The sequence below is a fragment of the Echeneis naucrates genome, chromosome 19 (genome assembly GCF_900963305.1).
Source record: "Echeneis naucrates chromosome 19, fEcheNa1.1, whole genome shotgun sequence".
Classification (NCBI taxonomy): Eukaryota; Metazoa; Chordata; class Actinopteri; order Carangiformes; family Echeneidae; genus Echeneis; species Echeneis naucrates.
The window spans coordinates 10,395,893-10,684,250 of record NC_042529.1 but is presented as its reverse complement, the minus strand read 5'-3'; the positions used below and the strand labels follow the sequence as shown (position 1 = coordinate 10,684,250).

The 288,358-nt window shown below is 42.2% G+C and overlaps 10 protein-coding genes across 17 annotated transcripts; 3 read left to right on the top strand and 7 right to left on the bottom strand.

Annotated features, from left to right (window-relative positions):
- Positions 1-7,928: 7,928 nt before the first annotated feature.
- dlx4b (distal-less homeobox 4b) lies at positions 7,929-11,744 on the top strand. 2 transcript variants are annotated; one of them, XM_029527779.1, is made up of 3 exons: positions 7,929-8,574; positions 9,384-9,577; positions 11,122-11,744. In XM_029527779.1, the coding sequence occupies exons 1-3, from the start codon at positions 8,244-8,246 to the stop codon at positions 11,374-11,376; spliced, it is 780 nt and encodes a 259-aa protein (XP_029383639.1). In that variant the 5' UTR covers positions 7,929-8,243; the 3' UTR covers positions 11,377-11,744. The 2 variants fall into 2 exon arrangements, with proteins under 2 accessions (XP_029383639.1, XP_029383638.1); XM_029527778.1 differs by having other exon boundaries at positions 7,933-8,568.
- Positions 11,745-16,798: 5,054 nt separating this feature from the next.
- Positions 16,799-19,425, bottom strand: dlx3b (distal-less homeobox 3b). The gene is made up of 3 exons (XM_029527638.1): positions 18,889-19,425; positions 18,031-18,215; positions 16,799-17,745 (listed from the first exon to the last, which is right to left on the bottom strand). Exons 1-3 carry the CDS (start codon positions 19,229-19,231, stop codon positions 17,431-17,433), a joined length of 843 nt encoding a protein of 280 aa, XP_029383498.1. The 5' UTR covers positions 19,232-19,425; the 3' UTR covers positions 16,799-17,430.
- Positions 19,426-32,611: 13,186 nt separating this feature from the next.
- Positions 32,612-55,709, top strand: itga3b (integrin, alpha 3b). Its single transcript, XM_029528103.1, has 26 exons — positions 32,612-32,889; positions 44,152-44,279; positions 46,182-46,264; positions 46,805-47,054; positions 47,252-47,350; positions 47,578-47,782; positions 48,414-48,607; positions 48,979-49,067; positions 49,169-49,305; positions 49,587-49,673; positions 49,758-49,825; positions 50,082-50,227; positions 50,349-50,495; positions 50,592-50,689; positions 50,971-51,139; positions 51,380-51,454; positions 51,547-51,626; positions 51,750-51,827; positions 51,993-52,095; positions 52,434-52,610; positions 53,716-53,844; positions 54,250-54,363; positions 54,483-54,581; positions 54,668-54,793; positions 55,034-55,189; positions 55,568-55,709. The coding sequence occupies exons 1-25, from the start codon at positions 32,714-32,716 to the stop codon at positions 55,142-55,144; spliced, it is 3,168 nt and encodes a 1,055-aa protein (XP_029383963.1). The 5' UTR covers positions 32,612-32,713; the 3' UTR covers positions 55,145-55,189; positions 55,568-55,709.
- A 1,500-nt stretch (positions 55,710-57,209) lies between these two features.
- On the bottom strand, positions 57,210-73,793 carry ace (angiotensin I converting enzyme (peptidyl-dipeptidase A) 1). Of its 2 annotated transcripts, none has more exons than XM_029527612.1 (25): positions 73,408-73,793; positions 70,380-70,550; positions 70,188-70,275; positions 69,500-69,643; positions 69,137-69,328; positions 68,449-68,546; positions 68,097-68,266; positions 67,596-67,819; positions 67,305-67,449; positions 66,512-66,610; positions 65,767-65,889; positions 65,450-65,661; positions 65,078-65,214; positions 64,688-64,846; positions 63,389-63,476; positions 62,987-63,130; positions 62,005-62,196; positions 61,494-61,591; positions 60,902-61,074; positions 60,275-60,498; positions 60,049-60,193; positions 59,824-59,922; positions 59,504-59,626; positions 58,920-59,125; positions 57,210-57,743 (listed from the first exon to the last, which is right to left on the bottom strand). In XM_029527612.1, exons 1-25 carry the CDS (start codon positions 73,627-73,629, stop codon positions 57,535-57,537), a joined length of 3,885 nt encoding a protein of 1,294 aa, XP_029383472.1. In that variant the 5' UTR covers positions 73,630-73,793; the 3' UTR covers positions 57,210-57,534. The 2 variants fall into 2 exon arrangements, with proteins under 2 accessions (XP_029383472.1, XP_029383471.1); XM_029527611.1 differs by having other exon boundaries at positions 58,929-59,125.
- Positions 73,794-80,247: 6,454 nt separating this feature from the next.
- Positions 80,248-84,999, top strand: abi3b (ABI family, member 3b). The gene is made up of 8 exons (XM_029527391.1): positions 80,248-80,474; positions 80,615-80,782; positions 81,130-81,309; positions 81,527-81,588; positions 82,424-83,604; positions 83,936-83,996; positions 84,089-84,310; positions 84,459-84,999. The coding sequence occupies exons 1-5, from the start codon at positions 80,331-80,333 to the stop codon at positions 82,881-82,883; spliced, it is 1,014 nt and encodes a 337-aa protein (XP_029383251.1). The 5' UTR covers positions 80,248-80,330; the 3' UTR covers positions 82,884-83,604; positions 83,936-83,996; positions 84,089-84,310; positions 84,459-84,999.
- Positions 85,000-87,073: 2,074 nt separating this feature from the next.
- On the bottom strand, positions 87,074-120,786 carry mpp2b (MAGUK p55 scaffold protein 2b). 4 transcript variants are annotated; one of them, XM_029527388.1, is made up of 13 exons: positions 120,498-120,786; positions 113,006-113,085; positions 100,928-101,028; positions 95,035-95,187; positions 94,611-94,766; positions 93,789-94,016; positions 91,020-91,151; positions 90,808-90,910; positions 89,722-89,790; positions 89,461-89,622; positions 89,047-89,249; positions 88,523-88,651; positions 87,074-88,158 (listed from the first exon to the last, which is right to left on the bottom strand). In XM_029527388.1, the coding sequence occupies exons 2-13, from the start codon at positions 113,034-113,036 to the stop codon at positions 87,982-87,984; spliced, it is 1,644 nt and encodes a 547-aa protein (XP_029383248.1). In that variant the 5' UTR covers positions 113,037-113,085; positions 120,498-120,786; the 3' UTR covers positions 87,074-87,981. The 4 variants fall into 4 exon arrangements, with proteins under 4 accessions (XP_029383248.1, XP_029383249.1, XP_029383250.1 ...); XM_029527389.1 differs by having other exon boundaries at positions 91,020-91,091; XM_029527390.1 differs by lacking the exon at positions 100,928-101,028 and having other exon boundaries at positions 120,498-120,514.
- A 285-nt stretch (positions 120,787-121,071) lies between these two features.
- pyyb (peptide YYb) lies at positions 121,072-123,414 on the bottom strand. Its single transcript, XM_029527561.1, has 4 exons — positions 123,393-123,414; positions 123,129-123,316; positions 122,076-122,156; positions 121,072-121,160 (listed from the first exon to the last, which is right to left on the bottom strand). Exons 2-4 carry the CDS (start codon positions 123,314-123,316, stop codon positions 121,136-121,138), a joined length of 294 nt encoding a protein of 97 aa, XP_029383421.1. The 5' UTR covers positions 123,393-123,414; the 3' UTR covers positions 121,072-121,135.
- Positions 123,415-128,713: 5,299 nt separating this feature from the next.
- Positions 128,714-133,960, bottom strand: tut1 (terminal uridylyl transferase 1, U6 snRNA-specific). The gene is made up of 10 exons (XM_029527893.1): positions 133,774-133,960; positions 133,311-133,501; positions 132,984-133,190; positions 132,583-132,697; positions 132,364-132,491; positions 132,024-132,250; positions 131,762-131,871; positions 130,754-130,876; positions 130,319-130,411; positions 128,714-130,128 (listed from the first exon to the last, which is right to left on the bottom strand). Exons 1-10 carry the CDS (start codon positions 133,847-133,849, stop codon positions 128,999-129,001), a joined length of 2,400 nt encoding a protein of 799 aa, XP_029383753.1. The 5' UTR covers positions 133,850-133,960; the 3' UTR covers positions 128,714-128,998.
- Positions 133,961-134,284: 324 nt separating this feature from the next.
- Positions 134,285-144,273, bottom strand: mki67 (marker of proliferation Ki-67). Of its 2 annotated transcripts, XM_029528403.1 has the most exons (17): positions 144,118-144,273; positions 143,626-143,728; positions 143,177-143,258; positions 142,783-142,898; positions 142,349-142,418; positions 142,197-142,269; positions 141,325-141,948; positions 140,975-141,207; positions 140,379-140,886; positions 140,030-140,145; positions 139,606-139,783; positions 139,381-139,524; positions 137,951-138,852; positions 137,647-137,683; positions 137,441-137,524; positions 136,577-137,230; positions 134,285-136,346 (listed from the first exon to the last, which is right to left on the bottom strand). In XM_029528403.1, exons 2-17 carry the CDS (start codon positions 143,712-143,714, stop codon positions 134,641-134,643), a joined length of 5,616 nt encoding a protein of 1,871 aa, XP_029384263.1. In that variant the 5' UTR covers positions 143,715-143,728; positions 144,118-144,273; the 3' UTR covers positions 134,285-134,640. The 2 variants fall into 2 exon arrangements, with proteins under 2 accessions (XP_029384263.1, XP_029384264.1); XM_029528404.1 differs by lacking the exons at positions 142,783-142,898; positions 143,177-143,258; positions 143,626-143,728.
- Positions 144,274-145,732: 1,459 nt separating this feature from the next.
- raraa (retinoic acid receptor, alpha a) lies at positions 145,733-277,248 on the bottom strand. 2 transcript variants are annotated; one of them, XM_029527111.1, is made up of 10 exons: positions 276,905-277,248; positions 260,549-260,618; positions 218,628-219,427; positions 160,501-160,649; positions 154,354-154,495; positions 149,404-149,564; positions 149,099-149,275; positions 148,750-148,954; positions 148,384-148,542; positions 145,733-148,204 (listed from the first exon to the last, which is right to left on the bottom strand). In XM_029527111.1, the coding sequence occupies exons 3-10, from the start codon at positions 218,779-218,781 to the stop codon at positions 148,008-148,010; spliced, it is 1,344 nt and encodes a 447-aa protein (XP_029382971.1). In that variant the 5' UTR covers positions 218,782-219,427; positions 260,549-260,618; positions 276,905-277,248; the 3' UTR covers positions 145,733-148,007. The 2 variants fall into 2 exon arrangements, with proteins under 2 accessions (XP_029382971.1, XP_029382970.1); XM_029527110.1 differs by lacking the exons at positions 218,628-219,427; positions 260,549-260,618; positions 276,905-277,248 and adding an exon at positions 181,258-181,435.
- Between the last annotated feature and the right edge of the window lie 11,110 nt (positions 277,249-288,358).

Below are 288,358 nucleotides of genomic sequence, written 5' to 3'. Positions count from 1 at the left end.
TTAACCCCAATCTTCTCCTCTCCCGTCTCACAGCCTGGCACACATGGGCTGTGCAGCTGCATTTCCCATTGATCTACTGGGCTGCCAGGATGGCTGGCTGGAGGGAGATAGATTGGAGGGGAAATGGTTTAATTGTCCTCACTCTCACTGCTGGAATGCAAATAGCCCTCCACCACTGGTCTGCCCTGTGAGGAGAGCTCCACGTCGAGAAACCAAGATCATATTTATATTGCTGAAAAAAGAGAAAACCAAGTATATTTATTGACGTAAAAGGACTCACCGCTGCATTTTTTGTCATAATATCAGTTCGTTTAATGAAAATTATATGTTGACATAAAATAATTTTTCTTTTGGTCCAAAAAGGAAAAAATAGCAGTATCCCAACATGCCAATACCATCCATCAGTCAGAGGTCAAACAGATAGGCAGGTGAGGGGTCATGACACAGGTAGAAAAGGCTGGAGATGAAAGAGTTAAATGTTGAGGCGTATGTATCCTGTCTGACTTTGATCTCTGCCTCAGGTAGCTCTTTCATTGCCATCAATCTTGGCGTGGAGCTGATGGGAAGCTGCTCCCTCTCTGAGTGGGCTTGCTCAGACTCAGACTGTCTCCTTGCCTTGACAGAGTGCTGGCATGACAGATCAGACATCCACACAAAACTACAGGTCCACAACAGACGGCCTCAAAGGTGTTTCTCTTTTTATTTTTCCACTCGCCCTTATTTTATTCACAAGCGTATCATTTCTGTTTTACTTCTTCTTAATTACAAAAGAGAAAGCCGACATAGCGTAGGAATGCAGGCGGGGAGGGAGCAGAGCGGTAATGTTTTGGTGAGGTTCAAAGATGAAATGAACAAGTCTCTGAGGCTTTGATGTTCTTTGGCAGGCCTCAGACAGTCACTGACAATCTGATGATCTGGGAGCACAGGCCTTTTTAAATCCCCGGCCCATCCTGGCCCCAGTCATCTAGCCCTCCAGTGACAAACGCTTTAATATGACAAGGTTAAACACCTGAAGCACTGCAGCCAAATGCTCATGACGAAGCTGGGGTCAGGGGTGCAGCTTTACATGCCAGGCAGCTTAGTAGTCTGTTCACTTATTCAAGACTGTTTTACAAGTCCCCTCTTCATAGCATTACAAAACTTTTTTTTTTTTCTTATGAGCAATGGATTGTGTGACTGAGTTATGTCAGCTCTGCATTTCCCTTCATCTTTACACAGATTTACAGCTGCTTGTAACTCTTAATGCATGACTTTTGCACAGCAGGAACATTTTTAGAAGTAGGGCTTTGTATCTATTTGGATGATTTTATACTTTGTTCTATCCATCCATCCATCTTCTACCGCTTTTCCGGTTCCAGGTCATGTGGGTGCTGAAGCCTACTTTGTTCTAGATTTACCTAAATAGACGCTTTCCATTTTTCTACATGTATATAGTTAAACTAGGATATAAGTCCAGATAAAAAAAGAATCAAAAACTCTGGCAGTTTATTGTTTTTTAATGTCTTTTCTAACTATTGGCGCAATTGCTGAGGAACTCTCACTTACTCTCAAGCTGCAGTGTAAAAAAACAAAAAACAAAAACAAATAACAAATGATACATACAATAGACACATATCTTAATATCAGTTTGCCAAGTTCCTCTTTGAGAAACGCGGTCATTTGATAGGCAGCATGGTACAGACTGGGTGCTGCAGGGCCATTGTGTCCCATTGTAGGTCACAATGGAACTTAACACTTGACAGAGCCAGAGCTTGTTGGCTAGAACTGAACTTGATCCTGTCAAGTTGTTCCCACTGAGGAGCTCTAAAGAAAAGGGCCTTGACCTCACGGCTGTGCAAGCTCAGTATCAGGCCAAATATTAATTCTCTATTCAAAGGATATTCAGGTATAATAGGAGAGCAGCTGTAATTTTCTGGAAACCTGTTATGACACGATGGCCCAGTTTTGATGTGAGTTAATGGTGGGAGCTTGTGTGGCACTCTCCACCTGAGTGTCTCCTCCTGCTGCTCAGGCCACCAAGGCTTGTCAACTACATCACCTCTGGCATTTCAAACCGACGCTTACTTTGCACAGTGTTGCCCTACAGACCAAAAAAGGTGGTTCACGTTACCCAGAGAGGCAGGTAACTTCAGATGGATAATCCTCAGACCTGGTAAACCTGTCTTTAACCCTACCGTCTAAACCTGGCAACCCCAAACCGAGTGTCATTGTGTGTTGATTGGGTGTGCATGTGCAACTCCCCTGGGCAAATCATTGTCCGCTTTTGTCAGCCTTTCCACATCCATCTGTCAGCTTGCTCGAGAGAGAGAGAGAGAGTGAGAGAGGAAAAACAAAAAATTTACTAAAGTTCTGCCCGTCTCATATGATTTTCTTGTCTAAACATCTGCAGCCTGTTAAACCTGTAGGCCATTCTACGGAGTTTATGGGAACTATGAATCTTTTTATTATTTCTAGAGGAGATTTATGGCCTGAGCACATTGTCTCAGCAGTCCTCAAACTCTATTTTCGTCACAGAAGGCCTCAGTGGATGTTCTTTGAAAGACTGCTCGATTGTAATGTCAGATGCCTCCTCAGATATCTGCTCAAGTGCTTGTAAACAGACGGTTAACCCAGCAGCCTTGGCCGCTCCTCACGCCACTCCCCCAGCTGCTTGTGACCTCAGCTGAACTCATGTGCCATCTCAGCCACCAGGCCTGGCACCATTTTCACACAGACACAACTGTCTCCCTTCAAGCCGTTGCCACCCTCTTGTCGCCCTTGCAGTACTGGGGGCAAGATTTACAGTGGAAAAATATAGTATATTTTTTCCCCCCATGTTGAGCTGGGGAGTCTGGAATGTGCGTTTGGGAAAGATTTTGCAAGGAGTGTGAAAAAACAACAGAGCTGTAAACACCAAGGGTAGACCCAGACTGGCTTCTTTGTTCCAGATGTGGAGCAGGCACTCACTGTTAGTGCAGCCTGAGCCAAGTAACCCAATACACTGCCACTACTGTCCCACTGCATGTCCATCACTGCAGTCACATACACAACTTACTGCGGGATTCATCTGAATGTGAGTAAGTGTGTGTTACTCACTGTGTGTTAGTGTGATACAGTGGGTGTGTGCGCCATCGCCCGCAGTCAGAATTGGTACCAAATGCGCATTTGAGCCGCAACCAGACAACCAAGGAAGGTTAGAAAAAAAATTAACAACATATAATTTGGACATATGAGCATCGTTCTGCAAATGAAGCCGTTTAAATCTCATATCCCGTGTGACACCGGGCTCAGGTTGCAGCAGTGCGGCTTATGGGCCTAGGAGTTTTACGGTTAACGGGTTCCAGACGGACTTCCCGACTCGCCAAGGCCTCCATATTCAACCGATCCATTCAAGAAGAAGTCTGAGCGGCAGCGGCGATGCTGCTGTCCCCGCTGTCTGGCAGCAATTTCACCCAACATCCATTCAGAGAGCAGACTCAGTCCGGAGCGCCCACTAAACTCACTCTGGTTTTACAAGTTCATTGGAACCAACGCGAATATTTCTTTACTATTATTATTATTATTATTATTATTATTATTATTGTTGTTGTTGTTGTTGTTGTTGATGATGATGATTTTGTTGTTTTCATTGTATGAATCAATTTGACCATTAATATTTCATTTTGGTGGCGCAGAGACGCTCAATCGAATTTATTCTTTTATTGTTTTAATTTTGTTGAAAACTGATTTCGGTTTAAAATGTTGAGACTTGCGTAGAAGACCATTCAATAACATCAAATAGGGATTAAAAAAAAGTTTGGTTTTATGGGGTAAGAATATTTAAGCCTGCTCAAAATCTTCCTCATTTGTAGACAAACAGTAGCAGAGACTGACGATTTCCCCTCGAATTTAAATTAATTGTGCTGAGTTATTTGAATGAAATAGACAAATATTTTAATGGTGGATATTTTATATTAAGGTATAAATTATTTTAGATGGAATTAACTATCGACATGCTTGTATTTTCTAAATATATCTTAATAGTATAGGCTCAAAAAGATTCAGAAAATTTTGAAATAACAGTAACAATTTAAAAATGTCAAGCTAATTGTTCTTAAAATGTTTCATTTCATAGCAATTTACACCCTAACATCGACATTTATAGATAAAAACACAAGCACAACACAATTTTTTTTATAAATTTTAGTTCAAACATCTGGTTTAAAGTTTGTCATATTTTTTACCTTGTTGATTTTCCATAAAATAATCAGGTCTAAATTAGCATTGAATTAGCATTGAAAATAGCAAGAGATATATAGTGCATGTCCGTTATTTTTAGATTCAGGAGTAGAAATTAGACTAATCTTTGCCACATATAAATGTAAACTATGACAATATGATATTACTTCACATTAACATCTTCCCTCATCATGTGATTATAGTTAAAAATTATATTCATTATGTTTTGAAACATCACCAATATATCCACCAATCCATGATGCAGATTTCAAAGTATAATTTACAGTGCAATGATATGAACAAATTAAATGATTTGAAATAATCAGCTGAACCAGTGTGTAAACATCAGATCTGTTTGTTGTAAAGTTTTCACATTAGCCTGATGCTGATCATGTGTCACAGGTGAACTCTCTGGGCCCTGAGAGGCTACCAGCCCAGGCACAACACACACACGTCAGCAGCAACATGGCTGCACTTGAGGAATGAGACGCCGTCCATGGAGATATTAGTGTTCCTGTGTGATGGCGCCTGGAGGAGAGATTAGAGAACTCATCTTCTGAATTGCTCCAGCTCTTCCTCTGCCCCCTTTTCTTTCCTGGGGCAGAAATCAGCCACAAAAAACGTCAAGCCTATTGTTTGTACTTTGTTGATGCAAAAGGATTGAACAACAGCTCCCTTGTACAGTGATAGGTGTTTCACTGTTGGTGTAAAAACATACAGAATAGTATATATAATCCTTACAGATCAGTGAAGTTGTGATGTAAATGCCTGGTTTTATTTGGTCCAAAAAAGGTCAACTGTTTTTTTTTTTTTTTTTGTTTTCTAAATATGTCAATTTTTCTCACAGCTTTTCTGTACTTTGGTTTTGTGGTGTAATTCTGGTGACATAATGAAGTCAAAACCACACCTCAGCTTCACACTCGTCATAGTGTGTTGCAAAAATGGGAGAGATGGGCCTTTATTTGCATCTATTATGTGTTGAACTGGTCTATGATAATAAATCCTGACATCCTGTTGGGGTCATGCACTGTCAGTCTGACTCTGGGTCTCGGCCGGGCCACAGCAACAGAGGGTTACTTGTAAAACATGAAGCGCCAGCAGGGAAGATCAGTCGAGGTAGTTGCCTGGGAATGTGCTCTTGGTTTGTACACAAAGTAAGCTGTCACTTTCTATCAGAGCTGTGAGATGGACAAACCTGACTTGTGTACGTGTGTGTGCGTGTGTGTGTGTGTTTGTGTGACAGAGAGAGAGAGATCAAACACACCTATGTCAAACACACCTACGCAGCTCTATGCCCATGTGCACTACGCAGCAGTGTAGACGCCAGTAAGTCTGGGCGGCATTCAGGAGTGTGACTGTTTTCAACATCAACATCATACCCTTGTGTATATTAAGAGCGCCACAGTGAGGTCCCTTCCCTGCCCTATGACTGCAGGGCTCTCCTTTGTTCTTCACCCATTATACAGACATAATTACAAGCCTTAAAGAGCCTCCCCACCTTGCTGTCTTTCTGCCTCTATGTCTCATACTCCTCTTGTGCCCACATGTTATTTCTGACAGACTCACATCCAGGACTCAATCATGTGCATTCAGCTACTGAAGTGCCTGTTCATATGTGCCCATAGGCTTCTTTGTCTTCAAAGCCTTGAATTTTCTGTTTATCTTCACTTGGCCACCCTGATCCCATTCATCTCATCAAAACAGATGACTACTATAGCAACAAAGATTGTTTTTCTGTTGATAACATGGACTCGAAATGCAATACTTGCTCCTGCAGCACCAAAAAATAAATAAATAAATACAAATCTACCACTTGTTGCCAACATGCAAATATTGCCACCATAATTGGACTACCATAATGTCACAGTAAACAGTTAGAGCCACAGCATAGCTTTCTGCAGTGAAAGTATTTCCCAGTGAGGATTTAAAGCTAGAAGTCAGACACTCGTCACCCACAACATGAAACTGGTCTCTGCAGCAGCCCTTTTTTATTTTTATTTTTTTATTTTTTTATTGTGACTGAAATTTTACTATGATAATAATTTGTGGCTTTGTTTTGGCTGGCTGCTTGGCTGAGGCCTGTGAGGATTTGGGAAGCAGTCCAGCCCCCAGCAGTTCTTTAGTACTGCTGGATTCCTAGTAGTTGCAGGCAGGGTAGGACATGACCAAAATGACGGGGTTGGACGGCAGCTTAGCACCATGCTCAAACCCACCAAAGACTCTGCTTATAATTTCACTGCAGCTGCCATGTGATCTAGCTGAGATGGAAGGTGAAGTCTGCACCGAAAGTGCTGCAACAGGATGACTCAGGTTGGTCATTGAAAATGCAGTCTGAGCAGCAGGATATGCATGTTTCCTCCTTTCACTGTGTCTTCTCCCCACCTGTGGATGGACTCTCTGCTTGAGGGTGAGTCAATAAGGGCTGAAATACAGAGACAGGGTTGCTCTTTGAGCCTGTGGTCACAATTTTCTCCCCACTCCCACTATATCCACATGCACCTTGTGAGTTTTGCTGACTCGGCAGTCTGCACCACAATCCTAGGTTTGTCTTTCCCTTATTTCATAAACCCTGACATTTAGTCAGAGAGAATATGAGTGACATGTGGGCGAGTATTTTTGTTCCATATAAAACTGAAATCAACCATCCTTTTTTGGTTATCAGATCATGAAAATATTTATGTTCATTCATTTTTAGTGTAATGACATAAATCATACAAACACACTGTACTTGTATTCAAGCCTTTATTTAACTACTTTCTAAATTATATGTTTGAATTTACATATTCTGTCGCACTGGCGCCTAATTTTTAATCAAGGCGACAGTACATCAGTTACCCCGTAATTTGGATAATTTATATGTCGAAACGAGGAATACGTTTTGAATGAGCAGTGAAATATGCAGTCATCCTTCATAGAACAAGCCTGAGTCACCATGTTTGCTGCAGGGTCTGTCGATGGGATGATAAATACGTTTTTTAAACTTGATAAATAGCGGACCAATTCTTAAACGTGTCTTTTGATTTTTCTAAAAGAAATTAGAAATTTTGTAAGGCCCGCGAAACAAAAATAATAACTAAGTAGAAAAAAAAATCTAAGTTATAAACCGTCATCATATGTCGTCACGAAGATTTTGAGGTCAGAGTGCGCTCACAAACTCTTGACAGTGGGACTCAAATCTCATCAGCAGGATGCAGGATTTCTAGAAAACTTGGAGAATTGTTACACCATAAAAGCTATTGTCAAAACAAAAGAATCATTTATCTATTTCTTTGGATACAATTAGACGCATAAGCTCGATAAACGAAACTGTCAAATTCATTTACCAGATGATATTAAGCCAGTGGGCCTTACTTATTTTGGGGCTTCACATACTCTCGCATTACTGATTCAATTAGTTCCTTTATATCATAAAACCATAAAAGAGCATTATGTACATTTTTCCACTGGTCTAGTTGTCGCCTCTTGCTTTTTCAGACTCAAACTAAATTAGGCTAGAACAAGTGACGCTTTTATTTTGAAGATAATTGCTGTTATTCTATCTGTTATTCCGTTTTCTGAAGCAGGTCCTCTTTAGCACATTACTGGCGTCACGGTGTTAAAAAACAAACGGATCTCATCGCCACCTATGAGCCAGATCCGGATTTGAATATCTATGGAAGGAGGTCCCTCCTGGCTGCAGAGCCGCATCCTGTAATATATGTTAATGAAGTTAATGGTGGAGCTCCAGTGACAGCCGGCTGCTGAAGACCAATCACAGAGCTCGCAGATGGAACTCAGTGTGTTTGAGGCTCTGCAGGCAAGAGGTGTTTGAAGAACCATGTCAGCTCCTCCAGTGATGTAAAGAAGGATCCGGCTCGCTTTTATCCGATTTTCACCTCCTGTACAGCTGTGAACATGCGCACTGTGACTGATGGCTGCGGGAAACGCCGTTTCTGCAACTATGCGTTGGACTTAAGTGTGGATTTGTTCCAAGTTTTCCTCGCTGCCGGACAAGACTCATGAACCCCTCTTCAGAGCGACGGGTTTATGGACTCGCCTAATAGTTAATGATGTCTATGGGTTTCATGCCTGACAGTCTGAATGCCTCAGATCCCTCCAAATCGGCCTTTCTAGAATTTGGCCACGGACATCCGGCACACCAGCAGCACTCCCCCGGACTCTCCCACATTTACCCCGTCCATGGCTTGCACGCTGCCGGGCATTCCCAGCACGAAAGTCCTTTTCCTGGCAGCGCGTCCTATGGCCGCTCTCTGGGCTACGCCTACCCCGGCGCAGTGAACACTCATCCCCCGTCTGCATACATGTCCTACCAGCACAGCAATCACTGCAGCAACAGCAGCAGTCTGGCCCACAGCAGATTAGAGCAGACAGGTATGTGTGAGCAAGTCAAACCGAGTTGGACAGATTTTTTTTTTTTTAAATGGCTATAAAATTGGGATTTGCCATCAACTTTAAACGAAATTACGCACGGGGCGCTGCAATTTCCCTGATATGTTCCTGCTGATAAAAACGGCTCACTTCAGGGTTTGGGCAAGTTCGCATATCCAAGAAATGTACTGTTTTAGACTGAAAGTTTAATAAAGGTATGAACATCAGAGGTCCAAATAAGACCTATTCAGATGCCCCCTCTTTACCACTCCTGTTATAAAACGGTGACAGACGGTGCCATTACTTTTATTGACCATAATTTTCTGTGGGTACGTTCAATTATACTCCATGCGACCCAAGTCTACCTCAGGAACTCTGTTTTACCCTCATTGTTAGCGCACATTAAGAAATGTCCCTCTTTTTGGGGTGTGGGAATATGTTGTGTTAGTGCAGAGTGAAGGCACCGTGTGTTGATTATAACAGAATGAAGTCACTAACATGTAGAGCCTGACTAAGATGATTGTAATTCAATCAAGCCATACCCACGGATATAACAATACTTTAATACGATAGTAAAATATAAATGCAAAGAATTTTTGGCTCCCAGGCCTTGAGAGTGTTGTTAAGACCCAGAGGGTTAAAGTGTGTCAGCTCACTATACTATAAAACCATACAATTCATCAGCGTGTTTGAGATGCGGCTTATTCTTTATTTCTTCATGCTTCAATCTATTTAAAAGTCTGTTTAACTATCACATCTGTAACATCTGCCTAAGCAAGTCATAACTGATAACTCTTTTCCTGCTCAAACTAAACCAGATCGCGAGAAGTCAACGGTGATTGAGAGCACGGATATTCGCCTAAATGGCAAGGGGAAGAAGATCCGGAAGCCTCGGACCATCTACTCCAGTCTGCAGCTGCAGGCCCTGCACCAGCGCTTCCAGCAGACCCAGTACTTGGCTTTACCGGAGCGGGCAGACCTGGCAGCCAAACTGGGGCTCACCCAGACTCAGGTGGGCCTTCTACCTCCCCCTGCACCTCTGAGGGATACAGCGCATGTGTGGGCTGCAGAATCGACTTTTTTATCCATTAACAACAATAACAATAATGATAATATCAATAAAGCGGGTATTGGGGAAATATTTCAGCACATAAAAATATCCGGCCTGTAATATTTAGCATTTTTTTTTTTTTGGCTTATCACGCATTATCAAAGTTTCATTATCTAAGCCAATAATTAATCTAATTTAAAGCACCTGAAGCAAAAGAGGATGTTTTTGAAAAGAGGTTACTGAAGAGGAAACCTCCTGTTTACGGTTCTCTAATGGATCACTGCGTATCTGCGGATCAAATGAAAAACCCAATGTGATTTGTAACTCAATCCTTTAATACATGCCTTATTTACCGTACTTAATTTCGTGGCTATATTTCTTTTGTCAGCCGTAGCCCTTGAAGTGTTTCCTGTAGGTGAAACATGCCCATGATTTCATTTTTTTTTTAATTATTACTGAGCTGTAAAATTAGGGGCAGTCAATTGTTTTGAATAACAGTTAGTGAGAAAATATTACTGGTTTAATGTATTTAAACTAATTTTAGTGCATTTGATTTTATTTTCTTGTATTTCAATTTTACTTTTTACGTATTTATTCATTTTGCTGTTTTGTCTTTTTCTTTTGCATTTGCTCGAGTTAAAATTTGTGTAAAAACGTTTGCGCAAACATTACTTCCATGCGGTCACACACACGCACACTAATTGTTTAAAATGTTGGCATATTGAAATGAGCAGTTTGGGCATAATTTTGGTTTCATGTGTTTGAGCAGGTGCACGTGCTATTTTCAAATGGGACAAATCTCCTCCCATCCTCTACCTCTCTCTCTCCATGCAGGAAGAGGACTCGGTTGTCTGGCTTAAGTTTACAGTTTCGAAATAAGAGATAAACAAAAGAACGTGCTCTGTCATCCGAGCTGTATTCTGCATATTTTTCTTAATCCCACGGCTATTATCTGGTCTTTGGTGTTGCTGTTGCTCAGATGTTTAGAGAGCGACTCGTCTGGCTCTTTGATTCTTTTATGAATATTCACATCATTGTTCTCGTGTCAAAAATAGACATTTTGTTCTGAATCAGCAGAAAATGCAGTGACCCACCGCCGCGCTTCTCGAGGCTGGTTTTATTCCACCATCCCTCTCCAGTCTCGGCTTGTTGCTATCACAATCATGCATCACTGAACTCATAAAACAACAATAATAAGAGCTCACTTTTAATAGATTGCTAGAATCAGTCAGCCATGAGGCTGCATGGATAACAATAAGCCAATTACAGGCCTGAAATCTGCAGCAGCAACATGGAAAAGATGAGAGTTATGTGGAGTTTTCTCTTTTTATTTATTTATTTATTTTTTAATTCCTCGCAATATTCACTTCAGGCCAATTTCGAAAAGGGTGCGGAGTTTAACTGGGGAAAATATGCTCATAAAAAGCCCTTCACGGTATTATTTCCTTTGTGTAGCTGGTGATTGTTGACCGCACTGACAATTATGTGTATTTTCTCTCTTTTAGGTGAAAATATGGTTTCAGAATAAGCGCTCCAAGTATAAAAAGATCATGAAGCATGGCAGCGGATCAGAGGGAGAACATCTCCACAGCACCAGCTCCATCTCCCCCTGCTCGCCCGGGCTGCCTCAGCTCTGGGAGGTCTCCATGGCCAACAAAGGGGGCTCCATGCACCCAAACAATTACATGAACAGCTTTGGTCACTGGTATCCAAACCACCACCCTCATCAGGACGCGATGCCCAGGCCTCAGATGATGTGAGCGGATTGTATTTTCCATTGTGTGTCCGAGAAGAGCACCGCAATGAGGCCGCTGTGCACCCCCCCCCCCCAGGTCTCCCTCTATCAGAGCTGAACTGCGTTTAAATGTGTGTCTTATATTCACTGTATTGTGTGCGCGTTTGGAATTATAATTTCACTGCAAGAAACCAGCAGGCATCAAATGCTTTTCTAAAAAAACAAAAACAAACAAACCAACAACAACAACAACAACAACACATTCATTATTAAGTCGCTGCAACTTTTGCTGCTCGACCTCATCTCACTGACGTGGATTTAGTGTGTGCTGTTTACTAAGAGACTCTGGATAAAGGAACTTTAAAAAAAAAACAAAAAAAAAAAAAAAAACACCTTGTGTCAATGGGTCTGTTTTCTTAGTGCTAGAGTTTCAGTTCCTTGAGTCAATGCCAAATGCCATCAACGTAGATCACGTTAATTGCTATTGAAGAGATGTGATTAATTTGTTGTGCTACAAGTTTGTTTAGGTAGCCTTTTCCCGTGACATGTTTTCACTATATCTAATATTTTCAAAGCGAGATAAGTCAATTCAAGTCAGTTTTTTTTTCATCCACGTGTTTGCCACTTGAAGATAACTGAGTTACAACTGAAGGAAACTACTTTAAAGGAAGTGGAGAGGCAAAGGGAAGAGGGATGTCACTTTTACGCTGAGTTACTGGATTCACTTTGAGTCTCATTCTAAATGTGAAAAAGTCAGAATTTCAACTGGTTTTTAATATTATTATTATTGTTATTATTCACAAATGGCATTTCAAATATCTCGCCTGCATTTAATGTTTCTGAAAGTAAAGAAAAATAATAAGGAGGATAGCAGCAAGCCAACATTGCAATATTTGCCTTTTTCTCCACTGAGCTCAATCTGGCCTTTGTCATAATGAAATGACAAACGGCTGTGCCATGTCGCCCATAAACGGCGTCTGATTTATAGTCACTTGCACTGATTTGCACATTCTGACGCTTTCCCTGTTTAAACACAGAAAATTAGTTATTTATGTCTTTGCAAACACTTCGCTGCAGCCTGGGCCGATGCTCTTGATTAAATGGAGGGCTGAGCTCTGATTAATGATGCTGAATGGTGCTTTAAAGAATCATCCAACTGCTTCTCTTTATCTATTTTTTCATTCATCAGCCTGCAGTCTTCAATGTCTGGCAAACATTAGGTCTGATGTCATGCTGGGGGGATTAGAAAAATAACCAAAGATATATTCTCTTCTAAGGTTACAGAGAATCTCATCTATGAAAACATACTAAAGTATATTTCCATTGCAGGTGTAGGTTTGCACGTGTGATGTCATTTAAATATTCATTATGTTCAAGGATTTTGATGCCACATGCAACCACAAAATCTGTAAATTCTCTGAGTTTTAATATGCCTTTTTTCTCAGTGATGTCACTGAACAACTGTTATTTTTAAGGATACACACAAAGTCGTGCCTTCATGTATTTGTATTCAGATCTAAAATGCCAAATTATTGTCTCCATTCAAGCAGCTATTTCCAGCATATGACAAGAGCCCTGTCTTACCTTAGCCAGCTTTGTACGGGAGGTTTTTCAGCTTGTCGAGGTGTTTCCCCAAAGAACAAAGCCTTCCTGGAGCCCTGTGTTTTCTCCCCTCCAAGCTGATTTTCTCACACAACGACAGGCATTGTGCTACATTAACATCTCCTTCTTTATATATACACACACCCTTGTGCCCTTATCCCTCTCTCCTGATGATTATGTGCCTGGTTAAACATGCAGACCAGAGGAAGAAGAAGAGGCAAGCACCGATGAACCAAGTGACGGGGCATCAGGGAAAATTATAGGCAATTTCACATCTCCAGATTAGAATAATGGCTCGAGGAGTTGGACAGACAAGAGTGGGACCTTTCAAATGTGTGTGTGGGGGGGCAATTATCATGCAAGCAGATTGAAGGGAAAGTGAAAAGGCTCCTCGACTAACAGACAAGCAGAGAGGGGGGGACGGAAGGCCGGGAGCTGGGTTGAAGGCTAATGATAAAGGCAAAGTCTGACTGTATCAAAGCTGTAGATGCTGAGGTTATCAGATACGATGTGTCTGATGGGCTTTAATTGTAGGATAGCAACAATGGAGGAAATAGCTTGTTATTAAATCCCTGTTGCTTTCAATGGACCTATTGCAAAGCAGGTCTCTGGGGTGATTATTGTTATTAACTTGAGTGATCTGACATCTCGGGTAATTGTGAGCAACATCCTTGTTAGAGAGTGAGTGCATGATTTGGTTGCGTTTGAAGGAAAGGCTTGACTTCGTTTTGGGTCTGATACACACAAATACACGTGCACATGCACATGCACACGCATGCGCGCGCACACACACAGGAGGGATTAAAAGATGGAATACAATTTGGCAGGCAGAATGGCATGGAGACACACTGAGACAAGACTGAAAACACGGGATTTAAGTAGGCCAGATACACCCAACACACATGCAAAAAATTGAGGGGTAAAGCAGGAATTACAAATTCTTTTCATTAATTTTCAACTGTGTTAGAGCAATTTACAATTTGTCTTGTTCTTGAAAACAATTTATTGAGGGTGAATTGTCAGTTTCCCGGTCAAGGTGAGCACATGGCACTGCGGCCCGGAGTTGAGCCCTCACCACTGGGAAGGCTTTATCAGCATGTGATGACTGGCTGCAAAGCATCAGCACACAGCTCAGCCCAGCACAGCCCAGCCAGGCCATGGCCGAAGGTCAGCAAAGGTTCACAGGCGGGTCCACAGCTGTCAAAGATGCCTTTCCCCCTTCATTTCATCCCAGTTTACAGCAAAATGGACACAGTGAGTGATCTTAATGCAACTGAGGACTCGGCCTGGGCCAGGGCTAAGTGTCAGACAGCTGCTGAGGTCTTTCCATGGATGCATTTCAGTTCCCGACCTCCATCTCAACCCATATCGCTGCACCCCAGAGACAAGTGCTGACACCACACTGTTTGACTGTTGCGATGGGGTGGGAGGGGGGTGGTAAGGGCTTATGGGGGGCCCTGGCACTGGCTCTATATAGGCTGCTGTGATGCTGTGCCATGCAGAGATCACATTCGAGTTCAGTAGTTCACCTCCACCTCCGTGGCTACTTACACTTGTTAATGCTCAAGGGATGATATATATGGACATGCCTGACAGCCTACACACACAAGTGCAGCCTGTTGCAAACACACGTTTGTCTTCGGCACAAATGTTAGCCCTGACAGCCACAGCCCAGGGCCACACATGCTGAGGGACTTACCAAAGGGAGGGAACATGTACTCTTGATGAGATTTCATTGATATTAAGATGCAATATAGTACTCATGCCGCTTCTGTCAAATCAGCACAGTGCACTGACATGCTGAGTGATGCTACAGACAACTGGTATTGAGTTCAGGGAAATAAACCAGAGGAAAGACATTAGGGAAACAAAACGAGAAGCTAGGACTTATTTTCTTTTTTGATGATGATTGAATGAGTGAAGCTTGGCAGAAAGAAAAATTTCAAATGAAACATGTTTATTTTTAGCAATAAAAAATAACTGAAATCTTAATTCAATAGCCTTGGCCTTCTAAATATGTTTTCAAGTTTTCAGCTAAATGATTTGTTAACTTGCACTCATAAATAAAAAAAAAAATAACAATTTGTATAACAATAAATAAACTAATAACAATTATGTGCAAATATAAACTGAACAGTATTTATTGCAGGACATGAAACCCCCAAAGCTACAGGTTAAGTCACATTTACACTGCACCTGATTTGTCCTCATATTTAAAATAACTCAGACACTAAATCAGCTAAATAAATTTCAGGCTATTTTAGATGTAAAAATATTAGTCCAGAGAAATTATTTTTTAATTATATTTAATAAATATATTTTTCACTCTCATGCATGTGCTTTTCCTCTAAAAGAATGTTGCATGCAAATTTTATTATTCGGATCCAGAATTGTACTTCATTGTAATTCTCCTTAAAATTTGATTTTGAAAAGATACATTTATCCTATCATATTTTATATTTTAGGGAAAGTTTCCCATGTAAGATAAATAATGTCGGTGGTAGAAATGCTTTTGCACATGAAGCAGGGTGCTGCAGGGCACCTTCGTGCATACCAAAACTGCTGGAAAAGGTTCTAAAACCTCCGGTGCAACGCGTGTACTTTCTCCCCGTCCATAACGGCGCCTTGTTGGTCCAAGTGGATAAGATCTCCACAGTGGAATTTTTTGTTTTATTTATTTGCTAATGTATTTATAGTGCAGTATATTTAATGATGGGTGACATATTGTCCGCTGTCCGTAGGCAGTAGTCTGTTGTGTCTCCGTGTCTCTGTCATAACAGTCATTATCGGAGGTGCTGTCATGTTTGTCCTGCATCTCCCAGCTAATTGATATCAGTGTTTTCTCCAGGTTTTGCGCCACAGTCGCTCCTGTGATAATGCCATATTGCCTTGGAAGAGCAGTAGCTTAAATTCGCAGAAATAAATGAGTAGAAAAGAAAAAAAGAGTGCGTTTACAACGCGTATTGTGCAACTTCTGTTAAAATGTGCGTCATCAAATGAATCAGCGGAACCTGCTTTTCAAGCGCGGTGGCTTTTGTAACTCTTCGCCATATGCACCGGAGTGGAAGTGAGGCGAAGCACCGCATGCACACAATAGGTTTGTGTTTTCTTTTACCTTTAATATTTGGCAAAGTTTCTATCCATCCTGCGTGTGCGTGTGCGCGTGCGTGCCCGTGCGTTAAATCCCCTACTGTCTGCTTCGGCCCCACCCACCTCCACCACCCCCCCCATTTGTGCAACGTGCTGAATTCTCTCTTGTGATCCGGCCGCAGAATTGTAATAAAACCGAGTGACTCCAACATGTCTGCATGTGTGTCGCCTCCTACTGCAGCGCTTTGCACGCACCTCCCGTGTCTCCATCAAGGGCATAAAGTGGAGCAGCTCACCTTTGGGTCGGAGCACTGAGAGATTTTAAAATATGTTGAAAAGAAATCTCGGAAGAGACAAACTTAAAAATAGCAAAATCTAGTGTTTGCACATGAATGCAGCTTCTTGAATTCATTCTCTCTCACTCTGATACAAGGTTGGTAGGATCAAGGTTGATGAGCAATTCTTAAAACCTGCATGTGCGCACCTAATTATTTCATTATTATTACTACAACAAAGTAACATTTTCTATATTCATTTATTATTAGTTATAAATGAAGCTGCTTCCAATGCAAGCAAGTATTTGGATTTATGGTGATTTTAGATTTAGGCTATTAATTCCTTCTTTCCTGCCTGTATGTTTAGAATAATCTCCCGTATTTTAAAATACACACTACATAAAATTGTCAGTATAGTTTGTCAGGCCCAAAAGTGCAGCGGAACAACAGGCCGTTCAGAAAATCGCAACACACACAACATGCAATTAACACCTTTATTCAATTGACAAGAAGAACAAGGGGACTAATTACATGAATATAAAAATGGTTTTAGGAGCACATCAGTGCAGCCGTTCCGTTTCAAACAAATATGATCATAGTGGTTCTGCATATAAACACATATTTACAGCCTTCAAGGTTTTGTACAAATCAATATAAATATGACCTGAGTTTTCTTTTCTTTTCTCTTTTTTTACGCGCTCTACAAACCCGCATGCATGATTGGATGGATCAACTGCACAGTCTAGTTTTGTCAGTATTCGGGTTGTGGTCAGACTAGTTGTTTAAAAAAAAACAAACTTTGCATATTCATTTACAAAAGACGGTAAAGAACTACAACAGAAGCGATAAATAATTTAAAAACAACAAAAACCACGCCAAATGTCCGTTAAATATGCTGCCACAAGTGATCGGAAATCCCTTATGTGCTTTGTGAATGGAAAACCCAGTTCTGAAACACTCTTGGTCATCCATAAAAACCGCAAGCAATGTTTCACTTCAGGCCATCTCCTGGTCCAATGGACCTTTGCTCCGCAGAGTCATTGTGGAGAAACCTCGTTTGGAAAAAAACAACAACAAAAAAGTATGGAGGGATAAATCTGCTCGAGTCATTGTCAATAAACAGCTCCCACGCTTTGCTGCGGGACTGGGTGGTGCACGGTGCCCGGGTGCTGTAGGTGTGATCCCTGCTGGTACCAGTGGTTGTTATATTCCTCCAGGTATGGCGGCGACGAGCTGTGAGTCGGTTGCGGGACCTGAGGTCTGCTGATAGGGGTGCTCTGCGGGGTGCTGTTCTCCCAGACCGCGGGGGAGGGAGGGGAGTTGCAGGCCATGGAGTCGCTGGCGTTGGGACTGTGCTCCAGGGGGACCTCACCGTTTTTGTACAGCTTCTTGAACTTGGACCTCCGGTTCTGGAACCAGATCTTGACCTGATAGGAGACGGAGAAAATGCAAAGATCAATAATGTTACTTTTAAATAAATAAATAAAATAACGGTTTTCTTGGGACAAAAATGTTACAGAATTTCATTTGGGCAAATGGAGCATTTGTTTCTTTTAACTGTATCACACCCGAGAGACTCTTCTGGTTTATACATCAGTGCGTAATTGCACAATCTCATGCCAAATTTGATTTCGACATCGGGTAGTCTGGACTCCAGTGACATAAAAATGATTGATTGATGGGAAGGTGCTGCAACAGCTCGGGCATCTTACCTGTGTCTGAGTAAGGCCGAGCTGGGCCGCCAGCTCCGCTCTCTCGGGCAGAGCCAAGTACTGCGCCTTCTGGAAGCGCCTCTGCAGAGCTGCCAGCTGGTAGCTCGAGTAAATCGTCCTCGGCTTGCGGATCTTTTTCGGCTTTCCATTAACCATCCGGACCTCAGGTTCTGGCTCTTCTTTCACTACAAAATGCAACAAAAGTGATTAAACAACACTAAAAATTTCAATGAGATTTTTTTTAATGAGTGAGATAAATTAAAATGGGGCTCGCCTTTACAGAATATTTGTAAATCCCGAGAATGCCGAATTTCTATTTAACGTAGAAAATATTGCTGCTACGTTTAACGTAAAATTACAAACCAAAAGTCAAAACCAACTCTCTTATTTAGTCTAATGTTTGGCCTGCCAGTAGTAAGGTTCAAATGGACGGACTTCATATTATTAGCTTTAATCAGACCATAATTGTTTTATGGCCAGCTGTTAATGGCTGGCTCATTCCCACACTGGCTGTTTAAAACATGGCATTGACACCAGACGGTGAACTGCAGCTGAACGAATTTTACTATTTTCACCTGGAGATACACAACAAATCATATATCCTGTCAGGTAAACGTCATTCTGGCTTTGTATAGTAACTTAAAGTGTGCGATCGGATTTCACGTCATTGAATTTTCACGCTTTGTGTTTTCCAAACTCTTAAGAAAAAAATATTTAAACAAAATACAAATATCCTGAGTTCTGTTTTCTCCAAATCGGATCTTAGGCCCGCATGTTTGTCGATCTGAGCGCACAGATAACTCGATGCAAACCGCAAGAGAGGCGATCAGGGTAAAATAACAACATCTCAACATTTACCTGAGCTGGGAGGCGAAGCCTGCAGGTGATCTCTGTTGTAATGTCCGTACTGTCTGTAGCCGTTCGTGTAGGGGTATTCAGATTTGGTGGCGTAAGCTCCCGCGGCTCCCATTCCGTTCAGATTAAACTGATGATGATAAGAGTTCATGGGCTGTCCGTACGGTTGGTTCTGATAATATTCGTGGTGGCCGTGGGCCGTCTGTGCGCTGTAGTAGCCCATGTCCGTCACCGACGACTCGGGCAGAGTAGGAGAATCCTTGGAGTTCGGGTGGCAGCTCATAGATCCCGGTAAGTCAGTTAAAATACTCGCGATCTTCTTCTCATAAGTCTGGCCGCCGCTCATTGTGAAATCAGCCCTCCAGAGTAAACAAAGTCCGCCGGTGGGCTCTCTGCTTCAGGAGTGCGCAGAGCAATAATAATAACAACAACAACAATAATAATAATAAAAAGTCGCAAGGAAGAAATGGAGTGTGCGCGCTCTTCAAACGCACGGCTCTGGAGAGCTTATAGTCCACTGAAAGTCTCCCAGCTGCAGAAACTCGGTTGTGGCATAGCTCAGCCCTTGTGACACAGAGTTATAGAGAGCGGGGCTGGATGCTGCCTTCCCATTGGTTCCACTCCCCCCCCGGCCCCCCGCGCTCCAGGCGAAGTCTTGGTGAAACCCAGCCTTCAGCCAAGAACGCCTGTGCACGAATACCTCCGGTTTTTTTCACTTATGATTTGCATTTACCTGTCTACTGGTTAAGCATGAAGCTCCTCCAGGACACTCAGTCCAATAAATAATAATAAAAAAACACCTCAAGGTTCAGGTTGTCCTCAAACCAACTGCAACTTTTTACCGGCATCATGGCAGCGAGATGTTCCAACACAATTGAGGCCCGAAGCCTTTTCCAAAGCTCGGTCCTCCAGCCAGAGCGGCTCCTTAATGTTTTTATGCAATGTTTTCTTAACAGTGCCTAGAGTTCACACTGTATTCAGCCCATTGAAAGGCTGCCAGCCAGACTCCCACAGACTCCCATTGTCATTCAAAGTTGCTGGCGGACAGTGAACTTTACGTGAAAGAGATGGAATAGATAGGAAAAGGGGGCTCGTTCAACTGATAATGCCTGTGGGTAAAATTCCTCCACACGGCCCGTGTTGTGTGTGCGTGTCTGTACGTATGACTACATAAATGCAAATTCAGGCTACATTGTTCAGAAGATTATTCTCCAGGTCTAATTCCTTGTAGGCGTTAATCGAGTCCAAGTATGGTTCATTTGATTAGCTGTAATTTAAATTAATATATATATGATGAAAAATATATTTTGTATTTTTTTTATTAAGTCAATCAGAGAAACATTGATTATTTACTTAAAATAAATAAGAACATTTATATTTTGTCATTTGTTCCTGCAGCGTCTGCTGTCGGGTGAAAGCACGGTGCACAGCGCCCCCTGCTGCATCCACTCCTAAATGTGTCTATAATTGCGCCCTTGGAAAATAGACAAATGAATAAGTAAACAGTCGGACATGTGCAAACTGCTGCAGACTGTGTCCGCTGTCAAATTTACGTCCTTCATAGAGAACAATCTGAGGACTGTGACTGTCGGTGCTGATGTAAAGACATGCATTTCATCTGCAGCACTTCTTGCCTGATGAGCTTGCGCCATCTTTTGGTTCAGGTTTGTATCACAGGATCAGGCCGGATCACGATCAAGACACAAGAAATGAAATGAGCAAAGAAGACCTATATAACAGGAATTGAAGCCACCACAACAGAGCAAGGTTTCCTTATCTGATTTCTCAGTATGTCAAATCTGAATCTGTCATAAAAAAATATTACACCTCAGTTGTGTCAATTTCAGTCAAATAAATATTTGCAGACAGCTTGAATGTGTCCCAATTAATTGATTTTATCTGTTCAAATTGATAAATGTCAATAATAAATGAAAACGTAATAGCATAACATATACACAGAGGTCTGTTCTCAGGGAAAATATGTGCTCTTCGTTTCCTTCTCCACCATCAGGTGGCGCTAACATACAAGGTTGAACTGTACGGTTTGACAAATGAGGAAAATATTTTCACTTGAAAGAGACTGTGCAAGCATCCAATAGCTTCAAACTCTGCAAATGAGTCTGCAAAGAAGATCTGTAGATTATATGACACTAGTCAGATGAGGAAATAGCATCATGATCACGGACAAATGAGAAGATGTATGGAAAAAAAACAAAAACCCAACAACAACAACAAGAAGTACAACAAAGTACAAATCTGTTCAAAAGCATCAAGCTTCTGTAGTATTACTAAACAACCAGTGGATGGCGCAAATATCTTTAAAGTCAATGTTTTGGTGTTAGTTTGAAATTACTCATGACACATACAGATAAGAAAAAAAAGTGAAAATATAATCTTAGTCCAGCACGGTTTCGTGCCTAATGTCAGTCTGATGTTGTTGCTCTGTAAATGGATATCTGTTTAAAACTGGTTGAAACCCCCCCCCCATGTAACATGTGATTCAGGCTCAAACACTCTGCAATTCTCAAGCTGCTAACCCCCCCCCCACCTCCAAAAAAAAAAAAAAAAAAAACATAACATGACGACACAGCATTAGAGGATATGTTTGTGGGTAAAAGTGGACCAGCTGGCGCAGCTCCAACACAGGACAAGAGTTCAGACCTTACACAATGAAACCCCAGCAATTACCGGCTAACTAGGTCTGATCCCTGCCAAGGTAAAAAAAACTAAACAAAAAAAAAACCTTTTTGAACTGTACGTTACAAATTAAACCATTCTTCTTTAGCAAAAGTAATTTTCTCCCCATTTTAAGCTTTTCAAATCTTTTCAGGAGTCATCAGTGTAATAAAGGGAGCCCCTTTAGGGTAAAAAGAGCAACACTAATGGTGGTGACCCTCAGACATAAAGTATGTGGGAGAATCAGAGACATACCATTCTAGCAATTTTCTCAGGACCTTGACAGGACGACAGTGGCTGTAGTTATCAAAAACTTTCACTTCAAGAATGTTATGCACCTCTGTTCTGTATCTCTCTTTGCAGCTCTTCTCTGGTTTTTTAATTTTAAAATACCAGCTTCAGCATTCCTGTTTGAATCAATTCTCCTTCAGACTTAGCAGTGTTATGAAGCTCTCAAGACAAACACTGCAAGTTTTGCTTGTTTGTGATCTAGTGAGGACTTTCTGAGAGAAAGAAGGAAAAGCAAATTCCATGCAGAAGTGGTTTGCACATGCCCATTAGTGCAAGACAAAGGAAACATGCAGACAGGAAATGGATACGCCGACTACCTACTGCTCCATGTAAAGTGCGAGGACTTATAGCTATAAGGCTCTACGCACATAAACAAGTCAAAAGAAATCTGCATGAGTGCAGCAATGTGCACACGCCTACACTGCAGAGGATGTTTAGGCTTTAATTATGAAGAACAGTGGCACCACAAAAACAAAGTCCATGCATTGCTTCCTACACCCACGCAACCATCAACGCAATTTCATCTCCCTTTGAAAAGTTCAAGGCAGGCGGCTGTTCCTCGAGATAATGAAGCATTACTGGCTGGTCAGCACTGATCTGATTGAATGGTGGACTCACTCTGGGAGTCAGGCCACTCTCATGAGTGGGAGATCAGAAGTCTATTAACTGCTAACTCTCTCTTTCTCCTACACTCCCTCCCTCTTCTTCGGTCCTGATTATAGATAAAAAGAGAAAATGGCATTGAGTCAAGGACTTTGAGCCATCAGTTTAACATAGATGTGTGCGTGTTTGTTCAGACCGGAAGAAAAATTAGCTGCTTTTTCCTTTTACTCCTCTTTCATGAGTAAATGCTCGTCTCCTCCAAATGTTTCCAGGCACAGCATCTCTGGAAAGGCTACAGAATGCATTATCTAAACAGTCTCAATGTGTGCAGAATAATTTCTCAAAATGAAATTCAAGGCCATCAGAAAACTGAAACTGGCCAACACTTCCCTGCTCCCATCCCATCAAACTAAAAATACTAAACTCATCTGGGACTTTTCTGGAACCAATGATTTCTACAGCCTCCCAGAGGTGCTGTTAGTTGGCTCAGCTACACGGAATCGAGGCCCCTCTGTTCTCAAGCTGCTTCACCACTGGACAGACAGCAGTGCAAAGGGGGCATGTGTGCAAGTTGTATATTGAAAAGCCTCAGGGAAAAGAGACCAGGTAAGACCAGGGTAATGTACTCCCAGGGATTCCCAACTGCCAAAGGAGTCAAAAAATCTAATGGAAAACACATGTGGCCAGATGTTTAAAGGCACAACCTTTACCCCAAGCATATATTCACACAGATACGCACAAACGTGTGCAAAACACCTTCTGAAGCTCAGTGTTCTCCCACAGAGCAGCTTCCACCCACATTAGCTCTTCTGTGAGCTCATACAAAGAAAATGTTCACCACTGTTGCCCATCTGCTGTTAAATGACTTGTCTCTCTGCAGTCACACTCGGCAGTTAACACACTCCCTGCACTACTTCTCTTACAGTCTGCTATATTCACAGGACAGCTAATCTCACCATCTGTCTAACTATCTTTTGTTTTTAGCCCCACATCTGAAACCAACACTCACTTTACACATCTCTCACAAACACACACCCATAATAATTAAGGAAATATACTAATTATGAAAAACCTTGAATGAATAAATAGCTCACAAAGTCTGCTAAAAGTTGTATGTAAACTTATTAATATTATAAGTGTCTCAGACATGATGCTTCACTATCAAACGCATTTCATTTCCTGTTACAATTTTATATGGGATGGGATATTATGAAACAGAAACCTATATTTCATAAAAATGTCATTAAATCTCCTTCTTGATGTGCCCGCTGTTGTGCATATAGTTAAATGTTAAATTAGTATAGTTTATTTGTATTATTTAATTTGACTAGGGATGTAAAGGCCTCTGACCACAGCGGACTGTACTAATTGAGTAGTTCACCCAGAGCCAGACACAATGAGCCAGACAATGGCAGCCTGAACACCATCACAAAGACGCAGCTGATCTCATGAAAACATGACACATTTTCAGAAAAATGAAAACTTCTTGTGTCATTCCTACCTATTGTATAATGTTTTACACACATGGCCCTCCCTCTGACATATCCCTCTCCTGTGGAATTTAACACTCCTCTATCCATCTGTCAATGGGCCCTCTCCATCTTTTCTCTTCAGCTGGCACCAATACCGGGCACCCCACAAGTGTCCTCGTTCCAGCAGCCCCAGCCTTGCTGAGAATGGATCTACTCTCTGGTTTAACTCGGCCAAGAGGGGATGAGAGCGGCCTGCAGGCACGACTGTTCAGGGAGTGATCAAAAGAACGAGAGGCTTCTTTGATTACCGTCTCTTTGTTTGCCCTCCACTCAAATTTTTCATTGACTGAGGCCGCTCTCTGAGTGGGCTGAAGGCCAAGGCAGTGATTTGTTTTCTGAATTATTAGTATTTGAGCTCCAGATAAATTCTAAACATCACATTATCAAATGATGCTCCTTTGAATTATAATGTTTGCAAATGTCTCCCACGTTGCTGATTCCCCACTATCCCCCAGTTCACAGCGACCATTCACCCCTTTGTTGTCCATCTCTTTATGGGGCTTATCTTTGAAGAGTGAATATGTAGCCTTGGTAACAGATAGACTCTCCTTGAGTCTTCTAGGTTGAGATGCCCTCTCCCAGGATTCTCACAGGAAACTCCACCCTAATCCTAGCATATTATGGAAATGCAAGTAGGACTTGAAACTGCTTCCTTCTATCTACTGATTATCTGCAGGCAGACAATCAAATACTTCCAGGAGTCTCTATCAAAGCATGTCCCTCACTTTGCCTTTAAGGCTACAGCAAAACATTAGACATAAAAAGCTACTTGTGAAAAAAAGCATGGGCTTGCCAGATAAATAAAGTTTGCACAATCCAATCTTCATTCTGCACATCAAAAAGCAATAAACTTCCATATTTCAATGAGCATGTTAAAATTAAATATCCACTAAACTTTTTAAAATCTGCACCATCAATTATAAAATTGTAAATTCAAATGGCACCTGACATCGAGAACATTTGAGTCAGTGTGTGTCATAAAGCAAATTGGTCAGAAAAATGTAAAATGCTCAGAATAATTGTACTTCAATGGCTTAGACTGGGAACCTTTTGTAGAGAAAAAAATCTCAGAAAGGTCTTGAGTAAGATATGCACCTAGTTATTTGGTGGGCTTGTTAACACTGTGCAGAAAGCTGTCATTTTTTCTCGGCATGCCTGAGCACAGCAGATGTGGGGCGTTCCCACTCTGCCCACTCTTTCCTCCTCAGCTTACACAAAAACTCATGCTTTCTCATCGCCATCCTATAAACCTCACAATCATCCCAATTAAATTACATATGGCACAGTGAGTCAATCGGGTTTTTAAGTCAGGTTAAAACAAAGCATGTCAGCGTACAGCTGCTCTAATCCACCTGACCGTGAGTAAGCTTCTGTATAAATATCTGGCCTCAGGTGGTGAGCAGCCTTTTTCCAACTCCACTCCCTCGTCTCCTTTGCAGGTTCCTGTACTGGATTTGGCATCCTCAGGGAAGTGATGACAACATGAAGTCTGGTCCAGGAAACAAGGGATATACACAAGGAGCATCACAGCTGAGAGCAGTGATTATTAGCCAGGGGTCCTGAAACCTCAAGTGTTATTTTGCCAGTTGCCTGAGGTAAAACTGTATATCCATGTATTAGGTCAATGGAAAGGCCAGTTGGATTTTTTGTTGAGCATCCATGAAAACTACTAGTAATAGTTTCAGGTAATCAGTATGTATTTGAAATTGTTAACTGGAATGGATTTAAATTTTACTAAACAATCTGGGAATGGTGAAAGTATGCAAAATCAGTAGATAGATAACTAATAATAGCAGTGATCAGGGAGCACATGGGCTTTGACAGGGTTGTCTGGGGGTAGTCTTACAAAGACAAAAGGGGGATCCATGCTAATATATTTAAATATCCTCTCACACTGTGACTGGTGTACATGTGTTTTTAAGTTTAATTGTATTACTGGCCTGGAACATAAACAAATGTTATGCAAACTACAACTATTTACATATTATGTTTTATGATTTCTGTCAAATAGGAGACACCTAAAAATTAATGCAGATGACGCTTACAGGTAGGGGTTGTGCTCAGACAATAGACAAGATTGTCATCAGGTGGCTTAAAACCAGGCCATTTAAAAGAGCATAACACAAAACCTCCACACAACATACAGGGATAACAAAAACTTAATGCATAAGGTTAAAGCACCAGTTTTAGGGATGTTGGGAGTGTTAAGTGGTCCAAGAGAGAAGCAGCGCTGAGAAACACCAGTTTAGAAAATCTTTCATTGCATATGATTGATCAATTTATCATTACACAGATTCAAACAAAGCTTTGGCTTTGAGCACATCTTTATCGTGATAGGGGCTACCTCAGGTGTTATACTTGAAGACCACTACCACCCACAGTGTTGTAGGCCACAGTGTGAAGGACAGTGGCCCCCCTACCCCAGACCGGCCTCTCTGTGTTTGGTTTGCTGCTGTGTCCCCCCAGTGTCCCTCCCTAATGAATGGCCATTTAATGATCTGAGAGAAGCCATTCAATCGAGTGGAAAATGTGCTGGTCTGTAGAGTACAGCTCCACTTATCGTCGGAAACAAAGGGCACAGCTTTGTATTCTCTCACACACACACACACACTCACACTCACACTCACACACGAGAGGGATAAGGTGGACTCATGCACCAGCTTGAGAGGGAGCTTAACACACACAGCATGTATGGCCCAGGTAGTTTGTTCACATGCTTCAACACAAATCCCTCACAAATGAGAGCCGTAGCAGGACCGATATCTACACAGAATTCTGGATGAAAGGTGATATGTACCAAAAAGTATATAAAAAGTATATATGTGTGTACAGATCACATTTCAGCTACTAGCTATCATCATCATGACAAATGGTGGTAACGCAGCATATATGTATCCTGCTGTGGCGGCAAGTTCACCACCTACAGACACAGACCTGTATGTTTATTAGCATTACAGCTATTTCACCACCAATAAAAACTGAACCCTGTGCCAATCTAAACATGTTCACCACAAACAGACAATCACCACTGGTTCAGCTTTTAAGAAACCAACACGTGTGTCCCATTAAAAAAAAAAATCCTTTTATGTTCCAAAATATCATATAAGCCTAAGCATAAACAAAGTGGCACCATGTGGTTACTCAGGATTGACTGCAAACAGTCGATCAAAAGACAGGAAAAGAAATCCCCAGTGTTTACAGGAGGTCTGAGGGAAGACCACTGAGACTTGCAGGGGTCGGGCGAGCAGACGGCCAATATGCTGTGCAGACAGGAAGGAGGCTTATAAGGAACATTGTAAATCATAGCAACTCACTTTACCACAGGAGGGAAGACGAGCAACGTGGGAGTGAGCTAGTGTTGTTTGCTGGTCAGATTTACTGCAGTTACCCTCCAGATTGTGTCATTATTCAACAACCTGTCCATGAGATTACATTAGGCTCAGTCCAAGCACCATGCATCAGATTTACTGCCCCATATATTTACCTATTATTCACAGTGAGGAATAGCAAGGTTGTTAGCAATTGGATTAAGTGACGATAGATGGGAATATAATTTTCAGTCTGTCAACAATGGAATATTACATTTCTAAGACAATATTACTTATCCTGCCATAATATTTAAACTTCAGTATTAACTACAATGTAGTGCAGTCGCATGTGTTTTCTTTCTCTGATGTGTGAACATAAACAGCAATGGAAATCTTTCTGAAAGAACGTCCCAGAGACTGATAAGTGCCCCACACTGCAGACAAGTGATAGAGTGGGCTTCACAAGGTTGTTGGGCATCAAATTCTAAGTTAATGTGTCCCAGGAGATGAGGGGAAAATCCTGAGTAAGGTGAAATGCTCTTGTGACCTTTTCAATCTTATGCAGCACCCAATCACAATAACTAGCGTAGTCTGATGGAAAAACTCAATGGGAGTCCTGTTATGACTGAGTTCAGACTAAAGGTCAGACTGGTGTTGTTCCAACAGCCCTTTAATCGACCAGTTCTTTAGAGTTCAACGTTTTATAACTGAAATAATGTGTACATAACAAAGCTGCACTGGATGAAAAGTTTTTAATTTCTTGTTTTAGTAATTTCTTCTCTATAGCTTTTGGTTGAGAAGCTTATTCCCACTGTTATCAGTCCTCTGGGCATGTAGCCAGATCAAACCCAGCCTCCCTTCTAACATGTCTTTCTTTACCTATGACTCCTCTGCATTGAATTGTTCATTTCAACAAAAGTGTCTCTATGGGCAAAGTAAGGAATGCTGCACAGAGGAACTCCCTTTTTAATGATTAAACGCTCAAAGTGCACCATTGAACAGCAAGTATTTCAATGTAATTTTTCCTATTAGTACAGACTACATAGAGGGGAAAAGGTGTTGAGGAATGAATGACCTGACTGGCATTTTCTTAGTGTCAAAACAGACTCCAAGCTATTCACTTGAGGCTGAACCACAGCATTTGACCAAAACAGCTCACTATTAGAGACAAAGTCCTAGCAGCTTTGATATTTATTTTGGTATTTATTTAATGAAAATCTCCCAGCCTCTTTAACATTTGACATTTTCAGAGATACCTATGTTTCCTTTTTTGCCAAGACTTCAACAAAAGCCCAACACCACTGTCTATGCTGCAGTGAGCAGTCACCTAGCTTAGCATAAAGACTGGGAACAGCTAGTCTGGCTCTGTGCAAAGTTAAGTTATTTAACAAAAAGCAGCTTCTCCGATATTATGTCTGCCGGTTCCATTTAAACTTAGTCTGGCATATAAGCCTTTGTAAAATATAAATTTTTGAAAAATTTTACATACGAGACAAATGATACAACATTGTACCTGGTGATTTTAAAAGATACTCAGGATCTAAGTTAGTTATCCTCAGACATAACTGAGGACTGTTTCAAGTCTTTCTGATAAGCTAAGCAACCTAGCAGGAGGCTGTTGCTTCATATTTGGTGTAGAGATATGACTGACATAAATTTTCTAGTCTAACTGTTGGAAAGAGGTCAAATAAAAATTTCAAAAATGTCAAAACTAAAACAGATGATAAAGCTCATTGTCGTGTCTGGAGAATACTGTTTATTACATGAATTTGTGCAACAGCTGTTTTGTTTTCACCACACACTGACCCTGCCCAACTGTCTCCCATGTCTGCACAAAAGCCACGCTGAAAAACAGGTGCCACTGGACAGTGGGAGAGTGTTCAGAGTCACGCCTTCCACCTAAGGCTATACATTCCTGCTCTTAAGCATGAACTATAGACCTGAAGAACAGGAAGACCCTGTGTGGCTTCCTGTTATACACACAGACACACAACAGACACTCAAAGTGTACATGCATGCATGGATGCTGCCATACAGCCCTCGTGCATAGATGAACAAACTGAACATTTGCAAATATATTTGCGCACACACACCCACCCACACCCACCCACGCGCACACACAAACACACACACACACTATGTCTATACTATACACATGTATGCGAACACTGAAAACAAATGCTCAGCAGACTATGGAAGTCATAAACCTGAGACTTAGCACAGAGGGGTATCATATAACATCACACCAGTTGTTGTATCGCACGAACATACGTCATCCAATCCTGTTATATAGCTGCATATTACACATTAGTGTGTGTTTCTATGGTAAATTGGGGTTTCAGCGGACAGATACTGAGTAGATCTTGTTTTATTCTTGTTAAAGGTCATCTGAGCCCAGCAAGAGCCTTGGCCAGAGTTTAAACAGACCACACTGTCTTCTTCCACAGATGCTACCACCACTCACAGCATACTGGCTTCATAGCAACTCACAGCTCCATGGAAACGGCCCGCTCTGTCGTAGCTGTGCAGCAAGGCTCGGCGTGAGAGCGTGCTGTTTTTCAAATTCAACCAATGTTCTGCTCTGTATGTTAAGTTCAACTAATGTGGATTAATATTCATGGAAATTCAATATCTCAATATTTTCAGGCCTGGTTTATTTTCATACCAAAAAAGGCCATACTGTGCTGTTCTAATATGGACCGCTTCACCCTTTTCCAACCTACTGAAGATTTCACTGTAAGTTTAGTGTAATGTGACTATTATGGGCCCTACTCATGCTCTACTTTTTTCACAACGTTCTACAATTGCATGCCCTTGCCTTTTATCACAATTCACATCAGTAAGTGCACATAGTATCCCACTCAATCCTTCCCATCAGCCCTCGGCTCTGTTTCAAAGGAAGCCTTGAGAGGACGCTGTGGAGCAATAAGTGACAAACCACAACACAGCAGGAACGTTGAGAAGGGACATGCTATAATTATGTAAGATTAAACTGCTCAATTAAAAGGTGGATATTAAAAGACAAGGAAAATCCTTGGAATAATGAAAAAGGGGAGGGGTGGCTTTGGTGAGACAAAAAAAAAAAAAAAAAAAACACAAAACAGGAAACTAGGATGGATAGAAATTGTAAAGTATATTACATGTGTGTTGTGTGGGCTGAAGCTAAAAGGATACAGAACAGAGAGGACTCAGGGGGCAGCAGAAATACATTCAGGTCTTTGTCCCATCACTCAATTCGGCTGGTATTGGTTTACAGTTGGGTCAGGGGGATACACATCGAAAGGCCAGAACTGGAACTTCTATTCTCCTCTGTAACCCTGGACAGGGACTGAATGTGAACTATGCTCCTGTGCCAAAAGTTATCAGATACAGATGCTTGTACTTTCCCATTGCTCTGCAGAGGGAGTAAAAATATGGAGCAACACAGCACAGTGTTTTACGGTGCAATTAAACCTTTTAGAAGTGTGTATCTTTTACTGAAAATCCAGAAGAACACAGTTTGTCAGTATCATCTCTCACCTTTCAGGAGTTTAGTTCTTAATGGGTGGGTCTAGGACCTAGAGGGTTTGAGGATCGGGTGCTCTCCAGCCTTTTACGTAAAATGCATGAGAACCAGTCCCACAGAGGGAAATAAGAGGGGAGGTCAAATTGCTTGTCTATTGTGGTTTGGTTGCTTTAAATTCCTCTCTGCTAATATTTCTCAAGACATTTGCCAAGTGTCGAGTTAGGGAGGTCGAGATGGGTCGTACAATCACATGTATCTGTTCAGTGTCAGTGCTGAGCCAGATGCATGGCTTGATAAGACTACAAGATGTTGACACTGTATACATCGGCATGTTGTGTGCTCACCTTTAAGCTGACAACTATTTACTGCCACAATAATACGTAATTGCAAACAAAGGTTTAAACATGAGTTGAGAGGCACAGTCCAGAGTCATTAAAACATCCTCATGGAAGATTTGTCTTGGGGTACAGTCTTCAAAATGTTGTTGCTGTTTCGCAACATATACTTTTTGTTTCCTAAAATTAATAAGATCTGTTCAATCAATAGCACAATAAAAACACTCAAGAAGATGTGCCTACGGTTATCAATCTTTTCAAATGCAGAAGAAAGCACAAAGAAGGCATTTGCAGCTAATCTGACTACCTTTCCCTATTGGGCATTATTTCAGTTGAGATGGAAAGAAAAGATGCAGAATGGGATCTCAACAGATCAATTAGGGGAGGTCAAAGATGCCAGATTTTAACCAGGGGTGGACATGAGGAAAGAGCACACTTTGAGTGTGGAGATACAAGAAAACAGGGAGCAGAGGAAGCTGCTGTCAGTCACTCAATACAAAGGGGGTTTCAAAGAAAGACAGAAATAAACTGAGAAAGCTGCAAAATGGGGGGGGGGGGGGGGGGGGGGGGTCACAGAAAGGAAGGGATACTTTTAGAAACTTAGGCCTCTTCCATGAACTCTCTAAGGGGATTAAGGATTTAATGAACTGCCTATTGGAAGCCAAAGTTTGGTGATGGATCAAGGGGGGTTGGCTGTCACAAGAGTGCTCATGTGAGGTTGGGCCATGTGTCTATTAGTGTGCTTGGAAGACTTTCATCATAAAGCCTGACTCACATAATATAGTCCCGCCTATGTAAAATATCCTGCCCTGAGGTAACTCAATTAAAACGGGGATTACTGAGTTGGAAAAAAAATCTCTCCAAGCCTTTCATTGAAGATGCAAAAAGTCTAATTAATAGAAACTTCTAGAACTGATTTTGCTGGTCAAACAGAAACAGGCCAATAAAAAGGTAATTAATAAGAAGTTCAATTAATCATCAACAAATCACAAATTCACAGACAAACAAAACAAAAAAATCTAATGCTGAACTTAAATGCCATTTAGTAAAGAATAATGTATTATCACCTACAACAAACTATATAAAACTGTAAGAGTATGATACCCAGGCAGTGCTTACTGATGCTGTTGTTGGTGGCCTTTAAATACACAAGCCAATTAATTTCTTCAGTCCCTGCACAAAAAGCCCTAGCATCGCCACTCTTCTTACTTCATGCTGGGGTTAGAGATCAGTTATTTCTAGTCTTTTCCTCTGAGAAATGCTTTGGAACTTGTTGCCTTTATTTCAGAGGCTCAACAGGTGGAAAATGTGTCCAATGTGTGTCCAAATGGGTTAGGGTTAGTGCACTTGTTTCAGATGGGTGTGGAGGGCAGAGAGGAAGGAAGGGAGGGCAGCAGGGGGAGGCAGACACCAACACCTTGGCAGTGACGCTCTGTGCGCGGAAGGGGACAGCCGCCTCTCAATGGGCAGGTCTCCGTGAGGCAGCATTCTACCTGTAGTCGTACCTCAGTGCCGTGCCGCGCCGTGCCGTGCCGTGCCCACGCCGATCGTGGATCGTGCATGAGAACAGCCTGAACAATGTCTCCCAGACTATTTCTGTGCGCTGTTTTGGCCGTGTACCAGGGGACTCGAACCTGCGGCGGATTTAACGTGGATGAACGCTTTCCTGTGATCAAAGAGGGAAAAACCAAAGGCAGCCTGTTCGGATTCTCTGTCGCTCTGCACCGACAGACGGGGGGCTCCAGAAAATACCTGTAAGTTATCTGAACTGTCCGCGTCTCTCTCTCTCAATAAGATGTTCAAATCATGTCCGCGGTCGACCCACCTGCTTCAGACCGGGAGGCGGAACGAACAGCAGCCGCTGTCGGAGCCCTTTGCGCCCGATCAGCTGTGCGAAAAGCCCCGACGGCGCCTCAGACTCAGATTTATATTTTTGAAGTATTTCAAGTCCACCTGCTAGACAACGGTGCGAGTTAAAAGGCCTACACTCAGACATAGTTGGTAGGGACTGGACATGTCCCAGGAGGGCTTTCTGCAGCTTCTGGGGAAATACTTGAATTAAGATCTTGTAATTCCCCTTGCAGAGGGTGCAATTTCGGTAAACCTGCCACAACAAACGCCAAACAGGCGTCAGATTAAAAAAAAATAAAAAAAAATCACAGCTGCAGATGCAAAACTGGGTGCTGTGGTTTTAAATGAATCTCTGCCTTTCTCAGCTATTACTCCCTACACTCCGCTGTTTCCTCTTGTTAAATATGCATACATGGCTGGATATAGATATTTCATTAGATTTCCTTACTCCTCTTCCTAGCCTCTTTGAAGTGGACTGTGTAGCTGCAGGTGAAACAGCTGCACCAGGTGAACAGAGCTGCTGCTTCTGAAGTGTTTCCAAGGCACAATAAACAGGCTACCTCAAAGTTAGAAAAAATGAGAGGAGTTATCTGAGGTTAGTGTATGGATCCTGTTTTCCTTTCTGTACATCCAGGACCTCAGTGTGCATGTCAGAGTCCTGACATAGGCTGCTACTTTTTTCTACCTCCTCAGGCTATTTCATTCAGCTAAGGACCAAATGAGTTTTTGTGTTTTGCGATAAAGGTGTCCATTGGCCTGAAACCCATGTAGGTTGTTATTACCATGACATGAATGTATTTAACTGTGTTTGGGAGGATTTACATAAAAGTCTATGCTTTTTTGTTGGAGAACAAGAATGTGTGTGACATCTATAATGAAAGCTCCTTAAACTGTATCATTGTTTAGTGTAGGATTTCCCTCAACCAATTACCACCCCCCCCATCCCTCATCCTTCCGCATCCATGATCACACAGCAAGCTCATAACTTGCCGTTATCTGTGTCCTTGTTCTGCTTTGAAGAGTAATGCAGGAAGAAAATTGCAAACAGGGGCCCACTTCCTCTGTGTTGTCACCGGGGAAGTCAAGCTGCATGTCCACTGTATCTGCCCAGTCTCTGTGAAGTGGCGTATTGATGTACATTACGGACATTTTCCCCAGTTGATAGAACTGATAGCAGTGTCCATCTGACACAAGATCAATGCGCCATCAATGCCCTGTCCCCAGAGGGAGGGGGTCAGTCCACAGGCTGCAACCCAAGAAGGGGAGCACATGGCTGTGGTAATGAAAGTTTAAGGCCTATAGGGACAAGTAGGCTGTAAAAAGTCTGTTTTATTAGGATACGTCATTGACACTGACCGTGAACTTGCACTGGTTGGAGGTTCGTATTTACCATACACCTAATAATAATACCGTATTATGTATGTATGTATTATTATTAAAAACTTAGCTGATTATTCTGAATTTCTTGATACAGGTCAAGTGCAGTGTGTTCATTTCCTTCACCATAACCTTTTGCGCCCTCTCCATCAGCCAGAGCTTGTAATCTGTGCACCCACTGCTCACTAAAGACAGTCTTTGTGTAGTCAAACCCAGCTGTGTATGTATTCTGTGATTCTGTTGAGACGCATACAGTAACAATGGCCTGATAGTGTGTCCCATGTTGGAATTGGTTTTTACAATCTTGTTTCCTTTGTGTCTGGCCTCTTTTGTGTCCCCAGATTTGTCTCATTGCACCTCAGGGCTGTTTCTCATTACTGGTGCGAGCTAGAGTGTGAATATTTGAATTAGCCAGTCATGACATGTACACGGTCACGTTTACAAGTGGCTGTTCTTTGGTGCATGCATTAGTCAGAGTCCAGGGTAAAAGTGAAGACAGACGTTTCACTCCCTGTTGAGCAAGTGTGTGCAATAAAGTTATTCTGAACCTCAGAAGAATCCTATTACCTGAGTCCAGCAGTCCATCTTGGCTCAGCTGAAGTAAATGAAATCAGTTCATTTGAATTTGGAAAGGAGCATATAATAACTAAATTGTGGTCTGGCTTGGCTGGGGAAGGGCTGCACCTGAAGAATCTAGAAGCTACCTGAGGCTAATTTGTACAGGGTATTCACCTTTCCACTCCCCCTTCTCTTTGTATTACTCATTTAAGACCTTAGAAAGATTTTTTTTCCTGAACAGGTTTTTTTTGTTTTGTTTTGTTTGTTCTCAGTTGTGTTAGGAAGGAGGGACTGGGCAGTCAGCTGGCCACCTATTGGCTCTTCCAGTCCCCTGACCCCATGGTATGCCTGGAATGTATTAGCCTTCTCTGCACAGGCAGAACCTGCAAGATTTCAGGTTGAGACAAGACAGGAGTCAGAATGATGACCAGGAACACATATACTTTCACCCTAATAATTCAAATTGTAAATCAATCAGTTCCCTCACAAGCTAAAGACGAGAATCTGCGCGTTTTATATATGGAAGCCTCTACAACCTAAGTAAAACATTTTGATTCCTTTAACTGACAAATGCTTAAACAGAGCTGAAGTGCCTCTGCTTTTTCAGCTCATCTCTGTCTGACTGCTGTAGCCTGAGGCCATGAAAGTCAGCCATTTCATTTGATGGGACCTTCCCCTTTCTGCTGTGAGGTTTACAGCCACAAACAGTCCAAGTTTCAGTTTGAATAAGCGCAGGAACTTCCGCTTCTTTTTGTCAAATCTCACACGGGATCAAATAAAATATTTGATTGCTAAATCAAATCTCTTTTGCAAAGTGAATGTAGTACATTAGATGAGCTACATAGAACGCGCACAGTCATTTTCTAGTATGAAACTTCAACATTCATTAAGTTAAACATAGGAATTAGTGCCCTGGAACAACATCAAAGTGATTCTTCATCCAAAACCTGCATTTTGGCAATGAAATTTTTTTGTCTGTCAGCTGGAAATGCTCTATGATGCATTTTCTGCATTAGCTTTGGAGTTGAATCCTTTTTCAAAATCTTTCAAAGTTCATAATACTTACAACGTATTTCAATGTTGATGAGTATGAATATGTTGCCTGGTATTTTTGTTGTGTTGTGCGGTGGGCCTCTTCAAATTAATGACCTAATGTGTTATATTACATTACATTCTAGAGCAGAGCCTAATGTAAATGAAGCAGGTGGGTATGTCCAACTTGGCCATGATCCAGCTTTCCTTGTCATGCGAATACCAGCGCTCTTTGTTTCTGAAGTAGGTCTATGAGAGCACCAATGTCCTGCCACTGTGAAACAGTTTCAGATAAGACTCCTGTGTTGTGCATAGACTCATAAAGCACACGTATCATCGGTTACAAGACAGCCAGCAGCAGAAGTTGTCTGCGTGAAAAGAAAGATTCGAAAAATTTATTTTAGAGACATTTGTTGGATGCTGTCTGAATCTGCTGTTGTATACGCTGGATTTTTTTTTGTTTCGTTTTGTTTTGTTGTTGTTCAATATGTAGCTAACAATATGCTATTTAAATATAATACCGGTTTTACTGTGTAATTTTGGAATAAAAGTGCTAAAATATCACATATCTAATACTTATTGGTAGATCCTTACTGGTGATATGGTGAAATGATATGATATGGCATTTGTTTAACACAATTAAAATGAAAAAAAGGGTTAGGGTTAGATTTAACAAAACCGTTATATTTATCTGTCTGATTGTTGTTTGTGTTGCTGCATACTTTTTTTTACTAAGCTGCCTGATGGCAGTTTATTCTGTAAATTGTAATTGATTGCCAAAAATGATAATTTACTGATTAACAGTTACACATGCAGAAACACTGGCTTATTAGAGAGAAAGAAATCTAACCTTAACCCATCTTGGCAGTGGGTTGTTTTTGTTTTGTTTTGTTTTTTTTACTTAATTACTTTATTTTAAAAGACAGTAGTAAAAACAACTTATAATTATAAATAATTATTTGCCAAATTGCTAATTCAGAATCCAGTGGGAAAATATTTTTGCTGTGTGTTATTAAAGATTTTAGTCCAAGCTGCTGCAACAGTAAAACACCTCACTTAAGTTACATCTGAGTTTGTCCATGGTGACCGACCCTAACTATTTATTGTCTGTATCTAATCAGTTCATTTTGGCACGGGTTGTATTTTGTGCAGCGGCAGAATGAATGACAGCTTCTAATAACATGCTGAAATGGATCCCAGCGGGACCTTGGGCCTCCTGCTAATCTCCACAGAGGAGATTCTCTATGGTGGGGCTTTCACTGGAAATACCTGCAGTGAGGGCTGCTTCTATCCTAACTAAACTGTAAGAGATCCCCTGGCTGTACAAATACCCTGGAACAGCATGTAAAAAAAGCTGGTGTAACTGGCCTCTGGGCTAATAAGGGCTACCTGTAGCTAGAAAAACCTTGTGCTTCAACTCCATTTTATCTTTACACTATTTATCATCATCAAGGGGGGGAAATCCTGACGTATTGCTTTGCAGTAGGAGTATATAGTATACTGAAAATAACCTTTTTACATACTTTACTGATGAAAGCAGATTCTGCTGTGACTTCAACAGGTAAAAAACACACGTCATACACACCTGCACAGATTTTTATATCTGAGTGAAAATTTGGCACACTAACACTGCTGTGGTGAGCTCTGTTATAGCCGTGAGGTAGTCCACCTGTAAACCCTCACCCTTAATGTTTGTCAGGGTCAAAGTGTTAATGGGCCCTGTTACTGATAGTGTGAGTCTCCTGTGAATTCTTCTATAGCTGCGTGTGTGTTTGCTGGATGGATGCACGCTAGTGTGCCGTGGGTTTGCTGACAAATATGCATCCACACACAGTCCAGCTGCGCCTATGTCCGAGTGCGTGCGTCTGTTCCCATTTGTATGCCAACGCTTGTGTGTATTTGTTCCTGTTAGTTTGTAAACAGTGTGTGTGGTGGGGGTGGGGGGGCAGTGATCATTCATCCGGTGACAGCAGACACTGGGTGGGCATCAAGTTACAGGCAAAAGCCAACATAGCATTGTCAGGTTCTTTGTCATTGATGAAAGGTGAGCTAGCTTATAATCAGGGGATAGCCTGCTATGTTTGATTTGCCACACTGGACCTAAATGAGTTTGCTTTCTTGTTACTGTTTCACCCGCGGCAGATTGTGGGCTTCAAACAGGATGTTTGCCCAGCTGAGATACCCTGGTAGGCCTGCGCCCATGTGTGTCTGTGTAGACACAGCTTTGGTGTGAAAATTCTTACCAAGCTGAACTGAAGGCAGAAAATTTGGTGTTAAAAACAAAAGAAAATAGGGCATTCTTCTGACTGTATGCTACCACGCGGCCTACTGTTAGTGAAATTACATTTTAACCACAGCTGGCCTCAGCGCTGTGTTCAGAGTGTATGAGTGTGCCCACAAATCATGACTAACTTCCTTTCACTCACTGTTCATATTTGCTCTGTGACTTTAACCACACAGTTATGTTGGGGGATTTTTCTTTATACTACAGGTATGATCTATTTCCCATCCAGTGCTTGGGAATCGATGTAGATCAAGCTGGGGCCCAAAATTTGAGAAAAAGGCAGGTCTAAGAAGCTCAGTCGAATTGACTAACACATTTAGTTTGATTATTTTAATGTGACTTATGATGATATGCACTTGGATGTGAAAGCCCTGAGGAGCACAGGACCTGTGGGGGCAGGTCTGAGTGACCAGGTTGATAGGCCACTTGTTAGTCCAGAGATGACTCAGCTATGAGCCATGTTCTGTTCATACAGGCACAAACTGGTGTCAGTCTGTTAACAAGGCGTGTTCACTGTGAATGCTCTGATAGAAATGTGCACTCACCACCCCACCTACTGCTTTGTCAGATTGTTTCCTGGAAATACAAAGACCTGGACTTATCAGAGTGCTGTTGCATTATAATGAAACCACACAGGGAGTAGAGCTGCTAGAGGCAGAAAAACCCACATACATGCACACACAGACATGAGCATCACGCAATTTTACTTCCTCTTAACATCAGTGCAGTAATTGTGGAGCATGCTGTAACACACCTTGTCTATATCAACTTCATCCTCTCATCTTTCAGTAAAGTCATTATAACATTACAACAGCACAAAGATATCGTGGGCCTGGTCTCCTCCTGTTTTCCTGCTTAATTCAATCTTCAAATTGACTTCAATATTATCTCCATTTATTGGCTTAGTGGGTCTAATTGGCAATGTTTCCCCAGAATAAAATAAGAGGCCGTTTGTGGGATAATGTTACATCATCCTGAAAAATACTGGGGACACAGCAATGGTGAGTTTATTTGTGTGTATCTGGGTTAAATGGATTGGGACTAAAACTGGGGATTAATGGCATCGGGGCATCTGTATCTTGTCCGTGCACTTTGGATGTATTTGGGACCTATTGTGTGCTCCAGTGCGAGGAGATTCACTCTTATCTAACTACACAACAATAACCCCACTTTTGTTATCTTTATGTCAGGGATACCAGTATAATAAAGTTGAGGCAATGGTCTATTCCTCACTGATAATTGTCATCCTTTACAGCTTGTATTCATAGTATGAAGGCCTTGTCTTTTTCAGCTCTGCCGATCCATTTCAAGTGTGGCATCCAGCTCTATATTATGTTCCTGATCAGAACTTTCTTCAGCGGCATCTGCATTCAGCAAAATGACAAACTATCTTATATTTTTTAGATAAAAATTAGAGGGTCATACAGCGTCACTAAAGATCATCAGATGTTTCCACCCCAGCCAAGTCACTGTACCAACAGGGGCAACAGCTGTGCCTGTGCTTACTTGTTTGCAGTGGGTTTGTCAAAACAGCCTGAAGCATCCTGAACCTGCCTGAACCCGAAGTTTTAATTGCTGATGCAGTAGACCTGCAGCTGATTCACAAGATGTAGTAGAACAGATTCTTGAGTGGAACTATGATAGTTCTGTTTTTTAAAGAACCCACATCCTGAGGATGCGCTCTTTTTATACTGTATTTCTCTGTTAATACATACAGTAATACAGTTAGACACTGATAAGAAGAGAGAGAACAAATATAAAACAGAGCGATGTGACTCCTGACATCTGCTGTAAATATTATATATCTTTCCGTGAAGTGAAGGAGTTGTTTTGCAGACAGTGAACCACAGGCCCTGACGTTCTTCTGCACTGATTTTTTTCCCTTTTTCTTTGCCCTGAGGGCCACAGCCACACCCTGTGACAAACAGGTTGCCCCAGGCTTTATCTGGACAGATAAGTCACATTGGTAAGGTTGAGTTAACCTAGCACACACACACACACACACACAGTGAATGAAGGCATCCTATTAAAATATACAAATACCTAAAGCATTCTGGATTTTTGAGTTCAATTCAAAATCATCTAAAATCTGAAAAACAAAACAGGTCACAAGCTCTTAGGGCATGCTGATTTGTATGTGATGCAAGGAAACCCTCCTATTCACCCTCAACCTGGCTGCCATTTTAGGCTCCATGTAACAGTTTTTTCTAAATGAAGCTCAAACTGAGGAGGTAAAAAACAACCAAGCTAAAACAAGAGGCTGTGCTTTTTAAAACCACATGGACACTGGCAACCAATTCAAATGTGAACGCAAATTCACACTTAATACAACCTTCACATTTCCCTTTTTCATTTACTGGCATTTCCTTCTTCCATCTCTGCCTTGTTGTGAGCCACGTTCTCCTACTGTCCCAACATACTGACAGTTCTTGACATTTGAGGGAAGGGCCAACAGGGTGAAAAGTTGTGTGCCAGTTATTCACATTAAATATCATGTGTCATCAAATTCATGTCAGATTGAATCCAGATTAAGATGAAAGAGGCTGCATTCTCTCCTCTGTAAGCATGACTGCCTGGCACTGCACATTGTCTATTCTTCTTGTCCTACAGAAGCCTATAAAAGGGAGCATACAAAAGGTTTTATTCATGTTTCATTTTGTTTGGTTGCTGTTCTTTTACTGCTGTAGTAGCAGGAGGTGTAGTTTGGGAGGGAGAGCATGGAGGTTACATCTTAATTTTACTTAATTTAATATCTGTTTTCTCTCTCTTTCTATGTAAGACAAGGGTCAATCACTGTTTTTGCCCTCTTCACTTACCATTCACTCCCTTTCTCATAAATCTTCCAGCTCCTGTGTTGTGCATCAGCCAAAAGCTTTAGTGGGCAGTGCTGATTAAGACTACAGATGAGCTTACCTCTGTGTATTTATCTAAACACTAACCACTTCTGCTATGAATGGACAGCAGTTTATCTGCCTCCCTTCTCCCTTCTCCTCACCCTCAACTGGGTGTGTTTGCCACAGTAAATGTTTGGTTAGCCATTGCGGATCACTTCATAGGCAGAGGGGGCAAATTTCAACATGTCCTCAGAGTAGGAATGCAGCTGCTGGGTGCCTTACTTCCCTTCCTTTCCCTGGGCCTTTGACGGCGTGTTCATGAAGAGGTGATGAGCAGGGAGGTAAATCGGAGGAGAGCACAAAATGTTGCAGTTGGAACAGGAGAGGAAATGAAATGTGCTGTCATGGCTGAGTCATCTGCTTGTAATGCAGGTTGTAGTCTTTATATGTATACCTTTAGAGACTGAAGTTCTCTAACACACCTAAGATTAAAAAAAAAAAAAAAAGAAATACAACTTTTCTTCCCTGACAGAAAAACAGACCAATGTCACACAAAGGATGGGTTGGTAATAATTTGGGGCACTCTTGGTATCTTTTGCATATTTCTAGAGTGGGATTCAGTTAATATGATAGCTGAAAGAATATATGTTAGCTGTTTCCCCTGGTGTTTAGATAACATATGCTGCTGTCTATAGCTCCAAATTAAAGATGCATCTTCTCATCTGACTCTCTGCGAAAAAAAAAAAAAAAAAAAAAAAAACCCACTACTGTCCTGATTGAACACTTTAGTGTAATTCAGTACCACCAGCTCTGCTGGAATCTTTAGCTGAAAATATTACTGCTCAGTTGAAAACCTGTGCCTCATGTCAATCCTGATGGCTTCCATCCACAGTGTTGAATTTCCACAACAAACATAAGTGGACCCACGTGGCTTTGCTGAGACAGTCAGACGACAATGAGTATGTTTATGAGATCGGGTTGAACTTAAAGGGCCTCTGGTTACAATCTTTCACTGGTTTGCTACAAAAAAGTTCAGCCAGTCATCCAAACCTTCCTGAGGCATGTGTGCACTGGACTTTCAGCCCCAATTCCTCTTTACGCCTGTTTAGCATAATCAAAGTTCACACTAGCAAGTCTCTAAGTGTTTTGTAAGAGTTTTGCTCAGTCTCTGGCTTGACCTCATTTATTGTGCTGCTTGGCTTTCACACAGGAGTGGCTAATACTGTAAGTTGGCATTGTGGTTTACTGTGTTGCTTACAGCTTATAAATACTTTGGGAAGCCATGGCGTCTGATTTACTAGCTTTGGATACAAAGTCCTGTACACTGAAAACCAACCTGTGCTGACATTTCCTCTGCACACACACCTTCACTATTTACCATAAATGACAGAACAGCCCTCCACAAAGTCACAGTGGGACTCTGGGGTCCTAATTCTCCATGTCTATCAGTCCAACTCATGACTACAACCCTCTGTGGAATATCAGATCCTGTCCACATTACTGAATAACTACCTCAATCAAGGTCACTTCCTCTGAGTTCAGCTGAAAACTCCTGGCCCTTAGAGGCCATCTTTGCTCTTACTGGCTGTCATCACTCTGGCAGGGTAATTGATTCATTCCTGATGATGCACATCTGGTAGAGCACATAAGGGATAATTGTACCTCTTTCAAAAGATGCAGGCATGGTGAGCAAACGTCAGTTTTTCATGTATATTCATCTGGTAAATATTTGAAGCAGTTTGCATGGTCATTTTTATATAATTCTGGGTCAAATTACTTTTCCTCCTGGTTATCATGACACTGTATAGAAGGTAAAATAATTATGACACTTATGGTGAACAAAGATTAGAAGTACAGGATGATTTTCTGACACACACGCACAAATTACTCAGGTTCAGGTGGCACATCAAAGAGACAATATATTTGTCTGGACTCTTGAAATGCTCTCACGATGAGAAGTATGTATGGTGAATATTTGTTTGTGTAAGGCTGTATGTATAAATATTCTTCAGTAGGCTGCAGTAAAAACTGGAACACAATCTCACTGTATAAAATGAAAGTCCACCTTATAACTTGCGAGTAATGCATGAACAAGAATGGCTCACTATGGACAAGATTTTGCAAAATCTGTGCAAGGTTGTTCATGTGCCCCCTCAGATGATTCAGCTCAGAAACAAAGGATCTATATTCAAGTTGAAGCAATGCTGTTTTCAAAATGGAATGACCTTACTGTCAAGGTTAATTTTCAGTCCACACCCATTATCTTTATTAAATAACTTGCTTATCACTGTGTTTAAGGAACACGACCACCTCAAAGTTGCAGTTAATATGTCTGTAAATCTGACTAACAATTTGCCGTTTTTATTTATTCACCCTGCCAGTGGCAGTTCACCATTCAACCAAAATGTTGTGAGCATTTTCAGAAAGTGTGAATGAAAAGAATTATTTGCTTCATGCCAAGCACGCACACAACTACACTACTGTATACTCTTGCTCTCCACATAGTCTAGCAGGCCATACCCCAAAAAACACTGAGAACAAGACTTCTACCTACAAAGTGGAGCTAATAAATCTTGTGCTGACAGTAAATAGTGTGTCCTAACACAGAGCCTTGCAGAGGAGGTAATCCCTCTACTTCAAAGTTTTGTGTGGTGTTAAAAGGTGCTGACGAAGGGAGTGTCAAGGTGAGTGGACAAAAAGATCAGGTCAATCAACAGGAGGCTAGTTTGTGTGTCTGTCTTTGTGTATGCGGCGCCCAGACCTGTTACGGGTCATGCTCTGACAGTGTCGCTCTTTCCAAGTCATTTGTAGTGTGTGTTCGCAGATGTGAATACATACTCAGTAACTAAGATAATCACCCATAACAATTTTAATATGTCCTGCTGTAAATGCTGGATTATATATATATATATATATATAACCTGCAGGATTCTGTTTAGACTAACAGGATTATCTGTGAGGTCTTTTTTATGTTGCTGCTATTGTCTCTGGATTGTAATGTCTAACATGACTGATATAATCTATTGGTCATAATCTTTATCTGTCTCTCCCTTCTTCCCCATCTGTCTGGGTGCGCTCAGGCTTCTTGCAGGAGCACCCAAGGAGAAAGCCCAATCTTTACCAAATGTCAATGAAACGGGTGCAGTGTATTCCTGTCCCCTGAACACAGATTCTACTGACTGCTCCCGAATGGACCTGGTCAGCACAAGTAAGTGTGAAACAGAGGTCTCAGATGTCAGTATTTGTTTTGGTTTTTAACAGATTTCACAGGTAGGCTAATTTACGCTAAATCAACAGTCACGATAAACACTGAAATGCCCAATGTCTTTATGTATGAAATTGAAAAGAGGTTAAATTCAGATATCATGTATATTGGTAACCATTTATGTATTCAACCTCTGTGAAAGCCGACTGATAAAATTAGCAAAGCTGTCTACCATCTAGGTACATTCATACCTCACTGCCATATTATGCTAAAACTGTTTTTTATAAATGAAATCTAAACAACTGGGACAAAAACAGGAAGGGGAACTTTTCACAACCAAGCGGATGCGGCGACCAATTACAATGTGAGTGCAAGCATCATTGCAAAATACAAAGCACAAACCAACCGCACAAATGTCAATACTGACAAAGCCAGTTTGCATACATCCATCGCATTTCAAATTCTCAGTAATTGTACAGATTATAGAGTGCAAATGTGTCAATAATTCAGATTTAGCAGCAAAAAATAGCCAACCAACCAGCAAAAACCAGCAAACGGGAAAAACAATGTCGACACCCTACCTTGTGAAGTTCATCATCTGTCATCAATGTCCCTTTGAGTCCATCGGTCATGTTAATCCAAGGGATTTCCGTGAACATCCAGGTCGTGAATATTTTTAATTTCAATTGTTAATTCCTGTGAAGTCCATTTCTTCTTTGCTTCTTTCTACACATAAACGTGTTTCCTTTCACATTCCGGCTGCGGGACTTAGGTTATGTTTATGTTTATGTTTGTTGTGGTTAGCTTAGTGTCCGGTACTTAAGTCTTTAAGAAAACAAAAAAAGAGAACAACATCATTGAATACCTCCATTTTAGCGAATTGGCGTCATTTCTGCAGGTGTATTTCTTAGTTTGTTTACCGCCAATAAACACTAAAGAAGAAGAAGAACAGGAAGCCTCGACAACTGTAGCCGCAGCGGCTAAAGCTAGCAGCTAGCGCCCCCTGTTGGGCAAAATAAGTATGTCAGAAGCCGTATTTCTGCTCTGCAGCATGTCTCTCCTTTAAAGACAGGGACACAAACTGCTATTGTAGAGGAGTATCCTATTAGCTGTAGTATGTGAGGGACTATAAAGCCTAACCCACAAATGATCATATAACTTTTTATTCACTGAGCAGAGTTCGTGTCTCAAAAACTGTAGGAGTGTAATCTCTAACAAGTTCTTCAACACTCCTACACGATGAGCTCCGGGATATGAATCTCTGAGAGTGCATCCTTTCTTAATTGAAGGTTATTAACTGACTGCTATACTACTGTAAGGAGAGCAAGGCCACCCGGAGGCTAAAAGAAAGAACCACGTTAAAAGGATTCCTCCTCTGTTTTAATGTTGAGCTTGGAGTGAGGGTGCTGTGGTTACAGTACATTTTTCAGATTAATGTCTGTAGGGCATGATCCAGGCAGACTGAAGCTTTACTGTTTTGGTTGTTTTTCCTGCGACTGTGATCTCCATAATCATGATGCATGCTCCTTTTTTTTAAGTAATGAATGATTGAACATAGCTAACTGTAGATTGTAAACTTGTTTGATTGGTTAAAGTATAAAATGAATTAAGAGTATCGACCACAGCAGCGTGAGTGGTTGAATGATTACTGCACGCTGTGTTATCACAGTGTCTCTCTCTGTTTCCTGTTGGCCTCTCGGCCACTTACTAATTAAAATAAAAGCATGAAAAGAGTATAACACTGATGGTGAAATTTAAATACCATTACTGTTCCCTAAAAAGAAAGACAATTTCTGTAATCTGAATTGTAAAAATGTGTTTTATCTTTCTGTGTTGATATTAACCTTTTAAAATCTCATAATGCAATTGTCGTATATAATGTCCATCTTTGTGACACATCCACAGCTACTCCTTCAGAGATGGTAGAGGGCATGTGGCTGGGCGTGACAGTGGCCAGTCAGAGCAACCAAGCAGGGGGACGTGTGCTGGTGAGAGGAAACCCTGTTTTGCTCCATATTATGTGCACTATTCAGTTACGTTGACTATGGCATTGAGGGGATGCATGGGGAGACACAACTCTTGTGTTCATATGGTGCATTTGAGAAGCATAGCACAAACAGATGTTATACTCATCACACACAAACACACCCAGTATAACAGTGCATGTGCAGGAAGGAAATGCCTTCTTTATGAGTAAGAAAGTTACTTGTAGAGATACATTTGTTCCTTTATGATATTCATTATTAACAATGCCATTACCTTTGTCAGGGATTCATCTTTAACAATGAATAAACACATGAAGCATTCTATTATAATGTGTATTTCTATTACAAGAATTTCTTTAACATCCTGTTTTTACTTTTGTTGGTACTTTGTTGAAGTTGTAAGTTTGACATAATTGCTCTTTGGGTTTACTTTTGCAGTCATCTTATTCACAGGAGTATTCTCTGTTACAGCCATATTTTACGATAAAAACAACTGAGCAATCCATAACATCCTTTGAATACTAGCTCTTCTCTGGTGTCCAGGCATGTGGACATCGATATGTGAAGATCATCCAAGGTGGCACAGAGGAGCAGCGGCGGATGATAGGGAAGTGCTATGTCAGGAGTAATGATCTGACCTATGACCCAAGCGATGACTGGCAGACGTACAGTTATGAGGTCTGCAACCCTAATTTTGACATGGAACTTGAGGGCATGTGCAACATGGGCATTTCAGGCGGCATGACTGACACTGATGTCTACATTGGAGCCACAGGCAGCTACGTGTGGCAAGGTGGGCACAGAAGAGTTAACAGCAACTTTTTCTTTTGTTGCTTAAAATTGAAATAATGGGCCAGTTGTAGAGAGGGGTGCAATTTTGTTTGTACCAAAAGATTCACTCTGTACACGGTGAAAGGGAGATGTGGATGTCCATTGTGCATGAATGAAGCAGATTTTAACATTATTTTCTGATTCTGCTTTGTTATGAAGGAAATGTTCATGTCACATGGAGAGATCCAGATCCAGGGAATGCTTGGGACTCTAGAGGCAAAGACTTTGGCCAGCTGAACAGACGATACAGTTATATGGGTAAAGAGAGTGTTTTTTTTTTTTTTGTAAAATATAAATTTATTGGAATGCTGGATGTACACTTAGCTGTCACTATGAAAGAGGCAAAACTAAAGACAAGCAAAGATAGTTTTACATTACAGTGTCAGGTGTATCACAGGATTTTATTTTAATATCATAAAGCCTGCATGACCTTTACAAAGGTCAGATGACAGTTTGACAGTGTCTTTTGTATTCCTATACCACAGGTTATTCAGTTCTTGAAGAGAAGAAGCTGCTGAGCTTTGGTGACTACACAGTGGTGACAGGGTCTCCCAGGGATGAGTCCAAAGGCTCTGTGGTGTTTGGGAAAAAGACTGACAACATCATTGAACCAGCACTGATTATCCCTGGGGAACAAGTGGGATCATACTTTGGGTGCAGCCTGGCTGTCACTGACCTCAACAATGATGAGTGAGTTCTTGGAAATCAGATATTGGGATTGTGGTAAATAACAGTAAAAAAAATATTTTTTTCCTTTTATATTCTAACTTAAAATTTGTTATTCTCTTGTTTTTTTTTATAATTATTCATTATGTCCATAGTTTAGGTACAATTTCAAATTGGAAGTAATTTTGATTAAAGAACTGTCCTCTAAATGAACAAAGATCAGTGCAGTGCAGTCCATTAATTCAGAAGAAATATGTCTCTAGCTCTCCACTTAATGCTGAACTTCAACCACAAGCTCTGTAAATGTCTAAATTCACAGTTGGAAAAGAAGAAAAGCAGAAGTGTTATGTTTGGATGTGTTGATGGCTTAGATGTAACTGTATCTGATTCTTTTGTCTTTCCTCCATGTTGAATGCTCTGTAGCTATAATATGCCTTATTTTGCATAGAATGCATGAGCAGAGATGATGAAGAAAGCCTGTTCTTTCAGAGTTTCAGATAAGGTGTTCATTATAACATTGTGGAGAAATCCTGTGTCTGCTTCACTGCATAATTAAACAGGTTGAAGTTAGTCAAGTTCTGAATCTTTCAGGGTGTGTGTTTGCATATTAATGTATGTCTCGTAACGACTTGGATGTTTCCTTTGCCTGTTACAGCTGGAATGACCTGATTGTAGGTGCCCCGTTTTACTTTGACCGTATGAATCATCATGGCGGGGCAGTATATATTTTCATGAACGAGAATGGGTCGTTCCAGAAGAAGGCCAGTATAGTACTTAAGGGGCCCTCAACTTCTGGATTTGGCTTTGCAGTGGCTGCCATTGGTGATATCAACCAAGATGGATTCCAAGGTATGACTGAAGTTTCAGCTTTTAAACAAATGAATGCAGGTTCATTAATAGAGGTAACCGATAGTTTAGGTCTCGATGTCTGTTTACACCCTGTGAGCATTAAAGTAAAAGGTGGTGAAATCACTGTGCTGCTCTGGAAGGAAATCAAGATGTGGCAGAAATGAAGCATTGGCTCAAAACCCTGATTGATTGCTTTTATGCACTGTTAGTAGAGAATTATAAAGGAAGGTAAACATAACAGACCCTGTTTAATTTCCGACATTTCAAAAACTGTGGAAATATGCTATGGTTAGTTATTCGCAAGTCATTGTGTGATGCAATGCTTCCATCTAGTGGGATAATATATTTCCACTCCACTGTTGCATCTGCAGACTTTGCTGTGGGAGCTCCATTCCATGACACAGGAAAGGTCTACATATGGATGGGAAGTAAACACGGAATTTCAGAGAAACCTAGTCAGGTAACATCTAACATAAGGCCATGGATGTAGTTCAGACACCACCTGAATGAGCATAGATTTTTTTGGATCGATCTCTTATGTATCAATGTTTTCCTCTCCAGGTGATTGAGGGTAAAGCAGTAAGTAATGATGGATTCCAAACCTTTGGCTACTCCATTAATGGAGGGATGGACATGGATGACAACAGCTACCCTGACATCTTAGTTGGATCTCTGGATGACCGCATTGCCCTGCTCAGGTAACAGTAAAAGAAGACTTGTCATTGTTGTGTGAGTAGCAGAAGAAATATTTAAAACATTTCTAACGTATTACAATATGGGATTATGTCAAAAACAAAGGTCAGAGCTTTGAAAAAAAAATTGTAAAGGTAATATTTCATATAACATATATCAGTCAATAAGAGCCAGTACAAGATTTTTAAAATTATTCCTAGTTTTTGTCTCAGTTGAAAATATCACATTTTCATCTAATAAAAATATGGATAGACTTTGATTCTTATTTTAATATATTTGTCTGCAGAGCTAGACCAGTCATTCACCTTACTAAGGACTTCGCTGTTGAGCCTAAGATTGTGGACCCTAATCATTGTGATAAAAATGCACCATGGTGAGATCTCAGCACCTCAGAATATCTCCCTGGAAGTGGTACATTCAAGTTTCTCATGTTTGCTAACATCCTTTTGTTTTACAGTATTACTGCAACTCTCTGTATGTCTTTCACTCTGAGCAATGGAAACAAAGACTTCAAGAAAAATATCAGTAAGCAGTCTTCCTTTTCTGAAATGACCTGTAATGTATAACATAATGATATGAACACATTGCATTAAAATAGGCTGCAACACTGAAGAGATATCTTTTTCTATGGTTATAATTTATGTGCACACATAATTTATGGGCCCTCTGGCTGCTCACAGATACCTATATGAATTCTTTGGCCTGAAACTTCTGTGTTATCAATGTATGTTTTGTCACTGTTGTTTTATAATGTACTGTATGTGTTTTTTACGTTGTAAAGCGGTGAATTACACTGTGGAGGCAGACATTGAGAGGAGAAGAAGCCCACGAGTTCGTTTCCAGCACATAAATGATGACACCTATATGGGCTCGCTCAACCTGCCATCGGCCAAACGCATGTGCCACACGCTAAAACTGTTTGTAGTGGTAAGATTTCAACACAAAAAAATTATTTTAATGTTCTCACTGAATTGCTTACTAAAAAGCTGCTGTTTCCAAAGTTATATGTATTTATAGATTGCCATTACATTCTTGGATGCATTAACAGACACCTGTGAGGGACAAATTGGAGCCAGTGGTCTTCTCTCTCAACTTGTCATTGCATGAGCAAAAGCCTAAATCCAGGCGCACCCTCCAGAACCTGGACCTCTTTCCAGTCCTGAGCCAGGAGCAGAAACTCACTCAAAGAACTGAGGTATCATATTTCACATTTAAATGAAGAACTTGAGTACATGCACATGTGATAATCCCTGTGTGAGGTATAATGTAATTTATTTTGTACAATTTGCAGATTAATTTTCAAAAGGAGTGTGGTGCAGACAACAAATGTTCCAGTAACCTACAAGTGGTAGCCCAGTTTGTTGACAATGAAAAAAAGTCATACCCCAGGTAGGATGAAATTCTTTGACTATGAATTGCTTGAAAGTTGGTAATCTGGGTTTCATGGTTCATTGGAATATTTTGGGGAATTCATTTTTTCCATATCTTGACAAAAGTTTTATAAAAAGCTACAACAAAGGTGTTACTTTTGCACAGCACATGTAAGCTACTGCCATCAGCTCATTACCAACAGCTTTGCATAAAAACTGGAAAGAGACTTCTGACTATATCTGTTTAATCCACACAGTGATTGTTGGGCAGTCAGAGTAACTGTCTCTCTCTGTTTGCAGGCAGGGAAAATTTCAGGTACTTCAATTCAACAACAACATGAAGATAATAAGGTTGATGGTGGAGGTGACTAACATGCCCTCCGGCAAGAAGGTGGCAGAGGATGCCCATCAGGCCATGCTTAATGTCACCATCCCAGACGAACTCAGATACTCTGGTGTCAGGTCCACGGTATGTCCAGTAGAGGGCAGCAGATAACCAAAAAATAACCTTGCTAGCTATTTTGTTTCCTGCCATGTCTTAGATCTTTTTTATTAAAATGACATTTAGACTGTAGTCTTTGTTTATCATAAAGATATAAACTGTACAGTTCCGCTTCACACTGTTATGATTGCTTACGCATACATCTCCACTGTCCAAAACTGTCTCATGATTCTGTGTACTGTGCTAATATGATGACTATTTCTTTAGGACCATGACGTACAATGCAGTTTTGACAGTACAGTGATTTGTGAGCTGGGGAATCCACTTAAAGGCAACGAAAGAGTGAGTGTGAACCGCTCTCTCTGTCAGAGTCAAGTTTTTTTTCCATCAGCACAGTTTTTTTAATTTTCCTTCTGTCATTCTTTCAATATCAGGTGTCACTTATCCTTAAATTTGAGACTTCTGGGATTAATTTGTACACACAAGAGATTGAGTTCCAACTCCTTCTGTCCACGTAAGTGCCTGTGATTGCATGTATCTACAGCTACATGATTCTCAAGATTTAAACCCATTTTTCACATTGATACCTTTGAGTACATAATTTTTTGTTTGTGATGTGTATGGCTTGTTTCTTCAGTCTGAGTGAACAATATGACCTGAAGCCAGTGCCTGTCGCCCTGCTGATTGAAAATACCATCCTCCCCACCTTCTCCATGTGAGTCCCATTATCCAATAAGCAATGATGTAGTGTATATAAAGTATAGACCACAGAAATGCCATGACCACTGAAGCATTGAATGTCACATCACATCATTTTCCACACCACATCTCTCTTTCAGTTGCACAGCGGACATTCATGTCTCACTCTCACCCTGTACAGGGTGAATCCTTTGATACAAGCAAAATTCGGTGGGACGGTGATGGGCGAGTCCGCCATGGTAAACACCAGTGACGTGGGAAGTCTGGTGGAGTTCACCTTCAATGTGAGTCACCTCCACCACTTGGACTATATTAGACCTCCAAGACTGTATATTGCATCTACAATATGTGTGCCATTCAGCCACATATCCTTCATCCCCACCCAGTCGTTGGAGCCAACGCTTTCATTCTTCTGAAGTTTAATAATGCGTGGGGAAAGAATTGTTATGTGAGCCATGGTTTGTGGTGTAAGCATGACCAGGGGTGGATACTTTTAAGGAATGGCAAAGTTCAAGTCCAACTCTGACTGTTCTTTTACAGAATATTCTTACTTCAAATATCAGTTTCATTTAATCAGAAGTTCCTTTTTTATGTGTGTATGTCTGTTTCGTCTCTCCTTTAGGTGAACATGAGGGGAGAGCCCTTGGGAGACTTGGGGACCCTGGCTGTAGAGTTTGAGTGGCCTTTTGAGGTTGCCAATGGCAAGTGGCTGCTGTACCTGACGAAAGTTGTTGTTCAGGGGCAATCAGTGATTGAATGTAACCCTCCCGAAGAAGTCATCAACATGCTTAACTTGACTGTAAGGCTTTGTTTTAAGATTTGGTATGGATGTTTGTCAGTTTGTTTAATCCTTGATCCAAAATATTGCAGAGTCCTTGAAACATTTTCCAGACTGAAACAGAGGTAACCTTTAAACCCAAAATAGATGCTAAAGATTGCAGATTATAATGCACAAATCAGTACCAGTGATTCAGATGGAAAACCACATGAAAGGGGGACTGGGTAGATGTTCAGTCTGAGACCTGTAATATGTGTCATGTTTTTTTGGTTTGGTTTTTTTTTTCTGTAATCTTTCCTATCTCTGTTCTTCCATGCTTTGCTGCACGCTGTTGCCTACACCCTTGAAATACACACATCTCAAAATGTCCTATTGCTGAGAAGCCACAAGCTTGGTTACAAATAAACAGAGGTAGAAGCTTAATGAAAGGCCTTAGACAAAGAGCAACAGTAAGAATTTGCAGTTAGCAGCTCTGCGGGGTTGCACAAAAAGGCACAATGGTGCTTTGAACTAAATGCTAATGTCAGTATGCCAACAGCCTGATGATTAGACCACGAGTGAAATGTATAGCATGTAATTATGCTAACTGCTGCAACAAGCATGAGACACAGTCTACAGATGGAGGCCAAGGCGGCCATCTATAGAGCAAAGAGCATATAACTGTGTTGATCTGTGGAAATTTAATAATGCACTTAATTTGTTCCTCTGAATCGGCGTAATATTAGGTAAAATTAAGTTTACTTAAATGAGTATATTTTGATGTTCTCAGGTTTCTCAACTATGTTGTATTTGAGTGAAGTGAAGCAATCTGTGTAGTTGGAGTAAACGTCAGTGGAGTGGTAGAAGAGTGGTGTGAAAATGGTCTGAAAGCCAAACCACAGCAGTTCAGAAATAAATTTTGGAAAAAAAACATGTCGCCACATCCAAACCTCACAGAGCCCCAAATAGAAAATCTTAATGCGTGTGGCCTACATATAGACAGTGGCAATGACACTGTTATTCTGAGAAGAATTTGGTAATGTCTTTATCAAAACCAGTAATTACTACTAACCCTCTGATGTAATGTCTCTGTCTCCTTTGCTTCCTTCGTTCGTTTTCCCTTCTCTCTCACTGTGTTTCCTTCCAGTTGTCAGAGACCGGACTGAGGCGTACCAAACGGGAGATCGTGGTGGATGATGATAAAACCCAGTCACATATCATCGAGCCACAGGCAGCTATCACACTGGTCACTAACCGAAAAGAGAGCTACCTGTTGGTAAGAAATGGATCTACCAGAGTGCTGTCACAGGCAGCTGTCACGCATCAAATAATGTGATTGCACTCAATCATGAGGCCAAATCTTCACATGCCACTTCTCCTGTTTAGCAGCCACACAGGTTGTTATCTCATATTCCTACAACATTATCTATGTGTCCAAAGTGTGCTATGAACAGTAATGCCAAGTTATTGCATATTGAGCAAGCACAAATGATGAGTATAATCAAAATTATTAAAGCAAGAACCAATATTTGTATTCTATACAATAATATATAGTAATAGTATAGGACTCCTATGGTGTCAGATTTATAGTATCTAGGATTTATTGCACATTTTCAAAGTTTTTAATGCCTATACATGTTTTTGTTCAAACATAAATAGTTTTTTCTCTCATGTCTTTAAGGAATGCTCCAAGGGGACAGCGAATTGTGTGAGGTTCAGCTGCCCCCTGCTCAACATGACGAATTCAGCCAAGATTTATGTCCGTTCCCGTTTATGGAACAGCACGATGCTTGAGGTTGGCTCGTTTTTTCTCAAGTCCTTTATACATCTAGAGTTATTGACAATTAAGACCTTTTACATCTGTTTGAAAAGGTTTTTAATGTTATTTCTGTGTATGTCCGTGTGTTCCTGCAGGACTACTCCAACGCTTTGAGAGTTACGGTCAAAGGTCAAGCCACACTAAAGCTAATTACAGATAATCCAACCATCAAGATGGATAGTCAGACCACTACGGTGTGTAGGTGACGATGATGATGATGATGGTGACAATGATGATGATGATGAGAACGATGACCTGACTGTCTCCATCTTCCTTGTAGTTCACAGTAGAAATAGAACCAGTGGAGAGAGTGGAGACGCCCTATGAGCTCCCATTGTGGATCATCATCTCAGCAGCAGTCGCTGGAATTCTATTACTAGGAATAATTATTGTTATACTATGGAAGGTGAGAGTACAGATCGTATCGCACTGATTTCAGTCTTGGATGCAGACATGCTGAAAAAAAGCAAAAGAGATTTAAAAAAAAAAAAAAAACAGACTCCAAATCTCTCCAGATGTTCACTTACTCACAGCAGCTTAGCAGCTGACCCAACCATCTGACATCCATGAGATCCATACCAAACCATTAGTCTAACCTTTGACCTACCCCTCCCTCTCCATGCATCTCCTCCTCCTCCACCCCCAGTGTGGCTTCTTCCAGAGGGCCAACAGAAGGGAGATGTATGAGGCCAAGGCCCAGAAGGCTGAGATGAAGATCCAGCCCTCTGAGACAGAGAGGCTGACTGAGGACTACTGAGCCCCCCATGGGTCCCTAGACAGCACACAGCAGTGGGGCTTTTGGGTAAAAACACCCTATGAAGTGGAATTTCTATGGCTTCTTTAAATGGCAACTCTAAGTTTCAACTGTGATGCAACTTACTGAGCCACTGTCTGTCTCCTCACTTCATCCACCCGCTTCTTCTACTGTAAATAACATTCCTTCTCCCTTTCAGGATAATACTTTAAACTGCGCTGTAGAGCACTCTATACCACTTTTGTTTTCACTACTTTATGCCTCTTTTCCATCTTACAGAATTTTGTGGGTCTCTATTACCAAACCTGATTTTCCCAGCTTTTGAATCCTAAATCTTCCTCTGAACCTGTCAATAATCCCAGCTCCCCTGCCATTTCGATGCATTCCTTTTAATGTCACTTCCCTCTCTCTCATGTCTCCTTCCAGCTTGGATTCTTCAGGCGAGACATCTACTACCGGATAATGCCAAAGCACCAGGGGGTAAAAATTTGCAAGGCTGAGCGCTATCACTTCAATCTGGGATTCCAGCCTGAGGAGCCACAGAAAAAGTACTGGATCACCAGCTGGACAGAGATGCAGCATTACTACTGAGGCCTTTACTTTGAACTCTGAACCTCACACTGGTGTGGGCCAAACGGAGCGCTGGGCTCAGCTGAGCCACATGGACTTTGATGTGCGTGGACCAACTGTGGATACGGCATTAATTTGAAACTTCTTTATCTTTTTGCAGATTTCATCAACCCTTTCAGTGCAATATACTGAACATTTTTGTTTCAGAGATTGTAATAAAGTATTCTTGTAGAATGCAGTGTTGTACTGTGGAACTTGGGGCTGCACTCAAGAGTAATTTGTAAATTTCTTTTGATTATATTGCAGATTTTTACTCAGTGTTCACATGTATTCTTTCATTTATTTTTTATCTTTTTTTTTTCTTCCATTCCTTCTGAATCCTTTGAGCAGTTGCAGGTCATTATGTTTTATTACCACCATGTTTTCTTGAGTTCACTGGCCTTTTCTTGTAGATGGCCTCCTGCTCTTTTGCCAGCCATTGCTTTGTGAACAGCAGTTTAAAACTGTTCTCAGTCATTTTGGGGATCATTTCCAAACTGCACTTAAACTCTGTTGGCCACCATCCACTGTATAAGGACTTAAATGTCTTTATGTGATGTGCATGTCAATGTTTGGCAAGCATTGTGTACACTAATGTCCCAGATGCAGATATGGTTTTGGCACTCATCTCCTGAACTTGACTTAGCATTTTTTAAGCTACAGACAAGAGAAATGGTTAATGATACATTTTATAGCCTAGTTGGACTTAATTTTATAGCTTACATTAAATTCCATGGCATCCAAGCACTCTGCGACACATTGAAAAGTAGTAGCTTGTTGTTTTTGTGTAGAATCATCCAACATTTGGTGGTGATGATGATGATGATGGTGATCATTGGAGCACACTTGATTATTATTTATTACACTGCCTTGTGTTATTACAGAAAACAACCTGTTTTCGAAATATCACAGACAGGTAGTCACAACACTGGATTAAAGAATACGTGGTACTATATCCACGTCTGGAGACTTCAGCATAGATAGCTACATCATTCATTGTACATAATGATGTTGAATTGATTATTTTAATGAATGCATTTGTCATTGGCCATTGTTGTTTCGCTGACCCTAAGTTCTGTATTTTGTACTATAAGACAGTAAGTTGACGTCTGGATTGTTTCCACACCATTTTATGGCCAACCTGAAGCACTGAACATATGCAGGACACAGCAGTCACTGAGCAGTAATCAATGCTACCTGAGAGTTCACAGCTGCTCTTGTGACTGAGGCGGTTACAGAGGCTCCATTAAGTCTGTGAGTAAAGAGGGAAGGGCTGAACCTGATGCACAATCTCTGGTCTCTGTGGAAGTGTGTTTTTTTTTTTTGGATTATGTTTTGTTTTGTTAACTGTGCAGTTTAAATTTAATTAAATTGTTTTTAACAACCTTTGGACTTCAATTGCTACTGGAAGACATTCATTGTTTTATAATGCATTGTCTGAAAACAGGCAATAAATATCTCATGTCTTTATTGTAGAAATGCTAAAAGATTCAACAAAAACAAAATCAAATATTCAAAATGCTTACACATTTAATTACAATTAATGACTTTACATCAATCTCAAAAAAATCTCCCTAAACATTCAAATATTACAAATAAATTACAAAATAGTAATAGTTCTTTTGCATAGGCAAAAAAAAAAGACTCCAAGTGTATACAATAAATATACAAGACTAGATAGGGAGGCAGAACCAAAAAAATTTGATCAGACATACAGTACAGTACACAAATACACTGATGTTCACATTGAGGTTGGTACTGTGTTAGCTACAGGAAGTCAGGCATTACTTTAGCCCTTTTGACAGCTCGTCCCTCTGCTTGAGCTCCATTGTGGATAAAGACCTTTGAGATTTTCTTGACTTCCTGTACTTGTAGACAAATAGGATTGTGGTGACCAAGAGGACCAGGCCAATGACCAACAGGATCCACTGACCAGCTATGGCAGCTGCACTCTCCACATTCATACCCAGGAAGTCCACAGTTTTAACTTCACCTGTAGATGAACACAGAAGATACTCAATAAGAGATTTAAGCGACTGATTGGTTTTCACTCACAAACTCATTTTGTTTTACAATCTCTTTCAATCCTTTCCACAAATTTGCCCGTGGAAAAAAAAGGGTCAATCAAAATGGGGAAAAGAAAGAAAAAGCCACATTTCAGAAGATATGCTAAATGCTTTTCATATAATCAGCTACTGGAGAGTAAACATTTACAGCAAGTTTGATGGTTTGGCCAGCGGCAGACATCCCTTCATACATCTGCACATCATAAATGATGTCTGATCCTGCATGTTAATATGTGATATGACAGTGACACAAGTACCAGATACCAAGGTTTATAAATATTCAACCCCAAAGGACCAACAATAAAAAAAAAAAACCCAAACAAATGACCCCAAAAAACCTCCCAAAACCGTTCTCTAATATTTTCATTTGGCCTCTGAACCACCTGCCCCTTTTAATTGAATTTTTTTGTTTTCCAGTTTGTCCCCCCTTTTTTTCTCTAAAGCACCAGGCAGATAAAGGGCACACATGATGTGACTGCTTCATAATGTAAAGCAGAAACGAAATGAGCAGCAGACAAAAATGTGCAGTTGGAATCGAAACTTGATATTACTCTTCTTAACTCCAGGTGGCGCACACGAGCATTTCTATCTTCAGACTGCTACAGCTATGAGGCTCATTGCATAAAACTGTTGATGACACCCACAGAATAATCCTATAATGGTAATCTGTCTCAAAGGATGTGAGGTGATATTAATACCGCATCCTAAATAAATAAAATTTGTTTCTTATCAGTTTTTTTTCTGTAGTCTGTATTTCCTTTGATCTCTCCTTTGACAACAGCATTTTCTGCTTTTTCTCCCCCTGCAGCAGCTTGCCAGCTTTCTCTTCCACTCTCATCAGTCTAATCTGCATACATCCTTTCAGCAGGATCTCATCAGTAAACCAAGAGGAGCGTAAGATTGATTTCACTGTAGGACGCAGCAGAGGAGAGAAACAAAACAAATGCCGCTGTGAGAAGCAAATGTGGATATTCAGTCTGGGAAGGAGTTCAAAAACATTTGGCTTGAAGTTAGAAAAATTAATTTGAACACAAACACCCAGGAAATTGTTTTTGCCTACATATATGATGCTCTGTGTGTGGATGTGAATGTTTTGAATGCACTGGACGTACTTTCAGTCAATGATGAAGGTTTCCAGTTGTACTCAGGCCACCCGCGAACATCATTGTTCTTGTTGTTCTGTTCCTCCAGCCACTTAATGAGAGGTTCGAAGTAAAGCATAAGCGGCTGGGCGCTCATTTTGGGCTGGCCGGTGATCATGGCCATCGCCTCAGGCCAGGGCTTACTGAAGCCAAGCTTCATCACGTCACTGTGAGCAACAACACAGGTCAGGAAGGAGGTCAGGGATGTCAGGGATAAGTAGCACGGGTGTGTTCTTACAAACACAGCATGTTTTCACCCGCTGCCTGCTCTCACAGACACTGTAATCTTTCAGCTGTTAGTGTTACAATAATGGCTGGTCTTTGTTTAAAAAAATAAAAAAATAAATGTGTGTGTGTGTGTGTGTGTCTGTGTGTGTGTGTGTGTGTGCGTGTATAATTTCTGCAATATAAGTCCTCTTTTTTATGGTTAAGTAAGTTGACATTTGATCGTAGTGAGGTCACAAATGCACCATGAAACATAAGTTTTACATAAAAAAATGTTTTGTTGGAAGCAACATTAGTGTTAGGTAGGTGTGTGTACTAACCCCAGCAGTTTCCCAGCTTCTTTTGATTTGTAGATGTCGCAGGTATGGAGAGGCCCTTGATGATTAGATGCTTTGCATAGTGCTTGGTGGAACTGAAACTGGATGATGAAGCTGACAAAGTACCTGGTTGAATAAACAACAAAGACTTTGATGACTTTGCTTCCCAGAACAAAAAAGAAAAAAAGTAATTATGTGCTGATATGAGTGCACATAATGTTTCCCAGCCTCTTTATCTTATCTAGCCATAACTGATTAGAGTGTGTTGATGAAGTTAGCAGTTTATCTGTGCCTTGTTTGTTATACCAAAAAGCAAATGTTACCTGACATAGGGCACATTAGCAGGGATGTGAAACTTTGCACCAGGGTCGAAGTCTTCCTCAGTGCGGGTTACAGGTGGGCACAATCCCTGGTACTTCAATCTGCAATCCAAAGATGCCAGATTAATTTAATTTGGATTTCAGTGAATCATGTCCAGATGCATTCATCATTTACTCATTGATTTTCCTCTATCTAATAAATATTATATATTTTCATTGTAAAAGTACCTGAGGTTCCACCACTCTTTATTGTACTCAGTTGGTGGGATGCGTCCATCAAATACCTTCCATCTCCACTGGTCCATCAAGTACCCAAAAGGTAGGAAGGCGATCTTGTCGAGGGCCATGCTCATCAGGAAGTTGATATCACTTTCTGGAGGAAGAGACAGAAAACAATTAAACCAGGAGCTAAACACATGCCCATTACATTACAAAACATTTCAGGGTCACCCACCGTAGTTGCTCTCAACTTTGTCCAAGAGGCCGATGCTCTGCAGATGTTTGGGCGTGGACACAGAAAGGGCAAGTACATCGCCGATGGCCTCGTGAAATCCAGGGTTGGCTCCATCTCGGAAGGACACAGGCTGGTCTTTGTACTGCAGAAAGTACTGGACGTGGCCCATCTCGTGGTGCACCGTGATCAGGTCATCCATAGTCACAACCGTGCACTGCTTTATCCTGCAGATTCAAACAAGGCATGACAGTGACTTTCATACCCTCAATGCTGCTGACATGGAGGTAATGCATCTGCAGCTGCTTTCCTTCCACCAAACAAGAACTATGAATGTATCAGCCAAGTGGACAATTTCTAAACCACGAGTTACGCATAATTTGACAGAGTCTCTGTGATTGTTGCTAATATGTCATGTCTGTGCTCAGTTATGCTTCACTGTTATCTAAAAACATTTTATAAACATTTCACATACACAGTGTAATATTGTTAAATTACAAAAAGACAATCGGTCACTGATGATACTTCATCAGTCACTTAGTTGGCCTCTATTTCTTGTCACTCTCCACTTTTCCTATCAAATTAATGAATGCTTCTCTAAAAAATTATTGCATAAAACTGTGGATTAACCTGAAATCTTTTCTGTTGTAGAAGTCCCATGCTGAGGCGTGGCACACCACCTGGCGTCCGTCAAGGGGCTTCTCGATCATAGACTTGAGCCAGAACTCTTCTGGCATTGGCATTAAACCAAGAGAAGTGAAAAACCTGTCTGCTTCGTGGAACATGACAGAGGCATTCCATTTCTAAGTGGTAAAAAAAGAAACAGAACATCAGTGAGGATATGAGGGCAAATTTGTCGGACTGTGAGATATTTAAGACGTGAACAAGCAACGGCGACATCTACAAAACTGATAACTTCTTCTGGTGTGTGAACAAATTCTGTTGAAAAAGACAGAAGATGACATGCTTTCCCCCAAAAAATATACACTAATGTGTCTAAAACCACTACAGCTCATGCACGCATCAAGTTGTTACGGATGGCTGCTGCTTTACACTGCTTTTATTTAGTGCAATTCAAAAGCGTCTGTATTCATCATTGTCATTCTCTGTATTTACTTTTCTGTTAGTGTTTGTTTCTGTCTGTTTAGATTGTGTGTGTTTTTGTGTATTCATGTGTGCGGATGCGATCATATTGTGACAGCTGGCTCATGTATTCATTCACCTTTGCCACCATAGCTGGTGTTGCATCAACCTGTGTTGCGTGTGGATAGGGAATGGCCAAATCCATTATGCCCGACCACGTTTGTGCCCACATGTTACCTGCAACAACAGAAGACAGCATTCATTTTTCAGCCTAAGAAGTTATGGAGCAAGTCCTCCCCTGCTCTGCCAATGTTTAACCAAGAGGGATTTGTGTCAGTGAGTAAATCCAATCTCTAACGGTATGGAACTGTCACGCTTGACGCCTCTGAAAGCAAATTAAATCCTGTCTAAACCCAGATGCATCACAGCCAATGACAGAATATCAATGTGGTATGGTCCTGCATGAAACAGGACTTCTGGCTTTAGTCTTAAAGTCCTGTGGATTCCACAGTGAAATACTTCACATGCTGAAAACCTGGCATTACCTAAATAAACGTCCCACATACTGTACTCACACAAGTCACATTCATACAAATATAGTTTAATGAAATACAGCCCCAAAAGATGTAGTGCTTTCAAAATTTACTTACCCAGCAAATGGGCAGGAATGGGTCCTTTCAGGTTGATGAACTTGGAGCCATACTTGTTGTACAAAGCCCTGCGAACGTATGCATGTACGTTCTGGTAAAGTGGCTCCAGCTCCTTCCATAGACTCTCCAGATCTTCCTCAAAGGTAGGGGTTTCATACAGGGAGCGCCAGAAGGCCCCGTTGTCGGAGTGACCTGCAGAGTACCAGCGATAAACAGCCAGCACTGAGTATTGTTTTAAGATACATTTCAATCTTCATTATCTAAAATTAATTCTGTGATTGAGCAAATTAAAACTGTACAATTTGTAAATGTTGTTCAATATAGCTGGGTAGTTTCAGACAGAAAGCTCACAATCACAACCAATTTCAAAGAAGAGTTTGGCATGTAGTGGAATCTGCCCATTCAATGTGTTACCAAGAGTAACCAGCTTTATTCTGGATGAGCACAAAGAAAACTAGAGGAAACTTCTATCCTCGCTACACCCAAAGGTAACGACCAGCATGGTGTGTTACATGCTGGGTTGCTCCTAAAGCAGAAGTACTGATGATCGAATATAAGCAGGAATCATTGATGAGTGTAAAAAGGGTTAAAAACAGGTTCTGATTGGCAGAGGCCACACTAGCATGGTTCCTCACTTCCCTCTTTTTTTTTCATAGCTATGCTAAACAGCTGCTTGGAGTAGTTCCATGTTAACTGTGCAGACACGAAAGATTTTCTCATCCTACTCCCAAAAAGGACATTAAATATCATAGTTCCCCAAAATGTCCACTGAGTGACTAAAACGGTCTCATTCAGCCACTTGCTGATGTTGGCAGGTTATGACTGAAATAGTGGCTCGTTGGCTCATCAGTTTCACCTAACCAGCCAGATTATTTTTGCTTTCTGAGCCTGAGAAATGAGATTAGATCTAAATTGACCTTATTTTTAAAGTAAAAATGGTCAAAGGGGAGGTGGAGTAGAAACGATTGACTTAAGGTTGTACCGTTGAGTGTGGCAGCTTTGTTGGCCAGTTCAACGTATCTCTTGTAATCCTGACGAAGTACTTTTCCAGCAGCATCTCTCCATCCCTTCCAGGCAAAAAGCAATTCGTCATAATCCCTGGATTCTGCCATAATCTTCTGCAGATCTGAAACACAGGACATTCATTCATTACACCAATTTCCTAACGCTTTTCATCTTTTATTTTGTCCTGTGAAATACTCATTATTTAGTGTTGGCTGAATTTAACATCATTCATTACTTAATTACTTGATTCATAATACTTTGCCTTTTACTATTTTAGGTATTCAGCAATTACTGCACTATTTTCCTACATGTTGCATTTGCTTAATCACTTTATTCTCATAACTGCTTATATTAGGATACTCATGTTTCATAATCTTACCTGGATCCAGTGGGTGGCATGCCCCATTATCTCTGCAGACCTTAGCCACACTGTACTTGGTTTCCATGCTGGACAGAAGATTGTTGTACTGAAAAGTTGAAAGCATCCAGCATGCATTAAATCACACTCAACACCAACAGTATTTCTACAGCTTTCTACAGTCATTCAGCGTGAAGGTAAAAGCTCATGAGAGCCTTCAAAACCAAAATACTGACACTTCATATGTTGACAATGGCTAATTTTTGCATGACTACAAGTTTTTAAGTGCAGCAGCATTGAGTTGTTTGGCATCAGCTAAGCTGCTTTGTGTTAATATTACACAAGTTACGGAGCTCTGTATCTGAGCTGTCTTTATTCTAACACTACAGCAGCTGCTGAGGTGCCGGAAAAGTATTCTTTTGTGCCTCCAGCGTATTAGACACTCATTTAAATAAGGCATTTGCACTGTATTACATCATCTGGTGTATAATTTCAAAAGGATTTTTTTAGAGAAGAAAAATCCATAATAGCATTATTTGGCTATAGACTAATGTCAGATAGTTTAACTGGCTTCTCTTCACTTCTTCACATCCTTGCCTTTAAAATGTTCATCTATTCATTCATCTTCCGTCGCTCATCTATTTCCAGGTGGCGGAGGATGCTGGCGCTAATCACAGCTCCTTCAAATGTTCCCCCAATAAATAAAAATTAGACAGTGTAATGTATTTACACTAATAATTTGTACTGCTAAAGAATAACAGTTGGAAGACACAGCCAGTCATGAAAGACTCCACCTTTACAGCTCATATTTTAATAATGTGGCAGAAAGGTTTGGAAAGAAATTCAATAACTTCACAACAGCTGGGGCAGCTCACATTGCTTCTGTGGGTTTGTGTCTGTATAAAACAGCAATCTAAAGTCTGCTAGGTTCTTTCATCGGTGATCAGTCTGCTTTCTTTTCATTTGGGTGGCAAGTGGAGATTTTTTGATGGAAAATGCATCACACTGTTATGATTAAAATGCTCAGGGGACCTACTTTCTGTATATACGGCAGAAACTTAATATAAACAACTAGATAAACCAGCACATATGTCCAGCATCATATGTTTTGACATTTTTGCTTGTTGCCTGATGGTATTAGCTGGCTAGACTTTATAAATATCTATCAGTGGGAGCAAAGGAAATTACTGAAATATGTTTTCTCTGTCTCAAAAGAACAACTGAAGAATTCTATCTGTGATGCAACACAATCAATTTCTGGCCCCTAAGTTCCATCTTGAAAAAGATTTGGAAAACTAGAGCATGTCCTCTATATCTCACCTCTTCCAGCTCTTCTATGGGAAGTGCAGCCCGCTCGATGTCGCTGAGTTTTTTGATGATGCGTTTGACCAAGGGGTCCTGGAAGTCAGTGGTGTCATAGAGACGGGCCTTCTTTCCATAGTCCAAGGTGTGAGCCGACACCTCCAGGTTTTTCTGAAGCTAGAAAGGAAAAATAAAAATTGTATTACTTTTCTATTCCTACATTTGGTGTCAATGGATCGGTACATCCATTGACAATGGATTGACACATTCTTGACTTAGTTATCATTTCTTTAATTTTATGATGTGGTTAGGGTTAGGGTTAGGTCCCTCATATTTGAATGATAGCAGATGATGCTTGAACAATGTTAAGGTGATCTCAGTTGGGTTTTGTCAGTCGGACGGTCTCACCATTGCCTGGTTATTGACTTCATTGATGTCAGTGTTGTAATTCCAGGAGGCCTCAGTGTAGGCGTTCCACACCACCTCTGCTGTCCTGTTGTACTCGTCTAGCAACGTCTTTGCACTAAGCTCATCTGTATTCTTGTCTGTGTAAACCAAAAGGGAGACTCACATAATCTAATCATAATTTTTTTGAAGCTTGATTAGAATGTTTTTTTGTCCTCAGACATTAGGGAGTCTTGTGTTTGTTTAAATACAGAGAAAATCTTGGAAAAGGCATCTTAAAGGAAAAATTCTTGCCAGTTTTGGGTTTCCTCTGTTATTGTATTGAATTTTGTTACTCTGTTGTGTGTTTGCTGTGCCACAACTCTCTTCTCTTACCGATATCTCCAGGGTAGCCTTCGGGGATGGGTGGGACCCAGTTGAAGTCAGGCCAACCTAAGGTCTCATTTTTCATTTTATTTTTATTTTCCAGCCACTTAATAATTGGGTCAAAGTATTTCATCAGTGAGCTCGCGTTCATCTTGTCAATGCCAATGGCGTCCTGGAGCACAACAGGCCAAGGTTTGGAAGAGCCGGCCTGAAGAATTTTCCTGGAGATGGTAAAAGGAAATTTTGTTTGACTTACACCACTTCTAACATACCTACTTTATATAAACTGTTACTCTGTACAAAGGCGGCCCAGTTAGATTACATACTTCAAAATGGCCCCTGCCTCTTTGGAGTTGTAGATGTCACAAGTGTGCAGGGGTCCAGTGTGGTTAGCTGCTTCACATAGTTTCTCGTGTAACTGAAACTGCAGGATGAAGCTGACAAAATACCTAGAAGGAGTAATTAGAAGTAATTAATCTGTTTACTATATTACAAGATTTATCTGCAATAAATGTAATTAAAATTACAGAAAAAAAAAATATTGTGATTAGGCGGGTGATGAGAAGTCACACAGAAAGTGTTTAAGCAGGGCACATGATGAAAAACATCTGATTAAAGGTTGTACCAGCTGAGCGGATACAATTTGTATCCTCTTCCTTTTGGGTAAAGACTATTAAAATACATGTGTATTATTTCCAATAAAACTGTTTCCTCCCCCACATTGTTCAATGCTTTTCTTAAGCCCCCTCCCCTGCTCCCCTAACAAGCTTCCTGCTATTGTGGGGTCACTGTTATTTCAAACCACACTCAAATTCCATACCAGGATGTCTGAATTACAGCACAGACAACATTCACTCAAATACTATAATACTATACTCAAATGCATATTTTACATGCATGCTCATAATGACTGTGCACTAAAAAGCCGCAGGCTCCCTTCAGTTGAGAATAAGACATTAGTCAGACAACAACACAAAGACGCAAATGCAAACCACATAAACATCAACAGCCACAGCTGATTATCTTTTATCCATTCAATTAAACAATGGCACGGGTGAAACAGAAGTGTACCTGATGTATGGCGTGTTTCCAGGGATGTGGTATTTTGCCCCAGGATCAAAGTGATCCTCTGTACGTCTGGTGGGCGGGCAGATGCCTTGATATTTTGTCCTTAAAAGAAAGACAGAAGGAAACACAGATTGAGAAAACAATGGCGTGTGGTTGCAAAACACATAGTAGTGGAAAGTTTCTCATTGCCATTTAATTTTATTTGTTTAAGTTGTTAAGTGTCAGCTGGGTATGTGTGCTCTTTTCTTACCTCTCACAATTCACTTCGCACAAACACATGCACACACTCACACTGCTGTTTTCTACTGTCAGCAGATAAGCTGTTGATGCTGGGGCTCACTAACTCTCACAAAGCTGTAAAATATTCACTGACAGCCAAGCTTTAAAGTGAGGTTTACATCATTGCTTATCTAGCCAACCTGTAGCATAGCTCTTTTGAAATACTCTGCTCGCACCATCAGCAGCTGTATTCAGCAAAGCAAAAAAACTTTTCAAAATTAAACCACTTGTATAATGCCCACTTTGCACCAAACAGCAGGAGGCAGTCAGCAACCAGCTGATGAACACAGTGGAGAAGTTTGACTAAAGCATTAGATAGTCCTCTCTAACCCTAACCCTGCAGCCATCAGAATCATAAGGTGGACATAAACACAGCTCCAACTGAAAGATATTGTTGTTTCAAAGCTGCTGAATGTGTAGCTTCAGCTTTCCAGGAAGGAGAATGATATTGATCTCATCTGACACCCAGTGAGCAAATGATTGGGCACGTTTCCAGAGGCAATGTGAAACAGCCCACCTGAGGTACCACCAGTCAGCGTTGTAACGGCTTGGAGGTGTGCGTCCACTGAACACGTCCCATCTCCACTGGTCGATGAGGTAGCCAAAAGGAAGGAAGGCAATCTTCTCCAGTGCCATCTTGAGGAGGTAGTTGATATCAGTTTCTGGAGGAAAAAGGGTTGCTATTGTCATTGTGTATTGATAAGATCTGTCTTGTTTAATAATTGTTGATGAATACTGACTCAGGTTTGCAAGAGGTTCAGCAGCTTGGATTTTATTATTTTATCTATGCCCGTCTGATCTACTCTACCTTCATCATTAGTCAAAGTCTCCAGCAGTTTAATGGCATGTAGATGTTTGGGTGTGGAGACAGACAGAGACAAAACATCTCCAATAGCCTCATGAAAACCGGGGTTGGCTCCACGACGGAAGCCCACAGGCTGATCTTTGTACTGCAGGTAATACTGGACATGCCCCATCTCATGGTGTACAGTGAACAGCTGCTCCATCGTCACTGTGGTGCACTGCTTGATCCTGTAGAGGATGAAAAATTCATTATACAAATAGATGTATGATGGGGTTTTAAACATAATGTGGCATTTGAGTTCTGCAATGATAAAGATTTACTTCAGGAATCTTTATATTCACTTCTAGTAAAACTGTTAGGGTTAGGGTATAAATAAAGTATGAAAGTAAAAACATTAAGAGGTCATTGTGATCAATGTAGCATAATCACAATATATCTGTTTTCAGCTTGTCCTTTCCATGAACTCTTTAAGTTGGAGGTTGCAGCAGTGATAATTGGTTTTACCTGAAGTCTTTGCGGTTGTAAAAGTCCCAGGCAGAAGCATGACACACCACCTCTCGGTCATCAGGCTTCACCAGCATAGATTTATTCCAGAACTCCTCTGGCATCGGCAACAAATCCAGAGAGGTGAAAAAGTTCTCAGCCGTCTCAAACATCTTTATGGCATCGTAGCTCTGTGAGAAGAAAAGCCATACTTGATGTCAAAACAAAAGAAAAATCACCTGAAAACAAAGGAAGAGTTATATTCATGACGTTTCTGATCTCAGGTGGCATTTCTTTCTTGGTGAGGTCACCATTTTCAAAAATCAATTTCCCCCCTATACACTATCCCAAAAGATGTTTTTATAACACTGACTTGGTTCTTCATTTGTTCAGTCACATCAATGTCGGGTTTGTTGGGAAAAGGGATCATCATATCGTAAATGTTGTTCCATGTCTGGGCCCACATATTTCCTGAGGATAAGGAAGAAAATGCACTTTTGTTATGACTCCACATGTCAAGAACAATGGCAAATGCCTACTTACAGCATGTTCATTCAGAGGACTACGGTAATGAGATAAGCATGCAAAGCTACATGCCAGGGTGTGACTGCATGTTCTGTTATCCCTGCTGTGCTGGACGTTTTTATTGAATAATGGCCCTCCTGGGCTGGAGAGGAGGACTGAATCCTCTGTTTAACTAATGTTGCTAAGATTAATAAGATTTAATTTGGACGCTCCTTTTGAAAAAATTTTCCACTGGATCAATTTCTAAGTTGGTAAAATATCCACATTTGTAGAGACACCTGCAGTGTCACAATGTAAGACTGAGCTCTTTAATGAAAACGAACCTGTTGACCGAAGTTAATGAAACAAGACTAAACTGCAATGTTTGTGGCAGAATACAAAAAGGAGTCTGCTGGAATAGTGAGGTGAAGGCCCTTAAAAACCATCCTGGAGATGCGATACTAACCCCTACCCAACAGTTTGTATGCAGCCTCCCATTTAATGCATCACTCTGGTAAGCAGGTAGTGGAGTGGAAGCAACATGAAGTATGTTTTACCGAGCAGGTGGGCAGGAATAGGTCCTTTCAGGTTGATGTACTTGGGACCATACTGGTTGTACAGCTGGCGGCGAACGAAGGCATGCAGCTGCTTGTAGAGGGGCGCCACGGTCCTGTAGAGGTCCTCCAAATCCTGCTCAAAGGTCGCCGTCTCATACCAAGACCGCCAGTCAGCTCCAGTGTCCGCGAACCCTAAACAGGACATATGCTTCTTTTCTATTTCATGATCTTTTCCTTGTGTTGTGTGAATTTTACTCCTGTGCTCCGCTCATCCCTACTAACCCAGGCATAAGTAAATGATCGCATTATCTGACATTGGCAAAGTTCTGCTCTCAATGATAGAAGTCTGGGGGAAGTTCTCACCATCAGCTTGAGATGCTTTGTTGCTTAGTGGCACAAATTCTTCATAATATTGCCTTATAGGTACACCTGACTCGTTGTGCCAGCCCTCCCAGGCGTACAGCAGTTTCTTGTAACTCCTGGATTCGGCCATGATTTCAGTAAGGTCTGCAAAATGGACAAAAGAAAAATGAAGAAAATCGCCCTCAGCCTTAAGCAGAAGGAAACATCAGGGTTATGGTTAGGCTGTGTGAGTTTACTTAATATGACTCCGTTCAATTTAAATGAATCGTCACTATGAATGCCTCCCTGACAAAGGGAGCTGCATTATGTGTAAAAAAAAAATCTTTGTATAGTTTTTTTTGCTCTGTGTGTGGATTGTTAAAGTATTTCTAACAGTTATTGGTGGCAGTTGTTGCTGACAAGCGCACAGTCTTTGCTCATTATACATGCCTGTAGTGATGAAAGCTACAGATGTTATTTCCGGAGATTTTTACACAACACTCATTGGTAACACTTCCTTTAGATACCTCTCAGGAATCACTTTGCCCATCCTGTTACCATGCCAAGACCCGATAAGATCTTAAACACGTATAAATGTTTTTGTTCTGAGACTTCCCCTCCAAAGTGTTGTTTGGATCATATTCCTTAACGTTCATCTGCATTGTATAATGCATGCATTGGGACCCTAAATTATTTTATGTTTACTCACCGGGCTCAAGGCTCCAGCTTATGTTTGGCTGTGGAGACACCTTTGCTTTGGAGTAAATCCCGTCCATGGTGCTGAGAATGGTGTTGTACTACAGACAACACCAAGATAATTGAAGTCATATTTTGAGGCTCAAAACCGACATGGAGACTTTCATGGAAATTTCCATTAAACACTATGAAACGAAAAACAAACCCTCTCTCTCTCTTTCTGAGGCAGGTTGGCAGGTCCCAGTGTCATGATCTTTTCCATCAGTTTTGTGTCTTTGGGATCAGGAAGAGAGTCTAGAAGGTCATGGGTGAAGACCTGCTTGGCCTTTGACCCCCAGGCTTCAGAGAATGCTTGCTCATCAAGGGATGCCTTTACCTAAACGTAAGTGGAGGAGGAAGTGAATGACAATGATATAGCAGATCCCTCCATTTTTGCCATATGAGTAAAAAAGAAAAGAGATCAAATTTAAAGGCCTGTTTTGGGCCTCTTTAGTCCACACTGAAGCAATTAGTCATGTTTCCAGTATCAGTGTGGATGAAATAAGAGCAGCTTTATGAAGTTCTGCTCATGTTTCCTTGTTTCTTTAATCAGCTGTCATGAAAGAGGACATGACCGCTCAGGGCGTCCAGAGGATGCTTCCTGAACCAGTTATTTGGCTTTTCCTGCAGTGAGTTATGACATGCACACATTTATAGTCTCCAGAAGCTGAGTCATACAGCCTGCTGATTGTCTGACTTGACACCAACATGATCCTCTGATATTTTAACGTCATCAGTTACGACATTTCAGTTTGTCCATTCATGCAGCTTTCTTTTCTTAACAATGAGCAATATACCAGCCTTATTTTTAGAATTTCACTCTCATACCATTGTCATGAGTCCTCTTGATACAGCCTTCTTCCAGCTGTATCAACACATGTTCCATCTGTAATCGATAAAGTCTCTCTCTCTATATTGGGGCCAAAGACAGAGCAACAAAATAACCCTAGCTTAAGGATCATGTTTTCACAAAATGCCTTTGTCACCCACAATGACATCCTCCCATATGACCTTACTGCATCTCTAGAGATTTTCTTTATGGCCCTGGAAGGCCATGGACATCCACCTTTTCAGTAGCCTATATATGACACTGAGTGCAGTATGGGTGGAGGTCAGGCTGTTATTGAGCGCTGCATGGATAGTAGCTCAGCACTGTTTTTTCCTATTCAACATGATGAACTGCTGTTATATTGTCACAGCACTGTGTCCCCTACACTGCACCATTTCATTCTTCACGAGATGAAAAAAATGTTGCTGTATTGTATTGCTCACTATAAGTGCTCACTATATGTTGCTTTGGAAAAAAAAAAAAAAAAATAATAATAATATATATATATATATATATATATATATATAAAATATCTCTCCACACCCAAATATTGATGCAACTGGAGCAATGAGTCTGTGTCAATACACATCCTGATAAAAGTGAAACAACAGTAGCTTCATTCCACTGATGTTTTCACTGAAACCTTTCTTGTCATTCTTTCCCCCAGCCTTCACTGCCATAAAAGGCTGCAGGAGGAAAAACTGGTGACAAGGATCAGAAGCATTAACTCTGACCTCTTTGCACTTCCTCTCAATCTGTCTTCTTCGTAATTGTTTTTTTCCAACACCCATCCCTTTAGATAATCATGTTGTCAGCAAATGACAAAGATACAGCTAAAACACCTTTTAGCTGAATTTCACATAACGTGTGCATATCTGAGCTTTATTCCTGTTTACTTTCTACCAATGAGAAAAAAAACCCCACTTTGTATATACTTCAAATTGAAAAGCCTTCTCTTGAGCTCACCACACCAGGTAGTTTTCATACCTAAATTTGGATAACAAAGATAAGCAGCCATATGCAGTAAAAAAAGAAAGAAGACTTAGCGTTAGGTCTGGTTGCAACGCTCGGAGGCAGCAGGTATTTTATTCAGAAGTTTTGAAGACAACATTGTCTGATATCCACACTTTTTACTCAGCCTGTGAACTGATCCTCATTCTGTTTGATCCTCTACACTCTCGTGTCTGAGGGTGCAAGAGGTACAGTGTGTGTGTGCGTTATAATGTATTCCTCCCCTGCTCAACATCACTACCAGATCACAATTAATAAAAAATGTCATTGGAGTGCCAACATTAACATCTTTCTGACAGGCTGAATGCCACCCCCCCCCCCCCCCCCACTGGGTGCCAGATGAGATGGAGTTCAGTGCTCTTATTCACTTTGATCCCATCTTTGAACTTCTGGGAAAAAAAGAAACTTGTGCTCATACAGAGCTACTACAACCCCATTCCTCTTTCAGCTCACCTCCTGGGCACATTCTGCAGCCCGACCCTGTTGACATTGGTGTGGTTACACCTGTTGTATGTGGATCAGTACCCAGTTTCCAAAGTCTGCATACTGTAGTGAAATCCTGCTGTGACAGCTGTTCAAGCAGACGGAGGAAAGAAAAACCCCCTGCTCTACACTGAATGTGTCCGTTGGACAATTTCTTTTCTGATGACTGAGCAAGCTTGTGCTGTTCACACGTGTATGATTGTGATTGCTTTGCCTGAAGGGGAGTAAACTGCTTTTCACACCTTTATGGCTTCACTGCTTCCTACAACCACCTGCCTGGCTCTGCTTTTCTATGGCTTTACTGCCTGCATCCACTCTCCCTCATCCTCAGTGTCTTTGTAAATGTCCCTCAACTTTATGGAGGCATGCTTTTAATTGACGCTTCATTTTGAACCTCCTGAAAAACAAAGTCTTTTAGAGTGTAATTATTGCAACACTGAACCATAAAGATGATTAGTGTATGTGTGTAAACATGTAATCTATCTTAGGTGAGTCCATCTGGAGAAATTATAATTAAAGTAGAAAATGTCAGAAGAAAGACAGTTAAACAAGCATAGTAGCACATAAGAGCCCTAGAAATGTATTCAAAATTTGAGGACGTTCATGCCACAGGCAGTCAGATCTGGTTTGTATTTGCACGGCCAGTTGGCTGTGCTGCAAGAAAGCTGAGCATGTAATCCTGGAGGAAGATGAATAGGGGTGATCTCCAAATGAAGCAGGGCTGAGGTCCAGAAAACCCCTTTACCATGCAAGCATTTGTGGTCAAGAGGTGTCAGTACTGGCAAGAGCATCTAAATGGGCCCAAAATCATAGCAGAATGAGAGAAAGCTCGGTCAACACATCGCACTCTCACTTCAAGGAATTGTCCTACCTGGAGGTCAGAGTTGTGCTTTGTCAAGTTGGTGTTGTAGGTCCAGCTGGCAGAGACACTATGGAAAAGCACCTGCTCTGCAGTGTCGTTGTAGTCCCAGAGGAACTTTAGAGCATCAGCCGTGGTATTTTCATAGTTCCCGGGAAGCCAGTGTGTTGGCAGAGCTACAGAGAGTCCCAGGACTGGTAGCAGCACTAACACAGAGCACAGAAACCTGTCCATGGTGTCTAAGACTAGGTCCCAAAAAAGGAGTGGAAGAGAAAAACTGAATGTTGTGGGGTTAGAAGAAAGCCAGAAAGAGAAAGTCACTCTTTCTCCTGTAAAATGAGAGTGCACCTTTCCCCTGGAGCCGTTGCCTCCTCTTCAGTGCTCCCTCTTCAGCCTCCCAGCTTGGCTGCTGGTGAAATGTAGAGAAGCCACAGCGAGCTTCTTTTTAAGTGCCAATTTAACCCAGCCCACACTTCTCTGCAGCCTTCCCTCTTACTACTTCACAGAACTGGACATATTCCCCCCTTTGCTCCTTTACCCATTCCCCCTATCTTGTCTCCCTCTGTTTTGCAGCCAGCCAGGATTAAAATAGCTGACAGTATCTTTGATTAGATTGAAATTCCCATAACTGTTGATATGAGAGATAAGACTTGACACAACAGATCAACCTTGTCTGTGTGCCTATTAGCCTGATTCAGTCTGGGGAGGGACTCCACATACTTTGCTCTCAGTTCCCTCCTTCAGCTTGGAGGCAACAGAGGGAGGTGGAGTTATAAAGACAGGGGGAATAAAAGAGAAGGGAGGGGGAAATAAAACGGAGTTGGTGGCACGAATAAAGACTGTGGTGTGAAAAGCTGAAAGGGATTAGGTGAAAAAATGAGACGGAAACACAAAAATTTGAAAAGGGTTGACCTTTTGTGCAGAATTTGAGTTTTATATGTCACAGCTTTCTCTCCAGGATCAGAGGGGAGCTACTACATTACCAATTATTAGAAAAAAGACACCACATATTTCTGCAAGAACTCCAGAGAAATTATTTCAAAAGGCATGTCACTCGCTGTTCACACAGCTGAGCCAAAGTTTTCACATTGCCAAAAAGGGGTAGATGATGGATGGATAGATTATCATCTCTGTCACACACCGTAAGTTGATCCATTGTTAATAGGAAATATTAAGTGTGGGAGTATTTCTTTGGTGAAAAGTTGTCACTTATGCAGACACTGAGTCTGAGGTTTACTCTGAGGTTACTTTCAACTTCCTTTCGCATTTACCCGCCTAAATTCTGCAGAGCTGCAAAGCTGTTTGCAACTATGTGGCCTGGTTCAATGCACCATTTCATTCATTTCAATAAATACTACGTCCACTCAGAGAGTTTGAGTCCATTCCCAGATGTCTCTGGCTGAGCACAAACAAAATGGTGCTGTTCAAAACTTCATTGGCTCCCTGTCACTTTTACATTGAAATCCCTTTAATGTTTTATGATACCATGATGACACGTGGACAAAATCCTTCCACTGCTTCTGTTGCTGCCATCCAGATAATCATTCATCCAACTTTGGACTGAGTTTGGTTTGCTGAGTTGGTCCAGCAATTTGGCCAGAAACCAAATTGCTGGACTTCCACTTTGAACAAGAATTAATATGTAAACCGCCACTAGAGAATGTGTCTGGTTTCTTCCCTCTTGGCATTTTTTGCGATCTTTTCAAATGAAACAATTTTTTTGTTGAGCACAACAAAGCCTTCATAAATATCCAGACGTTACCACACTGTCTATTTGAGTCTTATGATAAAAGATGCAAGTATATTTTATGTTACAGGTCCGGTCATACCTCCATCTATCAACTCTGGACAGGCCAACAGTCACTTGTGCGGTTGACACATAGAGACACAAAGAGACAAACAACCATCCAAGCTCAGGCTGAATTTAGAGTCACCAATTAACCTAAACCTGCTTGTATTTGGACTGTGGGGGTAAGCTGGGCTATCTAAATTGAACCAGGGAGACCTTGAAAACTCCACACAAAGAAAGAACCTTTGGTGTTTACCACCAAATTTTATTGCAGTGTTATAGACCAAAATGTTCCTAGCCACAATTATAAACGCAAGGAACAAGGGCAACGACACACACATGACGAAATGTATAAATATTATATATAGAGAGAAAGAAAATACACCACCGTGTATATGAATATATGAACATATATTGCTCTTTGGCCTTCACAGTTATGAAAACATGACTCATGACACAATCTTTAACACATTAAACCTAAGCCCCCTCAGACCAACTGAGTTCAGATGAGATCTTTGCAGCATTATTGACAGCACCAGGGAGTGTGTCTATGACTTTGTTCGTAATGAATCTGAATGTGGTCATAAAACATGATAATGACTAAAGAAGGAATCATTATTGCACAAGGAGGGGATCATAAATTTTAATGGCTTCTGAGCGAACAAACTGTGTTCTTACAATTTGGGTACTTTTCAGAAAGATTTTATTTTATTGTTGTGGATTGATCTCATTACTTTAACACTCAAGCGGCAATAAAATATCAAATTCGGCAGTTGGTTGCTTGAAAGTTCATATTCATTAATTACAGCCCATTCCCAGGTTCACGTCAATCTTCAGCTATGGCACCTTGATTTAAAGTGGGCCGTTCTGAGCCAAAGTGCCTTCATAGGACTTCACTGAATTAATTATTGTTTTATAATGTCCATTAGATCCTTGTTGCAAAGCTTGGTTGTAAAATGCAATCCACTCTGGATGACTTCAAAATCTCTCTGCTGATAAGAATCCACCAGCACAAGATAAAGCCTTCGTTTTAATGATGCTGACATTTTACTTTTGAGGTTACTGAACTCTAGATAACTTGATCAGATTTACACAAGATTGTGCTGGAACATCTCATGACTCACTTCAACAAACTGCTAAAATCAGCAGCAAATGAGTAAATATACTAAATAGTCTCTGTAAAAACCACAAAAAATTATCTCAGATTTGACATTTAATCTGTTCAGTTGCGTGCATATTGTCATGTCAAGGCAGAAGCAGTTATAATCACCTCACGGTGAGGGCCACGGTGCATTCAGATTTGAATTAGCTAATTAAACTCACAGCACACTGTCCTGCAGACGGCCTCTGTGCTGAGCTCTGCCCCACTTGGGCCAGAGAAATGGTCTTATATGTCTATCTGGCCATGTATCATCTATGAAAAGAGAAATAACAGGTGTTGCTGCAGACACACTCGCTGGAAAACACGAGGCACATGTCAAACATGTGAACGACCTGGACTGGCCTGGCTCATTTATAGACACAGAATATCCTAATTGGGCTGAGATTGTGATAAAGGGATCAGGCAGAGAGGAGTGTTTCTGACTTTTAATACAGTTGTGAGTGATGATACCAAGTCATGACAGGATGAAGACAGAAAACTGACCATAGAATATCATATAAAGTGTGGAGGGAAAAAAGTTACATAGCTTAGAATGAAATAATAAATAAGATAACAAAGTCTGTGTTTTGCTAAAGGTTTGAGGGAAGGGCAGCAGCTGCCTTAAGGCTAAATGTGATTGAGTCTGTGGTTCTGTATACCCAGACAATGAAACTGAGTGTTAAGTGCTGTCTGTGTGTGTGTGTGTGTGTGTGCGCATCCTGTACAATAAAGTTTTCCTGCAGTCTCTGGCACAATAATTGAATTTGGCTTTTCCTTTAATGGAAGTCTGTGAAGTGTGCAGAGACTGTGATAGCCCAGAACATCCAATCTTCACAAAGAGGCATATGTTGCACACCATTGGGCGTGGATGCTGCGGTGTGTGTGTGCGGTGTTGTGTTTTTGTGTTTGTGGGTGCAATACGGTGTCAGATGTGCTGCTAGAATGTGTATTTTCTTCACCCATTGGACTGAACACCTGAAACTCTGTGCATACAACTATGATTGTCCTAATTGAATTGACTTTCATCCTAGAAAAAATGTAATAATGTGAGTGCTAAAAGAGTTATACTTCTTTATTTAGACATTAAGAAATAATTATTAGGGAGATAATTGATTTAAATGAAGTCTAGACAGACTGAACGAATCAGGGGATTTTATTAAAATACCAACAAGCAATAAGGCACAGAAGTCTTAAGAGGGTGAAACCAGCCAGGTCCACTGCTGATTTGAGGTAGCTGGTAAGCTTTTATTTAACTTTACACACATCCTGATTGTTTCAGTGGGCACACTGTTGGCTGAATCAATGGGCCAACCTTCAAGTGTGGGAACTCCCCATTTTGTTTCTGTCCTATTTAGAAGTTGCTATGTTTGATGATGAATGAGGAGAACTTTTATTGCTTAATTTGGTTTACACAAGAGAACACGCCAAAACATAGTAACAATCTTAAGCAAATAAAAAGCATCCCAGAGGGCATCACTGTGATCCATACAGTATAAGTGCCAGGTGCAAGACTAGTGTGCTAAGTTAAAAAAAACAAAAAATCTGTTCCGTATTTGGCTTACACAGTTTTCCTCTTTGTTGATTGTCATAGTTTGTTACAGTAAAAACCTCTTTTAAAAAATCACAGTGAAGGTCTACTTGACATCAATTCACTCAGCTGCTTTGCCTCAACTGGGCTACAGTCATTCCGAAGAAAAGAAAAATATTATTAATCCAAACAGATTGAGCCTGTCTTCACTTTAACTTATTTTACATAAGACTGGTGTGTATGTTCATGTCTTCCCTACCTTGATAAACACCCCTGTCTGATTAAGAAGAGATATTTAGAAATATCTTAATAAGTCTGTGAAATCTCAGACATCTCAGCTATCAAATTATTTCTGCTTGTGTGTGCTTTTTCTACAATGAGAAGAACTGGGCTGGTTTGATATTGATTTGATGTGGAAGGGGACAATTTCTTCAACTCACTATGAAGGCAAAGTCACATGTCTGGAAGGAAATGCCAGGGTTCATACTTGGATAGTTCTGCTGTGTAAACAAGACCATAAAACAGCAGCGTGCTGTCCTGTATGTTGGATTTGGGTTTCAGTACAGCTAAGCTGCAGCATGAGGAGAGAGCAGTGATCAAATATGGCAGAGATACAAAAACATCTTTTAGTTGTAACTGAAGCTTTCTCACCAAAGCGGCCCCTCCAATATTTAAATTACACAGGATGAAAAGCAAACAACCAAGTAATCAGCGTGAGTGTACAGTGATGATTGTTTGACTAACTGAAGGTTGCTAAATTTTGGTTACACATTTGAGCCTTATGAGAAGGATGACATCATGTCTGTGGTCAATGAGCAAGGAGGAAGACAAGTATGAAGCCCTTCCTTTTCTCAGCTGCAGTAGCCATCTCTACAGGATGTTTTCAGGCTATGTTGGGAGTGGGGTGTGTTGGCTCTGTGTGAGCATACATTACCAGCTGCGTTCAGTCATGGAGAATTACTAAAGCAGAGAGCTGAATCACATCTTTCAGTTATCTCCAGAGACTAGAAGTTTTCATGCTGTATAGTAGAAGCCACCAGATGCAGACTTTATATACTTACATGAGGAGAAATAAATCAGAATGCAATGATCCATCTGTTGCTTCATTACAGCGGCAGCAATAAATCAATAACGATATAAAAGCAATCACTTTTATCATATTGTTAATGGAAAATCTTAATGTGTCACCTGTTCAATTTCTCCATGTGTGCAGTGCAGCTATTAATATATGAACAAAATGTGGCCTGAGTTGCTGCTGAACATGGGGAAAATGTTCCATAAAGTTATCTCTCCTTTATCAGTAGGACAAGGATTCTGCTGATTTTGCAATCCAAGCTGTAATAAACGGATCATCCTGTGGCAGAAATCTACTGGAATAGTCAGCCATATCCCAGCGGACAAAAGGTTTGGGTGAATTTTAAAGGATAAATGAACTCATATCAGATTATTAAAAGAACTTTCTTTAGTGATCATTAATTCAGATAAGTGGATAATATCCATGGGATTGGGAAAGCAAAGCTGATAGAAGAAAATATAACTAATGACATCACTTAGATTTGACAAAAGTTTACTGAGCTGACAAACTGTTCTGGAGACATTTTGCTCAATATTATGATCATTGTACTCCCCGTTGTGGTGTGAGATATTCAGCAGAAAAACGGATCATCTGAACTATTAGAATTCTTCCTCTGGTTAATGATGATAGATTATTTCATGATGAAAAATCTGCCTTGTGGTGGTGTAGGATAAAAAGCCTTCGTATTTATCAGCTAAGGCCCATGAATGTTTAAAACTTCATGGTGAATCACATTCCTGGAAGCAAATTGACAAAAAAATTGTACTCAAAAGAGGGAGAGATAGCCTGTCCTCCCCGTAATCTGAAACAAAGCAACTCTTTTTTTTACATGTGGACTGCATCAAACTGGATCATTTACTTTCATTTGACAGAAATCTCTGATTTGGACTGAAGCGGACTTTTGTACAAACGCAGTCATGAATGCTGCTGCTGCTGCAAAAAAGTTGTTTTTGCAGGATTCAAACTGAAAAGTCACACGGTCCAGCCTTTCACCCTTCAGGCTATTCTTTCTTCATCATCATGGATTATTTTATTTGATCTTATTAGCCACAATTCACAGTGCGTTGAGAGGTGCTTTTCTTGGAACTGCACTGCCCTCTAGTGGATCGTATACATATCACAGATCTTATCTCACTCCTGGTATAGATTAGATCTTTAGTAACATAAATGGCTGTCCATATAAAACTGTGGGCTGTGATGTTGTGGTGGGAGCATCTTCTTCGCTGCAGAGATAGATGTTTAGGGTTGCTCAGTCTCACTGGATCTCTCTTGTTCTGGGATCAGCTGCCTCTTAAATATCCACCCTGCGGAAATTCCGCGTTCAGACCGGAGCAGGCACCTCCCCAAACACCTCTCCTCAGGTGAAGTTAATCCCCTCAGAGGGTTCCTGCGAGCAGCACCCATGGGAGAGATGACGGAGCTAAATATCCTTTCTGAGGTTATTGGTCAGATATTAAAAGAGGCGCCAGATGCCAGAAAACATCTTGTTGACAACCACAGCAATCTCATCCGAGTGGCAGATTACTGCGAAAACAATTATCTCCAGGTGAGAAACGCTGCAGCACAACAGCTTTTGTCATGCTGTCGTTTGAGAGGCTTTAGAAGGCTTTGGAAACATTTGGACTATATTACGGCCAACAATTTATTTATTTATTTCTTTTTAAATTGTTGTTTTATATTCTGTAGGCAGAAGATACCAGTAAAGCTCTTGAAGAGGCCAAGGCTTTGGCCACCCAGGCGTTGGCCAGTGTGACCTACCAGATCAACAGCCTGGCCAGCACAGTGCTGAGGCTGCTGGACTCCCAGGCCACACAGGTCAAAGCCATGGAGTCCTCTATCAACCTGCTGTCCCTGGTAGGAAGCACATAATGTCTGTCCAAAAAGGACTGCCGGAGGAAATGCCTAAATAATGAACCGATCTCTGAACATACAATGGCCTTGGGTGTGTTTTGATTTGCTGCGAAATTAAGAATTCAATCCAATAGATTTAATCACTTAAACGGTAATTGTTTGCAGAATTGTATGGAATCCATTAAGATCAGTAATTCACTCTATGCAAGTCAAATGAAATGAGCCTGTGGTTATTTTTGTGGCTTTGCTCCACAGAAGCTAGTTGTTGTTTTTGCTGCACTTTTACATGAGATGGCCTCTCATGGAGTGTATGAGTTGGTTGGGGCTCTTCACACTGTGCTCTGCTCCAGGCTGCAGCCATGCACCACGACAAAGTAGCAAGAAGGGAGATTGGGGTTTTCACTACTCCCAAAAACAAGAGTCGCTCCAAGTTCATGACCCCGCCGCCTTCAGGCAGGGAGCCGGAGGGGAGCTACTCAAGAGCGCCAATATCATACTCCATCCTGGACTCCATTGGCCACTGTTTCCAGGTAAATGAGATGCTGAACTGAAAGAGAAAATTAATCACAGCATTCAAATTCACACATCTTTAATTAAATCCCATTAAATCAGCCTGCACAGCACAGCACGCTCTCCAGGATGCAGCACTAGTGTTGTGTGGTGTGATATATGGTCAGTAAGGCTGACTGTGAGGAAGAGATGTGCTTTATCGTCAGCTTTTCACTTCCATTAATCTTCTCCCCGCAGGTCTCTGAGCAGCAGCCCAGAAAGAGAGCCGACAGCATCCAGAGCACTGCAGACACCTCTGCGTATGTACACACAGTTCAGTTTGATATGAAGACTCTTATGAGACCTCTCATGGCTGTCTGTTGAACATAAGACTGCAGGCATCAGGTGTTTAGTTTTATGTTGCATAAAGAGTGGAAACTGTACAAAGGTGTATTTTTTTTTTTTTTTTTTTTGGTTTAGAGAAATGATACATTAATTGATGGCCAGAGTGAGTTTGAGAGGAGACTCTGGATTTTTTTTTTCCCCCCTTTAACCATAGCACAGAGACAATGAGAACAATTTCCTGGATATTTATTTATTTCCCATTCTTTTATTCAATCAGTGCATTGTGGTTTCACATGTCAGGCCCTTTTTTTTGTAATCTTCTGCCATCCGAAGTATTTATCTTATCACCTCCTGTGCAGGTAAGACGTCTGTGGGGGCAGTTATGAAACTGTCTCCAGCAGCCAGTTAGCTTAGCTTAGCATTAAGAAACAGCAAGTATAGGCTTGTCCTGAATGTCTGAAGCTGACTAACTCATCTTGTGTCTAGTTGCTTTAGTCCATATTGAACCAGTAGTTTCTCGCAACCAGTTGTGAGAAAACTACCTGAGACACCTGACCCCCCCCCCCCTCACTGTTAGTTCTGATGAAATAACTGAGATCTAAGCAGTTTTTATTTATTTTATTTTTTTTTATTGAGGTTTAGATGTGGATTCTTACTTGGGGCCAGAGAGAAGTGTTGATGTGTCACACTGTTAGATTCTGTTACATACATCTGATGTCAATCTACCCAGATAGTTCTCTGCAAAAACTTGGAGTCAACTATTTGTTTCACACTTTTTTTTTTTTTTGTGTGTGTGTGTCATGGGTGCAGATCCAGTCTTGGGATTGCTGTGCCCCCACCATCAGTCCCCTCCCTGCCAACTGTCACCAACCCCACCAACGACAGCCTCCCGCCTCCTCCCCCACCCACCGCTGACCCAGAAGCCAGTGTGCCGCCGCCTCCACCCCCCCCTCCCTCCATGGACTCTGGCAACCCAGCTCCACCTTCCTTGGCCTCACCCACCTGTCTTCCTCCACCTCCATCATCATCATCATCAGAAGCTGGTCTTCTTCCCCCTCCGCCTCCACCTCCGCCAGTGTCAGGACCTGGTTTACTTTCTCCTCCTCCTCCTCCTCCGCCTCCACCTCCACCTCCGCCTGTGTCAGGACCTGGTTTACTTTCTCCTCCCCCTCCACCTCCCCCAGTGTCAGGAGCAGTGCCCCCTCCTCCACCACCCCTTCACACTGGGACCTCGGGAGTGTTGCCACCACCTCCCCCTCTCCTACATTAAAGGACGATGGTATGGAATGGTTGTATTTTAGGTGAGAGCTGGCTGTGTTTGCCTTTTACACTGACGTATAAAATCTGCCACATGTGAAATATTTTCAGGCCTGTTTAAAGATCAACATAAAGGATAAATAAAAGTTTGGAAATATGTGTGCAAAGACTTAACCTTGGGCTGTTTCATTGGTGTTGAATGACACTGTATGAGTCTCAAATGATATTTTTTCAGGGACAGAAAATCCTCCTTCAGAGCGAAACATCCTGCAGCTCTGCCGAACATGTTTGAACAGCACGTTGCCCACATTCCTAAGAAACAAGCTGAAACAGGGTTTCTTGTATTTCCCAGTTCTCCTTTTTCCTTTCTGGGATTTCCTTATTACATCTTTGTGTTTATTACAATATTTCTTACTCAACAATTGTCACTTTTGCAGCAGCTCTGATGTGCCAATGAGTTGTTTACATCACTGGCTGTAACTTTGGTGAGTTTTGCTACTTTCAACAGGCCAGTGAAGCTATAAAATGTCTGTGGTGAGTCAGTGCTCTTACTAAACCTTCTCTGCATGGCTAGTACTCAAAGGTAAGCTTTATTTTAAGCATGTAGAAGGACCATCTCATTCAAACTGTCTAAATCATTTGCTATGTTCCTTTTTATTTCTGCCCTGTAAGTCCAGAAGCCGGAGCAGCTGTCTGCTCACACAGGACCCATTATCACATGTGCATCAAAAATGGTGAGGAAATATCTCTTATTACTGGCTTCAACTGATCCTTCTTGTCTGTAATCTAACAATTAGCTTTAACTCTAAACTAGCCCGTTCTGTAAATTAAGTTTCTGTTGGAGTTGGAACAAACTCTTAACGTTTTGTGCTGTTGCTCTTTCAAACAATAATTACATCCACCTTAAAGATGTTCTGTGTGACATAAGGATAGTGCCACCCTTCAGTGGATTCATGTATTGTAAAATTTAACACAATATTGCATGACAAACAATAAGAGTCACAATTTTTATATCTAAGACCAGATCTGTCCTTTTGAAAGCTTTGTTTTTGTTTCTTTTTTCAGTTGTGAAACCAGATTTAAAAAAAAAACCCACTGCCATGGCTTTTCATCATCTCATGGCTGAGTGAGTATATCCTCTGTTCTCAGCTTGATGATTTGACTTGTATACCCCTTTGAATGCATGCCGTACATATTAAAGCTGTGAATTCCCTTCAGGATTCCCATGTTGTTGGTGGGTATGATGCTGTGGATTGTGTGCTGCTATTATGCAAAGAAGCACAGAGAAGGGGAGAGCTGGCCTGATGTCTCTCCATCTGTGTACATCATCCCCATATATGAGGAGCCGCGAGAGGTAGTGTGCATATATGATCCATATCGTCAACCTCCTCACAGAGGCCCTCCCACAGTGTGAGAAACATCAGCCCTCCTCCATACAGGGTACAGTACTGCCTTTCATACATTCATCACATTTCATGATGAAAATGCTCATGTTAGAAGGGTACAAAGTTTCCTTTTTTTTTTTTTTTTTTTTTTTTTATATATTATTTGGATACATTTTAATCATTAACTGTCTCCTATTTTTCAGCTTGAACCACCATCATACACAGGCCCGCCACCTTACTCAGAGGAGCCATGACCCCTCCCTCCCTTCACCCTCATGTCTGAACACATTCACCTTTCCATTAGCCAGCAGTTACAAGTAGATATTTCAGTTTTTCCAGGACCAAGATTTGCATTTCCACCTCATTTGGTGTAAATGTTCATTTATTTTCTTCTCTAGTCTACTGGAATCTCTGTCTGCATAAATTTTATTTTCAGAGGATCAAAACTATTACTCATAACTCCAAATTTTTTTTCCCCCAAATTCTCTTGCATATTTGCATCACAGGCTATCAGTGGCAATGTGCAACTACAGCTTTTTCTCAACTTAAGTAACAAAATCTTCCTGAGCCTTATTTTAGCCCACACAATTTACAGATAGTTTGAATTCTACATGTTTTATTTATGTATCTACCATATGGAGAGTTAACAGATAATTAAAAAAAAAATATGGGCACAAAGTTTACATATTCATAACTGTGACCAAACTAATTTATACTCATTAATAAAGTTAATTTTAAGTGAAATATTATTTGTATCTTTATTTTTTTTTTTTTTTTTAACAAAACAAATCATAGCATGCAACAAATTCAGCATGATAAAGGTTGTAGATTATTAGTTTGGAATTTCATCAACACCAGAAATGTGCAAAATGCAGAGCACAAATAGCCCTGTGTCTTTAAAAAGGACAATAATGCTGTAAAAGTTCTTCACACACATTGCACTTCCCTAAGTGACACATTATCTTTGAATACAGCAACCCACCAGCCAGCACAGTTTTTGTATGTTTTGGATTCCTTCATCAGGTAAGGACTCATATGTCAAAATCCAGTTTTTGTACAAATCTGGCGTCAGTTTGGTTTGTGTCTCATTATGTGAATTCAGTTTTTTTTTTTTGTTTTTTTTTTTTGCTTTTAAAAGTTTATGAGCTACAGATTTATAGGATGAAGGTTTGGCATTCAATCTCAAACACTATAAAGTCAAACATTATGCTGGTGAGTCATGCTAGTTTACATGAGCAAAGTCATTGTCAGTTCTTAAGATTGGAATTATGGTCGGTGGGTTAGGGCCTGTCTATTTCACGTAACTACTGTTGATTACAAGCAAGTTAACTCAAATGTGCTGCACTGTCTCTTTTTCCACAGTAATGTCAGCAGTGTCACGGATGTATTCAGAGTCATGAGTACGGCGCTGAGTATCTTTGGATATATGTGAGTAATCAAGAACAGTTTATGTAAATTTCTCCATGCAGGACGGGACACAAAGTGATAAAGTCTTGAAACAATTGAAATGTGTCCCTAGATTCCCAGCTGTGGTGGTTTCCATAGCTGTGATCCTCCTTTGCTTCTACCTTCACACGAGAAAGAAGAGAGCTGCATATAATATCACCTCGCCGATGACACAACACGACAACCCCTCTTTGGTGGTCCAAACAATTTCTGTGGAGGAAGAGCAACATTACAACACATTCCCTCCTCACTACAGCACAGTGGATCTACCTCCTCCCTACTCACTGGTGCGTGCAGCCTCCTCACAAGCAGCCATTGACATTGCATCACGGCACACTCAAGCAGCTGCTCTGTTATTACGAAAGACTGCAGACATATTTGAGTATTCCTTACATCAGCTCTGTCGGGTCGTGGTTTCGACCTTTGTCTCGATACCTATCGTGTCACACTCGTTAAAAATCCTACAAAGAGCCACATTATAGCTCTGTAAATGAACAACAGCTGTAACTGTTGAACAATTAAAGGGATCAGTCCTGAATCGTCTAACTGATAACTTACTCAGGTCTGGCTCACAGTGTTGAATGTTTTACCATACAGTGTGACATCAAACTTCTCTCTTGTACAGTTTGACCCAAAGCTGATGAACATTTGGCCAGACGGCTTGCCACCTGCCTACGAGATATACGAGTATCCGACTACTCCTCCGGCACCTCACTGGGCACCTCACTGGACAACTCCCACGGCATCTCTACATCCGACCCCCTCACCCTCACCCAGCACCACCCATGGCCACCACCAGCCTGAAAGGTCACTGCAGACCTCCGGTAACTAACTGCCAAGAAACAACTGTTGTGTTGTTTCTGTGTATGCTGAAAAATGTTATATTAGCATTTATTTAACATGTCTTTGATTTAAATGTGACTTTGCATTAATATTAACGGTAGAAAATCAGGCAAGATTCTGAACATTTTAATTTTTATATGAACATCAAAACTACAGTGTACGTAGTCATCCAACTGCATCTACTCACCGGCAGAATCATCAAAGCACCAAGTGTTTCTCTAAGTTATACTATATACTCTTTATTACAATACAGTACTTACAAGTTTTAGGGAAAATAAAATAAATATTAAATAAGTTGCCAGTATAATTTTATGTTCTAAGAAGGAACAGTGATAGTGAAATGTTCCATGATGAAAAAATAGTGTTTCCTTGGCTTTTGAACCATATTAAGGCAAAAGTAAGTATGAAGAAGCCACTGATAAATATTTTTACTGTTGTACTTCAAAAATAAGAAAAATGTATCAGCTGTCCAAACTGTCATGTTAAATAATATGTTTGCCTTCATAATACAATCAGTGCATACTGTAGGCTACGTGTTTAGTCCCCCCCCCCCTTTTTTTTTTTTAAACTAGGATTGAAGTGTTCTCAGTGCTACAAATAAGCTCAAACACAATCAAGAAGGTAATAGTCGGACAGTAGTCCATTTGCTGGACTCTGACTATCTAACAAACCAGATGCTTTACCAGCACAGACAGGAAATGTACAACATAACCAACATTAAAAAGGAAACAAAACAAACTGAGGCTTGTTCATCCAACAAAAGACAGTTTTCCACTGCGCTTCCTGTGTACATAGATATTTATCAGGGTGCGTGTGTAGACATATTGCATGTATGCGTGTTTTTGTTTATAAATACCTATTGCTGTATCTTTTTTTTTTTTTATTAAGTGGAGACACAGAATAAAGCACAGCTAAACACATACAATCATACTGTATGGATCAAATGATAAAATATAGATAATTAAATAGAAAAGTGACATTTGGCATCTTTCCATATCCAATTTGTCTTACTTGTCCAATGTAAACATTACACTACATAAAGTATTTGGAAAGGCTAAAAAGTTTAATATCCTTCAAAGAAAACCACTGCCATCTGTAAAACATATGCATTACTATAAACCTTCCAACTGTATGGTAACATACATACGCTCACTCGCACTATTGCACTAAACCTCATGAGCAACTAAGTTCTTCTGAACAAATATCAAGAATTATTCAGATTCTGGCAAATAAAACACAACTCGACATTAGGCTCAACAGAGGAACACTAAGTTTGTACAAAAATGCTCTACATGAGGCTGGTCACGGAAACATAATGCTCAGCCCTTCACATCAGACCGATCTACCAATCGTAGTGCCTCTGAGGCTGCCAAGGTTAAAGCGTCCTCCCACCTCCGACCTACTGCTCTGGCACTGTGCCGAGGACCTCTGCCACTTTCAGAAGACCCAGCTGACAGGCACCCACTGCTGCTCTGTTAACAGTTTCTCCAGTGCCAACCGTAGACCTCGGAAAGCCACTTCCAGACCGTCGTTTACGATGCAGAGGTCAAAGTAATGTCCATAGGCTCTCTTAATGCGCTCACTCTCGTCCACCGTCCGCTTTAGTTCAGAATCCTGTTGGGAGCAGGTCATGTGCAGGACAGTGAGACCATTAGGTGAAAATAAAAGACAACCAGGCAATCACTTAAATGGCAGTGAAATTGGTCTGTCAGAGTTTAACACTTTCAGAATTCTGCTTTTGGAGTTAGAAAACAAACAATCCGTATGAACCCATAAAAGAAGTTTTTGAACAAATTAAAAAAGGAAGATGAATATCATCTTATGAGCTTTGGTGAGATGCTTCTAGGTGGACTTTATTACCTTTGAGCAGAGACACTTTAGCTATTTGCAGTCTGTTTGCTATGCCAAATTAAACATGAGGCTTGAAGCATCTTTTCCCACAGTATCAGGCTCTTCCTTTAAGACAAAACACACTCACCGCTAACTGTTTCGTGACCACTCCCGACTCAATTGCTGTTCGATTCATAGCTTTAAGAACCTCAAAGTCTGGGGCTTCAATGAACACAACGTAGGGCAGGAACTCTGACGTCCGCAGGACTTTGAGAGCCTTCGTTAAAAAGAAGGGGAAAAAATGAATAAAAATGGCCTTACAGGAGACATATTACAATTACAGCATCACAGATCACAGCAAGGAATAACCAGAGCTGCAAATCTGAGGCATTTATACAGCTAAGAAAGTGATTCACATCTAACTGCAGGGTCTTCAAACAAATTCATCAAGATAATGTGTATGAATAAGATGAGCTGAGTGTTTCAAGTGAGTGATGCTGATCATTAGGAGGTCCTTTTAATATAAATGATATGCTTTGCATGAAATTATTTCAGTAGCAACTAGCTCTACATATTTGGTCTGAAAACATATTTAGCAAATTATTTGGAACAGAAGTACCAAATATAAGTAAGGAGGAAGTGATAGAAGTTGAGTCCGTGTGAGCGTCCTACCTGTGGGTTGACATCCAGGATGCAGATCTTTCCTGTTTCTATCACATCGTGTATGGAGTTGATCTTCGTCCCATAAAGGTTCCCATCGTACTCGCCATGTTCCAAGAAACGGCCATTCTTAATGTCACACTCCATTTCACTACGGGTCATGAAAGAGTACATCTGGCCGTCCCTCTCATCCACCTTTGGTTTTCTGGAGGTGACTGAGGGACACGGATAAATTCAAAGACAGATGGATTAGTGCCAACTGAAGGCAATCTTTCAATATAACACAATAGCAAATCAATTTTACATCAATGCAGAGTCTAATAAAGGAAACGTACTGCAGCAATAAAACATGAAACCCCTGCATGACACTGAATGACAGATGGAGTTTTGGTGTGGTTTAATGTTATGATGAATGGCTGCACTTACAGGGGATGGTGGTGCCATAGCGCTGGGGATCAGACACCAGCAGCTTGTTTTTAAGACTGCGACGGCCGACTCCCTGCGCACCAATCAGAACCAGCGTCTTCCTCCTGAAGGGCGGGACCTTGGCGACCTCCTCATAGATCCGCAACTCGTGGCGATCAAATTCTAGCAGACGACCAGAAATGATGGCGATCAACACAACACCACCTCAGTGCCCGCACATCCAGTTGAATAAAATCTCAAAAATATTATTTTTTTTTATACCTGCATTCTTGGTGGTCAAATACATCATCTTTTTTTTCTTCTTGCCACCCATCCCAGCACACAGAGGACCTGAGACAGACAACAACACACAAGGTACAGTCACATCTCCAGGACTGGGGCTTGGCTTCGCTGTCCACTTCAACACAGTCCCTGTTCACAATGATACAGCATCAAGGTGAAAGCTCTGCTGGGTCATGGGCATTATAGGGAGACAAAACCACTTGGTGGCACTGTGCAGCAATATTGATCCACTCAGCAAACCATTCTGCTGCCAGGGAACACCTGTGACTCTGCGATCTGCTGCCCGTCTGTTCAATATGGCAAATTCATTTCCAAATCTTTTATGTATAAATATGCACACTAAAAAGCGAAATTCAACTTGTCAAACAATCGTGACCGTGCACCTAAAAGCCAGAGCGCTAATTAACAAAGGAAATATTTTCCTCAATTTATGAACTGGATCAACACTATAGCCTCAACATCCTAAAGTATTCTGTTAAAATATTTTGTTCAGACCAAACTCAATGTTGGTATAATATTTGAAATACGCATGAACAGACAGATGTGTCCTTCCCTGCTCCAAGGGCAGTACAGTTGGGCTGTCATCTTCCTCTACGATACAAGTGAAGGGCATGGAGCTGGCTGTGAATCACCTGTTCTTTCAGCGCTGAGGGGATTGTAGGAGGAAAAGAGCCTCTATTCACTCCACATTTCATAAGAGAGAGATGATCATTGATCAGGCTTTGTATTTACGGTGGCCTTATTAGCACGCCTCAATCAACGCTGCGCCTCAAGCAAGGCTGTTTGTGAATGTCAGGCCTTGCAGCTTAATAACCAGCAGATTGGATCAGGCCGCCTGAGTCATGCCGGTGCTCATTACAAGTTCTCCAGAGGTCACTGACGAAGTAACAGACTGGAGAGATGAGAGGAGGATGCACGGGCAGCGCCAGATGAAATGCTTGTATGATAGGGAGAGGAACAGATGCTGTCTTTGTTGCTGGTGTGTTTGTGCAGCGAGGAGTCTGTGTCGAATCTACATAATGAGAAGTGCCTCTCTGCTCTGCTGCATGTTGCTGAGAGGGGTACCTGTGGTAGCGAGCTCTAGATCTCTCTTCACAAAAGCTTTCCTCTTCTCTTCAAGGAGCTGGCTTGGAATCAGACCTGCACTGCCTCCCTCTATGTGGCAGGCCTATGAGTGAAACACACATGAGCAGTTACAGTTAAAAAAAACAGAAATATGCAAATGCCATAGCCTGTCTTGAGTCTCTCCGGCTGGAAAGGTTGGGCGCTGTACTGACCTGCCACCAGTTGAGGTCCTCCTGGTTAAAGATCTGCAGAATGTCTCCACTGTTGAAGCTTAGTCCTGCCTCCTTACAAGGAATCAGGTTATCATGAGACGGGTCATAGTCAAAGTGGCACTTGACAAAGGCCTAAAAACAGCACATTGAGCAAAGGAAGCAAATCAGTCAAACAGTCGGACTTAATAAACACATACAGTGTAATAGGGGACCATTGGCAACTGTATATGTCTGCTGCTGTTGTGGCGCATTTCACCAGCGGTAGATGGATTGGTAGGTGTCCATCACTTTGAAACAGCCTTGCCCACTTAGAGACCACTCCATCTCTCAGCTCACTTTCTCCACATCTCAAGGTTTAAGGGATTCAGCTCATAAAGCAAACCCTGCATCCCTCCCCCCACTGACAGGACAAGGAGTCTGAGAGACAGACGGAGGGAGAGGGAGAGACATAGAAATAAAGAGAGAGAGAGAAAGAAGGAGACTGATAGCGCGCCAAAATCTGTAGTCATGGCAACCATCCCCTCCCCCGTTGCACTGGATGCCTTTTTCGTATTGAGCTGATGCATGAGCATAAAAAAAAGCCTGCCAGCCTTTACTGTACTGCATGCGTGTGTCGTATCATTTCCCTCTAAGGACAAAATGGACAGACACGCACACACGCACACACGCACACACACACACACACACACACAGGATCATAGTCTCCATTGGCCAAAGGGAGCTGTCAGTTCAGTTTAGTTCCCATGCAATGCCCCAACTGCAGACAGGAACCACGGACAGCAGGATTACAATCAGGGAAACGAGTTGGGAATACATCTAATCACTCAGAACGACATCCACTTTCACAGCTCGCTGTGTGGGCCCCTCCAAATCACTCCTTAATATCTCTGACACACAGCTGTTCTGAAGCTAAACTCTTTTACACTCTGGTTTCACAAAGAAAGGGTCTTCGGACAATACACTGTTGAAACAACTTCTTCCAAATAGCCTCCGCTGTTTGAACTGCATGGAGGAGCCATGACTTTGTGGAGTAAATAACCCACAGAGATGAGATGTTGGTTTTCTTCCATGAAGGCAATTTGAGAGCATTTCTGCCAGATTGGCTGCGACACACTTTCTGAAGGTCTAACCAGAGCAGTGGAGAAAAACTGCTGGAAATTAGAGTTTGACAATGACTACATTACATAAGTCAAACACAATCACCCCATCTCCTGTTTTACTGATTTACATGTCTTCACTCAAAGAATCCTCTCATCTCCTAGACTAAAGGATACCATATCTACAGCTGTGCAAGCAGCTCTGTGCAGCCATACCCAACCACGGCAGTGCTTTGAGCTAATTGTTAGCACTTGAATTTTCAAAGCAATCTGATAAATTCTTGAGACATTTCATTGTTAACCACAAATGTCACCCTTGCTGGAAGTGGAGGAAAAGTCAGGAAATTGCACTGCTAAGGAGGGCACTTCCTATGGCATCCATTTCCTGAGAATCCACCCAACAGTGGCTGAGATATTTCCATATGGATGAAGTGGTAAACTTGTTCTAGTGTGGCTAAGTCATTTTTTATCCAATTCTTTTTACTTTTAATTCTTCTTATCCCTGGATGCCAAAACAATGTCAAACACATGTATAAACTATGGTAATAACCCTGGCACGCAAACCTTCTAAAAGTCATTTCTTGTTGATTAAGTTATACCATATTGCGGTCTGTTGTAGGAAATTCTTTTTGCACAGCTTTTTCAAGTTTGAATGTTCCTCCTCTGTTTGGTTAAGACCGATCAGTCACAGAGCCTTGTGCCCAACACTTGTTAAGCTGTATGTACATCCTCTGATGTGCTCGGTTCCTCCCATCCTATTGGCAATGCATCACCAGGCAAGATAACCCTCCTATTTCCCCTCACTGTAAAACTGGGTCACGGCTTCACTGCGACTAGGCTCCTCGGGCTTTTAACCACTACCAAGCACTTTCCTCTGGGTTTTTTCTAACTTTTCAAACTATGCAATCTCTGCCAAAAATGTGATAATGCAACAAATGTTCTGTTGTCTTCATACCATGAGGAAAAAAAAGAAAAGAAACTAATTAACTCCAATGTCTGCTGTCAGTTGGATCGCCCATTTTCTTCTGTTCATGGAGGCTTTAAGATGGAGCCATTATGCACATGCTGAAAATTACTCTGCATTTGGATGAGTGACAAAAAGCAGCATTTTAGCCAGGGAGTCTATATCATCTATGAAAATTAGATATATGAGTCTTGGCAGAACATGCAAGGTTAAAGACTGCAGGAAAGATGTTGGGGGCCCCTCCAAAAACGGATTCGCCTTTAAAGATTGGGAAATTCACTGAGGAAAATCATCATGAGGTAAGTGCATCCATTGTCATGAACAATTGGTGTCTCAGCAGGAAAAAGTGAGAGACTGAGAGTTTTGACATTGGTGGTAGTGTTTTCAATTCATGTATTAAAATATATGTAAATATCATCCAGGAGTCACAATTCAGAACACGTCACTTAAGGATTGCATTTTCTTAAACCGTTTTATTTTTTATTGAATTTTCTATCTGTTTAATTTATATTGAATCTTTTTTTTTTGACATTCATTTCTTTTATTTATGGCTTTTGAAAAGCACTTTGTTTCTTGAGTGCTATATCAAAAAAAGTCCTTCCTCTCATTATTATTTCATTAGCTGCGTCGTTGGTACAAGTTTTAACAATCTGTGTAACTGTGGAGACACGAAGCAGTGTGCATGTTTCAGTTGTGTGTATTGCTGACCTGCCGTGGTGTGTGTGGCTCCTGATAGCTGGGCAGGATCTTCAGCACCACACTGCCACTTGCTTCCTTCAGCATCTCCTGCAGCACTTTGGGGTCATTGCCCACCTCCTTGCCGTTCACCTCTTTGATGATATCACCCACATGCAGCAGACCTTGCTGGTCAATCATGCCGCCGTGAAGGATCCTGGCGATCACCAGCTCGCCGCTTTCAACTCGAAACGTCACTCCCTGCATGCACAGACAGAAGAAATGTAGTAAGTGGCTAACTAGACCTGAAGAACAGAGGCTTAATGTCTTAAGCTAATTACTGAAAATGGCCACTAATTGCTGGCTGCAAAATATCCAACTGTTCCATTAAAGATATTTAGGCTTGAAGGATTTCTCTTGTTGGGCAGACATCCCAGGGTGTTACCATAAGTTCATGATGTTGCCCCTTATTTGTCACGCTTAGACTCCACTTACACTCTCACCATTTGAAAATACAGATCACATGATTATGATGGCAACAGCAAATCTTGGATGAGGTGTCCAATGGCCCTTAAGAAATCTATGACAGACTGCAGATGCAGCTGGAAGAGTTTGATGGTAAAAAAGTGAGACAATAGAGTGCCTGGAAAGAGCTGCTCCGTGGTATAAATCACTTAGATTTTGTGGAGGGCAGCAGTATAAATCTGACTCATTTCTCTTTTATACAATGATCTAATCTCAGTGAGTGCATGAGTATCACCCCTGACACAAATCACAAAATATACGTGAAGGTTTAATGTTACAGGAGGAGTTCTGTCCTTCGGGAACAATTCTGCCTTCGCCAGGCAGGCTTACCAGGTGCTCACCGGACACCTTACGGATCCCCACCATCCTCACTGCATCTGGAGGCACAGGCTGGTTATTGAGTGCGGCGTCCATGAAGGAGCAGGGGCTGGGAGGTGGGGTCTCATAGTTTTTGGATGCCACAGAATCATGGGTTTCCAGGAGGGACTGTGAGCAGAGCAGCAGACGGGTGACAAAATCACTCACAGCGCTGAACGATGTGCAACAGGTCTTTGTGCGTGCAGAGTTACTGTCAGACAGGACATGGATGGAAATACAGAAACCACTGCAGCGCCAAATCAATTAAATCCATGCTAGCACAGCACGCGTCATTAAGCATGAACATCACTTTGAAAAGTAATTAAAAGGTTTAGCACGAATTGACTGTTAATTAAAGCTGCAGTATACTGCGAGATGCAAGTCCTGTTCTGCAAACCTGGAAGTGGGGTTCCTTCAGGATGCGGACCAGCTCGTCAGCTGCTGGGCTCCTCTGTGCGAGTGGGCTGAGCTCCTTGAGGATGTCCTGGACCAGCTCCACATTATTCTCCCTCACAGCCTCGAGTTTTGGTTCCTCAAATCGCTCATGGGCCTGATATTTTTAACGAATAGAAAACAGATGCAGTTTAGGGATATATCTGGCTTCATAAATACCAGGATTAAATGAATGCCCGATCACTTTGTCTCCGCTTTAGGGGTTTAAATGCCACTATCTTTGAAAAGGAATGTCAATCCTTTGAGTGAACAGCCAATTCATCTAGCTAATGAAATGTTTTCTGACTTCTGCAAGTCTGTTTTCAAGTCACTAACACAGTGAAGGGCAAAGAAGCAAACAACAAAAACAGCAACATGAAGCCAGGCCCCGATTGGGAAGACAACCTGCGCTGATAAATCCTGACCAAAAGAGACAGATATCAAGAAAAGCAAGTACAAACTGGAGTCAAATCTTTTAGCCCCTCAGGTTTTTCAGTGTGCACTGTGAAGCATCAATATTTTAGGGAGCGTTAATTTTTGTTGCTGCCAAGGACAGAGGAGTCTCTGCTTGTTGGTCACAGCTTCCACACTTCTGGCACAGATTTGCAATGTAAGAATCAATCTTTCCTGTTTGTTTTTGGCTCATTTTAAATCAAAGCCCTGGTTTGGTTTCTGTTATTTCTGTCATACATTTCTAATATAAATTTACTGTAATATGGAAAAAAGCTCAAAGGACTTGATCACATAAACAGTTTTTCCAAACAACATGCAAATGAAATGATTTACAGAATCACTATTTGCTACTGCACACCAAGTGAATTTGTATTTGACAATCCACATTGCAAGGCCATCCAACAGAGGGCTTGTCTGGTGGGACTCACTGCTACTCTGGCAGCCACAGCGTTTGTTTGTTTGTTGAGGAAGAGAGGAAGAACCCCTGCCGATAGCACATACTAACAAACAAATAATGGATGTTTACAAATGCCTGTACAGACTTCCACATTTTCACACAAAAATCCTCATACACATATGCTGCACACAGACCTGGACAGAGGAAGTGATTTGCACATGATTAAACACTCCCACAGGGAGCTCTAAAGGCCTGTTCAGAGATACAGCAGCAGGACTTTGCTCATTTGGTGTTTTGGCAGAATCTTTGTAACCTGGTGGATTGAGCTGATGGTATCTGGTCCTGAGGAAGCATGCCTGTATGGACACTTGGCTAAGGGAACTGTTTGAGAGCCATGGAATTGGTTATACGCAAAGAAAAAAAGGACAATGCAAAAATGACTCAGATAAGCATGGGTTATTTTTCTTCATCAATTAATGTTACTGCTACTGATCCTCAAAAGTGGCTGATAGTTCATGGACTATTTTAGAAAAACATCGTTTCACTTTGTTATTTTGGGCGAGTGGGGGTAGCACGAATTCTATGCCATTTCATCAATGTAAAATTATATCTGTGTGCACAAAGTGAAGGGTTGCGAATACATTATAAAGCCACTGCAGATATGAAAATTTGAATTAATGGGCAATATAAAAAGAGAAATCAATACACCGAAGGGTTTTGCGGTGCAACAAATTATTTGATGGGGTAATAACTCAGTTAGACACCAATATTGATCTGAATATTGCTGTGTAACGGGTCACATTATGAATCTTCGACTTCAGCTACTGGAGCACTACCCTGGAGCATGAGCCATCATCTGCCCACAGAGTACACAGGGAGGAAATTTTATTCAAACAAGCTCTTTGGTACATGTAAAAGACAGTATTATGTGTAGTATCATCCAGCAGGTGTAGACTCCACTTTACTATATATATATATATATATATATATATATATATATATATATATATATAGTAAAGTGGAGTCTACACCTGCTGGATATATATATATATATATATATAACATTTTCATTATTATATACAGCTTATATACAGCTTTTACATATCATTTTACATATTTTTACTTTCTCTTTAACTGCTACATTTTTCATAGTTTCAGTCTGCTTCATGCTTTCATGTATTCAGTCTAATTGTGTCCCACCTGTCTCACCAGTCCTGTTCTTCCTCCTTACTCACATGTTCCCTACTCCTTCATTAGCTCCCTGGTAAATAAACATTCGCTCGCTTTCTCTTGGTCTCTGTCACATTGTTTTCAGTACTTTGGCTTCCCTTTGCTGAGAACAATCAGCACATGAGATAAGATGCACTCCACAATGTAAACACAAAGCTTTTATGCACAATTTCTGTTTCTGCACTTTCAGCTAAATGTCAATAGCTGGAAATAAATGAGATAATAATAGCTTATAGTAGCACTGAGCTGCTAAGATGTTCTGCACAAGCTGCTTTTTACTCTAGAATTTACTATCATCTTTCAGTCTCATTTACAGTCTGAACTGGGACACGATGATTGTTTGGAGGGGTCAAAATCACAGGGTACAGAGCTGCAAAAGAGCTTCTGAAACACTCAACCAATCATTGAGTATGCTCCACCATTGTCAATAATAATAACTGAGCACTGCAGGAACTTTTGCATGATCATACCTGCTGTCGTTGGAATCTGCTCATTGTGGGACTAATCATTGAGATTCATTTAAGAATTGTGGGTTGTGCTGATTGCATACTTTTGTAGTAAGTGTGATGCAATCAGCACTATTCACTGAAGTCCTGAGGCCACATGAACACATGCACTGACCCCGGTGTGCCCCCCTACCCATCTGTTAGCATGTTAGCACAATGCGTTGAGTGTTTTTAGATCAACGACGGGTCAAGTGAAACTGTCGTCTTGGAAATCCTTCTTATATCAAAATCATTCAGAGGTGCATCTTTTCTCTCAGCTTGCATCAGCACATTAATCTTTTATGAGAATGCTCATCAGCATACTAGTACTACCATCAACACCCTCAGGCATACAGTACAAACAAACACCAGTGACATGCTCTTGCACGCAAGCACGCACACATGCATATGTAGTCTTCTGCAAAGGAAAAATCTATCCTGTGTTAAAAAAAAAACTAATAAATAAATAAGCAAACAAAAGCAAAGAGACACCGACAGGGAAAGAGAGAGAATTAAAGATAGAAAGGAGCAGAGGAAGCTCTGTTTCCATCAATATGTGAGGCTTTTGACACAGTGGTCCCCATTGTTCCCTGTGGATAGTCCATCTTTAAATTTCCAGAGCAGAACTGCTTTTAAATGACTGGATGATTCTGCTTGTTACCTCCGATGGGTCTGAGAAGAACCTCACAGTCCAATGAATCTCCGTGAAAAGAGAAACTTCATGGCCACAAGTAGCTTCCACATCAGTGCAACTCAGCTAACACAAAACAGCACAAAGAAAACACCACACCAGGTGGACACAAAACTTTGTGACAATATTACCAGCTGATGAGCAAAGTACAGTGACAGATGAACTTGGTTAAGTATCAAACCCATGATGTATCTAGGTGGGTCCGAAATCTTTGCTAATCTACGGCATATTTTACGTCGGGTCAGTTGCAGTATTTTCATTTGTACAATACACTACAAACAACTGACTGAATAACTTTATGGGAGCAGTGTATGGAAAAAGTAAGAGTTTAATAAGCCATCAAAATTGATATTTGAAAAGGAACTTCTTTTGTAAGGATAAAAATAAATGTGCTGTGCTGACAACTGTTAGCAGCATTAAAAAAGGCAAAGAATGACTTTTAGTAGTTGTGAAATAATCCTTCACTTTTTTCCTGGCATGCCTTGGCAGTGCACAGTAGTTTTTCCTTCTCTTCCTGTTGTATTTTTAAAAGGCATGTGAAACTGTGGACTTGGCAGGAAGTGGAGGGGGAAGACTTCAACAGGAGAGAGAGAGAGAGAGAGAGAGAGAGAGAGTGTGGGATGTAGGGGGATGAAACTCTGAAAAGACTGCCTCTGCTAAGCTCCTTCACTCTTCCCCTACCACTTCCAAAATCTACGCTCTGTAAGAACACATCACTCTCTGCCATGTTAATGTCAAGGACTAGTTCAGATTGGTTTCATAAAAGGGACTATACGTGCGGGGAAGTGAGGAAGTTGATTTAAGGACTTTTGAAGGAATTTTTCAAGTAAGCTAGAGTCTCATGAAGTCATGAGCGTATGAACAAAAGTCTGAGCTCCGAAGGTTAAAGTTGTTCAGCAAAGCAATCTGATACACAGATTGGACTTGTTTACATTCAAATATGAAGGACTTCCGGTCAAATTCCATACACAAACTTCACTGAAATGTTTTAGCGTGGCTAGAACAGCACAGATTCTGACTGACTGAAACCAGCACCAATTATTATAGCAGTGCTGGTTCACATGCTTTTGGTTGAAGTTTTTAGGACCAATGAAAACAACAAAATATAACAGCCAGCCGTGCCTGAATTGTCTTGCATAGAATTATAATACCCTTGAAAGAAACTCCATCATTGATTTCAGCATTACTGCTCTCTCCTCTGCTCGGCTGAGTTTACTCTATTTAACAGGGTCAATGGGATTAAACATAGTTCCAGCACAAGGTTACAACCTCAAAGCCGTATGTTGCACAGAATTTATAATTAGTGCTAGTTTTCATTTCCTGTCCGTCATTGGGCTTTTGTCTATGCTGTCACAAACTACTGTCACATAAACATTGATTCAGAAGTGTGGCCAGTTCCACTTGCTAGCTTGTATTTTGATCCTCAGAGTGCATTTCCCTCCAAGCAAACCACCAGAACTTTGAGAACGTGCAAATGAGTTGGTTAGTTAAAGCAATCAAACAGGTTATTGGATTAAATAGATAAAGTGTAAAACATAATGACGGCCATTTATTCCTGTATTCTCCACCAGCCCTTGCCAACTTGGCACCCTTGCTAAGATAATTGTGCAGCTCAATGACTGCTGTTCAGCCATTTGCTCTGAGCACTAAAAATATCGTATAGCTCGGTTACAATGACTGACAGATGGGAAACAGACGAAATGTTAGTAGCCAAATAAAAATGTCTTTGCTATGTTGTCCCACTTAATATTTGTATGTGCCAAACATGACGTGTGCACTCATTCCCACAGTCACATGTGCGTTTAGGTTAATGGGTGATTCTAGTTGTGAGTGTGAGCGTGAACGGCTATGTCACTCTTCATGTGCCATCAGAGAAACCCTGTGAGATCGTGTTACCAGCAGGCGATAGACAGTCCACAGGTGTGCATTATCTGGGACAAAGTTTGTGCATCACTGTCAACACTATCAGCAGCTCACTGATGCGGCTGTTAGCAAAAACATCACCTCATCTCTTATGTGCCTTCCCTGCAGCTGGGAGAGATCGTTTCATGGCAGTGAGCCTCTGTTTGCTTCTTTACATTTGGGTTTTCATCTGATTTTCGCTGCTTGTGTAGCATGACACTGAGTGGAAATGAAATACCAGATGCCTCCTACATTTGCATTTTCAACTTATGAGAAAACAATGAAGCAGGACCATTAAAATGGTAATGTGATTGCTCTTGATGAATTTAATCTGTCTTTTTTGGGGGTTCATTTAAATTTTAAATGTAATAACAGCTGTAAATTTTAAGTTTCCACTTTGAAGAATCATTTTAATAACTATTTTCGTAATGAATGCAAAAGTATGAAAATATTATGATTTGCTTTGCATTGCTGTTGTTAAATTTTAATCTGAAGGTTTTTATAAAATCCAAGTAAAATGCTGCAATGCCAATTTAAATGACTAGCACCTATTAAATACCAATTCCAACTCAAAGCTTTAAATCTCCCGTATTGCATGGTGAGTACATGGTAGTACCATATCCCACTTCTAATATTATATATATATATTTATATACAGAGAGAGAGACATTTTCTGAGATTTTCTGATTTCTGTGCTCACCACTGGACTCTCCATGATGCCTTTGAGGAAGATGAGGTCCAAGTCATTGGCAGTTGTGGAGCTTGTGCTGTCACTCAGTGTATCCAGGGCCTGATGCATGGCTACACACACACAAACACACAAGAAATAAGAGAAAGAACAGAGTTTATTTCACTGCTCTCACCTCCCTAATCTACAGCTACCCATGGGAAATGAACTGACTAGATAACCTGAGAGAAAGACAGAGAGAGAGCACATTTACAGTTCACACTGCATGAGTGAATATGAGTAGGCTGAGGGAAAAGGCAGCAGGACTGAGGAGGGAGAAGGGATGGAAGCTGCTTCACATCTGTTCCCAATTCCACCTGTGTTAGCTATCCACCTCTAATGTCTGTCTGTCTTCTCCTGTAACGCCCTCTCTCTCCCTCTCTGACACATGTTCATACACATAAATACATTCCATCTGAACCACAACAAAATTGCTGGAGTTGTTGACATTGTAGCTTTATGAATTTGTAGGCTTGTAGCACAGTAGATTTCAGAAGCCGGCTGAGACTAAATGTGACTGTAGCACAACACACAGGCAACATTTGTCTGTTGAAATGTATTAGACAGATACAGGGGCCTTTGCTTCCATAGCTAAAAATACAACACTGGCTTTTACTCTTTACAAAGGAAGCAGTCTGGTGGGCCACCACAGTCCTACACTACCTGCTTCATATGCCTTATGCCCTAATAAAGTCATAACAGAACATTAAGAGGCCATTGGTCCAGTTTGAAGGCTGCTAGTTAACGTTAAGTTAGTTAAGTTAGGGAAGACTGCCCTAAATGCTTTCTATTGACAAATTTGAACCTTGTCTTTAAACAACACTTTCACAAAAGACAATGAAAGGATGAGGTATGCTCTGGATATACAACGTGATTCATAAAATTATAATGTCCTGCTGCAGTCCAAAAGTCCAAAAAAAAAAAAAAAAAAAAAAAAAAAAAGGAGGGACAGTAAAAAAAAAAAGAAAACATTATGGATGCTGAATGAAAGCTTATGCAAAGTAGTAAAATAATAAAAATGGTTTACTAGCTTTTAAAATGAACAGATTAATTGATGCATCAGTGATGCCAGCAGTAGTTTTCCGTTAGTGCTATAATGCACATTATTTCTGTTTAATTTATAGCAGGGGCCAAAATATCAGGATTTTAACATTACCTCTGTGTTCTTTGAAATATCATATAACATCATGTACTGCATGCAATATTTACATGGTAAAATGCATGTTCCAGTGTTTTTTCCTACTGAGCTGATTTTTAAGATTAAAATGTTTTCAGATGGACAATAACAGGAAAGATTAGATCAATGATTTAGTCCAGTTACATTGATCAAGATGCAAAACAAAAGCCAAAAATGAACCCTGTGAGCCTATTCTAAAACTGAGTGGTGCCTTGAGACAACATGCTACTGTAACAGTGACAATACTAGAATACTGGTGTTTAGCAAGTATAATCTTTACCACATTCACCATCTTAGTTCAGTCTAGTTTAATGCTAACATCTGCTGGGTGCATTCTAGTTTCTTCAGGTGCAAAAACCAAAGTATGGGGAAATATTAGTACATTTTTGACCACCTGTCACTGAGGACCAACAATGTCGACCTGCTGGTCAGACAATGAAGGGCATGGTCCATCCTGAAGGGTGATGAATGTCTGTACTGTACACTCTGTGGCCTGTAAAAAAGACACCCAACAGCTACTGAGATAGTTCAGTCTGGAGCAAAGTAGAGAAACTGGCTGACTGGCGTTTCCATCCATCCAAAAATATTACAAACACACAGTAAATAAAGTTTTCAGTGATCCAAAAAATATCAATTACTGGATAAATAACAAGTTTTACTCTGGAAAAAAGGGTGTGTACTATTTGGCATAATGAATAAGTCTCTCAGAGTATCATGATTCTGTTCTGTGGTTTCACTGATGCACAGCCTGAAGCTGCACAAGCACCACAGCAAAATTAATTTGTTGACTCAAACATGATCAACAATTCCAAAAGAAAATGCTCTTTAATCCCCTTACAATTATCCCTTGTTATCGCAAGACTGTTTCAAGCCGATATTCTATAGAGCAGCGTTGACAATACTTGTTAGGAAAAAGAACCTAATAAAACAGCCACTGATGTGCATGGGGATGATATAGATTGCTCTGTGCAGGTCAGGTCTGTGAAGAACCTGACAACTTTATATTTCTTTTGCTGATCAGAGAGTTGTGGGAGGATTTTTTTTATGTGCTTCAAGGGAAACGATGAGGTAAGTGATATTGAGAATGAGTTGAGAGCTATTTTTGGTCTACTGTGGTGTTTTAGAAGTATTTTTACATGTGCCCTCACTGTACAGTCATGAAGACAAGACGCCGTTCTCATGTTGGCTTTGACTCAGCGAAAAGACTGAAAAGATTGAAAGCTGAAAAGGCAAGAAGGCAAGAGGAAGCTGACCTCGAAGATTACAGACCATCCGCTCGTTCCCTGAATAATTTGACAAGTAAATTAAATAAATAATTGCACAAGTCTTCCGCAATGAAGTCTTGTTTTCCTTCTATTTTCCTTTGAACACCAGCTCTGCTCCATCAGGACTGTTGCCAGATTTGCTCCTGGCAGAGAATATTAGAACAGCAGGTTCGTCTTACAGGTCCTGCATAATTCTGTTTAAGCACAACTGTATGCTGGTATTGGTGCAACATCGGCATTTCTTGATGTCAACTTGTTTTTCCTCAGTGTTTCCCTTCTTTTCGATGTGTTCATGCGTCAATTCTCCACCACTGCATTTGCTATATCAATAACGTCACTCGTCATTTTTCCAGCCCTCAACCGACTCAACATTCCTTATCACATAACTTCTCTGCAGTCTTCTCCTACATCTCGACAGCGTATCAGAGACCTTTAACAAAAAATTTTGGAGGAAGAAATGTGCTTGCATTTAGATTTTTGGAAGTTAATCAAGGAGAAAACAAGAGCTGTAGAACAATACACATTTTTCAAGTGCTAGGTATGCCTGGGGTCATTCTATTATTCACAGGGATTATTAAAATTCCACCTTATTCTCTTTCTCCAGTCTTTCTTGTCCTTTCTACACATTTAGCGAAATAGGATTGCTTCACTAATTTTCCTTGGCATGCGTCAAAGACAGCAGAGGACTGGCAATCCAGGTCAAAGGTTCACACAGATGGAGGTCTGCAAGTCAGGCTAAGATATCCAATGTACTATTTTCTTTTGAAAATGTAAGTTTCTTTTCAAAATATCTTCCCCTTTAGTATTCAAATGGAGTATTTCATCTCACGTACTACTGCTGTCAGCTGCTGTCAAAAACATCCTCCCTTGCACAGACCTGCATAAACTTTCAATAAAGCCAGGACCCAACTACTTCTTTCATCACTAACAGCATTTAGTTTTCTACTGCTCATGTGTTTAGAGTTACTTGTAGACATTTGCGTAATGATGCCGGCTTTCTTTATCGTCTGAGCCTTTACAGATGAGGACTCAGGTGGAAGTCATTTTTCGCTTCAGTGGCTCTAAATTCCCTGTGCTTTACAACGTCACTTGATACCATGAGAGAGCTCCATTTAGCAGGTGATTGCTAAGGAGCACAAAAAAAGGAACTCAGGTGTGTAGACAGACTGAACAGGCCACATGTATGTTATGTGCTTGTGTTCAGAGCTTACTCTTGCAGGGAAATGTTGATTTGAAGATTTAAGCTCCTTCAAGAGATCATAATTAAATATATCTTTATTTTAAAGACACCGCCCCAAATAAATATCAAATTCTTAACTTGGTTAACATGGCCACGCTCTGTTATATACAGTACAAGATACATCATAAGAAAAATAAACTGTCAACACCATTTCCACCTTGGATCAACTGCTGTGAGCCAATGAAAATAAAACTGATTCAGACAGTCAGGGATTTCATATGTTAAAAAAAACCAAAACAAAACAAAACCTGCGTAACCAATTCTATAACTTTGCTTAAGCATTGACAGGTTTAAGCAAAATAAACTAGAAACTTTGTCAGCACAGAGCGTCAGAGTTTTCATGGCATCCACGAATGGATGTCATGACATCCACTCCTCCAATGTTCCCTTTGCCAACCAGCTGGATACGATCTGCTCTTTAACCTGTTAGCCCAGGGGGAAGCAGAGCATAAAGTCTGATCCAGATCTCTGACAGAGCAAGTTAGTGCAGATGTGCTTCCAGCTCAAGTTTTCCAAAAGTTGTTTACCATATAGCACTTATCATGTTATTAGAGCTTGAGCTAATACCAGATGGCAAAATGGGAAAACCACGCTAAGCAAAACAAGAGGCGGTCAGGTCAGTAGACTATTGATTCATAGTTTAAAACAAGTCTGGAGAGGAACTTTATGGGGAAAGATAAGACCCAAGAAACAAACAGGATGCATACAAAAGTTAACAACTAATAATTACATTTAAAGGAAGCTATTAAGCTAAGCAATGGTTCATTTACTTTTTAATACAAAATTGGAGAAAACATTCAGGTAAAAAAAAACAACAAAACAAAAAAAAAAACAAAAACGACTGTCAGCAGTTTGCTATTCAGCTAAAACGAAACACTGCGGTGGCCAATGTTGCATCACCTCTCAACAAAGATTACCACAATAACAGCTCCTTTGCCAGGGTGACAGCGGACATGTAATCACAAGGAACCCAAATTAAAGGTGCTTTTGTCTGTTGAAGTCTCATCTGAACAACCATTCACCTCCAAGGAGAGTTACAATTAAACTCAAAGTCATGGAGGCAGCCAAACAATCTGGGCTGTTATTGTTTGTGGTTAGACCTCTTAGCCAGCACTTAGTGGAGGTTGTTCTGTTGCTATGGAGCACGATTGGGGAAGCAGAGACGCTGAGGATGGGGGGCAGTGGTGGGGCGGAAAATGGAGAAAGAGACGTGGGAGATGCAGTTGTGTTGGCCTGTCTCCATACCAAATCCTCCTGAGGTCTTGCACACGGAGGAGTATGGTGTGCAGCTGACTCTTACTACTTCCAGTTTTTCCTCTCAACAATCTGCTCAGCTGAAATTCAAATCAGCAACAGGTAATGGGCAGACCATCTGGTAGCACAGTGACTGTTAGTGATTTACTTCAAACTAATTCAAGGCCTCGATTTCCAGATTCACAAAAAAATCTGCTCCTTCAACTGTTCTTTAGTGAGCACAGAAAACAAACTTACCTCTAGCTAACCCTAGTTTAGATTTATTTTGCTGAACTGAACCAGTGCTTGTCATTTTGGCACCTAATCTTAAACAAACAGTTTGATAACTGATTTCAAAAAGCCTGGCTGAATAGTTAAATCAGATAAACCTTTTCCATTATATTCTGCAGAATAGAAACAATGTGAAAGACTAACATTTGAAAACTGGAGTGCAGCGCATTTTATCGGAGCAGTGTCAGAAAAACTAATGAATAGCAGCATTAATTCCAATAAAACCCTGAAAACATGATTACCTTGGCTCATCACATAGCTCTGATTATTTTAGTGCTGAATTTAAAGAAACTAGTCAGAAGTATCTTAAAGGTCTTATCTTGTTTATCCAACAAAATATAATTAAAATTTATTAAAAATTCATTCAATTGCCAGAATCAAACTTCAGAGACCCCAGTAAAGACCCTGACATGAGGAATCAGGGCACTTTAAATGGATTTTGTCAAAGTTAGGTTTTTCAAGATATAGCTGCTCTCTGTCAGGACACAGATATGTGAGCAGTCTCCCCCAAAGTGATATTTCCAAAGTTACTGCAGCTTTATTTGCCTGTCACTCTATTGAAGTGACAGAGAACTGTGAAGCCAGGATGACAGTGAAACTTACACATTTCCAAAGCTGCCTTTGAATGATAAAATACTCATGAGCCTCGACAGATGTTATTGAATACTTTAAGTTTTTGGCTGGATTTGATTCTGCTCCCCAGCAAAATATAATTACTATCAATCCATCAGGTGGTGAAAGATGAACGTACAGTGGTGGTGAAGCAGACTGGCCTTGATTAGAGAATCATGACCGACCCTTTTTTTTTTTTTTTCTCTCCTCTATTTTGGATTCACCACAGCATGTGACTTGCCTGATTGGCCACAGTTTTCACACCAAATGCTCTTCCTGCTGCATCCAGCTTGTGCCGGGCTTGGGACTGACACAAGCTTACCGCTGGCTTGTGTTGTGGCTGGGGTTTGAACCCAGCAAAGCATGCACTCTACCACTGAGCCATGTCCCCGGTCTTTAGAACATGACTGATGTATAGAGTTAATCTGTCCTCATACTAGGAGATGCTTGATTTGTTCCAACTTTAGGCTCTTGCAGAATACAATCAGTTATTCAGACCGAACACGTGTTCCAGGCCAAACCTGAATACTGCTCTGGACTGCAAGTGCTTAACTCAGCATAATTAACTCAACATCCTTGAAGGAAGGAGTGCCACTGAAAAGCTGAGCTCACTCATAACAAGTTAAGAGGATGTCGTGTGAAACGTGTGGGCAAATCCAGTGTGTAATATACTTTTGTTGTCAATATGTGTATGCAGAATAACGGCATACTGTGGGATTTGGCAAACATCCCCATGGGTGTTTCCACGCGTGGCTGATAAGGCCTCTGAAGGTGGAGGTCAGCTGAATCCATGCTAGAAATCATGTGGTCTTGCAATAGTAAGAATTATGTGAACATGTTGATATTCGATTTCCTGGATTACACAGAGCAACCAAGGCAACACAAGAGTGATGGAGATGTCCGTCAACAATAGTCTGTGCACACTGTGAAATCACCTGTGTGGGTCAACGCTGGCTGCGCAAGCCTAACTAGGGATGACACAGTGGTCGGCCGTTTCAGTGTTACACTGTTTCCAGTGATATTTCCTCACCGTTCATCATACAACCTTTTTGGTTTGGTTGGCGATGCATTGCAGCAGGTGCGGCCAAAATGTATCCAATTAAAAAAAACAACAACAACAACAACAAAAAAACCCCCCACAATTTTTAATTTTAGCTATCAATATTTAGTTAGATACTTCAGCAATACGGTGAGACCTATCTCCCCTGCTGATTCACTGTATAGGTTGTGGAGGAAGCAAAAAACACGAGCAACAATTTGGCAATATTTCCGATTTTAAACCAATCTACCAATCTTTCAATAGACATTTTCATCTCGGACCTGTTGACGTGACGGTAGTAATGATGGCCGATCTCCAATTAGCTACTTCAGGCTTCTGGTACTGTCACACTGTCATGAGCACTTGTGACCCGAAAAGACCGTTTGTTATTGTCATTAGTGACACTTCTCTTGCTTCTCTTATTGTGTCAAAATGTCTGCTCTGAAAAAGTCCAAAGATTTCTTTGAGCCAAAAGTGAATACAATTATATTAAGCTACTGACCTTGCCAGGAATGAATGATTGTGAAATTGCATTAGTTTTTAATACAAGCCCTACAGACCTTTCTGCATTATTAACACTAACTCTATAATCATGTTCTGTTTTATTGATAGAGATTTTATGCTTGATGAGAAATAATGCTTTTTCCATTTTCCAAATTTCTCTTCCTGCCTTATCTTTCATTGATGATCAATGCTTGTGTCTAAAAGTAGATCTTTAAAAATACAGACAACATATCAGCACAACATTTTTTGATTATGTTAATGATGATAAGTATATACCAGCGACCCGGAAAGGGAAAAGCGGTAGAATGGATGGATGATAAGTATCTATCATGTAGATTTCTACATTTTCTAAACACAACATCCGCTTCTATCTAATATAACATTCAGCCTGACTATCCCATGAGGGGCCACATTTCTGGGGCAAATACTGTAACCCTGAATACTTCTATCTTGGGTAGCCAATCAGCAGAACCATAGACTTTAAAGCTGCCATTTAAGCCACCCCATCGCCATGGTGATGCCTTCTCCAAGCTGGCAAGTATGGATACAAGCAGGATCGCCTTATTAGTGGCTGAAGGTCACCCCCCGAGACAACACTTGTGATATTTGTTGACATTTTGCAAATGGACAGCAGCTCCCATTGCACCTCAGCTCACATAGCCACAGCGATGGGACGAGAGATTATTTTAAGTGAAGTTTTGTGAGCAAGTTGTAGATTGATCTTGCTGTGAGGAAACCAACACTTTGACTTAGATCAGTTTTCCATGCAGCATTTAATGAAAAAGCAAATGTAGATTGTCAGGGTGTGATATCGATGAAATAATTGCCAGTGTCACTGTTTTATCGAATACGCTCAGCCAGAACAAAATTAAACTGTCCCATTTTCTTGAAACCCAGCGATTATCTTTGACAGCCTAATCCTACCAACACATTGCACTCGATGATCCCTCATCTGTGTTTGAACACTGCTTCATTAGTCCAGTAGGCACACTAAATATTCCTCTGATAGCATGGGAGTTGCTGGGAAGAGACTCTGTTCACTATAGAGACTGTGGGTTTGTGTGTGTGAAAGTGAGAGAGTCAGAGAATTATCTGAAGGTTGTGAGTCTGACACGTTCAAGCGTGCTGTCTCTGATCAGAACACTGCTGCATATGAATGACCCCCCACTTACTCACCATGAATGTACAATGCACTGGAAGCCACTTTATCCTTCTCCCTATTGCTCTCTCCCCTTCATGCCCTCTCGCTCTCTCTCTCTCTCTGAACTGATAGACAGGATGCAAATGCTTTGATAGAAAATGTGATTCATTATGGCTGTCACTGCTTTCTTGTCAAGCCACATCACAGAGCAGAGGATATCTTGCACCATGGTATATGGCGTGACACGCAAGAATTGTGGCAGTAATGTAATGATGCCTTTAAACCTGACTGATTAAACATGGCACTGTTCCCTTTACCTTGTCTTACCTACAACCTGAAGAAGTTTTTTTTTTCTAATGTGTGTTTATCTGGGAAGGAGTCAAAACCACTCGTGTGATACAACGTAAGCAAGCAACCGTACATAAATAGATCTGGACACACACTCATAACATATTAGTGTGTAGTATGCAACTCTGTGCAATATTAATGAACTCAATCAATAATGAATCGGTTGTATGGCACTTCCCACCCCACGCTGTGTGAGCAAACATTCTTTGTGCATTATCATTCAATATAACAAATATATAGTTGCTTTTAAACACACCCTTGCCCTTTCACTGTCTTTATTTTTTGGCTTCCTGTGCTAAGGTGCTAAGCTCTAGGTGCATTCCTCTGTGTCCACTCTCTGTCACTCTCAATCTGACTACCAGGCTACTCAGTGTGAATGAACTAAAAGAGGAAGTGTCATGTTTTCACATTTTTTTTTTGTGATATCCTTTAGTGAATCTTTAGAAGCAACTTGCTGTCTTTTTCCACCTTCAGCCTTCAGTCTTTGGAGTCTGCTGCCTAAGAATCCTGTACATCATGCTGCCCTGAGTCGTAATCTGTCTCTGCCTATCTCCATCACGCTATGGAGTCTTGGAACAATGTATCAGGAGCAGGTGCAATTTGAATCCTAAACACTGGCCAGCACTGAAGCACTAACATGTGCATTTTAAATGATTCTACCTTAGATTTCAGCGTCTGCCCAGCCTAGTGTCCCTCACCTGTAACAGAACACATAGCAGGAGAAGTCATATGCTCTCAGACCACCCTATGCCCCTCACACACCCAGCAGGCAGGGATCTGTGTTCTTACCTTCTCCCCCCAGCTTGATTTCCAGGCCCTCCAGGGAGTTGGCCGAGTCTCCCTCCTCCAGGGAGAGCCTTCCAAACAGGCTGCCAGCCATGGTGAACAACACCTCACTACAGTGCACACACTGACAGTAACACACCCAGTACAGTGTCTGAGGCAGACTGAGAGATCTGTCACTCTCTCGTTCCCTCTCCTGCTCTCTCTCTATCTATCCTTGATCCTCTCGCTCTTTCCCTCCTCTACACCTGCTCTTGATGGGAATGTATATAAGCTCTGCCTGGCTGAGCGTCTCCTCCTCTGCATGAATGAATGGAGACGAGAGAGGGTTGTGGGCATGAGCAAAGGAAGGTGGAGGGAGGAGGGAGGTAAGTAAGATGCTTTCTCTAGGAGGAGGGAAAAAAGAAAGCAGTTAGATCTTCCCTGCAGACTTCCCAGTGGGGGTTAACAGGGGAAAAGAACAGCAGAAGGCTGGCTTGTAAGAATGAGGATCAGTCACGGAGGCGGTGTGGATGGAGCTGTCATATATGTAAGTGATGACCCTCTACGTCTGACATGACAGACACAGAAGCAAACAGAGCACATCTTGCAGATACACTGCAAATCATGGGCACATCTGCCTGAGAAATGTATATTAGTGGTTTCTACTCATCACTCAAGGACAAGCATATCTGAGCTTCTTAGCAGACAGGAGTTGAAAAATATCTTATTGTTTCACATCAAAACTAACCCTTCTCTCACCCTTCTTTGAGTCTACACAAAAATATGCTCAATGAAAGGGCTGCTTTTCAAATTCAAAAAATTGGTTTGGAGAAACAATTTACTGTGATACTAAAACTGCCAGCTATTCAGACTCTGACTGCAGCTAGAGTAGAAATCAGCGAGAACTGAATGACCATTACAAAAAAGAAACAGCATGCATGTTTTAACTCTTAATGTGACTGCTGCTAACGCTCTCAACAGCTAACTGCTACTATATACTACAGCACCATAAGATACTGTAAAGCTTCTAGATATGGCACTCTGTTGACAAACATGCTCTGGATCAAGTGTTTGCAGTGGGTGAAGAAAATAATTTATTAAAAATTTGCCAACTTAGAACTGAGGGCATCTTTTTGGCACTGAAACAAGAAAATATTATTTCACTGTCCAAATATCACAGTTTCATATCTATGCCAAGTTATATACATGAAAGGTTCCTTCAATGCGATGCCAACAAGATGCCATCTCATTGATAACATCTTCCAGAATTTCACAATGTTTGACTTGGACTCCTGGACTCTAAACCTTTATACTACAGTGTAATACTTTTTGTTGTTGTTGTTGTTGTTGGTTTAGCTTCATATTCTTATTCTTAACCTGTTTTATCAACCAGTTAAGAAAACGTACAGCACAACATATGGTACAGTGGTTGGAGTGGTTACCATGTTTTCAGTAAATTGAGTTTCTTCAGTTGAAGTGAAGTCTAGACTGAATGGGACTGCTTTACATACAACATTTCCCAGTAACACTGAAACGGTGCAAAACTGTTAACGTTAAAAACTTTCATCATTCCAATCAAAAACTATATATTTCCTTTGAAAAAGTTGAACAGGATAAGAAAAGTTTTTGCTGTAACTGACAGAGGGCCAGGCAGCACGGCAGCATAGTGGCCCCACAACAAGAAGGTGTGTTTGGTTTGGTTCCCAGCCAGTGTTTGTTTCCCGGCCTGGGGCCTTTCTGTGTGGAGTTTGCATGTTCTCCTTGTGCCTGCATGGATTTCCTCCGGGTACTCCGGTTTCCTCCCACCGCCCAAAGACATCATGTTTGGGTTAACTGGTGACTCTAAATTGTCCGTAGGTCTGAGTGTGAGTGAGTCTGTCTGTCTCTGTGTGTTGGCCCTGTGACGGAATGGCGATCTGTCCAGTTTGTACTCTGCCCTCGCCCAAAACGTTGGCTGGGATTGGCTCCAGCACCCCTCCATGACCCAGAAATGGAAAAGCGGTAGAAGATAGGATGTCTGAAAAAGGACCCAGGCAGGCCACTCAAATGCTGACTGATTAGTGAACACACCTTCAAAAACTCACTTAATGCCTGTAAATAAAAATCTAAACATGTACATGTGTCCATCCACACACATATTTTATTTTTATTTTTTTTCTGGCCACTAGTGCAGATTTGATGTGCATGTATGTGTGAGTGGAGGACTGCAAAAGATATTACAGCAAATCCTTTGAGGCATGACTGATCTAAGACTGGAGTTTTAGCGCTCTATTAGCCAACTCATTAAGTCACATTAGAACCTGGGAGATGAGAAACATGTCCTGAGTGTTGGAATAACCACCAACCGTTCAGTATCTCCTCCTACTTCCCTCTCTTGATATCTCATTCGCTCTTGCTCACACACACAGACGATCATAGTGAGACCGAGCCACTTACCAGAGTCAGAGCTGGATGTTGCCACAGGCATTTTAAAAAATGGTTCTTCCCAGTATCTGCCACAAAACGTGTTAAGTCAACTGCAATGAAAGAGAGAACAAAAAAGAGTGAAGGGAGTTGCAATGAAAACATTAATGAAGTATTGAATGTGAATTTGAATGCACAAATCCTGTCAGACCACTGAGCCAGACTCAAGGCTGAAACAAGGGAAGAAGGGGAGCTGTATTATGATGCAAATTCAAATCTTTGTCTCTGTAAGAAATTGAACATTTGGGGTATTAAGTAGGTGTTATTATGAATGTTTTTAACCAGGATCCACAACACAACAACTGGTGCTTTATGTTATTAATGCCTAAAAATAGAATAAACAGATGCTCCGGTACCACCCAAACAGTCATCATGTCCATCAGGAATAATACTGGCTACAGTTAGAAAGACACAGAGAGGGCATGTGAGTGAGTGGGCAGGCCAGCTAACATTAGCTTAGTGAGGATCTCTGTTGAATCTAATTGATCCATTTAACATGAAGCAGCGAGAAAGAGCAACAAGCCCTGCAGACAGAAGAGTGGGAGACCAAGCATCTGAGATCTAAAACTGGCTTCACAGGCAAAATGGAATCTGTGAAATACACACAGAGTGAATAGGCATTAGGAGCTAAGGAGGGAGTGCTGGGGACACAAACAGAACAGGCAATCAGCGGCCGTGAGGACAGAGGAAAATATAAGAGGGATGAGGAGAAAACTGTCAGCCAAGAAAGCCCTGGCTGTGGATAAACATGAGGGATGTGTGCAGGCAGCAGAGAAAAGAGGAGAGAGAACAAAACAAGGACAATAGGAGGAAGAACAGCTGATGGGGGAGAGACTATGGTATCCAAGGATGCTAATTCTGGTTGCCATGACAATAGTGATCCCTGATGGAAGCAGTGCCCCGGTGACCAAAAGCGAGCAATGTCATCACAGGGGTTACAGCGTGTGAATGTGTGCATTATGTCAACATAGAAATCCTTTTTGAGCCTCCTCCTCATCGCTGATCAGATTAGTAATGGTGAAGACTCCCCTCAGAGTTCTCCAGTGTGTGAGCATTATAGTTAATAACCAAACTATCAGTGAAGTTAAAGATGACTGCGCTCCCCGTTTGGCTTCCAGTGTTATTTAATAAACTGAAGGAATTTTAAATTTCTTCCTTTAGATGGAATCACATTTCTCTTTTACATCAGAGGCTTACCCGCTGACTTTTTTCATACATCTTTTTGGCATCTTTTTTTTAATTGTTTATTTCATTTTAAGCCACTCAGCTTTCATTATCTATAAGTATGAAGATATCTTCAAGACCACTCACATGAAATTTTAATTTTTAGATTCTTTGCCCAGCCTTCAAAATATTCCCAAATCCTATTTGTTCAGATTTTGGCAGGTCTGCACTTCAGTGTCTCAGTATTTCATCTTCACATCTCTGGGCACCAGTTAAATTATTCATCGTATAAACTGCTCAGTGTGAATCCACTGGAGAAAGACATATTTCAGTTATAATCCAAACATTGATCCAGCAAACTGAAGGACACCTGGGTAAGCATAGGGACTTGAGTTGTGGAGGAGATGTGGGACAGCAGTATAACAGCTTTTCATTCCTCCGTCCCAACCCAATGCAGGTGAGTGCAATTTATTTCAAGATATTTCACAGACTTAAATCCTCTAATGACAGCTCAGCTTTAAATTTTTCCCTCTGTAAATAACCTGGCTTGGTCCGCCATATGTTTTCATCCTGCCCATGGTTGTTGGTCTTTTATATTTAACTCCCTTTGTCTTACGTAATAAATCGATTTCTCCTAACCCACAGAAATTTCATATCATATTCAGACTAGCACCACCTGAACCCAATGTAAGCTGCCAATTTTGCTTTTATTCCATGTATTAATCTTTTTTTTTTTTTTTTTTAAATCTAGGCATCCTCATTATGTTTTTGAGGCGAGTAAAAGTTCAGTTATTTTTCCTAATCTCGAAGGTGAGTGGTTTCATTTCATTCATACTGCAGCCAATGTGATACTGAGACCTGCTTTACAAAAACTCTGAACTACTTGCATCAGGACCTTAATACCACATACCATGGTGTCCTGTGTTTGCACTCTGAAATGAGCTTGTTAAAAGTATGCAGAGACCACACAGCAGCTAAGAAGTCAAAGCCGATTGCAGCAGGGCTAGAGCTGGGCTGACGCACTTGAGGTTGGGAGAGGGGCAGGAGCTTACCTGCACTTTTGCCTTTCTCCCTGGTTCTTATTCTACGGTAACTATTTGGAAAAATGAGCCAAGAGCGAGTGACGCTACTGTCATCAATCTGACATTTTCTTCAAAGAGGCACACTGATGTCCAAGAACTGCAACCAGTAATCAATCAGCCACAACTGCAGATACTATTAAGATGACTGTTGAAGTTGAATAAAGTGTAAATGAATGTTTAAATTGCGGTTGATTTTTTGGTGTGGTATATCCACAACCTTCCCCTCTCTTCTGCAGGTGGAAAAGATGCTCCGGTTGTCCAAGTTGTAAGTCAGTCCGTCTCCACGGTAATCCTGCGTATGTATCCTGATCTTTAAGTGATTTTCCTTCTGTCTTTGTTCATCCAGTCACACAAAAACACATGCAGTTAGATACCCTCACCCAAATCTCCACCTTCCTAAGTGAATGGCAGGAAGCAACCAGCTCAATAGCACAGCTGCCATGACATCACACTGACAGGCCTGCTATCATCTCTACAATGTCAATCTATTAAAACAAGAGGCCATCTGTGCATGAGTATGGGTGTGTGTGCACACTGATCTACACTTACATCTTTGCATCATTTTTCACTCCATTTATCTCAATCTAGTGTAACAACAAGCCAAGTTTGAATTCATGCATAGCCAATAAAGGGGGCAAAGGTCAAGGTTTTGCATATGTAACCGTACACTGTGGTAAATTAACTCATATTCTCTCTCAGCAAAGGTTCCCAATGATGGTTCAGACTCTTAAGTCTTTAGCGTAATTCTTGCAGACGCATCATACAACTGCAAATAAAAACTCCATCAAAAAAAGAAAAAAAGAAACAAAACTAAATCTTCCAGCATATTTTTGCCTCAAGCAATCACACAAGTGGTGGCCCAGGTGTTAGTATGCCAAGTGTAAAATGCCTTGAGCTTTTCCCACATCGCTGCTGCATTAAAGCTTGTCAAGATGCTCACACACAGACACATGCGCGCACACACACTCACACGCATTCACATCCATGCACCATCGACCAAACAAGTCTTAATCCACACACAGAGCCTGGCGTCAGGCCTAAAAATAGCCCTGTGCTCCCACAGGTTCAGCTCCTCTCATTACTTTACAAGGGAAAACTGTCGTATCCAAGACAACCATGAGCAGCCCTTCGCCTTTTTTCCCGGCGCTTTGCCATGGCAACAAGGGAAAATGCGTAAAATAATAATAAGTTGGAGCTAAAATTGGATCTATTAAAAGGTTTCAGCTATTCTTCAATACAGAGCTGCTCTTTATTGAAGGAAATTCTTTTCTGTCAACATCATAGTTGAACAGCAACAACAACCACCAAAAAAAAAAAAAGGCTGCAGCATTTACACAACAAACAGGTAATCAATCCTGGCAGAGCTCACAGCCAAAAGTAATCCGTTAGCAGCACTTTCAGAGATGACATCTAATGAAAATGAACAATATTTCAACTCTGATATGAAAGCCGCCGTGTTTGTACATAAACTTTACAGCTGAACCTGATCACGTCACAGCTGTGATGTGGCTCAGTGAAGAAAATGAACTGTTTCCTCAGAACGACGTGTAATCTGATTAGAGTTATTCCCAAAAACATATTGGAATATCACTTCAGAGGCTTCATGGAAAATCTCATTCTGAGCTTCCACCCTGAAGTATCTTAAAGAAAGCTACAGTATAGTTTATTTTTTGGCCGAAGCTCTTTCTAGAAGACAGTAAGACTAATTTAATCAATCTTGCTCCATAACGGAGTCACTACAAATTTCGGGAAAAATGCACATACAAATGTCAAATTGTGAAACTGCATGGAAAAGAGCAATTGATGTAATTTGCCTAGGTGCAGATTTAATGTTAAGTTACAGTGAAGCTTCATCTTATCATGCCTTGAAAAATCTAATAATAAATGATTAACCAACAGCCAGCAGCTTTGGGACTCCGTAGCCAACTCAGACACATGAAGATCTAAAATTTTTAAACAGAACTGTAAGAAGTATGTTTTTCCAGTATGCCCACTATCAATAAATATACCAAGTCCTTTAATAAATCCTCATCATCCTGGTGTTGTAGCTCTCTGTTTTCCATCAGCCTTACACAGACTGTAATTGGTGTAATTAGAATTAAATGTCAAGAACATGCTAAAGGATACAAGCAAAGTGTTGCGAGCCACCCGGACAGCATTTACAATCACCATGCCTCCCAGACTTCATTAAATGGCCACACTCTGTTCTTTTTTTTTTTTTTTTGGAAGTGGCCATGATGGAATAAAATAAGTGAATGTCAACTTCTTAACAGAAACTCTGAAGGTTACAGCCAAAATAATACTGAGAACATTTCTCCCTTTAGAATAATTGACTGGCCAGCCAAAGTTTTTTTGATAATATTAGCAATATTAGATATTTAAAAGATATTCAATGTCAGCTTTATATAATTACTCTCAGCAGTAAATGCATGCAAGACAAAGGGTTTACAGACACACTGGCAGCTCTCTGAGGGCATAGTGTCAACATGCCAATGTGCTTAAAATAGTGTTTGCCGATGAGGTTATTTTCAAGATCTTAACTTAGCTTTAACCAGCTGACGTTGGTCAAATAACATTAAACATGTGACAAGTATAACCGAGGCTGATGGGAAGGTCTAGTCACAAATGTTAGGCTAATGGTGGTGTGTGATGAAAAGAAAAGGAGGAATGGCAAAGTTCAGACAACTACTCTGAAATAAGCCGTACAAAGCTGCATTTGTACATTTTGCACAAAAAACTCCAACCATATTGTGGTTCTACAGGAAAGCCAATGCATCAAATAGATGTTCAGATATTTAACTTGAAAAGTCAGGAGGCATTTCAAAATTTAAAATCAGGGGTATCACCAAAAACATTAGGATTCCTCTTCTGTTCATCAAAGCAATCCATCAGGTATTTTTGACACGATATTTCCACCTACTGCAGACCGACTGACAGTAACCTTGAGCCACATTGCTAAAAATCCATGTGTATGAGTGCAGGAATGAAGATTATTCAGTCGTCACTTGGCACAGTCTCACACGGAGATATGCGCCACTGTGGGTGAATTGGCAGGTGTGAGAGTAAATGAGCAGGCCATTTTGTTTGAATGACACCAAAGAGGTTGGGCAAAAGACGCTGAGGCTATGTGAACTGCTGCTGATTAATCTCCCAGTGGCACCGAATGTGGATGGGCTCTGCTCCTGGAGCTGCTCACCCTGCCAGCTACTCTTGATTAGAATACCTGTTTGATCCAGTAATTTATCATTCAGCCCACCAAAGCAGTAAAACTGAACTGTGCCATGGTCAGACAGCACTCAGGGCATTATTATGAAGAATGTTCAGTTTATGAGATGACATAACCAGAGTGGCCTCTGACCTTTTCTGTATTACAAGGCCTGGGTGAGGATTCAGAGTCACACAGGAAGAGCCCTTTGAATTTTTTTCAATTAATAACTTATGTCTAAGGATTGGTATTAATTTCATTTCATTTATGCATTACTCTGAGGCTCAGACATGTCATCAGCCCATTGTCTTCACCACCATGCAGCTATTTCTTCCCTAATTTGATCCAATTTTGAGTCTTACACAAAATGTACTCCAATTTTCGTCGTAGAATTTTGAGCTGAGGGCATATTTTTTAAAGTCTACAGAGTGGGATTTCAAGCGGACGTCTTAAATCATTAAAGAAGTGCTTAGACTATGGTTCTGTCAAGGTAGAGCCAGGCGTGCTGATTGTAGCAAATCCCAAAGCTGTCAAACGCAGGGAAATTTATGGAAAACCTCCGACTTATGAAACAGCAACCGATAAGAGGGCTGAACTTTTTTAATACGAGTGAAAATCTCTTTGAAAATGAGACCAAGCTGTGGTGTAATATGCAAATACAGCAGGGGAGGGGGGATTTTCATTTTGATAGATATAAATATGCATCATGTATGACCCAGGGTGCTACACTAAATGCTCATGATAATAAAAATTTCTTTGTGCAACAGATACTATACAGACCAGTCTGTATTGGACTGTACAGACTAGATAAACTCTTTATATAGCAAACAGTCTATGAAATTAAAGAAATAACATATTCATTTATGGTTTGATTATTTGAAACTGTTTTAATTAGGGACACTCAGTTATTAATTATTAACGGTTGTTTGCACTGACTTCACCAAATGAACTCAAAATCAATACATCCCTTTTAATCTCGAAATAGCTAAAACAGCTCCAGTTTGAGTTATAAATAAAATTGACATGCCCTGACACTTTGTTGCAGTAATGACTCTGAAATCTTTTCCTCCCTTCACCTGCCTGTAACTGCATATTTTGTCTCTGTTATCACTGAAAATACATTAACATGGAAGGCTCATTTGAATACTTTGTCTGCAGTGATGAATACAGTCATCACAGCGTGGCAGTGACAGTTAATCTACTCTTGTTTCACATAAATCACATTCCAGACATAAAAGACACATCTTATAGAGTTATATTCAGTTCTTCCCATCTACATCATTTCAGAGATCTATTCATTGCTTAAAATTCTGTAATTTAGACAGCAACTGTGCCAAATTAATCTTAGCTAAAGATTGATGGCTCCAGGTCAATCTAAATCCAAATGTAGACAATCTAGAAACTAGAAAAAACGACGTTGTTAATAATAAATACTGTTTTGAAGAAAAGAGAGCCATTGATACATGATTGATGATACAGTGCTGTGTGGATCCTTGTGCTGACAGAAGAACTGGGTCGTACTTGAATATGAATGTAACTGTAACTTTTTTTTTTTGGTACCTGTTTCCCTCCTTCTTTCTTTGGGTCATATCTGAACCTCAGTGTGGACATTTTATAAACACACAGGTCCTCGTGTGCGCGAAATCTCTGCACGTTCTGAGTGCGCATGCGCAATCCAGAGAACAGGTGCATGACGTACGCATGCAATATTAGCATTAGATAAGATTTCCTCGTTGAGTGTGTGTTTCTCATCTTAGATCACATCAGACAGCATGTAGATCTCAGTGAGCCATATGGTGATGACACCTTGGCCAAAGACGGTCCAGGTTCAGTGATCATGCTCACCTCAGGGATCCTGACCTAACCGGCTCAGTGGAGCCTCCCAGGATCCACCTGGCGAGAGGGGGAAGGTGGACTCCATCTCTTTTGTGACACAAAGTGAGCAGCACGTTTCCTCTGAGACGGAGAAAAGAGAATGAAAGCAGAGAGAGCAGGCGGAGGATGAAGCGCTCACCTGTTCGTCTGCGCTGCAGCAGGAAGCTTCAGATTTCTTGCTGCTTGTTGAAGCACGGCGGGGCTTTTCCCTTTTGCTTTTAATGTATGCAGTCACTTTCCGACGGCAGCCCACACAAACTGCTATGTTTAACCTAAAACGGCTCTCCTGCTCCCACAGATGGCTCCTCCATAGATCAGACGCCTGCCGGCTGCTCCGTGCGCACAGATCCGCTTTCCTGAAGCGGCCGCCGGGTGAGGTCTGCTGCTGACGACCGCGTCTCTCGGTGTGGAGCCCCAGTCAAGTTGAAGCCTGTCCGCTTCTGTCGGTGTGAGCCCGCACAAGAGCAGCAGGAAGAGCCCCTAACTCACAAATGCACCTTTCCCGGTTATGTAGCGCCATCTAGTGGCACCAGGGCCCGGTGCAGTTTGTACAAACCAAAGGATTCACCACTGGGACTGGTCAATACTTTTATTCCACTCCATTCCTCATTGTAGAGTGATTTTGATACAAATTATTTACACTTTGGGACAGACACAGAGACAGAGACAGGGAGAGGGAGAGCTATTTGCATGCACATTAAATAATTAAATACACAAAGTCCAGTGCAGGTTGTCTTTGTTTATCATCGTTGCTTCAGAGGTTCATGTCGGAGACTTCTACCACTGATTGCTGTAGTCAGAGCTGCAGGAGAAGACAACATCCTGTTTAATTCAACGGAATCTACGCTATCCATCCAAAGTGGCAAGAAACACTAAGTGAACCCTTTGAAATTTCAAATATAACACATGCAACACAGTCCTTTTTATCCATAGTGTGTTTATGGAGCTGGAGCAGCTCTGTATGGAACGATGGTCCACCCATCCTCATGAACATTGTGCGGATCTCATCAGCAGCTATTGTTGACGTTGATGTTATTGCTATCGGTAAGAAGTTCAAAGGTTCACTCAGTTTCCCACCAGCATTATGACTGTTTCACCACTTAGTTCAATAAAGACACAAACAAATATCATTGTTTGTACGATATTAACTTCAGCACAGTGCGTTTGCCTACATTTATGTAGGAGGATGAAAATCACAATTTATGATTAATCAAAGCAGCAAACCAAGTAATTCCAAAGCATCCAAAGTGTGCCAGGTCTTACAGAATACCAGCTCAGCTGTCAAAATATGTCTGTGACATTTTCACACTGACATATTGTGAAAGTGTTTCTGAAGCCGCATTGACACATGGGACATACAATGCTAATCAATGTTCGTTTAAAGACTAAACATATTAATAAGATGCTAAACAAACGACATGATTCCTCGGCAATAATGACGAGATAAATAAAGCAGTTTGACAACAGCACTGTCTACCAAAGCTTCTGAAAAAGGTCGGAGGCAGCTACATGCAAAGATGCATACATGGCAGGATGCATTAAGAAAAAGGTTTTTATGCTACTATAGAGGATAGTCTGTATATATGATGTTTTTCACTAAACAGTTTATGTATACATTTGTTTGCTCTCTTGAATTACTCTTTTTGTTTTTACTTGTGAAAGGATCCTAAGCCCATATCAGGTAACCGGTGAATGAAGGCCCAGCGGTTTCTCTCACCGTGGCTCAGTGTCTTGGTTTGAATCAGCCCCAAACAGCAGCCACGCCACCGCCTGCTCTGGAGTCGACCTCTTCCCATACCTGAGGAAAACCAAACACCAGCATGTAACCACTGCCACTCGACATGAATATGAGATTGTCATCCATTTAAAAGCGCTCTCTGCTGTACAGCAGCAGCCACTCACTCAGCATTTCACTCACTGATCCTGTGACCTACCAGCCTTGTTATGAATTTCAACTACGGGACTCTTCAGCTGTGAAATAGACACATTAGCTGCACACATCCTGAGCTTTTATCATTTCCACCTCTCTGCTCAATCTCTGCAGTCCAGTCAAAAAACAAAGCTGTGCAATGCGAAATCATGGGTTTACCACTGAAGAGTAAACCTTCTTTTGTTTGAGCTGTGAGGGGCTGCACGCTGTGGCACACAATCCTTTGAGTCTACTGATGGTTTCATCCCCTTTAATTACAGAGCAGGATGGTTAATGATGAGGCTATAATCAACTTACATAAAAAAAGCAGAACACCCTCTAGTTTCTCCCAGTGGAGCAACAGAATTCAGCATGATTTATTTGATAGAGCTGCCTTGACAAAACTGCCACGTTTTAAGTATTACAGATATGTGAACAGTACTTAAAAATATGAGTTTAAATAAACTGTGCACATTTCATAGGCCAAGAGGTGTAGTAGCCTACATTTACAACCTTGTTTGTATTAAATAGTGTGTTGAGATCCAAATATGATAAGAAAAAAATATTAGAACTGTCTGAACATTACATACCCATCAGAGGAAAATCAGGCCCTCATCCTCTGGATTATTTATTTCCTATGACAGCAGCAATGCTTTGGAACTTGGAACCACCTTGGCTTGAATCACTGCATGTTATCAGCACTTTTTTTTTTTTTTTGGGAAGTTTTATACTAAACAAACTGATGAATGTAACTCTCTGCAGCTTTTTTTTTTAATCTGTCTTGTCTAGTTTGTTTTATTCCAAATATCAACTGAACACACACACACACACTTTAGACTTGGCTCGGTGCAGCTGACCCACCTCTGTCTGGTGATGAGGTTGACATAATGCCTCACAGCTGCATGATACCTGGCCCATTCCTCCGGGGAGGCGTCGGTCCCGGGGCTCTCCGGTTTGGGGGGGTAGGCGTCCGCAAAGCTGCTCCAACACAGCAGCAGGCACAGGACGAGCACCGCCAGCATCATCCACGATCTCAGCATGTTGGCCATCTGAGGAGGAGAGAAATGTCACTGAGGAAACACGCAGAAAATGAAATGAGAGTGCAGCAAAGTGAGAGGAAAGTACTTTTTCAGAGTGGTGTCCCTGCGTCTGCTCTCCCTGCTGTCATCAGGGTTATATAGTGAGGGACCGACACTTAACCACACCCCCCCTTCACAGGGCCACGGATCTCTGCCACGCCTGGACCATCCATCCCATCCGACCTCGGCTCTGTATTTGCTGGATGCTGGTAAACAGCAGTACATTGTGGTGAAGTTCTATCAAACAGCTGCAGTTGCATGTGCGGCGCAATAAAATAGTCCCCCTCTGTGTGGACTCCTGGTTCTCGGGAGGCTTCAGATCTGAAACTTAGCCGGCCCTTACCTTACATGCTTTAATGAAAGTCACCAAGCCTCCAGTGAACAGGCTCAGACTGGAGCTCAAAGATAACAGCAGGAGTGCCAGTATCAGGAGGGAGAAATAATGTCTGAGGCTGCTGCAGGCTGATCACTTCAGCAGCCACACATTTTCACACCACATCCACAATTTGTCAATAATATTGACAGAACACTGTTTTTAGTATAACTGGCCAAGCAGATGGTAGCTAAAATATATATCACTTTCACAACATTGGCCTGATATTTGTTATTGGAATCGAAGACTTCAACTTCAGGTTTATATTACTCTGTTTACCGCTCTGTTTCACACAGGAATGTGAAATGATGATAGTTCCTGGGATGTGTGTGCTGTCGTTGGCAACATGATCAACAGGCAGGATAATTAGTTTTAGTTTTTTTTTTTTTTTAATGAATTATTTAAGGGTTATGTCTCGCATTTGTAATCAGTCCTCAAATTGTTTTATTGACTCATGTAATCCATTTGCGGGTAGTTAATGAACAAATACATTCATCTTCAGGAGGGAACACCAAAATGGTTTTGAAACTTTGCCTTTGGAGAATGAAAAAAGGAAGGATTGTAACATTTCACATTAATTCATTTATAGATATGACATGTATCCCCCTCAGGAATGATGTTGACTAACTGATGTGATCACTAATCTGGACACCTTTGGCCCCTTGATCTATTCATCATCTGTGCATGCATTATTCAGATGGTTATAAAGGGTTTATCAAGGTCTGGAGGCCGGGGGTCATAGGCTACAGAGTTCGCACCTGCACATCTGGCACAAGGACTGTAAGCACAGGGACCCCTCAGGGCTGTGTTCTCAGCCTCTTACTGTTCACAATCTTCACACACGATTGTTTTTCCTGTGGAAGAAGGACAGTAAGATTTTCATTGTGTGGAGTTACTGCGTAACTGAGTTTTACTGTGCACAATAAATAATGACAATAAACATCTTGAATCTTGAATCTACAGTGTCCATGGGTCACTGAAGCTATTGTGTTTCACACATTCAAATGGAAGTAGTGACAGCGGCAGTATGCATCATGTGACCGAATGAAATGTGACGAGGAGGCGTTTGCCAAAAGTTGAGACACACCATTCAAATGAATAAGAAAGTGTCTCCAAACGTTTGGCCTGTACTGTATCACTTTTAACATCCCTAACATTCTTATATCTTATCGGTGTGTGCCAATGACATGAGGACACACTCCCACAAAGTGTCCACAAATACCTTTCAGCTGTCAAAATGCCAGGACTGAGTCTAATGTAACGGGCCACATTCATGATGAAAGCAGCAGCGCCTGTTTGTCTTGGATTTTTAATCTGCTGGTCAGCTCATGATGCCTGAAGTCAGTCATCAGGAGTCTGGATGAGATATAGGGCTGATTTTGTTCTCATCAAGTGTGTAATGATGTTTTTATTTTTTTTTTTTACAGCTTTTATAGTGAATTTTTGTTCAGGGTTCAGAGTTTAATAATATTAGTAATAACTGAAATTAATTGTTCATTTTACCAGTAAAGAACCTGGTGCATATGTTTATTTGAAGATGCCAGATATTGCTGGCACGTCCTCGCAGTTTTATTTTGCATATGATAAAATGAAAACAATGAACTAGTGCATCTAACAGGTTTAATTTGGTTTTCTTCAATATCTATGTCTAAAAAAGCACCAGGAAATACAATATGACTTTGATTCTCTGGTCTTTATTAATACAAGAGTTTGTTGTTGTTGTTGTTGTTTTTTTTTACTCGTATCTGCACAATTTTATTTTTACTGGAACCTGCTGCGGACATGAGAGGAGGAAAGAGGACAGGGATAAACTACAGAGGTCCCCTGCCAAAATCAAACAGCATGCTACAGTGCGTATGTGGTCTCATCCACTGAGCTACATGGACACTTCAATAGCTCCCTCTCAGGGGAATTCATTATTATCTTGTAGTTACATGAAAGGCAACATATTGTACAACTGGAAAGCACACACTTAAAATGAATCATAATATTACTGTTAGATCATGCATAAATCATCTGTCATGCTGCTGTACAACATAACAACACACTGCATGTTCTGCTGGTTTCCCCGGGGAAGCTCATGTGCTGTTAGTGTTGTAAAAAACGCTCGATTTTTGCTTTGTCTGTCCCTAAACCCCTGTCAAAAACTTGATTTGAGCATAAATCCCACCTGACAGTCTCAGTAGAGCTGTGGCTGCTGCTGCTGCTGACAATAAACGAGCAGTAAAAGTGTATATGACTGTGCCATAAAGGCAGCAAGTGGATTGTGGTATTGCACGTCGCACTGACCATTTCTGAACAATTATTGTACCATAATTCAAGTCCATATTGTGGGACAATTAGTGCTAAGCTGAGCAAAATATTAAAACACAATCTGAATTGGAAAGTCATGGCTTTTAACAACCTGATGAGTTGAAAGGAGCGATTAAATAATAAATATATCTTCTCCCATTCAAACAGCCTCTGCTGTTATCACCCACTTCCCACTGCTAACAGTGGCCATCCTGCACATTTAGTTAAATCTGTTTCAGTCATCAGCCTCTCTGCTTCCACCCGACCGGCAATAAAAGTCAATGGCAAGAAACAACAACGAGCACAAGACAAACTCATTAGCTTGCTCCAGTGTTTGTGGGTAAACATTGAGAAAGTAACAGCCCCCCCCTCCAGATAAGGAAAAGGGCAGACAGTAGAAGTTTTCACAGTCCAATAAACCCCAGCTAATGCTCTTCACAAGAGCGGTTTGGGCTCCTCGAGGGGCAAAGTGTTTAAGGTGCCATCAAGCACTAAGTGATGGGACCAGCAGGGGGCTGGTAATTTTTAAAACTTTTTCTCTCATCTTCTTCAGTTGTACCAACTTTTCTGACTGATGCTGGTGCTAATCAAGTATGTGTCGTTAAGCAACAAAATTTGCAGAATCTTTCTAACAATAAAGCGCAGAACATCATGATGGTAGAAATCTACTTTCTGTAGGCATATACTGTTCACTGTAAATATAACTTTAAAAGCTTTTCCTCCTGAACCTCTACCTTTACTTTAGATAGGAAAACCACCTCCGTTTCCATTTGCATCATACATGCTGCTTAGTCCAAATGTGAAAAATTACACACGCACACACACACACACAAGTCCATTCTGGTGTGAGAGCAATCTCCCAGGAGAATGTCCAACTCCTTCCTGCAATCACAGACAGAATGGGGGAAATGATTATGCGCTTTTATTTAGCTTATCTCCAGAGTTTGTGAGCCACTAATATGAGCAGAGTGCTTTTCAGGCAGCAAGGTCTGTTTGCACAGCTTAAGAGACTAAATGGAAAAGGATCAGCGGTGGCAGCCCACCATCACAGTGGTGTAAGTCACAAGCACATAAATGGCTTTAATAGGGGCCAGTATCAGTGAGAAGCACTATACGTGACCAGTGACAAAGTAATGATATTCTTCAGTTTTCATGTGAATTTTTCTGTCAGAAAATCTGTTCCTTCAGAGCAAGAAAGTTAACAGTAACTTAACAGGGCATCACATTTGGCTTGAAGGCAGTGTGCTGTTTATATTAAAAACTTTGATGGCCAGATGATCACTTGCCCTCCACATTCTAGTCATCACTCTATGACTAGACAAGGCATAAACCTGCAGCAGGGCACAAAAAAACTCAATGACGTCGAAGTGGTGACTCGATACATTTATGCCGTGCACTGGAAAGGAAAACAGCTGATCCAGCCAGAACGCTGTGGATATTTCAGGTCTCTCTGGGTTTAACTCACTTACACGAAACATGAAATAGCCACCTTCTGACCTTCCCATTTCTGGGGAAATCTAAATGAAGCACATGCTCCACGGTCCGTCAGACACAGTGCCCACCACAATCAATTCTTATAGCAATTACAGCAAATGATCTACATGTATCTGAACGGCTTGGTCATCAATACCTGATGAAACCGCCCCCAATGTGCTGCTGGACTCTTCACTAAGAATTCACAACAGATTGTTTCTAGATGAGGGGAAATGTAAGGATAATAGCCTCTTAGCAGGTAACATTTTGTTCTTGTTGTCCAACAGCAAATACACCCCGAGTTGTGATATCAATCAGTGACTCTCTGGCCTTAAGGTGTGAGTGCGTGTGAAAGATGCCATATATCAAGAGCTGCTATAAAAATCAAGGGATGGTGATATTGGAGGGGCCTGAAGGGTCCTTGAAAGAAAATGTCTGATGGTCAAGTGAAAAACCTCAGAAAAGTAATTACAAATGAGAACAGTCTGGTTCAGCCGAGAAAAACAAAGCATGAGAGGGTTCAGGAAGATAGTAAATATGACATTAAAATCTGTTTTCGTTTTATTCAAGTGGAGTCATCCTTCATTTTTAGCTTTTATGTCAAACTAAAAGGTACCCGCAATAACATTTTGAGCCAAACAAATTTTTTAAACACAAACACTGCTCCTCTTTCAAATTTGATGTTTGAAGTTTGATGATTTAATTATTTCCTTGTAGTTACCAAAAACATAATGTGATTTCTGCTCAATGTCAAATGTATTAAATCTTGCTTTACAACCCACAGCTTCAGTTTTAATTTTGACACAGCAAAAACATTATCACTAATGTGAATCAACATCAAGATGTCTCAAAACGTCTTCATTATCTCAGCAATCCCCACCTTCCACAACCCCTTCTAACCTGCAGGCCATCTTCAGCTCCCTTTAAAAGTGAGATGAATGATATTAATCAGCACATGGGAGCTGTGTTCATCCCTCAGCTCCTGCTTGTCCTGCTATAATAAAGCAGTCTGCCTGCCCGAGTAATTACTCTCATCTGTCTCTGTCCTATGAGCAAAGACCTGGCTGGATAAAAACATGGCAGGCTGTGGCACAAGCTGAACCAAAGCATTGAACCCTTTCCTTGCATTTTGTCGACATAAAAATGACTTATAAAATACATTTACGCAGCTACTGTATATGAAAGGAGGAAATTTTACAAAGGTTTTTTGTTTTGTTTTTTTATTTGAAGACAATGCCTTGCACACCAAATGTTTATCATTGCAGCGTCCTTTTAGAGCTTTACTATTTAAGAGCATATTTGAACAAAAAAGTACTAAAAACCAAACCACATCTCAAACATAAAAGTAGGCCTCTGAAACAAAGTCACACATATATAATATATGCATGAAAACATTATAAATGTGAGGCTGGTATACGCAAGGTCATAAAGTAATGCACTTAAATGTTCCACTCTCAAAGGTTCGTTACTTGACTGATAACAAAGAAGGTGTGAGGGAGATGAAAGCTAAAGTGCTACCCTGTTTCTTTCTCCAGCAGGGTCTCCACCATCTTGGGTAAGAAGGCTTCCAGGAAATGAAAGAAGTCATGAAAAACTCCTGTCTTGTCATTGGTTGGCTCCAACTTGAGCACTGCCTTTGTGCTTTCCGTCCTACCCACCATCTGGGCCTGAGCCTTGAACTCCAGGGGCTCCTTCAGCTCTGGCTCTTTTTCAATGATATGAGCTGTGACCCGGGACTCCATCTCCATGCAGCTACCCTCTGGCCTTGCGTCTGTGTCTTTGATCAACTCCCTTCTCACTTTCCTCCTGCCAGCCCACACTATGTGCTTTTGCACACAGACCCAGTGAGGGGAATCAGACTTGCCCCCTCTCGCCAGTCTTGGCTTTTTGCCTTGAGGCGACACAGAAGCGTCACTGCCAGAAGACAGCGGCCTCTTGGCCCCTACTACAGCTGTACCCAGAGAGCTGGCTTCGTTTTGGGATTCAACACTGTCACAGCTGTCATTCAATGATGTGTTGAGGGAAGCTGAGCTAGTGTCCATTTCCTCTGCAGTGTGGGCATCTAAATCTTCACCAAAGACAGCGTCCGTGGAGGGAGTGAGGTGACACCTGAGAACACGTCTGAGTACTCCCTCTACGGCAGTGCAAACCTTCTGAAACCACAGTAGCCGAAAACCATCTCCCGCCATGTGCAGTTGATTACGCAGCCCTTCGGGAAGTGATGCTGATTTGAAGGGGATGCTGATGGTTAGCTGCTCTGTTTTGGTCTGCGGGATGTCCCCATGGGGGGTGAATAAACGAACCAGTCCCCATGATTTCCCCTTAGTGGATTTACGCTGGTATTGCAGGCTGCGACAATACTTCTCAGCCTCCTGACACTCCCTCTGGAAGCAGCGCTGAGAGCGCTCATTTAGATTTCCAGCTACGTTGTGGGAGAGTTCAAAGGGGTCCAAGAGATTCAGAGGTCCCAGTTTGGGATTATGATGAGGGGTCTTGCTGGCATGTTGTTCTTGCATGGCCTCCTCCTCTTTATTCTGGCTGAGGAAATCAGTGATTGGAAGAGCACGCCCCTCCCTGACAGATATGACACTACTGGCAAAATCAAACTTAGCGTAGAAGGAAAAGAAGCCAGATAGCAGGATACCTGAACAGAGATAACACACAATCACAGAAAGGGTGACTCTTTTGGGGTCTGTGGTGGTGATATTTGTTCAAGAAGTCATATTTAAAATGTAAGGAGACACAAGATGACATATATAACAGGAACTCTTCTGAAAAAACAAACAACAAATCACACTCTTTTTACATTTATATTTTATATTTCCTTTACTTACACAGGGCCTGCGTATTTTTGCTGGGGGGCACAGCAATGGGCTGGCTGGGGAAGGTGCAGTCCCAACCCTCAATCACACACTCTTCCTCCTCACCTGCAAAGACACCAACAAAGAATGGTTAAATATGGGTAAATTAACGGCAGAGGAAACTCCTTTTACATCATTTATGGTGGAAAAGTGGTATAAGAAACATTTCATGTTAAACAATAAAATATTTGAAACACAGACTAAGTCAAATCTCTGACTACTCTTATCTAAATGCCTTCATTTATAATGTGTGTACATCTTAAATGTTCTAAATTTAAAGTCAAGTTACTTTCATCTACTGACGGTAACAGAGTTCAACTACAAAAATGCACATTTCATTAATGTAATGTGATGCTTCACATTCCTGTAAAACTGACACAATGAATGTCAGAGCAGTTCAGTACTTACATGCAAGGTCCTTGAGCTGGTCAACTGTGAGGAGGACAGGAGGCTCGCAGTTTTGCAGGAAGAAGATCACCAGCAGCGTCAGAGCATAGTTGTTGAGGAGAGGACCGGCGCCACTGGGATTCCCTACATGTTAACATGCAGAGCATGGATAACGTAATTAGAGCAGGACCAGGAATGTGTATATACAGGCTGTAGTCAACAGACCAAAGTGACAACATCTGTCAGTGGCTTCTGCAGAATTTGCTTGGTTCCCATGCCAAAGGGAAACACCAACACCGACTGAACAACTGCACTGGTTATTCATGTCAAAATCATGGAATGCAACTATCCTGTTGCACTCTTACATGGTTTGTTTTATTAAATTATATTTTTCATTCGTATAATTCTCAGTTTTTGAGTTAATTTAGCAACAACAATAACTTATTTATATATAACCTATTTCTGTACAAAATTGTTTGCGTGCCCTGAAGCCTGTACGATAAATGCTAGCTTGACGCTGGAGGTCACTGCAGTCAGTCATAACCATTCAAGTATATCTTTTATTGTTATTTGATTACTGGCAACTGCACATTAAAAGGGAACAGAGGAGATATATAAAAAGGTATTGAATATGTTAAATGAAGAACAGTGTCAGTTAGACATGATTTTAAATCAGTTGAGCTAGCTTGTGGCATTATCAGCTTGTGTCTTTCTTCTTTTCACCGTAGCTCGTGCGTAACAAGTCTCTGAGGCCATCACATATCAGTGAGTCATGATGATGTTGGACAAATAAAGTTCTACTGACATCTGTTGGCCAGAACATGAAATAACTATCTATATTTGTTATTCTGTCTATTTATTTATCTGTGATCTGTAGCGTTGTGCTGTGACCAAGATTTTCCCCATTGGGATGAAATAAAGCTTACCTTACTTTGAAAATATGTAAATTGGAAAAAAGGTATCTGTTGCTATCACAAACAGAATTATTATTACTTTGTAAACTATAAAGTGCAAGTGATTTCACTTTACCAGCTAGCTGCTTCTGCTTAGCCCAGTAGCGGATGGTGAAAACCAAAGGTCTCAGCCTGTCCTCCATCCCCGAACACAGCTGGAGGAAGCGGGTGTTTCTTACTGCTAGTCTAGTATGGAATCCAAAAAAAGACAGCGTGAGAGAGAGAGAGAGGGAAAGAAATCTAACTGCAATTCTTTGCTGTTCAAGATAAAACATTTCTCATCATATCTGAAAACTTCCAGCAGTGAGCAGCATTTCATTGAGGAGTAATCGACTAACCTGTTGTTGAGGGTGATATCGCCCTGCAGGTTCAGTTCACGGTGTTGGAACTTTACCACAGGAAGACGGGCGCTGCTAACTACCTGGACTTTGTGCACGCTGGGAACGCAGCGCTTCAGGACTGCTGCAACAAGGTCCAGGACCTCTGCTGGTGAAGCTGTGGACAGGTCGATGTCTGACAGGATGGAGTCCTCAGAGTGGCCATCATCTGACATGCCCTCACCTGCCTGGTGAAAGAAATATGACCCGTTCATTTACCTTCTCTAATACCTTGGCTATAAATTGCCTGGGTCCAAAAATAAAGAAATGAAATTGTGCACTTAAAAAGAGCTGTTCCAACCTGTTCTGTGTTGGACTTAGTACGGGCCTGGAAAACCTTGGTGTTTTCCAGGTCCAGGTAGAGGTCTAAGTCACAGGAGTGGATGCCAAAAGTATTGACAGATGAACCAAATGGCAGAATCTGACAGTCTGCAACCCATCCAAACATGAAAGTGAGACCGACAGAAACATTTTTTTTTCACTACAGAAGAACATATTAGACTTTGTGTGCAATTGTCACCTGGAAAAAACTCTATGAAAACCTCTTGCAGGAGTTGAACCAGCAAGCCTCGGGCCTTCTTTTCATTTTCTCCCAGTTGAAATCGCTCAACCAGGTGCTGCATCTGTGCATCCACCTGGAGAACAAAGGATGAGTTATTTTGATTTGCCCATTTTCGAACAAGCGGCTCTATTCTCACTGAACAAAAAAATATTAAAGCAGCAAACAATGTGTTTCACATTTGTGTTGAATATGTTGTGCATACATTATAATTACAATGTAGAATAAACTGCAAATTTTCTTCACACTAATCTAAATAATTAAATAGAGGTGTTAATGCTCCTAACAACAAAGTGTAACACAAATCTTACAGACCTATATTCTTCAGCATAACAATCTACATTGGACAACAGGATACTTACAGATACAAGTTGACACAGGTCAGGTTTGAGACGATCGAGAAATTTTTGCAAGTTCCTGGAGTCACTCTTATTCTTGGGAATCAATTTGAACTCCTTCTTTTCCCGGGGTTTGACCCGCAGCTTCAGTCCCATCATCTGGTGCTCGACACAGGCCAGGGCCGCCTGTATACTCTCAGTGTCACTGAACTGCACGATGGCGTACACACCCTGTGAGTGCACAGTGATGCAGCACGGTTAAACCACAACCAAGCCTCAGCAATCCCTCTCCACACGGCTGCAGAGCCTGGACATTAACCACCACAGTGAGACTGTGAACAGCTACCTGACCTTATCTTTGTCCATGATCACATCTGAGACCAGCCCAAACTGCTGGAAGTACTCAGCTATGTCAGTCTGACAGATTTCAGGCTTGATGCCGCTGACGAACACGCTGTGCTGCTCCTGGGCCTTCCTGGTGGCCCGCACGGTGCTCAGTGTCCGGTGTTTCCGCCCTTTGACATGCTGCTCCAGGCTCGGCTCTGCAGGACACGGCGGGGTGAGCAATGATGGAGCAGTAAATCAAAACAAACTGTTCCACAGTAACACAAAGCACTCACATTGGTTTCTAAACATGACAGACGTGTCTAAGTTGCATTTTCATTCTTCGACTACGATAATCTTCAAATACTTCAGTGTTACAGTACAAACGAGGAGGGCATTAGGTTTAAGTTCCGCTTTTAATCTTATCAGGGGCTGTAAAGTTGTTGTTCTAGTTGTTTAACCATCTGAACCCCAAAATGAGTTTACTCACTGTTCGGTAAGATGACATTACACAGAGTGCACTGAAACCCTCTGTGCGTCGTCTTTATGTCCCCGTCCGGGTCCATGTCGGGAAAAGGTTGAATATAACTAACAAAAGATACAAATGTGCAAACTGAACAGCCTCCGCCAGGTTTGAAGCCAGCCGTCTAACAAATCTCCCTCCAACGTCGACTGCGCGTTTGTTCGGGTCCGTCCTCAAAATGTGCTCGGGTTGTTCTGCGGCTTTATCACAGTTCCCTTTCGGGCGTTTTCCAGATTAAGAGTGACTGAACGGATTCATAACTGTAACTCTGAATAATGCAAAAAAAAAAAAAAAAAAAAACTCGGGTCCAACTATTGATCGTCTCAATTCTGCTTTATTTAAAGCCAGTTATACACCAGAAAAAGATATGGTCAGGTTGAACACAGGACTAAATATAATTTCATTATTTGCTCAGTGGTCACCTTTCATAAAAAAAAAATGTAAGAGCCTCACCACCAACAAAAAAAGGTTACCTACAGTCAGCTAGAGGCTTCAGGTGATATCTTTTTGATGCAATGTGGGCCTTTTTTTTTTTTTTAGGTCCTACCACTTTAACAAATTGTAAGATTCAGACCAACTTTCCGAAAGTACAAAAGACAAAAATTAAAATTTAATAACCATTTTTTCCACCATAAAAACATTTGATAACAGTAATGAGCGAGACAAGCCATAAAACAAATGTTCACAAGATTCCCTGCAGTCTTAAAAGAAAAAAAAAAAAAAAAAGATGCAGTGCTTCATTATCATTCTATAAAACCACTTTCTAAAACATGACAAATACAGAGAATTTAAAAGAACATGGGTAATAGTGATTAAGAATATATACAAATGTTTTCATTTCTTTGCTGATCGTCCTCTTCTGGTTTTCAGCTGTGGTTCAGCAGCAGTACCTTTCTTCTCGTCCGCCTGGCTTGAGGAATCAGTTTCATCAGCAGCCTTTGCCCCTCGCCTGGCTCTCTTCGTGGGCTGAGCTTCAGTGCCATCTGAGAGATCCTTCTCTTCAGTTTTGCTGGTAGCCTGAGAAACATTTTTGCTTTCAATTTCAACCTGGTCTTCAAGTTTAGCTTTCCTGCCTCGGGCAGCTTTTGCAGGTGTTTCTTTTGGAATATGGAACACTTCAAATTCTGCTTTCCACTTGACAGATCTTTTGGACATTTTTGGATGTTCTACAACAGCACTGGTGGACTCTTCAGAGGGTTTTACCTGGTCACTGCTCAATATGGACACATTTGTTGTGGGCTTTGCTGTTGCCCGCTTCCCTCTTTTCTGTGGTTTTTCAGAGGTTGGAACAGACTCTGAAACAAGGATGGTGGATTCTGGATTGGTGTAATCAAGGGGAACAGCTGCACCTCGGCGTGCTCTCTTGGGTGGAATGACATGTGAAACCTCATGTTTCACAGTTTTCCCCCCTCGTGCCCTGCTGGGTTTAGCAAGAGGAGCATCAGCAGTTTTCTTCTCCTCAACCTTCAGCTCATGGTCAGCTTTTTCCTCTCCTACTTCAACAGCAACTCTGACCTCTGCAGGGCTTTGTTTTCCTCTCCTGTCCCTCTTGGGTTTGTCAGAGCTGACTGCAGAAACTTCAACAGCAATTTCACTTCCAGTGTCTTGTTTTGCTTTTCTCCCTCCTCTTTTCGGTTTTGTAGCCACACTAACCTGCTCAGTCAACTTTGGAGGTTCAACAGGGGCATCCTCTGATTCTTTGGGAACAACTGTTTCCTCTTCCCTTGGTTCTACATGGTCTTGCTCAGCTTTCCTGTTTTTCCTTAATTTTTTAATTGGTTCCTGGGACATCGGAGTCTCAGCTGAAGTAGCCTGTGCGTCATTCTTTTTCTTTTCATCTTCCTGCCTAGCAATTCTTCCTCTCCTAGCTCTGACTGGAGGTTCAGGCTGCTGGTTGGTCTCTACAATGAGAGCTGTGTCTTCTGCAGGATCATCTTGTTTATCAGCATCAAGTTTTGTCCTCCTTCCTCTTTTGGGTTTTCCAACTGTGGGAGTGGGTTGTTGAGGACCCACCATGAGTTGCTCTTCACCCACAACTTCACTTTTCTCTGGCTCAGCAGGTCTTTCTTTGGTTTTTCTTCCTCGACTAGGCTTCACACCAGCTTCTTCTGTAGTGGATGTGAACTCACTTTCTTGAATTGAAAACGTTTCCCCAGGTTTCTCTGGCACCACTTCAGATGTATTATCAAAGGTGCTTTTCTGAGACTTTGCATTTCTCGTTCTTGTTTGTGTGACAGGTGGTGCAGTAGCTTTGGTTTTCCTCCCTCTTCCTCTGACTGGAGCAGGGACAACAGCATCTTCAGAATTGTCTGATGCCTCTTGTTTAACTTCTGCTGCTTGAGCTTCTACCATTTTTGCCCTTCGACCACGAACAGCCTTCTTCTGAACGGCACCATCTGAATTTATGACTTTGCATGTTTCCGTCTGCAGTACAGGTAACTTCTCTGTTAAAGGGGCCTGTGAAACAGTCTCCATGACATCCAATAATGTAGTTTCATTGGGCACCAACTCCAGTGTGTTAATGAATACTTCACTGTCATCTAAAAATCATATGGAGAGAGAGAGAGAGAGAGAGAGAAGGTATGAAGAAATGCTGACATTTACATTTCTTTGAGCAATCAGAAAAAAAAAAAAAAAAAAAAAAAAAACAAAACTGTACAAGGACCATGCATTTAGTTTTTCTAAAATATGACAAGCCCTTCACAGTCACATGTAATGTGCTGGGGGTCAGAAATAGTGAAAGTTAACACAAACAAGAAAGATGACATACCTTTTTCCATGTCAGCTTGGAGAACATTATCATTGTTAGCACAAGGCACTTCCACTGATAGAAACTGTTCAGATTCCTGTTTAGCCTTTCTCCCCCGTTTGGGCTTTGAAACAGCCTTCTCCTGGAGTGTACTGTCATTTACTTTGGGACTGACATCTCCAGGAATCAGTTTGCTCTCGACTTTTGGCACCATTTCTGTTTCAGGAGCTTCCTCTTGCTCAGCTTCAGCTTGATCGTCAGAAACTTTTTTGGCATTTCTTCCTCGTCTGGGTTTGAAGGAAACTGTAGAAGACTGAGGGCCACTTTCTTCTATTGTGACCTCAACATCCGTGTTTTTGTTTCTTGTTGTCCGTCTAATAGAGGATGGAGCTGTAGTTTCAGTTTTCTTCCCTCTTCTTCCTCTGACTGGAGCTGAGGCAATTGGATCTTCAGAATCATCTACTGCATCTTTGTTATCCTCACCTGCTTTAGCTTCCACAGGTTTTGCTCTTCGGCCTCGAACGGATTTCTTTTCATGGCCAGGCTCTTCAGCAGTAGTGTTCAACTCTGTGACTTTGCCTGTGGCAGTCTTCAATTCCAGTTGTTCCTCAAAAATATTCTCATCTACGGGAACCTCTATGTGGTCATGAACAAGAGCTTCATTTACATCTGCTTCTAAAGTGAGACAAAGGAAAGAAGAAAAAACACAAACTGAAATTCTAGTACATTTTTTATTCAGTATGCATTAACAGCTCCCACAGTCATTCATGTTCTACAGGTCTTTCAGACAGAATGACCATAATTGTTTAGGATATAAATAAAAATAAGTCTTGCAAATGCAGCTTTAGCCAAAGCAAATAGACAAATAAATGAATGTAAATTTACCTTTTGTCATGTCCATTTGGGGAAGACCATTGGTCACATTTGATGGTGCATTTTCTTGTGGCTTCCCTTGGGAAAAGTTTAGTTCTATAAAGAATGGAGAACAAAAATAATCAGGTTATCAGTATAATGTAATCCCATCCTGATATATCCTCGAATATAATTTACTGCTTATAGAGTATTGTTCTCATTAATCTTTGACAACTAACCTTTTGCCTCTACACCACAATCTGAAGGCATATCAACCTGATGAAGAAATTGAGGAGAGGAGAGGGGAGGGGAAGAGACAATTAGCGCTCATTGTGGCATAAAGTAAACAATACAGAAAAAGCTAGGTTAGGATCTTCAATTTTGATCTTCATATCAAACTAATGATTAATTGCAAAGAAAGCTTGCTGTAAAGAATTTATATATTTGTCACAATCCCAATCTCACTTTGTTTGTATTTGTCTCCTTATTGCTAATGACAACATCGGCAATATTTCAAGAAAATCCAAGTGTCTACGACATTACCTCATTTGTTTTCAGCGGCCCCGTGGGATCAGTCATTGGCTCCTCCATGAGCTGTTTGAGTCCGTCAAAGTCCTCAACTGGAGGAACACCTCTCAGCCTTGGTGACTTCATAAGCCTCCTGATACCAAAATTCTCCTCAACAGGTTCAGCTTTCTCTCGAGGAGTTTTCATGAGCCTCTTCAAACCAACCATGTCTTCCAGTGGAGCGTTTTTCTCCTTAGGTGTTTTCATTATCCTCTTGACATATGTGAGGCACACTAATGGGGAGCTCTTCACCTTTGGAGTTGTTACGTCTGTTGTTTCTGGTACATCTTCAGATTCATGCATGTGTGCTGGTGTCTCCTGAAGTTCCTCAACATCTTCACCAACCTCTGGAGTTTTGGGAGGATTCAGAAGTGTTCCTTGAAGGTCTTCATGAGATTCAGCCTCCTCTTGTGGTGTGTTAAACATTCTCTTAACTCCACTGAGGCACTCTTGTTGTTCAGGCTTCTGTTTTGGAGTCATCAGAAGTTTTCCTCTGATGTCATCTACTGGTTCAGCCTTCTGCCTTGGAGTCTTCATGATCCTCTTAACTCCAGTGAGACACTCTTGTTGTTCAGGCTTCTGTTTTGGAGTCATCAGAAGTTTTCCTCTGATGTCATCTACTGGTTCAGCCTTCTGCCTTGGAGTCTTCATGATCCTCTTAACTCCAGTGAGACACTCTGGTTGTTCTGGTTTCTGTTTTGGAGTTGTTTTCAGATCGTTGCACTGCTGTTCAGTAGATTCAGAGAGAATCTGCAAGGCAGGGATCTCGCTGACAAAGTCAGATTCTTGATCTCCATTAAGGAAGCGTTGCACAGCTTCACTGTATTTTCTGTCTTTCATGGTAGATGCAACACCCAAAGGAGACACCATCATTTCACCTATGAAAGACACATTTCATCAGTTCATGCTTTGTTATTTGGTTTAGAATGTTATAACACATTAAATTAAACTAAAGTTGGTTGGTAAGAATGACTTCTCTTAGCACTAGTAAAACTGCTTAAAAAAAAAAGATCATCATCATGCACGTACGTGTCCACAGCCTATAGGGACCTAAATGGCAAAAATGGCAATGCAGTGTTACATGAAAACTACAACTTTTGTACTCCTTAAATCAAAGTTTTCCTTCATGAAACACAGCTCAGATTTTTAATTATCATTCAGGAAAAACAGAAAACAGTATAGCCCTTTAATCAAATGATGAATAACAAAATATGAAATTGAGGTCCTCTTCAGTATCAAATCATATAAAGTATTTTTAATAATAACCCTAAACCTGTCTTCTATATTGCTAGGATCTTAGGTAAAATTCAACTTCACATAAAGTTCTATACTGATTTTGTGTCACACATCAAGTTCATGGTTTAAGTCGTACCAAAAGTAAATTACAGAACTCAAAGACATTTTACCTGGCTCCTCTGGTGTGTTTAAAACCGATAGCTCTCCAAGACCTCCCATTGGTGTCTCAGTGACACTGCTGTCATTGATGACAGACGTCGTCCTCCTCCTCCTCCTCTTTTCATTTACAGGGGTTTTAAACATTTCAGAAATTCCTGAAACAATGTATATTAACAAGTATAGTAAAGAACAACGTGTAAAGGTTCCCATTTGTCAGGAAAGAAAATGTTTGTTACCACTTAAGTCTTCATCCATTTTCATGTTCTTTTTGAGGACAGCAATATTGGTGACCAGTCTTGGAGCAGCACCTGTTGGATGTACCATCTTTTGTTTGTGAGCTCTGCCCACAACAATGGTGACAGGTGAATCTGCATGTCCGGTGCTAGAATGGCCTGCCAGCTTTCTTGCAGGGGTCTGAAAGATTAAGATATGGTCAGTGCAGGTTTCAATGGTGGTTTCAATGGTAGCCATGCCAATATCACAGCAAAAAGTGGTTGAAACACAAGTGAAAAACATGTTTAACTCAGCTGAAAATTTACATTTTCCCATTGCAGTATGTTGGTCACTTATTTAAGTGGTCGTATGCAGCAAAACAGAATATTGCACAAATGCTGTTTGTTGGAAGATGTACATTGTAACCGTTGCAGTATTTCACTATACCTGTGGTTTGGGCACATCCTTCTTCATAGTCTTATTGGTGCATATTCTATATGCTGGAACAACCGCTTGGACTTTAGTTTTACCATATTTAACTCTGTCTGCCCAGCTGTCTTTCACTGAAAAGACAAAGGAAAAAAATTAAATGAAAAAATATAGTAAAATTTTCTTCAATTTGTCAACAAGCTCTTGTTTATGGTATTACAAAATATCCATGTTAAACTTAAATGCTAAATGTATTTAAATGGCTGTCACAGTTTCTCATGACATCTACCATTAGCAAAGGTCTCTGCTGTTTTACAGCTAAGAAGGTAGACAAAAGCTACACTGAAAATGTTAGTGTCTAACCTACCTTTCAGAGATGCCCGTGAAATACCACTTCTGCGCATTACTTTTACAGCACTGTGGGACACGCTCGGAGTGTTCCTTGAGGTGCTCTTCATGCTCATCCTCCTCAAGGGGATTTTAGGTGTAACAGTGGCTGGAGGCATCTTGTCAGTAACAACATCTGCAACTGGAGAAGGCGTGCTAATGCGTGACACAGAGAAACGTCCTGTGGAGGTACGGATCCCTGAATTAGGAGTATTGGGCTGTGTACTGGTTTTAGGGGTGTTTCCTTTTGCAGGAGACGGAGTCTTTGATTTCTGCGATTTCTTTCCAGGAGATGCTGCCTTTGGAGAGAGGGACTCAGATTTCTGCGATTTCTTTCCAGGAGATGCTGCCTTTGGAGAGGAGGACCTAGATTTTGGTGACTTCTTTCCAGGTGTTGGGGTCTTAGGAGAGGTGCTTGATGGGTTTTTAGGTGATGAAGTCCTCTTTTTTGCAGGACTTTGATTACTTGAGGTGTCTGGTTCAACCTCCTAAACAAGATACATGTTTAATAAGATTATACGAGTCTTTAGAATTGCATTATGTTTAGATTGTTGAGTCATTTTGTTTAAGTCTTACTTTTAGGAAGCCAATGACTGATGCTCTTCTCAGGAGTGACTGTTTGGGTTTGGACAGACACAAGCTTCTCCGCGGAGTGGCCCCCTTACGCAATGGAGAATCAGGAGGCAGTCGTTTGTCAAATAACTCTGGGCTCAAGTGACCCCCAAAGGACACACGCTTCCTCTTCATTTGTTGTTTGGGTAAGTCGGCTGAAAGTTCTCCACTCTTTCGTTTTTTAGAGGTCCCATTTGCTGAAAAAGAAGTTATTAACATATCTCAATCTAACAATTTTTCTTTAACTTCCTGGAACAATGACAGAAATATGATTAGAACACTTTACAAAAGAGAAACTGAACATAATCACTTACCATTTTCAGTTTTCCCTGAGTTCCTTGGTGATGCCTTTTGAAGCCGATTTGTTTTGGGGGAAGATATTGCTTTCTCTGGGTCCTTTGTCCCTGCATCTGTTGCTGGTGTGGTCTCCTTACTCCTTCTCACTGTCGACTTTGATGGTGGAGGAATGGAGAAACGTTGTGGGGTGGTACGGTTTCTTTTTTGAGGTGAAACTGCACCGGACTCTTCAGGTACAGATTCAGACACATCAGATGGAACCTGGAAGGACTGCCTTTGCTTAACAGACTTTGGTGTCCCGTTACTTGTACTTATAGTCTTGCCCTTGGTTTCATCAGCATCAGGAAAGACTTTAGCATCATCCTTCCTAGGAATGCTTTTGTCTTCAGAGGAAATGAGAGGTTTCTCATCATTTTTCTTGGCTGAACCCGGTTTCGGAGTGCAAAACCTTGAGGTAGGTGTTTGAAGAAAACTGACAGAAGATTTGCGAGGGGTTTTGATATCCAAAGACTTTTTTATCATTTGATACAGCTCATTAAAGGGAGAATTGGTTTTGTTTTGTGCCAGACTAACATCTTCATTAGAATCCACCACCACTGTTTTCTCCAGAGATTGTTGGATGTTGTCATGACTTGCTCCATCTTCTCTCACACACACAAAACATGAGGGGGTGACAAAAAAAAAAAATAAAAATAAAATAATATATATATATATATATATATATATATATATATAAGCATAAAGACTGGAGCAACCCAAATAAAATTTTAAAGAAAATCATATCTCAATCCTTTGAGAGACACATGGAATTTGCTCTTACATTAGTGCATTTTCTCCAATTAAACTACAAGTTCAAATATAGCACTCTAAATTCATTTAACAATCTCACCAGTGAGGACTTCAGAGATCCTCTTTTCTCCCGTTTCAGTGACAGTGTCTACTACCTGCTGATCTTGAAGCACCTAAACAGAAGACATTTCCATTAGACACTTAAAGAGCTCCAAAGTTCTAAATATAAAAGCTGAATTTAATGTAAATTACTTTAAGAGTTTCACTTTTGCCACCCTTTGAAGACCTCTTCTTTGGTGTAGGCGCTGGAGGGTACTCAAACCTGAAAGTGCAAGAAAATGTAACTCAAAAATTATCAGTGCTAGTGCAATGGCTCCTGTTCTTTGAATAAATTACATTTTATATTTAACATCCCATTTCAAGTGCACTTGACAGAACAAGCATGTAAGGAGTGAAGAAATCAATCAACAACAAGTGTGTCATCTTTAGACATAATTGAAAAACTTGAATTTGCCATATTTTGGGGGAAATTTATATTCACTGATTCCTGAGACCAGCTGTGGAAAGATACCAATACATACATTTGAGTCTTAACACTTAATAGTCTGTGTGCTACAGACATAATTTTGACATGCTGTAAGACGCATATAAACACACACACAAATACATTAATTTGAGAGCCATACCTGAAAGAGCGGTCAATAACTGTTATTACATCTCCATGCTTTAAACGCTCAGACTGTTGCAAAACCTCTCCGTTGACAAGGGTTGGATTCACTGAGCTCAAATTTGTAAGAATAGCCTAGGGGAGACAAAAATCACCTAAAATATTCTGAAAAGTAGATAAAATGTGAATATGTCTGATAGGCTTTACCTCAACGTCAAAATTGACCATTTTCAATTAAATTTACAAGTTATTAAAGCGATCAGTTTTTGTTTTTTTTTTTTTTTTTACATTTGCAAAATGAACATTGGGATGATAATGTTAAGATATTAGTGTAGCTGCTCAACCACATTTGGTCGTCATCCCAGATTTACTTTGAAACACTGATACAATATATTCAACATTTAAATCGTTACCTCTTTATTTTCATTCAAGTCAATTCTGCAATGCTCCTTGGAGACTTGAGGAAGCTGAATGCGAATATCACAGTCAGGCATCCTGTAAGATCACAAAGAAATGTGGCAACAGACAACATTTAGTTACATGTTCAGATAATGTCTTCACATTTTGGTGTAGCTGATTAATGTTCATAAGAAATGAATGAAGTCTAAGAGCAGACAGACAAGTCAATATGAAATGAAGGTTTGACTTCAGTTTTACAGTTTTTTTTAAACACTCGATGTCAGAACGGATTTTGAAGGCCGCCTCTAAACCAAAAGGTTTTACTGTACCTCCATCAGCCCCAACACGAGGTCACACATTAACCGTTGACTCAAGTGTGCTGTTTGTTGTACACAGCTACACTGAGGTACAACTCTGCAATATGAAAACACGACAAAGCTCTCTACATTTCTACAAAACTCACCTTCCAAACAAGCATGCTGCTGTCAGAGGAAACTCTGTCCCATCTGCTCCGCTCCTCTTCAGCACCACTATTTTACCATGCAGGGGCATTTTAGCAACGTTACCTGAGAAGGTCAGCAAACCAGCCTTAAAACACAACAAAGTAAATATATATATTTTTTTTTATTTGTGAACATTTTAGAGTCCGGAGGAAGATTTCGACGTAACTACCAGCAAACCGAAGTCGCCTGTCGAAACGCCATTAGTTGTACGTTTGTGAATATTCAAGGGGAAGCTACTTTGTCAGAAATATAATTAGTCGTGTGCCATTCAAATCATCTGGTCGTTGTTTCCGTAATTTAAAACACAACACACAATTCTGCGACACCTTACGGGCGGTGACATTTTGTCATTTTGTCATGAATCGTTTGCTTTAGTTAAAATGAAATTGTCCTGTAAAACGTAACGCTGGTGTCGAAGCTAACGTCGACAGGACGACACACAGTAGATTTACCTTTAATCCAGCTCAGACACACGTCAACCCTCGGCTGTCCATAAACATCGGCTGAGATGTGGCGAAGAGAAATAAAACTTATTAGATCATATCAGAGCGAAGGTACAACTAAAGTTTGGCTAACCTGTAAAGAACACGGACGGACGACCAACGTAAATCTCACCTTGTCCTCTGTCGACTCACTCAAACTGAACTCTGGTATCACTGCGCCAAACACAGCACGGAGGTGTCAGCCCCCGCTGGCTGAATAGCTGGATTGGAATAGAGTTTTGTGAAAAAAATATGTATTATTTACTCCCACTGTATTTTAAAATGTTTGTTTTTGCTGGATGTGTCGAATTTAACTTTCGTTCACACAGGGGGAACTATTTTGTTTACGATATCGGCGGAGCAATCCCACTTCAGTCAGAGGATGGTGGTTTGAAAATGTTTGAAATTCCGCGCCAAGGATTGTGATTGGTTGAGACGTCACCGTTTCTCCAAGGAGGCGGGACGTAGTGTCAGCGGGAGCAGTCTAAAGCCGCGGCCCGGTACCGGCACAGAAAGAAGAAATAACTGAGATTACTTCCGTTTTCTCTATCATCCGAGTCTGAACGATGTTTTATCGTGACAGATGACCGGATTCTCTCCGTTCCATCCGTCTGTGCCTCATTCTTGACGCATGTCGCGACGCTGGTCTCGGTCACGTGATACGTTACCGCTAAAATTAAATCCACAAGCTCGCAAAACGAGTAAAAAACAAGCATCTTTGGAAAGTTTCTTTGAAAAGGGCAAAAGACCCGATGAGGGGACAGAAGACTTCCAAAAAGGAAAGCTGCATTTAGGTTAGGGCTTGGGGGGCAGAGAGGATGTTACGAGCTCGGCTCATCTTCATCATCACCAGCCACTGGGCTTCTTTCTGACCACCATCTGCCACATTAAAATGTAATTCACATATAAATAACAACTCTAATGATATTTATTATTTTGTTTCCAACTTATGCAAGATCCTCGTGACCAGACTGCAATTGCATGGATTTACATTAAATGATGTATTTAGTGGCATGTAATATATTTTATGGTCATAAACATTTTCATACATACCCTTACACAACTTTAACTGTAAAAGTGTACTAACTAAAGTTAATAAATTGGTTATCAAGGGGTTCAGGTTTTACAAATGAATGAATAAGTCAAATATAAAGAAGTAGCGACAACTCTCACCTGGTGAGGACGGCAGACTTTCAGTGTCTCTGCGATCACAACATGATTTTAAAGCAGCACAAGTAAGAGTTTATTGTGCAAGGTCTGTGCAGATTAATATATACAACTTTGTCATTTCTATTAAGTATAAACCTGGTCTAACCAATCAAATAATTCTGTTGCTGGGAAACATTTTATTATTATTGAATTAAGCATGCATGTGTTCAACTGCATATGCAATCAAATTTTAAGCGATGATGTGCTGTCTGTTAATTAATATGTACTAGCTTTAGCTTTAACCTTGTCCTATTGCTCGTTTTAAATCAGGTCATTGTCATTAATGATGGCTGATGGCAAAAATGCAACACAGAGTTCAAATATCAAAAGAGACCTGAGAAACAGAATGAAAAGAAGCACACACTTGAACAACACAAACACATTTAATAATTATTAAATGTTGGCTTTATTTTTATCTTTTTTTGTTGTTTTTTTTTTTATTTTTTTTAAAGTCGCTTGATAATCTTGACATTGCAACATATTCCATACTTCTCCAACTGACGGTGTCTGTTGCTATTCCAGATTAGCTGTGGAGGGAAAAGTTGTGCGCCGTTCTGGACAGGTTCCTAAATGATGAAAGCAGCTTTGACCGTACAAATAAAAAGAACATATGAAAGACTCAGAGAGACTCCAAACTGGCATTTTTATGTCATAATGTTGCGGGATCAGTGTCTCTCTGAATAAGTCCTGGTATGCCAGGCTGAACAAAAGTGAGTAATTGAAGAAAAATTCAGGGGCTCAGTAGCAGAAGTGTGTGTGCATATGTGATTGTAGGGTTAAGGGGTGCAGCACAGAACATATACAAAGAACAGGCCAAGCACAAAAAAAATGATTCCTTCCTGAGACATTGGCGTGTGTACAGTAAAGATGGTCTGGATGACGTGTGCTAACGGTGAAGGCGTTTTGGCATAAAGTGAGTCACAGGGTGCGAGGTTGCTCCGGATCTGGCAAAAAGTCACATATTGGTTTCTACCACAGCGAGATTTGTGAGGACTTAGTTAACAAACATCACATTTTGGACCTTCACTTGCCTGACCACTTGAAGAGTAGAGGGATTTCTACAATCAAGTCTTTTCCCATCCACTGCACATTATTGATCCATTCAGAGACTACCGAGAATCACTCGTGTTTAATACAGTGTGTATGTACACCTTTCTTCACATTTTAACTCTCTTTGAAGCTGGGCTGCCTAGCTCACTTGAATCTTGCAGGCCACAGGTGGCGTCAAGCATACCGTTTTGGGAAACACCATCTCTTTCTGCTACATGGCCAAAAAGCTATCCCCGACTGGAGTGCTACTGTGGGTAAAAATGTGTTTTAAAAGTGAAGGGGGCAAAGGTTGAAATTGTTTGTGAGAGCCACATTCTGAACAGCCAGTGATTGGTTAAGGGTCTGTCCAGTATTTAGTAAGACACAAAACATGAAAGAACTTCCTTCAGTAAAATGTGCTCAAAATGTCTTTTTCTTGAATCACAAACCTATGAACAAAACACATAAAAGGTATTCTAAAAAAAAAAAATAAAATAAAATAAAAATCAGGTGAAGCCTAAAACTCTTCATAGTTTTAAAGAAATGAATACAGCTTATATACACAAACTCAAAGGCTACTTAAAATACACCTTAATAATGAATCTTCATTAATTTGATTTCTTGAAAGGACCTGTGACCATATCATACAACCAAGTTCATACAATCATTTTTTCTATTCTCTTGGAAAAAAAAAAAACAAAAGAAAGAGAAAAGGAAAACAAATCCAACCTGGAATAGTAGGTGATATTCTTTGCGACTTGTTTTCTGTGCACATTTGTTTGTATTTGTCGACTGGAGAGAATTTTCAACATCTTTTGCTTTTTGTTGTTTAGAAGGATCTACAAACGTGATAAAACTGAAACAATCTCTCAATACTCTGGATGGGTATGAAAAGATTCAAACTGTGAAGCAGTACAACAACAACTTCTAATCTCAGAAAACATGTCCATATTTCAACCCGCCATTCTGCTTTGGACATGTCAATCACAATAGTTCCTTAACTTTTCTATATATATTTATATATCTTTTGTACGAAATCAGGTTTTTTGAAGTTGGAAAAAGAGAAAAGACCCAAAGTCTATGAGGAGGGTGGGGTCTTTTGACAAATCCACAGCTTGCAGTCTGCCTCAGAGTACAACAAAAAAAAAAGTGTCTGGTGTTTGTCAAGTCAGTCTGTATGAATTGTCCTTGTCCATATATTTGTCCTACGATGCTCCACCCAGTCTCAGTTCCATTCAGAGCTGGCCTCCACTGCATCCAGAGTTGTTTCCATCAGTCTTTTGGAGAACGGTGGAGAAGGGAGGAGCAGCAGTGGACAGAGGAGTGGAGGGAGAAGAAGGAGGAGTCATCAGCAGTGTTTACGGGTAGTCTCTCAGAGGCATCCTGTTGTCCCGGCCTGCTCTAGCCTCGTGTCCCCTCACGTCAGGACAGTGCATCAGAGTGAGGGAAAGCAGATCAGGAGGTGGAGGATTTGTGTCATAGGTGAGGAGGAGGTCGGCTCTGCCAGTCTCCAGTGTTCAGCAGTCAAGAGTCAAGATCCCTCCTCCTGCACCCCTCCCCTTCAGAACGTCGGGTGAGGAGACTGAGAGTGTTGTGAGAAAAAAAAAAAAGATGGGCCGCTACTACGGCGATTGTGTGGCTGGACTGCTTTGGGCAGAGCTGGGGGAGAGACTGGGGCTGCAGCTGCCTGGGGGGGCGCCACTCGGCCGGCCACCTGCCGCGCCACTTTCCAGACCTTCTGAGTTCTCCAGCATCTCTTGGATGAGAGGGGGCATAGAGCCGGGGATCTCCATCTTCAGGGTGATGACACGTTCAGCTCCTGTAGAGGAAGTTGGACAGAGACAAGAAACTATAAGATACCAAGCCTCTGACAAACCACAATATGAAATGGGAAAAAACAAGAATAAATTCACATTCATAAACACATATCTAAAATGTCAAGTTGTGATCAGGACATGTATAGTCAGACCTAAAAAGTCAGTTTGTCTTGTTACATACCTTTAGCACTGATGCTTCTCAGATCAGTGATCTTCATCAGCATCTTAGGGAACATGTGAGGTTTGTGGGGCCTCCTCTTCCTCACATAAATCTTCAGTGCCTCCAGAAGAGGCTCCTGCAGGACGTCCACCTTCTCTGCTTCTTCCAAGTCCTGACGATCTGTGGATTAATGCAGAGTGTAGACAAAACATGTCAATACTGCACTACTGTTGTGATTATAGTTAGCCAGTAGGTGGTGCTCAGCGAAAGCTGCTGTCAACCAGAGTCAGGGAGGACAGTCCCAGTTTACAGACCACAGCTGGACAAAACTGTTTCTGGCTTTTTCAGGCTTTCTGCTGATGATGTAAATGTGCAATAGGTTTTTACCTCCACACAGCAAACAGATGGCACTAAGCAGCCCTGTCTCTGCATCATCCATCTCCAGAGGAAGGAGCTGGTTGGCGAAGGCAAAAACCAGGTCGGTAAGGGGACCAAAACCGGCATTGTGCATCTGGGTTCGATTTAGCGTGAGTCCATCTGAGAAAGTCATGGTGTCTTGCTCTGGTGTGTAGCGTGTGCAGATTCGGAGTATCTGTGAGCAGCAGAGGCAGAACGGGTTATTAATGCTTTAACTAGGCAGTCGATTAGAATTTACGAAATGCTGCTCTACTCCTATGACATTATGGGTGATGATCGGTGAAATTTTGTGGAGAGAAATGCGGGCCGTGATTCTTACCAGGATGTCCAAACAGGCAGCTTTGAGCAGAGTAATCTGGTCGGCAATGCTGAGCGTTGTGAAGCCTGGCAGCTGCTTAGCAAACTCCACCGTCTTTATGATGCACTTGGTGGAGAGTTCACTAAACTTATCCCACAGGTCTACGTCCAAGGACACACGTCGTTCTGAGCTGTTAGTCTGTCGGGAGGGGAAGAGGTGGCAAAAAGGCAAAAGAAAAAAGTCAATAATTGCATGTGAGGGTAATCTATAGGTAACAAAGGTGGACAAATTAAGGGACAAACAAGCTGACAGTGTCAAATACTTACTGTAGTGTATTTGCCCAGCTGGCAGAGAGAGGGGAAAGTATCCTGGTGTGCCTTACGGACCCTGTCAATCATCTGTTCTGTGTCAGGACTCAGCACGTAGCTCTCTGTGCACTCCTGCTTCTTCTCATCCTTTTTCTTCTTGTTCCTGTCATTTCTCACAGCTACAGGGAAGCAAGGACAAGAACACAAGTGTTGGTTTGGTCAAAGTCCCCATCTCCCCTTGTGTTTTACGTTTAAATGATCGCTCACACCGTTTCTCCGTTGAAACAGAAACCACATACTGTTTGCAAATTGTCAGGTAAAGGTTTGAAAGGGCGTTGGAACCTGGATATTGTATATCCTAGATTAGCACCACCTGACACCACAGAGAAGTAAACTGATATCAGAATAAAATCAAAGTCCGCAGCAGGACAGTGTGTTCCTTGCTTGGTGACCATGAGCAGCGAACACATTTTCACTTCCCTTATGCGATGCAATAAGATAAATGTTGTCGGACAGCTCCATTGACAAGGGCTATGGTAATGGGGAGAGGGGGAAAAAAACCTTGAAATAATCTGGTTTCGTTTCCCTCTGGGCAATCTAGCTGAGAATAGTCTGCTCACCCCAAATGACAAAAAACACTAGGCAGGGTGCTTAGCATTGGAATCCCATTACAGGCTCGATCCATTTCTCCCAGCCCATCCACACTGGGGTGCAGTTTAGCTATTACTTGGGTTGTGTGTGTGTGTGTGTGTGTGTGAATTGAAGGTGGGGGTGGGTTGGGTGAGATGGGGGGCTACTTGATAAATAGTGGTGGGGGATGGAGCCATCCATAAGGCTGACAAATTGCCACAGCTTTCATTAGGGGTCCCGGCTAATCTAATAACATAATATGACAAATATCCTGCCTCTAATGGTTTTAAAAGGGCTCGACTGCTCAGCCCATACCAGAAAAAAAAAACAAAAAAAAAACCGTCTAGCTTTCTCTCTCTATGCCACACACTTCTCCCTCTCTCCTGTTATACAACACTCTCTTGCTGTCCTTGTCCTCTCAGTTTGTTCCATTCTTACCAATGTACCGTTTCTCCTTCCTAAAATCACATTGCTTTTGCTTTAAATCATCCCCTTTCCTAATGTCATCTCTATAATTTCTCCTATCCCTACTTTCCCTTGGGGTACCTGAATTTCCCCTTGCCGCTGACCTAAGATCAGATTTTCCTTGTCTTAATCCTAACCTTGACCATTAAGGGCCAGAGCTCTCAGGCTGATGGGAGATCAGTGTCTGTGACAGAGGAGCCTGGCCCCGGGCCAGGCAGGGATGCACTACTCTGTGCTGCTGCTCATCCATCAGCCGCAGACAGGCCTCCCTGCCTGGGAGAACATGAAGGGAAGGAGGAAGGCGGGGGCTGGAAGTCTGATGGTGCACTGTGTTATTGCTAAGCACTGCTCGGCTCAACAAGAAATGAAGGAGACCCTGCTGTGCAGGTTAGGTTGCAGGTTATTTGCCAGCATTTTTTGTTTCTTTTAATGTTGCTTAATGTTGCCATAGTCACCAATACATATATGGACATGGGAACGGAGCAGCAAGATGCGGCAACTGACACATGAAGAACTAAATAATGTACGTACTAATTCAGTGAAAACAAGCAAATCAGTACAAAGCGCTCACTTCTATATTTTTTAACGAGCTAATTATGACTTGGTTCGTGAATGAACGTCCTCTGTAACAACCATTTGATGCCAGTTGCATAAAACTGGAGTAAGATGCTGACCATATCTGGGCCAGCGCTGCTTATGCTGCTGATTAGAAATCTGTGTCCTTTCTGCAATGAGGGGAGGGGTGGAGGGCTGCAAAACAATCGATGTCCAATTAATTCACAAATAAAAGTGGGGCATCCCTAGCGCCCAGACTTTGCCCTCACTGACAAATTGGCAGCACAATCATAAGCCGCACAACACAATTTAATGAAGTCATTAAAGAACTATTAGGAACGACTGGCGATCTGTCATGGCGAATTGCCACATGCAATAACTTGAGGAGGAGGGGGGACTGTAGCAGGAGAGCAGAAATGAAAGAAATACTGCCTTCCTTTCTGTATTGAGCATGTGTGTGTGTTTGTGTGGACCCAAATGCGCCTTTTGATGTTTGTGTGGGTGTTAACTTCAAGCAATGCATCTTTCAAAATGTATTATCTGAATATGAATGCTAATGGGGGAACTTGCATCCTGAATTGTTTGTGGTTACGTGTCCATTGCATAATAAATGATGTACAAGAAGCGGTGTGTGATGTGTACAGAATACTGTGACACACACGCAGGTATCATTCAATCATACGTCAACACACAGGATTTCAGCTGCAATGTGCAGTTAATGTTAGCGCCTCAGTGTATACACATTGGTGTTGCGTTGCGAATGCGTGTTTGTGCCTATGTACAAGACAGAAAGGTAGACAGGCAGGGATAATTCGTGTGAGGAAAATTAAAGCACTGGCAGCTCGTCCATCACACAGATTAAATTCAATGGAAAGATAAAAATGTCAATGTTCCCCCCGCTCCTGCTGCTCGCAGCGCACAGCCACCGTCGACAGTGATGAAACTTTCTCCCTCCCTCTGTCCTCCAGTCTCTCATCCCTCCCCTCCTCTGCTCTCTCAACTCACGATTTTCATTCCCACTCACACTGGGTTCAATAGCCTTCCCTCTCTCAGCCCTCATCGTGCTCTACTATCCTGCTTTTCTAGCTGATGTTATCCTTTCTGTGCCCCATTCTCCATCATTCTTTGCTACATCTTATTCTACTTTTATTACTTTTCCTTCCGCTGAATAACACCTTCCTCAAGGAACATGTGGGCAATGGTTTTGAGAGCTTAAAAAAATGGGGAAAGGTGATGACAAAGACAGGAAACTGAAGGGTTGCAGCTCCTGTGAAATAAAACTTGCAATATTGTGAAACTGAGCCTTATGATAATCCCTCAAGTAAAAATGTAAAATAAAAATAAAAAATAAAATGAGGAAACGTCTCTTTCAAACAGCAAATGTTTTGGTTTTCCCATGTTTTTTATTTGAATATTTTCACAATCTGAAACCACTGAAAAGCTAATTCTGTCCCACTCGGACACTCCATCAGACCCCCGTATGGCAGACCACTAGACTATGATACATGCACCAACCTTATTCAAACTTTAAGTTTTATTTTAATAATAACATTTGTTTAATACCTGACATGCCATTCTTCGAAAGCCACACACTACCAGGTTAATAATAATGTAGCACTACAGCCCTTTCCATGTCACCCTCCACTTGCTCCCAACATACCAACCCCCTCCCCCTCCTACTAATGCCATCTTGCTTGGCATGGTCACCTGGCAGCAGGCCTGGCACTGTCATCTGGAGCTGTCTGCCGGCAGACGCAAGGTCACCCACATGTCCCACCCAGCACTCACAGGGGGGTCCACCTTCTGTGTGTGTGCCTGACAGAGGGTGCATACTATTTAAGAGGCGCTGTTCGAGTGCATTTCTATTAACAGATGTTTTTATTCATACCAGTTTGTGTCAGTCACCTTGTATGTGCATAATTTGAGCATGAGCATAGAATTATTCACAAACGTGCATCTTTAAGTATGTGTGTATGTGTGTGTTCCTGTCTGTGTGTGTGTGTGAGGCAGGGAGACTCCCTGCTGGGCCCAGATGGCCGGCCTCTCCTTCCTCTCCTGCCCACACTACTCTCACTGGCCAAAGTCAATGCTGAGGACACAAGATGAGCAAGCTGCACAAAATGACCACAATCTGAAAAAGGCAAAACTATTAAAATGAATCCATTTGAGCAAAGGTGGGAAATCCTGCCAATAGTAACATTTCTAGCCTTGAATACTTCCACAAAACAATTTCATCATTTTTTTCCTTAGACATTACCAACTCTTCGCCACTAGATGGCTCTCCAACTCCAGTCTATTCCCATTTTATATGTTGGCTCCCCTCAGCATGTGTGTGTAAAAGAGCCTGCTGCTGTGATCCTTCTAACCATGATTAATGGCCCCATTCAAAGGTAAGGAGCTCGGAGGATAACTTCTTTTACTGTAAACCACAGTGCTGTGGCATGGGAAGCCCTCCCTGCACTCGCTGTACCACAAAGATGAGGTAAATAGCACTGGAAGACAGGAGGCAGAGAGGGGGGACTGCGTGCATGTATGTTTTAACAGTCAGTCTGTGAGGAGGAGGATGCTATGCTTCCTGCCCACAAATACATATAATTTAATGTCCTATTACTGACCATTTGATAGTCCACTATGTCATACACATACTGACAAGTGAGTGTTTGTGTAAAGAAGTGTGTCAGGTGATCAGGCCGAAGTAAAAACCCTGTTGGCCTCTCGGTTCTCTGTGGTTACACCTTACCAATTACTATATCAAGTCTGACTGCCTGCACATATGTGTGTGTCCGTGTGCGAGTGTGTATGTTCACACAGCCCCTGGGGTGCAATGATGGGAGCAGACGCCTGCTCTTTCACTCTCGGCAGGTGAGAACATATTCATCACAGAGGCCTGCCAAGCCTGGCGACACCCTGACTGTTACTGCCAGTCTGCATCACAGCTGCCCTTTGTCTTGCTTTTACAGTGACTATTTTCTAAAAACATTACAAAAAAACTACAAAAAGGGTAACAGCTAATAGCTAATAGCACCAGCTTGACTTTGTTATGATAAATAACACAGTCCAGAGATGTGTCCAGCAGATACTGAATACAAAGTGCAGTAGTCAACTAATGACAGAATAAGCACAGACTCTGGAGTCACTGTGTGTGCAACAGCTTATGCAACGTCAGCAGTGGGAATAATGTCAGAAAATGCTTTGACCTCAGACTTTCTGCAGTGACCACAATCACACTAACCCCTCTGGGATTAAACAGCTATGATGAAATCTGTGCTTGGCCCTAAAGGCTGTGTCGGAGTAGGGAATTGTGGGAATTCTACTTACACTCCTTGGACATCCCAACTTCCAGGCACTTCTGCAGCCGACAGTACTGGCAGCGGTTGCGGGTGACTTTGTTGATGATACAATTCTTCTCCCGGTGACAAGTGTACACCATGTTCTTCTGGATGCTTCTCCGGAAGAAGCCCTGCGTCACAGAAAGATGGAGATGAGGCCATGAGGAGAGGGGCCAGGCTTAAGAGGAGGGATGGGGTGGCAAAAAAAGAGTGGGGGAACCAGATTGTCGTACAAATAGAGCAGATGGTTACTATGGAAATATAGTTGCACTGTTTGGTGATAATCCACCTGTCAAATTGTTATCTATCAACAGTGAATTATGTGTTTGGTTGCCTGTTGCTTTTATTGTGCCCATGTTTACTGCGACCCTTTTCATCCAGTTCCCAACAAGAAGAAAAAAAAAATAAAATAGAGGAGACCATGCAGAGCAGATTAAAAGGCAATGAACTAACAAGAGTTAAGTCCTTAAAGGGTTTAACCCATAACATAATCTGGATGGACACCAATAGTTATCTTTCGCCATTTCATGACGTTTTCCAACTGTTCACAGGTTTTTTAGGGTGAACCAGGTCTGAAGGCCTTTGGGGCAAAAGACTCAGGGTTGGAGGCTGGAAGTAAGCGTGGACTACTTTACACAGCAAGAAACAAGGGAATCAACATCCATTAGAAAGAGAGGCCAATAGCTGAAAGTGATCATGTAAGGGCAGAAAATGAATTCCTTTTCTGGTAATCTCCTTCTCTATCGAACTGGATCAAAACAAATCAGAGAATGGATTTTAAAATGTTGTCCAAGCGTAGAAGGCAGATGAATTATAACAAGCTCATCTTTGATCACTGAGCTGCAAAGGGAGATCTCTGAGGAGACAAACTACGGCTGATTGCACAAAAGCAAAACAGAGAAGCAGAGCAATGTGGCACATGACATATACATCCCCCAGTAATAATTTTAATTCTCTCTACACATAAAGCTGTACCTGCTGACGAAACGGAAACTATATGAGGTTAAAGTCTAACACAAACTAAGCATGTCTTGTAAAAAAGAACAGGTGAGATTTCTAAAATGAAGGAAAAAACTGACCATGTATTTCCAAAAAGGAAAATTATTTTCTGATTAAAAAAAAAAAAAAAGTTACTTGTAAACCAGATGCCATTTAAAGCCTATAGTCAAAAACCAAACAGCAGCTGGAAGGCTAAGCATCAGAATTTTTAGTCTCCTCTAATCCATTCATCCTTCATAAAATCATTGTTAACCTCTGTGCCCTTATTGCTTAAAAATTCCTTGTGTGTCACAAAGATAAAAGAGGTTAATGCAAATCAGACATAACTGAGTTAGCACTCTGCGAGCATGATTCAGGACAAATGTAATACAGGTCAATGTCACTATTGATGTGACACAGTGGGACATGGCCTATGTGTTGTTGGGTAGGAGGGTGGGTGGGTTCAGATAAAGCTAGAGGGAGGGGGAGATGGAGTGTGGTGCTGTGTAGTGTTGTGTAGTTGCTGCCAGGGAGCCCCATCCCATGCCGAAGGACTGGCTTTGCTAGCCGACAGATGGCTGGTGGACCTAAGCCCGCAATTTGTCCTTCCCAGCTCACCCACCTCCTCTCATGTCTCTCATCTACCACAACAGAGCGGAAGTGATTCATCCTTCTGATGCACTACAAAGAGGAAGTGTGTATACTTTCCCATGTATCTGTCTGAGAAAGGTAGAGCTAACGTCGATTACACATGAAGAGGAAGTATTTCAGACCTCAGAAGTTCACCTCATCTAACCCTGGTCCTGACTTCATTTGCTGTTGTCTCACAAAATAAATTATTAATGTTGGAGAAGAGCAGACCCCTGCAAAGTGCGATTTTCCGCACAATGTAATGGCGAGAACAAGACTTGTATTCTGATGTAAATTCAGCAGATGATGCTGAGGGATAAACCCGTGGAGTTATGTCTGTGGACCCGTGTGTGAGTGGATGTGCGCAGATCATGGCCTCTCTGATCTGATCGTGGCCTGACCCTGACCCTTGTGTTATCAGGGGATTGGCCCAGCACCTCCTAGCACTACAAGGCTCAGGTGCCCTCTCACAGCACCTCCTGATTGGCTGTTGTATCTGGCTCGTGGGTCAATCGATTGTTCCCGTGTCCCCCCCCCCCCCCATCCCACCCTTCTTTTAGGAGTCATTGCTTCCTGTTGCCCTTAAGCCTCTTTTTGTATCACCGCTTAATCCACCCAGCGACAAGAGCCCTCAGAGGGCCTGCCAGCCACCCTGCAGTGTTCAGAAGAGATGAGCACTGCAGAGAAAGAGAGAGAGGGATGAAAAAGAGGCGAAAACGACGACAGCACATACATGACTGCATGTGGCCTGTGCTCTTCAATTCAGAGCTGTCTTCCTGGCGAGCATGATGACCTCACACATTTATAAATGTATTTTGTGTTGCGTACGTGTGATGAAATGCTTTATTAAGAGAGAAATGGGGGAGGGGTGTGGGGTTGTGGTGTTCTCAGGGAAGCACTGGAATCCTCTCTTATGTGACTTTCACACTGTGCCCAGATTAACAGTGCGTTCTCAGCCTCCTATGGTGATTGTGTATGTGTGTGTGTGTGCGCGTGTGGCCCTGCCACTATTACTAAGCAGCTATTGCTTCAGCCCACACATTAGCAAAGACAGATGCTTTGTAAGAGAGCCATCTGAAAAACACTGCAAATAACGGGACATTCATGCAAGAAACGGCAGTTAGGGATTTTGGAAATATGGTCACTTCTCGCCCTTTTCAGCGGGAAGCAAGTGGAAATGTCGCCTGGCGTGTACTGCCATGCCTTCAAGAGAAAAACAAAAACATGAGGGGGTGGGCATGCAAATTTAATGTTTAGAGGGTAATATCTGCGGGGAAAAAAGAAGTGCAATACTGTTGAGTATATGCGGGCGTCAGAACTAAAAACAACGAACGAACGAGCTGTCTCCAAGTAGCACAGCTCAACTTCCCCGCTTCAGTTTCCTCTGTTCACTGCAGCCCCCAGGAAATGCCTTTGTAGTTTGGCATGCTGCAGCAAAACAGACGCTGCTAACCCCCGACTTACCCCAGTCTCAGATGAGGCAACCATATACCTTCACATGCCTGTAGTGTTGAATTATTGAGTGTGCTATGCCAAGTCATCTCCTCTGAAGTCAAACATACAGAGACGGTATCCTGAATTTTTCCAAATTAGCACTCTGGCTGTTCAGTGGGCAGACAGCAGCTAGCAGAAAACTGTCTGACTGAAAGTTTTCATAGTTTCAGGCAACATATTGAATGATTACTCTGAATGAACTTTTTATAATCCAGCAGTACAGAGTCCAGTAAAACATATTTGATCTGGTTATTAAGATAAAGGTCAATGAGATTAAAGTTAACATTAATCATCTATCACTCACTTATACCCCTCAGCCCAAGTCTCCTTCTGTTAGTCAGTTCATTCTTTCTGTATAATACTGGGTTGAACATTCACTTTGCTGCTGTTTATACTTCAGTCTTTAGGTATGTGGCCTCTCTGGTTAAAAATAATCAAACTCAGCCACAATATATCTGGAAAACTAATCACATTCAGCCAAGGAAGCATGCAGCACTTCCTGTTGGGGCGGTGGAGGAACATTTCATGAAATTAATGCCAAAGGCAGAGAGAGGTACACAGTGTTTTTTTTTTTGTTTGTTTTTTTTTTAAATCATACCTGAGATGTTGAAGTCTCGCAATTCAGCATGCAACAAGAGCACTAACAATCAAGTGAAATATATTGTATATAAAATTACTTTTTGTCATTGTTGTAATCATTTTCAGTGCATGCTGTCTGTTGGCTGACAGCAATCAGTTACACCGTCCAGTTTGACACAATTCTTGTGATTGTCAATTGTGTGCTTCTTCTCAAGTGTCACATTCTTGTGTCTAATCCATGTTGTAAATATTTCCTTTGTCTGCCATATGTATCACAGTTTCATTTTTTTATTGTTTACATTTTCATTTCAACAGCAATTATTGATTTATCCAACATCCTCTGATTCAATGCCAGTTTGTCAGTCTGTCGAAGACTTTGCAGTCACTGCCTTTGCACAATGTGTGTTTAAAACTGACACAAACTGCAGAACAACCGCAGCACTCCATCACGCATTAGTGTGAGATCACGCACATTGCTACAGGCTCTAAAATTACGTGTTTGAGCACACTTGCATTGAAATTCCAAATTGCACCAATAGTATTGAGCAAAAGGTGGAGCTCATCCTGTCATTGGCTTAACACATATACATTTACTAATCTTTTCCAATAAGCAGATTTCTGACCTGTCGTAAACTGTTTCTAAATAGTCAAATTGGTAAATGTGTTGAAATACTAATTTAGAATCGCCAACGACCTATGAAACTTAATTTCTTATTTTTGCTTTCATTTCCACACCATCTTCCTTTTTCTCCATCTATCACATGCACAACACACAGACGCCTCCTCAACTATCTCAAATCTTCTCTCAGGCTGTACTTTGACAGTCAAGGATACATCTCCACAAGCCTGCATAACATAAGAGTGTATAGCACATGCTGATGTCAATTAACTTAAGGCTGAGTATTATAAAAAAATAAGCATTGAATGTGGAAAGCACATTTTATTTCTGACATGTTAAACTTCCTCAGTACCCATGAAGTTGCAGAATCAGCAGCAGTTTGGTTTTCCTATAAAACAGCGTAGGGGTCAGCTTTTATTTACTTTGTTAAATTTTTATAAGTCGCATTTGGAGAGCAGGTTAAGTTTCATGGAGCACTCAGAGGGTTTATGTTAAAGGCCAAAGTCTTTGTATGTTTATATGTGTGTGCAATAGCCCTGGCTTTGCTGTGCTCTCCTCCCTTTGTGCATTCTTTACTTGTTTCTCCCTCCCCCACTCAGTGCTGACCGTCCTTCGTTTGGTGTCAATGAGTTCAACTGTGGCCCATATACCCCATCCGCCTAATCTACGGCCCTCCAACCATTACTCACATCTCTCTGTTTCTGGCTCTTCATGCGTCTCTTACACACACTATTTTGTCTTTTTGTGTGTTCGTCTGCATTTTTACACCCCCCCTGGATTCCTGCCCTTTCTTACTCTTTCATACTGTTTGTTTCTGCCACTGCCTACTTCATTGTGGCTTTTTTCTCTCTGCTCCCTCCTGCCCTCCCTCCCGCCCTCCACACAGCTCCTTTCCTGCACATATGGAAACACAGACCACAGTATTGGCTCTACAGTCAATAAGTCAGAGGGTCTAGCAGGCACCTGTCACCATAAGCAACACCCTGCCTGTCTCCATCCAACCATTCCCTACCTCCTTTTGCTACAGCTGCTGTCAGAAGTAAACCTTCCAAAGGAGGATTTATACTCTCCTGTTTTTAATATATTACCTTAACTGTGGAAATCCTATTTGGTTAATGCAATAAATGTGTGATGGGTTACAATGTTTTCTGAAATATGACTGTTGTACATTTTTGTGCCTGGTGGTATCATCCCATTTGATGCCATAGATCTTTCCTCCTCCTCATCCCTATCCTGTTCAGAGCTTACACAACTCTTAGGCTTAGGAGCAGTGAGATAAAGAAATGTGTGTGCTCGCTCGAACAGGAGAACATGTATGCATGCAACTACCAACTGATAACAGTGTAGTGTTGTGAGTCCTGCTTCAGCACCTGTGTAACATGAGCGTATTGATAAGGTGGATGTGTCGATCTGTCAGCACAGATACATGTAGCCACAACACTCAAAAATAAAAAACCTGCATGGTTGACAAAGTCTAGCAAACTGTATGAAATATGAGGCAAACCCATCATGTTATTTAATTTATTTATTTTTTAACAACTATGGGTTTATTGGTTGCAGTGTTGAAAGAGGTGATTACAGCTTGATAAGGTCACGCTGATATTCCGCTCAGTAAAGCAACCAATAGTGTTAGTAAATGATTCTCTACCAAGACAAATTTTACTTAAGGTCAATATAAGGTCCAGCATTAAACACTGAACAGATCAAATGGATCGAATGACATGCTGAGCTTGATGTGCGTGTGTGTGTGTGTTCTTTTTTCCTCATGCAAATCACATGAGGGTTACAAGATTGATGAACATCTTGCTTAATTGGCGGACTGAGAGGATGTCTTACCTTGCATCCCTCGCAGGCGCTGACACCATAGTGGTACCCTGAGGACTTGTCCTGGCACACAAAGCAGGGTTTGTAGACGCGGGGTGGTGGGGGAGGCGAAGGCGGGCTTGGCACTATCTCCTCTGAGCTGGTACTCTGGGTCTCTATCGCTGTGAAGAGAAAAAAGCAACGAGAGGAGTTTGTGAACACTTGTCTGTCAGATGGAGCAAGCAGTGGGTTAAATGCACAATGTTACATGTACACAAATACACACACAGCACTTAAACAAAGCAGTCCAGACAGATCCACTGCAGACGACATGTAACACAAATCACTAGAAGGGGAACTAAGTCCCCTTCTATGAGTGTGTTTAAGAAAAAAAACAAAACTGCAAGTGCAAGGACAACTTTGTTTTTGGGCGTTTTCTGATACACCACAGGAAAGGCTCCTGTCTTCAAAGAACAAACAATTTCTAACACACAAGCATCCAGAGATCATCAAAGCAGCCTCTGCTGGATTCCTATTTACTGCTGAAATTGTGTCTTGTGTGAAAGTGTGTCTGTGCGAGCAGCTGCCTTGCTGGCAGGGTTCTCCTTTGATACAAGGTCAGGATATGTGCTTTTATTTATTTTTTTGAAATTGTGCAGTCTTCATGCGTATATAGGCTTTAAAATATTAAAGAAAAGATAACCACATCGTCATCACCAGTTGAGAGCAACAAATACTGTGGGTGAGGCTGAACAGAATTCTCTCCCAGTCTGACCGAGTAAGGCAAGTCTCTGCAACTTGTTTACCCCCCGAACCAAACACACACTCTCACCTCATTCTTAATCAATATCTGGCTGGTAAACACAGACGATGAAAACACTCTGTCTTCATGCAGCAAGGGCTGACATGGCAAACACATAAGTACTTTGTAGGCTCCAGCATTGTGTGTGGTTGCACACGATAAACAAAGTGGCCTGGGATTATGGGGAAATATCCTGCTGTTGCTCACATGTAATATGTATTGGACTTTGACCTCATTATCCTTTGTGTTACAAAACAAGGCTCTTTAATGAAATATAAAAACAAACAGTCACAGCGCAGACCTGCCTTCTGTGGCCTGTACCAAATACTATGAATGCCTTGAAGTGTGTTCAACTTGTGAATCAGCAGTGCATCTTTATACTGACGACAATGTAAAAGTTTTGATTCAAATAAGAGAATAAAAGGAATTTGTGAGATGTGAGATTCGAGTGAGAGTGATGCAGTCCCTAGACATATACGTATACTATGAACCAGTGCATCTTCCCAGGCCCTTTGCTCCACCCAGCATCAGCAGCTCAACAGAGGGGTGATTGGCGAGGTTGACAAGCAGCTCAGGAGCCTCCTGCAGCTCAGTGCTGGTTTGTAAATAAGCCATCCATATTTAACAGAGCCTCTTGGTTCAGTAGGACCATAGTACAGACAAAAACTGCACGTGACAACGCTGCACTCACTTTGGATCCCAAAATCAACGTGAAGAAGACAACTCAAGGTGCATGCTGGGCATCATAGAGCGAGGATGGAGTTTTTATTTTTTCTTTCTCTATCTGTCTCACACACAACACGCTTTCCGCTCTAATTATAGTGTCTGGCATGGGTCTCAGCTTGCCAATCTTCATGTGCATGCAGCAGATGGCGAAGGGGAAGATTACATTCAGAACAACCAAAATAAACCAACCTGATGCCCAGATATGTTGACGGCTTCCTGGAAATAAATAACAGACACAAACACCTTACAACAAGATCTAGCCTCTCTCAAAGCCAGCCTGCTTTCTCCACCATCGGGGAAGCACACAGCAAATCCAAGTGGGTTTCAGATGGCGGGGGACAGTTAAGCTAAACAGCAATAAAGCTCGGATTGCAACTCCAAACAGTGACACCCAATCAGGCCCAGGATATTAGGATATTATATTTATGAGGCCCAGATGTCATATGTCACTTTCACACCAGCAACAACCTTTTTATTTCTTGGTGGAAGTGGGCCGATGTGGGAATAACAAGGGTGATTAAGGGCTGAGACAGAATAGTTTTAAATGTTTCTAAAGAGGAAAAAAAAGAGTGACAAGCAGCTTGTAAAAACATGGACTGCAGCTGTGAGTGAGACACGCTTACTTATTTTCAAAGGCTCCTCTGTTTAATGAACAGACACTTTTTGTGACATATAAGGTGCCATATTTTGTGTATTGTGGCGGCAATGGGAAAGGTGAGAAAGGAGAGAGAAACTTCTTGGAAGATAGGGGAAGGAAATGAAGGCAGGAAAAAGTGGCAAAACTGGAGCACATATTCCTTGCCTTAAAGCCTTGAAAACAATTAAAAAGTTTATTCATTTCAGGCGAGTGAACGGGAAAGCTAAGAGGACATATCAAACAGCAGCACTTGCATCTTACTGGGGTGGAAAATTAGGGGGTGATTTAGAGCAGAACGTCTGACAGACTGACAAGACTCAGTGTGAAAAGGACAGACTGGACAGTGCGAGAGTTCGTCTTTTGCTTCTCACTGCTGTCTTATTGTTGTCATTGCGGTTCATCTTTGCTCATGCCATCGGGCCATGCCATCACCACACTCATGTCAAACAAATGAAACTTAAATAGAAACAGCCCTTACATAACATAGCATAATTTCTCATTAGCAAAAAAACGTTCAGTTTTCAGCGCTCATCTCCCTCTCTTGATGTGGACTGATTACAGCCCTGCATTATTGGTGTGACCACAGAGCTATTCATCCACATTAAGGCTTCCTTCATTAAAAAGGCACAGACAAACAGATGTGCCACCCACACACATACACATAAACATAAAAATTACATCCATACTGATATTTACACAGGCTACGGGCTTTCCTTGAGCCATTAAAAAAGCCTAAACAGTCGCACACACACACAAATACACATGCACAAACTCATAAACATACACACAGAATGCACAGTCTTAACGAGAGCACCCATGGAAATCTGGGACACAAGGACAAGAGTCTGTGAGTGGGCTGGTGACTGTAATTAAATACAATGGCTGGCTTCTGGAGCCCTGTCAAGCGGAGAGCTGGAGCAAAACAATGGCGGGCCTGTGGACGGAGAGGCATCAAGGCTTGGCGAAGAGGACAGAGCTACTTAGCCCTTCAGCAGCCTTCACTCAGGCATTATTCAACAACAGCCTGCATCCAAACCCTGATGAACACCAAGTATCACACAAGCCTGCCTATTGTGTGATCTGCAAAATCATAATGCATAAACACTGGAAGAACTGACTCACACTAGCCTGGGGAGCTTCCCTTGATATACTTGCAACATGTTGACACTGGAAATTTGTATATCTGGCAAGGTTTCCAAGCCGAAGACCCTCCAGTGCCTTTCAAAATCCCCTTGATAACTAATACATGAATTACGGCTAGAATATCATTCTATTAGCCAAGAGAGTACAAGCATGAATAGACAATAACACCACATTTTGCTTGGGGATACAGGCATAGGAACCCACAACCCTGAAAATAATGTTTAAATGAAAAACAGTAAGGACTTACTGATAAGCAGTCTATTGTACTTTGGTATGGAGGTGAAACACAAACCACATGAACCATATGGTCACTGCAATTGTTTTCCAGACACAAGGCTGGATTCAAGTGTGCAGCCTGGTATGTTGTCTGACCAGCACAACACAGGCCGTCAGGTATAACCAGCAGAAAAACAGTCCATTTCAAGCTGTCTGTGTAACATGTGACCACTGAACACTCAAGCACATAATGAAGTATTGAAAGTTATTTTGCTTCTCGCTCTAAATGTTCTCATTATTAATTAGCCTAAATAATGTGCTGGCTGAATGTCTAATATGTCAAAGCCCCTAGTTTTACACTGTTTACAATTCTCCTTTGATATACACATTCACAGATGAGTATTATAAACACAGGGATGCGAATGTGTGTGTGTGTGTGCGCGCACACAGCTCCAGCTATCTTAATGGTTTAATGTAGCGTGGTGTGGTGTTCTCAAACTCAGAGTCAAAGCACTGATGATTTAATTAAGTTCAAGTGTGAGTGGTCTGTAATGCTGCTCTTCAGATTCACTTTGCATACATCATGAGCCACAAGTGCACTTAGAGAGGCAGCGCCCTCGCCGCCACATCCTCCATTACAGCACGACGAGTCTTAAATGGACAAATATCCAAAAGACTGAAATGAAATCTGTTCTCATGATGAACTAGCATGAGCTATAATACTGACACAAGATAGCCTGGCTAACATCAGCACTTCAAAGGCGTCACAACCAAGAGACCGCAAACCGAGACAAAAACACACACACACACACATAAGCCCAACGGCTATTTTCAAGCCTCCAGACCCTGAGCTGTCTTGTCCCAGTGCTGCTGAGTAGTGCTTGAGGTTCAGCTATAGGTTAGTCCTCTGAGATTCGATTAACTTTATCCCCACTGGTTACTAGGTCCAGCTGTGAAGCATATTAATGAGATTTCACCATCATTAGAGAGAAGCTAACTTCATTAGCAGGCTGGCTGCTTGGCTGGCTGGGTTGTGGTAAAGAGGGCAGGGGGTGGCCTTGACAGTTTCTTCCACTTTGTTGAATCCTCCTCAATCATGGTCCATTGTGTCCCCTCAGTTACTATTAGGCTATGTGGACACACATCAATACACACAAGCACACATACATGCTCATGTGTAAGATACATGGGGTAACATATAAACGTCCCGCTTGTCTTTCCGGTCAGAAGAGACAGACGGCCATGCCACGACCTGCAGCAGTACCACTTTCTTTGAAGTCTGCTTAAAATAATGAAGTGGGACAGCCAAAGGCACTTCCCTGAGGACAGAGTTCGCCTTGCAAAACCCTGGAGTTATAGGTCTCAGTATCATTACTGTCCGACAGCAACTTCACAGTGTTTTTGAGGAGTAAAGCAGATCAACAAGTGAGCTGAGAAGAGCATTACTGTTGTGTCTTACCTGTGTTGTGCCTGACTTTTGCTAAATATTCAGGCTTTGGTTCTAATTTCCAGGTGTGCAATATGGGTAGGCAGCAAGGAAAACGACACGCAAACACACATATAGGAATGCTTTGTCAGCACTCTTCAATTACTGAAAGGGGAAATGGGACAATTTCCTTGCTTACAGGGAAATCCTGCCATTCTCTCACAAAACGTCATAACAGCTCACCATTGAAAATGGATGGGGCTCCATTCACTGCCCACATACTGATTACTGAGAGAAAAGCTGTGCATGCCACCAAAATATGAGCTGGGATGAAAGTGGGTGTGTGTTTTCACACACCAACGTGCGCGTACAGACTGACAGCTATAAGGAGCAACGGTGGTGTGTGTTTGTGTTCCTACACAACGTGTGAACAGTTATTGGACGGGAGAGGGGGAGGAATCTGGCAGTGAGGCAGACAGGCTTAAGTGAAAACACACACGCACACTAACACACACGGAAAGGCGAGCCAGTGTAGGTTAACACAGGGCAGGAGACCAGACAGCATGCCTCACCCCTCCCATATTCATTGTAACTAAATCCAGCCTTCCCAGCCCCGCCTCCAGCGCCCACTGATTCCTACCTGTCCCTTTCACTGAGTCTGACAGTCTCAGGCTGTCCATCCTTACCACTGGGGATTTCTATACTTTGTAAAGGTGCATTTAAGAACAGAGCACATTTACACATCCAGCTATCAATGGCTGATAATAGTAATCCTGTTTCCTTGACACTATTAGCAAAAGTCAGTATGAAAAATTTGTCTCATGCAAATAATCAAGATCCTCATGCTCAATCTGGACAAGTATAAAATACAGGAACATCAAAATCTGATTCCTGTTCCCCAAAAAGATGAAAGCAAATCACAGCGGATCACTGAGAGATTTTAGAAGAGGCAAAATACGAAATTACACTCTGCTGAAAGTTTGTTGTCACTGATTCCAGTCACATTATTCATGACATGGAGTGCAAATGTCTGAGTGTGCAGTACAGTGAGGGTGACTGAGGATCTCCCCCACCTGGATGTGCTCTGCATATCCTACTGCATGTAGATACTACATCTACCTTCTCGAAGGAGAGGCCGACAGGAGGGGGTAGGGGGAAGGGGGTGGAGTGGTGTTACTAAATTTCCAAGCAACATACAAAGAACTTCCAGCGTTGCATTTCAAGACAAGAAACAAATAAATGATGACGTCCCTTTTAACAGAATTGTAATACATGTTTTAATTCATACATCTGGCATGATGATGCTTTCGAGATTAACAAAGGGATAGGCAGGAATCAAACTGCATATTTAACAAGGCAAATGTGACACAGCACTTCCACTTAAGAGAACATGTTTTGGTCAAAGTTTCAGAGAAATAACAGCATGCTGTTTGGGAACCAATGCAGAGATTCAAATTTAGCAGAGAAAGCAGAAATGGATGTGACAGCTCCAACTTCTTTATGGGCTGAACACAGTGTTTGAAGGCCTCACTGACTCTGAAACTAAATTTTGATGGATAGCGCTCCAAATTGAGGCCAAAGAACTCCCCTGTGTGGAGCATTATGGTAAGAAAAACACACACATACGTGAGTGATAGATGAGGATCCGGGCAGAGGCCGAAGGGCAAGGTGCTGCAGAGTAAGGAGTCTTTCTTGCCTGTTATGACGTTCCCTCCTCAGCACCAGGAAATGGTGGTGTTTGTCTTTGGCCAGGGGTGGGGAAAACACCAGGTTGTGTTTAACAGGAGTAATTTATGGCATCTTTACATCTAGGCTGAAGTTGAGGGGACTTAGGTGTACTTGTTTGTACGCGTAAATGTGAACATACAACGCTCAATGCAAGCTCTTTTTTCTCTTTAATTCCACTTGGAAACCCAACCAAGAAAAATGTAAATACCTTTGCGCGTGTGCGCATGTCTGTTAATGTATCTGGGTCCACATTGTGTGATATGTATGCATGTGCATGATAGCCTGTGCGTGTGAATATCAGCATGTTCTTGTCTGGGCCAGACCTGGTTTTTATCAAACCAGCAGCCCCCACCACATTCCCAAGCTCTTCTCTAGGGGCCCAAGATAACTTCCCTCTTTATGCTGCCAGGCCTCTGAAATAACAACACACCAGGTTTTCCTATCACTGCAGCTGCAGCAAATGGAGACGGAACTGAGAACATGTGTGGACAAACTAGAGAGTGGGAGGAGGGGCAGCAAATAGTCAAGCAGATGGCAAAGGTGAGGTCCTATGAGTGGGGGGTGGGCGCAGGACGAGGGGGGCCACTGAGGATAGACTTTGAGTGGCAACTTCATGCTCACCACAGGAGCTACCAAATGCTAGCCTCTGATACAGTTAATTGGGAGTCTCCTATACCACAAACAGATAAAATTAAACAATTGAAAGAAGCTTTGGAAGAATGCTCTTTTACAGCAGAGAATCTGCAAGAGTCACATGTTCCCTGGCAACAACACCCCCTACCTCAACCCAGAGTAACATGGTGTAACTCTGCCCAGCAGCTGTCTATGCCTGCTGACTGACAGTGGGACTATGTGAGTTGGCACTTGCTCTGGGGTGATTGGAGATACTTGGCATGAGCTGATGGTGTGGGACATGATGGTGGGGGGAAAAAAAGGGGGCAGCCCGTGTTGGTCAGAGGCCACCATGTTATGGACAGGTACAGCTGTGTATTACAGCAGCCTATAACATGTTATATTGGGGTGGGGGGGCACAGGGACTATAAAGCTTTGTATTACAATGTGTGTGCAGATCTTCACTAAAGATTCTGAGGTGACAGTCGGTACATGACAGGTCTCATAAATCGATCTGATCGGCTGTGGTGTTAAAGCCTATGTGATTTTCTTCCAGAGATAAATGATTTAAATGAGCTCCTGTGTGTATGTGTCATTAGAGGATCAGTGACAAACTTTGTAATTCCCAAAAAATTGAAAAAGAGTTTAATTCAATGGGAGATGCCACTGCCTTGATCAGGAAGATTTTTTTCCTGCACATAATAAATATAGGCAGTGTTTGTACACAGTGGATCCACCATTAAACATGAATGCCGGTTTACGAGCCGATGGCACGCACACAGCAGCTGTATGCTCAGAGCTTAGTGACATGACTGGCTCACATTAACAGAAGGAGGGAGGGCAATAGAGCAGAGCAAGAGGAGATGAGCTGCAAAAGGAACAGAGGCTGATAAAGAGAAAGGGGAGGAGAGAGCATCTGAAGAGAAAAAGGAGCTGAGCTGAGCTAACTAATTCAACTAATTCAAAAGCAGGGCCCCAAATAAAAGCTGTGTCAGATGGCATATTGGCTCCTGGGTACCAGCGATGAGAAAGGGATAGTGTAATCTCCCTTTGTAAACTTTCTCAGAGTGAATTAATACACACATTCTGGAGTCACTTACACTTACGGCCGTGAAACCTTATGATACATAATTCAAACTCAAGGTCGGCGGATCAAGTTATTGGATCATAACGCAAGCATAAACAAGAGTGAAACCATAGCCTCTTACAAATGTTATCACTCTGACTGTGAAAATGGCTTCATGAAACATTAAGCGTCTCTTTTACAGATTGCCTGCAATGGTTAATTATAGAATTGTGCGTGAGTGGATGATGGTGTGCGTGCTTTTCCCTTCTGTGATAACTAATTGCCCTCATGCATAAAAGGGGCCAGGAGGGTGCCAAAGCAATACTAAACCTGGGCCTACCCAAACTAAAAACTCACTGTTGTCTGACAAAAGCCTGAAAGGTTAGTATTGTAGTTATCTGGCTTGCTCCCATATTCACTTAGAGAGAGTACAACAGGCAAATAAGGTCCAATTCCCCCCATTCCCATAAAATCCAAGGTCAAAGACATTACAAGTAACTAGTGATAAGAAGTCCAAGGATCAGAGGCCTGAATATATTCCTGTAATCTTGATGTGATCACGACAAGTGCTGGACTGGATAGTAAAATGAAGAAAAGATGAGACGTCAGATCAGATGCAATCTTAGAGGAACACTATAGTTTGAGGTACATGATATGAATTAGCGGAGAAATACTGAATACACTTCTGCCGTCAGCATTTAAAAACAATCACAGGTAAAGAAATAATAGAAATATGTTGAATGCATCATGATTGCTTCTGCCAACACTGAGATGACATCATATTAACCAGACCCTCCTCAGCTTTAATGGGCTGATTGGTACACACAGGGCCTCGCTGTTGGAAAGCCAAAAGACCTTCACAAATACTTCTGCTTGAGTGTTTGCTTGAGTGTTTGCTTTTTACTCACTCTAACAGAGAGGTTATCTGCCTATTGATACTCACTAATCCAATGTGACTGGCAGCATTCAAGACTCTCCGCATATTCAACACTGGAGGAAGGGAGTCATAAATATGGAGGGAGCAAAAGGCTATTTGCATTAGAGGGCCGAAATAGACTTGAAGAAGCCAGGAGGAGGTAGAAAAGAAAAAGGGTGAACAAGGGATCAAGAGAAAAGGAGTGAAAGAGAAGAGGCTCATGAGGATCTGGGGAAGAGAAGAGAGGATCACCAGGGACAGGCTTTGTCATGCTAAACTGCCTCTGTCGAACCATGTTCTTTCCCCTCCTCTCTTCCTCTCGGTGGGTAACACAATAGTCAATCGCAGGGGAATAGATTACGAGGGTTTGATCTCCTCAACTTCAGAGTGGGAGCATGACACTGGAAGTGGGGGAGAGGTCGCAAGTGCAGCGTGTGCGTGACTCCACTATGTGTTCAATGAGGCCAAATAATGTTCTTTCTTACTAGGCCATTTCTCTTAAAAAAATCAGAGCCCTATTTGGGTTTGTCACTTCCAGTACTAATCAAAATGAGTTAGAGCTAACAGTTAAACTCTCTTGTAATTTGCCTCTGCCTTCAGGCCTCAGCAGGCTGATGTGCATTCCTCTACTGTGCACCAAACCTGCAATGACACTGGTTACCTTCATAAATTAGTTTAACTCCAAGTCCAAATGTCAGCTGTTAAAGTGACAGCATATTATTGTGGCTGTAAGGTGAGGTATTTGCGAGAGTGGGGACAAGAATACACAGCAAGCAGGCGATTATCCTGTCACTTGTCTGTTTCAGAGCTCAGTGATGGCAAGACTTGAGGGGGGAGGGGGATACTAGGTCAGCACAGGGGTTAAAATGGCCTAAAGACCCCTAGCAGACAGCTGACATATTCAGAACAGACAGACGCAGAGACAAACAAGCAAGCTGCACATTGATGAGACAGAAACCAACAAAAAAAACACTGCGACTGGCAAATGCTCACAAAGCACATACATGTACGCACATTGTTCTTCAGCTTCATAGGCTGCAACTGCCACTCACCAATTTGGCCCTACACCTGACCAACGTCATCTGGATAATGTAATGTGGCTGAGTTCAACAAAGATGACAGCAGTAGTTTAAACTGTGAGGCAAGCCACCAGTCTCTCCCTGCTCATGCCCCCTAATGATGACTGATGACACACATTTGATTCAGCTGTCTGATGTGTTGTGTCAGGGGGCTCCTTAGTAGAAGATTTGGGCCGAGCAAGGGAAGAAGGGGTGGGCAGGGAGAGGCAGACTCATTTGTCTTTAGTGTCAGCACTAATGCAAAAAAAAAAAAAAAAAAAAAAAAAGAAAAGAAAATGAAATAAAAAGTGAGGTGCTTGTCGATAACACTGGGAGGTTAAGTTCTCTCTGTGCTTAGGAGAAATGGCTGATGAGAGCAGGCAAAGTCATCAGGGGAACGCCGTGGGATGATAGTAGAATTTAATGAAGGACATGTTTAGCTTCCTGGCTATGATTTGTGCTCTTCACTTCTCTCTGTCTTGTGTGTGTGTGTGTGTGTTCTCTATGCCTTCACAGACACTAATTTCCTGCATGGATCCCTGACCTTTCAATGTAGCCTGAAGGGAGCCATTTGATCATCTCACACACAAACGCATGCATGCACGCACGCACAGACACGCACACACCATTTCCTGTGATGCTGCCCACCAGTCAGTGGACTGTTTATAGTGAGACTATGTTGATCTTCTCCTACAGTGTTCATCTAAAAAGGGATCTATTACATCAAGCAACCGCATCTTATATCAAGGATAGTAACATTATCATTGCTCAGAGTTATAGCCGCTTGTTCAGATATATTGGCAGAGCTAAAACAACCACAAACAACAACAAACAACCACAATGAGTGTAAAAAGACAATATGTATGGTTGTATGCCTACACTGAACCACGTTTGCTGCCTATGCACACACTAGTAAGCACGGCTGCTAAACACAATGAGCAGGAATAATCAGAACGGAGCCCTAAGGTGAGCTTGGTGTTTGTGCTGCCCCTTCTCCCTCATGTCCTCTTCCCCTTCTGGGTTCCAGTTAACCCCAGCTGGCCTCTGCTGACTGCTCTGTCTTTTTGCCTCATGACCAGGGCCTCATTATGACCCCCAAGGTTACCGAGCACCGTTTACTGCAACCCAGTTCCTCTGCAAGTAGGAACACACACCTCTCCCAGTTAACGCTGCCCATTAAGTTAAGTGGGGACCATCAATTATTCAGCACCTTCAAATGTATAATTCAAGAGATGAGCGGACTGTCATGAATAGCGACACACACAGGTGAGGAGAGCAGACAGTACTATCCATTAATTGTACTATTACGAATCTGTAAGTCAATGTAATTAGTGTGTAATAAGGGAGGGAAATTGGGATGCAACAACAATACTAATGTCACTATGCAATAAGTAAGTAATGAGCAGGCTATCAGAGTGCATGAGCAGGAAAATGAGGCAACAAGGGAGAATTAGAGAATGCCGCCATAAGGGATGATACAAACGGATAAACAGAGAGATTGTCTGGATGAGATGACAAAAAAAGTTGTGTTAGTGAATAAATCAACTGTTACAAAAGCGAATGGAGTTAGAAATGTGTGACAAAAATAGAGCATGATGCAGACAGGACAGTTCTGCAGAGGAAGATATAGTGTTTATTTAGCTGCTGTGGCATATCTTCATTTGTAAATCAGAGTTTAAAAAGAGAGCAGAAGAAGAGAGAAAATTGGGGCAGAGCATAAAAAAGTGAAAGAAGGCAGCTTCACAGTGCTATACCCCCTCCTCCCATCGCTGTGTAGGCGTAGGTCCTGGGGGAGCCACCGATGTTAATACAGTTATTAAGCCTCTCCACTGAAGACTGCTCCACCTCCCCAGCCCTCAGCATCAAGGAGCTCTCGCTGCCTGCATGGCAGCGGGCAGGCTCACTCACTTCCACAAAGAGATCAAACAGTCCCAAGTAGGCCAGCTCAGGGAAAGCCGGTGATGAAGCTTCCTGCTGAGCAGTGAGGGCAGGTGGGGTTAGGTATGTTAAGCCCAAGGAGTGTCCCAGCAGGCTTTAGGGAAGGGTGGTGGGGGGGCGCGATAGGCTTCAATCTAGCCGTAGTTTTCCTTCCCTTTCTGCCTCTTTAAAGTCAGCTGACCAAGATTCCCATGCATCCCTTCCCAGTGCTGGGGATTAGAGCCATGAAAGGCTTTAGCCAACACATGTGCAAGAGCAGATTTCTGCTCTTGTTAGCTTCATGCTGTATACAGCTATGCTTAGGGTGAAGGTTGATTAGAAAGTAGGCAGTGTGGGGAAGACCCATCTGGGTGGCCAGTTAGAGTCGTGCAGTCACCAAGACCCTCTCTCATTCCCTGGTGGGGGGGGGATTCAAACTGGTCATCACTGTGACAGAGGGAGATGTGAGCATGTGCATGTGCCGTACACTACATTACTTTTAATACATAATGCACACCGGCAAAGGAGGTCTAGCGTTGCCACTCTTGCCTGTAGCTAAAAGGAGCAAATTTAGGCAGCCATGCAGACTGCACGCAAGGTACCAGTTAAAAAGCACCAGTTGGCTTTGCATAAGCTGCCGTCCATCTGCCGCATTTCTGAAATGTCTCAATTTCAGGCAAGCTAAAAACTGATGAGCCTGAACAGGTTTTGCTATGGCAACCAGACAACACACATTAAGGTTATGAAACAAAAACAGCTGAAAACTGAGATTACACATGGAGCTTTTGTCTCATGACACTTGATACAAAATAAAGAACAGAGAGGAGAAGAGTGATGAGAGGATAAAGAGATGGGAGAAGATAAAGAAAAATGCTGTAATGTGCTAAATAGGACGGGGATATAGGTCATTCTGTACCACACTCAATTTGCCAATGTTGGTCTGTTGGCAAGCACTGGATGCAGGCCAAGTCTCCATCAGTCATATGAGAACACTAATAATATCAGTCACTCAGCCAAGCAGGCCTTTCCCTCTGTTCCTCTCCCGTCTCTTGTCGGTTGTCTCCCCTCACATATTTCCTCCCCCTATTCACTCTGCTGCTTTTTGTTCAAAATAGGAAAAGAAAAAAAATCCAGGGGCCAGAAATGACATTAAACCCCCCAAAAGGCTCCACAGCGATTATTGTTTGAAAATGCCAGCTCTCATGGAACCCCCTTGCTGACTCTCCTGGTGCCTGAGATCTCTCTCTCTCTTGCCCCCTTTCCCTCCCTCTCATTTTCTTTCAGCTCTGAGGTGCTGACAGCCCAGACACCATAATCCAACTCAATTGTGGAACCGCCACAGTGGCAGGAGTGCTGTGCAAAGGTTTCCCACGTATGGCACGAGGGCAAAGCAGAGTGTCACGTTGTGGCAATGGCACAGAATAGGACGGCTACAAAGCAAAGGGAATGGTCAATTACTACAGGGCCACTTGACAACTCTAGCTCAATGTGTTAAAACCTTTTCCATTAAGGCCTTTCCAGGACTCCTGTACCTTTGATTTTATCTGTACGAAGTACACAATGCTGTTACTTGGAGCACCAAGTGAAAATGGTAAAGCATCAAGACAATAACATGAGGATTTTTAGACTGCTCCCTCATATCCTTTAGCAAGCCTAGTGAACAAATGTCTCTCTTCATACTCTCTCTCCTTCCCTCCCTTCATCGTCTAAAGCCGACTATAAAAAGATTTCCTCAAGTTACTGTTAAAAATCCCGTGGAATAACAGAATGTGCCCTCTCCACTCGAAGTCCTACAAGGCTGCATATTTCCCTTCTCCCACCCGAAGCAACGTACAGGCCAGCAGGGCTTTTGAAAAAAGATGAGCAGAAATGACGAACCAACAGAAACATTTGTGTCTTGTTTCATACAGTAAGAAAGGCCCATGTCATCCTGGAGGGCTTTATCTCTGTTTTTTTTTCCCCCCAGCGGATTGTCTCTGGATCAGAGAAGTTCAAAAACAAGCATCAATGGACCACCAACTTAACCCCACCAGCACCACTGCCCAAGCCATGAGGTGACACATTTATTTTTCACTGAACAATGAGTGCTCCTCCTCCTGGCCACTTAATTATAGTGATATCTACTGGTCGCCTATCTCTCTCTAAGCCGAGGTACTTCAGTAACAATGGCCTAGATAAGACACTGCAGGTCGCAGCAGAGGTTACACAATACATCTCTCTGAATGAAGGGGCTACTTGATACTGGAATACCTCCCTTTTAACACACAGTGGCTTTATTCATAACAAACAGGACCTAGTTGTTTCACCTGTCTTAACAAACACGTGTTTGGAGCTGCCCACCTACAGGGCATCCCTCAGTTCACACAATACTTATATCACAAACAGGGTTACAGGGAACAAGTGGCCTGTAACCCAAGCCTGTCTGCCTCCTTCAGTCTAACATGTTGTCCTATCCATCACTATTCAGCGGTACACTCTTCCTTCCCACCTACGCTGCACTGTTGGCAGTCTATTTCATGCTGGTCCCAGGTGAGCCTTTAAGAGTCAAATGTCAGAGGCCAGGCTCCAGCCAGACACTTAATGAGTATGAAATGATTCGAAGAGACTGTGGGAAAGAGAAGAACGTGGCTTCCAGACAGACCCAGACCAGAGTCACCATGTGCGACTTGACAGAGGCAGGCTGAGAGAAGCTGCATCAAAGAGAGGATGACACACAATATGGATATCTAAAGTTACTTCAGACAGAAGCTTCCATAAATCACAGCTTACAGCTAGATATTCCTAAACTTTCCCTGTTTACTCCCTGGGGGCCTGTTAAGAGACACCAACACTGTGTACTATGAAAGTCAAGCAAATAAGGACTCCAGTTATTAACCACAATGAGATCATCTGAAACAGTGAGATCTCTCTCTTCTATTTTAGGTGCCGGACAGCTGGTTTATTAAAAGCAGCGTTGTAGCCAGGGGGACTTTGTTTTGTTTTTTAATCCTCAAACAAATAAGGTAATTTTGAGTGATTCAGGGCTCCCCCCTCCTTTCATACATAAAACTCAAACACGAGCTGGACCAGAGTGGTCTCTCTTGCTCCTTAGTTAACAACGCTGACTGAGACGGCAGCAACACAGTGCTATTTTCTGCCCAGACAGCAGAAGAACTGCCAAGCTCTTGTATTTTTAGCATACTAACCTCTACCCTATTTTCTTGGTTGTCCCACTCTCTAAATAGTCGTGCATTCCATTGTGGTGCATGTGTTTGTGTGTCTGAACTACTTGAGGTGCACACAGTTGTCATCAACTTGCTGTTAACACAGTTTCCCAGAGGGAGGCTGGGGATGAGTGTTTGGAGGAGGCTGCATCTCTTTGGCCTGGAGCTAGTGGCCTGACAGAGAGTAGCTGACTGCAGAGGAGAGGCAGAGGAAGGCACAGTCCTCTGCAACTGATGAAACAAGGCAACATTCCATGTAATCACTCTATATATAGCGGATGCTGGCAACAGAGGAGAAGGGGGGTTGGAGTGCAGGAAATCTTGTAAAATATGAGGAAAAATTAGGGCAGGCGAGCATTAAAGATTAATCGTGACACTGACTGCCCGGCTCAGGCTTGCCATGTGGAGAATGCCACCATGGAGATGGGAAACAGAGAGGGAGATAGAGATAAAGTGGGGGAAAGAGAGGAGACACTTTGGGAATGAAAATGGCTTGCAGATGAATTCTGGGGTGATGAATGTCCTTGGTTCAATACCCAGATGAATTTATGTGTGTTCCATTATGAGAGGGTGGGGATGAAACATGGAGATAGGGCGGAGAGATGGGAAAGGGGGAGAGGGAGCCCTCTCCCAATGTGCTGGTGAGCTAGCCATGCAGAGCCCATTGCGAACAAGCCATCTGTAGAGATAAGTAAAGAAGTGATTACAACAGGCCCAGCTCAATTTCTGACAGTTGATGCTTGACTGCCCCCATAGAGCTGAATTGATTTAAATGAAGAAGCTATGAATATTTTAGAGAGTAGAACCCCCTCTAACCTGAACTGGTTCAATCTCCCTCCCACTCCTGTGTAAGTGTGTGTGTGTGTGTACACACCCAAGTAACAGTACAGACACAGGGGAGAATGTAATTATTGATAGTGAGATTACAGCCCTATTGTGACAATGTCTGCAATCATCTGCCTTCTTTAAGCCCTGATGAATCAATGACACTGGCTGGATCTTTTCTGTCTGCCCCGCTTTGTTCATCAAAGTGGGCTTTGCAGTGTACACCAACCCTTGTTTGGGGATTTAGTGCCAGACCAAACTGGTGTACAGTACTCTCTGAGTGATGCCTCTGGCTAATTCTCTCTACAAACAAGCTGGGGCCCATCAGTGGGTCTGAGCGTGTGTTCAGGTGCGTACAAAATAACCGACCAGACAAAATATGCTGTTTCTAACATAGTCAATACAGAATGTCTCTGCAATAAGTCACCAGTAGGTGAAAATAAGTTTCCAGTCAGTTATATCATTGTTTGTGAGTCCAAGAGGCAGTTGCTCTGCCAACTTTGAATGTGACAGACCACACCCGTTCATTACACATAAACAGCGATCGCTATCACACAATAACATGTCTCTTTGTTTCTCCTGGTAACCTTGTGGCATGGTGAACATCAACGACTGAGCTATATCTCTATTCGTGAATTACATTGAAAAGGGCAGCAACCAACCTGACTGTTGGTGGCAAGGTGGCGCGTTGGGAGCAAGTGATGGCAGGTTGTGAAATTTTGCCCCGCGGCCTTTCCCAGGTGAGCGGAGGCAGCACTGTTGAACTCTCTTCACCTCTTTGCCATTGCAAACATACCTTGATGACAAAGTGTGTTATTGATGTTCACCTGAAGGTGACAGCAGACAGGTTGCTGTGGACTCACTGATCTCTCTCTCTCTCTCTCTCTCTCTCTCTCTCTCATATTTGCTGTGGTGTTTGAGGCATTCTAGCTACTAAATCAGGGCTCGGCGGATGGGGCTCAATGCAAAGCCCGTGGGATGCGTTCCTCCTCTAGAAGAACGGGGCACTTTGCCTCAATGTTCTCCATCTATCGTGCAAGTTCCCTCAATTTGGGATGACCAACACCCTGGTGAAAGGCCCCCTGGATGTTTGAGTGTATGCAGAAAATATCATAAAGCTCCCAGACCTGGCATTGGCATGAAGGACTGGGTGTATCAACACACAGGATTTACATAACTACTTTAAATCACATGTTGTACTTTTACCAAAGTTATAATCAGATTTACCAAGAAATCTTAAGTGGATTGATCGAGAAAATAAATTAGGTACTTTGTGTTCTGCCTAGATGACCATTCTCTTTGGCTGTTTTCAACAGCAGCCCCACTTCAACATCAGTAAGTAACAGCACTCCAGCCAATTCTGGTCCAGGAAAAGATGGGCCTCCCTCTGTTTATTTTCTCCTTTTTGTATTTTTCCAAGTCTCAACACACTTGCCAAATAAAATCTGCATATACATAAATAAAGAGGGGAAAGGAATGATATCCTCTGTTCTTTCTCAAGGCCAAAATCAATCTGCTCGCCTGCACAAAGTCCAAACCCTTCGCCCCCACATTTCCTCGTGTTGCTGCCTAACAGCACAAGCAATTAGGGACGGTCTTGCTGTGATGTCTGAGCTGCAGTCTCTCAAAAGCCAAACTAGAAACCATGTTTTTTGCACTTCAGGAGCAAAGTGCAAACCTTTATGTTTTTTTTTCTTTTCTTCGGAAAAATATTAGCTTTTTGCCCAAAAACTACTCCTTTTTTTTCAGTCCCATGCAGCAAAAAACAATAAAACACCATCTGCTTTTTTTTTCAGGGGGGGGGGCCTCATCTCCAGCTGAGCAGAAGGAGTTCTGCACTTAAATACTACGAGTCATATAAGGTTGCCAGTCACTTGCCCCTCAGACAGTGTTTGTGTCCAATAGCCCACTTGGCAGGGCCTAACTTCTGAAGACCAACTAGCTTTATGGAAATCCCTGGTGACCGTTTTCTTTCAGCTTGTGGACAGCCTGGGAAGGAACAAAAAAACCTCAAGTGCATGGAGACTGTGGGTTAGTGAGCAGTTGAGCCCACAACGCAATCCCTCTATCCTTCATACCCCCTTTTTTTATTGTGTGACAGTCATGTGAGAACCGCCACGCACATTCTTTCATGCATGAGCCTGCAGTCACTGTAAGGATTCTGACATGTACATGTAATCAGAATCCGCAAGGCCATTTCCTATGGCTCATAAAGATCCCACATTGTTGCTCTGCATATAACCAGATTAGAGGATGCATGCTGAAATTGACTGCGATAACCTGCGTTGAAAACAGTCATACAACGGAATCGCAGCATCTTCAAGGAAGTAATAACAACAGAGTTGAAGCGTCAGTAGGCTCTGGATGTGTCCCCAGACATTTAGGTTGTTTTAGGCTGGATTCACTTCAGCAGAGATGCCACTGAGTGCACTCTTAGAGCCAGAGAGCTCGTCTGTAATGAATAGTTAGATCCAATGTGGAGAGGTTGAAAAAACAGCAGACCAAAAAAGAAAAGCAGAGAGGTGGTAAAAAAAAAAAGCATCTCTAACTCCACCAACAGTCTGTTTCAGAACCCACGTGCAGAGGATAACATACCAAGACTACTGTCTGTGAAGTTAGCACTCTAAAAAGGAAAAGCCAGCAGATGTTTTTGGGATTGCCTCGTGCTTTTGGGCCTGGCGGGTTTGGATTCTTGCTTAGGAAATCTTGCTCTGTTTTGTCTGTTGGGTTTTGTGCCCCTATGATCCAATCAGCCCCCGAGCCACTTGATGACACTAACTAACTGATGTTGTTCCTCTACCCTTCAACCCCCACCAGTCCCTGGTTACACACTAAATTTTTCATTACACTGAACCAGTACAGCAAAGAGCCGATATGCCACCTCCCTCCACTCGCCAACACAACTCCCCCTACAATTCCTCCATTGAGCAAAACAATGTGGAGTCGATTGAGGGACCAGAGGTCTTTTACTGGAGCTAACCCCCCCCAACCAGTCTCCTTCAGAAGAGCTCACATGGTTTGAATCAATGTTACCACTGGGGCTGTTTAGCGGGCCAGTTTGAGGAATACTATCAAGCTGGCTGGGTATCTGTTTTGAAAAAAAAAAAAAAAAATGCCTGAGACTTTCTAATCTCATCTGACTTAGAAAAACAAGCCACAAAGAAACAGAAGAAGACAGAGTGGAAGAGAAGGAGATGACTGCAGCACACACAAAACCAATTTGAGTGCTTTTGTTGTTGCTGCCAAACATCAGAAATTCCTGTTTAAATTTCCCTTTGTCGTGTGTTTCTATAGTCTTGGGACTAGGAGGAAATTGGCCCTTAAGAGCCTGTGGAGATTCCTGCCTTTTACGCTCCTTCAGCTGTGAAAGACAACAGAGCTATCTCTTCTATAAAGGCCTGCTCCAGCTTTGTGCAGTGCAGCTCCTTTGAGGTGAAGAATGGGAAGGGCCTCTGTGATACTTTGTTGTTGCAATAAAACTCTCGCTTATTGCAGCAGATACAGTGTCTGTAAACCCAAATCTCCAATGACTGGCAATAATGGAAAAATGCACTTAAAAAAAATCTAAAATAAATCACTTAACCAAACAGAGTCTGGCTAAGATTTTAAAATCTCCACCAGATACTGACATGCTATTTTTAGACATGACAGGAAAACCTGTCATTCTCACTTCTCAGCACATGAGCCAACAAATACTGTATTCTTCAATATTTAATTCTCATTTTCCATTGTGTATGGAACACCAGAAAACGTTAAAGACAAATTCAAATAATTTTTTTTTTTTGGAACTGGAAAAAAAAAAAAAAAAAAAAAAAAACAACTCCTCTTAGGACGCACTGCATCCCCGGCTTTGCTAAATAAAAACCACTGCTTATCAGACATTTAATTAGCTAAAGGCCCGATTAAATACCATTAATAACACTATAAAGGCAGGACAGTCCGCTCCAGGCCTCGCTGCTCAGGAAACTGTGGCCTCTGGGTGCAGCTCTCCAGATTACGGGAGGAACTGAGAGGATAACACTGGCTGGAAAGTTTGATCTGATTAACGTTGACATTGCTCGCAAAAGCCTTGTTTGTATTTAGTGCATATTTCAGGAAACGCAATAGCTTTGGATAATGTGGCCTGGATGAGAGAGCCGCAGTGTGACTGAGGTTTCTGCGGGAGAAAAAAAAAAAGCCCAACCTGGGTTTACTGAGGCAGAGGAGAGGAGCGGAAAGTGGGTCAACTATATATTATGCAGTTATTGAGTGATAACATGCACACGCTGTTTGGCAGCTATTAGGGGGTTTAAATTATGGAAATAAAACAGAGCTGCTGACACAGAAATAAAGGCCTCATATATAAATATATATATATATATATACACACACACATATGCGCGATTAAATAGAAATAAAAACAGAAAAAAGCACCGTCCGGGCGGGCTTTTGCTTGCACACGGGGCGGGCAGAGGGTTGTTTTAACTCTGACAGCCTTTAGTGTAACGAAGTTGTGCAGCAGGAGAGGGCACCTACAGTGATTGGAGCCGTTCCAGTGCTGGTTCCTCATGGACGTGCTGTAGGGATGGGGCGCTCCGGGCACCAGTCCTTTCTCTGGGATCAAGCATCCTCGGCTCTGGTTGTAGTAATCCATCATTAAAAACGGGTTCGGGCTGGGATTCAGTCCCACAACGTCCACACTCTCATACATCATACGAAGCAGGACGATCGCTGGGGATTATTGTCAAAAATAAAAAAAGAAAAGAAAGAAGAAGACGAAGTACTACTTGTCGCGAAGGCAGGAAAACAGGAGCCCGGTGGTCTTCAGATCGCCACCAGCAGAGGTAGAAACCGAGGGGGGTGATCGGAGAGGGGACTGCATTAAAATCAAAGGAAAAGTGATAAATCCAAACGCAGACGGGATATTTGAACATTTGGCATCTTCTCGTCGCGCTGGATCGATCAGAGATCCAGGAGGGGGAGGGGACGGGGGTGAGGGGGGCGAGTCTGTGAGTCAGACAGTCAGTCGGCTGCGCTCAGTCCGGGGACATAATTCAGGACAGCCTGCATGGTGTCCAACGCAGGGACAGCGAGCACACGATGAGATGAAATCAATGGGAAAAGGCCCGGAGAAGTTGAGCACACAGTGTCGCTCCTGTCGGCCTCAGACAGGCAGCAACATCTGAGGCTGTATCCGCCACAAAGACAACACAAGCCGGATAAAATCCCACGACAGACAGCGCTAATCTCCAAAGTCCGTGTCCGCAACACAAGAGAAAAAACTACCGATTTTTCTTCTGTTTGGATGTCTATTTGTTTGTTTTAGAAATGGGAAATTCCGTCCGGTTGCAGTTCGTCCTTCGGGCTGCGGTCGGTCGTCCCGTTTGCGCCTGCCGAGGGTGGACTCCTGTCAGCGCCGCGGACGGACGGGGCTCCCTCCAACAACCGGCGGCTCCTCTCGCTAGGATCCGGCTCTTGGACATCCAGGTGCGGCTCAACACAAAATCAAAACTAAAAGAATCAAAATGTGAAAAACAAAACAAAAAAAAAAAAAACGCACAGCGCCGCCTTGTTTTGTATTTTGGAGAGAGGAGGCTTCGGTCGTTCCCACACCGAGCCGTGCGGCTATCATGTTCTGCAGAAATGTGACAAGGCACAGCAGCTGAGGACTTTGGCTCCACCTCCGCTGGACTGCTTTTCCTTTTTTCTTTTTTTTCCTGCCTTCCCTCGATCTCCTTTCATCAGTCGCTCCTCCCACGTTTAACCCCTTCAGGGACGTCACCGTGGATCTCCCTCTCTGGGACTGTGGGGGGCCACCGCCCCCTCCCTAAAATTTTGATGCGGGGTTTTTAAATAGAAACGTATTAGAGGAGCCGATTAACTTATATAAGCGCTGTAATGAGTCTTCCATATCTTTACATGGAGTTCATTGACATAATGAGCGGCTGCACAAGTCTCTATCTCTCCTTCTTTTTCCTGGAAGTTCCCGTCCATGTTCTCACTCTTTATTTGGGCTCCTTCTTCCAACTAATTTGACCCTCTCCCCGATGCTCTCATCAGTCCCTACCCCTCCATTTTTTCTCCCCCAGCCTCTGTCTCCCTAATTTGCCTAATGCTATGCAGCTGAACTTTTCCTGAACCCAGGGAAGTAGGCAGCCTCACCTCCTGGTGACCCACTGGCTGACTCGGATTCGCCTCTCTGGCTCACTCTCATCCCACATTATTCAAGGTTTCCCACCTTGCACAGTGCAGCGCAGCACCATTACACTTCCTTGAGTGCTGCCCAGAGAGGCGCCTCAGTGTACAGAAAGGCAACAAAGGCAAAGTCACCCAGTCATGGTAACAGACATCAAACTTTTCTCGGTGTGGCTGCAGCTGGAATACAGTCCAGGAAGTTGCTGTGCTTCACAGTCGCATCGCCTCTTCAATAAAAACTCACTCCACCTTTACTCTGCAACATTCCATGCAGCATTGTTGTGGCCTGTTTACTGAACACGTGGTTGTCTCGTGTGAGAGGTCAGAGTCCACCCCATTACTGTCATATCCCAATTTAGCCAAGAATTTAGTCTTTGACATATATCCAAACTTTTTATTTTATGTTGTAGCCGCAGCAGGTCATTTAAAAACCAGCGTCCTGTGATGGTAAAATGATCTATAGTCACAAAATGCTAAGAGGTAAAGATTAAGGCCAATATATAAAAATGAATAACTATTTTTCACTTTAACCATGGCAAGGGTGAAATTTTGTCATGTACGAAAATATCCAGCATGTTTACTAATAACTGGGACGTCCCAAACAATGTCAAGATCAGGATAGACCAGTTTCTGAGCAACAGATTCTGACAGTTTGTCTATGGCAGCAGAATAACCTGTCCCATCCAATTGTCTGGTGGATATGCATTCTTTGGCTTGTGCTACTGCTGTGGTATCTCAGTGTGGTATCTGGCCTTTTAAAGCATGTTCAAATCAATGTGGACACGGCCAGAAACCTGAGTGACTTGTGCTGTAACCTGCACCGCTGCCCTAACAATACCTCTCCTCTACTCGAGGAAATCTACTCTACGCGATCAAATGTGGACTGTTGAACATTCGATCATTATCATCAAAATCTCTACTAGTTAACGATCTCATTGCTGATCATCACATTGATTTATTTTGTATAACTGAAACGTGGCTGCAGCAGGATGAGTATGTTAGCATTAATGAAGCTACGCCCCCATCTAATGTTAACTTTCATATCCCTCGTACCACAGGTCGAGGAGGGGGGGTGGCTGCAATATTTCAGTCAAGCCTATTAATCAACCTGAGACCAAAATCTGGCTGCAGGTCTTTTGAAAGCCTCACTCTTAGTCTTTCCCACTCAGACTGGAAAGGTGAAAAACCAGTTCTGTTAGTTACAGTATACCGTCCACCTGGTCCGTACTCAGAATTCCTATCAGAGTTTTCTGAGTTTATATCAGAGTTAGCTCAGTTGAACCAGTGATCCCCTTAGCTCTAAGCAGTGATGATTTTATTAACTTTTTTACAGATAAAATTCTCACGATCAGAGAAAGAATCTATCAGCTCTTGCCTACGTTAGATAAAAATCTCCTACTGAATACGGCAACTCCTGAATCAGCTGCGACACCTCTTTTACATCTGGAATCATTCTCACCTCTGACTCTCTCAGAGCTAGCTTCTATAGTTTCATCATCCAGACCGTCAACCTGTCTATTAGACCCAGTACCAACTAGCCTCTTTAAAGAGATCTTTTATTTAATTGAGCCGGTCATTCTAGATTTGATTAACCAATCCTCTTTACGCTTTATCTGCTTCCTCTAGGCAACATTATCAGGAAACACAGCATTAACTTCCACTGCTATGCAGACGATACTCAGCTGTACCTATCAATGAAGCCAAATGAAGTCACTCAGATAGTCAGACTGCAGGCATGTCTTGAAGACATAAAAGTCTGGATGACTGGAAATTTTTTACTTCTCAACTCTGACAAAACATAAGTTATTGTACTCGGTCCTAAGCACCTCAGAAAAATACTATCTAATCATCTCATCAGTCTGGACGGCATTACTGGCTTCCAGCTGCACTGTAAGAAACCTTGGAGTAATTTTTGACCAGGACATGTCCTTTGTCCCTCACATAAAACAAGTTAGTCGGACAGCTTTCTTCCACCTGAGAAACATTAGGAAAATCAGAAACATCCTTTCTCAGGATGATGCAGAAAAACTAGTCCATGCATTTGTAACTTCTAAGCTGGACTACTGTAACTCATTACTATCTGGATGTCCAAACAAATCTCTAAAAGGCCATTAATTCAGAATGCTGCTGCGCGAATATTAACAGGAACCAGGAAAAGAGATCATATCTCTCCTGTTAGCTGCTCTTCATTGGTTGCCAGTAAAATATAGAGTAGAATTCAAAATCCTTCTTTTAACATATAAAGCTCTTAATGGCCAAGCTTCATCATATCCCAGAGAGCTCATAGTTCCTCACTGTCCTAGCAGGCGAGTCTCCGCTCTCTAGATGGAGGTTATAGTTAAAAAGTTAAAGTCCTCTACTCTTTAGCGATGCTGCTGTAGGCCTAGGCTGCTGGGGGAAGGACTGAGCTTCTCTCTCTCTCTCGCTCTCTCCCTCCGTCTTGCTCTCTCTCTCTCTCTCCGTCTCGCTCGCTCTCCTTTCCTCCCCCCTTGCATGCATTGATAAGAACCATTCTTCTTAAAAAACACAGTTTCATCCAGATCTAAGCATTTATACTGCATTTACTAACCATGTTCTGCCAAAGTCTCTGTCTCTCCCAGCTCCTCTCCTCTCTCTCCCTGTCCTCATCCTGCAGGTGGTGAATCATCACCATCCCATGTTCCTGCAACACCTGCTCGTCCCATATTTCATGAATTCTGTCTTACAGCTCGACTCCATGAACTTCATGCAGCAACATGTTCCTGCCTACACCCCCCCCCCTCCAATGCCTGTCTCACTCTCTCTCTCTCTCTCTCTCCCACTCTCAACCCAACCGGTCGAGGCAGATGGCCGCCCCCCCCCCCGAGCCTGGTTCTGCTCGAGGTTTCTGCCTCTTAAAGGAAGTTTTTCCTTGCCACTGTTGCCAAGTGCTTGCTCATCGGGGGATCTGTTGGGTCTCTTTAAATAAATTTATAAAGAGTTTGGTCTAGACCTGCTCTATATGTAAAGTGCATTGATGTAACTTTGTTATGATTTGGCGCTATACAAATAAATCTCATTTGATTTGATTTGATTTGCTCCCCCACCTTCCTTGTACCTGCCACAGGCCACAGCTGGGTCTGACTAAGACATTTTTTTCAGGAGGATTATCTACATGAAGCCTGGGTGGGGGGGGTTTAGCCTACTCTGCCCCCACTGGCTGTGACACTTATTTAATGCAGACCCCCACATGTTTACCCTGCCTGATAAGAGCCCAGTGTGCAGGCCTGGGCCGCAGCGACCCCTTGCCTGCACTGATAGCACAGCCACACATTCCTTGACAGGATTAGCCCTATGAGTAATGGCTGTCAGAAAATGCTAATTTTCCAGGCTCTGTTTTGTTCTCCGAGGGGATGGCATTCATCCTCGGGTAATACCCTGTGATTGCATAAAACAAACAAAGAGATAACGGATTGTTGATCATTGCTTATTACTGGGGGGAGGGAGGGATACAAGATTAGATCTGAAAAAATAGCCCCTGATTTCTCTCGTTTACAAAAAAAATCAAGGCCCCTAAGATTAATTGTAGTATTTTTATTTTCTCAGGAGGAAAGAAAAATGTTGAAACTAAGGGATGCAAAGTTGAAGAACTGGGTGTACTATAGTACAAAGATGAAAAAAAAAAATATCTGTGTAATGCCAGGTGTGGACCAATCTGTACATGCACACACATAATATGAAGACATCTGATTACTGATTCCAGCGGGATAAGGGAAGTGAGAGAGATTAACGGCCTCTGTTGTGTCCTAATGACCATAGAAACAAAATGACTTTATGACATTAACACACCAGTCCAGGTGGATTCCCCATATTCCAGCATCAACAAGCATCACATTCCTGAGAACATGGAAAAGCACATGACCTCAAAGCAAAGCCAGAAACAATGAGATTGTGTCTAGAACCCCAATATTCGTCACCAAGAGGTATGTTTCAGTTTCCTGGCATTAAACTTCAAAGTGTTGCTCCATGAAGTCCAGGCAAACAAATGGAGGAGCCTGATTAAAGCATTTACATGTTAAGGCCTCAAAGAAATAGGAGGTTACTTAGGTGCAAATAATAGAGGAGTACCGCAACCTGTGAACATCACATTCATGATTTAGAGGAAAGCTGGAGTTTAACAGTCCAACACAGAGATGGGGGAGGGAGAGCAGGCGAATCGGAGAGAGAGGGAGAGGGGAAAAGGATTTTAGGGGGGAATTCAAAGAGTTTTATGAGCATAGGCGGTAAGGAGATTGCTGGCTGGACCTTGAGAGTGTCAAACTATTTTTACTGCCCCACTCTCCCTCTTTCTTAGCCCAATCAGGGGCGTTAGGAAGCAGTAAAGGGGGCTTCCCCTGCCTTTCCTCCCCCAAGGAGATGAGCCGACAGGTTAGAACAAACAATAGGTTGTTATGTCATTTGGATTATTGTACGTGATAAAAAGGGGAGGAAGAGCGCTTTCTCTGTAAACGCAAAGGTTGGAGTTAACAGTGTCAGAGCAGATCTTGGTTTAGCTAATGAGTGAGAATTCTTCTTGAAAGCGTAGCAGATTCTGGAGACGATCCACCAACATCTGCAGTCAGCTGTCCCTTGACTCATGTGTTCCTGCACTCTGGAGATCTTTTTCCCCCCTCCATGTTATATGAGCATTTCCCGCAGAGCGTATTCATTATTGTATTGGACGGTCAAATCAAAACAGACTGAAATCAAACTGTCCAAAAGTCGTGGAAAAGTCGACAGGGCTCTGGTCGCGGTTGGCCTGGAGACACTAAACAGGCTAAAAGACAGAGGGAAAAAACAGTTCGGACCTGCCGTATCGCTCAGAAAACACTTGGCACGGATAATATGCTATCTCCTGACAAGATAAGGCCAGACATGTTTGAGTTAGAATGGCCCAGGCCTAATTTTAGAGTTCCTGTCTGCCTTAGCGACTACAACACAAACACAGGCGTTCAACCTACACCTCCCCCAAGCTCTCCTGCACATGTGCCAGCAGATGGCTAATGCCCTAACGATAAAGAAGCTGGAAACCACGGTAAAGCTTTCTATCTTCCTTAAATCTTCCCAGCGACCTAATAAAGCAGCACAGCAGGGAAAGACAGAGAAGATAAATTCAGAGGGGAAGTACTTTAAAGAGTTGAAATGTGCCCTAATTTGAGAGACAGCAAGGGACGATAAGATAGTGATTGCATCTGTCCAGGTCCTTGTCACGCTGTGGGGCAAAACGTGCTGTCTGCACGCTAGCGGCATTATCCCACGATTGTGATGATCAGCACCATAATCCCTCCAACCCCCACTCCTACCACTGGCATGGTCCCAGCCGCCACCTACCTCATGCCCGTCTCTAACCAGGATCACGTCCCCCCTGGGTGCCATGTTTGCTTTCAAGTCTACCTGAGGCTCCGCTGACCTGTCTGTTTCCACTCCGTTCCCCTTACTGGCATTACAGTGTGTGTGTGTATGTTATGTGTGTTTGTTTGCACAGCTGGGTTTGTGAAGCCTGTACAGGCAGCATCAGCCAAACCCAACAGCTGTGCTCCCCAACAGCGAGCCAATGTGTAATGAGGGCCCGACCCTTCGATGTGAGAACAAGCTGCAGTTATTGATGAACACAGCTCCAGCTCCAGCTCCTTTCTGTCAATCTCTTGGACACACACAGCTGGACCCAAAGTTAAACTGTTCTATAGATCTCTCCATCGCTGCTTTGCTAGCCTCAGTGCGTGTGCGTGTGTCTTTTCTAAAAAGACCTTCTTCGTGGCTTCAGGGATCTTTGTGAAAGCTACCTCCCTGTCATTATCCCTTTAATGTCCCTCCAACGGCAGATTCCAGCATTTATGGTACAGGCCTATATCTTCCCATAAAGCCTTTTATTGTTTAGCCCAACTCTATGGTGGCCGTAACCTGGTTTTCCCATTTTTTATGGGGACCTTCACTATATCACAGGGAGGAGGACAAAGCTGCCTACCATTGGTGTTTACCAAAGTATGGCCTACTCATAAATCCATCATGGCCGGCGGCGTTCGGGAAATACCTCAGCAGAGAGAGAAAGAGGGAAGAGGGAGGAGGAGACGTGGTTTATTCTATAGCTTGTAATCGCCCACACTCTACGGCCTCGAGTTAGAAAGGCCATATCCACGATAATCAGTAGGTCCATGTTCCTTTGCATTGAGTCCATCACTCAGCAAATCAAGGGAAAATTGCTGTGGATGTTACCCTGGAGAAAGGATATCCTTGCATCAGTCATCCCAGACTGGGAATGGCCCCCATTAGCTGTCAGGAGCAGGGAGATGTTTAGTACGTACAGATGGACACGACACTAATTCTATTAGGAAAGAGAGGAGGGACAGAGGATGAACACTGTGTGTATGATACAGGCTGAGGAATGAGGTGATCTCATCCTGCAGGTAACACATAGGGAGAGGGGCGAAACACGGAGCAGAGGAGGAGGAGGGCAGGAAAAGGATGGTTGCGGCTGGCAGAACAAGCTCAGTCCACATATCTGCTCTGCCAAAACTCACAGAGAAATTGGCATCACTGATGCAATTACTGCACTCTGTTTATCTGTGTATGATAGCATTCATTTCTCCATTTCATGCATCCATGTTCTCAACCGCAGCCTTGCCCTCATGGCTTCAAGTCAGAGTTCTACAGATGGAATGAAATAAACGAGTGGGAAAAACTTTTAAAAATCAATTTTCCCATCAAAACAGACTTCGGAGATTTCATTTGCCCAAGCTGAATGATTAGAACCATTTTATCTCCCTCCAAAAGAGGTCTTTGGCAATACTGTCTAGGTGTTGAGGCACTGTGTTTCAAAAGCTGTGCATCACTCTGTCCCCCCCACCACAGTACTTTCTTCTTTCCTGCCCGCCTCCTCGCTGTTTTCTCTGTCCAGTTTTTTGAGTGCTGCAGAGGACTGATTTCCCATTTTCCATTCAGAAGTGTGATACTCAGCATGGCCTGGAAGGGATATGAGAGGGGGTGGGTGGGTTTGGTGGTTCGCTTTAAGTGGATTGCCCTCAGTCTTTTTGTGCCCAGCCCGAAGCATTATAACGCCTCTGCTAGTGACCTCCACTTGAGCAGTGCCCCTAACAGCGGCGCTGGGCAGGGCAGGCTGATTGTTGAGCTCAGTAAAAAAGAGACCATATGTGTGCCACAGAGCATGCAGAGGTCGGATAACTGCGGGCTGAACGTGCAGTCAACATCCATCCAAACAGCTGTGTATGAGCGTGCATGTATGTGTGTGTTTGTGATACAGTGCTAATCTTGCACTTGCGCTTTCATAACACTGACTGCTCTCTCCTGGGCACATGTGCTTGTTACATCCCACCTTTTATCTTTCGTGTGCACTTATGTCCGTTTGTGCACGTTCCAGCCGAGCTATGTGAGATGTTCAAGAGTGCCAAGCAGGTTCAGATGTTATGGAAACATGTGAAATCCCCTGCTTAGCCTGCAAGTTGGGAGCTTGGGACAACAAAAGCCCTCAGGAGAGCAACAGACTGCCACGGCTCAGAGCATGACAAATGCCCCTGCCATCGTCATCACTGTGGCCCCTGTTGCCCTGCCTTTTATACGGAGGTGGTGTGCAGGCGGGGGCGGGGGGGATCTGCTTCATTCTAACCTGGGGAGGGGAGCAGGAGGAGGGTTAATGGAATGGATGACTCCGCCGCATTAAAAGAGAAGGGAGCCGAGCAAGAAGGGTGACGGAGGAGGCGTCATCAGCATTTCAAAAGAATGGGGCGCAGGGAATGTAGATGGAGCGGCTACTCCCTTTTCTCTGCAATCTCTCACCCTCTCTATAACTGCCCCCCCCACACCCCATCCAAGCTCCAATGCGTTTGTGTGTGTATTTTTGTGTATGAAAGAGAGGAGTTAATTGGATGAGAGGCAGCCCTTTTTACCCACAACTCCCAGAGGCACGTATGGGTCAGCCTCGTCTGAAAGCAGGGGACAACCCTGACAGTGAAAAATGCCCTATCAGAGCACAGATTTTCCCTGCGCTGTGGTTTCTTCTACAGTCAAACGGTTTACTCAGCTCAGCCACAGGCAGCGGCAAAGTGGTTTGTCCTTTGTCGGACTCAGCCAACAAACCCAGAGAGCTGCTGTGAAAACTGATATCAATGTCAAACTCTTTGCCCCAAGGCCCTGGCTTGTCCTGTCCTTGATATCTAGGCAGTAAAACAACAAACTAGAAAATGGGGAAGAAATGAATTCATGACCACTACCATGAGACTTATAAAACAAAAATTGGGATGAGGCACAATGAGATGACAGACAGCAAATTTTACACAATTTACACAAGTGCCCCACTGTGTGACAAATAAAGGAGCTTGAATTTGAAGACAAATCAAATGTTTTAACACATAAATTAAAATACATGTAAATGTCCACCTTTGCATTATTTGAGCAAAGCAACTGTGACAAATCTAAGTTAAAGAAAAGCTTTAGGTTGACATAAATAAGGTTCCGCAGTCACGATGGCTACCCAGACCATCTGTGTTGTGAGCCCACAGAGAGAGGAAAGTCTCAAAAGGAAGTAAATAGGATAATACAAAAAGGGAAAGGCTCAGAAGGGCAGATCATTAGCTGGCTACATCTTACCATTCTCTGATAAGACAAAGAAGCCTGATAATATTTAACCAGTGCAGATCTATCATCAATCTGGACTCACCACCCCCTCACATCATCAGTCCTCACCCCAAGCTCTGGCCTATTGTCATTCAAACCTTGGCTCCCTTTCACTCCTTATTCAATATTTTTGAGCCATTGTTCCACCTTGCATGCCCCCCCCCCCTCCCGAAACTACATTACTTTTCCCACTCAGTGATGAAAGGAGAGGGGCAGCAGCCAGGGAAAAAAAACATAATATGTTATAATGTCAGGAGCAACAAAAACGTCAGCCTGCCGTGGCAGTAGTCTGAGTCTGGCATACACTCTCAAGCTCAAACGCACACTGTCTCACTTTCTTCCCCTCACACACTCACACCCACTGCTTCGGTCTCCAAATGCACACACAAACACCCGCACACCACCAGTGACCCTGTGGGCTTTTTGGAGCTCTTTGAATGAAAAAGAGAAGTCATTTATCTGACTCATCTTTGCTGCACCTCGCAGCACCTTTTAAAAACACTCTTTATTCCCTGCTAATGCTACAGCTGCACCTTACTGACAGCATGATGGAGAGATCCATCCAGCCTGCCTTTCTTTCCCTCCCTGTTGTATTCTCTCTCTCTCTTTGGAGTCTCTGCAGCTTCTCTTGTCTTTCGCTCCTCACTGCCAACAATCCTTGCAGAGAAGAGAAGGCTAAGCTTCAACGGTGATGTAAGAAAGTGGAAGCCTGTGTGCATCTGGCTGTGTGTGTGTCTGTCAGGGTGATTTTGGCATGGATCCTTGTGTATCAGCGTTTGCATGTTTAATCGGAAAGAAAGAGGTGTGACAGTAAAATGTGTAAAAAGGTGCAGGGGGAGTTCACAGATGCGCTTGCTCATGTGTGGAGGTGAGAACAGGAGTGCCACGGGCTGCTGGGAAGCCTGGCATGTCAGAGCTTATCAGGACTTAACGAAATCTTCTTCTAGAACTCGTCATTGTTCAGTTAGCTATCCTCTCCGGTCTTTCACTATTTTCACTTGTCATTTCAATTCTGTTGCTCCGATAACGTTAACCCACAATATTGTACATTTCCTCAGCCTGCAGTGATGCTATCATGCTGCAGTATCAGTGCTCTGCACATAACATGTTGCAGCTTTACATCAGTCTTTTGTGTTAGATACAGCTGTTAAACAGCTTCTCTCACTGTTAGAATTTTCCCTTGGCATTTAGTGCATGTGACCCCACAGCACACACACACACACACACACACACACACACACACACACACACACACACACACACACACACACACGTATCACTAAAAGAGAAAATGCCTTAGTGATAATCTAAAACGTCCTCTTGAGCCATTTTGAAAATGTGTGTTCTAACTTTGTTGTGTTTGCCTAGAATAAACACAGAATGATGCATAGTTCAATTTTCACACAGCTAAGCGTCACAGAGTCTAGACTGTGTTTGACCAGAGGTGTGCGCGCTCTCAGGTTTGTGTCTATATTTCTGAGGTAGTCTCTATGCAACCAAGCGGACACCAACAGAAAAACCTCTAACCTCGTTGGCCAACGGCCCATCCCTTCCTATCTCCCTCTCTTTCTGGATGGATCATTCATCACTCCCTCCCTCCCTCTTTCCCTCCACACAATATCCTGGTTCACAACATCAGCTCCACAGATACAGCTGTTTTTATAGATAAGACTCACACTCATGAAAAGTTGGATTCAAACTCTATTAAATAGAATAAGAGAAATACATAAATGGAAGATTAAACACATAGGCCTGTGGAGGAGGGGACAGCGTTAGCTGTCATTCAAAAACATAAAGGAAAATTCATGGAGGTTTGCTTTCTTCTTACAGTTTTATGTTGTGACTTTTACCTGAAACCAATGCCAAGACTTTTCTGTGTACTTAAATGTAAAGCGCTTATAACCCTGAAACAGTCTACTGATGCAGCAGCCATCTGGCTATCTGATGGGCAGATGTGATACCCAAGGGATGCCAGAAGTTGGCGTTCCAGCATTACAGCCATTGAAAGTATTTTAATAGTCGGTTGAGTAGAAGAGTTACAGCGGTTTAATAGTTTTGGCATAAAAGAATCTACTGCTGGAGGTTTGTGCTGTGGGTCTAATTCAATGAAACATCTGTGATGGGAGGTGCTGCCCCCTCCCTTCATCTCCTCCCAAACACCATCACTCCTCTGCCTGTAACAGCTTCAGTGGATTACTGCATTATCAAGAAAAGGGAGTGAACACATCTGATGTGTACTGGTAAAAATATTTTGAAATAAATGTTGCAACAAGTCCATGTAACTGCAGTGACTTTGACACAATAGTGGTGACCGACCAAAGGACAGTAAGCAATGTTAAAAAAAAACACACAAAGCATCAATAGTGATGACTGAAGGTTTCTGCACTTCCCTCATTTTACTGTAACTTCTCTATGTTTCATAATTGCTCACATGCGGGTGCTGTGTATTTGCATGCAACTGCTCTGTGTGTGCACTTATGTGGTAAGAGCTGCCACCTGGGTAGTGTCAGCCTATCAGCCACCAGCTCCTTTTATACAAGCCAACATATTGCAGAAACAGAGGCACTGTGGTAGCACAACAGCTTTAGTGTCCTGTTCCGCCTTTCTGTGTTTGTACTTTTTACACCAAGTAGTGAAAAATGTGCAACATTCCTGCCTCGAACAAGCTGAAAACGCAGGAACTGTCAATTCTGTCAAGATTGAAGATCCTGCCCCTCTGCAGCTTTTCATTCCACAAATAACTGAGAGTTAGCACACAGTACACCTTGGATTACGATGTTTGCGATTAATTAGGGTTTCACTCTGCTACAAGAATATTTAGTGTGTCTGTCCTTCTGTCCTAACCTTAGAATATAGAAAAAGAAAAAAAAGGGTAGTGTGTGTAAGTCTTTCTAATGGTGTGTAAGTTCTAATGGAGGGGATCACAACTATGACATAAGTGAAGACACTGGGTGAATAATTCATGAATTACAGGGAGCGACAGTTAACAGGAGCGTGCCATAGGAGACTGACATTCATCTGTCCAACCATCCGTCTTCTGAAACACCCTCATGTGCTCCATCTCTCTCTTTCCCTCTCTGCTGTGGGGAGTTCAGACAAAGGATAATGGATCTGCTGACATTCAGCCGTCCCAAAAAAATTCATATGAAATAACCCCGTTAGTGGGGGGCAGCATGCAGACACACAAATGGGAGTCAAATAAAGGCGCACACACACATATACACATACACACAAACATTTGTATCTCAGGCAGAAAAAAAATGTGAGCAACATGACTCCACATGACATGTACTGTATAGAGTATGTATAGTTTAACAATATCTGTGCAGTAAATTCATACACTTTAAAATGTATCAACATGTTAATGCTTGATTATGAGCAGGCGTTAAAGCAAGGGAACAGGCCAGGTCGTACACAAAACACTCCCCCTATCTCCCTCTATTTCCCTCTGATGCACACACAGACAGACACACACACACACACACACATACACAATGCCCTACAGACCTGCTGCCGAGGGATCTGCTAGACTACACCTCAGGGTTCAATGGTCAAACCCAGGCAGTTAGCCAGAGTGCTCCAGGCTGAACTCAGAGTGATAATCATAATTTGTGTCAGACAGGCTTCTGCTGAATAACAATGGCCAATAATGCAGTGACACCAATGATGTCCATGTGTGTGTCACACTCACAGTTTAGACCCTACAGATGCAACCTAATAAGAGCATCTACTGAGAGGACTGGAAGATGCAGATGAAGCATACCACTTGTAAACAGACACAGTCAATTCCACAGGCTCGAGCAAATTAAAGAATAGATGTGGGCAAATGGTCAGTCACTTACATTAAAAGACTGCAGCTGAAGTAGGAGCCAAACACATGTTCACAAATAATGGCTTGCTGAAGTAAAGGGGTGTGACAAAATATTTCACTTTACTCTTTTTTAAACTGAGCCTATTGATAATTTGTCTACGTCCTCTGAAGTGGGTGAACATTTGATTAATTTAATGTCTGTCTCAGGATGTGGTCATAGAGTAAAAATGTTAAAACTCTTGGTGGTGTGATTAAAGAAGCGCTAGCCCACCAGATTAAAACAACCAAGCCACCTAAAGTTGAGCTACAGTCCACCACTGATTCAGACACATACGCAGACCAAATCCCCCCCATCAGCAACATGCAGGTGCAAGATCATTCCAGCAAGAAGACAACAATGGACACCATCCCCCCTTCTGGCTATTTGTGTGTGGGTGTGTTTATGTGTGTGTGTGTGTGTGCACGCATGCCAACAAACCAGTCGTCTGGCAAAACAGCTGAGTGAGACACATCATCCAGGGTATTTCTGTTGTCCCAAAGCTGAGCAACATAATATGGCTCACAGACATAGGCACACACATGCAGCAACAATGGCAAGGAAATAAATTCTTGCTTGTTTTTTTTTTTTTTTTTAATTTTATTATTTCAGTTTGGTTTTTAGACATTTTCATAGAATTTATTTGGTGTCATAGACACTTTTGTTTAATGGGTTTGCAATACCTGGAGCTCAGTGTGAAATTATCTCTTGTTCATTATCTGTGGTTATTAACAGCACTTATAAAGAAAGGGTGTGATAAGTACCATTGTTCCCAGCCACATAAACTGTTGTAATAAGGCTGAACTGGGCCAAGGTCAGGATCCTGTTTGGTGTCTGAATATTGTGACACTCACGTTAATGAGCCTGCTCTGAACTTTGTTCACATTTTGGACAGTCAACAGGTAACAAAAACAGTTGTGATCATCTGAAACCGCAGCAGCCGCCAAGAGGGCAAAGGACAACAGGTCTAAACACAACATGAACATATGGATGCATTAAAAATGATCTTATCTGCAAATCACTGAAATTTAGAAATATGCTTTCTTTAACTTCTGATTGGTTGATATAAAACAAAATGTGCATGTGTGGGTTTTTTTTTTTTTGTTGTTGTTGAGTTGTCCACAGAAATTACAAAGGCCATTTCATCTTTTAATGGCCGTATATCGCTCAGATTAGGATGTTTGCAATGTTTTCAGATCTAGACGAAAAATATTTTTTCAAGAAATGAATAAAAGTCAGAGCTGCTGTCCTGAAAAAAAAAAAAAAAAAAAAAAAAACACACACAAATTCAATTAAAGAGCTGGCTGGCTTTAGAAAAACACAATATGGCCGCAAAATGCATTTTCAAGAAAGTAAGCATGAAATTTTAAGAACAGAACAAAAAGAAGATTTGGGGAATACTGCGGCATATATAACAAACATACCATTTCCATGAATATCAAAGAATGGTTCCTGATGGCCAGTGTTTAAAAATATGAATCACACTGTGAATTTGGACTTATGTCTAATTTGCAATACAGAATGAGCAGCATCTTCATCACGGGATGTTGTCACAATATTTGATGCTTATTAAAAGATTTGACTCTAACTCTTTGCTCCAGGCCTCTTCCCACCATATCATGTCCATCGCCTGGTTTATGAGCTGCACTGGCTAATAACACAAGTGTAGTGACAATACAGCCGCTGCTTTAGACATTAAAGATCTCGGCTTGTTCTCTGTACAGCTTAGACCTCAACATCTTCTCTCTCAATGTGCCGTGCACAACTCTGCCTGTCTCTTAAACATAATCCCCACCCCCACCCCGCCTGTTTCAGTGCATATCTTATACCAAATCGATTTCTCTCCCCCTCCAATTGATCTCTTCCTCCCTTATAGCATCGTCCCTCAGTTCCTCCTCAGCTCCCTGAGGAAATGTGCAACTCCATATAATCAACTTAACCACTTTGCCGTCTGCCACTTTGCCAAGCTGCCCTGAGGCTTACTGGTCACACGGCTGTAGTCCCTCGGCTTATTGTGCACAGTGCAGCAGTCAGAAAACTGGATAGCAGGGAGAGAGGAGCTAGGGACATTTTGGTGGTTACACTGACTGAGTGGCTCATAAAAGAATCTCTAAGGCTGTCTGTGTATACTAGTGTGTGCCTGTGCATAAGAAATAGTTCCTTTCAGAGGATGCATATATCTTGCCTTAACGTACAATATATTCATATTTTTCAATTCAGTTATTCTGCAAAATAACAGCAAGACAGAAATTCTTTCATGCGGAATAAATGAAATATCAAATTACTGCGCCACTCTGATGCTTTGCCATGGACAACTTTTTTCTCCAAACTCCACAATTCTTTTTAATATTGCACAGAAACATTCTTTAGCTTCTCAAATGTATAAATTTCCTGCTTTAACCCTGGTTTTTATTAGTTCATGTTTTACATATTACACAGTTTTAGACTTTCTGTGTGCATCAGAAGTGAAAATAATTTGCAGCTTCAACTCTATAACTTGCCCAGTGGAGACAAACTATATTGCTTTTCATTGAAGTAATATATGTTTTCATGATACAATTATCAACAAAATGAGCAGCTAATAGCATTAAGGCTCCCACTGGTGACTTCAGACCATGCTCTGCAAAATAAGAGGATGACTGTGATATTAAAAGCATGACCATTTGTGTGTGTGTGTGTGTGTGTGTGTGTGTGAGAGAGAGAAGGCAGGACAAATACAGCAACATCCATTCCCTGAGAGGAAACCCTGAATATAATCAGGTTTCCTCTCACTGTTAACGTTGCCAAGCTACAAAATAATGCCTGCATTACAATGAACGCCTATTTCCTACACAACGTCCCTGGTCACATAGGCACTTTTTGTTCTTTTGGTTGAGGTGCAGATGTGGCACAGTGTTGTAGTACAGTGTCCAGTTTCTATGAACAATTCAAAATGTGGAGGGCACCCTCTTCACATTGTAAAGGTGCAGCAGATGAGACAAACCCACTGACTGGCAAGGGAGGGATACTGAGGGAAGGATGGGAGGGGGTGATAAAGAACAGGAAAGGAAGACGGGCTCTGTAGCGATGCATGGTTGTACCAGTGAGGCAAATGCACAATGCTCTGGCTGTAATATTCAAAGTGCTGAGTGATGGCGCTCCACCTTTTTTTTTTCCTCCAATCTGTCGTGTTTGCAGACTGAATGTTTGTCGGCTCCCATTTCTTTCCATCGACTTTTCTCCTCCCTCTTACCGCCACTTCTCTGCATACCTTCTCATTCTTCTGCTTCTGTCTGTCCCTCTCTGCTCCCCTCTGAAGTTATAGTAAATATCTCTCCTTCCCTCCCCCTTCTCTCTGTCTCTCTCAGGGGAAGCTCAGTGCCAGTGTGGGGTTTTATTTGTGTAATTTACATCCTCTCTGACAGCCTTCTGTGCCCCCCCACAACCCTTGGCTTTTACTGCAGCCAGACCCTCATAAAAGCAGCCACTCTTTGTGATGAGAGAGAGAGAGAGAGATGTGGAGGAGGGCTGTCTGAGCTGCAATCCAGAGAAAGCTGATTGTAAAAACAACACACAGTCACTTGGTGTCAGTTAGCTTCCTGGCTGGCTAGTTTCGTGCATGTGTGTGTGTGTGTGTGTGTGTGTGTGTGTGTGTGTGTGTGTGTGTGTGTGCGCGCGCACATGAATGTTTTTTGTGTGCCTACCAAGGCAGTTGCAGGGTTGGTTTCTTGACCACACCAGCTGTAGTATATCCATGGATCAAGCATTAATCCACTAGCCATCATGTGCTTGCGCTGTGCTTAGCTTGCTTGTTGCAGAGGTCAAAGTTCAAATGGTAATCCCTTTAACAGCTAGTGTGGACTTCAAACTCACCTGAAGAGATATACTGTTCAATAATACTAAAGACCAGTGGCAGTCTTTTGGCCAAACTCAAAACACACAGAAGATTTGAACTTGTGTCTAAAGAGAAAAAAGCCATCAAAGGGAGTCGAAACCAGTAAAATTCAGAAAGAGAGAAGTAACTACAGAAAAAGGGAGAAGTAAAAGAACAAAAGAGAGAAACATGAAAGAGTGAAGCAAAATAGGTAATGAGGGAAAGAGATCAGTGAGCTGCTGCATCTCAATGAGAGGAAACACGCAGATGAAGGAAAATGATCTGAAGCACAGAGACATGAAAAAGATGGAACCGAGCACCACTATGAATAAATACAAGATGAAGATGCCTACTTATGAGAATTGTATAAGAGCTGTTTGGAAAACAAGGTCAAAAATGAATAAATCAGTGACACAGAGTGCTGACCTAATCTCCCTCCTTTCATCAGACCTCTCTCAGTCTCTGTTGCATTGTATTAATAAGTGAGGTGCTAATCTGTTTAGGTGTGCACTGTGAGACTGGCAGGCAGGGCATCATAGGGACTGACATTTGTAGGGATTGTGCACACACACATACACACAGACACCAACAGACACACACAAACAGATCTGTAGAGCTGTGAGAAATGTCTGAGCTGGGATGGGAAACAATGACCCCCAGTGGCTGCATCAATGTTTCAAGTGGAGTGGTGCAGAGACACAAGTGTGTGTTAGCATGTGTGTGTGTGTGGGTGTGTGGGGGTGTGTGTGTGTGTTGAATAAGACTGAGGAGGAACTCATTAGGCCAGTCAGCCTCTCACGGCTCACAGCAGCTAAGAATGGTAAACAAGCTCATTTGAGCACCCGGTCAAAAGTATCTTACACGCACACACACACACACACACACACACACACACACACACACACACTTACACACTTACACACACACACCACAGTCTGTCTTTGTCCGTGAGAAGTTGTGTTTCAAAAATGTATCTTATTAAATCTGTACACACTTTCCTCTATTCAGTTGTCAAGTGTCCTTGCTATTTGTTATATGTTGCTTCAATATAAAATAATTACAACGCAGAAGGACAATACAGAGAGGCAGTAACAGGCTCTGTGTTGTCATCCAGTTATGGGGGAAAGCTGCAAGCTGTTGATATACTACTGGCCATCATCAATTTTAGCGTCATCATGGGTGTTTCTGTAGATGCTGGTTGATATATAGCATAAAGAAACTGTGGTAAATAAATGACACTTATTTTGCATGTTTCAAGTAATTTAGTTAGTATTTCTATGAAATGCTTTCTCAAAAATGTTGGAAGTGAAAAATAGATAAACAGATACATGACTGTTCAATTTATAGAAATCCCTTTTATAGTCTTGGTATCAAACAGAAACATCTAGTCTGTGAATAGTTTTTCACCTTTGATCAAAAATGTCCATTACACTATAACCTGCTACAGTGGAAAAACCTTGGGCCAATGAATGGTTTTACAGCCATAAAATCTTAATCAAGCATAACTCTGCTGTGCTTTTACACACCAGCAGCAACAGTGGAGCCATGGCTCTCCTCAATGAAGGAGACCTGATGTGTTATTTTAATCAACTTGCCCTGCCGGCATTAATTATTCACCAGGTTGGTGAATAGGGACACCCCGCGGGTGGAAAGAGGGAGGGACAGGGGGTCCCTCTGATTAAGGGCTTTAGGGAGAGAAAAAAAAAAAGAAAAGAAAAAGAAGAATAAGGGAAGAGGGAGGAGAGGAAGAAAGAGGAGATGGAGAGGGGGATCAGGGCTACACCTCCTGCCCTAGTTGCATACAGCAACATATGTGCTAACTGCGAGTTGGGGAAACCGGCGAGTAGAGTCATGGCAGTTAGGCACTGTGTTTATGCAAATATGTATTGATGTGGATGGCCTGTAAGAAGCCCCAGGGTGCTTACCGAGGCAGCAAGAGTGTGCGTGTACGTGTGTGTTTATAGAGGCTCGATCCCATTGATGATACTGCGTGATCTAATTCATGATGGTTAGATGGAGTTCTGCTGCCCATAGAGAGCAGAACCATTAAGTACTCAGATGTGATTGGTGGAGACAGACACACACACACACACACACACACACCTGGCACACATGGAGTGCTCCTCAAGACAGAGCTGAGTTGAGGCCTGGCCCAGCCCTGCGTGACACCCCCAGACACAGTGTGCAGAAAAACTCTGAAAGTGTGTATGCCCAAGAGTGTGTACTTCTGTGGCCACAACACATGCGCTCTGTGAGTGAGTGTGTTTCCCTAAGCAGCTTTGAGAGCGATTCTCACAGCAGAGACAGAAGGGGAAACAGAGCGCCCCCGCAGACACTCTCAGTGGGCTGACACAAAAAGCTTGTTTGGGGGCATTAAATCTTAATACACAGGAACACTGGGGAAGAGAAGGAGAAAAGGAGAAAATGAGAGGAGGAAAGTGAGAATCTGAATAAAAGGTGGAGGAACATGGCAACAAGGAGGGGAAAAGGAGATGCTGGAAACAAAAGGGAGGAAGAGGGAGAAGGTGAGCGAGGAGAAGCTGCACAAGAGCACACAGAGGGGAACTCCTCTGGGGCAGGAAGGAAGGATGTTGCAAGGGAAAATTAAATTCTTCCACACGAGGATAGTCTAAGATGCCAGAAAAGTGTAGCATGGCTCTAAATCAAACCGGTTAAATCATCATGTGTTAATGACTCAGTTAACCTGCCTCTCCCCTTCCCTCCTTCATCCTTTCCCCTTCACTAAAAGCCTGTATGGAGGCTCCGTCATCCCTAATTCATCCTCTCAGCAGACAGAGACAGAAGAGGTGGATGGAGGTGGCAGATGAAGGGCTGCAAACTCTCTCCCGAGACTTTTTTTTAAATAAATACTTTCTGCCAATAAGATCTCAGCGTGTCTACAAATGTCAATGTTGTTTCTTAGACTCATTACGGCCCCTCATTGTGGAAATGTGATAGACCAATATGTGACATTTCTGCCTCTCACAGACGCTTGCTGCCCTGTAGCCCTGAGTCCATGAGGCTGACAGCTGTGCTTCTGCCAACCATTATGTGGTGTTAGGTGTGCTGGTGTGTACTAAGGTGTATGGGTCACTCAAACTTGTGATTACTGGATTGCTACAGAGCTGCTGATGGTGTTGGTCTGCTAGTTAGCTCTGATGATGGCAGGTAAAATACACACTGAAACATACCAATAGGAGGGCTGTGGATATACATCAAGTTCTTTTTATACTCCTCTGAATGTATCTATGCCACACAGCTTCACGGCCATGCAGACATGGGCAAATTCATGCTCATCCTTATAGCAACACAGACACAAAAACCTCTAAGCCTGTCCTGCTGAATAAAGGCACAATTAAAAACTTTTCATTGGTATAAAAGAGGGTACAGCTCATTGTGATCCTGAAATTGAATCATTCAAGCAGCTATTGTGTTGTGGACATCCACAAAATAGCACAGACATTCAACTGAATCCACAATCAATGCATATGATTTCAGCAGCATCCTGCCTATGTATGTTTACTACACATTTTAAGTATTAAACAGCTGCCACTGATTAGTCAAAGGACTAAAAACTGAAAAGATAATATTAAAGAGATGGTTAAAGAGAGAGCGGTTTTGCATTGTAGCTTTACACAAAAAAAAAACTAGAGGGTGAGCAATAGCTGCATGTGGAAAAAAAACTTGTTTATTTTAGTCTGGTTTGTGAAATGTGTCTTGACAAAAGTTTCAAGGGCAATATCGTCACAGCACATCTCAAAGCCATTTACAGCAGTGATTTAGTTCAAACTTCAAACTAATGCACATTTGGCCTGCATTGAGTAATTTTCCAATTTGCTTGCTGGGACATCCAAGAGCAAAATTAAGATGTAAATCGTAATTGGGGATTTAAAGCAGAAAAAAGGCAGTGGATAAAAGGCTTTGACCCAACAGATGCAGATAATTACAGGCAAAAAAAAGTAATTACGACTCAAATCTCTGTTTGCACCTTGTCACAATCAGTTGTCGATGAATCAAAGCAATGGAGATCACGTTTAGTCCCCTGGCTTTACGTTTTGCAAACAAATAAAAGTGTGCAATTAGTTTTCGACAGTCTTGCACAGCTGAAATAATAAATTTAGCAAACATCTTCAGTGGCACTGGTTTGTCCTGCAAATGCGTTCAAGATGTTCACAGTGTAATCATTTAATGATCCTTTTCCAGAAATGGTTCCGCTCATTTTGAGCTGCTCTATATGTAAATGGCGGATATGATCGCTGTGCTCCTTCACCCCATTTTTCTTTTCCCCCTTCCAGCCACAACCCCCAACCCTCTCCTCTCCTTTTTTCTTTTACTCTCCCTCTCTCAGCTGAGTGATAAACACTGTCTGTTGGTCATAAATCCAGGGGGAGTCCTGACAGGCGTACCAATAAAGCGCTCTATTTTCTCCCTGTTTGGAGGGTTTGTCAGGGGCCCAGAGGAAGTGAGATAACATTAGGAAGAGGAGGCGGAGACGCAATTTCTTCATTGGGGTTACACACACACACACACACACACAAATGGTTGGGGGGGTGCACTCATGAAAAAACTAAACATATAAATATATATATAAATATTCGCATAAAAGGATGAAATATACTCTGCAGCACTCAAACCACAAGACAGTTGGTAAGTTGACTTAACATGCAAGGAAATCACTAAGCTCCTGTTCTGTCTGCAGCAAAACGCAGAGGCTGCATCATTCGTTCCAATCATACCACGCTGCGCCATAACACATTAACACATGTTGTATGTCCATGTGTGCAGAACATAGAGTACTCTATGTACCGCTTCCTCAGTCAGTGCACCTCCAAACTACTACTACTACTACTACTCCAAAGCCACAGTATGCATTGGCTGTCTCTCACACACACACACACACGCACACGCACACACACACACACACACACACACACATATATATGAAGGAACACATTGATTAATCTCCTTCTACGGTTCTTCTCAGTCTGAATGTTTGATCAGTTGCTTATATGTACCATCACAGGAAAGCTCCCAGCAGATGTATTTCCAAGAATCAAAGGGCCAATCAAGCATCAGATGATTCCAGCATGTGTTCAAGAAAGCAAATTTTACATTTTCATTTGCATAAATGACTGAGCTGAACACATGCCATTGAGTATGAATTCATGGTTTGTGTTCCTAATGCCTTTTAAAAAGTGCACATCTCTGCTTTTACTAGACGAAATACATAAAAGTATTCCGTGAGTCAGGATCCAATTAAACATGCTGAGCCTCTTATCATCTAGTTTTTTCTTTGTTACCGCATGCCTGTGTCCATCAAACACTAATCTCTATCAAGCGCTCCTTCTTCCTCACCCTTTTCCTCTGCCAGAGAGACCACACCACACCCGCCCTCCTTGAAACTTTTCACCTGTCTTTCCATCTCACAGCACACACTCTTACAAGTCCATCACTCTCTTGCAAGCTTGAGTTTCACTGTCGCCTCATTTTTCTCAAGCACACTCACCACACGCCTTCACCACCTCTTTTATCTTTTCCTCACTGACTGATGGTTGTGAACGGTAATTCGTAACACTGCAGGTTAACACTTCACTTGCACTACACAAAACACAAGGGCCAGAGAATTGACTAATTGATGTGGGAGCATTTATTCAGCCAGTGTTAGTTGTAAGAATGATGCCCTAAAGAGAAACTGAGCAAGAAAAAAGAGGAAGAAGTGGAGTAAAAGAGAGACATAGAGTCAAAGGAGAAGGCAGAAGACAAGAGTGAGCAAGAAACTCCTAAGCCTGAGCCTCTCTGCTCTTAAGAGGATTCCCACCTGGTAGCAATTTAGTTTGTGCCTGGTAAAGCCGGCCCTGGGAAGGGAAAATAATGTCTGTTGGGCTAGTGGTTTCATTTTTCAATCAAATAAATCACAATGTTACAGAAAATAATTTTTGTCTTTTAATGGGCTCCCCAGCGTTTGAAGTTCCTCGAGGGACAGCTAGCTTTGAAGTCTTGGAGGGGAGGAGCGAGCTCCCATCAGTGTGTGTGCGTGAGTGTGTGTGTGTGTGTATTCATTCCATTGCTCTCTAAAAGTCCTGAAACACAACACTTGTGGTACTCCTGACTAAAGTTAACGCCCTGTGAAGGCTGCATGAAGGACAAAAAGAGGCTACTGATGAAAATCGATGAATGACACAGAATCCAAAAAAGAGTCCTGTTGGTGATTCCTCTCATATTTTCGCCAAAACAAGCTTAATGCTGTTTCACTGTTCTACTTTAAACCGAGAATGAGAGGTAGAAAATTCATGCTTATAATTAGATGAATAATTTTAGTTAACAAACTTATTTGTTGTCTTACTGAAAGATATGTCTGCCTAGTTCTGGCTTTAAAAGACTAAAGTCTAACATCTAAAGAAAATGTGTCATAAATCACAGAGTTTTTACTCACAAAATAAGATTTAGCACATTCAGTGTTTACAAGACTAGATTCATATAATAGTTCTGATCAAGCTTCCTGTTTCATTTCTGAAATATTTTTTTTTATCATCCAACCACCCTTGGTTTTTTATGTATTCAATGCTGGACTTGCACCAAATGACTCAGATTCTCGTGAGTCACCATTAACTGGGTTTGCCACTTCCTCTTGGCATGGGCTAAAAGTTAGGATATTATTGAACGTGATGGGAAAAAAAGGCAGTGGCAGTGAAATTCCTTAACCCCATAATGTCTGACCCAAGAAATAATGGACAGAAAATTCCTTATTTTGCCCATTAACAAAATGTAATAAATAAATAGGAAATTGCATATTTCCTTTATATATATATATATATATATATATATATATATATCATATCATATTTGTTAAATCGGGCATTACACACAATTCTGGCAATAACAAGAACTTTTCTGGTTGGCCATCTGTGCCATCTGCATCTTTATATCTGTGTCTTTATTTTTTTCAAACTGCTGCCTTGGCCAAGGGGATGGTCTCATAAATGTGTGCATCAAATATGGCACGCACAGCATTATAGGGTTAAAAAGTCACTTGGTGGAAAACTGGATGTACGTGAGAATATTCATACATCTCTCATCTATGGTAAAAATGAAGCTACAGTTAGCCACCGCAGCTGGTTAGAGATATGAGGAATTACAACTTAAGGAAGAAGGCAGTAATTAGTGAGCTTAATAGGGGCGTTGCAGATCTTAATAGTGCCATTATTCAAGTACAACTGCGCAGCTTACTTTATATGGGTACGGGTTCATTGAGTGGTAGAGATGGAGCAGAATAAAACGGGATTAATTAGGTCGAGAGTGAGTGCACTACATGTGGATGAAAGTGAATGACGCACCCCGCTCCCTCCACACAACATCCTCTCCAAGATCAACCAATAATGGGAGAGGGGGATAAGAGCAGTAAGAGCTCTTCACCTCAGAGGGGACCACAACAAAGCAGTTTATGAAAAGAAAAGAAGAAAGAAAAAAAAAAAAAAAAACACACACAAGGTCTGAGAGGTCTAAATAAAATATCCAAGGATGCTCTTACTGATTTTAGGCCTAATGAGCCCCAGAAAAAGTGCTCCAATGTACCAGCTTTGGTTTTCTCATCCACAGCCACACACAAAGTAAAAAATGGAGAGCTGTGCAGGCACGTGCACATGTGCACACACACATACACATAAGCACACAAGCACCAGAAGGGAAAACTACGTCAGCTTCTGGGCATACAGTACAAGCAGCCACACCAAACGTGTCGACAGACAGACGACTACCTTCATGATAAAGACTTAAAATATTCCCCTCAGAGCGTTCTCTCCTGGAACTCCTCCACTATTTTCCATGTGTACCTTCAGTCCAAGCGATCTGGTTTTGACATAAAGGCTGCTTTTCAAAGGTCTGAGAGACGCCGGCTTTGACGACACATCTGTTGGACTGGATGCTTTCTCTTTCTCAGAGCAGGATGGGGGTGGGGTGGTGGTGGGGCAAAGAGGCCTTACAGTTGTCTTTCCAACAGAAAACCGCCTAATGCTCTCCAGAAACATACACTCCACTCACTGCCATTGCTGCTGTTCACAGCTGTCGTAGATGAGTACAAGCACAAAGAATTAACACTACGCTTGTTTGACAACCAAACCCTGAAGGACAAAGAAAAACAAACTCACACAGAAAATTTAAAAAGGTGTGTACATTTCCTGGATTTAATCAAATGCTAAAACACACTCACTTGTCCTTAACACACCCAGGAGAACCTCAGTTGGGATAATATTTAAAGCAACATAACTCCCCTCACACTGTGTACACAGCTCAATTATCAGCCCTATTTGAAGCTCATGGCTGCTGTGAATGCCTGGCTGCATAGGTGAGTGGGTGGCTAGACAGATGTTTGCTCACTGCTTTACGCGGTGTCTCGTGTCTTTTGGACAGAAGATGTGCAGATGGAAAGATACGGTCAAAAAATTAAAGTGAGAAAATGAAGAAGAGCTGAAAGTGGGAAGAGCAGGAAAGCAAAAGAAGCCGATTCTTTAGAAAGACAACATGGGAAATAAAGGAAAACAACAGCAAACTGATGGGGAGGAAGCTAATACTGATAGTTTCTGATGATGAAAGGAACAGAACACAAAGGCACAAGGCAAGAGAGAGTGATGGAGATAAAACAAAGGTAGATTGAGAGCGAAAGAGTGAGGCGCTGAAAGCGAGAGTTTAGCCAAGAGCTTACAGGAAATAGTTCTGTTTGATGAGTAAATATTGAATCAGCGAAATCCCATCACTGGCATCACCTGACCTCTCCCTCCCTCTGTTTCTCTCCTTCTTTGTGTTAACAGTAAACAGAGACATTTCACCTATATTGTGTGGCATAAACACAAGTTTATGAAACAAATCAGCTGACATCATTCAAAACTGCATTGGCACAATTAGATGCAGAGAAACTCCAAGGCAGTTTTGTATTTGGATGAAACACACTGGCTCACTCACTCATCCCCCCTTCCCATCATTCATGAATCTTGCATGTAAGTAAGTGAGTTAGTGGTCATTTGTAGAACGCATTAACAATAAAAGCTCCTCTGTATTTGTCAGATGCCTTCAACTAGTCTGTTAAAAACATTTGATCATTGTTCATCAAATCATTCAGCGACCAGAAGTGCTGCTGTTTTGAAAACACACAAAACCCTGAAAGATTTTCGTGCTAAATATTACAGGTCTGGTTTTTAATGGTCATTTTAACAGATCAGCTTGGCTTTACTTCCAAACTTGCTGTCCCTGGTTCCAGCTGTTTTAGCTACTAATTACGACTATGATCTTTCTCTCACAGTGAAAGCAGTGAGTAAACATGTCCAAAGGCATCATGTTTACTTGCAGGGTTACACTCACTCCTTCTGCGAGAATCACATTTGCCCACAGATGCACTAAATCTCATCACTGTACATTCACTCGCAGCTGCATGAGTGTTCAACTGAGCTGAGAAACAAATTGATAATTTCTGTGATTCAGTTCAGTTTGTTCAGCCAAAATACTTTCTTTGGAACAAATTACCCCTGAACCACATGACTGTAGAAAGTGTGAATCGGCTCTCGATGCCTTGGAGAACGGTATGTCTGGGCCTGCTGTGATTTAAGATGCCTGCAGGGGCCCTTAACTTCCCTCATTTGCGCTCTACCTCTCTTGATCTTTCTCTCCCTCTTCCTAACCCCCTCTTCAGTCCTGTCTCTTTCTTCCAGAGAATGAGCGATTAGAGGGGTCTCAGGGTCAGAGAGGGAGGTCTTGAGTTTGACCTTAGGTATGCAGCATCGCTCTGTGTCTTTCTCTGTGATCAGTCACTGCTGTCTCCTGCTTTAAAATGTCCTGTTTGTACTGTTACCACAGAGTCACAGTAAATGCAGCTGTACAGAACATGAGTCAGGGCTGGAGTTTATGTACTCTCTTCAAGGAATATTTTAGTTTATTGCAACTTTTTTTTCTTGGTTTTATCCATCATTTCTCTCAATTATTGATAATCCTTCTGAAAAAGAATAAAACATGTTCAAGAACAACAAACACACATTGAGTTATAAAGTATGATGGATATTTAAAACAGATCAAAACCCCATAAACATTTCATGTTTGTTTTCTCTTCCAGCTAATTTTGGCTCACCTGAAAGTATTTATGGCTCTTTTCAACTGACAGGTTTGAAGGCAGGATTTTAAATTGAGGATTGAGCACGCACAAAAAATGATCCACAGAGATATTTACATTTGTACCTATAAACAGTGACAGGAAGTTGTGTAAGATGAACTGCTGGATGCAGCATTCCCAATTATTCTCAGAAGTTTAAGTGAAGGATATTTCAAACACTGTTCCAACCACTTGATCTGAAGCATATTGACATTCACCACCAAAGAGCTGCTTTGGCGTCCCCTGACCCTCAGAGAAGCATTTCCAATGACGAGCTTCAGTCTTTTGGGAATTCTTTGCCGTGGGAGATTTTGTCTGTTTTTGGTTTTTCTGCAGTGTACACAAAATAAGCAGCTGATCAAAAGACTTGACTTTTATTGTGTAACCATGTGGTACTGATGCTTTGTCAAAATGTGTATTGTGTAAACTTCAGCAACCAAGAGGGACAAGATCCATGAAACCACATGCTATTTGTGGGGTCTGCCACAATTCCAAATTGGACAGCTTGAGCATGTTTGTCTGAGTGAGGAAACAATGAAGAAAATGTTCTGTTACAATCCGTGTGAGTTTGCTCTTAGTGTGTATGCAAGTGAGAATGCCTGCGTGTGTTTATCTGCTCTGGCTTAAGACCTGAGATTTTATCCTGGCAGGACCTGATCAGTCACTTTCAATGACAGTGGAATTCCTCAGCAGCTCTACAAGATCAGACCAGTTTCACAACCATCAACAGTGTGTGTGTGTGTGTGTGTGTGTGAGAGAGAACAAGACTGGACATCACACACAGTCTAAGCCACCCAACACAACACTCAAAAATAAAAACAGAATAACCAAGACTTAAGCTATCTCCCTCAGAGAGCTGTGAGATATAACACAGAACTATTAGGTTGACCCAGATGACAAAAATGACCACTGTGACAGCACATTTCTGGCACACAATTTAAAGCTGCTGTGACTGTGTGTGTGTGTGTGTGTGAACATCTGGTTGTTGTGTGGGACAGACCAAATTAGGAGACTAATCAAGGAAAAATGCACTCCAGTTGTTTAGCAAGCTATTTCAAAATGGAAAGTAAAGCAGTACCACTAATCACATCCTCTCTGTGTGTAGTGTATGCACACTGACTCGAATGCAGAGATAAAAGGAACAACTAAATGTGTCAGTGGCAGGATGAGTGAGGCAGAATCAGAGAAATTTAGAGAGAGCCGGTGTAAATTTCAGATGTCTCTTCATTTTGATCACAGGGCAACTGCACAACAGCTGTTTGTTTCTGATGAACCCGCAGGCAAAAGGGTGAAGGAGTGATCGGAGACATGAAGAGGATGAAAAACAAATAGTTAATAGTTAGTAAAAGAGAGAGAGACTGTTTTGAGACCCACAAATTTGGTTCAAGCTAATTAATTAACTGAAAGAAGAAGTGAAGTAAAAAAAACCCAGTTGAAAAGAAGAGTGGAAAGGTCAAATTAGATATTTTAGAAATTAAAATAAATAAGACCATATACCCCGCCCAAACAATATTCATACAGGTCACACAGTCCGGGGAAAGTTTAATTATATAGGTGAAGGTTCATTGATTTTAAATTAGCGTGTGCTGATTAGTGATTTTAATCCCACCTGGAACACACGTGTCTGTGTTTCTTCTCCCTCTCCCTCAAGTAAAAATTACGCTGACAAATGTTTCCTGTTTTTTCCAGACTCAATGGTCCTTCGATGTGTAAAGTCTTGTACACACAGACAACCTTGTAGTTTGTAGTGTATTTTGGTTTGTGCAGAATGTATCATATGGTTTCTGGTGCAATGAGGCCAAATCTCCAGCAACAAACAGATGAATGGTCTAATAAAGTTCTTGTACTATAACAAAGTTCCTGCTGCTATTTCAGTTGGTGTACACAGTTTCGACTACCGTGTGGGACTTCAGTATCATTTACACTGAATTTACTGGCTTAGCCTTTTAACATTTACATTCAAATTCTAGCCATGTTCTAAAATGTTATTTTCACTGCACAGAACCAGAAATGGTAAGATGTTGATTTATAAATGTGCAACGTTATCAGACCTCCACTTTGCCAGATTTAACATCATTTGCTGTGGAATTTCTAATCCATTGTAAGTATTACACACACAAAATAACTATTGTATTTTTTTTTAAATCGCTATAAACACTAACAGCACTTGAGGTTGGATGACAGTTACTACAAAATCATGTTTCTCATACAGACGCTTTATTTTTATTTTGAGGGTTTGGTTATAAACGTACTACAATACTTTGCAGCCTTGCAGCAAGTGCGTTGTGAAAAAGTGCAATAACAAAGATTTGTCTTTCACACAGACTATAACCGATGTGTGCATCCACGAATGTCTGGAATGCTAATGATCATCTAAACACAGCACAATTCATCCTGCATTGGTAAGGTGGTAAACTTAGCCCTATAAGGTGCTAATGCTGCCACAAGTGCATTATCGCTCCACTCTGAGGTGGCTATGTGCTAATGTTACCAGACAGGCTTGAGGTTAAGTGTGGCCAGGGGCCCCTTAGAGAGATGCCAAGAGAGAGCTGGTGGCCCCATAGGCCCCAGCCGAACAGAGCTCTCTTAGCCTCTTTGCGCAACACAGCTATCCATTGTGGTGGGCTGAAAAAGCACATTAGCCGCTGAGAAAAGGGCTTTCCCTCTGAAACCCCCTTGGACAACAAGCAAAGCTCTGCTTGATAATTCAATCACTCTCCGAGCTGTGCAGGCTAGAACTGCTCAGCCTCTCAGAACCTTTCCTCAGCTCTCTCCTCTCCTTCATCTCCTTCCATTAAGTAACTGCCCTATATTTTACAGACATTGTCATTCCTAGCCCTTATCAAAGGACAATAGAGGAATGATGCCTGTGAGAGTGTCATTGACATTTGAATGTATGCGGCAGTGTGAATTATGGCTGTATGCAACGGCTGCAGCAAAAAGGGCATAAGAAGGTAGCGAGATGTGTGTATATGTGTGTGTGTGTGTGTGTGTGTAGGGGGGGAGGGGAGAAGAGATAAAAGGAAGGAGAAGGGGGTCAGCGAAAGAGTGGGTTGAAGGAAAGGATAGGAAAGCTGTACAGAAGGAGAGAGGGGAGAAAAGAGGAGGGGGGAGTTCTTATCGCTTTACCCTTGTCTTGACTTCCTTGCGGGCCCTTTGAAGAGCAAAGAAATAAAGATACTTGCGCTGGCACATCAGAGAGAGATTTAGATTGTGCCAGTGTTTACCCATCAGAGCACTGCATGGCTGCCAGCGACAGTCTGCTGGTTTTGAAGTTGCTATGGCCCAAGTATGGCTTAAAGCGCTCACGGCTCCTAACAGCCATGCTGCAGAGGAGGGTTTTCTCTCTCTGTGCTCATGTGACAGTTTGTGCGTGTGTGCTTCTCTGTGCATGTATGTACCAGTTGCTGTGAATGTTTATGAGAGATAGCATGTGTCCTTGTGTGCCTAATAGTGTGCAGCGCAATCTGCCTCTCTTTGTGCGAGTGTGCGTGTTTGTGTATCACACGGAAAATGGAGCCATCCATCGGATTACGGGAAGACAGCTCTTTAATAGGAGGGCCTGTATTTGCATAAGCAGCAATGGGGGGGAAAAACGTATAGAGAGAAGGATGGAGTGAGAGTCCAAGGCACAGGGAAAGAAAAAAAGAGAGAGGAGACGAAAAGAGAAAGGGTGGTTGGCGAGTAGGTCACATTTGCCAAGCCATTCGGGATAAATCTTGTGGTTAGGAGCTCGTATTCTGGGCAAGGATTTGGCCCCAGGTCCCCTTAAAGCAAATGGAAAATAACAGGCCACGTGTAAATAGGTGGCAGGGTAATGATAGCTCTGTCAAGTCCTCAGGTGGAGAAAGGGAAGAGGGGAAGACAGAGGCAGAGCAGGGAGAGAGAGACAAATCTGGAGAGTATGCAGGTATGATGAAAGTGAGATGAGTGCAGAAAAGAGAAGAGGATGGATTGTGCAAAAAAAAAAAAAGGAAAGGAAAAATGCCCGCAGATGGAATTGTGGTGGTGGGAGGGGAGAGGAGTGGAGTTGGAGAGACAAGGGGGGAGAAGAAGAGATACTCAGAAGCCAAAAAAAGAAGAACATGAAGGACAGATATAGGGGAAGGCCAGAGGGCTGGTGGAAGGTGAAGGGTTTTCTTGTGGGAGCCCTTTTGGCTCAGCTTGCTAGTGTTTTGGCATGAGACTCTGTCAGGGGACACAGGTGTTGCCAAAGCCTGTTTTTGTGCATCCATGTGTGTTGTTTGTGTTTGTGTGTTTGAGCGCCCGGGGCTCTAACTCCTGTCACATCTGCACCAAAAGCTTGCATCTACATCTTTCTGTCGCTCTTCTGTTTATTTATTATTCATTAAAAATGTTTTTTTTCCAAAGTCATTGCTACCGCCCTATTTATTTTCTTCTGCACTAGGCTTGAACAATTTTCTTGCATTCCTGATGAACAAATACACTGTGATCATAACAAAATTACTAAGAAGGCCACACCCACACAGAATCACACATACAGCAGTCCACCTACTGCATAAACACACTGTTGTGCATGGTGTTGTACAGAAGAAGCTTGTGGTAAAAGGAAGTAAATGTGTGTGCTGTTGCAGAAACAGGAACATAATTACTGAAAGTTAGAGCAGAAAGTTGTCACCTGTATATAACTGCAGTTTTTCCCAGATTTGTTACAATGAAGAATCAAACCTAGTGAGATCCACTTAATTGTAACCTGGTTCAACATAAAGAATAAAACTCATCAACCATTTGTGAAGTGGCAACGATCTTAGAGTAGCATCAGACAATTACTTCTTTGGATATTTAAGAACAGGAGAGCCCTTGTGCTCATTTTTCAGCCTCCCAAAGCTCTGCAGTTAATTAACAAGGTTGTTAAGCTGGGGTGAATGAGTGCTATGCTGCCATGCTAGACATGTATAACACGCCATGTTTAATAAGCCTGTGTCCTCGCCATCAGAATATCGGCACCCCTCAAATGACTTTCCAATAATGACAACCAGCTCCCCAGAGGTACCGTTTCTGAGTGTGCGTAACGAGTGTGTTCTTCCGGTGCGGCTAAATGGCCGCTACCTGGTCACCTGACAGAAAAAGTGCTTTGGTCAATAGAATGTGTGTTTACATTATATCCACACACACTTTGGAAGGCTGCCAAAGCTGGGCATAACGCAAATGTTTCTCATGTCATTATCCTTATCCCTACCACAGAAGCATGTGTGTGTGTGTGTGTGTGTGTGTGGGTGTATATGTGTTTCTGCCACCCATAGAATGCACTGACATGCTCCTTGATTTCTGCAGACCACCGGGGACGGGAACTACCACCTGTCTGTCCAGAAACCAGCCCAAACACAAAGATACACATACCCTCACAAACACACACTTTGCCCAACATTACCATATCCATATTTACTCTTGGTCAGTGCATTCCACCCTTGGCTGCTTAATGGGATAGGTGACATACACACATACACATCCACACACAGGTTTCCTCAAGGTCTGAAAATATCCTTTCATATTTCTCCTGCTGGCCCAAAGTACATTCATAAATGCCATTTTACCCCCTTAATAAGTCAAAAGAGATGGTGCTCATGTGTGTTAGCCACACTAGGGAACGTTCCCGTACCAAGCAATTACTGCTGAAACAAGAGCGCTCTGTGGGGAAAAGCCAATTAGTCCACTGTGGCAGCAGGTAGTAAGCTGGCTCCATTCATTATGATCTCTCATAAGACCATGCTAATGTAATAGCATTGGATTAGAGACAGACAGCAGAAGGCCTTAATGATAACTACATCAATAGTTGGGGTGTTGTGGCCAGGTAGTTCCACATTCACATGGCCACAAGGCATCATGGATTCAAACAAAATCACTTATAGAAGTTGTGCATGTGCATGTGCATGTAATAAGCACATGTGGATGTGGTTCTGACTGTGTTCGATACAGCAGACTGCCCATTGGTTCCTGTTTGAGCATGATCAATCCTTGGTGATAATATTCAGTTAGCTAATAAAGCTGCAGGCAATAAATGTAATATCAATATCTGCAACTGATCTGCTCCGGAGCGTAACCTAACCTGATGATTTTCAGATAATGTGATGTGAAGACATAACACAGGAGGTTAGAGCTGCTGACAGAGAGAGAGAGAAGAGAGAGAAGACCGATATTAACCCTTCTGCTCTGCTTGGTCCAAATAATTGGTCTATTGGGGTTTACTGAAGGAAGCTGAGGAGGAAGAGCTGGACATCTCTGAGAATGGGGTGGAGGAGGACAAGGGAAAATAAACAAGACGGGAAAAAAGAAATCAAAGTTATTTCAATGGGAAATGATCTTAGCCATCAAACACAAGTCACAAAGCCTGGCTTCATGACTGTTTACTCAACAAACCTGCCAATAATCTGCAGTACCTTCATCAGATATGATTAGACCACACTCACGTTGTGAAAAAAATATACAAATACATGTGTTCATATACCACAGATGCACCAAAGATTGGTGACCAGGAGGTACAGTATCCGTCCAAGACACGGGTAAAAAATACGCCCCCAAAAAAATAAACAATAAGAATCAAATTTCTACAGAATCAGCACCTCTGCAAACATGCTGGTAAAAGCATAATCATGTAAATTATTTAAACGGTTCATTTCGATGCAAATATCCTTCAGTCGAAGTCATGATTGTAATGAAGATCCCAGACATCTTATATATCGAGGACTTAAGTACAAAAATGACAAGGTCATGAAATAAAGGACAAAACTGGCTTTCTGGACAGTAGCAAGGAAAAACAACCACCACAAGGTCCAACCGCTTTCTACACTTTGCACAGATACAAGGATGAGTCCGCACACACATACAGTCATTGTCATGGATTTAGCTGACAGCGGAAGCTTCCCAACACTAAAATGCATCAAGGTAAATAGTTTTTTATCGTCTGTCCAATCTGACATTCTGCACAGCACAAACCAACCCCCCATCTCTTTGGCGCCTACTCTCTAACCTTCTTTCGTCACTGCTCAGCATTGAATGGGGCTGGAAAAGGCTTAGCTAAAGTGTTTAAGTGTGTGAAAATGTGAGAGAGCAGAACAAAGCACGTGAGGGAGAGAGAGAGAAATCACCTGCCAGAGTAATAGATAGGAATGACGAGAAAGGAGTGAAGGTTTCTTTGTGTGTCATTGTGTGTGAAAGTGTTTCGAAGGACAAGTATGTGGCTCTTTTGCCATGCGTATGTGTGTGAGTGAGAGCATGTGGGAGTTATGTTGGCACTTATCTTCATGCGGGGAGGAGCAGGAGTGAGAGAAAGTAAGCCAACATGAAGGGCAAAGATTGTGTTTATGTTTAGGAGTGTGTGTGTGTGTGTGTCTGTGTGTGCTTGTCAGGAAGCTGTGGTGTCCCTGGCTCTCCAGTGTTTACTGACAGGAAATGTTTGTCCAGGCAAAAGGGAAGGAACTTTGCCGCCCTGCATGGCAAACATTGGGAGAGTGGACACAGACGCACATAAACACACACACAGAGTCACACAGAAACATACACACACACAAACATTTGGAGCAGCGCAAAAAGAGGAATCTGACAGGAATTCCAGTCTTTGTGAGTGAGGTGGGGTATCTGGTATTGGGGAAGTGGGAGTGACGGGGCTGGGCACTGACTGTTCTTCACTTCCCTCCACGTTGACTGCCAATGCAAACTCCAGCAGATAGAAAGTCAATACCCTGACAGACTCTAGACACGTGAGAGCGAGGCAGCGATCCTTCAGGCTCGTGCACACAGATACACACACACTGGCTGTACATCTACACCACCAAGTGTATTCCCTTCATTCATATTTCTGCTGCTGCCACTGCTGATTAATTGATTATCTCTTTGTCTGTGCCTCACGGTACGCAGTACGATGCAGAGCTTGCAAAATTATACCAATTTAAAAGCACTTTGGGGATTATGATCTCTAAACAGGGGTAATTCACCCTCATACGGACACACCGCAACATTTTAAAATGCAACATTTCGATGAATGCTCCTCAAGCGTGCAGCTTTGTCATTTGAACCAGATCCTTTTCAAACGGACATACTTCAAGGATCAATGTGTCAAATGCAGCTACAGAGCGTGACTTGGTGAGCTGCGGCTTCAAACTGTGTGAGATGGAGATTCTCTTACAAAGTTAAACATATACTCATATTGCAAAATATGATGTGTTATTACAGATTAAACGGTGTAGTCGACCTGCTGCACCACCAACATCATGTCCATTGGCTATTGCATCATTGGCAGTAATGCAATATGTGCCAAATCTGATATCCCTCACTTGTAAGTCACTTTGGAAAAAAGCATCTGCCAAATGTAAATGTAATACCATATACCATATTACTAGCTGACTTTGTAGTCAGTACTACTTAACAGACTTTGCTGTTTATGTTTTTGTAATTAAATGATTATACAAAAATCTTGCAGAACTTTTTGGTGCTGCTGCTTTTACCTGAGTTAAATATCTAAATTCTTCCTCCACCACTGTTCAAAGGAAACCAAGGTTCTTGTGTTAAAAAATACACTACAGAGCAGCTTCTCTTCCCTGATGAAAACTGCTTTTCTCCTAGTTTGACTTAAAAAGGCAACTCTGCAAGTCAGTTCTGAAGCTTTTGATTGATAGTATAAAGGAGTTTCACCATGAAGGTTGACTACAATGATAGCATTTGTGAGATTTATTTTAGCAACACTTGCCAAATTTGTGCTCTCACAGAAAAGCAATGCTCCTTTCTGGCTGTCCTTCCTCATTTCCTTGTGATCTACACTGATGTTTCTACGTGTACGTTCATCTCTGTGTGTGTATGTGTGTGTGTGTGTGTGTGAGTGTGAGTGCATGTGTAACAATATGTGTGGGCTTGTAGATTAAGGACAGTGCTGGAGGCGAAGTGCATGTGAGAGCGCGTCTGTGTGTATGCGTCTGAGTGCGTGTGCTGCTCTGTTCACCAACACACACATCTTCCACATAGGAATGATCTGAACAGGATGAGATGAAAGTATCCTTTTACTACCACAAGCATATGTGCACACAAACACAGACACACACACTGTAGGGGAGGTATGCAGGAGCATACAGTGAGACACAGCCTCGAGAGTAAACCAGGAAACACATAAAGCAAGTACATTTTCTCCTCACTGCCTGTCACTCAAAAACCAACTTGCATGATAGCTGGCGTAAGGGAGAGCTGCAGACCACTTCAAAGCTTAACATGAACCAGCAAAAAGGTTAAAGTAAGAGTTACTTACTGGCTGGTGAAGGGGTGCTGTAGCCACTGAGAGGCAATCCAGGCAGGGCCGGAGGCGACAGGCTCCCCAACATGTGGGGGAAGAAGTAGGAGTAGGTGGGCATGGGGAAGCCATTGAGGTGGGGTCCTGGCACCGGGTTGCCCTTCCCAGACATGACGGCTCAGTCCACCTCCAGTCACAAACAGACCGCACTGGAAAACAAGCTTAAAATATCTAACAGTGCCAAAGAAGAGTCAGTGTGGATTCTTGTGCTGATTTAATCCCCCATAGGGCCCAGGGATAGGTAGGTATTCCAAAAGGCTGCCAGGCTGTGCTGGTAAAAATCTCCTTATGGCTTGGAATCTGGTCCTTGAAATGGCTTCTGTAGATGTCACCCAGACAAAAGCCCTGCTGGTTTAGTGAATGCGGACGCAAAGATAAAAGGAGACACAGGGTTGAAGTATAAAAGTTGACTGTGGACTTTTTTAGCCTTCCTTTCTCTTGTATTGTGAAAGAAGCTGAAAGGCCTTATTTGTGAGAGGCGTTTTGGAGGCTGGAATGTAGCACAGCCATTCCTTATATTCAAGATGAACAGCGAGAATGAGACAGAAGACAAGTTCAGTCAAGAACAGCTGACTTTGATGACTGCAGCCGAGTGGTGATAGTGGTGATAGGGATGCTAGTGGTTGTGAAGCTTCCACAAGGGCACAGATTTACTCTTCCACTGCGGAGTGCTTCCAGGGAATGCGCAGATCACATGATGCCAAAACAAAGCTGCTCTTCTTAGACAGGCCTCCTCTTTGCAGTTCTACAGCCTCTGCCTGCAGAAAGAAAAACACAGAACGAGAGAGAGATCATTTAGTGCTTCAGTGACAAGTTAAAGAGATCGTTTCCCTTTGTACTTAAGTGCTTGAGCAAAACAGTTCTTTTCTTTTGACACTAATTAATGGTTATGTCTCATCTGAAATGTTACAAAAACACCCCATCCGCCTTAATTATCTAATGGAGTGTTAAAATTGTGAAGAGAGCAGTGGGTGTGTGATGTCTCCTTGCAGCTTTGTGTGCTCATACGTGCGCTCATTAACACTAACAGACTACAAGTACTTTGGGAGAAGAGCCAAAAGATAAATGGAGAGAGCAATACAAAAGAAAACTTTGCTAATTACACCAGTTGCAGAAGCCGGAGGTGAGATGCAATGTGCTGTTGAGGGACCACAGAGACTTCTGCTGTGGAGTTCCTTTCAAAACTAAGTCTAAGACATGTAAACAGACCTGAAATCACTACAGAAAACCCTGACCTCACATGACGTTCCTGACAACAATACACCCAGAGAGCACAATTACCATAAAGCGGTACACTAGCACAACAACATACACAATAGTCGAGGAGAAACAATTTTAAACAGCTTGTCATAACAAGAACATAACTTATGTTTGAGTGTAATGACCCTTTAGTGAGTCGGCGGTAATACACAGTAGTAAAACTAAAGCACATTGCAACACACACTGGGTCCTCACTGAATAAGCGGGAGGAATATGTCTTTGCATGAGCAGTGTTGCTGCTCAGGAATGTGGCACTCTAACATGAATCACACCAGGACATCATGGATGAACTCGTGTAAAGAAAGAGAGGTCAAGTTTGTGTGCCTATTCCCACTCGTATGATGTAGATAAAGCATGAGGATATGACAAGTGAGAGGGGCACGCTGATGGCAGAGTTATGCAGACATAACAATAATAATAATAATAATAATAATAATAATAATAGTAATAATAATAATAATAATATGGTAACAACTTATAGGAAAATCCAACACTGTGTGACTCCACAAAGACATGTATATATCTTCACTCATCCCAGCCTCTGAAACTGTGACACGTCGCAGAAAAAGTTCTCTCCTTTGATGCAGCAGAGCAAAGTTTTTGTGTCCAGTTGGGTTGAGTGCGTTTCATTACAGCGCTTCAGGATTCAATGTGTGGTTCCATTTGTTCATTTGTTTATACAATAGAAAGTCTGGCTACTATTTGACATTATTTAATCTAATATTTTGCTACACGGGAGATGACTTTGAACCAGCATTCTGGTCCGGAGTTTTCTGTGCACAGTTTTCTATTCTAAAAAGTAGATCTTAATGTTAATATGAACAGTTAATGGTCATGAGCATTGTTGGCCTCCATGTGCTTCATACCATTTATAATGTTCCCATTTTCTGTATATATATGTGATAGTGCTCATCTTTATGGGATTAGAATCCCTGTAAAATGTGTTCCCAGCATCTTCACTGAAAAGATCAGACTATTATAAAATATTTAGAAACTACTCCACAAACCTCATGTCGTCATATCCATCTTTGATAAGAGTACATTCTTTAATGTAACTGTCAGAAAGCTGTTCCATACGGGCTTGCTGTGTGAGCTGTACAGTACATGTATGAGCATGCGTGTGGGGTTATATACCGACATGTAAGAGAAATGAGCAACTACATACAGGAATGAGTTCCCAAACAGCCGTAAGAATGTGTGCCTCTAGGTGTGCATAGTTCATGCAGTGAATGTGGAGCCCTGATATGTCTCTTAATCAGATGGAGAGCTGAATTTATTTGCTTGGCCTTCTATCAGGTGCCATATTTTTATTGACCATTGCCAAAGTGCTCTCCAGTCACCCTGTTACAGTGAGCTGGTCTCTGTGGTGGTCAGGGGTTGTGGGCTGAACGGTGTGCTTGTATTAGTCCAGAAGCTTTACTAGCATTTTTTAAGAGCCCATGAGAGTTAGTTATAGTTTTATTTGCTTTTAAAGCCACCCCCACCCCTACCACCTCCTGAGTAGCCACCTATTAAACTGAAAGAGAGTTGAGAGTTAAAGGAAACAGATAATAATATCATTTCTGGTTCTATAATACAAAGCAATACACAACCATTACCATTATGAACCTAGACCTTGATACACTCCACGCTGCACACTGGCACAATCATGTAAAATGCATCAGGACTGTCAAATATACACAGTGAAGTGAGGTATAGCCCTATATATTTTAATGCAACACCCAGGGGCCACTGATGCTGAGCTGGGTCTTTCACTGAGGAACTACAACTCACTGGGACACTGGGAGAACCCACTGGCTGGAAAAGGGCCACTTCCTTCAACATTATCATTACAGCATCTAGTGCGGGCACCGTAAGAGGCTGTTCTCAATGATAAGTGGCAGCACATTACCATGCACTTACACCAGCAGCAACTTTGTTGTGGTGCAGCCACTATTTTTTAACTGATGTCACAGCAGTTAAAAAGGGGCATTGTTGCTCTAGCACAAAAGGCTTTGCTTATAGTTTTTATGGCAAAAAAACAACGGGACTGAAATGGGAAAAAACAAAACATTGACAGTTTTAGAAACATAAGTGTCACACAAAATTTATGTCATAATCAATATAATAATTTTTAACTGCGATCCGATTTTTGAACATTTGTATTTAAATACATTTGGAATGTAAATATGATCCTGATAAACTTTGAGTTCAAATAAAATCTTGACTCTTGAATATGTTATATATTAGTATGGTACTAGTAGTGTAAAAGGTAGAATCTGGAGGTTCAACCAAACAAACGTATTCTAATTCATGTAAACATTGTCTGACTCATGACTAGTGCAGCTGAGGCATTTCAAACATACACAAAGACACACAATTCACAACAGAGGCTGAAAAAAATGGAGAACATAAGTGAGCGCCTGCATAGTCTCTCCCAGCAGTATGGATGAACAACACACACAAAAACACAATTCAAGGCAAAAAGACACTTGCACACCACTATGCAGAGAATCAGGGCGTAATTTATGGTCTGTATAATCTGCTGTGAAAACTGCACACGCAACACCAAAGCTGAGTAAAGCTGCTGACATGCAGTCCTCAACTGCCTTCCTGTCATTGTATATAAACCGATGATAAACAGCTGTGGTGCGGCTCAAATCCTTGCATACGAGTGTAAACATGTAACAATTAAACATCACAGATGCATACACATTTCAAGGTTGCATTGATATACCACATACATATATATATAGTGTATGCACATATTAACACAAGAACAGACATCTATAATTTTATATTACTCCATGTCCTGTCATGCACACATATCTTTTCTCCTGATGCCCTTCACATACAAGCTCTAATCTCTTCTACATTCCTCTGTCAGGCTGCCCTGGAATCACAGCAGCCTTCCTCAATGTGATCTATGTGTTTGATACCATGCAGCTAACACACACGGTCATTGATACAGAAGATGAGAGTGGAGCAAATGTTTACATAATGCCGTATGGTTTCTTTCATTGAAATGAATTGTATAAATGTTCCCAGGCACTGACAATGCATACATGACACATCTTGCATGAATGTGTACAAACAGGGAGGGTGATAGAGCGCGGACGGATAACAAGTGGAACAAACAGGATTGTGAACTTTCTGTGTGCTGTCATGTTACATCAAAGAAAAAAACTCACATACTTGCTTACTGCACAGACACTTATAATGCTGAGGGATGGACTACTGCAAACGAAAAACAGATTTGGATGGAATGTAAAAATCTATGATGTGTTAGAGTCTATACAAGCGCATGGAAACCCTGGAGCCTGGAACTAAGCCATTAATGTACATCTTTTCAAAGCGTTTCTAAAAATTCCCTTTGCATCTTCTATTGCTATATCTGTCTGATTTACCATTATGTGATGTCCAAATTCATTTTGACATACCGAAGGGCCAATAGGTAAGGGCTGTAAATAGGGCAGCTCCTGATGGAATGTATGTGATCACTTACATTAGGTGGGAAAGTAAGCAAAAAATCTGGGTCACATGGGCTTAAGACTGTGTTTGGCATGCAGCGGGCCGAGAGAAGGAAGGGTCAGGGGTCATGGGGCACAAGTGACTGTAATTGGAGGTGACAGCAAATGCTGAATTAATAATCGGAAAAAGCAGCAAATGGCAGCGTGAGGTCATTGTAGATGAGCGGACAGCACAGTAAACACGGCCACAGGGGATGGCAAATACTCTGCATGACATACAGTGACACTCTGGTGTGGACATGAATAGACAGATATGCACGTTAGAACGCGCGCACACACACACACACACACACACACAAACATGTACAAAGATGCCTGCACTCAAGATTCAAACAGGTCAGTGACAGAAAGTAAAATAGGCACCAGTTGTTGTAAAGGCTGAAAAAAAGAATTGACATGATAGTAACACTACACACACACACACAGTATTAGTATAACTATAAATACATGCATGCACCAGGGATCTATGGTGTGGGTGATGTTAGTGCTACATATCACCATGTCATGAACAGCTGTTGGTCAGTGGCAACAGCATTATAACTCAGTGTGCTGCTAATGCCACTGAGTGTATTGAAACTAGCTACACGGTTATGTAAATGGTACATCTGACACACCTTAGCTTAGTGCCAGTAGGCACCCACAACAAGGCCAAAGTAACAAATATCGAAGAGCAATAAACACAGCAGGTATCCAGTCAATCGCTACCATGTCGTTAAATGACATGCATGATTTTGTAAATGTTATTCCTTTCCTGAAAATGTCATTTCAGTGTGGCCAATATGTGTTGCACCTGCTGTTTCAAATAACATCGCAGAATTTCACCATTTCAGATTAAGACATACAACCTAGATTTTTGCTGTAATGACGTAAACGAAACCAATTTGGAGTCATACAGAAACCACTACACAGAAAAGCTACAGGCTGGCAGCCCAGAGTGGATTGTCAGTCTTCAACAGAACACAGTGAGCTCTGACTCCAAGCTGTATGGCTTTGCAGTAGTACACATAATGGAAGTCGCTGAAGCACGATGCATTGAATTTTTTATGAGGACAGCAGCGTGGGTGGATATATAAGAAGGAATGAAAGGACATCACAGGAGTGAATGAGCGTGCATACTACACATTTTTAGACCACTTTTGTGTGTGTGCATGTGAGTGTGTATGTGTGGTCTTAAGTGGAGTGATGCACATGTAAGAAGCTTGCTCATATTCCAACAAGTGTCTGAGTAAGTGGGTGGTGTGTGTGGTCATGCATGTAACCTGTGTGTGTGTGTGTGTGTGTGTGTGTGTTTATACGTGTGTCAAATTCATGTTCTGAACAGGATTTGCATGTCATCTATGAGTCCTGAGGGAGTGCCTTACTGCTTTTACTGTATATTACAGCAGCTGATGGGATGGATTTTGCATATAGAGCAGACCACATGGCACATGGATGGGGGAGGGGGGGGCGTTGTTCATTTTAAGAAAATATGTATGTCACAGCAATGTGATGCCATGACCCCAAAACATTCATCTAAAAATAGAATTTACATGCAGCAATACATTTTGGTCACTTTTGGTTTTCCACAGGGCAGACTTGTGAATTGTACCTAGGCAATATTTTAACACTGCAGACGCATTTCTTGTACGTGAGATGATGGACCAAAGAATGTAACATCGTCTAGGCTCTAAAGAAGCTGCTGCAAAAATAGATAAAACATAGATTATAGGTATGATGGATTATTTCTTAATCCCTTTGTCTTCTACACCTTTTACATAAGTAAAGTGTAATACAGGTGTTCTTCCAATTATCTGACCCACACTACCTCAGCACCGCTTCCACCTGTGTTGCTTCAAAGTGAAAAGAAACATAGTCAGTTGGAGCAGTGTGGGTGAAAAACAGCAGAAGGTGAGAGCTACTTCTTGATAACAGCCAGAAAATGTGGCTCAAGAGGGTTAATGGGTGCAAAGTGCACATCTAGGACGGGGAGAAACCAAAGCCATTTTGCCAAGGCCCCCTGTAGGGTGAATCCACTTGTCAGCGAAGCAGGCTGGGTGACATTTCTGCTTCACCCCTGAAAGGTCAGCCTTTAATTATCTGAAATGCCAGCAAGCACTGCACCTGCAAAAAATAAACCTCCGGATGAGCTGCGTGTGTGTCAGGTGAAGATGGTAGCTTTCTTCCTTCTCACAAAATGAGCACTACTGTGGCTGTCCGTGCAGAACTGGACCATCTGCCCACCTGCATGCATGCATGCATATGGGCCGTAAACACACATACACAGTGAAATCATGACAGACGCACCCCCCCACACACTAGCTAACTGTGTCAACCAAAGTCAATAAAACCTACAACTAAAGTTGGCTGTCCAGCCTCACCTTCAATAGAGAGTATTAGATGAAGCGTGTTAAACCCCCGCACAGCAGTACAGGTAGATAGATTACAGACCTACAGAGGATGTTGTCCTGCTAAATAAGTGTCACCTGCACTATAAGTCACAGATGAGATTACACTTTCCACTTTATCTTCAATTACAATTAAGAACCATTAATTATGGGATGTCCGGAGTGTTCTACAAAATAATGAGTTCAACAAAGCAGTTTATTTCCAGTGAGAATGCAAGAGTGAAAAAACATACAGGCATATCTGGCAGTGCATGACATGCAGCGTTTGTTTTTGAGTTACTCACTGTAGCTTTTCAGCTTGGTCAATATTTGCAGGGGGCTATGGTAACAGCAAAGCTCCCACACCCGCAGAAACACACTACCCCGTATGATTAACACTCTGCCTCAAACACACAGAAAACCCAACTCACTGCCCAGAAAGTCCCACTTGTGCTCTAAGGAGGTCGGAGAGACAAAGGGACATAGATCATCAGTGCGGACGGCGTGTGGCGAGCTCCTTGTGTCCAGGTTTTTCCGGCATTTTTCTTTCGTTCTGAGAAAACATGGAGGGCCGGTCCCTATTGTTTACACAGCTGGCTCCATGGAAAGGATTGCTTAATATGAAATATGAAGAGTGTGGAGAGGTGAGAGTGACAGAGCTGGAAAGAAAGGAGGGGAAAGAGCCAAGTGAGCTGGGCGGGGTGGGGGCGGATAAAAGGCCATCGCAGAGGCAGAGTTAAAGGCTAAATATGCTCTGGATTGAGAAGACATAGGAAGTTAGCAATAGAGTCTGAGAAATGTGCTGAGAGAGAAGGTGGTAAAAACTCTTTAAGCACTCAGGAAGAAGAAAGTACTTCTCTAAAGTGAAGATGTGTGCACACAGAAGGTTAAGGGAGACGAGATGAGAAGCAAAATCAGAGCAAACATAACATGGAGGAGAAAGCCTGAAGGGATCCTAGCGGTGAGGGATTTGTGCCTCCTGCGGTCTGGGGTCCATCGTGCATGTTATTCTTCTCCAACAGTGACACACAGCTTCCCCTCCCTGAGTCCTGCCGCATCAGCCCCCTTCGTACTGTCCTGACAATTTCTTGTTTCCTTAGGCACTTCACTTATGCTCTTGCATAATTTATCAGACAAAACCTCGGGCTCAGTTCCTTTGATGTGTTATTTGGATTTGTTCTTAAAACCAGCGCTGCAGGTTAGTCTGTTTTCTCACACTCAGGAGCAGAGTGCCTAGGGACGACTATACTATCAGAATAGTATCACTATGAAAAGGAAAGCAGCCATTACCTTGAGACTTTAAGACACCACACAAACATCACTTTATTCCTCAATATGTGACACTGGCCTGTATATGAGTGTGATATCATGATGACCCAGCTATAAAAATGCATTATACATAATACACATAATGTAGGGCTGCAACTTGCAATAATAGTCATTTTGGCAAGACATCAGCAATAGTAAAAAGTACCAATTACAATTTACGGAAGACCAACTTGCCTTATTTTAAGAGCTTGTTTTATATAACTGACAGGCAAAATCCAAATACATTTATGATATAATCATAGAATACTGTGATAAATGGCAAACATTCAGTCATGACCATCATAATATGAGCTGAAAACAGAAATAAATTATTCAGGTAATTACTCAAAATATGCTGGAGGTCACCTGAAGCAACAGAAGAATGGGTTGCAACAACATGTTGGCACAAACAATCTACTTGGGTCTGCTTTTTATATAGAGGACCTATTCAGAGTCAAAGAAAGTGAAATAGGAAAATTTAATTTGAAAAAAAGGCCAGTAGAGTGCACTTCTCTGCTGGTAACAATAATGCACTGTTTAGTACGAGTAAAAAGTGTGTCTCCAAAAGTGTGGCAGCACATTTATTAGTGTGTGTGTGTGTGTGTGTGTGTGTGTGTGTGTGTGTGTGTGTGTGTGTGTGTGTGTGTGTGTGTGTGTGTGTGTGTGTGTCTCAGTCAACCTCCAACCTTGTTCCAGTTAGCGGGAGAGGCCCAGCACAAATGAAGTCCATATTTTTGAGAAGGAGTCCAACAGACTCATTGCCCCCTACCAGCTGACACACACACACACACACACACACACAAACCATCTACAGTCAAAACACTTAAGCTGACATATTACATATGCATAAACATAGATGGGTGCACACACCTTCACCAAGACATTTACATCACTCTCTATTCTCGTAAGGGAACAAAACACAGCTGGCTCAAGAGGATGTTTCATTTTTACTCCAGCCAACACACACTACTGTGTGTGTGTGCGTGTGTGTGTATGCACCACTTCAGCATGCGCTTGCCCATAAGGTTGTGTCACCTTTGTGTACCTATTCAGGATATTTGGCTAATGATGTTATGTGAAACACTTCAGCACATTTCAACACAGAAGATCCAATGACACGAGAGCAGATGACGTACTAAAGTGCAGGGCCCCTTCCTGTTTATGCCGCCACTCGCACACAGGAGGATCAAACAAAATCTACTCCTGAGAGTGGGTGTGCCCCCTTAAAGGAGGCAATCTGTGGTTCCCTCAAATGATAATACCAGTGTTTTTACACATACATGAACCAATAGGAAAGTAGACAAACACTTGAAAACCAAGGACACCACAGCGTTTATTATGATATATTTTAATTTATGTTAGCATCTTTATATTTTTCTTTGGTTAAATTAGTGTATTATTGGCAATAGAACAAGAGTTAAAATTCAATACTGCCATATATTGTGATACAGTTAATGAGGGGATATGCTGTTGCAACTTTATCACAATTTTATATCCTTGTTTATTGTGGTTTCATTACTAATATTAGAAATGCTGCTGATACTACCTAAATTATGGTATTGGATAACTGCAATTGTGCAAGTCTATGCACCAATCTAATGCTACGTAATTTTTACATAAACATTTTTTTAAACTCAGTATTGATCAATGTACAAATTCAGTTTATTGGAATTAACACGAGAAAGAGAAAATGGTATGGAAACGTCATATATTAATGCAGTACAATACTCGTACAATACTACTTTGTTTTTAACACCACTTGAACAAGTTTAGATCTTGGTCTGGTTTTATTACAGAACACGTTTATAGTCACATAGGTTAAGCTACAATTTAATATTTAACTAAATGCTAAACAGCAACCATTAATTTACTTTATCATAATTATCATAATTGTGATATTTCACTGATACAGACTATCAGTTTCAATACTCAGTACTACTCACACAAGCACGGTGTGACAAAATGGCAGCAAATAGAAGAAAAAGATGTTAAACCTGCATCACTGACACTGTTCAAAAGTTTTAGTGGCTGATTGTGAGTGACAACATGTTAACTATAAAAATAGACCAGTCTCAGCAGTGTGCAGTAATCCAGCTGCTTGGAATGGTTGTACCTCCATGTCAGTCAGGTTGTGCATTGTGTGATGAGCAGCCAACCATCAGTGTGCACACGCCAGATGACAGCATTACAGAGTTGCTGCTGCTCATTCTGATACTGGTTTGCATTTAACTCGCTCTGCAAGTAATTCTTCCCCATGGAGGAGAAGCGCATATTTCCAAAGCTCACCACTCGTGGCATCCACAAGACAGGCACACCAACAGGAGTACTATGTGGGCCACAGCGAGATCACTCTGCCTGCTGCTATGTGTCTGTGTGTGTGTATTGATGTGTGTTTGCGCTTATATGAAACCATAGAGTGGAGGCATGGTTTTGTGGGTCAGGGCAGAAATAGATGACAACTACAGACTGATGGTCAACATGCTGTGACCTCTCTTGGACACAAGCATAAGCTTACATAGGTCGGGTGTGAATGAGATTGAGCTGCTGGAGGATGTCCAAAGGTCACTGTAAAAACATTAAAGCTGCAAGATTAAGAGCATAAATTAGCCACACGCACACTCTAATGTGTGCATATATGTTGGACATCTGGAAGCAAGCAAAACAATGTACGAATGTGCAAACAACAGCTGGATTCATCTTTATCCTGTTTAATAACAGGGTTCGTGATCAGAGGGATCTTATACATGTGTCCTTGTCCGTGTGTGTATGAGAAAGAGAATTTGATAGAAATAAAGCAAGACATGGTGGTAAAGAACAAAAAACGCGTGCACACACACACATATACATACTCTCTCTAGAGACAGAAGGAGAGAAAGCAAACAAGAGCAAAGCTGTGATACTGATCTTTTATACTTCTCCTGCTTTCCATATTCCCCCCTTTCTTTCCAGGCACACTCTCTCATATTCACACTCAAGGAACAAATATCCAGCATCAAGCATAAGCCTCACTTCTCTTCCCTTGCCCGCTCTCCAGGAGTCATAAAACTCACATTTAAAAATGCATGGGCTCCATAAGCTGCCAGGCCTATCTATTAACTGTGTTATAGTGTGACTGGCTATAGCCGCTGACGGCAGCCAGGGAATGCTGCTGTCCATTAAGGGAGAGAGAGAGAGAGAAGGTGGGGGGGAATGAGGGATGAGAGAAAAGACAGAATTTACTCATTTCTCTTTCTACCATGGCACTGCAATCTGATTCCTAAGTGTTTGGCGTTTTGGGCATGGGGGAGTCAGTGACTTCAACATGTAAGCCTGCATAGGTATAAAGGTACACTTGTGTGGTTTGTGTGTGTGTGTGAGCCCACGGCTGAGGCGAAAAGTAATTGTTTCGACTGTTTCTGGAAGATTTTCCCCAGAGTCCTCAGGCGCTCACCAGATGACTATTGATTGGTTAATTGATTGATTGGCATCTGGCCGACAGTGAGTCAACAACATCATCACTCTTCATGCTGGCCGAGGCACCACCTCTCCACCACCCCCACGCACACCCCTCTTCGACCCCCCTCCTGTCTGCCAGGCTTGCTTATCATGATGCTTTACAACATTGAAATAGTGGATAGTGGCCATTTAAGAAGCAGCTGAATTTCTCAGAGGAACTCCCTCATAATAATCCACTTTCAGGAGCTTAAATAAATGCTTGTTCGTGCAGTCCACAGTAGGGGTAGGTGTACGTGGTTTTTAACTGCAGTCACTGATGTCATTTTATAGCTGCCATACAGTTTTTGGCTCCATGTTTCAACCTGTCATTTTGTGCTGGTTTGACTGTAGGATAAAATGGAATAACAAAGTATGGACCTTTCCTGGAAACATCTAATGTGCCTATAAGGATGAAAAGAGAAAATGGCTCCACCTGACTACTTTCATTTAACTGTGCAACCCTCTGCACCTAAGTGTCCTTGAGCAAGACACTACCCATCAACCTGCACTTGATAAGAGCATCTGCTTAATGTCTTTGAATTAAAATGTAAATGAGGTTGCAATGGTTTGGGTGAGACTTCAACATGCCAGTGTGCATTTCTTCTTGATGGAGTTTTTTTTTTTTTTTTTTTTTTCTCTCCCTTTAGCTTCACCTCACTGTGCAAGTCAAACTCAGACAATGAAAAAGAATGAGGTCGCACCTAAAGCAGCGGTGACACTCAGGAACACAGCTCCTGTCCATTCAATGGGCCATATAGACAATGTCTGAGGGATTTCAATTAACAGACAATGGGATGACAGGAAATCGAAATATATAGGAAGGGTTGAGACGTACGAGAATGAGGCGATAAGAGCGGCACCTATTCCTTTAGTGGACCATCATGAACAATAGGAGTTAATAGGAAATGTAAAATTATGATGTAGGCACAGTCTAAAGGGGTGAGTGACACCTGGGAGTGAAGCTGTTACATCTTAATGCACTGCTCCCAACAGATGAATCAGCTCCACATAGAAGGGGTGGAAACCATCTGAAGGCCACTAATAGCAGTCGCTGTCAGTCTCACATTAACCTTGAGAACAGCCAGGGGACTGTGTTAGCCCTGTTGACCTCTCTTTTACACACACACACACACCCAGATGCACACAACCCCCATTATGTCCACAAGTATGGCTGAAGGGATACTGTGTGGGTGTGTGTGTTTCTATGCCTTGTGTCTTATAAGCACCATCAGTAGGATTAAATCAGTCCATCACAGGCCGGTGTAACATTATATAGGCTGTCTGGTCTAAGGTGAAACCTTTCTGGTTGCCCCCAGGGTTAGGGCCCATGGTATAACACCGCCTTCACTGATATTGTGTACACAGATGGCCATTTGCATGTACATGCACTACCAGTCAAAAATTTTGGCACACTTTCCTGTTCATTTGAATGAGAAAGTGTGTCCAAACTTTGACTGGTAGTGTACATGCTCTGTGGCTCAGCATGAACCAACAGCCATACAACAATCCATGTCCCTGTGTATTTAAATACGTCCAACAAGATATACAGCTATACAGCTAAATGGAAAAATCTACAAAAACACTAGAGCGCATCAGGTCTGAAACCATATCTGAGACTTTATGAGAACAGCTTTTCAGTTCAGTTCAGTTCATCCTGTGTTTATGTACTAACCAAATTTCACCAACATCCTACTACTCTTGCTGTGGGAAATATAAACAACACGTTTAATCCTTGTAGTACAACTGCTAAAATGCAAAACAAATGGCATCAATGACATGGTATTTTGGAAATAGAGCAAAACGCATAACTTTATTGAAAACTGGCTGCTTTTCTGCTGATTGACCTGATAGACAACCCAGGAGGCTGTGTTGACGGATGGCTGGGCGGGCCAATACACACATGTTTTCAGTCAGCTTTCACTGGCAGGAGGAGAGAGAGAACATGGAGCACCAACTGAGACAGGCTTGGGGAAAGACAAGAGAATGATTCAGAAAACAAAGAAGCATTTATTATTATTATTATTAAATCGTTGGGATGGCCCCCTACAAATGAGTGAAAGAATGATCAAACATAGCATTGACCTAATTTTCTGCCACACATTGCTGAGAGACAGTAAGGAGATCCAAGAAGACCAACACCAGAGAGAAAGCACCAAAAAAGGGTGACATTTTACGCTTGAATGAAGTAGAATGGACATTAGTGTTCAAAAGAAGTGTTGTTGCATGGCTGTCATTTCACACACACTTTTACAAAAATACAGTTAGCTTATTTATAATCAATTGAAAATGTCATGAAATGGCCATCTAATAATTAATTGTCTTGTATAGAGAGCAAGCAAATACTTTGACTGGCTCAGCTTGTGAAGGCAGTTTAATCAGTGATGCCATGGACAGCTCCAGTGCTGAAATGAGGCTGGTAAACAGCACATGGGAGCACAAACACTATGATAATGATATTAGATATTTTGTTGCAACTTTTTCAATTCAATCTACCAGTGAAGTAGTCTGGCATGACCATAATAGACTCACGTTTGCTTTTCTACCATAAAATGCCCTGTTCTCTATGTCCGAAATACTGTTGCACTGTTTACTGTCTCTGCAGTAACATGAAATGAACGTTCCATGTTAAGTGCTAATATAATAAAATAATAAACTGGAGGACATGATGCGAGATGGGTGAGTTTGTTGATTTAAGGCATTTGCTGAAATTACTAATATCTCTGTTTTCTTTCAAACAAGCCTCTCCCATAAACCTGCCAACCCCTTTAGTCCATGGCTGAATCTAATTGCCAACTCCTGTAGTCACTTTCCTATCTGAATGTCCTCACAAGAACTGGACATATGACGGAGCAGAAAGCTTTTAAAGGGGTAACATTTGTGCTTGAATGGCCAGAACATTGTGTGCAGCATTGCCTGTGCCAGTCCATGTTTCCAGTCCACTCGTACTGCTGCTGTGCTACTGGACTAGAGAGATATTTATAGAAAGCTGTTGACAATATCACATCCCCAAACGGGTGTAATCGTATTATACTGGAGGTGCTAAAAGCCTTAAGATGGGAAAGAACGTCACTGGAGGAAACGAACTGAGTCACACAAGCACCATTCCCAGTGAGTCTTGAGAGCAAGAAGCTTAGAGGCAGAGTGGGAGGAGCAGATAAAGAGAGACATACATACAAGCTCAGCATGTAAGGGGAAAAGAGTTGGAGAGGGAAAAGAGAATCACAAAGGAGGTATCAAGAGCTGACAAGGAAGGAAGAGATGCAAATGAAGTTGTTGCCCAGGAGCATGAAGTTTGCTGTTGGAGGGTGTGTTGTTGGTGGCTCAGGTTGGGGGCTCGGCGGCTTTGATGGTGTTTGGTATCGGCAGCTCTGAAGGTTCAAGCCGGCCATAGTGATGATAGATGAAAGACTGAACTTTAATCAGAATGGTGCCTGGAGCATTTTCAGGGAGGTAAACAGGTTAATCAGTCAAGCCCTCCTTCCATCCTCCCTCTCATTCTCCCCTACTCTTTCCTCAGCACATGACCACTTCTGACACTGGCATACCATTCGTCTCTTTCCCATCAGCCCCTCGCCCGGCTCCTTTCCTCCTCCAACACACAGCTTTCATTTTTCCCTTACTTTGCTTCACATCTCCCAAACCATTGGGGGGAATAGCCTAAACCCCTCCCCAGGAGCCTGTATCATCAGGCATATCCCACCATCACATGAAGGAGAACTTGAACATCAAAGCACTCCATCAGGCCGTTTAATATCTCCCAGCATCATCCACTATATATATGAGGTGGGAGAAAATGGAGGCTACACATATCTTGGTTTCTTGCATTATTGCCCCTTCACTAGCCTGTATCATGAGATGGCTAATCGGTGATACCTCCAAATCTAAAAAAAAAAACAAAAAACAGCCTTTAAACAAACCATGCTGAAATCAAAATCCAGTCAGGCAGATACAGGAGTGAAAACTGTAGAAAGAGCAGCCAAGCATTATCCATTGTTCCCACTGCCCCAAGGGTTCATTTATTAAAATGGCCCTGTCCTACTACCTCTCCAAGAGGCCGGCAGGCATATTGGCCAGCATAAGAACTTGTGCAACATGGTGAACAGAGCCAAATTACTGCATGCCTGACCACCGGACATTTTAAACAAGCTACAACTGTAAAGAGGAAACCAGGAGCGAAGAATTCCCACGAGTTTACGGTCCAAGCCACATTCCATGTTTCCGTCATCCATCTCATCCGTACAAACCTCCCCCTCTCTCTCCCAAGAAAAATAAACAATCAACTCTAACAAACCACTTTGGCTAGCCGAGTGTGAACCTTACAAAACCTTTACAGCTCCTGTGGAAAGAAGCCACGTTCAATCTAAAATTACCCACACCACACTGCAGGCAGTTGTTGGTACTCCGGAGAGAAGATTATATTTTGTTGTCTGGGATTTCAACCACAGACTTTGGTGAGCAATCAACAAAGCCCAGCCCTTGCCAAGAGAAACTTCACAGGCGGTTGCCACTCATTTGCTGGCTTGGCTGCTCAACTCAGCTGCATTGTTGCTGCTGAGCATCAATGTTGTCACCTCACTAGTTCCGAAGTGCAGATTAGATTTTAAATAAATGCTCCTCTTGTTCACTTTTGTCCAGGATATTGCAAAAGGATAGTGATTGTGCAATATGAGTTAGGAAACACATTTTACAGGAGGCCTTAAAGGGGAATAGAGGATTGAAAGCTTATTTGGAGATTGTGTCCATGCTTAATGTTCGGAATTCTCTGAGTGCATTTGTGTTATTACCTCCTTCTACCCACCTCCACTTTTGTTAAAGAAAGAATTCAGGATGTTCGCTTGTTTAATGATGTGAGCATCCGTGCTTGGTTTGAAGTACATACTCCACCACCTCAGAGGGAGAAAAATGTTAATGAAGCTATTAATGATAGATCAGTGCATAACTCAAGGTGGCAGCGAGAGAGGAGGAGGACAAGTCGGCAGCCTCAGTAAAAAAAAAAAAAATAGTAAAAGAAACACAAAAAACCCCCAAAACAAACAAAAAAACACCACATACATACTACAAGTAGAGGGCTGTGTGGGAGTTAAGAGAAAAGGGGACTGAAAAGAGCCGGAAGACAGTCGCTCTATTATTGGGGAATGGAAGCTGGATAGCTGACTATATACGCCCACACACTCATGTGCACGCAGGGAAATGCGCAACAGTGCAGATCAGCCAAAATGCATCTGTTCCTGCATGAATATCCACGCATACACAAAACTGGTGCATGCATACATACATACAGACGTGATGAGCTGAAGTCCCGGAGGACTGGAAACATCATGCGAATCTCAAGAGATTTCATTGCAGTCAGAATATGAAATGCTACAGCACTGTAGTGCAGATGAATGCAATTACTACTGGATTAGCACTGCCTACCACCCGTACTACCACGATATTACCTCTTGTTTTTCCCCAAAACCACAATCCAATTCCTGGCATTCAGCACTCATGAAGCAGTGGTCAGAGGAAGTTGGCAATTCAGTAAGGACGCTCATCATTCATGCAAGACTTATGAAATCTGTTTCCTGTGCCTTGTACAAACTCACATCCACCCACACAGAAATCTCCTCTGGTTTTACTTTGACATCTTTAGTGCAGACCATTCATTACTTTGTTTTTCTTTGTTGCACAGCATCAATATCAAGAGAAGCATCCTGTGATACAACGTCTTCTCCCTTCAGTTTTAACTTTAGAAAGTTTGGTTGACATGTTTTCCTTTGATATCATGGAAATGATCACGGTTCATCACTCCTTTATTTGTTCAAAGTGAACCGTTGTTGCAAAACCTGGAGGCAGTGAATTTATTTATAACGCATATAATGCAAACTTCAGACAGTCAGATTCCTAAACTAAACCTTGTTTGATAACTTACAGGTATTTCCAATATCATAAAAAATTCTGACAGATGCATGGAATAATATAATATTTGCCAGTGGGACATGGTGCTGAACACTGAAATACATTTGACATACTCTGAAAAGTGCTCTGGCAATCCCCAAAGCCAAATAATGCACGGCAAACGGAGCCTGTCAAGAGCGGCAGACCAGCTGAAAATGAATTGATGGGATAAAGAGAAGAAAAGCAGGGGGTGACAAACTGAGAGAAACTCTGAGAGGAGGAGAGGAATACAAGAAGAAGGCAGAAGGAGACAGTAATCCACCATGTTGTCCCTTCCAGATGAATTTGTCCTGACAAACAGGAATGACTCATAAACATGCACACACACACAGCCAAGAAAAAGGAGGAAGGGGAAGGAACATATGAGAGTGAGTAAAGATAAATAATCAACTCAGTGGAGCTAAGCAGGGATAGAAACTGATTCAGGAGAGCCTGAGCAAAACTGTTAGGGATGAATAGACAAACAAGCATGAACAATGATTGAAGAAATGAAGAACAATTTAAAAGAGAGAATGCAAAATGGGTAAAGAACGGAAAGAGGGGAGGAAGAAAAGGGGGTATGACAGAAGTAGAGAGAGAGAGAAAACATTGTCCCAAAAAAAAAAAAAAAAAAATCAAGTGAGCAGAGAGGAAAACGAATAGAGAGACAGAAACTCAGAGGTATGCAGAGAATGAATGAAGATCGAGAGTGTGAGGGGAAGATGAGGGGAGGCCTTATTTTCCTCCATCTCAATTTGCACAAAACTTTCATTACCACCAATTTGGGCCTGGAGCCGTAGGCTGGACCATTAGGCGAGCCCAGCATCAATCAGCCTAATCTCCCTCCCAGGCCGCTAAATTACAGCGCCCAGTTGCTTATTAAAATTTGTCGCCCGTCTCCCAACACCGGGCACTGCAGGAGATTAGACATGGGCCCCAGACAAATCTGTTCTAGGGAGGAAGGAAAAGAGGAGGAGGAGGGAAGGATGTATGGGAACAGTGTGTTGTGGGGGGGGGGGCTCTTGCAGAGACAGAGCAGATCATAGTGGGTTTGATTAATAAACTCCTGCAGATCAAGCCTGTACATGCACACACATTCATACACACATATGCACACGCTCCCTTCCCTTCTTTGTATTTCATCCTCTCTTTGTACAGTCATACATCCCATCTCCCATCTCAAATACACTCACCGCCACATGCCCACACATCTCTCCTTCCCCAATGCAGTTTTCCATTCCTGTCAACACCCTGAACACACTCTCTCTCTCACACACACACTTGTGTAGAGAATGTGGGGTTTGTGACACCTCCCATTGCACACTCAATCAAACCGGCGGCCAGATAAGACGCATGATGAATGGTGTAATTGAAGGCGGCGGCAGGGTAATGCTGCATTGCTCTGGGTTTGGGGGGATGAGAAGAAGAGTGGCGAGTGGGTGATTAGCCTGTAGGATTTATTGTTATTGCCTGTCTTATTAAAAAATACTAAGACTGTCTGCCTCGCCTTCTGTAGCACACCTCCAGCGACAGAGCATATAAGGCCCCGCGCTTCAGGATGGATGAGCACACAGCATGATTGCACCTATACAGATTCGGATGGGGGTGTGATTGTACTCATATCACAGATATCCAGCTCAGCTAAGTGTGTGGGTTGCAGGGACAGAGTCAAAATGCAGGAAACAATTATTTACCCATGAAAAAACCTCACATACATTCACATCCAGGAGATTTCTCTCCCTGCTTTTCACCACCCCTCTTGAAGGAGGGGTACTACTTCTCTTTGCAATTGCTATTTGTAGATGGAGACAACAAAAAAAGCAGCTAGAGCAATGGTGGTGAGTGTTCATCTGAAGGTCAGCGGATAAAGGAGAGGAAATTTTCTTTGAGGTTGCTGTGTACTCAACAGAGAAAACACTCACCTTTGACATCTAAAAAGATGGCAAAGATTCTTGACAAGACTAAGCAAGATAGTATTAACGGCCCAATGCCACTTGCTGCCTGACAACACCCTTGCTGTCCATCTGCTCAGAGAGAATGTGCAGAGGGATTTCTCCTTTGACTGCCCACACCATCTGATGACCCTAATTTGCAGCAGTTTACTGTTCGCTTGGGCCTAATCTGTCTTAATGGATCATGACTTGTGGCACATGAGGAGATCATTTCAATTAGTGAGACTAGATGTTGCTGCTTTTCTTAACAGATACTCTCAACTGTGGTTCTCAAACATGTTCATATCAAGCTGACATAAATTAGACCATGGGCCCTCATTTGGTAAGGTGTTCTCCCAGGACCCCCATTTGATAAGGCTTTCACTTTTAGATGTTTTATTATAGAATGTGTTGAAGTCCCAGGTTGAAAATAGTCATATGTTCTGTAATTGTGTTACTTATGCCGGGGGCCTGAAGGAGCGCCATCAAACAGCCCCTGGGGGACCCGAGACCTCACTTTGAGAACCAGTATTCTAGCAGGTTATTAAACACACAGATCTTCGAGAACAAATTATCATCAGATTGAGGAGGAAGGTCAGTAGTAAATGTGTTTAAGCCACCCCTGCTTTGGACAAACATGTTGATGATTGGCTGATGAGGTTTCACAGCTGACAAAACCGTATCCTCCTTCCTGCTGATTGGACAGTAATGGGACTTTTTTCATTTTTCGTGACTAAAGTGTGTTTAATACCAGACCACCAAACATGTATTACAGCAATGGCAGCGATTCTTTACCTATCATTAAATAAGAAAATGAAGAACATGTGAGCATGCAAAAGGAATCAAAATCTAAGCGAATTTGCAATACAACCAAATGCAGTTCCTAAATTGCAGGTGCTTAGAGTTTATTTCATGAATGCAAAATGTGTCACGACATTATTATGCATTGCAATCATAAAAAGTGTGGTGCTTCAGAGATACCCAGGACAACAAATCATACTCTCCTGGCGGAAGGCATCCTGTTTTTTGGGTACAAGACCCAATAAAATTCTCACTAATCAGAAATTCTTTCTATGAAAATAACATTTAAATTGCATACTATATATATATATATATATATATATATATATGTGGTGTGTGTGTGTGTGTATATATATATATATATATATATATATATATTTATATTTATACACACACACAGAGACAGAGAGAGAGAGAGCAGCTCTAGTGCAAACCCCACATAAATTCCTCACTGCAGAGCAACACATACTGCATCTGCTGCACACATCAACCAAAGTGGTGAAAGTGACTGGTGGTGTGGTTCGACTGAGTGTGTCCACTCTCAACAAATCTTGACAACAGCACAAGGGAAACCATACATGTATACACTGTGGTCTCAGACAAAGCCCATTCAGCTGCTATAAACAGAAACATAGGGGTTGTATTGTCTGGGAGTTTAATTAGCACAGGACCTAGAGTATTCAAAGATAGAAGCGTGGGCCCTAGCAAGGGGATGTGAGCCTGCCTGTGCTTTATGATATATAAATCTCAGTGTATCACATTTACTGCTGTTGCTAGGTGTGTGCATGATTCATAAAATGAGTTCAGTTCAGCATCTACTGCTGTATATAGAAAGTGTCTACCTCTGTTGGCAGCCAGCAGCCCTCTGTGTTCCTGCTCAGACTGATTGAGTGGTGCTCTGTTTGGCCAACTGGGCTTCCGGCTGGTGGGCTGCCCGCATCGATTGCTTGGACGAACCCTTCCTTTGCCACATGTACAGAAAAAATAGAGGAAGACACTAAGACAGGAGGAGAGTGGAAACAAACAGTGTAAAAATAGAAAGCAAAGAGAGAAAGGTAAAGAAGGAGAGAGAGGGGAATGGTTGGGGGGGCAGAAAAACATTAGCTTAAATGAAAGTTTATTAGCTGTATCAGTCAGTCAGTGGGAGAGGTGGGGGCTTTGCCTGAGGCCCTCCATCCTTTGCATCTATCTATTTCCCCCTTCACCTCTCCTTCTGCTTGTGTGTGTGTGTGTGTGTGTATTTGTAAGGGGAGGGGTTCGGAAGGGGGAAGGCATGACGGGAAAACATTAGGTTGTTGGCAAGTCGCCTGTATACCAGCCAGTAATTGGCTTGGGTAATGGTCATGTCCAGACAAATGGTGTAGGCCCTAACCGCGTTACGAGCAACCAACTGCTCTGCCTGTACTCACAGTATAAGAGCCAGCGCTGCCCGGCTACCAAACGGCTGCTATATGTCTATGTGTTTGCGTGCAGGACTTAGAAAACGTGATTTACTAGGAAACAACATTTTTTTCCCCCAATGCTCAGCTGATGTGTCCTGCATGGTCTGTGCGAGTGATTCATGACTTGCTTGTGTCCTGTGTGGGAGACTGCGCTGTGATAAGGGGGAAAAAGATGGCAGCAGACGCTCCACACACCTCGAGGGACAAACAGACATCTGCTGGTGTTGTCCAAACAAGTGACAGAAGAAAGAAAGAAAGAAAGAAAGAAAGAAAGAAAGGAAGACAGAAAAAAAGATGCAGGGGGATGACAAAAGAGAGGGAATAAGAGGATAACTTCCATTTTTCATCTGTCCCTCCCTCTGCTCTGCATCACTTCGCCTTCTGTCTGATGGCAAGCTGAGCCACTAATGTCCATTGTGTCTGGATGGCTGTAAACATGTGTGTCTGTGTGCATATGTGTTTGTGGGTGTGTGTGCATTTGTTTGTCATTCTGTTGATGTCATATGAGCGAAAATGAGATGTATATACACCTAGAGCAGATATGCAAGCTAAATAGCATGCATGCTGTGTTTGTGTGTGTTTATGATTTATGTGTGTGTGTGTGTGTATCATGGCAGCCCCTCAGCCATCCAGCTATCATCTCCCGCCAGACAGGCCCCACCAAGCCGACCCAGCTGGATAATGAGATCCATTATGATTTACGTGCCAAGAGGACAGCTAGAAAGAACAAAGACATGTACACACACACACATACACTGAGTGTACATAGATTGCGTGTAAGTGTGTATGTGCGTGGGTTGTCTATCTCTTACTCCATGTGCTGATGTGTGCTTCCACTGTTTCATATTTCTGTTTCCTTCCCTTGTATGTGTATGCGTGTGCGTGTGCATGCATGTGTGCTTGCTATGTTAATTGCCTGTAGGGCATCCTGCAGTGGATCATCTTTCTGTTTGTAACTCGAGAACTTAGACCATCTCGCTCTCTGTGTGTCTCTCCATCTTTCTATCTCACTTTCACTCACACTTTCTTTCCTCACTCCTGTGCCTCATGAAAACCAAACTCTGAAAAATTGAGAGTCCTGAGTACAGCAACTCTCTCTCTCTCTCTCTCTCTCCCCCCCCACTTGACTTGCAGCAGTGAAGATTAGAACTATGTGCTGATTAAAAAAAAAAAAAAATTATAATAAAAAGACCGCATAACCTCATCCTGAGCACACTAGATCCAGGGTATTTTTTGTGTGTGTTTGCATGAACACTGGGATTTGTTAGTGGTGAGCTGAAGTAGCAGTCAAGCACATTTTGGAAGAGGCACAGGCTTCACTTTTGGGGGTGGGGATGGGGATGGTGTGTCAGTGGAGTGGATGAGTGGATCGCTCAGGACAGTGCAGGGCAGGTATGTATCTATACGTGCTAGGTTCACTTCTATAACAGCAACAACAATAACTGTATACTCATGGCAGGTACAGTTATAGATTGGGAACATTTTCACTGCCTTGTTTGAACCAAATCATTTTGCAAAAGCAACAGCAGATGAGGAAACTCCAACACTCAGCTGTGCACCCTCAAGTGTACCCTTATCACTCATTACTCAGTGACCTTGGTGTTTATAGAGCCCTGATGTTGCAGTCCAGCAAAATGGTTTGGTTTTCTGTCATTTGGGACTGGATATGTTGGAAATCTTCTGAACATTTCTTTAAAATTTATTATGCCATTACATCTTTTTGTAAAAGGTTATTGTGGGTACACTGTCATAACTACAGTGAAGAAAACCAATGGAAATGCCATTGTTAGAGTGATATATTTGGGCATAAACATCTAATAGATTTTATTAAAATTGCAAAACCCTTTAAATAAAATGTATCTAAAAAATGGGTCCAATCCTCTCTTTCTGTCCTCCCACTTACCAACTAACCAACACTCACACAGACACACATAACCACACTGTGTCCTTGAGTGCAGGACACAGAAAACAATGAAGGGATTCTCTTCTGTTCCTGCTTTATGAGGTATTCAAGTGACGACAGCTCAATTAGAGGCCTAAATGCAGAGATCCAAACGGGGGAGTGATGAACGGATTAAAGAGAAAGAGACAGGGAGAGGGACAATGAGGACACTTGACAGAGACTGGAAGGAGGAGAGCGGTGAAGATGAAGAAACAGGGAGCATTGATTGCCAACAGGAAACAACTGGGACAATCACAACCTCCTTCAGCTGCATGTCTTTGCTCTGCATTTGTATAACCATGTATGCACCAGCACTTAAACATAAACACAATCCTCTGCGGTAGTTGTTTCCATCATCAAATGTGGCCAGGACCATTATCTGTGAGCCAACATCCAATCAACTGTGATAAAACACACACACAACACTTTTCAACAACTGATCCTCAACCCCCACTCAGAGCATGAGCGCTGTGTGGAGAGCCGAGGTAGCAGAGAGGGATTTGGACATGTCTGCTTAAATTAAAAGGTCAAATAAATTAAATAAACATCAAAGTGAATGAGCCTTCAACAGTGCTCAGAGGCTGAGCTCTAGGGGGTTGTCTCTAAGGAAATGAGCGAGTACCAGAGTAATGTATTATTTAATTTAAAGGACCATTTCCGCTTATTTTTATAGTTTGGGCTGCTATTTCTATTGGTAATAAAACATAGAGCTCACCAAGTTAATTGCTGAGATCTGGGAATGTGGTCACATTAACTCAAAAGTAACCAGACAGAAACACAAGCAGTCATGCGATTATACATCTGGATCAGTTAATCTATAATAACAAAATAAATAAAATATCCACATTGCCCACCGTCACCACCACATTTCCTACGCAGGGTGCAATGTTGCTTGTTTTTTTATTTTTTACAACAACAAAGATATAAAAATAAAAATTATCCTTATATTTTTTTACCTGAGCTTTTGTACAGTATGACATATATTTTAGTGAAGATGAGGGTCAAAAGGGGGGAGAAAAAAAGTTACACAGTGCAAGTTTTCTGGAGTTGTTGGACAAAATGTTAGCAAATGCATTAGGATTCAAAAGAGAAACATAAAAAGAGATAGATTCAGGATGACTGTCATAAAGGGTGCTCTTATTTAATGAAATAGAGTAATACTGCTGAATTTCATTTAATGGCATTTTGTATATAGGTTGTCTGCGGTTTAGTTGGGCTGCTGCAACTGCAGATATCGTCACCATTCTCTTGCATTCACAGACACATTTTTGTGGCTGGATGAACAAAATTCCATCACTGAGGACTAAAAGCTGATGTTCATCATGGTTAGCCACTCTGACTTCTGCCTCGGTATATATGTATTCTGTGAGGAAGCTGAACACATTAGCCCACTGTTGTGGTATAGACCTCCCTCCAACCAACCTCACACTCAGCACCAGCATCACAACCCAAAACACATGGTCTAACCAATATAATTCCCTCTAATTGAACACCAAGACAACAACACTGTGACTCAGATCCTGATCTGACAACAACCTTATGTCAATATTTCTCCAACAAACCAAACTCGGGTGAGCACCCCCTCTCCGCATCTCAACCCGCCTTTACAAAACCACTCTTTTCTCAACGTGGTGCCAACTTTAATCACTTCCCTCAGCACCAGGTGGTTCTCATTGACTGGGGCCCAGCTCCTCCACTCAGCAGGACACTTCGCCAGAGGAAATTGGCTCGACTACATGCATTTATTGCTCATGAGCTCTATCAAACTGAGTCTTGCTGGCCCTCCAACACGGGCATTGGCCTTTGTTCAGGCTCTTTGAGTGGCCCGGCTTGCTATACGGAAACAGCTGCTGCAGCATGCACTGCACCGTCCAAAGAAACAATTAGAAACACCCTTTTCCTATTACTCCCCACCATTAACCACCATTGTACAGAATTAGCAGCAGTCTGTGGAATAAGTGGATTCTAATTCATGCCCGCTTTTCATGGGCCGCGGCTGCTACAGTGGCTTCCCTCCACTAATGAAGAGGATGAAAGAGGTGAAAGAGGGGTGTTAATCAAACAGAGCATCTCATCTGAGGTAATAAGGAGCAGAGAGGAGACCTTGGAGTGGCTCCCTAGTGATATTTGTATATATATGAGCACATGCGCACGTACATGTGTTTGTGTGCGGGTAAGAGGAAGTGAATTTGATTGCATCTGTTGTGTTCACCAGTTAATGATTGTCAGTTAAAGAAAAAATAAGGATAATAGCAATGCAGGAATTAAGGTAGTATGTGCCTGGCCCTTGTTTCTAATTGCTTAGTCTTCAACTGTAAGGATGAACGCCCCTCTACGGGCCAATCCCTCTCTGCGTGCAGCCTTTCATCCCTCCCAGGCTCCCTCATCTTGGACCACAGTGCTAATCAGCAGGGTCTGATTAGATTTAAATGTCAAGAGAGATAGGACAATACAGTTATCTTCCAAATTATGGCCCATTAAAGGGCCTAAGCAGTGTGCCTCCCTCTTCAACTAACTAATCACCAACCAGATTCATCATCTCACAGACTGGGGCATAATTTGGGGGGCTGTGGTTTCCCTCGCTTCTGGATATGAGTATATGTGTTCTTGGTGTGCACTCGTATGTGTGTGTGTGTGTGTGTGTGTGTGTGTGCACGCACACACGCATCACACCATGTGCAAGGGCATCCAGGAGTGGCTGTAATGTATGATCAGTGTGTGTACATGCTGTGTGTGTGTCACTCCGGAGGGAGCTGTTTCATCGCCGCAGGCCAGTGCCCTATTAAAGAGATAGGGGAGAGAGAGATACAGAGACTGAAAGAGAGATAGGGTGAGAGAGTGAGAGATGGAGAGCGAGAAAACGAGAGAGGAAGATATAGGAGAGCTCCTCATTTAGACAGCAGGAGTGGCAGGCTGTGTCCCACCTGCCACCAACCAACAAGCAGACAGACTGACAGTGGGACAGGAACCCCCCACCCCCGCCCCCCACCATCTGCCTCCTCCTAATTCACCTGCTGTCCTCGGGGTGTCATAGAGAGCCACATGCCAAAATAATGGAGTCCTCCTCTCCCGGTCTGTTACTCTACATCACTTTTTTACTCTTCTTTTCCTGTTTCTTCTGCTGTCTCGTCATCCCCTTTTGTTAATTCATTCTCATTCTCGCTCTATTCCTTCCTGTTGCTGATCTAGCATGCATTACAGTTTTCATACCATCATAGAGCTACTGGGAGGTGTTGGGTGGAGTGAAGGTGTCTTCAAAAGGAGGAGTGAGCTTCATATCCTCATCTCTCTTGGCTTCTTTACCACCTTTTGCATCTCCATTTCCTGTCCTGCCCTCCTTTCAGTATTCATCCTCTTTTCTTCTTTTCAGTGTTAGATACTCTCGCAACCATTTTGTTATTCATATTTCCCCCCACTTTCTCCCCTGTTTCACCTGATCCTTTGTTTGTTCTTTCATCTCTCCTTCTCCTGCTCTACCCTACACCCTCTTATCTGTCTATTCGACCCCCCACTCCTCCATCATGGAGCCACTTATACAAGGCTCTGACTTCGTACCTCCTCTGGCGATTTATGCACAGGAGCCTGGGCGATGTGCATTAGGACCCTCACTGAAAGATAACGCATTATGGATCACACTATATATAGCTGCTGTACAGTACTGTAAAAGCTTTTCATGACATAGACATCAGTCGATCAATATAAGTCCCTCACTAAATCTGATTACAAGAACGTCCAGTGCTAAAAAAATATCTATATATATGGCTCTTTAGTACAGCTGGCCTGTGTTTTGACCAAAAAGGTTTCCGAACCACGCTTACCAGAATAAATACTGCATTTCATGTAAAAGGCACAGGAGCTAATGGAGACGTGGAAAGCCAAGAAGGAAAAAATAGACAATGAGGAGGAGAAGTGGTACTTGCAGAACAGGAAAAGAAATACACAAGGTCGAAGCATGCATGCATGGACATCATGCAAACAAACTCAGAACAACTTCATACACATAAATATAGAGTAGACGTACAAACATTCATTACATTGCCACCAGGCCCCAGCTGAAGCACCTTGGGAGCCACTGGTCTGAGGCAGGCACACAGAGGACCTTGATATGAGCTGCTACTGTAGGAGGACTGGAGGGAGAAACTAGGAAGAAAGGGGGAGTAAAAGGGATGGGGGATGAGAGAGAGAGAGGCAGAGAATAGGAGAGCCCAGGGTGTCATTTCTCTCTCTGTCAGCTCCCTGCCTGCCCCATCCTCTCTCCTTCCCCCATCACCCCCTGAGATGTGGATGCTTCGTGGGGACAATTACCGACTGACACTTCATCATGGGCTGCGCGACAGGCGCTGACGGGCCTCGTCCAAACAAATGATGCTGGGGTCGAGGTTGCGGGCCTACCTTCGAGTCTGCCTGCCTGTAGCCCTGCTGCATGGCCCTGCACTGCTTTAGCTGTGCAGCCCCCCCACCACACGCACACACACACGAAAAAATACGCTTCTCAACCAACCACCTCCTTCCTTTAAGGAAAAACACATTTATCAGCAGTGGGGGATGGTGGCTTAGGAGGGGGGGCCTTCGATAGAACGAAGAAGAGGGTGGGTGGGGGTATTACAGTACTGTCAAAACCCATCCCCCTTAGGTAAAGAGAGAGAGCTCTTCATTTTTGTGAAGCAACTAGGACTAACACACACAAAGACAAAAACACTCCTCAACTCTCCACACGTACAACTAATCAAATAATGGGGTTAAAAAGCAGCTTAAAAAGGCCCAAGGTTCAAAAAAGTGAGCATTCAAGACAGTGACACCAGCATGCATCAATTAACCCTGTGTCTTTTTGGAGCAAAGATAATGCGGTGACACCCTTACCCCTCCACCAACCAACATTTACCACCAAAACGATCAACTCACTCCTTCGCCTAGGGTTGGTGCAGCTAAGTTTAGATTCAAAAAGTAGGTCAATTCCAAATAGTCAAAAAGGGGCAGGATATAGTTTTTAAGCAGAAAAAAAGTAAAGTGAAAAAAGGAAAATTAATGTACAGGACCTGCTGGTGGCAGTCCCTCAGCTGTGAGCCTGAAGCTGCAGATTAATAAATGCTGCCTGTGATCTCAGCCCAGGGAGGCCTACGAGCAACAATAGAGTCAGACATCAAACGCTTGACTAACACTTAAAACAACACTTGGCAAAAACCTTACCAGTCTCATCGGTGTGCATGTAGGATGGAGAGGAGGAGGGAGGGAGACAGACACAGAAGAAAGAGAGACCGAGACAGCATAAACAATGAAAGATTTATCAAAGCCAGGAGTACGGCATCGTCTGCGCTGCACGGGCAGACTGCTAATGCAGGTGGCATTGTTGTTGTGGTATCCTGAGCTGCCACTGCTGGCAGAGGATGAGCTACTGTGCTTCAGGATTGTGAAAACTTACAAACAACCTGTTCCCTCTTGGCACTAGAGTTAGTGGATGCCATCCACTATTCCCAAGAAACTCTTGCGTGTTTCTCTTTTCTCATTGTTATGCAATTTTCGTTCTGCATTTATTATCACATTCTTTTCATTCATACACCCGATGTTTCCCCTATTGGCAGTCTCCCTTGATAAATGTGTTTATGACATTCCTCACGTCTACAAATGCCTGCCCAAGCCGCCGTATGAGATATATAAAATGAGAGTTGGGGAGGAAAAGGGGGTGGGCATGGGGGGGTAAAAATGAAGGGCAGGAGAGAAGAAATACAGAGCAGGAGCAATACGTCATGTTGGAAAGGCCCTTGAGAGCGCTTTCAATCTTTCCGTCAATATTCGGTGTGTAAGCCTGTATATGCCATCATTAAAAAGAGGACGTTTCACTGTTTATTTATCATGGGGACACACGGCTGACAGCTTCCTGTAAACAAGTTGTGAGTTTATGTATGTGCATAAGCATGTGTGTGTACGTACATTAACTGCCGGTTTTGTAAGCAGCTCTCATAGCACACACCAAATGTAGGTTCTCTCTGTCCTTTATCTATCATAATGGATGGCTGTGCAGCACAGTAACATGGTGGACAAATGGTGGAGTTGACCAGTACGCTTTCTGATAAAGGCTGTTGGATTCTCATCACTGCGTACATAGAGTGAGGTCGTTTAGCATGGGAGGGAAAATACTTTCTCAATGCTAACTGTTATAGCAAGACATGTAGAGGACTTACTGCATGAGGGATCCTTGTTTAATCTCAATCAAGATCAGAAATGCTTTAAAATGCTGGTAGCTTGATTTTACAGCAAAATGGTGGCTACGCAAGCAATACAATTTTTTTTTTTCTTGTCTTCCTCTATGATGCTTCAGCTATTTTCTGTAATTTTCCTGTCAAAGCTCAGAATTCAGTCAAGGCTTGCTTACCAGTCAAATCACAGAAAAAACAACTTGTCACCTGCAACTGAGGACCATGTCAACAGTGCACTGTGTTCATCGAATGACTCTGAGTCTTTGATCGGCACCAAACATTGGCTGGTCTGCTCTGATGAGCTAATGCTAAACAACCATTGGCTAGCAGCTGGATCCAATCAGCACACATAGCTTCAAACTTATCAGAGAAAAATGAATCCCTGGTATTTGTGACTAGTAAAAGCAAAAGAAAGCTCCCCTGTTAATACTCACTTCAGCTGGATGTCTGGAAATCATTACAAAGGCATTACAAAATGTCCTTGTTGTGGAGGAATTTTGTTAGAGCAGGTGATTGTCTTTGCATGCACACATGTATGTGTATCCATGCCGGCTGACCCACAGAGAAAGACAAATGGCTATAGCAGGGTGCTGTGCTTGACATTTTGGTCTCATGTGGTAATGGACGTTGACCTGTTGGGGTCAGGCCTGCCAGTGAGGCAGCAGAAGGGTCTGTTGCTGATTGTGGCCCCATCCCTGTAACTAGACACTAACAAAACAGCAGTGGACACACACACGCACACACACATTATCACTCACTCAGTAGAGGGGAAGGCAGAGGGTATGAACCATCCCACAGGTTGGACCACATAGGTGGGGTGTCATTATTGAGAAAAGACAGATGTGCCTGGTATGTGGTTTTGAGTGTCAGGATCAGCAGGTACTGGGAAAATTATAGCCAGGTCATGTGTGTGCATGTATATCTTACTTCTTAGAGTACATTTTCCATATTTGCTTATGCACACTTTGGCTTCTAGAAGCATGGCTGCAGCTTCACACTTGTAGAGGACAGGCAAAGCAGAGCAGTGGTAGCTGCTGTTGTTAAGAGACTGCCCTGTGTTCACCCACAACTCAGCAACAGGAGGCTACTTTATATACTGTTTGTGACAGCTTTGTGGTAATAATGGAGCCTAGGCCTCTGCTAGTGCAAGTGGCATGCTCAGTCAAGTGAGATTTTGCCTAAGAGAAGGCACACACACACACACATATATACACACACAAACACCAGGCAGCTTCCTTCACATCTAATGAGACCACTGGGAGAGTGGAGAGCAGGAGGCAGGGGGAGGGAGATGAGTGGAGAGAGGAGAGAAAGGATGGGAAATACAGGAATAGCAAGGGAAAATGAGAGGAACAATGACAGCAAGAAGGGAGTGAGAAAAATCAAATACACAGAGAGAATAAGAGAGGTATGGAGACCAACTGCTCCAACTTTCAAGGTTTGGAGCTGTGAGAAGGGAGGGAGGATGGAGGGGAGAGGCAAGGAGTGATGACCTGGATTGCTGCCAAACAGGCAAGAGGAAGACTGGGAGGGGGCGTCAGAAAAACAGGAACAAGAAAGAGAGAGGAGAGAGGGAGTTGAGGTACACCTTTAGGCTCAGCAGCAGTTGGTTATGCAATGTACACAACACAGGGGTGCGTGGGGGGGATCAAAAACATGGGGTGCATACATAACTACATCTGACAGCATAGTGCGACAGCATAGAGATGGAGAGAAAGGAGAAAAAAAGACAGAAAAAATAGTGAAATACAGAAAAAACAGACTCTCCCTTGGGATTGAGAGAGATGAGTACACTGGTGCTGGGTAGATATAATCTTTGAGTAACAATTGGGGAGGAGAGGGGTAATGACAAGTAAAACAAGCTAACAAAAAAAAAATATATATATATAAAAAATATGTGCAAAAGCTGCTGTGCCTCTGCCTCTGGCTCTACAGCATCATCTGCCAGGCAGGTGGATCTTAAAAGCTGGGGTAGGTGGGTGTATAACTGAGTAAACAGCTCATAGTCCAAAATGGGAAAAGGTTTAAATGTCCAGTGACAAGGAACACGAGCAGAGAGGCGCAGCTGAGCCTTTGGTTTTGCTTGTAGGAGAAGTGGGACATGAATTATTAACAGGCCCTCAGTCTAATCAAGTGAGGATGAGACACTCAGCTCTGTTCTCATCTGAGCAGACAAGCACACTTGTTTGGACTACAGCGTTCAGGCCCCACAGCAGGTTACAGTGTCAACAAGTGACATGTCACCTATCACAACGGCTCCAAATACCACTCTGGGTGTCCAGGAAAAATCTGCAGTCCCAAGCTGTGTGTTGATTGTTGGATTCACCGCACAACACTGTTCTTCACCCACTCATATCAGATCCAAGTACTATGTCAATCATGCATTTAATGGACGTTGATGGAGCCCGGATCAAACAAGGACAAGAAAACTAGAAAAAACAGGACAAACATTTGTTCAACTTTGCTTCTCACCATATGAACGACTGACTCAATGGAAGTTTACATGGATCCAAAGCGTGGGAAACATTTTATTTTTTTAACTGTTTTTGTAATGTGAGCTTTGCACCAAGGAAGGAAACATCAGCGAGCACTGTGGTACTGCATGTGCAGAGTTGGAGTTGCCAGAGATTCGGTCAGCTTTCTCTTGGAGGAAGAACTCAACCACCTCAGTCCCAGTTTACGGTGAGTGCCAGTCACTCCTCCTATTGTTCCTATTACAGTCCCTGGTGCATTTTTTCATCAGACTTGTAGAATCATGCAAATCTGTGTCAAACATTCAGGGATTTGAACAACAGGAGACATTTTTTCTGTATTGTTTTCTCCCTATGACTGGTACACCAGTATAACTCACAATAAATATGTGAATATTGCCACTTACATCCTACACTGACATGCAAAATGAGCACAGGTCTGTACCACGAAGCAGGATTTGGAACTATTGAGGTTCAGGTTAAATCCTGGGTTTTTGGTTCGTCGAAGGACGACCCCATGGAGCTTGAAGCAGATAGTCAGAGATAGTCAGAGGATCCCTCATAAGAGCAAGAGTTTGCAGAGACTGGCAATACCTGTTTGGTCCCTCAGGGGTTGGTATATGGATTATATATATATATATATATATATATATATATATATATATATTCATCAGATTGAAACAAGAGCACTGCAGTTCCATCTGCAAGGTCCCACAGATTAGACACACAGAAACAGAAATACTAAATCAATGCCCAGGGGGAAATTCCATAATATAAGCTTTTATTATGTTCTTAAATTCTTCAAACTTGTGACCATATAATCTTCTGGAGACTTGTCCATGTTTCCTATTGGTCCGATGCTGATAACTCCACCTCTTTTATGTGCACCTGCTGGCATTGGGTTGATTTACCGAGTTGATAACCAGCGTTGTAGGACTGACAATCATGACTAAGGAAGTTAGGTTAAGCCAGATCAGTGGAACAGTTCCTAGGTTTATTAATCCTGCTTCATGATACAGGTCCCAGGTTATCACTGGTTGAATGTACATTAACCATATAACCTTTTATGATTCTAGAGAGCAACACTGTCTGATCATATGCATCAATACCTACAGCAGCTATACTGGAGGTGTCAGGGTGGCCAATTTAACCACTGCTTCTTTCTTTATGAATCCCTACCATACAAATCCAGTTCAGTGATGAGATAGAGGACAGAGGAGAATATTTTTTTTCTGCCTGGCTGCAGTACAGCCCCAGGGCTACAGTCACGGCTTGGCTGCCCTCTTCCTGCTTGCTCTTCCGGCAGTCCACATGCCCCCACTAATCCCTCGTAGACCCGCAGGAAGGCTTTGGGATCATCCTATGTGTGAGCTGGGAAGGACAGAAAGCTGGCAGGCACATATTGTCTGGCTTAGATGCAGTGGATGGCTGCAATGGACTCAACTAAGGAGCTCCATCCTTCCTCAGGGTGTGCAAAATGTTGCAAAATGCTGGTGGTGTTGCTGTTGTATGGCAAGCGTGCTGACCACGTATACTCAAAATAAAGCCTCAAAATACAGACAACACTATATCCCTGCAGACTCTGACCAGCATCATGTAGATTGGGTGGGGGCAGAAAGCCCACCAATAATATTTAAAATCTGATCATGGTGGCCAGGCAGCGCGCACACTAATAATTCTTATTTCTTGTTTTTGATCATTAATTAGCAGTAAAGTTAAGATGCATTTGACACTGATAGCATAGAATGTAGAATGGCTAGAAATCCACCATCAGCTAGTGCTGTTGCCCCACAATAAGAAGTTTGCAGGTTCAGTATCCCGGCCTGGGTCCTTTCTGTGCATGTTCTCCCCGTGCCTGCATGGATTTCCTCCAGGTACTCCGGTTTCCTCCCACAGTCCAAAGATATCATGTTTGGGTTAATTAGTGACTCTGAATTGTGAGTGTGAGTGGTTGTTGGTCTCTGTCAGTCTCTGTGTGTTGCCCCTGTGGTGGACTGGTGACGTGTCCAGGGTGTACCCCCCGTCGTACAGTGTGAGCTGGAAACCAAATTCAAACAGTCTGGTGTCTCTGATCCAGCCAATAAGTCTACACTCCCTTAAAAACAAACTGAACAAAGTGCAGCTATGACGAGATTCATAAGCGTGGCAGCATCTCATATGGATGACATACACACACATCATGTTGACATAAAGGGGTAGGAAGACCCCTCAGAGAAGAGTAAAAATTGGGGAGGAAGAGCCCCTATAGAAACGTTATCAGGGTCAATTTACAGTCTGATCACAGAATCCGTTCAACATCCTGGGCTTAGAGTCGCATGAAGAATTGAAGAGTGCAGTAGGTGGTTCAGTAATTGTTATTAGCCAATATACCTTATGGGTAATAATTCCCAAGAAGACATGTTTACCTTAGGCAGCAAGTGCAGCCAATTAGGGCATGTCAGTGCTGCATACGAACACAAATACAACCACATACACAAACACAAGAGTGCACGGCAATAAAGTATGACAGGAATGTCAAGTCATGCCATTATGAAGACAATGGACAATAAAGCTCTCAGTTCAGTTACAGCAATAATATGGTCCTTTATCATTTAATAAGGCAGTTGTCTTCTACAAGAGTCTCAGGAGCCTGCAGGCAAGCAACAATACTTAAGTTCTGAAATGTCTCTTTGCAAATCGGTAAATATGTGCAATTCCAGTCCAACCAGAAGGATAAGTTGATACTTTAATGAAAACATAGAGGCTCACATAGTGCAAGTACGTTTTCGTTACCCACAAACATTGTAAAAGGCCACACCCTGAGCATGTTATACACCACCCCATCGCCCTTCCTCTTTTTCCTTTTGCTGCACATTTTCCAGTGCAGGAGGGAGCCTATAGTATATCACTGTATATAATACATCAGCGACTATTGCCGTTAATTTCTTCTCTCTTTCCCATTCCAGCTCTTTCTGTCTCTCTCTCCTCAGGGGTCCCCAGTGGCTGTCCAGAGCACATGTGTTTTGGTTTACCTAGAGCGGAGTTCTATCTGATCGCAGGCTTAGAGCAGACTGTGAGCTTTGTCTATGGCACCATTAATCAACTGTCCTTTAACAAAAACAGAAAACCAGATGAGAGACAAAGGGAAGAGACACGGGGGGTGGGTCCTTATTTAGGTAGAAAAAAAGGCAAAGAGGGGAAGAATGAAGGAAGAGAGAGAAAGAGAGAGAAAGAAGGAGAGAGAAAGAAGGGGGGATGCATGACCCAGATCCAGGCCTTCAATAAATCAAGCAGCAACAATAACAAGCAAAGTTTTCATGTGGCTTGACTGATTAATCAGACTTTTTTTTTTTTTTTGGACATGGGAAGCGAGGGACTCTTTTCTTCTTTTTCTGTCTTGTCTCTCTTGTGGGAGTCTGCAGAGTGGCTGCGCAAGTCTTTTTATGTTGGCCGTTTATGTCTTTATGCTGCAAGCTTCTAGACATGGAGTCCTGCATCGCTCAGGGTTTAATGAGAATAAGGCCTTCATTTTATGGTGCAACAAGATTTCACTCAAGGTCTCTTGCTACATTAACGGGGTACAGGAAGGTTATTGGAGACACATACTCATACACACACACACACACACACCAGGCACAAGCATTCAGACACATATGCACGCATCATACACGCACTACCTTCACAGTGAGTCACAGCCTCAGGATGTGAAGCAGCCCTTTGAGACTCTTTGTGAGGTGTCGATCGATGGGCATTGAGTGTGGACAAGGAGGCCTCAGGATCGATAAGGGGCCATTACAGAGATGTGCCTACTGGGACCTTGGAGAGGAGGAGTAAGTGGGGTGGAGATGCATCTGGGCCCTTATGCTGTCTTCTTTACCTTATCAGTGAGAGGGTGAGTTCTAAGACACCCATACACATAGCAGAGACACGGACGTGTACAAGCAGCCTTACACTTTGCTCATGCTCATGTTCACTCACATATCCCCACAGCCTAATGGCATCCCACGAGACCTGCTGCCACACCACGAGTGCCCATCATCATCTCCTCCCAATCAGCCCTTTTTCAGTATCCTCATCTACACGCCTCCTGTGGGGGAAGATTCTTTCTGTCTCACTGATTTACTTTTGGTGCCATCTACTCCTCTATAGTCTCCTAGTATCGCCTTCCTCCTGTGCATTGCAGTGTCACCAGAGCTGCCTGTGCTGTGCTCTATCAGTGGAACAGCTTGATCCTAAGGCTTTCTGTCACCCGTTCTCATTCTCCACCTCTCTGCTGCTCACAGAAAGAGCACTGACTGTTCTGCTCTCCCTCTCTCTTCTTCACATACACACACTCACAGATGAGGAGGCGACAGCATTGTAACTTCCACAAAATGTCTGCCAGTGACATAATCCTGACAACTTCCTGTTTTATAAGTTCATAAGTTGTATGCACTTATTTTGCATAAAGGTTTACTCATGGTCCAATTCAATTACATAGCTAAAACGACCTCTGGGAATGCGCTTAAATGATGTGCAAATGTAATATATTTAGATTGGCTGGATTACACAAATGTGTTAACTTCACCTTGAAAAAAAAACAAAAAAACAAAAAAACAAAAAAGCAAAGATTAGGAATATGTTTACTCTCAAAATGTGCTATAGATTATATCCACAACCAGAAAATCATTCTCCATTTTCTAAACATAGACATGCACATGGAGCGACTCAAGTAGGCGGCTGAAACCAATGAGGCAGACTATGTGCTGGCTCTTGCATCCATCACCACCCCAGCCCTACCCCCCCCCCCCCCCAAAAAAAAAAAACCCAAATAAAACAAAAACACAAAAATCATGTTTAAACCTCCTGGTAAAAATTAGAGGAGGAGGAGGTTCTCTTCTTCCAACTCAACGACACTCTTTTCTCTATGCCAACACAATCATTAAAGGATAGTTGAAAATAGTGTATTTTGGTGATGTTGTGGAGACTGAGCACTATTAAAAGTCAGGCAAATGTCTTTAACAGTGCTTTTGAAATTGCACTGAGGTGCCATGTTGGCTCCTGCAAGTGCCGTCCAAAAACCCCTTCAATAGCTGATCAAAAAGAAAGTGCATGTGTGGCACACACACACACACACACACACACACACACACACACACACACACACACACACACACACACACACACACACACACACACACACACACACACACACTTTCTGGGCTGAGCCAGCAGTCCCCATTGGTTTGGAAGGCCATAGCAGGCTATAACAACTACAGCCTGGCCAGCCTGTTAGTAGTGGGCCCTCTGTTTCAGCAATCTGGGTTCTCTTTGCCTTTGGACAGGGACCAGGTCAGACTGTACAATGCACCACTGTGTTTGGAGAAGGAGAGAGAAAAATGTAGAGATACAAAGAAACAGAGAACTGTAGGCATGCAATTCTGTGTATACGTGTGTATTAATAAGCATGTTTGCATTGGTTAGTGAATGAGCACGTGCATGTACATGTATTATGATTTTTGGTCCAACCACACCCTTGCCACCCCTTCCACCTCCCCAGCGTCCATTATTACATCATCATTGCTACAGTGTTTTGCTATCTCAGCACAGGCAACCATTTTGAGACCCCTGGAAGCAGTTTCCCTCCCCAGGCACCATCTGAATGTTTTTGTTGGAAACCTCTAAAAGGTCTGTCCACCAGGAGTAACACATATCACTGTCAGTCTGAAACAATACAGTGGGAAGTAAACGGGTTGGCCTATGCATCTGTGATGACTACAGGGAGAACAGGCAGCAGAGCGGGCCTGTGCCCCTTCGGAGAGCTTAGGCAGCACCTGTCCCTTTAAGATCTATTTCTCACAGCTTGTGGCTACTGAGCTGAGCAGACTAGCCTGAGCCAGGCTGTGCTGCACTGTGCATGTATGGTAACAGGGGGGAACCGCACCGCCCAGCCTGCCAGCCCACCGCAGGGAATTTGTTTATGTTTCCTTACTGCCAAGTTCCTGTCAGGAGGCGCCCCAAAGAGGAACTGCAGACTACTCAGTACTGTTAGCTACGCCCTCTGGAATAGACTGGCTGGGGTTTTCTGCACAGTACAGTATCGGGTGGTGCTTTGTAGCAACACTTAAATCCAGGGAGGTCTCATCATCAATTTCAGCACTCACACACACACACACACACACTCTGTACTTCAAGAGCCTACTCTTTTGTTCCAAAACCAGCTTTGGGAGCCTTGAAGAAGTTCTAACAGAAAGCTTAATTTATGAGTCCAAAAAAGATTAACACTAATTTACTCAAAACACACAACATAAAACAGTACAAAGACATAGTTTCATTAAAGCAACACTTTATGAGTGGCACTTTGTTATGTTGTGGATTATGGGTATTGTAAAAACTGAGCAGTGGCACATAAAACCACACTAAACAAGATTGGTAAACTCATGGATATCAAGTCAAGAACTGAGTTTAAATGATTCCCCCAGTAATGAAAACAAAAAAAGCATCATGACAAAAAAAAAAAAAAAAAAGAAAAACCCACACTTACACACATTTCCTCAGATCATGACAAAAATACGATCCAGCACTGCCAGTGAAACAATGACTGCATCACTGTTGCACAGTAAAACAATGCTTTAGCCTGGCATCTACAGTACACGTTGTTTCTCCAGTCAGCCAATGCACATGTGCAGTATTTCACTCCAACAAGGTCAGCGAGTACATTAATATCTTTCTGGAGTGCTGGGGGCACCCGGAAGTTTGTCTCTACACAAAAAGGAAGGACAGGACAAAGGACATGAGACGTTTGTCCTCATACGATGCTTGCACGCAGTCCACTCAGTGTGTGTGGGAAATTGTGATGTACATATGAGTGAGTGGAGGAAGGAAAAAGTCAAACAAGGCCAAACAAAGGGGCGTGGGACCCAGGATGGCGAGACAGAGGAAGAGATGGGGAGAAAAAGGGGGAAGAACAAAAGATGGAAGCATGGATGGAAAGAAGCTAGCTGGGAGGGGGGGGTCAAAAACAGGAAACAATTTATATCAGCTTGGATAGACAGCACCCACTCCTTGTCACGTGCTGGCACATTTCACTGCTGTTTGACTGTACAGTCAGACTACACACGCACGCGATCAAAGGTAAACCTACAGTTGAGTGGATGATTGCACCGACTGCATTTGTTTGAATGAGATTCATGAGTTGTCTTTCACTCTGGGTGGAGAGCACACTCAAAACCAAAAACTTAAATCAATTGAGCATCAGCACTTCTGTTACTCTGCTGATTGAGGCAGAAAGGTTCCACACAATGTCTGTCCACAACAAATCAACCACTTTACATTTAAGCGGTTTAATCAACTGTAGCTCTCCACATTTAGAGATTTATGTAAATCTGACAAATCCAATCGCGCAGTGAGAATGTGATTGATAGAAAGGATGATGAACCGAAGGTGTCAAATGCTGATTATTCAACTCAGTTCAGCTTTGATGCAGAACAACAAGATTCACTAAACAACACATTTCAACGTCCCTGTAGTTTCCACGTGCAAAATGGAATAAAAAAAAAAACAACAACAACAACGAAAACACATCACTAAAAAAAACCCGAAAAACACAGGAGTCCCATTCTAGACAGAGGGAGAGGCAGCAGTCTCGGCAGCCACCACCGACCTACCGCACACTGAGTGTGAATCATTAAAGGCATATGTTCCACATCAACTGCCGGGGCCGCTTCCCAACCCACTTATGAGGCTGGATCTAAATTATGACGGGAAGGGGGGGGTTAAATACTGCTTTACTTGGAGATGAAATCCCAGAAACCTGCAAACTCAGATACAAAGAGTGAGAGAAATAGGAAAATGACTGCATTTAAGTACTGCATGTACCTTCCGTAAGTCCACAAAATAAAACAAGCAAATGAAGCAGCTAATGGAATAACTGTATAATTTCCAAAAAAGTGTGATGTTTCATCATAGACAGATTAAGTGAGTTTGATGCCATCCAAAGAACTGAGAGGGAAGCCAAAGTGAATCAAAAGCTGGCCTACTTTAATTCCAGCATGTCTTTCTAACTGCCCTTGCCAGTTTTTAACCCGACAAAAGCTGAGATGGCACACTGGCATGACATTCTCTGAGAAACAAATCCAAGGGTGAGGAAAGACGAAAAGAGGGAACTTGTGCATATATATGACCAAAGTGCCAGCTTTAGTCTTGTCCATCAGGCCAGCCTATGCCAAACTGGATGCTAACAGGGAAGCGTCTGCCAGAGCACTTGTCCTTCCCAGTTACAACACATGTGCGTCTTCTGGGGGTGTGAATATGTGTTTGTGCACAAAAACACACACCCTCTCTGATGTAGTCATCCAATGAAAGAAGTGATTTACGTAGGGAATCGCATACATCTGGGTATTGGTTGGGATCTTGGCACACACAGTAACATAGTTGCTTGTGTTTTAAGGCTGGCATGGAAGGAGGTGTTCCTCAAGGGGGGAAGGATCACCTTTCCCTAGGGCCAGGAAGGGACGGCAAGGACAGGACAAGATGGGTCACGACATGACAAGACAGGACATGACAGTACAGGGCAGGTGAAACAAAAGTTTGTGCCATCAGGAGCAGGACAAACATGACAGGACAGGGCAAATTCTGCCTGAGTCCTGATTGGCTGAGAGAAACTGACCAACCGTTTCAGCTCATGATGGTAATAAGTGTCTGGCAAAAAAGCTTGAAATTAAATGAAGAGAAATAAATAGTACAATTCTTTCTGTTGCCACAGTCTCTTACAGCTGATGCAAGATAATCAGACCCAATAAATTGGTTTATATTCAATGACAGAGGTCCAAGTTCTTCCAAGCCAATTCCTAATGACAAACGGCTGCTTTTGTTTTGTACTTTGTCACTTTAACATGACAGAGAAAATCTCAAATCTGCACACTCCAACTCTGAGGCAACAGACCCAGGATTAGACTTGATCCTACCACTGGCGGCAGGCAGGCCACAACATACAGTAACTCTTTTAAAGAGTAAAGAGTGTGCAATTGTGTATGTGTTTGAAAGTTATTCCGCTGGTTAGAAAAGATTTACATGTGAGCACAAACAATGACCTTTACAAAGGCAGTGAAAACCCAAGGACATTACAACGGGAAAAACACAAAACCAAAAACACTTAGTCACAAGATTCATGTCAAATACAACCATAAACCCGACACAGTAGTCACATGATGAGAAACAATGTCATTGTGTAGTGCACAAGATGGAGACAGTGTGCGGAAGTCCAATCACATAGAGCTGACAGGAACGAAAAAAATAAAATCGGGCTTACCCCAAAAACGTCAATCTCCCTGTCCTTGGCCAAGGAAATCTCCTCTTGAATCGATTTCAGGTCCTAAGCTCTAAAGAGAGAGGAAGAAAGAGAGAAGAAGATATTTGAAACCAAGAATTTGTGGTCCTTATCCACGTGCTGCAGACTGAGTGACTGCCTAGTCTCTCTGGCACAGAACTGCTCAACTACATGAAAACTATTACACTCTTTTTCCTTCCTTCGCTCTCATACTGCCTATAATCTCCCCGCCTTTTTCCAATAGATTGGACTTTCTCACTTGCGACATTTGTGTCTGAGAGATCATGTGAAACCTGGAGTAAAACAGCGCTTTTGTGGTGTGTGAATTACCTAGGGCCCAAGCAGGCACAGTAGTGCTTATGGCCACAACTCAATTACAGCAATGTGAATCAGGTGGCAGCCTAGAAATCCCCTCAGCCTGATGCACAAACAGGGACACAGAGGCGCCTTCGTTGCCAAGATAGAGACAAATATAAAGCGGCGCGTCATCCTTTCACAGAAGGACAGCTAGGTTGCTGCAGTACAGATGAATGGCTGCTGCAGACAGAGATCTGGTTAGGAGCAAGTGTGACAACGATACCTTTTAGTTACTGACCAACCATAAAATATCGGCAGTATTTACCAACATATCTGGCTGCAAAGCTGAATTTAAGAAGTCACATGACATTTAAGACCACTAATAAAACGCCACCTTTGTGCTACACCGAGCCTGGAAAAAGTTTTTGTGGGATTGTTTTCAACCAAAAACAACTGGGTGAAAATTACAGGATAGTGGTTTGTACATGTTAGATGACATTTTGCTGGATTTCATTGATCCAACAGATATGCCAAACTGCAAAATCATGGTCAATAATGTCTGAATAGAAAAATGCTTTCTGTCAAAAGCAGTCAAAAACAGTGATTTTATTCTGTCTTTCTTTTTGAGTAAAGTTCCAAGACCATCTCTTTTTAGGTTGTCTGCAGGATTCCTCAAAGTCCAACAAAATGTAGAACCAGGCCAGGTTTTTCCAAAGGCAAGTTCAAGAAAAACCAGTGGCATTTAAAACTGCGGTCTGACCGGGTTTCTTTCACATCACTAGGCACTTGCCATAGTAAAGGAACATTTCTGGACTTCAGTAAACAAAGAAAGCAGCAAGTTATATCGGGACAGTTTCGTGACAACCATGGCAATGATTGCTCTTTAGAGGGGTCATGATACCACCAAAGTAAAAAAAATCCATTCCCCCTGGCTCAAAGTGGTAAATGAATTTCACACTAATTTGTTATCACAAGCTCCTGAGAACAAGTAGCACACAGCAGAGAAAAAAAGCATTTTTCAAGAAATAATTTGTTTTCGCTACAAAGACTGGTTTTCCTTTTACCATGTGACAAATTTTGCAGGCTGCTGTACAAAGCTCAATTCAATATCCAAACCTTTGGTCCAACTCCATTTTCAGGGTCTCACTAAGTGTTGATCAGATTAATTAAACCAGCAAAAACAGAGACATGTCACTGCCAAGAAGTGCATATGGAGATTATTGCATACTAACACAATTTTAAATTTAGAGCTATGCTTCATAGAAATATTATGACACAACACAACAAAATGTGTTGAGTACTGCGCAAATTGCAATGCAATCAAATGCAAATGCCAGCAACAGACAACCTAATATTTCTGTTCCCCTAATTTAGAGACATTTAGCAGGTAAGATTAAATAAGGACAGAATTTACACACGTATGCATGTGTGTATCTGTAAATGTATGGACCATGCGTGTGAGCCTGGAGACTATACACTGATGAGAGTGGACAGGAGTAGCCCTGGGTAATCACGTCTTCATCTTTGCTGTTGGGTGAAAGCAACTAACTGCAGACACTCACCTTCAACACACACATACACACAAACACACAAGCGCAAGGAGAAGAAGGGGCCCTCACAAGTGGAGCTCTTCCAGACAAGTCCATCTGCTTTTCAAATGGAACCCAATTTACCATACCTAGAAGGTCTCAATTGCTCGGGGACCCAGTCTCACCAAGCAGGGAGCTTGAGAGCATAATACAGCAGGGTCACCTGATCCTCAGTGTATGGTCTAGCGTTGGCACCTGGAACTGGGATTTGGTTTGTTCCGGTACTTGTGGTTAAACAGGTTTGATGGGAGGCGGTGAAACGCTCAAGTGGAATCACTCATTGGCCCAGGGACGTTCACTTGTTTGTTGTGACAGCAACACTTGTTCACTGCTATTAAGCACAAATGTGTAAAAAAAATCTGATTGAGGGTAGATTCAGCAGTCTCCATGTGTATGGTTACTTTGGAATGGCAGCCACGCAGTGAGAGTCATGAGCTCACATTCGGCGCAGGCGCAGTTTGTTGTTTTAACTCACTTGGTTGGATAAAATTCCACCAGCCACGTGCATGTGAATGCACACAGACACACACATTCACACAAGATAAACCCCCTCTCATTGAGGCTCTGGCTTTCAGTGGTGGAAACCCCCTTCAGTCACACATAGATCACATAACCTCTCTTGACATCGGAGGACAGCACTCCCAATGGAAAGATGCAGATTCACACACACTGAGTGCTGGCCAAGGCTCCAGACTGCCATTGTCCTTCAGAGTCATCCAAACAAAACAATGAAGAGAGTCACGCAAAGCCCCCTGTGGAATGGTAAATAACCAGAGAGAGTGAGAGGAGGAGATAGAGAGAGATTCAGAGAGACAGAAACAGAGAATGAGGGAAGTGAGTTGGAAATTGCGAGAGACTAATCCACTGTGACAGTGTGATATGGAACACCAAGTGCAAAATACGATCATCTGGGGGCAGGTGGATTCCTCTAATGCTCAATCATTCAGGAAGAATCTGACCCACGTACAGGAAGAATGTAAATTATCTCACCTCTAGGTATAAGGAATTATGGCTAGTATAACACATGGTGAAAATACATCAATTCATTTGTGACTTTTATAACTATATTTTACGCACTGTACAACATCAGTTTGCATGTCATAGAGCAGGAGACAGGATTTCGTTTTATGAGCACAGTTATGTGTATCGGCGGAGCTTTTCTCAAAGCTAGAGCAAGGCAGAGAACGAGGTTCAAATCCTGACAATATCAAAGACTTAGATTGTGGTGATGTTAATCATTCATTAGTGCTGAGTGACCCTTATTATAAAACCATCTTTGTTGTCATTATTCATCTGGCATAAAATGCTAGCCTGTTAATTCAGACTCAGGATGTTGACAATAGGCAGTCCACAAAGGGCTTGGAAGGCACAGTCCCCCTCCTGATTGGTCTTTCATATGCTAATGACAGCACTGTTTTGGGTTTACTGGCCTGGTTGGAAATGATTTAGGGTGACACCAGTGCTCTGGGCCTTTATGTTTAGGCTGGCCGCAGGGGCTCATATATCACCCTGATCATTAATCAATTAGCGTCTCCAAGCCACCTGTCGGACACATCGACCCACAAAACATTCCTGCCCTTGGGCAGTTGCTAGACGATGATCATCAGTTGCCCCACTATTACCTTCCAACCCCTCAATGCCCCCCCCCCTCCCCTTTACGGTTATACCCTGATGGATTACATAATCACATCCAAACACTGCCTGCAATGACAAGGGCTCCACGCCCAGAGAAGCAAATCTGAGTGGAAGCTGCCCCTTTTTTTATGGATCTCTCCCTTTCTGGGTCAATTTAGCAGTAAGTTTGCATTCATTTTGCCCTCCGCTGTCGAAAAAAAAGAGAGGACGGGGCAGAGAAGAATTGATGCTGACCTTGAAGCAGAATCAATAACCTGACGTCTATTCAAAAGTGCTGAATGCACACCAACACTGTGTCCTCCATTGTTTTGAAAGCAAGTGGCTCAGGTGACGCATTGATGCTTGTTTAGTATTGATGACATGTCAAAGTTGCATTGCACGTGCGAGATGGAAAGGTCTGGACTATCAGGGTCTTAGTAATATTTTAGAGCAAGTCAAGAAACGAGATCCAGCTTTGAGTAGATGAACTTAGTGCTGGCTCGCAGTAACAAAACTCACAGGAGCTTTCTGACTAACTGTTCATTCATCACACGTTTAGCTCCAATAACAAACATCCAGTCTCCAAGTTTCTGTTTGAGAAAACTTAGAGAGGGAAGGAGAGAGGGATAGAAAACTCCATCAGGGTTTGTGATCCCATGAAGCCACTTGAGACACTGTGTGGTTGGACCAACAGCGGCTGAAAAATTCCTCAAAGATTTCCCTATAATAACTGCCTTTTGCCTAACTGCCACAAACACAGTTTTTTTTGTCACTGGGGATTTGTATGTAAATTTGAACTCTTATGCAAAAGGACCTCACTACCACTAGACAATCTCTTTTCTCCAGCGTTGCATCCCTGACAATACCCAACTCCCACCACCCCTCCCATCTAGCCCCCAAAACCCTTCAAAATTTTCACACTTTTTTGTTATTTGGAACTAATTCTTAAAAGCAGCTGAGGAGATAAGTGGCACTAAAATTAGAGCGTAATCCGCCAACCCTAAATGTGAGGACATGGAGAAAGTAGATTTGTCAAGCCTTGATTTAGCAGTATTCTTTCATTATAAAAGTAGCACTCTTCACGCAGCTTAGCAATACAGAATGGCTCAATCAGTCTCATGTGGAAAATTTAAGTTGGAAGGGGAAAGAGCCTGGAGTAATGGCCTATCTGTGAACCCAGAAAATTTAGCATCATGCTGATGCCAGCATTGTGTTGCCAGCCCTATTATTCCTACCTGTGCTGCACTCTTCAACTCAGAGGGGTCTCCCGTGAAAATAAAATTTGCCATCCATTTCTAAAGGCTCCAAACAGAGGAGCTGTTTCACTGGGGGATTTTAGAAAATCTGGGCCACTGTGTTGGGTGTGTAAAGTGTGTAACACTGGGTTGGGCACTGGAGACCAGGAGTTTTTCTTTTCTTTTCTTTTTTTTTCAGCTTTTAAATCCAACCAGCTCAGGCAAAGAGCCAGCTACTGACATTATCAGGTGGATTTTCAAAAGAACAGAAGCTCTCCTTCGATTCTTTACACTGCCGGTGGAAAAGAAAACCGAACAGAAATTCATCTAGCATGGATACTCATAGTGTGCGTTTGTTTGTGCAGTTGTGTGGGTGCATACATGTTTATACCTCCCTGTCCTTGGTATGTGAACCAAATTCATTTCTTTCAGAAGATTATTTCCCTGATAATCTCACACTTCCTACTATTTACTTATCTTTTCAGTAAGGTCCTAAAAGCTGGCTGCAATATTAGAAGTGCAAAGGTTAAAACTAAAGTTGAAAACACACAGGAAAGCATATCTGTTCTGCCTCACTGTATCTAATCACATTCACAACATAAATGTATTTCAGAGGTCACAAGACAAAACACAAGATATATTTGGAAAGATAAACCTTGAGTCGGGGGGGGGATCTCACACTTGACTGCAAACAGGAAAAGTACATAGCTGCATTGCGTGCTGTTTGCGGACACGCAGTGTTGGAGAGGAAAACTATAGCGAGAGTAAGATAAAGGGTATCCACAGTGTACAGAGGTAGAGGGAAGACTGGGGGAGGATGGTGATGAGCAACAGGGCAAAGGCTTGACCTCTGTGGGTCAAAAGGTGACCAGTAACATTTATCATACCTACGCAAGCTGCTAACTGAGAAGCCAGGCAGTGTCTCTCTACAGCATTCAACCACATTTTGATGTCAACGTCCAGATGAAGGCCGGGCCCACTACTGGCAACCAGATGCCATGTGTTTATGACAGACACAAATATTGGAATCCCTAAATGGAAAAACATGCCATGCTGGCACACATCAACAGCAGTGAAATGTTACATCATTTTGATGATTTAGTGAGCACAGCCTGGATCAGATCAGAACTTTAAATACCTGCCAGCGCCAATACAAGAGCTTGTATTTCATGCTTTGTGTGAGAGCGTAAGAAGTAAGTTTCACTGGATATTAAAACAATGCCTGGAGGATGAAGGGGCTGTGATTGTAGTGGAGGGGGAGGCAAGCAGTGCTACCTTAGTCCTGCAGAAAGCCACACAGGGTATCCAAATGCAGGGAATCCATGGAGCCACAGCTCAGCCACACTGACATTCACATGGAGAAAATGACAAAGAAGCAATTGATGCATGAACCATATTTGGCATAGGCTTATCAGAAAACACCCCACCCCCAGGGGACCATCTGACAGTGGCTCTGTGAAGAAGCACGGCAGCTAAGCATTGTTTTGGTGCTCTGGACAAGTGGACCAGAGTTTGAGTGGGTATCCTGGGCCAGGGGCCAACGGTGAATCAAAACGCACCGTTGTGTGGAAGGACTATTAGCCCGCACTCACGCAACAGACATTCATCAAAGTGATCATGGCAGTAAATTTTACCAGTAAAACAAACACAGCCTTCTTTTTAGCCATTTCATAACATGTGCATGGGCAGAAAGTATACAATGACCCTACTACAAGTGAAATGCAAAAGCAAAACACAAATTAGAGATGGCATTTGATTTCCATATCCCACAGCACCAACGCAGAGAGAAGATGAACAGTTTTCAGTCCCTCAAGCAAATTGCTCAAAGCACTCAGGCGTTTGCCTGACCAAATGCAGCAAAAAGTTATTTTCAGGCATTCTTACAGGAGGTGTAGATCTGCACTGGAATTAACAATGTAAACCCACAGCCTTACAGCTACCGTCTCATTAGAGACCAGCAAGGACTGAGAAAGAAAAATATGTAGAGATGTTATTTGAAATTTAAATTCAGGTATGAGCAGACATGAACTCACCAACTTTAATAGATTTATGTGCCAAACTATTTTCCCACCTTACAACTTCCAACAACTTGATGGGGTGCAGATGATCCACACCTGTTATCACTTTGTCATGAAGCAAGCAGAAGACCTGCAACACTAAAACTGAACAAAGAGCCCATTGTATCGTAGTAATTCTGTTATTTGTAACAACTGACTGACAAACATAGCAAATTAAACAGCAAAACAATGAACTCAACAGAATGACTTAATGCTTCAGGCAACGCTGAATGAAAAGGCAAAGGAAGGCACCTTTGCACATGTGCAAAGGTGTTATAATGGGCAGGGTTCAGAATGCTCTGTTTTCCCTCAATCATTCCCCATTCCTGCTGCCACCACTGTCTGCATTCACTGCTGCGTCACACCACTGGGAGTGATGGAGAAGGTGAGAGCAGCTGAAATCAACTTCTTTTTCTTCTTGTTGTTTTTTTTTTTTTTTTTTTTTTTTACAGCAAATATTTGATATTATCAAAGCACTTCTCACCATAGTCACAGTGGGACAGCTAACATTCAGTTGAAATATCAAATTTTCAGCATCTTTATGGATATATTATATAACAATGAGTACTATACTATACTTTGTTTTTAGGAATCCAATGAAATTGCATAAACATAACATGTACACAACATTTGTTTGTTAAATATATGCATTACTTGCATATGCTTTGAAGGCTATAAAGACGTTTGTATGTCTTCCAAGCCATCCTCTCTTATCTCTCTTGATGGCATTAAACAATACAATCTTTGAGCCACATCCACACTTTTATAGTCTGAAACAAAATCCCTCTCTTGACACAAAAGGCCTCTGTTTGCCATGGGGACTCGGCATGCGGCAGATGCACCACCAAACCCTCCAGATAAGTTTTCATCCCTTATTGTTGTTGATTGTCTCTATAATGTATAAATGCCTCACCCACACACCCACATCCTGTTGTGCTTGGGTTTTCCCCCCACTGGTTCTACATAATATGCACAAAGAGATGAATATTGGTCAATAAGCAAGTTAATATTAATTAAGAAAACCAGTAATATATTAAATTGGTTCATCTGTATCAGTTTAGTTGTGCTGATGCAAAATACCGGTTGGGCAGTTCACATTGGGCACATCATCTTTTCTGTCATTGATGCATTGTTGGAATTAAACCTACAAATTGGGCTTGTAGTAGCTTAAATTTGTTGTGCCTGTAGGTGATCTGTAAGATCAATATGGACGCTATCAAGGTGTTTTCCTTAATGCATGATATAAAACTATATTTCTTTCCAATCATGTGTTTGTTTTTTCAAATCCATTGCATTCCTTGCAACATCCCTTCCAATGAAAATCAAGTTTTTCACCTTGTTATCATATCCATATTATGTTTTTAAATAATAGAAGAAATATTGTGGGTGAAATAAATACCATGACTGTTTATTTCCACCTTGGAAATCTCAGTAAAACCAAGTGAACCAAGTAAGCCAGAGTTTCTTAAGTCATGTAACCAAAGGAAACAATCCGGTCGACTAGCAATAATAGGGCTGTGGAAAATACACCCAAAGCCTTTGTCAGTGCAGAAAAAGAGAGTTTGCCTTAGTACGACTAACACTGTGTCAGCCACTGCCAGTTACAAGTTATCAGACAAATTACTTCACTTGTCATCTGCAAGTCGCTGACTTTGGTGTACAACTAACTCCTTAAGAGCTCTGGCTCTGACTCAGGCCCAACCTGGCTGAGCCTCACTGATATTTCCTCAGCTAGTCATCGTGATATGCTCTGCTCTTTTACCTGTCATCATAGCTCAAGCAGCAGTGGTGGGTGGGGCACTGATCCAGATTCTCAATGAGGAGATAAGTATTTTTAAATAGTTTGAAACCATTTTGGAGAGGAACTTTAAACATTGGAACTGGTTCTTTAATGCTCAGCATTGTGTTGCAAGTTAACTGCAAGGCAGCATGAAGAAATAAACAGCCAAAAGGATCAGTTAACAAGACAGACAGCATTAGCAACTCATGACATTTCACTTCGCTGCCTCTAATTCAACGCAAATTTGCAGGCGAAGACACATCTCATTGATGAATTTGAACCTTAATTCTCTGTTAATTCTCTTCTCCTCTGGATGAGTATATCTAAATCTTGTCCAACCTTCCTCTTAAGAGACACGTACCCTTTTTCCATGAATTTTATGCATAGAAATTCAGTTTCCAAACTATCCTCAGTGATGCATTCTGTGTTTCCAAAGTGCCAAGTGATGTGATTCAGCACATCTTCTAATGTTTATCTCAGAAAGCCCAAATGCAGAATATGTTACCACATATCAAATGAAATTGGGGGGCAATGTAAATAAATAACTGTGGACAAGAAAAATAGTGGCCAAGTTGTGAATTGACAGTGTGCACAAAGTTGGCAGTGACTAGGAAAACTAGGGATGGTTGATGTGTACAAATGGGAGGTTCTGCAGAAATCACCCTGAAACACCAAGCAGAACTAAGCAGAGAAGCCAGAGAACAGAGTCAACACATTTCACACACGCTGAGCCTGGAAACAACACGCTTGGGGCTTCCACCTTCATTTAGATGAAAATGGACCTCCTCGAGAGGAAATAAAGCCATTTTTAACTCCCCCTCTCGCTATGAGTCGGCCTCCTGTAATGTGCCCAGTCAATGGACTGTGGGTCTATTCAACTGCAGGCAGCCCACAGCACAGCCATAAATAATGTAGGGCAGCTCACATGAAATCCTAATCACCATTGTGCTGTCACCCAACAGAGAAGATTGCTTGTTTAATTTACTGCTCCGCATCTGTCTCAGTTCTGGCCAATTTAGTTTCACAATTTCAATGGGCAAGTATTCCAGGTATTTATCAATACGCTTTTTACCCAGCGCCATGAATCAAAGAGAATGCAGAGTTCATGTATCTAAGTCTTTGTGTGTGTGCACGCTTGTGTCTTTATACATGCTTTGGATGGTGGTGTGTATGTGTGCCACGATGAACAAACAAAAAATCTGCAGTTTTGTGAAACTACAAAGACTGAGAAGAAGCCATCAACACTCAATAACCAGAGCTCATTATTGTCTATATGCAACATATTTCATTACAATACTATTCCATTAGCATGTAGACATTTGCATATTCCAGTCACCTCCTTACAGAAGCTGTTGATCATAAATGGCAGCCATATGCCGCCTCGTGGGCCATATTACAGAATTATTACTGCGCCACAAAAAGTCAAGAAAAATGGAAATTATGTTGACACAAAATGAAGTACAAAACCAATCAAAGAATCTGCCATTATTGATGATATGTCACAAGTGTCATTGATGAAAGGAATATTATTCATATTCACTGCTTATGCTTATTCACTGCTAAAAACTAAAGACTGGGGCCTAGTTTGCTGCATGCATTCCTCACAAATATATGTTCTGTACAAAGTGCAAAGTAGTTTCTGTACATGTAAATAAAAAAACAACAAAAACTGCTGCACCATTTAAACAATCAAGACTTGATCAATTAGTGCTTTATATGGGACATGGGACAGCTTGAAATTGCCCTTTGCTGAAATGTTTTTTGGGGAATTTTGGCTTGATGTCCTCTCCTCCAGCTGCAAACACTGGAATTCAGTCGGCGCCTGGGCTGCAAGCATGATAGTGATTTGGTGAGATGGCTCTACACTGTGTCTGGCTGCATTGCGATGACAGCCAGTGAAGACAGAATAAGTAGCAGTGGCTCACTAGCTGCATGGACTTGGCATGCATAAGCCATGGCAGCAGAGCAGTGCAATAATGATGCTATGACCTGACTCAATTACAACCAGCTAGCTGGTCAAGCTAGCAGCAGCCAGAGTTGTATCATCTTTGTTCAGGACCATTATCTCCTCACAGTGGTGTTCACATCATACTGATAAATGTGGCCTCGCAGCTCAAGCTAATGTGCAGGCAGCTGCATCCACAGCAGCTGGGTAACACCCTATCAACTGCCACGTACGCCCACACAGGAGGCACAATAGAGGGGATTCGTTTCACTGAAATCAGTGTTAAGATGCTTTAGTTCGTGTAGTGCTTGGAAAGTGGACATGGTCACTACACAGATGACTCATGTAATATTTCTTAAAGCCGAGGGGGAAATCGCACAGACCCGATCAAGTTTCTCAATTAGGAAAATGAGCTCTGGTATGATGAAAGTCTATCCCATCAGCAGCAACTTCAGTGTTGTGATCTAGAGAGGATTTGTTTGAGAATCATTGAACTGATTCTTCTTACAATACCGCCTAGCATGCTCAGGTTTCTATTCCATTCTTTTCCATTGTATCCACTTTTCTCGGTTTTCTTTTTTCTGTCACTGTAGACTGAACATCTGTGCATCTTGAGGTGTGGGTTGGACATGATGTCAGCATGGAGTATGGGAAACTGTGATGGAAACTGCGACAGCAAACACTAAGATCAACATAATCAATAATGAAAATAAGCATTAGTGGCTGACATAATCTGGAGCCATCCAATATGATGGTCTTTCTGTTACTTGGATATATTTTTGATCTGGATTCAGAGCAGTAGAGTATTTTTTATATCCTCTATTGTCCAAGAATGGAAGGTTTTGATATTCAATACAAAAACGATCTTATAACTGACTGCAGACACACACTTGGCACACAGTAGTAGTGAAATTATCAAAGAGCGCCTAAGGACAGACTGGCTCATCAAACATCTGTCTAAGTGACACTGGCTATCTGGCTAGGTTTCTGACTCATGGCATTAGAGGGTTAACCTGGCAGCTCAGCTGTACAGCGCAGCTCTAAATGGAATATTAACGGCACGTCCCTCAGTGCAGACTGAGAGAGAGCAACAGGAAAGGAGGACGGAGAGGAGAGATGGAGAAAAGGCAAAGAGCAGAGGGGTGGGTGTGCGAATCCAATTTCCAGTGACAGTGTGCTCAGGATCACTGTTTCAGTGAAAGAACATATCATCTGTCAAAGTTAATGGCAGTGTCCTGGGGAAAATGAAGGTAAATAGAATGGAGACCATTCATTAAGAAGGTGGGGGATGGGGTGTGTCGAAGCCACTGGTGTCCTCCACTGTCTCGTTGGAAAAATAAATATATATACAAACCATTATTTGTGCATTTACGAGGTGGCAATGCACCCACGATCAAGCGGCAGTTCTCCTCATGCTACAGATATAATATTAGCACACATGCCTGAGGAGGAATCTGTGGGCTCAAGCACAGAGATATCACTGGGAATGAAGAGGTCGGCCTTGCTGCCTGGTAGGACGACTGGCAGTCTAGCTAGCAGGCCCGGCCAGCCTGTCTCTCACTCAGAGCTGTGGATGTACTCAGTGGAAGCAATTGACACCATTGTTTTATGGAGAGGAGGGTGGAGGGGGAATAAGAACCAACAATAGAGCTCTTTCACTGGAAATGTCAGCCATCACGCCGGGGGACGGTCCGACCGGGCAGAGACACTTTCATAAAAAGCCAAGGTACAAAATGAGTGTGGAAAATAGTATGAAACTCTGTGAAGAAGGCAATGAAATGTTCTTCTATGGGCCAGAACATTCACATGCCAAATGGCAGAAATGCAATCTTAAATATGGGACGACAGCCTATGGGAAAGTTTACAATGCAGATGATGTGAAACAGATCTGCAACAAACATGAACACAAAGCTTTGAGCTTTACTATCACTGTCCTGTGCAATCTTATGGATCTGTTTGTCTGAAAAGGAGAAAAAAAAAAAAGCAGCATAACAACTGCAGATAAATATGTCAATAATTTTGAGGTCTACCAAAACAATCTGTGGCTTGAAACACATCCCGAATCAATAACCAGGATAGGTTATATGGGTCTTTAGCTCAGCCTCATTAGGAAAAAAGGAGACAAACGTGGCCTGATTCTTCAGGCAAATTAACATAGTGAGAAACCTAAAATATCACAACCGATGATCCATTCTGGGACATTTTATTATGAGACTATAAACGGAGAGATATTAAGTTCTCTCTCTGAGTGCTTTGATAACCCCACTGGCCTTGGACCTCTTTGAAAATCTAACTCTGAAGGTTTGAGGCGAATATAAAGCACAAGTTGAGTTGGGGTACCCTGCCGCTTTAAGGCTGGGATGAAACCAAGTTATTCCACCACTATGACCTAATTGCTCTCTCTCTCTCTCTCTCCCTCTTAACATGAACACTGGGAGCTGTGCACTCTGACATGTAAAGATTATTTAATACAATTAAAGCCATGAAATCAGAAATAAAAGGAAGTGGTTCAAAAGAGCAGGGAGGAGTGGGGAGCTGCCCTTGCATAGCCAGCAGGTCCGTGTAGGACAGTTTGCTGTGCGGAGAGCAGAGGAAAGAGAATCAGTATGCAAAAGCAGACCTGTGTAACTGCCGCTGGTCGACGTGAGTGAAGCTCCCACATCCCAACATCACAGTGCCTCCACTCCCCCCCGCTAAAAAAAAAAAAAAAAAAAAAAAAAAAAATCCAACTCAGCTTCAGCTACACTCTCCTGGTATAAGCTCCCACCCTTTTTTTCTCCTGCTTTTCCCACACTCGCCCCAGTCCCTGAGGCAATGACTACGTCATTGGGCACCATGACCAAACCACTGTAATATCCCAATTTATGTCTAGTTGTTCTGACAGAGTCGAGGCCTTTTTCATCTAGGTCAGGGCTGGTTTTATTACAGTATTACAGTGCTTGGTTCCACTAAACCCCATTTGGAGAAAAAAAAAAAACAATTCTTATTATCTGACCAATTGAACGATAATTGGCAACACAAGTAAACTGGTACACCAAAACATTTAAACAAGCAGATAAATTCTGAACACCATTATCATTGCTTTGTTTCAAATAAGTTGGACACTTTCCCCAGAAACAGATGCCACTGATAAAGTGTGTGTTGGACTGGGGAGAGGTGTTTGCTGTAAAGCAGGTGCTGGGTGACATCTCCAGGGTGCCCTGCCACAGTGGGGAACATGTCTTATCTGTCAGTACCTGATGAGTTTGTGCTGCACAGCAACAACTTGGTGAGTCAGACTGGCTCTTCAAAGATATGGGAGCAAACTGCGGTGGCAAAGATGTCTGTAGACCACGACCTGCCAGACCAAACCAAACCAAACCACCTAACAGACTGAAGAATCTTTTCAAACTAAGCCCCAAGTCGAATTTAGCCAGTCTCGTCACACTCTTACACACACAATGTAACGTGGAAAATACCTAAATTCAACATACAGAGCTAATTTCACTTTTAAACCATTACCCCACAGAGAATCAAAAGAAATGATTTGGAGAAATCTGCTTCATTTGGCAGGTTGAAGTTTGCAATTTCATTTCACAAAACTTTGCCTAGGTGTGAACAATCTTGCTTATAAAAAATCATTATGAATTGTTCCACACATGATGCGCAAAAAAAAAAAAAAAAAAGATAAGTCTGTCAGCGCTTGTCAGTGCCATCAAATAAAACTGACAAACCCTAGGAGCTACTGACTCACTCACTACTATTCTGTTTTTAAAAGAACAGAGCACATAAAAAATTTCCTTTCCAGTGTCATTCGCACTTTACTTTACAATCTGCAGAGGAAAGAGAGGGACATGGTGAGGGGGTGGGAGTGCACCACTGCCTCCATAATGATGACACATTTAGCACCATGTGAAACCAAGGCGTGTGAGGCTCTTAACTGGCACTGTTTGCACGAGGAGCAAACTGACTTCCCGTTGATGTTTGACTGAGAAGGTTCAACAGTGTCAAAACAGCACACTGCTGCATTTTCATAAACAACACTGGGCAACTTCACATCTTGAGGAGCACATTCAGAATTTCACAATTCATCAGGTCTGAATCCATTGTAAAAAAATTTCTCCATGCTCTCAGAGGAGGAAGCGTGAAAAACATGACTAGAGCTATTGTCCATGATAATTACAGGACACAATAACTTCTCACTTTGTTAGATTTGAAACTAATACATGAGTGTAATTTATTAATACCAGCATCCCACTTTTCAGGTGGCAATAGAAGTGATCGACATCAGGTAAAATAAAAAAAGAGCAAGTTAAAAAAAAAAAAAAAAGCCAAAAACAAACTTCTAAAAACCATTATTATAAATATTATCACACGTGGCACTGAAGTCCAAGCCCTCCTATGTGATACTGGTACAACCACTGTGAATCATACCAAACCAGGAGGTGACAACAGAGGGAAAACCCAAAGATGTACCCAATTTCCCACGGACTGACTTTTCCTCTAACTCATCCTGTTTTGAATGTCAGAGATTTTCACAATAAAAGAGAATTTTTCAGCCCAGCCCCACCTCAGAATAGATCTCTGCCTGACAGAGGCATCACAAAATCTACAGTATCATACAATATCATTCATCAAATCATCTTGTGCTGGAAGCATAAAGTGCTAGCACTTAACATATTACTCAGACGAAATGAGACTTCCACAAAGTACTTGTTAGAGGCTTCGATGGAGGGTAATGAGCACTGTTAAATGCGGTTTTACAAGAAACATTTTACAAGATAACACTGCAGGTCTCTGATGCTGCAGGGTATGTAACTGAAATGCTGTAACACAGCCCTGACATTTAATTTGCTGGGATCCAGACACCTCAAATTGGCACATTATCTTGACAGGGGTTAATCAGGGGTGTTAACAAATTGGTTGAGATGCCTGTCAGTTTGCAGTTGTACTTTAACGCCACATTTTCTGCTGTTTGTTCGTGTGAGTGTGTAGTATATGCATGTATGTGTGTGTGTGTCGGGTCATCAAGTTTGCAGCTCTTTATTAGAGCACATCAGAGGAATGCAGGCTGCGGTTGACCCTCTGCGAGCTGTGCCTGTTCATCCACTCAGAGCTCACCGAGGAGAGGAAGTGGGCTCCTGATATGATCCGTATCAGCACCAGTGTATAGAGCACTCGAGCAAAAGTTCACCTTAAGCCCGAAGTGACCCGCGGCGATGCGATACCGTGCAAACAAAAGTCTGCACACACGCTATACGTGAAATCACACACTTCTACACAATCAGTCCTGCTGACGCCTCAAAAGCGAACTAGCTTTTGTCGGAGTCGGTGCAGACACGCAAATATGACACATTTTAGCTCCACATGTGGGGCATTTAGCTCAGGGGTGAGCAGGTTGGCTTGGCTAATTGCCTCTGAGGCTGTCAGAGCTGATATCTGCCCCAGTCCCAAGCGTTAGCCTCGCATGCTAGCTGCAGCGACAGACTGCGGGTCCTGCTCAGTATGGTGTCTCCGGACCAGCACCATCAGGTACTTCCTTTACTACAACAAAAACCCGGACACACGAAAATGAGAGCGCGTTGACAGCGAGACTTTCTGTCTACAGTCACCCGGCCGGCGAGTGTCAGCGAGCGGCGTGAAGACCTGTGACTCTGCCGTGCACATCATGATCATGGCCAAGCACGACTCATTCAAAGTCCTCCAGGTGAAGGTGTGGTGGTGGTGGTGGAGGGGGTGGGTGTACAGCCTGATAGCTGACCCCTCCAACCGCAGAGGACGGACCCCCCGGAGGCACGTTGTGTAATGTTGACAGGTTGTCAGTGAGAAGTGATGGTGGTACCTGGGACCTGTTGACTCCTCCTCCCGGTCCCCTCCGGCTGCTGCTGGAACTTCTCCCTCCTCTTCTTCTTCTTCTTCTTCTTCTTCTCCTTCTCCTCTTCTTCTTATTCTTTTTCTTCTTTTTTTCTTCTTCGCTGGTGGAAGTTCGGCCGCGCAGCTGTTTATTTCTCCCGCAGTGGTACTGTTTTTCAAAACTTTTTCTGCCGACTCCCCGGCGCTCTCGCAATCCGCTGAGTTCAATTTTTGCCCCCCGCTGAAGACCGTAGGTAGGAGGCGGCCAGCCGCTTTCAGAGAGCAGTCAAGTTTGGCTCAGCCATCTGAGAGGCAACCATTGCAGTCACGTTCTCTGGCTGTGAAATCCAACACCAGCTCCGGCCCCGCCCCTTCCCTTATATGGGCCGGTCCGCCGGCGACCGTGTCCTGCTGCCTCCAGATGTGCTCTGCTCTGCTCGACTAATGTGGAGCAACAAGAAAAAGGACCGTATCCTCCTCATTACATTTCACTTCTTCTAAGCCTCCATGACAGCAGTCAAGTGGCTAAAAATTTGTTAATTCATTTTATAATGCTGCTAAAGAATAACCTTAACACTTAATTATGAGGCTGCATCCAGTCAATGTCTGATTATGAAACTGGGATATTTTTTTTAAAAGAAATGCAAACGAGCATAACTTTGCAAAAGAGAGTTTAGCAAGCAAAAAAAAGTCATTACAAGGAAGTATTTTTACGAGCAATAAGTAAAAGTAAGAATATGTAGAGCAATCATACATTCATACATATTTAATCATACATTGCACCTCTTAGAGATAAGCACACACTGTATGTATAATATGTTATATAACAATTGTAATAATAGCTTAACTCCCAACCTCATATTTCAGCAGCGGCATTTCAAATGTGACTTTGTAAGAAGGAAAGACAGCTTTCCTTTTGTCAAGTTTTAAACGTTCTGGCGTCTGTTTTTGTTGAATTTTTAGATATTGAAATATGTATCAAATTTTAATCAGTCTGGCCCCTCCTCCATTGCGTGACTGTGCCTTCCCATCCTGCTGAGAACACCATTAGAGCCTCTAAAATGTCCTCCATCACAGACTGCACTGTACCCTTTTGTCACACCGCATTTGGGCAGTCAGCTTCTTCTGTTAAAGTCACCAAAGGCTGCAGCTCCATCAGCTCACTAAAGTAGCATTATACATGTCAAAGAGCAACCCAGCTGTGTGCTCACTGACTGCATTTTCTTTTTCTGTAGTCTATATATTTTTAGTTTTGTCATGTGTGATCTACTATTATGTATGCCTTTTTGTGATTGCTCTTTTTTCATGAGGTCATAACGGTGTGCATGTGTTTTGCCAGTGAAACTGTAACTTACTTGGTGGCAGCTGTGATTAAAAAATAATTTATTTTCAGCTGGGTTTTTTTTGTTTTGTTTTTTTTTCTCGATTATAATGTTTATATTATTTACATATTATTTTACCATTAACCAGACATGATTACGGCCATGGATATTACATCACTGTCACAGTTATTAAAATAATTATTATTACCAGCACTGATGTATACTCAAGTGTGAGCCCACACAGCAGTGGGTGCAAAGAAGTGCATGAGTGTTTGCGTGCAAGGTATTTGTGTGCCAGGGGAAGGCTCTGATTTTCTTCTGTCTCTTAAATATAACAGCTATGCTCAATAGCTTTCCGCCCCAGAAAGCAAAGTTTTGTGACAGGTGGTAGATGTGAAACTGCTTGTCCCATATGATTGGACAAAAGGCCACAAGACAGCTCGTGACATGTTTTGCCTCTATGTTACCTCCTCAGCTGCTTTTCATCTTTTCCTGGGAGCGCTGACGCCGCTACAGAGAGAGTGCCGGCGACAGTATCTTCCTTGTTTCCCTGCCTTCAAGGTTCTCTTATACTAAAGGTGTGAGTGTGTCTGTTGTCACACATCACCACACACTTGAGGAATGTAATGGTTGCAGGGGTGTGGGATTGGCATGCAAGAAACCATATACTGAGGCTGTTGTAAAATGCTATAAGCATGCAATGGTTGAAATAGTTGCAGTCATAACAGAATGGTTGAAGAGCAGGAGCTGTCTTATTTCACAAACCCCTGACAGGTGAAATTGGGGCCCAGTATGTGTTTGTATATAGTATGATTTCATGTAGGCTGTGTAGGCTCAACCCCATTTACTCAACTTTAGTGTGGGGATTTGTAGTGTGTAGCGTTGGGTTTCCTCTACATATCTCTATGTTGGATAGCAGGGCCTCTGGGGTCTCCTCAGCCCAGCTGCATCCTCCACTTGTAGCCAGGTTTACACTGGAAGTTACTGCAGTTGAATCTTAATGGCCTTCCAGTCTTGTGTAGCTCCCCTCTACTCTGAGAGACAGATATAGACAGCATTTCACCATGTACTGTACAGCTGTAAGGTCATGTCCAGCATAGTGAAAAGTCATGCGATACTTGCTGGCAATGTTATATAGTCTGTATGTATGGCAGGCTCAATGCAAGGACATGTGCTACAGAATCTGGCTACTGTACAGATAGAAAATCAGAGATTGAGTGCCTTTTGACGATCTAACAGTTCTAATGCTGTCTAAACTGTTTTCACATCTTTCAAAGAGTGACAATGTCACAAAGTATTATACATACATACTATGTAATATGCATCGATCTTTGCTAACCCACTATACTTTCAACCACGTTTGTCAGCAAGATTATGCAAAAAAGATTAAATCAATTTGCACCACGGGATGAAACAAAGGGCACCGAGGGTTCTAGACAGAGCCATGCTGGTTGTTTGGACATTTAGTATTAACAACTACTGACCACTGTATACATTACTTCAGTGATTCCCAACCAGAGGGAACCCACAAGGGGTCAGAACAAAAAAGATAATGATGAAAAGTTTTTGTGCACTATGTGGGAACTGCTGAGTTGTTGAATTAATGACCTGACCTGCTTTATCTGAACAGTGCCTTGAGATTACTAACAGTACCCTGAGATGTTTGATTCTGTTGAACTTTCCTGCTGAGAAAAATTGACACTCCTCTCATTATTGTAGCAGCCGATTAACTTATCTTGTCATAAAGATCACTAATCTAGAGCTTCAGATTGTCATGTTAGATACTTTCTGTCCTATTTAGAGAGAGCTGCATAAGTGTTTTCCGTTAGTTCCCAGTCTTTATGTGAAACTAATCCAAAGGCCGTGGGCCATAGATACATATTTACCATACAGATAGTGTGTCTAATTTAGCAAGGCAGTGAAAAATCAATTTTCTGAAATGTTATTTATTTATGATGACACCAACCCAGAAGGTTGATAAGCAGTGATGTGCTGCTTAATACAGACTTAATACAGACAGACAGATTTTTAAAAAGCATAACATCAAGTGTCCTCAGTGGCCTCACAGAACTGCCTAAATCATGTGATTCCCTCCGATAAAACGCATGACATAAAACAGTCACTCTCGAAGGTTATTGTTACAGGACTGTGGTGAACTCTTTTTCTCCTGTTTCATTTGACAAGGCATCTGGTGAGTCCCTCAGCAGGTGCTCAGTTTCCACCTCTAAACTCCTGGTGCCTATTTACTGTCCAGTGTGAAGATCCAGTGCTATTTCCAAAGTGTTGTAACATTAGCTAGCCTGATGAATGCTTTCACCCCAAGCATGGGGCCACATACCACATCCCACAGCCGGGTTCACAGAAAAAAAAGAGGGTGGCAGAAACAAGGGGGGGCCCTCCTCTGCATAAGGTGTCACTCACACCCAAGAGAAACATTTCCAGTTTACCAAATTAAAGCACTGGGGCAACACGCGAGCCCTGGGGCTTGATGTCAGAAAGAACGGGAGTCTAGCAGCCATTCTTGGGTATACATCTGAAGATGATTCAATGCTCAGTAGAGAAGTGAAAGCTGTGAGGGTGCCATGGCTTGATGGTTAACCACCTTTTGCAAAGTCTTTTTGGTCAAAGAGTTTTAAATGGTCCAGGCTGCTGCCTTCCTGGGCCGTATATATAAGGCCATATAAAGGAATTCATAGCAATCAGCTATTCATCCTGCAATTGATATCTTCCACAAGAGCTTGACATCCAAAATTGAGCAAAATGGTGATATCATCAATGAACCATCTGTGAAAACACTTCACAGCAAGGTTGAAAGCACTACCATTGCTCTTATTGAAAGAGCATTTCTGGAAATATCACAGTAAGATAACAATGTAGTGCTTAATGGCAGCACAGTGGTTAGCACTATTGCCCCACAACAAGAAGGTTGCAAGTTCCATTGCCAGGCTTGAGGCCTTTCTGTGTGCATGTTTTCCTTCCCCCTTTTAAAGAAATGCATAGTTTAGGTTAATTGGTGACTCTACATTGCAGTTTGAGTGTGAATGGTTGTTCATCTCTGTAAGTTGGCCCTGGTGGCCACCAGGGTGTATCCCGCCTTCGCCCACTGTGAGCTGGGATTGGCTCCAGCACTCCCTGCAAAACGGATAAGTGATAGAAAATGAATGAATGAATGTAGCGCTTAAAAGTAACCACAGATGAATATGGCTATATGTGTCTCTGAACATGTATGCAGAAAGGCTACATAACCAAGTCATGGTGGCTGACTATATGATGCTATGTTGTGGAGAATGAAGAAGACATGAGCCAGGAGAAGAGAGAGAGCTCCAATGAGATTGTATGAGCCGCATGGAAACAGTTAGCTCAGCCCCGAAACCTCCTTTGAACTGCAAATGGCTGTTAAAGAAGAGCTTCCACTCAGAACACATTTAAATAACATGCCACCAACATGTAGGACAACACAGAAACACACACACACACACTTGTGGCAGCACCACCACCGCACACAGGGACAGCACTGCAAACCCAGCCATATCCTTTCCTAATCTCACCTGCAAGAGAGTAAATCCATTATACAGTTTAATTTTCTCTTTCTCATTTTTTCCCCTCCTGGAGAAAAAAAAGATGATTTTTCAAACCTCTGACAGCCGAGCCTTTTGCAGGATTTAGTCCATCTGAAAACATGTGGTAAGCCTTGTGGAATGTTTCAAATGAATCCCAGATGTGGGCCGCAGACAGGTTTAACCCCTTCTTTTCCCGCTCAGTGGCAGGGAGGAGGTATAAAGGCGGCCTTGCCAGGAGAAAGTCTGAGCAATATCAAAAAACTTTTATCCCTCTCCGTCGATTTCTGTTACTTTCAAAGCATTAGGATTTGCTGAACTGTGGCTTAATGTAATTTGCCGTAAAGCTAAAAATGGAAGTCCCTCTTATGCTGCATTACCCAAGAATAAAGAATGTGAGAACACTGCTTTTTCCAGATGACTCAGCAATCGCAGGGACCCGACAAAGATAAGAAAAACACCTTTATGAGAGACAATTCATATTCCTGACACGGTTAACTTCCCTCTGCATTGCTCAACCCACCATTTTCTTTGTTTTTTTTTTGTTTTTTTCCAGTGCATAACAACCTGTAAGAAAGAAAATAAATTCTGAGTTTGCCAACGGCTTATAAAATATATACAACAGTCAAGCTTTCTTAATGTTCCACTTGGACTTCATCATTATTTGATTACAATGGGATTCAAAAAGGGGGCTGATGGGGATGTGTTGTGGTAGTAACCCTCCCAAAGATGGCGGTTTTGATGAGATAGGGAGGGAGGTAACAAAAAAGCCACGCTAGTAAACGGGGTGGGGAGAGTGAGCTGCTTGATATCCTATGAGCAACAAACTCAAGTGACCCCATTCCCTGGTCTCCCTCTCTATCTGCAGCTCTGTCGTTCCCTCCCTCTGCCTTTTAGTCTTTCGTTCACTCTCTCTCTGTCCTTCCCTCTATATTTGCCTCTCTCTCACCAGCCTAGCCAACTGTGAAGCAGTTGTCCGACACGCCCGTTGGCCGGCCAGCCAGCATTTTGGACTGAGTCTCATTATGCACAATCATAACAGACAGAAAGGGTACATGCAGACAACTGATAGAGAATTGCACTAGAATTGAGGACTGAGGAGAATGGCAGGCAGTCAGTGTGAAGGCAAGTTGGTGAGCAGGCAAAGAACGAGCAGAGGAGCAGCCAGAGAAATAGCCATCGACTTTTATCAGGATAGGCCATATGAGGCCAGAGAAGGCTGGGAAAGATTGTTACTGCTTTGAGCTACCACATGTGAATGCACCACAACCCCCTTCCACAAGCCTCCCCAAGGAAAGACCAGGGCTTTAAAAGAAGCACAAATAATTTCCAACTCCAAATTCTACTCTTTATTTCTTAAAATACAGAATACTTGCACTTCCTCATTAATGCTGTCTTACAAGTGTTCTGATGCTCTTTTACCCAAGTCATAGAGTTTTTTATGCCCAGGATCATATTCAGAGGGGATCAGGCAAAATGGGCAATCAGGTCACATTTGTGAATCTTTCATTTCCACCTCTTCCCATCGAATAGCCACTTTTCTTGTCATCTAGTAGATTCAGCATAGAGTTTTGGAGGTCAAAAACTGAAATCACATTTACTGTGTCTTTAAGGTCAGGTGGTATTTTCAAGACACAATGTAACTCTTGGGAAATACCTCTATTCACTTTCTTACTGAGAGCATAAAAAGTGCCGGTGCATGACATGTCAGTATAGAGCTAGAAGTCATTCAGCTTACTTTAATTTTGCTTTACCACACAGAAATAATAGTTGTACTCATTTTTTCATCCAATTGACAATGTATTTCTCAAAATGTTGGACAAGAGCTATTATAAAAATGATCGAAATAAAATCACCTCTGAAATATCAAAGCTAAACAAACAAGTCACTTGATATGGTCATGAAATTCAACATAAATGAGACTTCCCTCCCATCCTATCCACATGGGATCCTCTGTATGCACAGCACCTTTATACCCACACATAAGGTTATGTTACACCCTTCCCTTCTCCTGTGTCCTCCATTTCTGATCGTCAGGGTGCCAGTTGCCAACATGTTCCCCTTCCCAGCATCTCATCAGAGGAAACCCAGAGAGTATGTCCCTTTAATTAGACCGCCCGTGAAAATAATGGTGCATTAATGACATTTCTATGGGGGCCAATGAGCTGGAACAACAGAGGAAAGACTAAATCACAAATCAATTCCAACAAATGTAATTAAGGCTTAATTAGCCTCCAGGGTGTCACTGGAATGCCATGAAGGGGATGATGTGGAGGAGAAGAGGGTGGGGGGAGGTGAAGAAATTTGGAGAAAGTGAGATCGTCATGGGTCATAACAACAATGTCCGCTCTTTTTGCAAGGATCACCAGCTCTATAACCCACTGCATGTATAACGGTCATGAAGGACATCCTACATTTATTGTGTCATGCTTTTGCTACCATAACATGACTTCATGCTCTCAGTGCTTTGATTAAAGAAATGCTAGCCTCTGCATGCTAAATGTGCGGCTTTTGGCACGTGCATGTGCGGTTTTAAAGGGGCGGGCTGATTTAAAGGCAACACTTCCAGTGCGCAGCCACACAGCCAGTGCGGGGCAGAGAAGTGCTAATTCTCTATAAAAACAGCAGCATGTACAGTTAAGCCCAGCAACATTCTGGTGTTAAAAAGAAAGCAAAAGGGGGAGGAAAAAAACAACAGAAGGGGGGGAGGGGTGTGCAAAACCGCAAGGAAGCTTGGAGAGGACTGGCCTACCTCGCTGGATGCCAGATCACACAAACACAGACGCTTGTGCCAATAAATGAGCTTCATAAACTGCAATTAAAACCCTGGGCACTAATTTAGTGGAAATGGCAGCATGTAAAAAGTGAAGAGTGTTAGAGAAAGGAGGAAAGGAGGAAGAGAGGCGGAAAAGGGGAGAGGTGCACGTTTCTGGACTTCAGCGTGAGCAAATTTTTTCTTCCTTTTTTTCACCCCTTGAATAAATGCAAAACATACCGCGCTCGTACTTTTTACTGGTTCGTACCACACACGCAGAAGCAGACACACAGAGCTGCTCGCTCTGATGCTGGAAAGCACTGTCTATACACACAAACGCACACACTACAAGAAAATACCAAAAGTCACATTAAAATATTTTGTGTTCTCTCTGCCTTTACACTTTACAAGCACACACATTCACTTAACACACAGAGACAAGTTTACCCTCTGAGGCAGGTCCGTTAAGTCTCTCAGTGGTGTTGGAGGTGGACTGGATATGGCTGATGGGAGACATCTGCTCTGCTGGCTATCTATCTGGCTCAAAAGACTAGAGAATCAATGTTACCGATATAATGAAACTGTGTGCACAGGCACACACATACACAAAAACACAAGTGCAGCCTGGGAAAAACCTATTTCACAAGCTCGTCTTATTCCCACCAAACCAGCAGAGAACACAGTCTGAACCATCGAGTGACACGATACAGCTGATGTCCACGTATGTGACAATGAACATTGCTATAATGGGGGATCAGTGGACATGTCATATGATCCAGTACACCTCTGTTACATAACATTGTAACAGTCTCAGGCTGCTGCCATGCAGAATGGCAACGAGACATCCAGTGTGATTAGTATAGGCTCTGTTGTACGCTAACAGAAGCTATCCCATTGCACAGGATGGGTGGTTTCAACATCTCTTCCTGGTTAAGATGACTGCTGAGCATCGTCTGACCTCGAGCTGGTTTGTCCTCTCCTCCTTTAGGACTGATCCAAGGCTAGAACTTTAAGTGCCATTCAGAGGAGTTGCACAGTGAACTTTTTTAAAGACAGAAAACGGTAAACACCACAAAACTGTCAACAAAAGCACTCCCATATTATACCTGCACCCACAGGCACAGAAGCTAAAAGCAGCAGGGTGAGCTTTTAGAAAGACCATATATTTGTGTATTCATGGGTGAGTAATCTTTGGGCTGTGTTTTTATCTTTCATGGTTGTTAGTGTCAGACGATGCGATCATTATGGCCTCAGACACACGCTGCAGCATGTCCCCGAGAAGGCAAAACATACAATGGAACTAAGTAAGCAGTGTAATCCTTGTGCCATGTTGCCTTTTTTAATTGTTTATTGATTAGTATGTCACGCTGTGACAAAAAACAGAGGAAACAACATAGGAAAACCTGGAAGTGATGAGAAGAGAGGGGAGCAATGCATGGCTGAACAACAGACTCTCGGAGGGCTGCAAGTGTAAATTGAACTCTGTTGGAGAGTAAATAAAGGGGACTTTTTAAAAACAAGCCCTGAGCTGTCTCACAGAAGGGGTCCACTCTTAAACCAAGCCATTATTTGTTTAATACAAGCTTCTCAAAAAAAGGAAGAGAGCCACTGAGAAAACTAGAATTGTCCTGAGCTTGAAATCTGGGCATCAAGTGTGTTTTTCTTTGTAAAGAGCAAAAACTACATGAGCATGTCGACGGAAGTTTGTGGTTTAGGCGCTTATCGCCGCCCGAATCCTCAGCTCTATCTCTTCTGGGTTTCCTGTGAAAGTCACCATTACAGTAATCTGCCCTTGGCTTGCTAAATAGGCAAATAAAATATAGAGTTTAATTTATACTTAAAGAAAAAGTGAAGAATTATCAAGATTAATCTGACTGATGAACACAACAGATAGAATAAGAAGCATTCTCCTTGTGATGAGCAAAGTGGAGTGGCTCTACTTCTATTTTGAGAACATGATATGTTGATGTTTCTGAGATCAAAGGAATTGAAGAGGAGATTTTATCACATTGTGTACTTTAAACGCCCTCACTTGAGAAAGGGCTTCCTCCTGATGAAACACAACACTTACTAAAGCAATGCTAAATCATTAGTGACGGAAATTGGTTGTAGTGTCGCTGCAGCTGTGAAGCAATGTTTACAATTTTGGGGGGAAATAATTATGCATAAGTGCAGACATTGTAAACTCTCTTGTTTCGATCTTCATATAGAAAATCTGATTCACTTTGAGTCATCGCATGCAGACACGAATGGGAAATGATACTCACATATAATCATCAGTCAGGATCAGATGCTGCTCATCTGTGACTCCTGCTGCTTTTCCCAGGGCTGCAAATACAAGAGTGGTTGAACGCAAGGCTGACAGAAACGGGGCAGTGAAGAGTGACCATAATCCTCAAATGTCCCCTCCGTGATCCACAAGGAACCTGCTGCTGATTTGATTCAAATGAGGCGGAGAAGGAAAACCCCTTCTGTTGATATTTTTCTGCAAGAAAATAAACAGAAAAAAACATAACGGCAGTGAGAGGTGTGCAGCAGAATGCATAGTATGATGGCACAGTTATGTCTTTGGCTCCAAGGACAGGCAATTAATCACACTGGGGATGATTTCAATCAACTCATACCAGGATTAGTGTGTTGACACCAGTAAGGGTATGAATGTTGTTCGATACATAAAAATGGGATAACTTTGTGGTTTGTATTGAAGATTGTTGGAGGTGGGTATCGTTTGTAAAGACACAACACTATATTTCATTTTTTGCATTAGATCTGATTAAGTATTTTATGGTTTATTTTTAATACTTATTTCTGAGCCATCATTTTCAATGCTTGAATCGATTTCTTTCTTTTTATGCTTCATCTGATTCAGATTTGAACTTGATTCTGAGTCTGCCACATACCCAGACTTAATTCACAAAAACATCAGATGCTCTTTCCTGTTGTCTCTGCCACCGACAGTGTGGTTTGACTGAATGTCTATAAGTGCTGGAGGTAAGAGGAAGCTCAGTTTCATATCTACAGTCGCTTGTCTTTTATGTTTAACACTAGTGTTATATAAATATACAAAGTACTTTGATTTTTCTCGTTTTGCAAAACCAATTATTTCCCAGATGTATTAATATGAAGCACCCCAAACTGGCAGGAGACCACTGTGGGCTGTAATAATCTTCCAAATGAAAACGTCCCCTGTGTTGACATTTAATTTCCTAAAGCTGTGTCAGATGTGTGAACTCACACTACATTTTTAATTGGCCTTCCACCACCATAAGCACCCAAGACTTCTCTGTTCATGTGATCAGCCACAATGAGGACCTCACTAAATGTAAACACAACACACTAAGTTGGTTTTGTCTAGTGTCAAGTACAATGTAGTTTTTCTTTTCTAACACAATAGCAGCATTCACTGTTTTCTCAGCAGAGAGAAGAAGAAGGGAAAAAACAAAAACAATCGTCTGTTCCCCAGGGAGGCTAATTTATATCACTGCAGTCTCAACACCGCAGATAAATTACTGCATCGGTGATGATGAGACAAGCTCACATGCAGAAAATTCAACCTAGTCTAAAATTAGTTAATGGGGACAAGTTAAGGGCTAAAATCTGATTCATAGTTTGACGGTTGAGGTAAGAGCACTGTACCTATTGAGGTTACTGGCACTGTGCTTCAGCTACGAATTTAATTCTAATTGGCAGGATGACAACAATGTGATGGTATTGATCACAATAGCTGCAGGACGGGTGAAGAAGTGGAAAGATGTATGACAAATGGGTGAAGTCTGGTACGGGCGATGAGATGATGATACACAAACGCC

Bases quoted from the DNA above. Each gene is read 5' to 3' on its own strand.
- dlx4b (XM_029527779.1), top strand. From the start codon at position 8,244: ATGATGTCTATGGGTTTCATGCCTGACAGTCTGAATGCCTCAGATCCC. The intron at 8,575-9,383 runs GTGAGCAAGTCA...AAACTAAACCAG, and splicing joins ATTAGAGCAGACAGGTATGT to ATCGCGAGAAGTCAACGGTG. The intron at 9,578-11,121 runs GTGGGCCTTCTA...TCTCTCTTTTAG, and splicing joins TGGGGCTCACCCAGACTCAG to GTGAAAATATGGTTTCAGAA.
- dlx3b (XM_029527638.1), bottom strand. From the start codon at position 19,231: ATGAGCGGCGGCCAGACTTATGAGAAGAAGATCGCGAGTATTTTAACT. The intron at 18,216-18,888 runs GTAAATGTTGAG...TGCATTTTGTAG, and splicing joins GGCTTCGCCTCCCAGCTCAG to TGAAAGAAGAGCCAGAACCT. The intron at 17,746-18,030 runs GTAAGATGCCCG...GTCTCCTATCAG, and splicing joins TCGGCCTTACTCAGACACAG to GTCAAGATCTGGTTCCAGAA.
- itga3b (XM_029528103.1), top strand. From the start codon at position 32,714: ATGTCTCCCAGACTATTTCTGTGCGCTGTTTTGGCCGTGTACCAGGGG. The intron at 44,280-46,181 runs GTAAGTGTGAAA...ACACATCCACAG, and splicing joins AATGGACCTGGTCAGCACAA to CTACTCCTTCAGAGATGGTA. The intron at 50,690-50,970 runs GTAGGATGAAAT...CTCTGTTTGCAG, and splicing joins GAAAAAAAGTCATACCCCAG to GCAGGGAAAATTTCAGGTAC.
- ace (XM_029527612.1), bottom strand. From the start codon at position 73,629: ATGGACAGGTTTCTGTGCTCTGTGTTAGTGCTGCTACCAGTCCTGGGA. The intron at 65,215-65,449 runs GTAAGAGAAGAG...TGGTTTACACAG, and splicing joins AGGCTACCCTGGAGATATCG to ACAAGAATACAGATGAGCTT. The intron at 60,499-60,901 runs GTTAATCCACAG...TTGAATCTGCAG, and splicing joins TACAACAGAAAAGATTTCAG to GATAAAGCAGTGCACGGTTG.
- abi3b (XM_029527391.1), top strand. From the start codon at position 80,331: ATGGGAGAGATGACGGAGCTAAATATCCTTTCTGAGGTTATTGGTCAG. The intron at 80,475-80,614 runs GTGAGAAACGCT...TATATTCTGTAG, and splicing joins GCGAAAACAATTATCTCCAG to GCAGAAGATACCAGTAAAGC. The intron at 81,589-82,423 runs GTATGTACACAC...TCATGGGTGCAG, and splicing joins AGCACTGCAGACACCTCTGC to ATCCAGTCTTGGGATTGCTG.
- mpp2b (XM_029527387.1), bottom strand. From the start codon at position 110,684: ATGGCTGGCAGCCTGTTTGGAAGGCTCTCCCTGGAGGAGGGAGACTCG. The intron at 91,152-93,788 runs GTCAGCAATACA...TGCTGTTTTTAG, and splicing joins AGCCACACACACCACGGCAG to GCCTTTGTCAAGTGCCACTT. The intron at 89,623-89,721 runs GTATAAAAAAAA...GTCGTCTGCTAG, and splicing joins TTTGACCACCAAGAATGCAG to AATTTGATCGCCACGAGTTG.
- pyyb (XM_029527561.1), bottom strand. From the start codon at position 123,316: ATGGCCAACATGCTGAGATCGTGGATGATGCTGGCGGTGCTCGTCCTG. The intron at 122,157-123,128 runs GTGGGTCAGCTG...GGTTTTCCTCAG, and splicing joins AACCTCATCACCAGACAGAG to GTATGGGAAGAGGTCGACTC. The intron at 121,161-122,075 runs GTGAGAGAAACC...CTTCTCCTGCAG, and splicing joins AACCAAGACACTGAGCCACG to CTCTGACTACAGCAATCAGT.
- tut1 (XM_029527893.1), bottom strand. From the start codon at position 133,849: ATGGACCCGGACGGGGACATAAAGACGACGCACAGAGGGTTTCAGTGC. The intron at 130,877-131,761 runs GTAAAGTGAAAT...GTTAACATGTAG, and splicing joins TAAGCAGAAGCAGCTAGCTG to GGAATCCCAGTGGCGCCGGT. The intron at 130,412-130,753 runs GTAAGTACTGAA...GTGTCTTTGCAG, and splicing joins CCAGCTCAAGGACCTTGCAT to GTGAGGAGGAAGAGTGTGTG.
- mki67 (XM_029528403.1), bottom strand. From the start codon at position 143,714: ATGCCCCTGCATGGTAAAATAGTGGTGCTGAAGAGGAGCGGAGCAGAT. The intron at 143,259-143,625 runs GTGAGTTTTGTA...GTGATCTTACAG, and splicing joins GCAGCATGCTTGTTTGGAAG to GATGCCTGACTGTGATATTC. The intron at 142,270-142,348 runs GTAATTTACATT...TCTTCTGTTTAG, and splicing joins GCAAAAGTGAAACTCTTAAA to GTGCTTCAAGATCAGCAGGT.
- raraa (XM_029527110.1), bottom strand. From the start codon at position 181,435: ATGATGTATGAGAGTGTGGACGTTGTGGGACTGAATCCCAGCCCGAAC. The intron at 160,650-181,257 runs GTAGGTGCCCTC...TTCTCTTCACAG, and splicing joins CTGGAACGGCTCCAATCACT to CGATAGAGACCCAGAGTACC. The intron at 149,276-149,403 runs GTAAGTATTTGA...CCCTCCCGACAG, and splicing joins AGCTGGGCAAATACACTACA to ACTAACAGCTCAGAACGACG.